At 37.3% G+C, this 286,594-nt stretch overlaps 14 protein-coding genes, 2 long non-coding RNA genes and 10 pseudogenes across 34 annotated transcripts; 11 read left to right on the top strand and 15 right to left on the bottom strand.

Annotated features, from left to right (window-relative positions):
• The first annotated feature begins 18,927 nt into the window (after positions 1–18,927).
• On the top strand, positions 18,928–30,222 carry LOC122149045 (annotated as a pseudogene).
• A 140-nt stretch (positions 30,223–30,362) lies between these two features.
• Positions 30,363–32,318, bottom strand: LOC122149046 (annotated as a pseudogene).
• Positions 32,319–50,315: 17,997 nt separating this feature from the next.
• LOC122149047 lies at positions 50,316–53,254 on the bottom strand (annotated as a pseudogene).
• Positions 53,255–54,034: 780 nt separating this feature from the next.
• On the bottom strand, positions 54,035–55,866 carry LOC109088086. Its single transcript, XR_006162756.1, has 4 exons — positions 55,812–55,866; positions 55,616–55,691; positions 55,161–55,312; positions 54,035–54,743 (listed from the first exon to the last, which is right to left on the bottom strand). It is a non-coding gene; the product is annotated as an uncharacterized LOC109088086 (long non-coding RNA).
• Positions 55,867–58,717: 2,851 nt separating this feature from the next.
• Positions 58,718–62,292, bottom strand: LOC109088084 (annotated as a pseudogene).
• Positions 62,293–64,285: 1,993 nt separating this feature from the next.
• Positions 64,286–80,532, top strand: LOC109112719. The gene is made up of 19 exons (XM_042778322.1): positions 64,286–64,617; positions 65,090–66,397; positions 66,536–66,698; positions 66,785–66,934; positions 67,264–67,424; positions 67,585–67,761; positions 67,943–68,084; positions 68,236–68,423; positions 69,057–69,197; positions 69,351–69,524; positions 70,216–70,413; positions 77,090–77,252; positions 77,468–77,617; positions 77,735–77,895; positions 77,984–78,160; positions 78,251–78,392; positions 78,489–78,676; positions 78,803–78,944; positions 79,356–80,532. The coding sequence occupies exons 2-19, from the start codon at positions 66,188–66,190 to the stop codon at positions 79,529–79,531; spliced, it is 3,003 nt and encodes a 1,000-aa protein (XP_042634256.1). The 5' UTR covers positions 64,286–64,617; positions 65,090–66,187; the 3' UTR covers positions 79,532–80,532.
• Positions 80,533–81,129: 597 nt separating this feature from the next.
• Positions 81,130–90,428, top strand: LOC122148973 (cytochrome P450 2J3-like). The gene is made up of 9 exons (XM_042777689.1): positions 81,130–81,459; positions 81,583–81,746; positions 81,902–82,051; positions 82,156–82,316; positions 82,401–82,577; positions 82,676–82,817; positions 82,914–83,101; positions 83,362–83,503; positions 90,126–90,428. Exons 1-9 carry the CDS (start codon positions 81,269–81,271, stop codon positions 90,302–90,304), a joined length of 1,494 nt encoding a protein of 497 aa, XP_042633623.1. The 5' UTR covers positions 81,130–81,268; the 3' UTR covers positions 90,305–90,428.
• On the top strand, positions 87,255–88,250 carry LOC122148974. Its single transcript, XR_006162757.1, has 3 exons — positions 87,255–87,384; positions 87,530–87,631; positions 88,113–88,250. It is a non-coding gene; the product is annotated as an uncharacterized LOC122148974 (long non-coding RNA).
• Positions 90,429–95,013: 4,585 nt separating the features above from the next.
• Positions 95,014–105,185, bottom strand: LOC109113010 (annotated as a pseudogene).
• Positions 105,186–109,184: 3,999 nt separating this feature from the next.
• On the top strand, positions 109,185–113,003 carry LOC122149048 (annotated as a pseudogene).
• An 860-nt stretch (positions 113,004–113,863) lies between these two features.
• LOC122149049 lies at positions 113,864–117,127 on the bottom strand (annotated as a pseudogene).
• A 4,761-nt stretch (positions 117,128–121,888) lies between these two features.
• Positions 121,889–146,111, bottom strand: LOC109051430 (capping protein inhibiting regulator of actin dynamics-like). 4 transcript variants are annotated; one of them, XM_042777690.1, is made up of 10 exons: positions 145,851–146,111; positions 132,475–132,559; positions 128,847–129,015; positions 128,592–128,721; positions 128,182–128,343; positions 127,685–127,891; positions 124,961–127,280; positions 124,431–124,621; positions 123,968–124,127; positions 121,889–123,671 (listed from the first exon to the last, which is right to left on the bottom strand). In XM_042777690.1, the coding sequence occupies exons 2-10, from the start codon at positions 132,539–132,541 to the stop codon at positions 123,511–123,513; spliced, it is 3,567 nt and encodes a 1,188-aa protein (XP_042633624.1). In that variant the 5' UTR covers positions 132,542–132,559; positions 145,851–146,111; the 3' UTR covers positions 121,889–123,510. The 4 variants fall into 4 exon arrangements, with proteins under 4 accessions (XP_042633624.1, XP_042633625.1, XP_042633627.1 ...); XM_042777691.1 differs by lacking the exon at positions 132,475–132,559 and having other exon boundaries at positions 145,851–146,109; XM_042777693.1 differs by lacking the exons at positions 132,475–132,559; positions 145,851–146,111 and adding an exon at positions 130,871–131,020.
• Positions 146,112–146,829: 718 nt separating this feature from the next.
• LOC109051428 (centrosomal protein of 135 kDa-like) lies at positions 146,830–160,320 on the top strand. Its single transcript, XM_042777694.1, is given in 26 exon segments — positions 146,830–147,149; positions 147,497–147,638; positions 148,060–148,250; positions 148,353–148,520; positions 148,617–148,761; positions 149,201–149,285; positions 149,588–149,716; positions 149,934–150,149; positions 150,495–150,560; positions 151,233–151,383; positions 151,484–151,716; positions 152,008–152,160; positions 152,279–152,419; positions 152,613–152,687; positions 153,351–153,502; positions 153,650–153,765; positions 156,852–157,006; positions 157,171–157,226; positions 157,347–157,515; positions 157,674–157,784; positions 158,153–158,338; positions 158,416–158,625; positions 158,717–158,861; positions 158,864–158,918; positions 159,952–160,056; positions 160,161–160,320. Coding segments are annotated over 25 exon segments (3,492 nt in total). The 5' UTR covers positions 146,830–147,149; positions 147,497–147,519.
• A 3,703-nt stretch (positions 160,321–164,023) lies between these two features.
• Positions 164,024–168,019, bottom strand: LOC109051417 (carbohydrate sulfotransferase 14-like). The gene is made up of 2 exons (XM_019068976.2): positions 167,603–168,019; positions 164,024–164,839 (listed from the first exon to the last, which is right to left on the bottom strand). The coding sequence occupies exons 1-2, from the start codon at positions 167,873–167,875 to the stop codon at positions 164,024–164,026; spliced, it is 1,089 nt and encodes a 362-aa protein (XP_018924521.2). The 5' UTR covers positions 167,876–168,019.
• Positions 168,020–168,483: 464 nt separating this feature from the next.
• On the bottom strand, positions 168,484–181,235 carry LOC109051421 (exocyst complex component 1-like). 7 transcript variants are annotated; one of them, XM_042777695.1, is made up of 21 exons: positions 181,068–181,235; positions 180,277–180,408; positions 180,051–180,181; positions 179,014–179,173; positions 178,763–178,780; positions 177,936–178,123; positions 177,016–177,243; positions 176,235–176,367; positions 176,032–176,141; positions 175,766–175,834; positions 173,798–173,947; positions 172,672–172,780; positions 171,832–171,876; positions 171,197–171,360; positions 170,664–170,765; positions 170,515–170,588; positions 170,196–170,424; positions 169,925–170,108; positions 169,494–169,693; positions 169,132–169,326; positions 168,484–169,026 (listed from the first exon to the last, which is right to left on the bottom strand). In XM_042777695.1, the coding sequence occupies exons 2-21, from the start codon at positions 180,398–180,400 to the stop codon at positions 168,874–168,876; spliced, it is 2,766 nt and encodes a 921-aa protein (XP_042633629.1). In that variant the 5' UTR covers positions 180,401–180,408; positions 181,068–181,235; the 3' UTR covers positions 168,484–168,873. The 7 variants fall into 7 exon arrangements, with proteins under 7 accessions (XP_042633629.1, XP_042633630.1, XP_042633631.1 ...); XM_042777696.1 differs by lacking the exon at positions 178,763–178,780; XM_042777697.1 differs by lacking the exon at positions 171,832–171,876.
• A 483-nt stretch (positions 181,236–181,718) lies between these two features.
• LOC122149050 lies at positions 181,719–184,713 on the top strand (annotated as a pseudogene).
• Positions 184,714–185,819: 1,106 nt separating this feature from the next.
• LOC109051427 (mitotic deacetylase-associated SANT domain protein-like) lies at positions 185,820–197,915 on the bottom strand. Of its 2 annotated transcripts, XM_042777703.1 has the most exons (14): positions 197,634–197,915; positions 197,451–197,530; positions 194,033–195,617; positions 192,946–193,182; positions 190,484–190,796; positions 189,610–189,676; positions 189,380–189,522; positions 189,173–189,276; positions 188,262–188,337; positions 188,015–188,103; positions 187,800–187,922; positions 187,452–187,565; positions 187,076–187,287; positions 185,820–186,807 (listed from the first exon to the last, which is right to left on the bottom strand). In XM_042777703.1, exons 3-14 carry the CDS (start codon positions 195,383–195,385, stop codon positions 186,573–186,575), a joined length of 3,066 nt encoding a protein of 1,021 aa, XP_042633637.1. In that variant the 5' UTR covers positions 195,386–195,617; positions 197,451–197,530; positions 197,634–197,915; the 3' UTR covers positions 185,820–186,572. The 2 variants fall into 2 exon arrangements, with proteins under 2 accessions (XP_042633637.1, XP_042633636.1); XM_042777702.1 differs by having other exon boundaries at positions 197,451–197,915.
• A 1,479-nt stretch (positions 197,916–199,394) lies between these two features.
• Positions 199,395–204,596, top strand: LOC122149051 (solute carrier family 35 member F6-like). Its single transcript, XM_042778324.1, has 7 exons — positions 199,395–199,500; positions 201,143–201,215; positions 201,475–201,646; positions 201,895–202,110; positions 202,286–202,396; positions 204,116–204,379; positions 204,463–204,596. The coding sequence occupies exons 1-7, from the start codon at positions 199,403–199,405 to the stop codon at positions 204,594–204,596; spliced, it is 1,068 nt and encodes a 355-aa protein (XP_042634258.1). The 5' UTR covers positions 199,395–199,402.
• Positions 204,597–205,961: 1,365 nt separating this feature from the next.
• LOC109106593 lies at positions 205,962–222,313 on the top strand (annotated as a pseudogene).
• Positions 222,314–224,833: 2,520 nt separating this feature from the next.
• Positions 224,834–227,694, bottom strand: LOC109106603 (protein Churchill-like). Its single transcript, XM_019119927.2, has 4 exons — positions 227,535–227,694; positions 227,031–227,166; positions 226,888–226,958; positions 224,834–225,918 (listed from the first exon to the last, which is right to left on the bottom strand). The coding sequence occupies exons 1-4, from the start codon at positions 227,571–227,573 to the stop codon at positions 225,826–225,828; spliced, it is 339 nt and encodes a 112-aa protein (XP_018975472.1). The 5' UTR covers positions 227,574–227,694; the 3' UTR covers positions 224,834–225,825.
• A 452-nt stretch (positions 227,695–228,146) lies between these two features.
• On the top strand, positions 228,147–241,563 carry LOC109055358. The gene is made up of 11 exons (XM_042777705.1): positions 228,147–228,530; positions 236,819–236,880; positions 236,963–237,169; positions 237,337–237,394; positions 237,674–237,735; positions 238,146–238,343; positions 238,488–239,096; positions 239,222–239,614; positions 239,905–240,053; positions 240,405–240,465; positions 240,688–241,563. Exons 1-8 carry the CDS (start codon positions 228,453–228,455, stop codon positions 239,475–239,477), a joined length of 1,530 nt encoding a protein of 509 aa, XP_042633639.1. The 5' UTR covers positions 228,147–228,452; the 3' UTR covers positions 239,478–239,614; positions 239,905–240,053; positions 240,405–240,465; positions 240,688–241,563.
• A 7,773-nt stretch (positions 241,564–249,336) lies between these two features.
• Positions 249,337–259,404, top strand: LOC109051410 (nuclear receptor-binding protein). Of its 4 annotated transcripts, none has more exons than XM_042777711.1 (18): positions 249,337–249,600; positions 249,693–249,957; positions 250,630–250,954; positions 251,076–251,198; positions 252,474–252,575; positions 252,667–252,756; positions 253,285–253,325; positions 253,573–253,835; positions 253,939–253,997; positions 254,086–254,184; positions 255,280–255,415; positions 255,528–255,615; positions 255,724–255,774; positions 255,860–255,995; positions 256,164–256,217; positions 256,305–256,368; positions 256,950–257,005; positions 258,275–259,404. In XM_042777711.1, the coding sequence occupies exons 3-18, from the start codon at positions 250,718–250,720 to the stop codon at positions 258,368–258,370; spliced, it is 1,695 nt and encodes a 564-aa protein (XP_042633645.1). In that variant the 5' UTR covers positions 249,337–249,600; positions 249,693–249,957; positions 250,630–250,717; the 3' UTR covers positions 258,371–259,404. The 4 variants fall into 4 exon arrangements, with proteins under 4 accessions (XP_042633645.1, XP_042633644.1, XP_042633647.1 ...); XM_042777713.1 differs by having other exon boundaries at positions 249,341–249,957; positions 253,573–253,667; positions 253,752–253,835; XM_042777710.1 differs by having other exon boundaries at positions 249,337–249,957.
• Positions 259,405–260,571: 1,167 nt separating this feature from the next.
• Positions 260,572–268,012, bottom strand: LOC109051408 (macoilin-like). Of its 4 annotated transcripts, none has more exons than XM_042777708.1 (11): positions 267,739–268,012; positions 266,322–266,463; positions 266,004–266,130; positions 265,692–265,815; positions 265,409–265,578; positions 264,765–265,194; positions 264,470–264,628; positions 263,483–263,653; positions 263,111–263,249; positions 261,549–261,723; positions 260,572–261,308 (listed from the first exon to the last, which is right to left on the bottom strand). In XM_042777708.1, the coding sequence occupies exons 1-11, from the start codon at positions 267,813–267,815 to the stop codon at positions 261,121–261,123; spliced, it is 1,902 nt and encodes a 633-aa protein (XP_042633642.1). In that variant the 5' UTR covers positions 267,816–268,012; the 3' UTR covers positions 260,572–261,120. The 4 variants fall into 4 exon arrangements, with proteins under 4 accessions (XP_042633642.1, XP_042633643.1, XP_042633640.1 ...); XM_042777709.1 differs by having other exon boundaries at positions 263,123–263,249; positions 267,739–268,011; XM_042777706.1 differs by lacking the exon at positions 267,739–268,012 and adding an exon at positions 266,747–267,688.
• A 2,452-nt stretch (positions 268,013–270,464) lies between these two features.
• On the bottom strand, positions 270,465–271,813 carry LOC122133969 (general transcription factor IIH subunit 5-like). 2 transcript variants are annotated; one of them, XM_019068960.2, is made up of 3 exons: positions 271,673–271,813; positions 271,400–271,485; positions 270,465–270,972 (listed from the first exon to the last, which is right to left on the bottom strand). In XM_019068960.2, exons 2-3 carry the CDS (start codon positions 271,432–271,434, stop codon positions 270,789–270,791), a joined length of 219 nt encoding a protein of 72 aa, XP_018924505.2. In that variant the 5' UTR covers positions 271,435–271,485; positions 271,673–271,813; the 3' UTR covers positions 270,465–270,788. The 2 variants fall into 2 exon arrangements, with proteins under 2 accessions (XP_018924505.2, XP_018924506.2); XM_019068961.2 differs by having other exon boundaries at positions 271,400–271,505; positions 271,673–271,729.
• LOC109066145 (protein SERAC1) lies at positions 271,669–278,790 on the bottom strand. 2 transcript variants are annotated; one of them, XM_042777715.1, is made up of 16 exons: positions 278,503–278,790; positions 277,912–277,948; positions 277,593–277,735; positions 277,025–277,132; positions 276,224–276,355; positions 275,905–276,026; positions 275,692–275,820; positions 275,186–275,299; positions 274,828–274,990; positions 274,585–274,735; positions 273,951–274,092; positions 273,682–273,782; positions 273,481–273,578; positions 272,933–273,115; positions 272,670–272,813; positions 271,669–272,572 (listed from the first exon to the last, which is right to left on the bottom strand). In XM_042777715.1, exons 1-16 carry the CDS (start codon positions 278,630–278,632, stop codon positions 272,436–272,438), a joined length of 2,034 nt encoding a protein of 677 aa, XP_042633649.1. In that variant the 5' UTR covers positions 278,633–278,790; the 3' UTR covers positions 271,669–272,435. The 2 variants fall into 2 exon arrangements, with proteins under 2 accessions (XP_042633649.1, XP_042633650.1); XM_042777716.1 differs by having other exon boundaries at positions 277,025–277,114; positions 278,503–278,770.
• Positions 278,791–280,524: 1,734 nt separating this feature from the next.
• Positions 280,525–283,570, bottom strand: LOC122148975 (annotated as a pseudogene).
• Positions 283,571–286,594: the final 3,024 nt, after the last annotated feature.

The following is a 286,594-nucleotide window of genomic DNA, read 5'->3' on the forward strand; positions in this document are numbered from 1 at the left end:
TTTAAGTAAAGAAAAAGCTGTATATTTGAAAGCTGGAAAGCTGAAATATCATTACAATAAGTTTTCTATTTTAATATATGTTAAAATATCATTTATTTCAGTCACGGCAAAGCTGAATTTTCAGCAGCCATGTCACATGATCCTTCAGAAATATGCTGATTTTGTGCTCAAGAAACATTTCTTATTATTATCAATGTTGAAAACAGTTGTGCTACTTAATATTTTTTGTGTAAATAATGAAAGAATGACATTTCTGCCATATGCACATAAACTGACAGTCATCACTGATAAGCTACTACTAAATATTGTAGAAACTTAATTTTCTGTAAAGTTGCTTTGCAGTGATTTGTATCGTAAAAAGCACTATACAAATAAACTTGAATTGAATTGAATTAAATAATGATAGACTTTTTTTCAGGATGTTTTTGATGAATAGAAAGTTAATAAATCTTTTGCAATATAATAAATGTATTTACTGTCACTCATGATCAATTTAATGCATCCTTGCTAAATAAACTGTTTTCATTTATTTTTTTTATTTTTTTATTTTTTTTTTATTAATTTTTATTTTTTTGTTTTTTTTTTATTATATAATTTCATGATCTATATTGCATGTGCTGGAGATGAACTGTTTTCATTTTGCCTAAGCTGAACTGTAAACCTGTAGAACCTGGACAGACACAGATTCTATTAAACTGTCACCAATGTGAGAAAGTTTCATGTGTACAAACACTAAAAAAAAGTTGGACGGTGTTTTAGTGAGTGACATTGCAGGCTAATATACTTGTTTACAAGAGAGCACAGCTTAGGGCAATGTGTTACACTACTTCAAACAAGAAGTTTACCTTTTTATATTAATATACAGTACTTGATAGTTTTTGAAAAAGCAATCCATCAGTTACAGTAATTACTAACACTGACTGCATTTCTTTGTAGTATTCTCAAAGAAAAAGATATTGAAGCAGTTCAATATCAGTCTGTCTAACGGTTACTTTATAGCCATTTCACAGTGTTGATATACTGTAAGTTCAAATTCCATAACTTATCATTTGCTTTTAAATAGAAGTCATTGGAATTTTTTCAAATGGATTGGCAGTATTTCAGCTGAGCCACTGCTATGGGGGAGGCAGTAGTGGTGCAGCTCGGTTATTATCCACTCAAAAGTGATAATATTGTTATATAAATGTAATATAAAAATATTACATCTTTTAGTATCTGCTCCGCTATGCTAGAGTGCATTAGTGTACAAATCAGCACGTCTCTGCACTTTAGCTGTCAGCAAATTTTCCTGCAGTATTGGGAGTGTTTGAATCTACTTTTTTCAAGTACTAATTAGTCCTTGGCTGCCAGTGACTCAGTAGTGCACAAACCTCATTTGCTTTAATACTGTTATATCAGTCTGCTACATCTAAGCCAGAAAATACCTGAATATTATTTGGTTGAGAATATGCTATGCACCAAAAATACTCACTTCTGATGTCCTACAGATTGCTGTATTATCAGTAAAGCTTAGTTTCTGATTCTTATTACTGAGTCATTAGGCCAATCATATGTCATAGTGCTTTTTTTGTTAATTTTGGTCTGCTTAGCACAACAATCTTAACTTACAATGCCACTAACAGCTTAGAAGGTCCATACTTACAAAATAGCCCTGCATTATTGCATGTACAGTGTTGTGCTTTTATGGTTCCCAGGAGAATCCGAGCTCTGTAACAGCACTGACTGCTGGATTATCTATGCTTTTATGCGTAAATTACATTTTAGCACAGGATTTCACCATTACAACAGTATAAGGTACCTTTATTACCTCTTCACCAGCAGGTTGCAATCCAACAACAGCAAGTTACTTGAGTCAAAATTGTCAAGCGACTGAATAACCAGAATAAATAATGCAAAACAGCACAGTGCAAAAGATGCTGTCTGTTCTACTAATTCTATTCCTTTTTCTGAGCTCTCACTCTCTTACTGTCTTAATAAAAAGTGACCCGAGTTTGAGTCCCTGCTGGAGTTCCTTTCTGAATCCTGTTTCCCTCTCTCCTCTCCTATTACCTTGTGTCTAGACTTCTAATTTATAATGCGAATGAAGGAGAGAGGCATCATCAGTTTTGCATTAAGCAGTACCAAGGCTTATGTGCTTAGAGCGATATCCCTGTGATACGATTCATGAACAGCACAGTATGATTCTTTTCTGCAGACTACAGAGGTTAACAGTATCATTACAGTGTTACTGTAGGGATCAAATATAAAGGCCTCTGTTCATCTCGATTTTATGTCATGCTGTTGAATCAAAGGCTTATGTTTGACCTTAAATCCATCCATCACATGTCCTATGACTGATCTTATTGCTCATTATAAGACATTTCCATAGTCAAATGAATGCTTTGAGGCATATCAAACTTACTTTTAAAATCAGCAATAATAATAATAATAATTAATTTTGGTGTGGTGAAGATTCCTTCAGACTGCAGAAATGCTTTAAACCCCACTTTGTAGCGTTCATCTTAATATGCACTGACACTCTAGAGATTGGCATTTGAGGCAGAAGAAAGGAGAGATGGAGGTAATGAGAGTGAAGATGTGACCCAGGGTTCTCGTCCTCTACTAATCTATTGTGTGCAAATAAAGAGTCCATTACAGATCAATAAATGGAGGGTTAATAGACAGATGGATAGATTAAAGAGCTGAAAGCTGAGGCAGACAGGATCTGTGGTTTGGACTGGGTTCTCATACGTTCACAGACACTGAAACTCAAAACCTCTTTAGCCTGCTGTGATTGCTTTCACAACATAAGAATACTCTTAATCTTTTACTTTGACTTTCATATATAGCTCTTCCAAACACCTCACTGAATATCAGCTTTAAATAATATTAACAACAATAAAAATAATAAAATTATTATAATTATTACCTTTATTATTATTAACTTTTCTAGGTAATATAAGAAAAACTTACCTATAACATATTAGAGAGAGTATAAGAGAGATATTCAAATTTAAATATGATGTTCAAAGCTAAAAACTATTCAACTTTTGTCAAATATGTACAAAAAAGAAAGGAAAAAAACATCCATTGAAAGCACAAAACTAAAGGTAAAAAAAAAAAAAAACACATTTATTCTCACACAGTCATGGAATTCTGAGCTCATTTTAATGCACACAGTCAACACCTGATAGTTGCATGTCATTACTAGTTGAACAAGGGGAATATTTTTAAAATCAGTTTTTATAAAATCCCCCACATAATTTGAATTCTGAGCTCATTTTCAACAATATCATCCACCCCGTCCCTTCAGACACATTGTTCACGATAAACTCGAGTGTTTATGGGAATCAGGGAGGGAGTCATTTCTATTATTTAAATTCAGAACTTTTGCTGCTTCACAGTGAGGATTTCTACAACAACTTGTGCTCTAGAAATGCTCGGGATGTGGATCAGAGAGCATTCAGAGGTGTAATTGGACCCAGAATGAATTGCTTATTAAAAAACTGCTTTCTGAATTCCATTCTCAATTTCACTGTTCTCATGTAGACTAGATTGAAAATTAAATTGAGTCTCTCTGTCTAATGCTGCAGAGATGAGGAGAGAGAGAAGAGGAGAGGAGAAGAGAGGACTTTGTACATCAGTGATCTCATAGCACAGCCTGCAGATCCATGTTTATTAGAGCAATTCTAATATACCTCTTTTGCTTTTTCTGGCCACGTACACACTGCAGCTAAATACATTGTCACTCTTCTTCTGAGTGCCTAATCGCATTCTATAAGAGACAACCACATTCTATATCCGAATTCACTCAGGAATAAATCATATGTTAACACAGCTGTTAGTTTATTGCCTTGACAGTAGTTCATTTAAAAGGCCAGAATGTAATTTTGGGATTTTGGGAGTGACTCTTAAAGTGCCCCTATTATGCCTTTTCAACTGTTACCTTTCATGCACTGTGTCATGTAGCTGTATGTGAATATAAACTATCTGCAAAGTTGTGAAGCCGACAGTGCACGATAGATAAAGTTATTATCTGTCAAAAAAAAGAGTCGGCTCCCAATTGCCGAAATGAGTCATCAGGAATTTGAATCTTCTGTTACGGCTCTACGTCATGAAATAACACATCTTCATAATGTCTGCGCACGTTTTAGGTTGCCAACTTGCCTGCCCACAAACACAGTAAAATTTCTATGTGGTTAACATCATTTCGAAAAAATGCTGTATCCTACGCTGTGAGAGTAAATTTGTTTGATCACATCTCATAATTACCACAAACTTGTCAACACTTGACACTTACCACTGAGAAATGTCCTGCTCCAGTCGTGCTTGTGAATCAGTCTCTTGTCCATCAACCACTTCAACTGTTTCATCTTCAGACTCCGGCTCAAATTGGTAAGCTATAATCCATACAATCTTTTCTATGTATTGACAAGTCATGTCAATTGGCGTTTCGTTTCCGACACGCGCTGTACGCAGTAGACCAATCCAGAGGACTGCACCATCTGACCAATCACAGCAGTGAGGGCTCACGGAAAGGAGGGGTTTAGAAAGACTGATTCTTTGAACTGCTTCGCACAAGTCGCTTATGAATCATTTAGAAATGAGGTAAAATGTAATCTATTTTTGAGAAAACTAACATGTTTTTTTGTCCTTGCATGCATGTAAACCTGTTTTAGGAGACGCATTAAACAATATTAGCAACCTTTAAAATGGCATAATAGGGGCACTTTAAAATCTGTACGAAAAGAACCATAATTTCAAGTGAATACCCACATCAATCTACAGTATGTAATGTCCTTTCTAACTGGAATTAAAGTCACTGTTAGTCTCACAGTTTTTGTACAATAAATTTAAGATGGGCAGCAGCAACATTTCTATTTACACCCACACAAATGTCTCCCAGAAACTCTGAGAAAACATTACATGAGATTCAAGCTTCACAGATACACAAACTGATCACTACAAACACAAACAGAGAGACAAAGTTAGACAGAAAGAAACTGCTCCTTCTCTGAATCAGTAATTCTCTTTATAACAAACATGATAGTAAAGACAAGGACAGGCAGCTGTATTCTTAAAGAAGTGCATTGGTACAAAAGTCATGGATTTGGTCATGGCAACTGATAAAATAATACTTTTGGATGATACACCTAAATGTACACAACTGAAATAATAATTCAATCATAAAACTATATATAGTAATTATTAATAAATAATATATAGGCTAGTTGTAATTTAAAACCAATATGCCAATAGAAATAGGAAAAAATAAGTATATCTATATATTAAGGCTGTCAACAATTATAAAAATGATACTTGCTCATATAAATTCACATACATACATGAATATTTAGCATATATAATGTTTACTTATGTGTATATTTCCTGTTTTCTCAACATTAAATGTCTTGGCCAATTCAGAGATGAAGCTACCTGCTCAGTTTTTTTTAACCCACAGCATTGATAGTTTGTAAAGATGCTAAATTACATACATGCTAAATTAGATAGTGTATATAATGATTTAAAAGCAACATTTCCTGTTTGTTCTCAAAAGGAGTATTGAATTAGGTATTGAGTCTTACTGTGGGGTACTAGAAAGCCTTTAATTGTCATTTGTTACCTAGAATGCTTCCTCATTTGTCTCAGCATGGACAGTATCACTATAATGCATGCAGTGTGAATGTGTGTTTCTGTATGTGTACGCCCAGATTTGGCGTTACAACTGCAAACAGAGTCTGAGCCTTCAAGCTATGGAGCTTGATATACAAGCTCTCCTTTACACACACACACTAACATGCCACCCCACCCAAAATCCTTCGGTCAAAACAGCCCCAAACCTCACATTCAGGAACACTCATGTGAGAAACAACAAGTAACGCTAAATTCCACCAGTGTGAGTTCTCCTCAAAACCTTGCTCTCTCTTTCATTGTGCCAGAGGACTGTCTGTTCCATCATTATACTTCACTATATCTCACACAGTCTCATACAAATGTCCCCTGAACTGTTAGTGATGGACACCTGTGGCACTGGCAAATCAGGATTCAACATATCACTCTCCTCACACAGCACACGTCTGTTATGAGTGTGCTTTGTGCAAAGAAGGGGAATAAGGACTCCTCTGTCCACACAGGAAACAAGCATATGAAACATCCCAGCAGAGACCACACTAGCCATTCAGAGAGTTGTACTGAATGATGCTGCAGTTTGCTAATGGGAGGCTAATTCGCCATTGGTTACCCTCATGGTTTTTACTGAAGCTCTGTGGTTAATACTGCTTGATGACAGTTTTACAATACTAATTTCAGCCAAAACGCATACCTTAACCATGAAATTTGAAAACACTGTGAGCTTTAAAAACTTTAAGATCTTGCTATTGTACATAAGGATGACAACAGTTGCATGACTCATCAAAAACACCAGCTCAAAATATTGTGGTAGTTGTCCTTATTTGAACTTAATAAAATTTTTTTTTTAAAAATCACGTTTGAGATCTTACTGTGTGTAATTCATGTTGTTGTATAGACCATATATTACTAAATAAATAACAAGAATAATAATAATTAAAGCTTTAAAAAAATTATGTTAAAAATACCAGTAGGAACCCACTAGCTCAAATTTGCAACCCAGGCTCACTGGAATAACGTTTCTGCAAAATAATATTGTGTTGGTTTTTGCTCATTTCGTGACACTTTTTTAAGTTAAATGTCTAGTGACTGACACAAATAGCGTGTGTTTAATTTTACCTGAAATTTGGCAGCATTTCATTACATTGGTTGTACATATTGATGCAGATCTGAAATGAAATGTCTGGTGAGTGCAGCTAAAAGGTTAATAATTTTTTTAAATAATGTACCACCTTCACTAAACCCTAAGCTAAACCTAACTGATAGCGGTAAACAGCAAATGTTTGGTGAGTGATGATTTGTTGTTTATAGTTTTTTTTATGAACATCTCCATTACATACATAAAAATAGCTGCCAAATATTGTGATCAAGATGGCCGGCAGATAGAATTAAAGGATTTGAAGGGAATTAGGCTAAACATGGCAGTCGCAAGTACTCCAAGTACATTTCTGTACACTTTATTATTAATAGTAATGCAGGCAGGAGAACTGCAGCAGCAAGAGATCTCATAACTCTCAACTTTCATCACCAACACATCTCTAAAGTTGAGTTACACAAATAACGCTTGTACTTCAGTTCCATTTAGCATGTTTTTTCTCACAGCTCCCAGCTCACAGCATGGTTGTATTTAGCTAAACAGTAGTATAGCACAGAAGGCGGCGGGGGGCCACGTTCTCTTGAAAGTGCATGTTCAAGGAACCACTTGTCTTCTCTACTGCACTTCTTTTTACTCAAGTCCGCCATCATGCAAACCTTTTTTTAAGTTCAGAGACACATCCATCATTCTTATTCCATGCAGAATCTCTTTTTCTCCTTAACACAGGTGCACAACAAGCTTAGAGAAACTTTTTTAAATTTGAAGGTGAACAAGAACAGTAGTGAAGTTTTGTAACTGTAACTCGGTAACTCCATTGATATTCACAGTACGAGATTGTGGTGCTCTGGATGATGCAAGAGAATATGACTCTCGCTGTTTTGATTATATTAAAAAGGATTTTGAGGACACATAGTCACACACACCATTTCATTCCCTTTCTTTATCCCTTTCTCTCCTCTTTATATCTCATTGGTAAACTCGCTCTCTCTCTCACACACACACACACACACACAGTACTACTATTTAGGGCAGCCAACATCTTTCTAGTAAGTAATCCTTTTTTTTTTTTTGAATTTATGGCATTTTTTTTGGGGAATTCAACCTTTTTAAAACTGGAAGATTCGCACACACACACCAGTACTCACACAGAACATGGCTGGTTGGCATTCAAGAGTGAAAAATCTATTAAACGAGATATGAAACTCAAATAGAAAGCATGGCACGTCAACCATCCACACTTTATATCAAGCACTTTTAATTCAATCTGTCTGCAAATGACATCTCTGCCTGAGATGATGTCAATTCATTTTTCAGTCAAATTCACAATATTTTAATTCATTTTCATTGGTGCACTCTAAGATATCCATACATACACATTACGTACACTTAATGTTTGGATTCAGTAAGTTTTTAATGGTTTTAAAAGAAGTCTCTTATGGTTTCTGAAAGCTGCATTTATTTGATCGAAATACAGTAAACACAGTAATGCTGTGAAATAGTATTGCAATTTAAAATAACTGTGTTCTATTTGAATACATTTCAAAATGTAATTTATTCCTTTTATGCCAAAGCTGAATTTTCAACAGCCATTACTCCAGTCTTTAGTGTCGCATGATCCTACAGAAATCCTTCTAATATCCTGATTTGGTGCTCATGAAAAATTTCTTATTATTATCAATGCTGAAAACAGTTATGCTGCTTAATATTTTTGTGGAAACAAGGATATATTTTTATCAGGATTCTTCTCACTCACCCCAAACGATAGCATACAGCAATATGATGCAATCTTGTATACATGAACATAACTACTATTAATCTTGCAGGAAATTTTGTCATCCGCACAGATGCTTTAAGGCCTTGCCTGCATATGCATGTGATGTCAGCACAATTCTGACTTGCAAAGGATTTACGTCTTCCAAGGACAATCACAATAAGGTATAAATTCTACTGACATTTACTCAAAGATTACACCTCAAAAATCTCAAACAGAATCGAACCAAACATTAAAACAACACAGCATTATTCCAGAACACTGATGCTTTTAAAACAAAATAACTGATTTCCACCTACGATAATTACATACAAAGCAATGTCTGTCAGCAAATTAACAACATTTGATGATGATAAATGCAGCCATCTACCGTACCGATAAGAGAAAAGAAATGATGGTCAGCATATTTCCCCTGACCAGACTCATCCATTCATCACGCAGGTTATTTACAACTGCGACTGGCCCATGCCCCACATACTGAGAGGATGCAAGAGCCGAAACAGATTGTAGCCTCTGTGCTTTGATTAACAGCGGTAGCCTTGGAGGGAGAGAGTTATGAGAATATATGGCAGTTGGCACACACTACATAACCTACTTCTACAACAGTCTGTGAATCTAAAAAAATTCTTAGGAGGTAGATTGGGTGGGTCTTACTTATTGTTGGGTGGTTATTTTGTGTGTGTTTTGTGTGTTATTATTGTGTGTGATGTTATGAAACCGGTGTTGGCTGGTATATGTATCTTTTCTGACTCCCAACTCGGTGTCACAAAGTTGTGTTGGCCCTCCTGATCCAGAATCAGTAAGACTTTACAACAGGGATCAATTCTGTTTACATTTCTTAAATATATTAGTTAACATTAACTAACAATAAAAAATCTTTCTAAAGCATTTATAAAAATTAGTTAATGTTAATTTTAACATGTACTAATACATTATATAAATCAAAAGCTGTATATGTTAATATTATTTAAAGGACTTACATTAACAAATATTAATTAACACTGAAACAACTGTAATGTTCATTAATGTATTAACTAATGGGAATTCACTGGAAAGTGTTACTTTAATTTAATAATTGTTATTGTTATTATAATTGTTGGGGTTGACGGTCAACAAATTTTTCTATATCAAATTTTTAATTTATTATTTCAAATTTTTAGTTTTTGGGATTATTGGTTTATGTATTATAAGGATATTTAGTTTATTGTTAGTATAGTTATTTTATGGTAAATGCATGCCTTCACATTACACACTCACCCCAATAAACATATATAAGGGCCAAATAATATTATAATATTTGGTATATATATATATATATATATATATATATATATATAGATATATATATCTATACTACATATATAATAGATATATATAATATATATTGTTTTTTTGTTTTCAAGGGCCTTGATGGCCAAATTTATTTTTAGAAGAATCAACTAGTCGCTGAATATCTGGATGAGACAATAAACAAGAAAAAGCAAAAATAAGGTTAAATAGATAAATAAATCTATCTACATAATACAATACTGCTATAAAACTGGCAAATTTAATAATGTTAAAATAATTTTTAATTACTGTTGAAAATTTCATTTCTCATTTAACATCGATGAAACATGAACTCTGCACTAAGCGTTGATGTTAGTAGATAAAAAATACATTTTCTATATTTATTTGAGGCTGGATGATTGAGGGTCGCTGTAGTGTACACAGGTATCCTGGAGGCAGGGTGCCACTAGTGGGACAGACAGGTGTGTTGCATCTCTGACGACACTTTCAGCGTGCCCGCTGGGACAACACTTACAATGGTCCAGCTCTTATGTTTCATCTTAATTTATAGAGCTCTTAAACGGGATTGAGTTGCTGTATAAGTTCACAACCTGCACAACAAGTTTGACCGTTAGTGATTGTAAATCAATGACGGCGATTCGATTCCGCTCCTCTCGAGGCACGTTACGGGGTTTTGTTCCGAAACGGCGCTCTCTTTTCTCTCAGACAAAATGATTAAGCTTCTAAAAAAATGCTCATTAAACATAGAACATGTAGACTAAGATATTTGTAAATATTAACAATAGACTGAAACCTTATTTCAAGCATCACAAATAGAGTAACCTACAGGCAAAGATAAAAGCTTACCGTGGCATATCGCGAAAGAGAACGCCACAGTGTTATTTGTAATGCTCATAAAAACCAGAGCCATTTCTGTAACCGGAAATATCCCGCGTTTGATAAGGGGCGATGTGTGGTTTTGGTATCCAGGTGAAGGCTCGGCTGTACCTGCTCACTGCAGATCGCTGACTGCGGCGTTGTTTCACTATGCACAAGCGATAGGGCTGCCGTCACTGGCGACAGCAGGATGGGCGGAGCTTCGCGCGGTCGCTCTCCGTAGCGCTCGCGCTGCACAGATGTGCACGAGGATTAGCGAGAGCGGCTCCCAGAATGAGCTCGGACGAAATACCATGGTCACTAAAATAATGTTGACAGCTCCCGCTGTGGATTTATAAATATCGAGCAGAGCGTCTGAACCTGAAATAGTACGCCTGGACATTAGAAGTCACTGAAATAAAAATCTGTGCACTCCTTTAAGTGGAGACTTGATGCTTGGTATATTGAGATGTAATTGAGCAGCTGTTTCAAAAGGTTGCGAATTTAGTATTAAAACACTCCAAACCAGCCTAAATTCCAGCTGGTGTCCAAGCCTGGGTTTATTTAGGCTTTGAGTTGAAAAGTACCCAGAACCACTCTAATGCCATCTCATGCTGATTTAAGTTGTTTTACTGTGATAATAAACTATTGGCTATTAAAAGTATATTAACTAGACTATTAAAGAGGAAATACATATTAAATAATATGTATTTCCTCTTTAATAGTCTTTTATCTGTAGTACAATTAACATCTGTTTTATATAATCTCAGTTTTCTCAAGTTAATCCATGTATTCCACTCTATGCATCCATGTAGACACTTCATCTTGAGAACAGTTTTGCTGTTAAAAACTGCCTCTTTCTTTTCATACACACTTTTTTTTTTTTTTTTAAAAGCTTGAAGGTCATAAGATTTTAAAATGGTTTCGAAATGAAAAAAAAAGTCTCTTATGCTTCGCCCAATGCTCCATATATTTTTTTAAAATCAAAAAAGTAACAGTAAAAAGCAGTAATATTAAGAAATAATATAACCGTTTCCTGTTTTAATGTATGTAATGATTTCCTTTCTTGAATAGAGAAGCTAAAAAAATGTAATCCTTGCTGAATTAAAAGTATTAATCACACCTCAAAAAAAAAAATTACTAATCCCGGTAGTGTAAATTTTTATTTTCAGACTGTGACAACTGCAAAATATAGACTACATGAATTAACAACTTTAATCAATTTTATTTTTTTTAATACAGAAGATAGATACCAGGATGATTTTATTTACTCATTTCAGATAGCAATTTACATTTTTTGAAGTGTTTTCTTCTGCTGCCCACCCCCCCCCCTATTGCTCAGAGTGACTAATCGTGACTAAATTGCAAGGCAGCAGGATCACTGCATTCACAATTGCATTTGCAGACACTAATGGCACAAATATAGGATGATTAAAAAAAACTGCACAGAAATAATTTGCATTTCTTTACATTTAAGATGGTTATTTGTAGAAACATCAGCAGTTGAGCTGTGGTGAGATGCACGTAAAATACACACTGTTGTATCAGATGTAGTCATCCGAATGTAATCTCCAGAATCCATTTTGAGGCGAACCACATCAGCATGTCTCATCAAAGTCAGATCCTTTCAGCATCTTAAAAGCTGTCACCTTAGCCTCATGTCCATTCAAAGGGATTATCTCTGTCCATAGGCCGGAAGTGGTTTGGACTGTTTCACTTTCTGAGATTTTCCTGTACTCCTTGAAGATCTGCTCCTCTAGGGCTGGGATGTGTTATACTCTTTCAGCATATCGTACGGCACCCACGGTTTCTGCCCATTTATGAGTCAATGCTCCATCATCTCCGGGGTCAAACATAAATTCAAAGCGGATACCCTTAATGTTAAACTTGGGACGCTCCCAACGGTTTAGACCATGGCTTTGGCCTCATTTTTACTTTTAACTGCAGGAGGAAAGAAAAAAAAAACAGACAGGAAAGTACTTTAAATTTAGTGTCTGAACACAGCACGCATATGTTAACCATTACAGGACGTTACAGATGAAAAATGTTATTTACTGGGAACATCCTTACCGGATTGACCGGAACATCTCCTGTTATCTCAGCACATGGGACAGGTTGGCATGTCAAAGTCGAAGGTTGCTGTACTCAGGTAGAGCGTCTCTCAAGTACATGAGATTGTGCGTCCAGGCCTCTTCTCCAAGCTTCAACACTTCAATTCTTGCGCATTACGTGGACTGTACAACTCATAGGCATTATCTCCACACCTTACAGGTAACGGAAAAACCTATTCACCATAATTCATATCAAAATGGCAACAAACACTCCAGAGTTCACAGGCAATACATTAGATACTACAAAATTAAAGTGAAACCAGTATAAATCTGAACAGTTAAGGGTTACAACTCCTTGTTCTTTTTTTGATTATCAATTAATCCTTCAATGTTGTGCTTTTTGATTAATCAGATTAAAAGCACTGACAGGTGGGGTTTCCAAGCCATGTGACATACAGGGCTATATGGGATATTTAAAGCACTGAACATGCTCTTTTCATTCAAAATAAGTTAGATTAAAGTATTCTCATGTTTAGAACAGCTTGGTGTCCTGCAGCTCACTTTGTGTCCTCCACTATATTTCATATGTGGTTTTGTCCACATAAATGCATTATTCACTACTGTAAAGTGCCGGGGAATGGCAGATGTTTTTTTCTCACCCAATCATTGTCAAATCATTTTCATTTTTGGTTAATATTTATTAGTGGTCACAGCACTACAGAAGAGATAATTAAACAAAACTAAAACAAAGTCAAATTAAATGTGACGTGATTTTTTTTTTTTTCTTTTTTTTTTACCCTGGCCATCGACCACATTCCTAAGTTTGAAAGTAGCACCCAATCCTTTTCCAGAACGCTGAATATGCAGATTCCAACGAAGCGATTTCAAGTTCCCATTCACCGTGAGGATCAGTCATGGTCACTGCTACAATCACTGCCTACACGGAAACAATAAAAATAATATTAAAGAGGAGTAAAACACGAGAGGGAACATTGATCCAATCACACATCACCATAAGATGGAGTCTTGCAGTGTGTTTACATTCAGCAGCATTTCTTTACACAGCCGTAAAACTCTGGGATGTTGGAACTTTCCGTCTCTGGTATCAATGTCTTTCCGTTCTACTGAAAATTTCCACAGTGTTTGTGCGCTGACGAGGGGGGAGGGATGAAAACGTCTGGACCTCAAAAACCTAGATCAAAACATTTATTTTTGTGAAAGCAAAACTGAAATACATGAAACATGCTGACTAATAAAAAAGTTTGACAATATAAATATTAAAACAGCTGACAGTCATACATAGTGATGCAAACTTTTTGTCAATTTAAGCCATTTTGACCCTGGAATGCTTATAATGAGTTCGTTGAGCATCTAACTGCCTCCTAAAAATAATTACAAATATATATATATATGCCTTCACTTTTTTCTGTTCTCTTAATTTTCCTGCTAGCTTTTTACTATTTTGAATGATGACTGAAATATTTTCCCCCGGGGACTTATCGTGTTTATTGCCATCTTATGATACCATCGCCTTGTTGTATTCCTCTAACTGTTGGGATAAAAAACGTCTGCCAAAATGAATAAACTTAATGTAATGTACAATAACATTTATCTAAGGAGCCTGTTATACCTCAAACACAATCATATGCATTTATATTCCACCAACATACATACATAAACCGTCGCAGAAGATGCTTCTTTCTGTGTTTTGTCTATGATAACTGGTTTGGATGGAGGGTGTGATTTGGAGGTCAATCCGACGCTACGTTGTTCGCTCAGCCTACAGACGTCGACAAGAAGTCCAGAAACAAAATACATATTGTTTATGTGTACAAACATCCTTTTTAGGTATCGGTAATAGTAAATAGTATTCACTACATAAGGCTGTAAACATTTATAGAACTACCGCAGGAGATATTCACTTGGGGTAGGTGATGGTTTTAATGAGAGTCTAATAGTGCTCTGGTTGTTCTTTACCATCTATTATGGTGTTGTTGGTAATAATCGGGGAATATAACACACAATAACTGGTTAGTCTGTTGTCATTACTGAGGAAAGATTATCTTAAAAATTTCGTGAGTAAGCCCCAGTCATTTGATCTCGTCCCGCATTGGTGCACGCCGCCATGTTTGACCTCTGACAGAGGAGGTGTGTGTACAAGAAACATTCTGATTTAGCTGGCCAACCTCTATAACGATGTCTGCTGACTGGCTGGATGATGTGAAAACTGAAATTGTATTTATTTGCTCTAAACATGAGGCAACACAAATACAACAAATTAGAAAAATTCAGCGTGGGACTATGGACCAATACTGGAATTAGAAAAAGTTTACATTAGTCCCCAAAACAAACAAATTTGGCTGTAAAAAATTAAATAAAAAAGATTAATGCAATTGTAACACAGAATACTAAGATTACAAAAGTGGAAACTGGATACAAATAAAATCTTTCATATAAATAGTAACAATTTTTATTATCAGGTATGTTCGTTTATTGTTTCATTTCAGATGAGATACAAACAGTAATGTTTCAATGGGTACCACCTAATCAAACACGGAGTTGTGTGCGCATGCGCATAGAGGCTGCTCACTTGTGGCGGAAGGTTTCCGTGTTTAATCCGCACTGACACACGATGTTTCTGTGTGTGGCGTCTGCATTGAAAGTCAACATCATCACACATCGGACAAGTCTCCCAGCAGACCACTCGAGAGCAACCGTGTGAAGTAAGATACTTGCCCCTGCATTATAAAGTAGAGAAGTTATAAACATACTTGTTTTGCTAAAGTTACCATTACAATATTTGTTATATGTAATGTTTGCTGAGCGATAATATGCACCAGAATCCAACCTTCTTAGTGTTTCCAGTTAGTAACGTTACTTTATAAGTAATATATTACTCTCTTTCTGTCTGTGTAATGCATACAGAAGAATGTTAGTCGTGATATTATTGATTTATTGATACAACCCATGACTTTATTGTTTTGACTCATGACTAAATTTCATCCCTTTTCCCCTGTGAAAGAAGTCAATCTCCAGAGTACAAAAACTTTCTCTTTGAAATAAGTGCTTATTCAATGGCTGAGATTTTTTTTCATTATTACTGTTGGTATTTTAAGGTAAGACAGGAAATGTTTCCTAATGTATGCCCCAGTATGCACAGTGGAAAAAAGAAAGTTTACAGCACAGAGTTATGGATATTCTAACTTTCTGTCTTTCTTTAAGGATCATACCTGTTTCTTGCAGTTTTTACAAGAGAAAAAGAGAGGAAGGCAGGTGAGGGAATTGAGTCATGCGAAAAGGATCCACACAACTGTTTACAGATGTCACTTATAATAACATGAAACTTTGCTACCAGTAATGTAGAGCTGGGCCGGTGAGAGAAGTGTTGTATGAAATAACCAATGAGTTTGTGAATCTGTAGCCAAGAATCAAGTCACATTTATTTTAATTGCACTGCACAATGCATATTGTTTCAAAGCGTTAATAAACAGGAAAATAGTATTAATGTTGCAGCCTAAAGTTTGTGAAATTAATACAATTTCAGCTGTAAAAAACAGCTCCCTAAAAAGACAGAGTCATTATTCAATGCCGTTTAGTTCATTAGATTAAGTTCAGTGAAAGTGAAAGTGTCGACATTGCAGGGAGTTAATTTGTTATGAAAGAAGCAAACTTAATTTTCAGCTCAACATCAGTTCAGTGATGTTGATACAGTTTGGATTTCCATGCTTCAATCATCCAATATTTGCAGGGATTCATCAGTGCTGGAAACCAATTAATAAAGCAGATGCTACAGAAGGCAGTAGTGTCGCCAATCCGGCTCCGAAGTTTTGTTCAAGTGTTGTTTTCATCAGTGGAGCCTGTCCTCCAACAAAAAAGCGACCATATCACGTCATTTGTGCAAGCGCAGCTTAATACGACCTATATTTCGTTTTTTAAAGAGTTAAGTGACCTTCGGCGTAAAATAATAGACAGGCAATTCTTCGCGTTAGCGTCTGTCGTCATGTATGGGAATGTATGCGCCGTCATTACCAATCAAAGCGCCGCGTTTATTTAAATTACAATGTGTGAACTTTTACACCCTGATCTCACAGTAATTACGTACATATTATTTTACTAAGGTGGCTTATTAGATTCGAGACTGACCACTAACTAACCCACCCTGGTAACCTACACCACTCCGACAGTAAATCATGCTAGAATTATGCAGTTTATGGAGCATATACATTGCATTACTTGCGATCCAGTTCTCTGGGATCGAACTACGCATTAGCATGATTGCATATCAAGATATAGCATAATAATCTACCAACTGAGCTACACGAAGCATAAAATCCACAGGGTGCAAATAAGGAGGTACGAAACATTAATATAAGCTTGACCTTTTTTTGCAGATAGAGGCATGGTGTATGGTACTAAAAGCTCTGATGGGTGCGTATTTCAGAAGTTTTGGACAAGCAGACCTACTGGCAAGCGTATTAGATTGGGAGGACAGGTTGATTGTGCTGGTTGTTTAGATCCTTCTGTATTCTGTCAGCTTGTTAGAGGAGCCCACTCTAAAACCAGTGAATGGTGCAAGAGATGATGGAGATTGGACCCCAGGTAACCTCTACCACTGCCTTATCGCTGATGGTATGGCGGTGTAATCTTTCTAATATAACTCACAACACATCTTTCCGATTATATCTTGACCTTTATAGGTTGAACTTCTCCACTGCTTGAAGGTCGCTGTGCTGTAATGCCTCTGCTGGAAATTTGCGGGTGCTAGGGCCAGGTGGCGGGAGTGGAGCTCTCCACGCCCAGAGCATCTGATCAAGGTCAAGAGTATTGCTTTTAAATAGCTTTTTACATTTTAAGGGTGGTGGTTTTCCCTTACCCATTTTTGATTAAAAGCTCTATTTTTCATTTTCCATCTTGCCCCAGGAGAAAGGAATAATGGTGTTTTGAAGGGCAGGCGAAATGGAGACTGATTTAACTGCTTGTATGACAGTATGACCCGAATGCGTTTACTCCCAGCCAATCACATGCGTTTGCTGTTGATATTCCAGTCTCAGGAAGTGTTTGGGGTGGACATTCTAGGAGAAAGATCGTGCTGCCTTAGAGAAGACCAATGATGAACTTGGTAAAGAGATGTTTTTTGAGTCTGGACCACTTTTTCCACAAAAAAAATGATAATAAAACTAGCTTGATGTACTATGGTAATACCTAGTGAGGAAGCAGGTTAATCTAACCAATAGTTAGTCTTTATGACATTTTCCACTTCATCTGATTTGCCAAATTGTAAAAATTCCCTGTCAAGTACTAGTGTAACCATCTGATGCTATATATTATAAATACAAGGATATAAAACCAGTAGCAGTATCACATGAACTACATGAAAAATTATTCTTAAAGACTAAAGACACTTTTTTTTTTTTTTTTAAATGACTTAACTGCCTTAAAGAGCTGTGTGTGGCAGGCGGTATTCCAGTGATGAGATCTGCAGCTGTTTGCTTCTAGAAATAATGATCCCGTGGTACTTTAAGAGTCCGCATGAGACATAACATGATTCAGAGGGAAGAGTGTAGTATCACAAGATAAGGGGAGCCCTATTAGAGTTAAATCGCGAGGTGTTTAGAAAGGAAAAAGAATAGAATGACTGTATGAGAGAGACAGCCAGCCCGATTAGGGTGCATCAAAGTTCACTGCATGCCAAACTCTAAGATTCAGAAGGTCTGCTGGTTTAGAGATGAGTGTTAGATTGATTTTTTTACATAAATGTTACTCAAGACGTTTTTTAAGTGTTTTATGTATGTTGCTATAATAAATTTATGTGAATTTAGATCGCTTTGAAATTGTTAAAGTAATAGTTACAATTACCCGTAATAAAGTAACAGGTTACAGTACCATAATAAATGTGATAGTTACAATTTTCTAACAAATGCATTATGAACCCAGTGTGTCCTGTAGAAATGGATTTATCTTGTCCTGAGTTATCCCAACAGTAACCAAGGGTGGAGTTAGCTTAGCAAAGGGTCCAGTTTAAGATATTTTGTTTTGTTTTTTGCATCCGTTTCACGAAAAAATCTTTTTTCTGCATGTATAGACTGGGGTTGGCGTTTGTTTCTTTGGGATCCCACCGGACTACTACGCAGACTGCTCCAGAAAGTGAAAAAGAATCCCACCAGTGTAGAATGCTTTGATCTGACAAAGGTCAGCAGTGTATGCTCTCCCAGAGAATGAACACTTCATTCAGAGGTATGACTTTTATATGCAATAGCATGTATAACGACGATCTCATGCGCTCTCTGCCCCTGCAGGTGAGTACAAACGCCACTAGTTCTTCCGAGTGCGAATGATCGTTGATGGAGGCGAGAGCAGAAGGATACGCTCTTCAGTCTTTATCGCCTGTGCACTCAGCACCATAGCAATCAGAACAATGTCATCAAATTCTGCGACGGCAGCGGGTTAAGATAACTTCACCGTGGATCAATAAAGCACCTTTTGAATAACGCTTGGGCAGAATATGTTAATATATGGTTAACATGTGCTTTGTGAGTGGCATTAAAGGCGCGGAACTGGAGTGTATGTATCCCACAAGCCTCGCGGAGGCCAGTCCATATAAAAAGCTGACATGCTATGAGACACGTCATCTTGCTGCCAGAGAACGCACGGCTTCCCCCTGCCGGGTCTGGTCACTAAATACGTTTGACCTACTGCCTTGTTGATTTACACACATAATGGTAGAGGCCGGCCTAAATTAATTCTAATGAGAAATTAAAAATGGGTTATGACTGACGGCGTAGTCTTTGTAAACGAAATATTCGATAGCATTGAGAAATGTTCAAAATATTTTTGCAAAATATTTTTAATAATAGCACGATGAACATTGCTATGTTTTAATGGCAGTATTTATTTGTATATTATTACAATATTTTTTTCTTGAATTTATTTTGACTTGAATTAGCTTTTATTTGTGTATTTTTAGTTATCATTTTAATATCTTCAAATACTTTCAATTAAGTTTTATCTTTTATTTTAATTTTAAAAATATTTATTTTGCTAAAATATTTTATTCATTTAAATTTGCCAATTAATTTTTTTTTTCACTAAAAAAAAATAATAAAATATTTTAATTTCAGTTTTTAATAAAATTTATATATATTTAAATTATAAAATAAAAAATATTTTATTTAACCTTTATTTCATCAATGAAAAAAAATTTATTTTTTTTTAGTTTTAGAAACAAAACAGAAATGTTTATTTGGTCTAAAATCCCTTTTTTTATCCCAGGTGTTGTCCTTTCAGCGGAGCCCCACGGGTCCCCGGGGGCAATCAGAGATGTGCGAGGCCGGAAAGGGGGTATGGATACGGGTACGTGGGTATGCTTTAACCCTGCATATCCCAGGTAAGCCTCAAATATGGGCCCTAAAAAATGTTAACCATTTGTTCTTTTTTGATAAATAAACCAACAATTTCCCCTTTCCCGGATCTTTTCCTTCTCAGGGTTTGTGCTCCCAGGGGAAGGGGAGATGGAGTACCCATCCAGTTTTGCTCCTCCACTCCGGGGGCCCATAGGGGCCCAGTAGGACCTCTGGATGGCAAAAATTTTTGGGGAACCCCGGTTCAGAGGTGAAATCTAGCAGGACAATAGCCATCTGTTTTTTTTGTGGTTTTTAGCTTGTATCTAAGTTGTTTATTGTTTTTTCTTCCACTTAAGGCTTTGCTTTCCCCTTTGGGAAGCGTTTGGTTAACGGTGAAGCGGAAGTGGATCAAGCCGACGTTCAGTGGTGGGTGGGCCATTGAGGACCAGCATGGGAAAAAAAAGAACTGGCTGCACCAGGCACACGGGAAAAAATATACCCCTAACGCACTAATCTTTTCAAAATTTTTTTTTTTAGAAATACATTTATTCCGGGATGGCAAAGCGACTTTTCAGCAGTCATTTCTCCAGTCTCGGATCTTTCAAAAATACCTGATGGGATGATTTGGGTGCTAAGAATCTTTTCTTTTTTTAAATAATTAGGGGGGGGATATATCGAACATATGATCATGGATCTAGTCAGTAAAGCCGGTTCCCTGATTGGGCCCTTTAAATCCCCATCACCTGCTTTAAATGGGGGGCATTTAATAAAAGCCGTTTCCGAAAAACCCAATATCGCGTTATATCGAGGCATTCGGGGAACCCGGGTTTTATGACTAGATACGATACATACGTTCATAACCCCCAGCCCTATTATCAATGCTGAAAAAGTTGTCCTGTTTTTTGGGAAACCTTAACATATTTCAGTAAAAGGAAGTTTTTATTTGGAATCTAAAATTTTTTAACATTAAAATGCCCCTTTGCTGCCTGATTCTTTAGCATCCTTTTTGAATAAAAGTATGAATTTCTTAAAAAATATACAAATTGCCTTTTCTTTTTTATTCATACACTGTTTTTTTTTTTCCCTTTTTCCTCGGGAGGTATGGAGGTGGTGAAAATTGGAGGTCCTGGAAAGGATGGGTGTTGGGGGGGCGCCTTCTGTACAGGTACCAAAATGGTACAGGTTTTTAATAAGTGCTGTATTTCCCTGCTACTCAATAACAGAAACATGTTAACTTGTAAAAACCTCTTGTTATTTGTGTAGGAAATGTAAGTTAAAGGAGCTGAGTGAACCTGTTGGTGCCGTTATCTACAGGTCCTTTCTCGTGGCCTAGCATATTGTGAAAAAAAAGTTCATTATTTTCCATAATGTAAATGATGTAAAATTAAACTTTCATATATATTTTAGATTCATTGCACACCAACTGAAATACACATTTCAGGTCTTTTATTGTTTTTTAATACTGATGATTTTGGCATACAAGCCTAAGTAGAAAACCCAAAATTCTATCTCAAAAAAAAATTAGCATATTTCATCCCGACCAATAAAAGAAAAGTGTTTTTAATACAAAAATGACTGCTTCCAATGCGGCGTGGCATGGAGGCAAATCAGCCTGTGGCACTGCTGAGGTGTTATGGAGGCCCAGGATGCTTCGATAGCGCCTTAAGCTCATCCAGAGTGTTGGGTCTTGCGCCTCTCAACTTTCTCTTCACAATATCCCACAGATTCTCTATGGGGTTCAGGTCAGGAGAGTTGGCAGGCCAATTGAGCACAGTAATACCATGGTCAGTAAACAATTTACCAGTGGTTTTGGCACTGTGAGCAGGTGCCAGGTCGTGCTGAAAAACGAAATCTTCATCTGCATAAAGCTTTTCAGCAGATGGAAGCATGAAGTGCTCCAAAATCTCCTGATAGCTAGCTGCATTGACCCTGCCCTTGATAAAACACAGTGGACCAACACCAGCAGCTGACATGGCACCCCAGACCATCACTGACTGGGTACTTGACACTGGACTTCAGGCATTTTGGCATTTCCTTCTCCCCAGTCTTCCTCCAGACTCTGGCACCTTGATTTCCTCAATGACATGCAAAATTTGCTTTCATCCGCAAAAAGTACTTTGGACCACTGAGCAACAGTCCAGTGCTGCTTCTCTGTAGCCCAGGTCAGGCGCTTCTGCCGCTGTTTCTGGTTCAAAAGCACACGCCTGTGCACGGTGGCTCTGATGTTTCTACTCCAGACTCAGTCCACTGCTTCCGCAGGTCCCCCAAGGTCTGGAATCGGTCCTTCTCCACAATCTTCCTCAGGGTCCGGGTCACCTCTTCTCAAGCAGCAGCAGCTTTTTGCCACACTTTTTCCTTCCCCCACAGACTTCCCACTGAGGTGCCTTGATACAGCCCTCTGGGAACAGCCTATTCGTCTCAGAAATTTCTTTCTGTGTCTTACCCTCTCGCTTGAGGGTGTCAATGATGGCCTTCTGACAGCAGTCAGGTCGGGCAGTCTTACCCATGATTGTGTTTTAGAGTAATGAACCAGGCTGGGAGTTTTTAAAAGCCTCAGGAATCTTTTGCAGGTGTTTAGAGTTAATTAGTTGATTCAGATGATTAGGTTAATAGCTCGCTTTAGAGAACCTTTTCATGATATGCTAATTTTTTGAGATAGGAATTTTGGGTTTTCATGAGCTGTATGCCAAAATCATCAGTATTAAAACAATAAAAGACCTGAAATATTTCCAGTTGGTGTGCAATGAATCTAAAAATATATGAAACAATCTATTTTGTAGATTAAACCCTACCAGATATGGTCTGAATCTGCTCAAGGCTTCATAAAAAGCATTGCCGATAAAGAAATTAGAAAATTGTGGTGAAGTGCACCATCTCTCTTGGCTGATTTTTGGAATTGCAGTGTCTAGACTCCAAATTTAAACTAAATGTTCAAATTATGCTTTTTGGATTTTTTTACTTTTTATGTTGCTTTCCACTCAGTCAGGTCTACATCTCTTTTTTAGGAGTTTGTATTGGAAGCCGCATGGCTGTGTCTCTACAGCTTCTCTCTCTTCCTGTGGGTCTTTCTGTTCTTCCAGCTCTGGAGAGAGTTCTCCCGCTGCCCGCAGTGGCCAGTAAGCCTACCCCCACCAACAAGGCTACAACACTCACCCTTAGCACATGCATAGTAATATATGACTTTTTCATAGCTGAATATTGCAGTGGTATGCAAACTAGCAGGCCAGAAAAAAGGTTGCAGGTCTGTTCTGAGTAGTGCAAATCTTTATACACTTCCATATATATCCAGACATTGGGAAGGGATAAAGCCTCACTCCAAAATGAAAAGTATTATGTCATTAATGACTCACCATCATGTCGTTCAAACCCGTGAGACCTTCTGTACCATCTCGAACAAAGTATAAGATATTTTAGATTAAGTCCAGCTTTCTCAGTTCCTCCATTGAGTAGTCATGTACGTGTATACTGTCCACGTCCAGAAAGTTAATAAAAAACAATCATCAGAAGTAGTCCATGTGACATCAGAGAGGTTCGTTAGAATTTTTTTGAAGCATCGAAAATACATTTTGGTCCAAAAATATCAAAAAACTACGACTTTATTCAGCATTGACTTCTCTCCCGGGTCTATGTTATGAGCGCCGCTCACAACACTGCAGTTTAGTGATATCTGGTTCGGCGAACTAATCACTCGATGTAACCCGGGATCTTCTTGAACCAGTTCACCAAATCGAACTGAATCGTTTGAAATGGTTTCGCGTTGAACACAGCATTAATCCACAAACAATGACTTAAGCTGTTAACTTTTTTAACATGGCTGACACTCCCTCTGAGTTCAAATAAACCAATATCCCGGAGTAATTCATTTACTCAAACAGTACACTGGACTGAACTGCTGTGAAGAGAGAACTGAAGATGAACACGAGCTGAGCCAAATAACGAGACGTAAACATTGACTCGTTCTTGAGTCAAGAACCGCTTGTATCGGTTTTTTGATCACCGGTAGTGATGGGAAGTTCTGTTTCTTTCCTTCCCGAACCGGTTCTTTTCGGACAGTTTGATTCAATAAACCGCTGTCGCTGAAAACAGCGGTTCACCAGTTCTTTTACTTTCGACGTAATGACCCTTTATTCTGGCGATGGTGCCCTTGGATTCAAGCTTTTCGGCTTTATCACTCAAGCTACATAACATTAGCACAGAATCAGTTCAGAATCAATCACCAAAAGAACCAGTGAACGGTTCAGACGCTACCTGTGTCAGTCTGAATCACGCGATGCCAGGTATCATCAGCTTCCTGGCTTCAAAGAACCGGACGCCATCCGACAGAAAGCGGTTCCTTGACTCCCGAGAACGAGCCAATGTTTCGCTCGCCGTTATCTGGCTCCGGCTCGGTGTTCATCTTCAGTTCTCTCTTCACAGCAGTTCAGTCAGTGTACTGTTTTGAGTAAAATGAATTACTCTGGATATTTGTTTATTTGAACTCAGAGGGAGTGTCAGCCACATCAAAAAAAACGTTAAACAGCTTAAGTCATTTGTGGATTAATGCTTATTGTTGACGCCAACCGCTTATCACTAAACTGCAGTGCTGTGAACGCCAGCCCATAACAGACCCGGGAGAAGTCAATGCTGAATAAAGTCGTAGTTTTTGATATTTTTGGACCAAAATGTATTTTCGATGCTTCAAAAACAGACTAACGGACCTCTGATGTCACATGGACTACTTTGAAGATGTTTTTATTACCTTTCTGACGTGGACAGTATACCGTATATACATTCTCAATGGAGGGACAGAAAGCTCTCGGACTAAATCTAAAAATATCTTATACTGTGTTCAAGATGAACGGAGGTCTCAATGGGTTTGGAACGACATGAGGGTGAGTTTATCAATGACATAATTTTCATTTTTGGGTGAACTATCCTTTTAAAATGTATCATCTTGCCATCTTTACTTTTTATTTTTTTTAATAATTAGATTAAAATATCTAATATATATTAATTATTTAATTTAAATATTTAATTAATTCATTGTCTTATCTAGTATACAGGCATTACAAAGGGATTTAAATGAAATGCAATACATTTTACACAAAACCCTGTTCCAGGTTGATCGATCTGTGACTGGTCTGGTTGCTCAGCAACAGTGTGTGGGTCCTCTTCACACTCCACTGGCTGATGTAGCTGTTGTTGCCCTGTCTCCGTTCAGCCTCCAGGGTGCAACCACGGCAATAGGCGAGCAGCCAATCAAAGGGCTGGTGTCACCAGCAGCTGGGGCTCGAATGGCTGTGGGAGAAGCTCTCACTAACCTGGTGTTAGCAAGAGTGTCTGCTCTCAAGGTGAAAAAGCCTTTGCATTTTTGAAAATGTTAAGTGACTGAGTGCATGTCATTTGGAAAAAAAAATGTGCGCACACAGTTTCCACAAAATATATAAAGCAGAACTGTTTTCAACATTGAAAATAAATGCAAAATTCAGCTTTCCCATGACAGGAATCGTAATTACTTTTTTAAAATATATTCAAAATTCTTACCAACTCCGAACTTCTGAACAGTAGTGTCTACATATTAAATGTTTATATAATAAACATAATATTTTGTAAGAATTAAAAACATTTATTTAAAATTATGCATTCAGTTATATCTCTGTGAGGGATTTAGGTGAGGGATTCAACAATAAAAGCATATTTCATGGTTGCTTATAGCAGGCAAAAGATAAAGGCAAAGATAAATGTACATAATTCAGAGCTAGTTTTACTTGAGTTAACTAATTGGAGTCACCACTCACTAGTCAACTACAGACATTTGTCCTAGTTTTATGTGATTTATATTCTACAGTAGATAATACATTACTGCATGCATTTTATTTTATACTACAAACTGCTCTCCTTGTGTTTTAGGCTCTCTGGTTATCTCTGTGTATGCTGTGTGTCCTGATATCACAGCCACTGTGACCCCTGACCTGGACAACCCTGATGGCAAAGGTTGATCCTGGATCTTAAACACTTTTAGCAATTTTAACCTCTCATATCAGTCTTACATTTCTGCTAATGTATACTAGTGTGTACACATCTCTCACATGCTCTCTCATCCTTTCTCAGGGTGTGCTTCTGTATGCGCCTGGGAGCTCAGGTAAATACAGGCTGGGCGGCTCTCTGCTCTAGCTCAGTGTTATGGGCAACTTGGAGACTGCAGTCCAGATCTGGATCAGCTGGACAAACTCTCTGCTTGCTTCAACACCACACAGATATTGATTCAGGGTCAGTCTTTGCTATTATGATTTTTTTGTTGTTGTTACTTCATCCTATATATTGATACATCAATAAAACCATTCTAAGCTGCACTGTTAAAAATAATAATAATAAAAAACATCCATAAACTGATCTAGAGATGGTTTTTGCTCTGGCCCTATTTGTTGATTGTCAAAGCGCAGCAGTTTATCTCTATACAATCTGTTGATTTTAATTTTATATTGCAGATCGACTGCTGACTACACAGGACATGATGTCAGTGATGAGAGGGCTCATTTCCCTGTCTGCTGGAGATGGCCTTTGCAGGGAATCGTGGGATGGATGATGGATTTAGAAGGCGCTGAAGGTTGGTGGTAATAAAATAATTTGTTTTGAAAAAAAAAAAACTTTTCAGTTAAAGCTGCTTGTCCCAGCCAAGCCAGTTTCCATCCACTTTTTATTACTTTCTGCATTGAAAACACCATGATGCATTTTGGAGTTTTTATTCACATAAAAAAATCACATGCACTGGACTTTTTTAGTATTATTAATATGCTATTATAGTATTTATTAATATTTTGAATTAGCATTTATTTTTTAAAATAAACAAATTTATTTTTTTATTTTATTTTATCTTTTGTTTTGTTTTTAATCCTAGGTAAGATGTTGCATTCTTTTATTAATAATATGATTATAAAATACTATTAAGTTATTATTATTATTATTATTATTATTATTATTATTATTATTGTTATTATTATTATTATTATTGTTTTTTTTATTATTATTATGCGTGTTATATAAATATTTTTTAATTTTTTAGTTTACATATAAGTACTTTAGTACAGCTTAGTTTTTTACATTTTTTGTTACATTTTTATTTTATTTTAAAACTTTGTCGGTCTATGAAAGTGATTTTTGATAGATTTTCCAATGAAATAACAAATTTGCAGCTTGATGGAAAAAATATACAGTAGCTATAGATGGAATGTCTCATGTCTTTCCTCATTCCTCTCTTTCAGTGATGGAGGCTCTTTTCAGAGGAGCTTGGTCTGGTTTTTTTGGAGGTGTACGGAGCTAATGCATCAAGTGTCTGTCAGAGATACACAGATGCTGGTCTCCTCTGTCACAGAATTGGCAGAACATCTGGTTTTGGTCCTGATGCCAGGGTGAGCTGAGTTCTTTTCACTTTAAAGCATATGCATGGATTAATGGAGCTCAGTGGAATATTATTGGACCTCAGTGATTTAAAGGATTAGTTCACTTCCAGAATAAAATTTTCCTGATAGTTTACTGAATGAATGAATGAATGAATGAATGAATGAATGATGCATTTATATAGGGCTTTATTGTGTATTGTTGTACACCCAAAGCGCTTTTACAGTCATGCGGGGGGTCTCTCCTCAACCACCACCACTAGTTTACTTTCACTCCCATGTCATCCAAGATGTTCATGTCTTTCTGTTTTCAGTCACAAAGAAAGTGTGGCAGAACTTTTTTTTAAGTGTGCAAAAAAAAGCGTTCATAACTGCTGATTTGTTCTCCATACTGTCTTGTAGGTCATAGTGAGTGTGTGTGGACAGGAAGTGCTGAATGAGCATCTACCCACACTTAGGGCGATATGGGAAAAGTACTAGTTTTCAACTGGAGCGACTGCAGGCTAATCCACTGTGTGTCCAAGAGGAAGAAGAAGGGCTTGCTTCTCGGACACAGCCATACATCAAGCTCACCTTTGACCCCTCCCAAACACCCATCATTAAAGAGCTCTGTAAGACCTTGAAGCTATTTCACAATCCCAAATCTTTCCCATATTCATACTTGACCTGTATGTTAAAATATTTGGCTTGTGTTTCAGCTTCTGGGAAAGCCTGCGTAGCTGTTATGAGAGAGGAAGGCAGTAATGGAGACAGAGAGATAGCTGCTTCTCTATTCATGGCTGGATTTGAGGTAAAGACACGCCTGCACAAAGAAAGACAAAAGTTTGTGTTTTTAAATATACGTGCGTTGTTGTAGTAAGTACATTTTTTTTTTATTACATGAATTTAGGGATGATATTTGTTCACTATTACAGAAATGCTGCTTGTTTGCTTTTAAAGTTTTTAATTTTAGCTGCTAGCAAGAATGAGTTTAATTCATTTTGACATTTGACCTTTTCTCTTATGTGATCTGTAGGTGTGGGATGTCACAATGCAGGACCTGTGCTCAGGCTCCACGACCCTTGACCCCTTCCGAGCTGTGGTGTTTGTGGGTGGTTTTCGCTATGCAGATGTGCTGGGGTCAGCTAAAGGTGAAAATCACATTATTGCATGTTGCAGCAAATCTGCTGAACTGTATGTTAGTTCTGCTATAATGATAACAAGCATTAACTCATCCCCACCATTAAATGTACGTATGACCTTAGATTTGTGACTCAGCTCATAGGATATTAAATACTGGCCTTGCCACTCTGTATACTGAAATTGACTGGCTCTTAGCACTTGTTCTCCAGCTGATAATCAAATGCTTTAACATTTTTCTTATTCATTAGGGTGGGCTGCCACAGTGACCTTTAACCCCAAGGCTCGTGAGGAGTTTGATCGCTTCCGCATCAACCGTGATGACACGCCTGAGTTTAGGAGTGTGGGTAACGGATGTCAGCTTAATGGGCTTTGCTGGGCTGGGTGGGTGAAAAAGGAAAGAGAGATGGAGGTGAGAGATAAGGAAAGAGAGATGGAGGTGAGAGATAAACCTTTTAGATTTACCTCTCACCGCTACTACTGGTGTTGTATTTAAATTTATTTTTATTGTAGGTTCTGATGTTACTCTGACCCATAACAAGTCTGGTCGGTTCGAATCGAGGTTTGTGAGCGTAGGTATCCTGCCCTCTCCAGCCGTCATGCTTAAGGGAATGGAGGGATCTGCTCTGGGCATTTGGGTCGCTCATGGAGAAGGTTAGAAATATGTTCATCGTAACACTGTACAAGTGCATTTACTTCTACTGCAAGTGAGTTCCGAAAGTCTGAGACCACTATAATTTTTTTTTTTTTTAATTAAGTTTATAAAGTTTTTAAAAATATAATTTTCTTTATAATTATTTTCATCATAAATAGAACTGTAATTTTAAATAAAAATTTTAATTTTTTAATAAAATTTTTTTATCAACATTAAATTGCTTATTTGTGTTAAAGGTTTATTTTTCATTAATTTTATTTTTTTAAATCCCAAAACTTCTGCACTGTATGTTTGTTAGGTGTACTGCGTTATTTGGATGACTCGGGGACCCCGACCGAAATCTATCCTATGAACCCCAATGGTTCTGCACAAGGTGTGGCAGGCATCTGCTCAGCAGATGGCCGTCACCTGGCCATGATGCCCCATCCAGAGCGGGCTGTGCTTGGCTGGCAGTGGGCTTGGCACTCAGCACCTCAGGGGATCACTGGAGGCCTCACCGTGGCTTAGCATGTTCCGTAATGCAGCGGTCTGGTGTCAGAGCTCATAGAGATATGCTAATGTACAGTTGTGATAGACAACTAAATAAATAGGACAACTTTATAAAGGGATAGTTCACCCAAAAATAAAAATTGTCAGCATTTACTCACCCTTATGTCGTTTCAAACTTGTATGCATCTTTCTTCTGCTGAACACAAAAGATACAGTATTTTGAAGAATGTTGATAGCCAAACAATTTCGGTTTCCTTTGACTTGCATTGTATTTTTTGTCCATACAATGAAAGTCAATGGGAACCAAAATTGTTTGGTTATCAGAATTCTTAATACGGTTTGAAATAACATGAGGGTGAGTAAATGACAGAATGTTCATTTTTGGGTGAACTATTCCTTTAAGACTCTTGTTCAAATTTTGGATGTTCTTAGACTTTTTGTGAAATCTTACATTACTACATACAGATCTAGTTTGTATTCAGGTAGAATTAACATGTAGGGTCCTGCTGGATCTTTATTGAGCATTACTGAGATATAATAAAAAATTAATGGCCGATTATCTCAATTTATTTTTTTTTAATTTTTTTTTTTTTTATTCCAAAATATATATATATATTGGAATTGGTTAAGTTTTGTGATGAGATAAGTTATTGATTTGTGCTATTTGAATTGCATTATTACCAAAAAAAAATGCAAAATATAAGTTCCTGAAATTATCATTCCAATCAAGGTTTTATTGATGGAACACTGCAAACACATTCCAAAGCATTAAATTCAAAGCATTTAATAAATTCCTCATAAAATGTTTCTGACATTTTGTTTTGTTTTGTGTGTGTGTAAGGCATAATGCACAGCATTAAAATCATTTTATCTCTTACTTAATGCATACCTGCCAGCCAATCAGAATCGAGTATTCAGACAGACAATAGTATAAAAAAACAATATATATATATAAATATTAGAAACTTGCATATTTACAAAACCACTTTAAATTTATTACATACAATCTGTCTTCAACAAAACACCTTCAAAAGTTGTTTTTTTGAAACATCAGAACTCCTCTCATCTAGTGCTGTGTGTATATTCTAGACACATCATTGAAAATCCATGTTCAATAAGACCAAAGTGCAGCAGGTCATAACACTGTTAACCTTTGCCAACAAGGTTGATTAGTGTGATTTCAACATGCTAGTGAGCACATTATTACTATCTTCTATAAGGAGTCGGTCAGCACTCCCCTGCGTGACTGAGTGTGTTCTTGTCCTCCCCGCGCCCCATCTGCTGGTTGATGTTAATAATGCAGACAAGAAGAAGGAAGACCACTACAAAATCATCCAGCATGCCCAGCACACTGCTCAACGGCCCAGAAAGTGTCTCCAGTGGGGAGGCCAAGGACATGGCAGCGCCAAATCCACAGACAGCCACCCTCAATAGAAACAGCCACACCAGGCCACCCATGTTCCCCAGCCATCGGCACCAGAAAGAGCAGGAAGAGAGGCGTATCACACAAGTAATCCTTTACCTAGAAAAGAAAAGATGACAATCATACTGTGGCATATAACCTAGCACATGGGATATCAGTGTGGGCGTGTATCTGAACAATAAAAACATGTCCATGGGTGTCTTCCAACTGTAGGAAACAATGCCTTTCCTGGTCTGAGGTTTCACAACATTTGTGGCATCAGGAACTAAAATTGGTGCGGTGATGTTATATAGTCCAGAGCAAATAAAATGATAAACTCTGCTGAGAAGTAATAATGGTAATTATACAGATTTACTGGGAGCGATACACTAGTTTATCAACAAAAAAGAATGGTTTTATGATGTAGTTTTTCAAGTCGTTACACACCTGTCTTTCTGAGCATGGCAGTGTACAGTGCAATGTCCAATTACAGTAGCTACAATAACATCTTCTATCAGTTTAACTTCACAAAATGCAAACTGGTATGATTTTAGTCAAAGCAAATGTTTGTACCTGTCTTGGGGCTCCAGAGTAGCGCTTGTTATAGTCTCTGACGTGTTTTAGCACTTCTGTCTCTTTACTGTCAGTTCTGGTCTCGGCTGAAGAGATGACACATCTTATTCACCTGAGAATAAAGATTAAAAAGACAACAAATAAAATGAGAGCTTTTGTCTTTCTGTATGTATACACAGATATATACAGTAAAACAGTAATTTTAAAATATTAATACTTTTTAAAATGTTTTCTATTTTAAAATCTTTTAAATTAGTTTATTCCCTGTGCTTATGTATTTTAGAATGCAAAGTATGTGTCAGTCTTTAGAGTCACATGATTCTTCAGAAATCATTTTAATATGCTGATTTGGTGCTCAAGAAACGTTTCTTATTATTATGAATCATGTTGAAAACAATTGTGCTGTTTAATATTTTTGTGAAAATTGTCATACAATACCATTTAAGTCTTTGGGATAAGTTAAAAAAAAAAAAAAGTTTTATTCAGAAGTAAAATGTAAAAAGACATCAAATAAAATGCATTTATTTTTTTCTTCAAGAAGGTGTGCATCAGCTAAGAAATCTCTTACCGCCTGTCTGCACAGCAGACAGCTGATGGCATCTAACCAGGAGCAATGTTTCCAATAAGATATCAGACATGGTGCTAGAGAGGGAAAGAGACAGAAGACAGATAAGCGTGGGTCTCTCCTTACCATGTGCACAGTACCATGTGCCAGAAATGCTGTTATTTTCAATAGTTTATTCTGAACAACAGCTTTTATCAGATAGATCTCCACTGAAATGCATTGGCTTTGGTGATTCTGAAATGACATTTGATTCCACCATTCACATCATGTTAAAAACAACACAAAATATTGTTTGTTGCTCTTTTTTTTAGATTCAGGTAAATCTGGTAAAGCATATTTAATGGATTTTTTCCTCAAAAAGCAATTATTTATCATACAGTAGCTGATCAAGTTCACTACTTTTTATATATTTGGTAGAGCTGATTAGAAGGAATCATACAAATAATAGTAAGTACTGAACAGATAATCAAATATGAAAGAGACATGCATGTGTATCAGCACATATGTTTATTTTTTTACTCATTTTTTATTGCTTGTATTATCTTTGCTGCTCTTTATTTCAGTCTCTTTAATGTGCTTATTTAAAGCGCCTGCGGTGGGAGAATTACAATGTGATGGTACAACAGTTTAGAATTTTGTATTTACCTTGTAGTTTACTATTAACATAAATCTACAAATATTCCCTCTCTGAGTGTGTATTCACGTGATCTGGGTCAGGTGAGAGGCATGGCTATCGTAACTATGGCAAGAGTATAATATTAAACTCCATGCACAACACTGCTTAGAGTCACATGACCGGGGTAAGTGTAAATGCCCACCACCATCTGCTCTCTAACAGTTCACCAGTTATGCTAGTCTAAAGCACCTTAAGCTAAAGTAAACCAGCATGATGATTACATATATATATATATATATATATATATATATATATATATATATATATATATATATATATATATATATATATATATATATATTGTTTTTTTTTGTTTTTTTTGTTTTTTGTTTTTGCTTTTTTTGCAGTGATGAAAAGGTTTTTGCAGTAGGTTGACACGCGACTTACAGAAAAAGATGCCCGCAAGTTGGTCTCTACAGGATAGCTGGCAATCTCTGTAAACACATAACGGGCAGTGATTGTCCCTGTTGCCTGCTGGTAACCATATCTTAGGCAAATCCTGCAAGCATGAAAATAACATTATTACTCTGAATTAATATGAACTTTCCCAAGTTCTTAGAGAAATACCATTAAAAAAAAGCAATAAATGATGATAAATGAAATTTTATACTATGTATTTTATACAAATATTGCTCTGTTGCATGTGTCATTTATTTCTATGATAATCTATGACTTTATAGTATTGCAGTATTTCACTGAAATACACATTTCTAATTAAAAATGCTACATTTAATTATAAATAATTAAATAAAATACACAATATAATCATTTTACTAGTAGACTAGTTTACTAGTAGGCCAGTGCATGTGTGTGTATGAATGTGTGTGCACCTCTCTGTTGTTCACGTGAGGATTGTGTGGCTGGCCTTGATTTCTTATCTTTGATAGTAGAGAGCACCTTCAAAAGAGAGAGAGAGATGCAGATTAAAGAGCAATCGTGTTAGTAGTTTTATGCTCAAGCCATTTTGTAGAAACTGAGAGACTAAAGTTAAAAAGGAGTTTAAAAAAGGTCATTATATATGCAAAGCATGAAGTTAAAACATCATCATTAAAATACTACTACAGCTTACAGATTTGCTTTTAAAAATCTGAGTTAACTGTATGGGAAAGTACCAAATCTCCTCTACATTAGAATAAAAGCATCTATCCTATCTCATCTCAGATAATAAATGTATTTACTATTTTTACAAAATTCTATTAGTTTTTATCAATGAGTCTGGACAGGCTAAGTCTTGAAAGAGCACATACAGAATCTAAATTCCAACTGTCTGACACACCTGTGTGTTTTTTACTCATACCGAATAACGCAGCATCAGACCTTGTGTAAAGTACATCAGCCTTTGAAAAATAAAATTGCCTTTGATATAAAGAAACTATTTGCATCTTATAGCTTGATATCATGCAGTTATGTTATCTTATACAGCAAGGTTGTCTGTAAAACAACACAACATTGTGCGGATGATCTCATGTGAAAGTATTTAAGAATTGTAGGACTGTGAGTTCAATTTAGAATTGAATAAAGTTAGACTGACATGACTGAACTCCACCTGATGTCATAATATTTAGTGTCTGTGTGGTGCCTTTTATTGTCCACCATACCATAACACAATTAATCTCCAGTCTCAGGACACTTCATCATAACATGTATATTTTTAAACAGATGCTGCATATCATTAAACAGCTTAAAACAGCATCTATATTATATTATATGTAAACTTCCCAGTTAAATAATTTGCCTTTGTTCATAATGGCATCATTTCAAAATTTAACTTACACAGCAGAATGCTTTTTCAAATTGGATTAAAAACGTGCATAGAATATATTTAATTCAAATCTAACACAAATAGTTTGTCTGTCTCACCTGTTGTAGAAGCTGCGACTCTTTAGGCATTTTTTGTTGTTGTTTCTTTTAATTCAGTTGCTTTCTCGTGGAAGGCAGAGACTGGAATGCTTTCTTACTGCTTCGTTGTACACAATAAATTTGACAGACAGGGTTAATCATTAACCAGGGCATCAGTTCCCTTTGCAGATTAAGTAGCTGGACTGATTTCCCTGTTGAATTTTCACAAATTCAGGAAACTTGCTTGTAATCCCTCACGGGCCATTAACAATATGTTAATGCATGTGAAAATGTGTTGATTCACAATATTTGCACTGAACAAAGCCATGGCCATTTGTCATAGTCTCCAGTGTTGTATCTTTTGTCATGTATTTCTACTATAACTGCGTTCAAAGGCACAGGTTGTAAGTCTCCTCAAGTAGGTTAGGTGTCTGGTTAACCTGTCAATGGTTTACTGTAAGTTTACACAATCTACAGCTGTCCCATAGTGATGACCAAAGAAAGGCATTTCACTGGGACGCCTGAAACAATCATATCCAGGGCAATCCAGCAGATTAAAATAATCTATACCCAATAGGCTTATTATATTACACGTCGATACTCAAATAGGGCATATTATGTGTGGGTTATTTATAAGTTTCTTATATCTATCAATATTCATTAGGCTATTGATAAGACAGATCTTGTAACTAGTTACCCAACTTCCAAACTGGCTACATATCAGTGCATTTGCCCTGGAGGTTTTTGCTAAAAAATGCTCAAGCTAATATTTACCTTTCTTATTTTTGCCTAAACTGCAAGGTTATAGAGTGGCTGAAAATAAAGTGCAGCTGTTGATCCACAAGGGCCTTGATTTTGGCACAGGGGTGGGTTAAAGACCCATAGCCCAAAATGAGAACCTGAAGGCTGTCATGGTTTGAAAGTCCAGTGTCACGTCAGTCAAGGATTACTAACCCTAACCCTAACCAGTCACACTCTCTCAAGTGTTGTGGTTAACAGGTTAAAAAATGCAATAGAAAATGTATTTTTGGCTTATTTCTGACTGGCATGCCCATTGAGCTTTTTGTATATGTTTTAACGTTACTTCAAATGGATGTGGCTTTCTATGGTGAAAATATAAATTAAGTAAATAAAGGGAAGAAGAGTTTATTTAAACTTTAATGGAATGCAGTTTATCTATTTGTATTTATTTTCTATTCTATAGTTGTTTGCAATAAAAGAGGCAATAAATGTGTCTCTCTTATTTTGTATATGGAAGTATTCCCCACATGTGCTCAGCCCATACTAAACTCATATGTGACTTTGCATCACAATCTTATATGTTTTTATTACAAAAATGTAATGAAAGCGCTTGCAAGATGTTAATGTGTAAATCAACAGAAAACACAAATCAATGTACTTAAATCAGTATAAAGTATGTACATCCTTATTTCATTTTTTTTTTTTTTTTTCTCAATTCAGTTTTTTTAACTAAGTGAAGTTAATTTGAGCGTTTCTAAGTTGCCTCTATCCTCGGTACCATTAGTTTAACTGCTCTATCATATTTTGTGTGAGAGTGACACTAAAGGCTACTTTAAAAAACGTCTTTAGAAAACTGTGAGGCAAGTTAAATCTAAAACAAATAAAATGTCAGATTTAAAAATAACCACTGAAAAAAATGCTTATTTTGATTTATCACGATTGTTTATTTATTTATGTATTTATTTATTTTGGAACATGATTGAATGGTTTCTAGCTGTGGTCATAGCTGTGGTTTCTTAGCCAGTGTGGAAACTTCCAACGATTAATTTATTATCGAATGATCCGAGTTCACTGCTCTGCCAGGCTCTCGGATCTCGGTTTTCTGATTAGCTACACGGTGTCCTAAACTCAATACACCATTGGTGTTTTTTATTTTCTTTGGCTGCTGCGTTCTTGATCCTCGTCAATCCCCCAATCCTTATCAACCTGGCACGCGCTGTATCCGCGTGCGCACATTCACGAAGCCTTTACGTATCAATTAGTGCGTAGACGCAATAGACGTGAACGTAGCGCTGCTGAGCGCGCTGGCAAATACACACGCAGGTTAAGGAGGGAAGCTACCAATTGTTGACAGGTGGACGGAAATATTTGTCCGATCGCACAGCAGGAGATTATGGATTTAAATGAAAACGGTGCTGTTAGTGAGGCCTGATTATTTGGGTAAAGATCCTGTCTTTTTAGTTTAGCTCTAAAGGTCACTGGAATCAGGAATCGTTTATTTATCTGCGATCAGATTTTTGGACGATAGCGCTACTCGTCGCAGGTAGTCGCTTCCGCTTTGGACAACTATGGCATGTAAAAAATACCGGAAATAAGACATGTAGATGTGTGCACTTGCTCTTGTAAACCAAACGGGCTCAGCGGTGCATCATTACACAGCATGAAAAAGCGCTCATTTCTCCAAGCGCAACACGCTACACCAATATACACAAAATCCGCAACGACAAACCAGACTCGGAATGCTGTTAGACATGTAAAACAGCACCAACAGTCGCCAATTCCATCCTCATCCGATTAAGTGTCTAATCTGGTTAGCTAGGTATTTGTGGAATGTCTTATGCAATCATATATCCCTGTCAGATGAACCAGTTGTGTTTTGATTTTGATTGCGGTATGTGACCGCATGCGGCGCGAGATCGCGCTCCTCTGCATTTGGCTCTGATCCATAGCTGTGTTACTGCGTTCACCAGGGCCTCTTCTGGATAGCTTTCAAAAGGACTTATAAGATGCAAAGCAAACTGTCTTTCCTGGATCATATTCTCTAAACCTGTGGTGTCTCTATAATCACAGTATTTTCATTCATTCTGCTGCGGTGAGTGACATAATCATCACTACAATGGTTACACCTGACTAGATGGCATATTTTAAATGCGTTATTTGATTTGGTATAATTTATAAGTTTATAAAAAAAAAAAATGTAATGCAGTGCAAAGGATCTTTAGTAAATATAAACCTTAACAACATGATGGAGCATTTTGTTTCATGTTAACTGTATTCTTCTTTAGTGAGAGTCCTTTTGCTATGTCAAAGCGGATTGGATGACAAAACTGAGATCTTACAAAACCTCCAGGATTTTTCCGTTAAATATACTATCATGCTGCACCAGTAGCGATTTTGAAAGCCTTTATTGTACTTATGCGGGGTTTCCCAAATGAGGATTGACAAGTTGATAGGGAAACTAATAATTAAATCAAATGTAAAATTAACATTTGTTCTGTGCTGAAGATCCGTTTTCCCAATTTGTTGTTCCCAGTCAAAAATGACCAGCCTTTTAAAAATTGCTTGGATTTTATGTTTTTGTCACCTTGGATCTTGGATTTTTTACATTAACATAAGCATTTTTGGGGAAAAGAAAATCCTCTCTGTGTCAGAATGATCCGCACAACAATTGATCAAAAACAAAGCTGAAGGCTTTTTTATTAATTACAATTAATAATAATATGAGCTATTATTAATGTGTCATTAAATTTACTGATATATTAAGCAATATCTCAATCACTGTACAATGCATCATTGTTTTATTATAAGTACTGTATCGCGGCTTGTTTCTTTTTTTGTATGTGTGGCCTCAAGCTGCGACCTTCTAAACCACTGGGCCCTGTAAAGACAGTGGAGGGATCTGACCTCAGGGGGCAGCCGTGTCTATAGGCCCTGCATCCAGATGTGAGAGTGTGTTTGTGTTCACTTGACGTTTATTCACTGGCGGATGCTTTTATTCAAAGTAGCGTATTGCGCTTTCTTAATGCATATGTATTTTTTTATTATACTCTTGACTTCGACGTTGCTAGAGTCATAAAATTACTGGTTGAGCTGCAGTGTTTTCTTTGGAGTCGTTCATTCATACTTGACTGTGTGTTTTGTTTCTCTCACTTCTGCTCTTATTTTTCGTAGTTTTTTCCAGGTCAGCATTACAGATTTATATCTCAACTTGTCAGTGTGTGAGATATTTTATGACATTGAGTTGTAAGGCAGTCATTAGTCATAATGCAACGGTTTTGATATATATATATTTTTTGCTGAATAAACATTCAAAATTAATAGAAAAATGTAGAATATGTTGTTATCAGAGGCCTGAGGTGTGACTGTCAATTCTGATCACATAAAAGCAGGATGGGATGGAACAAAAGCGTATTTGGTTATTTTACCAACTGATTCTATTTGAATGAAAGCAGCTGAAAGTATCTGGAATTAGATAAGACTGAACTGCACTGATCAATATATTTCAATTACAGAGATCCTTCATGGTTCAGTGAGGCTAGCTGGCCATTAAAGAGGATATTGGAATAATGTGGACTCAAGGTAGATTTGTTTTCTTTAAGGCCTTGGTGCTTAAATCTAACTTGGAGGACATGCTAAATATAATGTGTTATTCAAAGCTAAAATCTTTGATTCTCTACATTTTTACAGATGAACAACCTCAAAAAGATCCTGCAGATGATGGTTGATTATTATAATGAGGTAAATGACACGCTAAGGTTTGGTTTATTAAAATGCTTGCCTTCATTTGAACTGTTTCAGATGTCATCAGTCAGACTTTAACATCTCGAATTAACCTTTCATCTGACACAAAGCATTCTGAATTTACACATGCCTACAGTCAAATGAATTTGTAATTGTTGGATGGTTTAATGATATAACTGTGTTAATGCCTGCAAATGTTCTACAATATTTTTTGTTCTTTTTTTTTTTTTCAAAGATACAATGACTATACCTAATCTGATTCATTCTAATAATGAATGTGTATTTTTGATCATTTTGTGTTGAGGTTTTGGCCCAAAGATGACAGAATTCCCTCTGCCTGATCTGGTGCGTGTGGTAGAGCAGTTTGATCAGGTAGAGCTGGGACGCCTCCTACAGTCATCCTGGGGTGTGCAGTCAAATGTGACCGGAAGCAAGGTAGTTAAAGGATAGTTCACCCAAACCTTTAAGTATTGTTATTTATTATGATAATTTACTGCTATTTTCCCTGTGGTGAGTGTATATATCATCATTTTAACCCTGTGTTTTTTGTTCAGAGTATATCCAGATAATCATGACCTTGGAGGAATCTGTACAGCATGTGGTGATGACTGCTATTCAGGAGGTCAGATTCATTTTATTCAGATATTTTATGCGGTGATATGTATTTTTTCATTTATAAAGAACAAAAAGGAATTAACCTTTTTGTATTGGATACAGCTTATGAGCAAAGGAGACTGTGTCTCAGTTAGGAACAGAACATCTTGGAGATTTTGAAGAACAGGTAAGAAATACAGACATATAACTTCATCATAGTGTCAGTTGAGAACTGTCAAGAGTATTGATATTGTTGTTAAATGTAGTATCTTGTGTTGGTGTTCAATGGTGCTGTGTTGGTAGTTAAAAAAGCCTTGGAGGATCTGACTGAAGTCATGGCAGAGAAAGAAGAGCTGGCACAAGCGCTGTCAGAACTCGGCGTGCAGGTGAGATTCAGTTTCAGGAAAACAGCTATCAAGGGTTTGCATTAACCAAAGATACAATAGTATTAAAGTGTTAAAGATCAAGTCACATTTATTTATGTAGCAGTTTATATAATACAGATTTCAATGCAGCTTCACAATAATAAACAGGAAAATAACAGTGTTAAAATGTATAAGTTATGAAATGACTCATTTGTAAAGCAGCGCTTCAAAAAACAGCAGTGTCATTATTCAGCTCAATTTAGTTGACTCAGTTCAATTCAGTAACTGTGTCATTGTAGCAAAGTTGATCAATTTTAAGCTCAATTCCACTATAAAGCTGCTCTACAACTGTAGATACTTTTGTGTCAGCCGTAAGTAAGAAAAAAATGGTTCATGCATAGAAACCAAAATAAGCACATAAATAGATATTATCATCTCCTTTTGATTTAGATTTCTTAAATATTTCTGCACCTGTATATATATTCTTAAGCTGCCTACATGAAGGCATTTGTCAAAGAAATCAAGAGACAGCATTTGTTTTAGTGGCTATGTTTGCAGACAAGTGTCAACTCAGTGAACAGCATCTCTGTTTTCTGCTGCAACTTCATGGATGAACAGATTTTGCTTTTTAGTGCAAGGTTTTTTTTGTTTGTCTCTGCAGAGGCTGATGTGTTTTTAGCTTTACAAAGAGTATTTAATTAAATATTTTGGTATATATATTTCCCTTTTGGAAATTGTGGTAAATTTAGTACATTTAAAAGGTGTTAATTTTCCTGTGCACACAAATGGGTTAGAAATTCATGTATTGCTGATTCTTGACAGATTGAGTTGTAAAGTATGCGACCTATAGAGGTAGAATCTAAACAAATGCATGATAACAGCCTAACTAAAACTAAAACACTGCGTTGCCACTAACCAATTAACCACTGAAAAACTGGTCTTATCTAGGGGTTTGTCGCGTAAAGAGGAAGCTCATTGGTTCAGTGCTGAAATTACTGGGTTGTATATTGGCACACAGTCTAAAACAAGAAGAATAAAATTAATTTGCTGTTGGGGTGTGAGAGGTTTAACATGCTTAACATGAACAGTGGATTTGTTTGACTTAATTTGCCAGATAAATGTAAAACTGAATAAATTTGGATTTTATGCTGCAGTTGTAATGGATAAATAATTAAATATTTAGTTTGAAAGTGTTTTGAGGATTTTGTTAGCTGGTTTATTTCCTTTGTGTGGTAAGTAGTTAGGCGGCAAATTGTTTTAAAAAAGCAAATCTAGTTGTAATCTCGTATAAATCACAATTTTTTTTTTTATCTTTACATCATGCTCTATATATACACTACCATTCGAAAGTTTGAGGTCAGTCATGGTTTTCTTTTTTAAGAAAGTAATTATTTTATTCAGCAAGGATGCATTAAATTGATCATTATAATGTAAAAAATGGATCATTTCCACAAAAATGTTAATATTAAGTGTAAATGGATCACATTTTCCACAAAAAATATGAATGTAATATTAAGAAGTGTTTCTCAGCATTACAGCTTTGCCATCAAAGGAACCAATTACATTTAAAATAAATTAAAATAAAAGCATTCATTTGAAATTGTAAAGAGAATTACTGTATTTTTGATCAAATAAATGCATCTTTGGTGGGCATAAGATACTTCTTTCAAAAAATATTAAAGATCTTACTGACCCCAACTTGTTATTTAGAATAGTGGTGTACATCGTGCGGTACAACTCTACATACACTTCTATGTTCAAATTATGCCGCTATGTTGTATGTAGGTCCTTACATGCCTCGACACAATAAACATCATGCTTTCCAGAAAGCCTGATGTTTGACCTTTTGCCCTTTGAACAGGTGAAATGATACAGGAGGAAAGGAACAGCCTCCTGGCAGAAATGACATCTGGACTGATCGATCCAGTCAGCTTGATATGTTTGATAACCCAGCATCCCATCAGGGAGGAAAGCACAGCCCACTCCCCACCTACAGCTAGACCAGATTCAGGCGGAGACTTATGTACAGCTTCATCGGACTACAGATCCCACATTCTCAATATCCAAACTAACTGGTCAAATATTGTTCTGCAACTTGCTATCCCCCCCCCCCCCTCGCCCCCTGACTTAACCTGCTGATGTTCGAATATTGTTGTGTGATTGCATACGTAGACCAACATTGACATAATGAACCAAAGCGTGGGTAGAATGCCTCAATTTAAAATAGCATGCAGTGTAAATAATGAATGTGTGTGCCTGTGTGTAATAACAGAACTCGAGGCAGCCTAAAGATGATTACCGCATCCACTGTGAAGAGCTGGAGAAAAAAATAGTGGAGCCTTGCAGCATCGTAATGATAAATGGACCCAGCCGGGCTGAGGAGTTCAACGAGCGCCTTAAAGATGGAATTAGAACATATTAAGGTGTGTGCTGGGGTATACATATTTTAGTCGTTTTTGCCAGTATCCTCTTTGGGGGTGTTTGGGGAAGTTTTATGATTAATTTGTGTTTGTTTAGGAGCTGCTCTGAACGCGGCAGGTCAAGCTGGAGGCCTCTGTTGAGACGTACAGAAAAGAAGTTAGGAAGATCTAGGTGATCCCAGACCCCCGGGCAAGTGAAAGGTCTGGAGGAGACGACTCTGACTCTATATGGCATAAAGCCAGTCAGCAAGCTCGTCAGCGGAGCTACGCAAGGCTAATGCTGCAAGAGCTCAATTAGAGGACATACAAGAGACAGGTCTATAAACATGCTAGCCAGTTTGAATTTTTAAGAATATGAGAAAGTCCTGTGAAAGGATTTTTTGTTGTATATTGTTGTTTTGTCATAGTCATCCATTGCACTACCTTCAGATTTTTTTTTTTTTTTTTTAAGGAAATAATGTTATTCCAGCACAGTGATGCAGTGTAAAATTGATCAAAAGACTTGAGTAATTGCTGCTGAAAATTCAGGTTTTGCCATCACAGGAATCAAATGACCATGTTTAAAATATATCTATTATAAAGGAATACAATATTTTAAATTTGTAATAATATTTCACTAATATTCCTGTTTTTGCTATATTTTTAATCAAAATAAATGCAGCCTGTTGGGTGAAGTGTATAAGAGACTGTTCAAAACTTTCCAAAAAAATGAAAAAAGTTTGATCCAGTGGTTGTAAAAATGGTGACCACAATCATATCTTGAGTATTACACATACAACTTCAAGCTTGAAATCAAAAGATTAAACATTACCAATGTTGTTTGGATCTTCAGGGGTCAGGAGCTCCACAGTAAAACTGTCCTGATGAGTCCCGCAAGGGCTGATAACCTGGCGTTCGAGATGACGAAAATTCAGGAGAAATATGTGATGCTTTACTAAGGAGAAGGAAAGAGGTAGAAGGCACGTTCACCTGAACTTACTCATACACATGCCAGAACCTTGGGATAATTGGTGTTTTTATGTTATGATTCATCAGAGGATCGAGCATTGAGCGGGACACTCTCAGAGAGATTAATGAAGCGCGGCGCTGCACACAGGTCCCAACCGGACCAGCTGTTACAAGCAAGTATGTTTGCAGGATCCCCACACTCGAGATCTTGCCATATGCCACTAGGAAAAGATTGAACTTTGATACTGAAGGAATGTTGACTCACAGGACAGGAACAGTGCAGGTAGGCCTCTACTGAGTTGCACTAAAACTGTCCTCCACTCGCTGGGAGGTTTGCGTTGTAGTCAATTTAAATCAATCAAATTTGCTAGTCGAGGAAGTTACAGGGGGCTGTTACATTTATATTACGTCCCAACAGTGCAGCTTGAACACGCTCGGTGAATCTATTGGATCACTTCCGCCGCTCAGTAAACAAACTGAAAAATGTAGTTTTGATATGGTATCAACTCGAACTTGTGCATATTCACACTTCAAGGAAAGTAGCAAACAGGAAGGTCAAAGCATGATAACCTGGCAGCTGAAGATGTTGCCATTGAGTACCGGTATGATATATATCTAGCAGGTAATTTTTATGATTAATACTATTTTCCAAAAAAAAAAAAAGGTAATTTATTCCTGTACGGGTAAAGTTGCTTTTTTTTTACGTCCCTAACTACCAGTCGTCGGATTCCATGATCCTTAGCAGAAATTATATTATGCTGCTCTCGTGCTCAAGTAACATGTTCGTGTTATTATCAATGTTGAATTTTTTTTTTTTTTTTGTGAAAACTGTGATAACTTTTTTTTTTAAGATTCTTTGAATTGAAAATTGAAATAAATTGTGTGCAGAAATGTCTTCATAATTTGCTAGTATGATCAATAATGAGTGAAGAACGAGTTGTTAAAATGGTTATTACACCTGTTTTAATATCACACTGGAAACAGAAGGTCAATAACAAGACTAGTATAGTACTGTAGCATGCCACTCTGAACCTAATGCCTTTGTGATTCACATCTTTAGTGCATGCAAAATCTTAGTTACCACTGAAGGACACCTATATTTGTGTATGTTGATTGTATATGTCTGCTTCTCCAGGGAGAAGTTCATCCGTCTGCAGCATGAGAACAAGATGTTGCGGCTGCAGCAGGAGGAGTCAGAGAACGAGCGCATAACTGAGCTGCAGGAGCAGCTGGAGGAGGCCCGGCGCGCACGCAGCCAACTGGACACTGAGAACAGGTACAGATTGTCATAATACATCAAATATAAACTGACCGTACTATGCAGTAGCTGTTCTACATATAAACATTCCTGTGTGAGAATGTGTTGTGTTGTTTTATATGGTTTTAAGGTTAAACAGAGAAAGAATTAGTGAGCTCCAGCAGCAGGTAGAGGATCTGCAGAAGGCCTTGCAGACACAAGGAACCAAACCTGAAGATGTAAGTGTGTGTTTGAGCCACTTGGTGGTGCTGTTTTTGCACATTTTTGGCCAGTGCTGCATGAACATATACTTTGCTAAATGATCTGGTCTTTGATTTCTTTCTGTTAGAGATGATACTGATAGTGATACTTTTCATTAAAAAGTCACATTGCTTGTTTCCTTTCATACAGTCTCATCTGAAGAGGAAGTTGGATGCCCATATGTAGGTTTAGACATTTAATCTAATTTGTTTTCTTTGTTGTTTTAGCTATGTTTGAGCATCTTATGCACTTTCTAAAATGGATGGTCCTTATGTTTTTTTTTTTCCAAGGGTGCGACTGAATAAGGCACAAGATGAAATCATGAAGAAGAAAGAGCTGTTGGAGGACCTTCAGCCAGACGCTACTCAAACCAGTTAGCCTATTCATTTTGACCTAACCCCATTTTTCACCCCACATTGCTTTATGCTTTTCATGACCTCATAGACAAAGACTGAGTCACACTCACCCACTCAAACCATCAACTTTATGTCAAACTGTAAACTTTGATGTCCATGATCTAGATTAATGTTACGATCCTCTCTGAGTCAAACAACAAATCTTTAAAGTTCCTCTCAGTTTTAGAGATAAATGTCACTTTCAGGTGTGAAGATGGATGAGCTGGCGGCAGCGCTGAAGAAGAAAGATGAGGACATGAGGGCTTATGGAGGAACGATATAAGATGTACCTGGAGAAAGCCCGTGATGTACTTACATTAACTTCATCTCTTAAATACTTAGACTATTTTGCCACTGACTGTCTTATGCTCTGGTCTGTGTTACCATTTTGTAGCCAGGTTTAATCAGCCAATATATGCATTCTTGCATAATTTTAAGCTCTTTTACAAGCTCTGTTATATCAGAGGAGTTATTACCCATATGTTCCAATGATAATACATATTGTGCGTTTCTAAGGTGATTCGAGCTCTGGATCCTAAGCTAAACCCAGCCTCAGAAGAGATTCAGTCACTGAAAGCGCTGCTCTCTGAGAAAGAAGAAGAGGATCATTGCTCTGGAGGTAGAGCAGCCATCTCTTCTCTGTTTTACTGCATTATTTACATCTAGCAAATTTCAGACTTACTTTCTCATTTGCAATTTCACTCTTTTCATTGTTTCTTTCTCTTTTAACTCCTGTCCGTTCTCATGCTCCCTTCTTTACTCAGCGGGAGTGTGAGGCAGGCCAAACTGAGGGAATATGAGGAGAAGTTAATTGTGACAGCTTGGAATAATAAGGTATGAGTGACACACCCCCAAAGCATATTAGTGTATGGTGTCAAATCAAGATGCTGTTATTTATTTAGTTCAAATTAAAGATTCTGCAATCTATTTGCTTATTTATTTGTTTGTTTATTCCAATTAAAGGCGCCTTTGTGTCAATTAAAGATGCTGGGTTTTAGTTGTCAATTAAATATGCTATTTTATTTTATTTTTTATCTGTGTCAAATCTAAAGATGCTGTAATTTAGTTAATTATGTCAAAGTTGCTGCAAGCTTCTTTTTTTTCAATAGAGAATGCAGTTGGGATTTGGTTGGTTAAGGAATTCCTTAACCAACCAACCAACTACGATATATTAAGCTACAACTGATTTATAATGCTAAATAAGAACATAGGAACAAAAAAAATGAGACATTTTTAGTGCCATTCCTTAAAGAATGGCACTAAAATGTTCCTAATACAATTCATTGTTAAAACTGAATTAATTTGTCTCAGAAATAGATATCTCTGTCATAGCTGTATACTCTGTAAAGTTTAAAGAGAGAAAAAAAAAAAAAAAAAAAAAAACTTTTTATTGTTTTCTTAATTGTCACCTTGCTGCAAAATCAACAGTGATTTGCTTTGTGCTAACAATATATATATTTTTTTATTATTATTACATATTGTGCAAAATGTACAGTAGTTTGAATTTCAGAAGATGGCAATCCCAGTCTCACGGCTCTGACGGCGATCCAACTCTCTAGTTGCCGCCCGGCCAGTCCTTCCTGGCTCAGCAGCGGCAGGTGACCAGCGCCGGCGCAACATGTCAATCAACGTGCCCTGCCCCTTCTTCCAAGTAACCTTGTCCTGAGTACCTCCCCAACTTCCTTGCTCTTCTCCTCCTTCCCCTCACACATACACTCAAGTGTGACCTGAAGTACACTTCTAAACAAGGGACAAGCTGCCATGATTGAACCTAGCAGTGTCCCCATGTGCTCTTTTCACAGTGAACATGATAATAATGTACTAAGGGTGAAATCTGTGAAAGTTATTCATCAGCACACTATGGCTGTACCTAGCAGTCTTTCACTTTTCAGTACTAAACAAACACCTATAACAGTCGCAGCAGGGTCATTTCTGAACCAGAGCCATACTCCAAGGTGCACAGGTCCATTCTTGTCAGCTCCTCAGTTGGCCGGAACCTGCATTCAAATGCGTCCTGTCAGGAAGCAGCATGCATTGCACTTTGCTCGAAATGACTTCCAACTATACACTATGCAGTCCATGGAATATAATTGTAAATCACGCATGGTATGTCTCTATAAAACATTGAAAGTATATGCAGACTACACATTTTGCCCTAACCAATCATTTAAAACTTAGCCTAGAAATCAGCCAATGATATGTATTTGTGCTGGCCACCAGATTTCTTAGTTTGTTCCTATTACAATGACTTTCTCAAACAACAGCAACAACATATATAGAAAATACATTAGTATATACGGCTAAAAAAAGCATGCATATAATCACTCAAATTAGTGATTAAATCTGAATCAGGTACTTCATTCAGCCAGGTTATAGTATTTATTTTATATTCAGTTATTGTGATAGAACTCTTGCATGCTCTTTTAACAAGCAGAAGGGCCTTTTTTTAATGTGTCCTGTCTGTGAGAAAAGACCTCAAGTTTCAGGATTTGGTTTCCAGCACAGAGTTATAGCAGAATATAGGAAGTGGCTGCGACTTTATCTTTGAGATAATGTGTTGTATGCCACTCCATTAAAAAGAAATACATGTGCGTGGGCTTGTGGAAACATAAGCTGCATTGTGAAATGGCTTTTGCTGTATTGTGAAAATCTGCCCCTGCTTAGGTTGACGAAGCTTTGTCTGCTAATAAGCTAGCTATTTGCATTTGAAATAAAACACACTCTGTTTGTATTTGGGAGATGATATTAATTTTAAATAATAAGGTTAATCGATCACCGGTTCTGGTTGTGTCTTTTCGGTGTTTTTATTCTACTGGAAGCTTTTTGGCTGGCCTGTGATGATGCATCTTAATGTTTTTAGGCAGCTAATATTTATATATGATGTGTTCAAGGGAAGAACTCTTACATTTGTGTACTCAATTTTATGAGGACTGTCATTGTTTTGTGTGGGATGATGAATAATAAGATTGGATTCATATGGTGTTAGAGTAATACTTGGAGTTAAAAAGAGCACTTGCAGCCTTCATTTTACTTGTGATGAATAAACACAGGTTTGCAATACTGCCTTCTTGCATGTGTTAATGATCCCAGCGTTGAAGTGCTTTACTCAAGTCTCACAAACTAGATGGCTGACTAATTTAAATATTTCCTCATTTTTGCAGTCCGACAGTATGTCACTAGTGGTGCTGAACTTTTAGAGCTCTCAGAATTAATTTCAATAAAAATTATATTTAAAAAAATCTTTATATATTATATTATGTGCTGTGAGTGGCATTTGCCTTCCACATGAATACACAGCAATGTACTTGCTTTTAATGATCTGAAATAGAGTAGCCACAAATGGATGAGAACAATATTTCCCTCAGCCTTCGAGAAGACACACAAAATTCAACACAAACATGTTATTGTGAGGTGACTATATGGATTTCAGCATTGTTTATTATCATGGCAAGAACCTTGCTTCACGTTTGCTGACTAATATCTGTTGCTATACATTATCTGTCACCTTCATCCCCACATTACAATCTGAAATCGGAGTGCCAACAGGTGGATGATTAATAACGCTTGTTGTATTGCTTTTCTTTTCTTTTTTCTTTTTTCAGGAGTGTTATCTAACACTCTATTAGTTTTTTTTTTGTAGACTAGGCATTACTAAGCAGGAATTTATGTATGTTAGACGCATGGGAACTAAATGTGCATTCTCTCAGACCCCATTGTGATACAAGAACTACTGAAATTGTACGGTTACTGAGTCGATACAGATACATTGTCATATTCATTGTAATTTTATATATAGGTTTAAATATTGTTTATATATTGGTTAATAATAGAATTCACATAGGCGAGTATGGTTTTTGCTCAAGCGTGCCGTTTGAGGATCTGAAGGGGTGTGGGGGCTACGCGCCGGATACTTCCTATCACTACCTCACCGAGTGAGGTTGTCTCCACCATCTGCTGATCGCCTTGAAATCACAGAAAAGTTTTCCGACGGGGAGCAAAACGGACAAAGAAAGGTACGAGGTCATCATTCTCGCGAGTGACTCCCAAACGGACCCTCTTTCCCGTGTGAGAGAGACAGCAAGTGGGGAGAGACTTTGTTGTAAATAAGCTTTTTTCATTATTCTTATATTTTAAGAAAAGCTTATAGCTCCCAAATGCTGCATGTGTTGGATCAAAATACAGTAAAAAACAGTAATATTGTGAAATATGATTAGAATTTACTCATTAAGAATTAAGGATTCACTTACTTCAGCCTCAGTGTCACATGATCCTTCCGCAAGGAATAATGATTTGGTGCTCAAGGAAACATTCTTGTTATGATCAGTGTTGAAAACAATTGTGGCTTGCTTAATACTTTTGTGGAAAACTGCTATACATTTTTTTATAAAGGGGGGGGGGGAATTCTTGAATGCATAGAGCTTGCTATTTTTTAAATAGAACCTTTTATGTAAGGACAATGTAAAAAAGTCTTTACTGTCACTTTTGAACAATTGAAGGGCTCTTGCTGAATAAAAGTTTTTTTTTTTCAATCTTGCTGACCCCAAAGACTTTTGATTTGAACGGGTAGTGTAAATAATTTAATTTAATAAAATTCTCTTTTTGTACTTCTGTTGTTACATTACCTGCAGAAAAGGGCTCATGATGCTCCCGCCTCACAAACTGCCCTCTTTGTCAAAAGTTGCCAAGGACTTGAAAACTGTAGGGTGTCTCCCATTATTCTCATCCAAAGAGAACAGAGTGCCAGTATGGTAAAATTGCTGTACCCTGGTTGAAATTGTGACCACAATTACACATGATTCCTTTTGGGACACTTTTGTAAATCAGTCAATGAATCACTTTTGGAAGTGATTTAATTTTAAAATAGGAAATATTGCTGAATTGACTGTAGCTGAATATAAATAACCGAGTTTCACCCACCTTTGGGATGCAGCACTCTCCCAAGGGGTGTGTCATTGTCAGCCACCCGCAAGCAATTCATTGGTACAATTTTCTACGAATCTTCAGGATCTCATGGATGACCAGCTCAGTGTAGGGCATTCGGCTTGTCGGCTATTCTCGGCTCCTTTGAGGCGTCCAGTCCCACTCTGTCTATCTCCTCCTGAAACTTTTTCTACAATTAGTACACCATATATTAAAAAATCAGTTATGTATGAGTTACTACTTATGTGCTTAGTTTGTTTAAAGAATGTATTTTCCACCTTGTAATTCTGGGTAAGTGATGAGGTATATGAGACCCCAACATAATGCGGTGGATGTAGTTTCAGTCCCAGCCAGAAACAGGTCTAGAACACATGGAACGATGTTCGCCCATCTTCATCAAAACCATCTGTTGTTTCATGTGGCTTCCTGGTCAGGGATGGAAGAAGAAGTCAAATAATTTGCGTATTCCTACGAAATACATGCAAGTTAAAGAGGCTAGTTTGAGTTCTCCTGTCATTTTCATAGCTGTATTACCTCATCATCTCAATTAGGAAGCTGTCGATTATTGTCCCGAGGCTCTGAGGGATCCAGTTCGGCCTTGTGTTTGACAACAACCCACCCCCCCCCTTCTCTTTAACGAAGTCTTGCCAATAATTTGTAGTTATGAACGAATATGTCATTGTGTGGCCCAGGAAGATGCTTCATAATGACTGGAAAGGCTTCATAGAGCTGAAAGTAAAACATTTTCATTCACTCATGTGTCTGTACTAGTGCTGCATGACCAGAATTTTTTATGAATAGATATTTGAAGGAATAGCTCACCCGAAAATTAAAACTGGCTCAAGATTTACCCAATCTCAGGTCATCCAAGATGTAAATGAGTTTGTTTCTTCTTCAGAACAGAGTTTTGAAACTAGATATCAGTTGATCACCAATGAATCCTTCTAATGGAAACCCATTTCACTGCAGAGGAGCCATTGGGGAGCACATGATAATATAATGCTAAATTTCTCCAAAATCTGTTCTGATGAAGAAACAAACTCATCATGGCCTGAGGGTGAGCACATTTTCATTTATTAGGTTATTCATTTTAAATTTCACAAAGACAGTCTTGTTGTTTAAGGCCTTTGTGGTCACTTTATCCTAAAAAAGTAATCATTTCTCAGTGTTTATTCAAAATAATAAAGTAGAGTTCCCAGCCAACTGACTACTGTATTACATAAAGGACAATTAGCAGAAAGAAAAATAATTTATTTACCTGGCCCCAAACGGACCCCTCTAATTGAATGCTTTTAGATATGTATTTTAGCATTGTCCTGAATTGGTGGTTTGCATAATCAATCTCTGGCCGAACACCATTTTGACAGATGATATTGGAAACAGCATTGTTGAACAGGATTGTCGGGTCAAAAACACCTCCTGAGAAGGACAAAACTAAATGAGTCCTGTTAGTTTACCTTAAATTGATTCTGATACATGCAAAGTATTGTGTACCTTTCTGTTTGTCAATCTCATCAAGCAAGAAGCGGCTCTCTTCACAGATGGCCAGCTCCACTGTTTTCTTTCCCAACCCTAAGTTCCTCAGTGTTGACAAGGCAAAACGTCGTTGCTTCTTCCAACATTTCACCATTACTGAAGAAGAGTCCAGCTGTCCGGACACAAATAATCAGTATATAATTGTGTTCCATAGGATACTGAAAGTTTAGGACCTGAAAATTAGTGAAGGTATTTATGTAAACTTCAGAAGATGATGATCGTCAGTTCCTGCAAGTTGATATAAATATTATAATCAGTGGTGTTAATTTTTTCTATTCATTTTATGTACATTTTTTGCAACCCCTTTTACCAAGCTTGTGGACAGTTTGTGACCATTAAAAATAGAAATATTTGCAGAAATATTTTAGAAATAAATAACAGATCCAAATGACGTAACTATTTGGGTTTCACAATTTAAAGGAATGTTAATGTTTTGTAAATAAAGGGGCTATAGTTCTCCAGATTCACAATGAACAATACTGTTTTTTCCTGAACTCTTTGTGATAGGTCATTATATACCATCTGACCTACCATTGCCTGAGTAGACTCGCCATTGCACTGGACTGTAGGGCCGATTCCGCAAAGTTTTCAGCTTGAGTCACCAGGGCCTCCTTCACCAGTTTATAACCAGGTGATGAAGACCACTTTGTCTCTTCCTAATCGCAGACTGAATATATTGTTGTAGGCATGGCCTAGCTGTGAGGACAACAACATTGCAGAAGCTTGAAGCATGTGACTGGAACTAATGCAAATCATTGGGTTCATAAAATATTTTTTTGTCAGCAAACTGCAAGCATGATCTAAGTAAAACTGATAAACACTATATCACGTAATCTCTTATCTAATTTTTTATTTATTTTAATAAACAGTGTCCTGTCCTATCAACCCAGAAGTGTCAATATTGTCTGCTCACCTTTGTCAGATATACATGCGGCTCCTTTGAGTCAATGTTGAAGACATTTCCTAGAAGCGGAAGAGAGAAAGGGCTGCGTGGGTAATTCGGTGGGTTTCTGTTCTTCACATAGTCTGCAACCAGAGAAATGCCACTACGAAGAGCAGTAGTCCTCTAAAATCAAGAATCTCGAGAATTGAGGTTAGCACCATGACAGGCGAAGAAGGAAAATGTGAGGTTTGCAGAGTGTATGTTGAACATGCAGCCTTTGTCCATCTGTTCAGCTTGCCACTCCCCTCATACTTCTCTCAATAGATGTAATGTTTTTAACAGAAAATGGACTCGGTGTTACATAAGTTCTTGATGGATTAGATTACTCTTGTTGTGCGAGAGATTTCTGAGTGTCAAATGTATGTCGGCTAACATGTTCATTAATTTTAATGGGGAGACTTCCTCAGATTGAGTTATTATCTGCAGCATGATTGAGACAAGCAGTGAGGTGAGGTTAATTTTTTTAACCATGCTTGACTTTTGCCATAATGTTAATGATTGAATCCCTCCCCACTCTTGCACATTCATTCAGTTCTATATTTGCTCTTTGACTTGCAGTGTAAATAGGACACAAAAGATGTCAGTGCAAAAACACATGATCCTGATATGTCCAAAACACTTTCCATACAAAGCTGTCACTGGGGCAGTACCCAAAGCCATAAAAGATAAAAGGTACATTTTTGTACATTATACCTCTTAATGGCACACATTGGTACCTTAAATATACATATTAGCACTTTAAAAGTGTATATTAGGTACTACCTCATTTGTACCTTTTTTCTGAGTGTAGATTGAATTCATGTTTTATGGCTTTCAAATCAATAAATAAGGTGCACAAATGGTCACTCATGGAAAGGTTACATGTGATGGTTTGAAAATGAGATGTAAAATTGCAAAATCACAAAGATACATGACTCTGTACATGAATTCTTCAATACAGGCAGGTTAAAGGTAAGTAATAAAATGACAGAAAAACAACTGTGTGTGTAAAGATGTTTAATGTTTTTTAAAGAAGTATCTTATCCTCACATAAGACATTAATTTGACATTTATTTGGTCAAAAACACAGTAAACATATCAGTTACCGTAATATAATTATATTAACACAGCACACACACTAAGCAATCACAAAGTAGGGGGAAACACCTAGTCACCAACCATGTACATGCTGTATATATCGAAGGTGTGGCACCCTACAGAAGTAATAAGAGGCTGGCAAGCACCATCTTTTAAAAACTTATGCATAATCAATAGATGTTGTAGGAGGGAACAAAATAATGCATAAAGAGCTAAACAGAGGTTCTGAAAAAGGTTCCCACAGTTTAACAACTGTTTTGTTTTCAGACAGAACAAATTCTTTCCTTGTGTATTCAGGAAGTAAGTGTTTAAGGCCAGAGCACATTTCCTGTGTTTATAGTACAGATCATCATCTATGTAATGGTGGGACATAATGGCAAAAAAAAAATTATTATTTATATCAAAAAGTCCCAAATAAACATAATGGAACTGCGGGTGATATTTCTTGCATAAAATTTGCTATACCCCATACACTGCATCCTCAAACAGCAGGATTTAGCATCTCGGGTGAACGCAGAGCTTGCAGAGGGGCTTGTGTGAAGCCCACCTGGCTCTCCAGACTGGAACCTCCTCACCAGGAGGAGGGCTGAAACTGAAATTCTGCAGGAGAATGGTGAGAAAGATGAACAGCTCCACGTGAGCCAGGTGCTCTCCTGGACACTGCCTTTTGCCTGTCAATGGATCTCTGCTGAATTATTTGGCTGAATTTCATATGTTTTACAGTTGTGGTTTAAAATTGACAGAAAAATTATTTGGCTACCTGAAACATTGACTCTGCGCTCATTTGTAGATGCTTCTCGAAATCAACATCATAATACTCATATTGATGGCCGAACACCAGGCTACCAATAACACTGGCCACTGCGTTGTTGACCAGAGGGTTAAATGGGTAGGTAAAAAATGACAAGGTAAAAACAATTACAGAATGATATTTATTTACTGAATATTTTAGTATAAGCCACTTCAGAAAAGTTCTTTGAAATGCTAACGGCTTGTCAAAACTGTTCTACATATTAGTGTGTTTACACCTTTCAAATAAAGGTTCCAAAAGGGGGGCTTCACAGTGATGCCTTAGAAGAACCATTTTGGCTTCCCCAAAGAACCTTGCACTGAACAGTTCTCAAAAGAACTGTTTTTATTAGATTAAAGTATATTTCAGTAATCACCATTTTGAAGTATAAAAAGACCTTCTGTCCATTTGAATCCATGGGTTCCATGTATGTTAAAGGTTCCTCGTGGAAAATAAGATTCATAAAAAAACTGCAGATGGGTTCTTACCCTGCTCTTCTTTAAATGTTCCACACAGAAAGTAGCACTCTCGTTGAATATGTTTTCTAGAGTCTTCCTCCCCTCTCCAAAGTTTTTCAGGTGACTCATAGAAAACTGCTGTTGTTTTTTTTTCCATGAGTAGCCATTGTTAAAGGACAATCCTTTTTTCCGTCAGGGGTCAGCGTCAAAGTCAAAGATAGTGAAAGAAAATTGTGTTTAGACCAGCTGTACAATCAGAGAGGATGTTTTTCTGAACTCTAAATAATTAGCATCCATAATTTCCACCTATTGAGCAAGACCACTTTGCTTATCTGCAATAAAACTATATACAGTAATCACAAATTATTCTGCTATTTTAATTCCATATACAGTAGCTGTATTATAAACAACATTTTGTGTTTCCTTTCTTTGACACATTGGTCGTTTTATTGCTATTGTTAGATTATTAATTATAGTTACTAAACCTCTGCCTTAATAAAGTGTGTCAAATAAAGTTGAAACATGGCGGTAAGTGAAGGTTTCCTCTTGAGTGATCAAATACTGCATATTAATATAAAAAATAATATCATTGTAAATAGTAAATAGTAAATTAGCAATATCTTAATGTTACATTATTATTTCAGTGTTGTAATAAATTTCCTCATAAATAAAGTTCCTCACCTGGTCCACAGTTTTAGGGTTAACATCAGTAAAGAGAACATTGGGTAGCGGCCAGCGTCCTGGTGGAAAATTTGCTGGATTTTTATGTCTCTGGTCAAATCTATATGCAGCAGCAGTAAACAAAAAAAATAAAAAAAAAATAAAAAAAAAATAAAAAAAAATAAAAAAAAACCAGCAGCTTCTAAAATCCAGCCATTCATATAAGGAATGCAAAATCATGGCTGAGTCTATGGGCAGCCAATTCCTCTGAGGTAAACCAACTTATTTTAGACAGGCTGTTATGAACAGGGTGTGTGTGTGTGTGAGAGAGAGAGTGCACAAATACTATTTATCTGAAAAAAAGAGAGTTAATGTGGGTCTCAGCATCAAGGGACCATACGAGCAGTTTGGGATCATTATGTAACCCGGTTACGTAGTCAATGTTTATAGTTCATGCCATAGTTTCCAACAAAAACAGAGCCTCAACTCAACCTCTGTGGGAACCTTCTGCATTCCACATGAATCTCTACCAGGAACAAGTCATAAATAATGACTGAATTACACAGTTGAACTACACAAGACTTAAGAGATAAGCCATTTGCATGCATGCAGAGAAGACAGCAGATAAGAACTTCTGTGCAATCGTGACAATGCAAAAGTGTTTTAGTTGGACGACATGTTTCTTAATGCATAACACTACAGAACACTACAGCTAAATAGTAATAATTTATAATATTATTAATATTATAATTACTAATATTATTAATAATTATTATAATAATTATAGACCAATATCAAATATTCAAATATGTTGATCATAACATACTTCTACAGAGACTGGGAAAACTGGGTCAGGCTTTCTGGGATGGTACTCAAATGGTTCAGGTCATACTTAGAAGGGAGAGGTTATTATGTGAGTGCAGGAGATCATAAGTCTAAGTGGACGTCCATGACATGCGGAGTCCCACAAGGCTCAATTCTTGCACCGCTCTTGTTTAGCCTGTATATGCTCCCACTAAGTCAAATAATGAGAAAGAACCAATTGCCTATCACAGCTATGCTTATGATACCTAGATTTACCTAGCCTTATCGCCAAATGACTACAGCCCCATTGACTCCCTCTGCCAATGCACTGTTGAAATTAACAGTTGGATGTGCCAGAACTTTCTTCAGTTGAACAAGGAAAAAACTGAAGTCATTGCTTTTGGAAATAAAGTTGTAGTTCTCAAGTTAAATGCATACCTTGACTCTAGGTGTCTAACAACCAAAAATCAAGGTCAGGAATCTTGGTGTGATTTTGGAGACAGACCTTAGTTTCAGTAGTCATGTCAAAGCAGTAACGAAATCAGCATACTATCATCTCAAAAACATTACAAGAATTAGATGTTTTGTTTCCAGTCAAGACTTGGAGAAACTTGGAGAAATGGACTATTGCAATGGTCTCCTCACTGGCCTTCACAAGAAGACCATTGGACAGCTGCAGCTCATCCAGAACACTGCTGCCAGAATTCTGACTAGAACCAGAAAATCTGAGCATATCACACCAGTCCTCAGGTCCTTACACTGGCTTCCAGTTACATTTAGGATTGATTTTAAAGGACTTTTACTCGTTTATAAATCACTCAGTGACCTAGGACCGAAATACATTGCAGATATGTTCACTGAATATAAACTAAACAGACGAACTCAGATCATTAGGATCGAGTCGATTAGAAATACCAAGGGTTTACACAAAACAAGAGAGTCCATTTTTAGTTATTATGCCGCCCACAGTTGGAATCAGCTTCCAGAAGAGATCAGATGTGCTAAAACATTAGCCACTTTTAAATCTAGACTCAAAACTCATATGTTTAGCTGTGCATTTATTGAATGTGCACTGTGCAATGTCCAAAACGATTGTACTGTATTTTATTAATTGCACTGTATTTTATGCACCTTGAAATGATTAAATTCATTTTAAATCAATTTTTAAATAATTTTCAAAGTTTTTAAATTCCTTGTTTTATTTTGTGATTATTTTATTACAGTTTTTTATGATTATTTTACTTTCATGTAAAGCACTTTGAATTACCATTGTGTACGAAATGTGCTATATAAATAAACTTGCCTTGCCTTGCCTTGCCTTGCCTTGCCTTAAAACATGATATGAATGTGTGTAATTTACCATACGAATGTTCTTGCTTCCACAGGGCCTTTGTTCCTGAATGAATAAGTAGTCAAGAAGGTTGGGGAGGTAATAAGACACCCTTGTTTTGCTCTCTTCCTCTTATTCTCTGTAGAGATGTTGTGAAATGCCTAATGTGTGCTGCTCCTTTTTCACAGTCTGAGAGGTTTGTAAATGTAGATTTTTTTCACACTTTTTAACACTGGGTACAATTAATACACTCTTTTTTTTAAGATTGTAAATAAAGGAAAGAAAAAGTAGAAAAATACTATTTCAGTCTTTCTACTTAAACATGTTTAATTAAACGTGTTACTTGACATTTCTTTGTAATTATTTCTGAAATGTACTATCAATTCTTGAGTGGAAATTGTTTCTACACCATTTTTTTTTAATTCAGTAGAAAGTGTTGATTGAACAAACAAACTTGTTAAAAAGGGACAAATTAATGTGGACCTTCTGCACATCAGAGAGGGACATTTGTCCTAAAAGCACACACACCTAATCTAAAAAGGGAGTTTGTCCCTGCTATGTGTTGACTGTACACTCAGTGTTTCAAGCTTCAAGAGGAAGAGGCCTTTCATGGTTTTGGGGTCGCAGTAAGTTACATAATACCACATCTGTTGTTTAGCAATCAATCTGTGACATTCCTTTACTCAGTGTAGTTAAAGTAACTCAAAGAATCTTTTTATTTGAAACAATTCTAGTCATTTTTATTTTTTTGCATGAAACATAGATGTTTCATGTGACAAATTTTCAGCCCAGGTATAATTTATTACATGACAAATATGATTATTTACACATACGTAAATCATTTTGACAGTGCATTAATACATGAATCAATACATATGCATTTGTACATCAAAATGATACATTTACACTTATACAGTAAAATCAAGTGTACAACATTGGAACAATGTTGCATTTTGAAAAATGTGGAAATGAGATGCTAACATAAAAGATAATCATACAGAAACACATATCAGAAAACATACTTTGTCTAATTTTACTGACTTTGTTCTGTTCTAACGTGAGGACACACACATACGGTAGGGAGCAGGAGCATATGTGAACCATATCTCACCCACCAAACTGGGTTCCTCTCCTGGACATTTGGAGATGGTGAATTGCTGCAGCAGGGAGGTGAAAAACAGGAAGAGCACCTGACGAGCCAGCTGCTCTCCCAAACATGCTCGCTTACCTATCAGCATATGACATAAAGCAAAATTAAAAATCACATTGTGGCATTGCCAAGAGAAAATCTGGCAAGTAACTATCTACAACTATGATGACATTATATTATGTTAATTTTAGGGCTGTCAAATGATTAATCACGATTAATCACATCCAAAATAAAAGTTTTGTTTACATAATATATGTGTGTATACTGTGTATATTTATTATGTATATATAAATACACACACATGCATGTATATATTTAAGAAGAATATGTTATGTTTATATATTAAATATATTTATATATAATATAAAATATAAGAATATAAATATATAAATGTATATACCTGTAAATATTTTCTAAATATATAATTTATGTGTGTGTATTTATATATACATAATAAATATACCCTGTACACATACATATATTATGTAAACAAAACTTTTATTTTGGACGTGATTAATCGTGATTAATCATTTGACAGCCCTAGTTAGATTTTGTGGTTTTTGTTTTTTTACAGCTTTGGTGTTATTTTATTATAGTTAATTTTTTTTTTTTTGTTGTATAAAAGAATTAGATTTTTTTATTTTAAATTATTTCATTTTTTTATTTTTTATTAATTTATAAAACCAAATTGCCCTGGTAATGTGAGTGCTAGTTTTGTTCTTCTGTGTTTATTACTAGTCCACAAAAAAATCCCACACTGAGAAGTTATTTTTAAATGTTTATAAAACATTACCTGCTGAAAAGGCCAGGAACGCATCTCTCTTCCGAAACTGGCCATTTTCATTCAGGAAGTGTCCTGGGTTAAAGGTGTCTGGTGTCTCCCATTCGTTTGGATCATGCAGGACTGAAGACAGGATTGTTGAAACAGCAGTGCCCTAATAAAGAGAGAGTGAAAACTACTGATTTGTGTAGCAATCAACAATGGCTGATTGACATAAGAAATTTATGCAGATATCAGATCATTGTCTATATATTTTAAAATACATATATCTTTCAATCAAGATTAGACTAGTCTTGAATAGAATAGAATAGAATAGAATAGAATAGAATAGAATAGAATAGAATAGAATAGAACTCATACCTTAGGAATGAAGTACCCTCCTAGTGTTGTGTCTTTAACAGCTTTTTTAGGGAATCCCAGTGGAACAACATCTCCAAGTCTTTGCATCTCATGGATTACAGCATCAGTGTAGGGCATATTAACTCTGTCAGCCAAACAGGGTTGACGCGACTGTCCAATCACCCTGTCTATCTCTTCCTGGACCTTTCCTGAATGGGAAATACAAGTTAGTTGTAAAGCGGTAACAATGTGGTTACAATATGTCTATTCTTTAAAAATTACAACCAAACTCACTCTGTGTTTCTGGATATTTGATCATAAAAAGCAGACCCCAGCGTAATGTAGTAGCAGTGGTTTCTGTCCCAGCCTCAATCACATCCAGGCAAGTTATCACTAACCCTTCTATGTTAAAACCAGCCTTGGGGTCACTCTTTTTCTGTGGGGAAAAGAAAATGCTGAATTATTCAAAATTCAAATTCAAAAAGAAAATTCCACCTTTACTTACTGTACCTTTTCCATCTCAGTCAGATAGTTGTCTATTAAGTCACGAGGGTTTGAAGAGTCCCAGTCCTCTCTGTGTTTAATGATCTCTCCTCTCAGGAAATTTGTGATCTTCTTATAGTTGGAAAAAATTGTCTGGTGGGGGCCAGGTAAAAATATTCCAATAGCCAAGGACACACATTGTACAGCTGTAAAAAATGACATTATGGGTGATGAATACAGATTTTGAATTATAATTAACTCACAGGATGTTAAAATATGAAAGTAGTGTCTAAGGTTGCTATTATGAATCAGTACCTGTGCTCTAGGAGAGCCCATTAACTGAACACATTCAGTGTCAAGACGCAGGATTCTTTGGTAACATTCATCATGATACTCAAAGCGTTGACCAAATATCAAAGAAGCAACAGTATTTGAGACAGCACCGTTTAAGATGGTCAAAGGGTTGAAAGGTCCTGTTTGAGAGAAAAATGGATGTTTATTAAATTGCAAATTGGTGTCTTTCTTCTTTGCCCCTGTGAACTTAAATTCTCCTGTTAGTGAGACATTTACACCATACCCTTTTCTGTCTTAAAGGCATCACAAAGGTAGACACACTCTTGCTGGATCCTGTGCTCAATGCTTTTCTTCCCCTCTCTAAACATCCTCAAATGGAAGGCAGCAAACTTCCTATGTGACCGCCACAGGTATCCATTACTCAGTGAAATACCTATATAATGATGAAATCTGATTATCATTAATAAAACATCACCAACCCCTTTTGATAATAAAAACTGGTATTAAGCATTAAGGACATTGTGGTCAGTGTGTACTTACCAATTGCCTTAAAAACTTTGTGAAACAGAGGGACATTTGGACGCTCAACAAAAATGTCATTCTGAGTAACGAGGGCTTCCTTTACCATTTTATATCCAGATATGATGACTATTTTCTCACTGCCCACTCTTAAGCTGAACACCTTCCCATAGACTTCAGCCAACTGAAATTCAAAATATTTATTTTATTTATATCAGTCAAGTCCAGAAACAAGACAATAAATGAAATCATCTCTAAAATGGCTTTAAATTGACAAACATGCAAATTAAAACCATATGAATTTAGCTCCCACCTTAGCCATGGTCCTAAAATCCATCTTAGTGAAGACAGTTCCCAGGAATGGTACAGGCCAGGGTCCTGGCGGGAAATTGGAAGGATTCTTGTTTTTGATCATATCAACAAGGAGCAGAAAAGCTCCCACGAAAATGATCAAGCTTTTAAAATCAAAGCTGTCATATATCAAGTGCAGGATCATGGTGGTAGAGGAATAGCAGATGTCTTATTTGAGATCTGTGGTTTATAAATGATCATTGGTATAAATACTTTTGTACAGGACTGGGAGATGTAAATACTGGAGGGGAGGAGTAGAGAAACATTACATAAGGCACTCCAGATTCCATGAAGGTGGAGAACGAAACCCTATGGAAACACATTTATCAAAAGTAAAAGATTGATGATAAGCGCATAAGATATTACAAACACATGGACAACATCACAGTCTGGCCTGACATGTTGGCATCTGCACTAGAGGTTTAAAACCATGTTAATACTTTCTTTCTGCAGCTTTATTCGTACCTGTACATATAGTAACATATTTTTGGCTGATCTTTATCTTTTTCCATGCTTTCATATATAATACATTGGTACATTTTAATATGTACAATAATTGCAAGCTCATTACTGAGTTCAAGGGTGAATATGAAGAATTATTAACTTGAATCTGAGAATCACATGCATGACTAATGCAATGACATTGCATTTTTAAAACTACGTAACAGAGATATTTATTGCGACAAATGATTTGCCCAGTTGTGATTTATTTACATAAACATCAAAAGAATGCTTAGTAAATCACACACAGTATACAATTTTTATTAATACATTAGATATACATGTTTGATATATGACATACATTTGTAGATCAGAACAAATAGGTATTAGTATTAAAACATTGTGAAGATAAACCACCACTATAAAGCCTATTTAATGGTAAGATAAAGAACGAAAACTAACAAACTTGGTAGCAGATATTCTATCATAACAGATATCCATAAACATGCTACAAAAAAAAATGTGTGTATACTCTTACATGAGGACAAACACATACGGTAGGGAGCAGGAGTATATGTTAACCACATCTCTCCCTCTAAACTGGGTTCCTCTACTGGACATTTGGAGATGGTGAATTGCTGCAGCAGAGAGGTGAAGTATAAGAAGAGCTCCTGACGAGCCAGCTGCTCTCCCAAACACGCTCGCTAACCTATGAGCAGATGCCATCAGCTAAAGTTAAAATCATAATGTGGGATGGACAAAAATTATTCACTCATCCGAAGTCAATAAAAAATTATTAAATACAAGCATATAACTTTTTAGAAGTTATATATGATGATATGTTTGCACATTACCTGCTGAAAATGACATGAAGCCATCTCTCTTCCGAAACTGGCCATTTTCAGTCAGCAAGTGTCCTGGGTTAAAGGTGTGTGGGGTTTCCCATTCGTTAGCATCATGCAGGACTGAAGTTTATTGTAACAGAGGTGCCCTAATAAAGAGAAAATACAAACTTCACTGTTGTAGACAGGACTACACCCCTAAACAGAAAAGAATTTAATATAATTCATATCTTAGGAATGAAGTATCCTCTTAGTGTGGTGTCTTAGCTTTTTTTAGGGAATCCCAGTGGAAAAACATCTCCAAATCTTTGCACTTCATGCATAACAGCCTAAGTGTAGGGCATATAAACTCTGTCAGCCAAACAGTCCAATCACCCTGTCTATCTCTTCCTGGACCTTTCCTGAATAGGAATACAAATATTACTTGTATAATGTGTGTGTTTTTAGACTTGTTCATGGAAAGCTCCTGGACCTGATGCATTTCCAAGCTAACTTGCAGATGACATATAACCTGCATGCTTCAAAAGAAGAACAATGATTATTCCTGCATTAAAAATCAGTACTCACTTTGGATTTCTGGGAACTTGATCAATATAGGAATCCTTCCAGTTTTCTATTCATAAAACAAAGCATAAAATGATCCAGCTTTTAAAGTCAAAGCTTTCATATACAAATTGCAGGATCATGTTAAAGAAAACGGCACATTCTCTTTGTCAGAGAATGTCAGAGTACTGGATATCTGCAGTCTATAAATGCTTATGCTTGACTGGGAAACAGGGTCGTCGTTTTGAGCAAATTAACTCGCAGTGAAACCAGGCCCTGCCTTTCACACAGCGACTGCAGACCCCTCTCCATACTTAGGAGGCCCTGCTGAAAAAAAGTTAGGAAAGGAGAGGACATATTCCAGAAAGGAGGGAGAAACAGACCCTTATTACTACTACTCAGGGGCGGACTGGCCATCTGTGTGGTCTGGAGAATCACAGAACGGCCGGTGCTCCAGGACGGCCGGCGGGCCGGCCCACCACCTGCCACGCACGCAGTCATCACCTGTTTTTTCCCCCCACTAATCTGTTTCACACTCCAGTACTGTAGGTGGCAGCAATACACCTTTAAGTTGAATGCCAGCTGCACTGGCCGTGGCCGTCAAGTAAGGAGAAGAAGAAGTGGAAGAGTAGGAAGAAACCAACAGCAGAGACTAGATAGAAGAAGCATAGAAACAAACAAACAATATGCATAACGCGGCCGCGGGTAAAAAACGGAAAGAAAAGGGTGGAGCTGAGAAGGCGAGAGAAAAAAAAATTGCGGAATTTAGATACTGAAGCCGCTAAATGTCGCAAACTAACTGAAATAGCAGCACAGCCAGCAGCAGCACCTCGCAGTTAAATATTAGCAGCAGTTAAGAAGTGAGCCAGACAGCTATGCAGCAACATGCCACCAGTGATGATGATGAGGGACAGAAAGATGAGCTGGTTCCACAGGCAGATCCAGGACAAGTAAGTATGGAACATGAGAGGAGAAAGAGAGTTACTTGCTAGGGATGATGTTAGGAAGTGATATTCAGGTTGCTACATTTTTAATGATTACAGTAATTTAAAACAGCTAAACTTCAACATTTTAGCTGTAAAATGCCACATGCAGTAGCTAATATTAAGAAATATGTTGTGCTTGTACTTTTAAAAAAATGTTGGTAACGTTACAGTTAATGCTTACAAACTTTGAAGATTTTGAATACAGAAGTTACATTTGTAATGGTGTATTTTCATTTAGATGTGGTATTATTATTTGTGCAGTAAGATTAATTACTGCACAAATTAATTAAGATTATTAAGTAATAAATTCATTTTAAGACAGCATGGAATAGATTGTATAATATGCTGTTATAACAGCATATTATACAATCTATTCCATGCTATCTTGGAATAAAACCTGTTTTTTTTAAATACATTCCATCATTTGTTTATTCAGGTTGAGCTTAGACCAAGAGCAGAGAAAGACACCCCCTCCAGCTCAACATCTAGTCAACATGAGTGCTATTGCTATAATTTGGATGGTATATTATCATGAGCCACAATTAAAGTCTTGGGACACTCATGCCAGGTGTTATTGTTGTTATTTTCGCGTTTCCGCGCGCTGATTGCTTTGGGCCGGGGCCTAGTCAAAGTCCAGGGCCGTTTTTTAGTCCCAGTCCGTCCCTGCTACTACTATATCAGTATTTTGAACACATACATTTGTCAAGAGAATCTTTAATAACATGGGATAAATTAACATCTTACCTTGGATTTCATATACTTAATAATCATTTCCAATTTCAAAACAATGTTAAAGGGAGAATTTGATGAATTGTTACCATCAATCTAAAGGAAGGAGACCGCAGTGTCTCTTGTTCCCCACGTCACTAGCCATTTCATTTCGATTTTTTTATATTCGTTAAATAAATTCACTGATTCTACTTGTCTTTTTTGCAGGTTACACAGTTACACAAGAAGTGGTTGGCGACGTGATTGTTGTGTGTGCGCGTATGTTTTTTGTGTGTTTGTGAATGAGCCATTTAATCAAATAAACCGTTATTAAAAATTGCGCGCAGTTCATACATTTTTTATTTATTTGGTCAACCGCTAGAAATGAGTTACATCATGTTATTTCATTATTTCATGTCTCGTTCAGTACACCTCGCAGACTTGAAACATCTAATCTAGCTTCAGTGAAGGGGGCGGTAGTTCAGTAGATCCAGCCAATAAGATGCTCCTACACAGTTTGGACTAGAATGCTATTTGTTCGCGCTAGTGTCGGTCATTCAAAGCAGAAAATCGGTCATAAATTACATAAGGAAGATTCGGTGAATGGACTACTAGACGATTTGTTTACCTTAAAAAAAAAACCATTCAGAAACACCGATTCGTTCACGAACAGCTCTCTCTCCGCATATCAGCTGTTCGAAATGTTTATTGCAGGTTATTGCACGTTGTAGAAAACAAAAGTGAACCAGGAAGTAAACAAATTAAAGCCAAACTTTAAGCGTAGTCACGTTTCTCAGTGCAGAATAAAGGGGATACACGCGTGAAAATGGTCTTGGGGAATATTTTGTCGTCTTTAGCCTCAGTGCAGTGGACAGATGTAGGCACCGTATTACTGATGTTCTTCATCTTTCTGCTGATCTCATATCATCTGAGAAACAGAAAGCCTAGAAATTATCCCCCTGGACCAACACCTCTCCCCTTTATTGGGAATGTTTTCAACCTGGATGCTAAACAACCACATATTCATTTAACTAAGGTAACTCACAGCCTCTTATTGTTGTGGTTTCTGAGTCTGACAGCATAAAGTATTTCAAATGAGGCTTGATATCCTAATCTCTGTAACCCTGATTATTTTTCACTTTTTTCTTTTCTTATTTTTTATGTTGTCCTGCAGATGTCAGCCCAGTATGGCAACATTTTCAGCTTGCGTCTGGGAAGCTTAAACACTGTTGTTGTGAATACCTACAGCTTGGTTAAGAAAGCTCTCATTGATCATGCAAACATTTTCACAGGCCGCCCAACCAATGACGTGCTCAAAAGAATAATCAAGTGCCAAGGTATACATTAATGTTGGGAGAATAACTTTAAATGACATTCTACCATTCTCTAAATATCACATCTTTCATGTAATGTCTGGCAACAGGTGTAACTTTTAATAATGGCTACAGCTGGAAGCAACAGAGGCGCTTCACTCTTAGTACTCTTAAATACTTTGGCGTGGGAAAGAGGAGCCTGGAAGTCATCATCATGGAAGAGTACAAATTCCTTCACCAGACCATCATGGAAACCAATGGTAAATACAGTAGCAGCATTAATGTAATAATCAGAAGCAGAACCTGACTTATATTTAGGTTTAGCATGCTTTTTAGTTTGTTATTGTCAGATTCTGCATTATATACAGTGGTGTGATCTGATTTCTTATTTTTTTGCATGTTTGTCTCACTTTAATGTTTCAGTTTATCAAACAAATTTAAATATTAGTCAAAGATAACACAAGTGAACACAACATGCAGTTTTTAAATGAAGGTTTTTAACCACCGTTAACATCCAAAAAAAAAAAAAGAAAAGTAAAAATCTACTTTGAAACCGAAACCAGCTTCACCTGTCGTTGTATTTTATTAGGGCTGCCATTTGACCCTCATTACTTTATTAACAATGCTGTCTCCAACATCATCTGCAACATGGTATTTGGCAGGAGGTTTGAGTACACTGACCAAAGGTTTCTGAACATGCTCAGTCTGATGTCTAAAGCCCTTAAACTACAAACGTCTGTGTGGATACAGGTACTGATATGTTCATTCTTATGATGAGATGAAGAGATATAGTGGTCTGTCATAGGCACTCATAAATTGCCACTAAAGGTGCAACAAAATTCATTATGTGAAAACCAAACTGATCAAATTAGGTGCCCACCCAAGCTGACCTGCTACTTGTCCATTATAGCTTTACAGTGTTTTCCCTTATGTTATGGACCTCCTCCCGGGACCTCATAAAGACCTGTTTTCCTGCTTCCATCAAGTTTGTGCTTTTATTAAGGAAGAGGTGGACAAGCATTATGCAGACTGGGACCCCTCCTCACCCAGAGATTTTATAGACTGCTATCTTACTGAGATCCAGAAGGTACTATCTCTCTCTAACACAGCCTATGAAAATATGGCTTTTTATAAACACATTATGCTTTTTTTGCAAACAACATATTTGGTAAACATGTAGAAATATTCCACTCATTTAGTTTGAGTTTCCTTTATCCAACATGACTACCCTGCATATGCTAATTGTAATGTCTCTGTGTGCTTTATAGAGGAAAGATGATCTGGAAGCGGGATTTCATGAAGAGGGTCTGCAGTACGCTGTTCTTGATTTGTTTGTGGCAGGAACTGAGACCACATCTACCACTCTACTGTGGGCCTTTGTATACATGATGAAATACCCAGAAATCCAAGGTAAAATGCTCCAAATTACACATCAACTGTAAATTCAATTTGTCCATTTAAACGGTTCATAAGCCAGTTATACTGAATACTTTACTATGTTGTTATGTACTTACATTTGTTAAACACATTATGGAATTTTGACATTGAATATCATATTCAGAAAAGGTTCAGGAAGAAATAGACAAAGTAGTTGGACGGTCGCGTCGACCCAACATAGATGACAGACCCAGCATGCCATACACTGATGCTGTTATCCATGAGGTCCAGAGAATGGGAAATGTTGTGCCCCTTAGTGTACCAAGAATGACCAATGAAGACACAATATTGGAAAGTTATTATATTCCAAAGGTGAGATGAATGACAAAACTTAGTAAACTCACAATTCAGACTTTTTTTTTTCTCAGAATTGCGTGATATAAACTCAGAATTGCGAGTTATATAGTCAGAACTGCGAGATATAAAGTCACAGTTATAAAAGAGATAAAAACTCGCAATTCTGACTTTTTTCTCACAATTGCTAATTTGTATCTTGCAGTTCTGACTGGGGGGGGGGGCTGATATGTTCTCAGAATTGCAAATTTATATCTCACAATTCTGACTTTATTACTCGCAATTGCGAGTTTGTATCAAGAAATTCTGAGAAAAAAAAAATTGAATTGTGAGATTAAAAGTCGCAATTACCTTTTTTTTTTTTTTTATTTTTTTTTTCGGAAATGGGCTTCCAAACATCAGACACTTGTGTAATTTTAATGTATTTTATTTTATTTATACAACTTTTGGGTAATTGGTAGTAACACAGATCTTGTCTTGAAAATAGCCTCAGCTGCTGACATGCCATTGAAATTTGAGCTTACAAGCTACCTACCAACCAATCAAGTTTAAAAGTACATTATATGCAACATGGAATCTTTTATGTTAATCCTTAGATGATGTCCATATTTCATCATCTGATCATGTTTTTTTTTTTTTCATTTTACGTCAGGTACACAGATCATTCCTAACCTGACCTCAGTGCTCTTTGACCAGACCAAGTGGAAATCTCCATATTCATTTGACCCACAGAATTTTCTTAACGATCAAAGCAAGTTTGAAAAACCTGAAGCTTTTATTCCTTTCTCGGCAGGTGAGCAGGTTTATTTTTTCTTTCCTTTTTTTTTTTGTATAGGTAAATGTTTTATTACACACATACAGAAAATACTTCACAGTTGTGCATATATACACATTAAATCAGGAGATAATCTTGAGGCTTGTTTTGAGATTTCATTTCGTCCTCCCGGGAAACGATCTTGTCCAGGAGAATCGCTCGCCCGTATGGAGCTCTTTCTCTTCTTCACATCCTTTCTACATTCCTTCACTCTGTGTCCTCCAGGGGGAAAGCAAATAAGCTTGGACTTCAAATTTGGAATGACACTCTCCCCAAAGCCATTTAAAATAAGTTTCACTCCTCGTTGATTGTTTATACATTTTACACCAGTGCACAATATTTACAAGTGGAATTTTGCTGTTTTGTCAAAATTATCTATAACTATGTAAAACTGCAGCTTCTAGTAGATAAATAAAAGTGGGTAACCTTTAAAAAAAAAGTCTCTTATTTATCCCATGAAACCACACAATCATAACATCAAACAAACAACAAGCAAAAGTGAGAAAGCTAAACGAGGAAGTAAACCGGTAAGTAATAAAAAAAAAGTAAGAAATTGTTATTAAAATTGTAAGTAATATTATAAAATAATATAATAATACTTTTAAAAATCTGAATATCAATATTTTCCATGTAGAACATGTCCTTAAGTTGCACTTAACTATTTTGAAGTGAATTGGAATGTCTGCAAAGGTTTTGTGGATGAAAGTCACCGGAGGATGTGTAGGATACACTTGATGCATCTTTTAAAATACGCCCAATTGATGCCGCAAAATGAAGACTGCCTTTAAAGGATCCTCCAAACAAAAATAAATTCCATACAAAAGGAATTTATTTAGTTTAATGAGGAATCTCCTCCACTGACTATTCAATCAGAACGCAGTCACGTCTCTCTCTGACAACATTCTTTTGGCAGTAAGTTTTTGGGAGGTTTTTCCTGGAGTGGGAGGGTCTTGGGGGAGCTTTTGGGAATCTACGACCTAATCTGACAATACTGACCTGACCATGGATCTGCTGCGTCTTTACGAGTGGATCGATGTCAAGACTATTTTGTTATTTTTCTGTGTTTTTTTATTGGTGGCTGATTATATCAAACATAAAGCGCCGAAAAACTTTCCTCCTGGACCATGGTCTTTACCGATTATTGGAGACCTTCATCATATCGAGCACAACAAGATTCATCTTCAAGTGGCAAAGGTAAATACAACCTGTATTCTTGTTTGGATCTGTGACGGTATGCAATTCGAAACATCATCTTTGCGACCGATATAAACTTGGTTCAACGTTTGACATTTGTCAGAAATTCAGCCTCGGAAATCTTCAATATTGTTCTTTAACGATTTAGCACAATGACAAGAAACATACTGCGTTATAATTGTTTTCAAATGTAGAAGAGAACACACAATGTTTTTTTAATTTGTTTTAATCTATCGGTATTTTAACTGATTGACCATAATGTATAAGTGCAGGATAGGGGCCGTCTGCAAAGTGCAAAACGAAGAGCAAAAAGCCATAGTTCTTCCATCTAAATGCTTCACTTGTGAAATGTATATAAAAAAAATAAAATCTCAGATCTAAGGGGTGTGTCTTATTACTGGTTCATAAAAGAATATCTAGATGTTTGTTTTATTCATAGAACTACTGCTAGCTTTCAGTCACGTGACCGGCTCGAAGACTTGGAGGGCAAAACATCCATAGAACTGCAGCACAAGCCAATCAGTTTTCCATCTGTTTCACAGCCGCAAATATTTAGATCACCTCTCAAAAGAATTAAAAAAAGGTATGTGAACAAAATGCAAGTTTTGGCCACAGTCAATCACTGGCATAAAGTTGGCTGGACGCTGGACAATCGACATTCGCAAATCTAGGGACCGTCTCTAAAGTTACATGCGAAACTACTATACACTTCTCTAATGTCAATAGCATGCAAGGAGAATGACTAACAGTCATGAAAACAACTGTTAACTGTTCATCCAGGTGTCGACTATAATGCACACCTTTTATATTTTTTGATAACTATTAAAATAAACTGTAAATCATATGGAAAACAATTGCTACTTTTCATTACCGAATCTTAAACACAAATTTAAAGCTCAATAGCATTTGAACAGAATGACTCACATTCCTAAAGCATACTGTAAAGTGTTCATCTAGGTGTCAGCTATAATGCACACCTTTTATATTTTTCATAGTTAGTTAAATAAACTGTAAATCAAATGTAAAATAAAATTGCTACTTTTCATTACCGAATGGGCTCAAATGTAAAATATGCCATAATTTGAAGCTCAATAGCATGTAGAATGTAAAATATTGCTACTTTTCATTACCAAAACACTTAAAGTGCCTGAATATATTTAAAACAGTAATATTAAAAGATCAAATTCAGTATTCAACTATATTAATGATGCATAGCTTACATAGGCAAGCAGATGAGGTCGGAATATGAACGCAATCTGCTTAAAGGTTCAGTGATTTCCTTATAATGGTATCTCACTATGGGAAACGCCCCAGGTGGGATAGACTATGGAAGCACCAATTACACACCGTCTGTCCAAAGGACGGACCAATCACAGCTCATGACAAGGAGCCCACCCCCTCCCTATATATACTGTATGGCTGTGATCCTCAAAAACGGCATTCTTGTTCTCTTCCCCGTGAAGACTTTCCTTTTAGCACCTGTTCTGCGCTCTTTCAGTTCACAAACATATCGTCAAGGTAGACGTTGCCGAACGCAGAGAGTTGCGCGCACTGTTGTGTAATGCCGCCCAGGATCTTGGAAAGAAGGCTTCGGGTGGCTGCATCTTCTAAAGACCATCCGGTTCTATCTTCTGTCCCTCCTTCGACAAAGGGGGTCCATCCCTCTCCCCCACGGGATCTTTCTTTGTGGGGGGATATTATGGATTCAGAGTCTCCTGAGTTTACGGCGCTTTTTGACCAGCAGCTGCATGCGGAAGGTGATGAGGTGGAGGGAGACGAGGAGGAGGATGAGGAGATGTTAGCTCGCTTCCTCCGAGAGGAGCCGGATGATGAGGAAGATGATGCTATCCTGTATGCAGCACAAGCGTCCAGGCCCGTGAGTGCGTAAAGCGGCGATGTGGCGTCGACGGTGGTAGATTGTGACCTAGTGAAAGTTTGTAAGTCTGCGGCAGCTAAGCTTGGCATCGCTTGGCCTCTAACTCCTGGGGATCTGGGAGTTAAACGTGACATCTACGATGGGAAAAGGCTTCCTTCTCACCTTCCACCAGCGAAACAACTGCTTCCCAATTTGCCGCCGTGTGTAGCAGAGATGAAGCGGCCGTGGGACAAACCCTTTTCTCATCAAGGGATACTCGTCGCTCAATGTAAGTGAAATGGAAGGGCTTGGGCTCTCTAACCCTCCCACGGTCGAGCAGTCAGTGGCTGACCACCTGTATCCAAACAGGCGAACCACACTCCCTCATCTGCTAGTCCCTCCTTCCCTGGGAAAATGGAATGCTTCACCACTTCCATGTACCAAAAAATTTATAACATGCTTACTTTCATATAAAACATCTATTCTGCGCACATGAAATATCTCCGGTTTTCCTGTCAGAGCGAAGTATACGAATTTGTTACTCTTCCATTTGGGCTCAGCCTCGCTCCTTGCGTGTTCAGCAGGTACATAGAGCATTATCACCGCTGAGACACAAGGGGCTCAGAATATTTGCTTATCTGGATGATTATCTGTTATGCGCTCAGTCACGGAGTGGAACACAGAGATGCTCACGTCTCATCTAACGAGTCTGGGGTTCAGAATCAACTATGCCAAAAGCCAGCTGATTCCATCTCAGGAGATAGAGTATCTAAGCTTACGAATAGACTCTGTGGCATAACGTGTTATGCTCTCGGAAAGGAGGATAATGGCATTTTATTAGTGCCTGGCCCAGTTTCGCAAGGGAAATTTGGTATCCTTTAGGACCTGTCTCCGCCTTTTGGGCATGATGGCTACGTGGCTGTCTGTGGTCCCGCTAGGTTTGCTGAAAATGAGAGACTTCCAGTGATGGGTAGCAGCAAAATGTCTCTGTCCTCGTCGGCACCTCGCACAAAGAGTAAGAATACACGCGGAGTGCGTGATGGTTCTTTATCAGTGGAGAGATCCCTGTTTATTCCAGACAGGGTTTCCCTTGGGGGGCATGTCTCTGAGAAAAAGTAGTGACAACAGATGCATTTCTGTCGGGCTGGGGGGCTGTTTTTCAGGGCAGATCGGTAAATGATCGCTGGACACCCCAGCTTCGCAAACTTAACATAAATATGTTGGAGTTGATAGCAGTCTTTCTGGCCCTGAAACATTTCCACTGATTCTTGGAAGGGTTTCATGTTCTTGTCAGGACAGACAACACAATGATGGTGGCATATATCAATCGCCAAGGGGGAACGCATTCGTTACAATTGAGCAAACTGATTGTCTGGGGCGCAGCGCACTTCAGCTCACTGTGCGCGACGCACGTACCAAGAGTCCTGAATGTAGGGACGGATCTCATGTCAAGGGCCAACCCGTTATATGGAGAATGGGTGCTCCACCCACAGGTGGTGGATCAGGTTTAGGGAATGTATGGCAAGGCGGCCGTAGATCTCTTCGCCTCGCAGGCAAATGCAAAGTGTCTGCTGTATTTCTCTCTCAGGGACGAAAATGTGCCTTCGGGTGTGGATGTGCTGGCGCACCTGTGGCCGAACGTGTTGCTTTACGCATTTCCTCCGCTGAGTCTAATTTCTCCCACACTGGAAAGAGTAAGAGAAAACGGATTATCTCTCCTTCTGATAGCCCCTCATTGGTCGCGGAGGCTGTGGGTGGCAGAGATTGTCCAGCTCCTTCAGGGAGAGCCCTGGCCACTCCCGTTGCGCAGGGACCTGCTGTCGCAAGTGGGGGGCAGATTTTTCATCCACACCTGGAACGAGTCAAGCTTTGGGTCTGGCCCATGAATGGTTAAATTTATATGCTATCGGGCTTCCGCAGGAGGTTATAAACGCTATCCAGAGCGCTAGAGCTTCATCAACGCGCTCACTGTATGGTCTTAAATGGTGAGTGTTTGAGGACTCATAAAGGAGTTATTCCTTTTCAGTGCGCCGTTAGCTATGAACTTTGCTTTTTACAAAGCTTAATGAACAATGGGAGAGTGTTTTCTACTATTAAAGTTTACCTGGCTGCTATTTCAGCTTGTCATGTAGGCTTTGAGGGAGTCTCGTTTGGATGGCACCCTCTTATATGCCGTTTTATGAAACGGGTGAAGCGTTTCTAAGTATCTAAGCATCTGGTCCTGTCATGGGACTTGTCCATGGTTCTGAATGCCTTAACTCGGGCCCCATGTGACTCTTGGAGAGTGTTGATATTAAGCTCCTATCTCTGAAAACGGTCTTACTACTGGCTTTAGTCTCAGATAAGTGAGAGTGTGTGAGTTACATGCTTTTTTGGTTCGTCGGCATGTCTGGATATTAGTCCGGATGACAGCAAGGTTATGTTACTGCCTAACCAGGGTTTCGTTCCCAAAGTCAGTGATTCAGCTTATAACTGTTCTGCTTTGGAGTTGCGTGCCTTTTACCCCCCTCCTTTTTCTTCGGAGGAGGAGCAGAAATTACACATTTTGTGTCCTGTACAAGCATTATGCTATTATGTAAACAGGACACAATCGTTCAGGAAGAATGATCAGTTATTCGTTTCATGGGCCACTCAATGTAAGGGTAAACCGATCTCCTCACAGCGCCTTTCCCATTGGATGGTGGAGGCAATTGAATTGGCCTATACAACTATGGGTCTTCATTCCCCAGCTGGCTTAAGGCCTCATTCAACAAGGGGTGTGGCTACCTTGTGGGCATTGTTCAAGGGAATTTCGGTAGGAGATATTTGTGCAGCGGCAAGCTGGGCTTCCACTCATACATTTATCAGATTTTACCGTCTGGATGTCACTGCGCCTTCTATGGCTCATGCAGTTCTCAATGTTGGCTCTTTGGAGAATTGAAAGGTTATCTTTCGTTCTTGCCAGGTCTGTTCGGCGACTTCGGAAAACATGCATTTCGGGAGTTGGCTATATCATTCCCATAGTGCGATACCGAGCGATTGTTTGAAAGACAAACAAAGCGAGGTATCTCACCAAGCTTCCCTACTCGCATAACACGGGGGAAGAGCGAGCTTAGAATGTCGTTTTCGGGGATCACAGCCATATATACAGGGAGTGGTTGGGCTCCTTGTCATGAGCTGTGATTGGTCCATCCTTCGGACATATGTTGTGTAATTGGTGCTTCCATAGTCTATCACACCTGGGGCGTTTCCCATAGTGAGATACCTCACTCTGTTCTCAGAGAACCGGGGTTACACAAGTAACCTAATATTTTCTATGGGAAACAATATAGAGTGAAGCTTTGCACATTGTGTTTATATTCTGGGTTCATATGCTTGCCTGTACAAAATATACATAATCAAAAAGGTGTTTACTGAATTTCACTTTTTAATACCTACGTTTTACTACATTACCTCTTAATGCAAACTGCATAAAAATAACTGGCGGTCAGTGGAGCAATCCTTCGTTTTGCCCTTCAGGTGGGTGTTTCTATGAGTGTGTGACATCACGTGAAAACTATCAATAGCACAACAAAAGTTATTGAAATGGAACAATTGAGAAAAAGCTTGCAAAGCATTAAAGTGATTGTGCAGTTTACCGCCCCCTAGAGGAAGATATTGCACTTGTTTTGACCAAGTTTAACATTCTGAAGTTTAAATAAAATGATTTAGAATGCACACAGTTTGGTATGTAAACTTCAAGGGGTGTGTCTTGTTACTTGTTCAAAGAACAATATTTATAGCTATCTTTTACTATCATATGTTATTAATATATTTATTAATAGTAGCCTAATAATATAATCACCACTAACACATATTTTGTTTACAATATTTCTTATTCAAATTCAATTGGGCGTTATAAGTGATTGTCTTTATTTCTTTCAAAGACATTGGTGCACAAATTGCTCTTGTTTTGTTAATTGTAAAAAAAAAACATATGGAGGGAAAATAGGAGTCCTATGATGCGATTTCAAGTTTTCCTTTCTCTTTGGAGTGTTACAAACTCTTGGTGCATAAAGAAGATCTGTAAAGTTGCAAAGACTAAAGTTTCAAACCCAAACAGATATTCTCAAAAGTTAAGACTCATCCACGCCCTCCTAAAACGGCTTGTTTAAACACGCCCCCACATGTCTACGTCACAATGTGGGAAGATTTGCATAATACCGCCCAAATGTTCACGCAAAGAAAGAAGGCGTAACCTTTGATTGTCGCTGTTGCCGCCGGCCCCATGTTGTTTAGATGCTGTTTCATTGTCAAATCAACTACTCTGTTTAGCCTTCCAAAAGAAGACAAAACTAGAAATCAGTGGTTAAGATGTATATACAACACTGTTCCAGAACAGTTCAACCCAAATATTCAGATGTGTGCAGCACATTTTATGGAGGACTGTTTCCTGATCCTGGGAGAGAAGACTACAGTGCCGGCTGTTCTGACTCACAGTCTGGAAGTACATTTACATATGTAAAGGATTTGCCACTGATAATTCAAACACAAATTTTGAGCAGTGCAGAGTAGTGTTTTGTTTTTATACAGTCTATGGTAGCAACATTTCACACAAATAAACTGCGATGTGTGTTCAGTTGTACGCTCTAATGCTTTTCAGATAATCAATTTTTTATACAATTGTACTCATCCACTAAGAATTAATAGAATTTTTTCGCGGCTGAATATCTGTCTAATATTTAACGTCAACATCGAACTAACTTTATCTTTGCAAGGCCGGGGATCGAAGTGAACTGATATTCTGCAGTATTTAAACTACTTCTATAGTATATGAGTTCATTTTCAAATCATATTTTAAAGTTTGCAGAAAAATATGGAGACATTTTAAGCATTCGATTTCTCGGACCAAGAATTGTTATGTTGAATGGGTACAAAAGAGTGAAGGAGGTCTATTTACAACAAGGGGACAACCTCGCTGATCGACCCGTGTTGCCTATGATTTATGACATTGCCGAAGACAAAGGTCAGTCTTGTAAATAAAATTTAAAATAGTGAATGGTGGTTTCAATATAAACTGACAGCTGTGAATTCAAACTTACATTGAGGCATATGCCACTAGAGAAAAATAACCATTTAAGTGTTCTCTCCAAATAGGTTTTTCATAAAATTGCTCTGAGATCAGTACTTGTGGCAGTGAGTGAGAAATGGGAAGGTAATATTTAAATGTGTTGTGATCAGGTTTAATTGGTGCCAGTGGATATAAATGGAAGCATCAGAGGAGATTTGCACTCTCAACTCTTAGAAACTTTGGATTGGGAAAGAAAAGCCTGGAGCCGTCTATCCATCTTGAATGTTGCTTTCTGAATGAGACCATTTCAAATGAGAATGGTATGTATTTAAGTCTGTGAAATGGAAAGAACTGAAACTAACCTTGTTGTTCTACAAACATTTAGGATTGGAAGCACAATGTGATTTACTTTACAGTTATCCTAATAATATTTCCAGGTCGACCCTTTAACCCTCAAATCCTGCTGAACAACGCTGTCTCAAATGTGATCTGTGTGCTTGTGTTTGGTAATCGATTTGAGTACAGTGACAATGACTTCCAGAATCTGTTGAAGAACATTAATGAGGCTGTGTATCTGGATGGAAGCATCTGGGCTCAAGTAAACATTTTCATGTTTTAATACGTTAATTTTGCTCTCTTTAGCATCTTTGTTGCTCAGCTAAAGCCTTTTGTTCTTCTTTCTTTAGCTGTATAACATGTTCCCATGGCTCATGCGGCAACTGCCTGGACCACACAAAAAATCATTTGCTCTGTGGCAGAACGTGATTGACTTTGCTCGAGAGAAGGTGAATGCACACAGAGTGGATTATGATCCATCAAATCCTCGAGACTACATTGACTGCTTCCTTGCTGAGATGGAAAAAGTAAGACCCTTTCTTACGCAGGTGTCAGTAAGTGGAATGCTCTGGTTATAATGTGACTGAATTAAAATACCTCTCAATCTTGTTGTTTAGCTTGAAGACGACACAGCCGCTGGGTTTGATGTGGAGAACTTGTGCATCTGTGCTCTGGATCTGTTTGTAGCTGGAACTGAGACCACCTCCACTACTCTGTACTGGGGTCTTCTCTACATGATAAAATATCCTGAGATACAGGGTGAGAGCTTAGAAACTGCATTCATGTGCATATAAAATGTTGTATATACTTACACTCTTAGTTTTGTCTTGGATTGTCTCTACATTGTATTTTCAGTCAAAGTTCAGGAGGAGATTGATCGTGTTGTGGGAGGGTCACGGCAGCCATCTTTATCAGACAGAGACAACATGCCCTACACCAATGCTGTCATTCATGAGATACAGAGGATTGGAAATATTGCCCCATTAAATTTGCCCCGGGCTACTGTGGAAGACACTCAAATAGGAAAATACTCTATTCCAAAGGTATAGTAGGTGTAGAGAACTGTATATGTATGGACACTGGGACAGTTTAGACTGTCTGTGATTGACTGATAGATTAAAACAATCACCACAGGTCCTCCATAAACATTTTGATTCGTTCTGATTTAGGGTACAGCTGTGATTGGCAGTTTGACATCAGTGCTGTTTGATGAGTCTGAGTGGGAGACGCCTCACTCTTTTAACCCGGGTCACTTCCTGGATGCTGAGGGCAAATTCAGAAAGAGAGATGCCTTTTTACCTTTTTCTCTAGGTATAGAACTCAGCTTTCTAGTAATCAGCTGATATATTTTGACAGTTTCCAGTTTTGTTGCAAATAGTTGAATTTCCCATAGCCCTATAAAAAGTTACTCTTTTTGAGTGAAATGAATTATATGGAAGTCATTCTCAATGTAAAACATTATTCAGATTTTATATATGTTATATATGTTATTGTGACCTAACAAATATGACCTTGTTTTATGACAGTTGTGATTATTTCTTGCAATGTTCTTTTTCTATCACCATGGCTCTTTCAAGGGCTCAGTAGAAGCATGCTTTCATGGGAGATTTGCATATTGATATAAAAAAAAAAAATTCTTCCACACCGCAATATTTGATATTGGAATACACTTAGTTCCATATTTAATCCTATTCTGTATTTTCTCTTTGTTTCTAATTTAAGGAAAGAGAGTGTGTCCTGGGGAGCAACTGGCACGGATGGAGTTGTTCCTTTTTTTCTCCTCTCTGCTGCAGCGCTTCAATTTCTCTTCACCAGCAGGTGTAGAGCCCAGCATGGATTATAGACTGGGGACCACTCGATGTCCCCTACCATATAAGTTATGTGCAGTGCTACGCTAAGACAAGCAATTCACACAAATATGTGATCATCGATTGTTTGTGTTTATGAGACATGTACAGAGAGAATATGTATCCATTTATTTTTAAAAGGTTGTGGAAATTGGTGAATTGGCTCAGTGGGTAAAGATCAGGGCTGGGAATCCAGAGGTTTTTGATTCAAATCCCTAGATATGGGGATTTGTGAGCAACCAGCATTGTGCCCTTATCATCAGGTTATTCCAGGGGGATTGTTTGTTCACTAAAATGTAAATTAGATAAAGTATTTGATAAATTTGTGATGCAATGTATAATATTTTTATATTTTACAATGGACCTTAGTCAGGTTAGCGCCATATTTAATTATTGACAGGAATGAAAACAAAGCTGTGAGAAATAGAAGTACATGCATTCAGTGTATTGTACAACATACCGATTGTTCAGCTGATGAAAAAATAAATAGTAGACAAAAACTCCATAAAAGTTTTAAAGGTTGTGAGTTGTGAAAATTACAATATCTACAACCTGTATACAATGTGTAGCAAAGTAAAGACTGGAAGTCTATTCCTCACAGCCAAGTTTTCATCCATGTTAAATTCAATATGGCATCTAACCTGATTAACGTCTGAGTATAATTTGATATGATACCTGATCTGATCTCAGTAGTGGGCTTCCAATACGTATTTGACTTAGTTAAAATTACGTTATTTCATGCTTAAAACAAGAACAAATATGTCAACAGAACTGCCTTTGATTTACGATAATTTTTCAAAGCCCACTGGCAAATATCTGTTCTTGTTTCAGTCATAAACTCACATCATTTTAATCAATTCCACATAAAACAACAATTCTTATTTTGTCATTTTGCTTTTCAAGTTAACATATCTTGATTACTTGTACGTTATACATTACTTTTTTTCCTTTTGTTTTTTGTAAAATGAATTAGATCATAATGGAGATATGTTAGACATTGTACTTTCAGACTTTTGTTTTGCTAATAAACTCATTTTTACATTTAAGGACTATATTGATGTAATGTGTCCCTTTCCATGTATTCCTTTATTTATTTACTTGGCCTTAAAAAGGTCTTTAAAAGTCTTAAATTTACCATCATCAAACCTGCAGAAACCCTGAAATAATAATAATAGGAAATAAAATGGTATAATTAATAGCTAATATCTTGTTTAAACAACACAAACGAGATTTTGTCATTTCTTTATAAATTATATAAGTGATCATTAAGAAAACAAATTATTTGTTCAGAGTAAGCTGAGTCTCTCCCAAAAGCACCATATCTATCTATCTATCTATCTATCTATCTATCTATATATATATATTATCACTAATATACATTTTGGAAAGATGACAATATTGAAAAAAACATAAATATGTCATTAATATCTATAAAATTATTAAATTGGCCAATTTTGCTTAAAGGAATGGTAGCAGAAATTATTAAACAACTGATTAAAATACAACAGACATGAAATATTCTAGTACTTCATGTCCTCCATAACTTTGCTGCTCTGACCCTTCTTGGCACTGAGTGTAAAAGTTCATGACAAATTATCTTATCTGTCCTGTTCATACGACGTTATATTGCGTAATGACGTTTCAGAACGTGAAATTGTGCCAAGATGGTCCAAGGACACCAAAATCAGACAACGCAACGAGTAGATCATGTTAACTGTGTTAATTATAAATTAGTACTTACTAAATTCACATATTGAACCTTAACAATCCAAAAAAAAAATAGCCACCATGGACCTGCTGCATCTTTACGAATGGATCGATATAAAGACTACTTTGTTATTTGTTTGTGTGTTTTTATTCCTGAGTGATTATATCAGAAATAAAGCGCCGAAGAACTTTCCTCCTGGACCCTGGTCTTTACCGATTATTGGAGACCTTCATCATATCGATCACAAGAAGGTTCATCTTCAGTTGGCAAAGGTAAATACAATTTGTTTTCTTGTTTGAATGTGTAAACGGTCATTTGAAACAAAGTGTACTGAAATTCAACAGTATTTAAACTAGTTTTGTAGTGCATGTGTTTATTTTCAAACCATATATTTATTTGCAGAAAAATACGGAGACGTTTTAAGCATCCGATTTTTCGGACTAAGAATTGTTGTGTTGAGCGGGTACAAACGAGTGAAGGAAGTGTATGTACAACAAGGCGAAAACCTTGTAGATCGACCCATGTTACCTATGATTTACGACATCTTTGGAGACAAAGGTCAGTTTTGGAAAATCAAATTACTGAATTGGTAGTTTCAATTTAATAAGAGAGAATATGAAAAACTTAAATGTTCTCTCCAAATACTGAAATCAGTATACTGAACAAAGAGAAGTAGGAAATGGGAAAGTCTTATTTAAATGTGTTGTAAACAGGTTTAGGTAGCTCCAGTGGATATAAATGGAAGCATCAGAGGAGATTTGCACTCTCAACTCTTAGAAACTTTGGATTGGGAAAGAAAAGCCTGGAGCCGTCTATCCATCTTGAATGTCGCTTTCTGAAAGAGACCATTTCAAATAAGAATGGTATGTACAGAGATACATGGAATTTAAAGAACTGACTAACCTTGTTATTCTATTAACACAAGCATGGTGTGATTACGTCATAGTTATCATGGTAACATTTCCAGGTCGACCCTTTAACCCTCAAATCCTGCTGAACAACGCTGTCTCAAATGTGATCTGTGTGCTTGTGTTTGGTAATCGATTTGAGTACAGTGACAATGACTTCCAGGATCTGTTGAAGAGCATTAATGAGGCTGTGTATCTGGAAGGAAGCGTCAGTGTTCAAGTAAACATTTTCAGCATTTTAAATTAAATTTTCATCTCTTTGGCATCTTCACAGCTCGTCTGCTTCTTGTTCTTCTTTCTTTAGCTGTATAACATGTTCCCATGGCTCATGCGGCTAGTGCCTGGACCACACAAAAAAATGTTTGCTCAGTGGCAGAAGGTGATTGACTTTGTTCGAGAGAAGGTGAATGCACACAGAGTGGATTATGATCCATCGAATCCTCGAGACTACATTGACTGCTTCCTTGCTGAGATGGACAAAGTAAGATTCTTTCTTAGGCAGGTGTCAGTAAGTGGAATGCTCTGGTTATAATAATGTATGGCTATTGAATTGAAATATCTCTCAATCATGTTGTTTAGCTTAAAGACGACACAGCCGCTGGGTTTGATGTGGAGAACTTGTGCATCTGTGCTCTGGATCTGTTTGTAGCTGGAAGTGAGACCACCTCCACTACTCTGTACTGGGGTCTTCTCTACATGATAAAATATCCTGAGATACAGGGTGAGAGCTTAGAAACTGCATTCATGTGCACGTAAAATGTTGTATATACTCACACTCTTAGTTTTGTCTTGTACTGTCTCTACATTGTATTTTCAGCCAAAGTTCAGGAGGAGATTGATTGTGTTGTGGGAGGGTCACGGCAGCCATCTTTATCAGACAGAGACAACATGCCCTACACCAATGCTGTCATTCATGAGATACAGAGGAGTGGAAATATTGTCCCATTAAATTTGCCCCGGGCTACTGTGGAAGACACTCTGATAGGAAAATATTCTATTCCAAAGGTACAATAGAACTAGTAGGTGTAGACCACTGAATGTCTTTTACTCAAATACAACACAACTCCATGTAAGGTTCTAGTAGAACGGTTCCCAACCACATTCCTGGAGCTATGCAAGAACTGGATAAGCTGGTTTATGTGTGTTTAATTAGTGTGGAAGCTATATAGCAGGATTGGACACTGCTGATTTAAACTGTCTGACTGATTAATATACTAAAGCTGGTACATAGCTACTCATCCTTTATGAAAATTTTTATTCTTTAGGGTACAGCTGTGATTGGCAGTTTGACATCAGTGCTGTTTGATGAGTCTGAGTGGGAGACGCCTCATTCTTTTAACCCGGGTCACTTTCTGGATGCTGAGGGCAAATTCAGAAAGAGAGTTGCCTTTTTACCTTTTTCTCTAGGTACAGAAAAACTCTGCTTTCACACCACAATATTGGAATACAGTTATTTCCCATTTACTTTGTAGAACTGCAAGGCATATACAAGGTACTTTTCTCTACTTTCTATTTTCAGGGAAAGAGAGTGTGTCCTGGGGAGCAACTGGCACGGATGGAGTTGTTCCTTTTTTTCTCCTCTCTGCTGCAGTGCTTCACTTTCTCTTCACCAGCGGGTGTAGAACCTAGCATGGATTACAAACTGGGAACCACTCGATGTCCCCAACCGTATAAATTATGTGCACTGTCACGTTCAGACAAGTTATTCACACAAATATGTGTTTGCGTATTGCTTGTGCCTCCGATGCTTGTGCCTCTGTACAGTATATATGTACCATATATGATTTGATAAAGTAATAGAATTTATTCTAATTTACTTTGGATATGGAATAATTTGGTGTATTTTGAATTATTGTGTCTCTGTTGAGAAAATGTAGTCTTTATATTCCTTTAATTTCAACATACAGAATTGTCAAAATTAGAGCAGTGCTCCCCAACATTGTTCCTGAAGTAGCTTCAACAGTGCACATTTTAGATGCACTTTAAAAACTTTTATCTGGCACACTCATTTTATGTCTACTAACTAGCTGATGAGTTGTTTGATTATAGAGTCATTATTCACTTTGTGTGGTGTATAGATAACTACTCCAAAATCAGGGTTGTGATTCTCTTCTATAGGCTATGCCCATAAAATAAGGATATTACTTAGTAATGCTGGCTTTCACACCATAAAGTACTGATTATAAAATAAACCAGAATCTGAGTCTGTGCTAAAATTGTGCAAGACGGCAAGGCCATTTCAGTTAACTCGCTTTACAGGCAGTAAACCTGACCAACAATCCAGGAAATGTCAGTCATGGACCTGTGGCACCTTTATGAGTGGATCGATATCATTTTGATATTTTCATGTGTGTTTCTATTGCTGAGTGATTATTTCAGAAATAATGCGCTGAAAAAAATTCCTCCTGGACCATGGTCTTTACCTATTATTGAACACCGTCATATCGATCACAAGAAGATTCATCTTCAGTTTTTAAAGGTAAACATTCCGGCTGCCACCTGTCCCTTAAAATATGGAATCGTCCCGTATTTTAAGGTAAAATGATGCGTCCCGTATCGAAACAATTTTACAAAGGTAAGCTGAATCAACAAAGTATTTTGCGGTGTTTATAATGCTAATTTCATAAGAAATTAGAGAAGCTCATCTTGTCTTGTTTAGCCCTATTCGGATTGTTTCTCAGGGGGACGTGATTTTTACCATTTCACGTACAGGGTGCGGGTGATTTTAATGCCGTCCGAATCCAGGATGTCGGTGTTTTTCTCAGACCACCCCCCTAAAAATCCAGGCCAAATTCGCCTACCTACTGTTTTTTGACAAACACCAAGGTCATGTCGTGATTTAATTGCCGTCCGAATCCAAATCTCTGAGTTTACTAGAAGAAATCGATTCAAAATTCAGTGTTTAAACTCTTTTTGAGCACCCGAACACCATAGGCTACTTCGGTGTAATGTGCATAAATATTTATTTCTGAAATGCTGGAAAGGATTTAAAAGAACATACTTCATAACTGCTCCACCACAGCATGGGAGCAGAAAGAGAAGAAAAGTACATAAACATTCGAAATGGGTCTTTATTATGGCCGCAGCAGGTATACAATTTTTAAATGTGTATTATTATAAACAGATTTTTTTTTTTAAATATTTGCATAAAAAAAAAAAAAAAAAAAAAAAAAAAAAAAAAAACATATTATGGTATTTTTATGCTTTAGTAGAGTCAAGAACATACAGCACCTTTAATGTTAAAACTGCCTCTCTTTACTGGAGGTAGAAAAGCTTTCATTCTCCATTCCTCTCTAATGGTACTCTAAAAGGATGGATAAATTATTTAAAGTGTATATACATTGTAGGCCTATAGATTACTTTGTTTATTTGAATAAATCTAGATGTACACATATACATTGTTTTATGAAAAGCTGTATGGACCCTGCAGCCTTGCACTCGCAAATCTAGGGACCGTCTCTAAAGTTACATGCGAAACTACTATACACTTCTCTAACGTCAATAGCATGCAAGGAGAATGACTAACAGTCATGAAAACAACTGTTAAACTGTTCATCCAGGTGTCAACTATAATGCACACCTTTTATATTTTTTGATAATTATTAAAATAAACTGTAAATCGAATGTAAAATATTGCTAATTTTCATTACCGAATGGGCTCAAAATTAAAAATATGCCCATAATTTGAAGCTCAAATAGCATTTGAACAGAATGACTCACATTCATAAAACATACTGTAAATTGTTAATTTGGGTGTCAGATGTAATGCACACCATTTATATTTTTCATAATTATTCAAATAAATTATAAATCATATGTAAAATATTTTTATTTTTCATTACCGAATGGGCTCAAATGTAAAATATGCCATAATTTGAAGCTCAATAGCATTTGAACAGAATGACTCACTTTCATAAAACATACTGTAAATTGTTCATCTAGGTGTCAGCTATAATGCACACCTTTCATATTGTTTCATAAGTATTCAAATAAACTGTAAATCATATGTAAAAATATTGCTACTTTTCATTACTGAATGCACTTAAATACAAATTTAAAGCTCAATAGCATTTGAACAGAATGACTTACATTCATAAAACATACTGTAAAGTGTTCATCTATGGTGTCATCTATAATGCAACAACATTCATATTTTTCATAATTATTCAAATAAAATGTAAATCATACGTAAAATATTGCTACTTTTCATTACCGAATGGGTTTGAAATGAAAATATGCCATATTAGGCAATATTACATATGATTTACAGTTTATTTGAATAATTATAATAAAATATGAAAGGTGTGCATTATATCTTACACCTAGATGAACACTTTACAGTATGTTTTATGAAAGTGAGTCATTCTGTTCAAATGCTATTGAGCTTTAAATTTGTATTTCAAGTGCATTCAGTAATGAAAAAGTAGCAATATTTTACATTTGATTTACAGTTTATTTGATTAATTATGAAAAATATGAATGGTGTGCATTATAGTTGACACTAGATGAACACTTTACAGTTATGTTTTATGAATGTGAGTCATTCTGTTCAAATGCTATTGAGCTTTTTTTTATTGATTATTTTAATTTTGTGTAAATTATTTATTGAGATTTAGATTTTTTCTTTATATGATTTACAGTTTATTTTAATAATTATGAAAAATATAAAAGGTGTGCATTATAGCTGACACCTAGATAAACACTTACAGTATGTTTTATGAATGTGAGTCATTCTGTGTCAAATGCTATTGAGCTTCAAATTATGGCATATTTTAATTTTGAGCCCATTCGGTAATGAAAATTTTAAATATTTTACATTTGATTTACAGAATTTATTTGATTGATTATGAAAAATTTAAAAGTTGTGCATTATAGTTGACACCTAGGATGAACACTTTACAGTATGTTTTATGAATGTGAGTAATTCTGTTCAAATGCTATTGAGCTTCAAATTATGGCATATTTTAATTTTGAGCCCATTCGGTAATGAAAATTAGCAATATTTTACTTTTGATTTACAGTTTATTTTAATAATTATCAAAAAATATAAAAGGTATGCATTATAGTTGACACCTGGATGAACAGTTAACAGTTGTTTTCATGACTGTTAGTCATTCTCCTTGCATGCTATTGACGTTAGAGAAGTGTATAGTAGTTTCGCATGTAACTTTAGAGACGGTCCCTAGATTTGCGAATATCGAACGTCCAACGTCAAGCCAACTTTATGCCAGCCCCACACGCACGTCTTGGATTTCTTGGGTTGGTTACCGTATTTAAATTACGAACAGGTAGGTCCCTACTTATACCTGTTCGCACTCTAATTCAAAGACGTGTCCAGTCCATGGAGCAGTTGCACTTTTTACGAGTGGATCGATATCAAGGAGTATTTTGATATTTCGTGTGAGGTTTTTATTGCTGAGTGATGTATTTCAGAAACAAAGCGCCGAAGAACTTTCCTCCTGGACCATGGTCGTTTGCCGATATAGGAGACATTCATCACATCGACATAGTAGGATTCATCTTCAGTTCTCAGAGGTAAATACAATACAGCTATAATAACTGAATAAATACGGAAAATGCAAAGTAGTGGGTTAGGTGACTGCAAACAGCGTTAAACTAGTCGAAAATTACTGACGAAAATTACGCTTTGTATAACTACGACACGGCGAAAAGAAACTTCTTTTCATGAGCGTATTGCCAAAACGATATACGTGTAACTCGGGTTGTTACCTTTTTTTATACAGTCTGTGGTTGTGACGCAGAGCCGTAAGAATATTCTTATGTTCTCCCGCGGCTTATGTTATTGCCAATAATGAACTTTAGTCGGTAGCTCTGGGGAACAGGCTGCCGTCGTAACAGCTACGTAATGGGAATAATATCCTAAACATGTCAATTAATCAGTTTGAATTTTGAATAAAGCATTATTTGTTAATTAAGTTAATAATAGATAATTCGTTAGTATGCTGATTATATATAATTTCTGGGTAGCTCCCGCTCTGACAATCGTATTTTACAGTTTGCAGAAAAATATGGCAAGATTTTCAGCCTTAGAATTCTTGGACCAAGAATTGTTGTGTTGGATGGATATAAACTCGTGAAGGAGGTGTATTTACAACAAGGGGACAACCTCGCTGATCGACCCTTGTTACCTTTATTTTATGATATCATTGGAGACAAAGGTACAGTCTTATCTGAATGTTCAACGGGTAATTTAACATTTTCAACCGTTAATGATCAGTAATCAATTACTGTAAAGGGTCTGTTTGGTGATCAGGGTTTAATTGCTGCCAGTGGGTAGAAGTGGAAACTAAAAGCAACAGAGACCGATTTGCAACATCTCAACTCTTCGAAAAACCCGCGGATTGGGAACGAAAACGCCTGGGAGCCATCCATCGCAGATCTTGAATGTTGCTTTTCTGAATTGAGGCCATTTCAAATGAGCAAGGGTTTGACCTGTTGAGGTTTGCTTTTGCTAAGATAAAAGCCTGAACAATTGGCAGTATTTTTGAACATCAGAACGTGGTGATTTAACCCTAGGGTTTTCAGGCTTGTAGATGGGCTCGGACCCGGTTACTGTACACACTCGGTGACATTATCCCTGAATGAGATACAACGCTGTGATCAAATGGGATGTCTGTGTGCTTGTGGTCGTGTGGTAACGATTTTTGAGTACTCAGTTGCAAATGGACTTCCCCCAGGTACTCTGTGTGCAGGAATATCAGTGGAGGCTGTGGTATCCGGAAGGAAGGCGTCTGTGCTCAAGTTCAACAGTTTTTAAATTTTAAACCATTTTTACATGTTAACTTTGTTCTCTTTCACTGCTCGCTGCTGTTTTCTTGTTCTTCTTTCTTTAGCTGTATAACATGTTCCCATGGCTCTTGCGTTGTGCTAGAGTGCCGGGACCACACAAGAAAGTTCTTATTACCTTTGGCACGAAGGTGATTGACTTCGTTCGATCCGAGAAGGTGACCTCCTTATCTGGCACAACAGAGTGGACCTTTAGCGATCCATCGAATCCTCGCGAGACTACATGGTACTGTTCTTCCTTGCTGAGATGGACAAAAGTAAGACTCTTTCTTAGGCATTCGTGTCAGTAAGTGGAGATGCTCTGGTTATAATAATGTATGGCTATTGAATTGAAAATACCTCTAAAATCATGCTGTTTAGCTTGAAGACGGACACAAGCCTTGGGTTTGATGTGGAGAAACTTGTGCATCTGCTAACTATGGATCTGTTGTAGCGGGAACTGAGACCACCTCCACTACTCTGTACTGGGGTCTTCTCTCTTACATGATAAAATATCCTGAGATGCCAGGGTGAGAATGCTTTAGAAACTGCGATTCATGTGCATATCAAATGTTGTATATACTCACACTCCTTTAGATTTGTCTTGGACTGCGTCTCTACATTGTATTTTCAGCCCAAAGTTCAAGGAGGAGATTGATCGATGTTGTGGGAGGGTCACAACAGCCATCGTTTATCAGACAGAGACAACATGCCCTACACCAATGCTGTCATTCATGAGATACAGAGGATTGGAAATATTGTCCCAGTCAAATTTGGAACCCACCCTCACGGGCTACTGTGGAAGACACTCAGATAGGGACGAAAATACTCTATTTCCAAAGGTTGGCCTATTAGTGATGTTTAATGCACATAAGATGTCAATTTAGAGCATGTTGCATTTTGTAATTGACCATTAGTGTTAGAACATAAGTTTAATGCATAGTAAGAGTAATAAATGAGTCTTTTGCAGGGCACAATAGTGACCGGCTATTTGACATCAGTGGCTCGTTTGACATGACAGTCCCGAAGTGGGAGACCCCTACTCTTTTAACCCGGGTCACTTCCTGGATGTTGAGGGCAAATTCAGGAGAAGAGATGCATTTTTATACGCTTTTTCTCTAGGTACAGAATAACTTGTTTCCTTGAAAATAAATACAACGATATATGTTAACAAGTTCTTTACAAGCCCTATAAAAAGAAAACCCAATAATGATTCACCCATATTTTTTTTCTGATTTTTCAGGAAAGAGAGTGTGGTCCTGGGGAAGTAAACTGGCACGGATGGAGCTGTTCCTCTTTTTCTCCTCTCTGCTGCAGCGCTTCACTTTCTCTTCACCAGCCGGTGTGGAGCCCAGCTTGAATTTTAAACTGGGGGCCACTCACTGTCCCCAACCATATGCATTATGTGCAGTGCCACGCTAAAACACATATAATTTTGTACATTTCAGTAATTAAAAAAAAAAAAAAATGTTTATAAAAAAAGATGAGTGATGCATTTTTTAGTTAGTTGGTTGGAATGTAGACTGGCCGATTGGTTGGGTTCTATTGGTAATTGGTGGTTTTACAAAGTATAAGTACAAAAAATATTTATAAATAAATACACTGGAAAATTATCATCGAACATTGTTACATGGGCAAACAAAATAAATCTATTAAAGTCTTAAAATGACTGAAAATCAGGTTCTATAAAATTCATCGGAAAAACGTGGTATGGCCCATATCAGAAAGGGTTATCCTTAACAGAGGTCTTAAATTTGGGTTTGGAAAAACTACTCATGATATGGCCTACTATCAAAAGGCTATGATTTGATCCGGTGCCCCCGTGTTGTCAACAAGCTTGGCGCCCCTAAATTTTGTAGTATCACACCAAACTATATTTTGGGTGCAGGCAGTCTTTAAAAAAAAAAACATCACCAGCTGCTGAAATTCAAATTTGCGCGCTTCGCTGACTGGCGCAGAGACAGACGCATGTTTGCAGTGCTGCGGATTAAATAACAATCGCACACGAGTTGAGTTTATGAATGCAATGGCCGAAAATGTCCCAAAACAAATAGAGCGACATACTCGACAGATTTCATCCATGTTACTGGTCATGATACGGTTTACACTGTATCAAGGATACGCAGAGATCACGTGGGAAGCAACGCCATCGTTTTCGAAAGACTCCGTTTTTGGTCCGTTTACACTGAAACGCAACCCTAGGTTTTCAAACTAAAATGAGGTCAGCAGCGTTTTCAAAAGTGTCTCCGTTTTTCGAACGTGGAAAACGCCGTAATAGTAGTAATGTAAACGATAGGTGTAACCGTGTAGCAAAAGTTATAGCGTTTTTAAAACAAAGAAACCGCGCACTAGTGTCAAACGGGGACCCCCTGCATTTTAGTCCGTTCTAAAATAGTCAGTCCGCTGCATTTTGTGTTACGATTATATTCTGTTTTTTTCACGCTAATTTGTTCATTATTGTTCATGCCAGAACACCAGGTAGCCTGCTATGTAGTAAACCATGTAACGGTCAACCAAACATACCCATAATTCTTTGCGTTCTGATGCGTTGGCCGACCAGTTGGTCACCATCGTCTTACGATCTCTATAGAATGAATCAGAAATCAGAGTTCCCATTGTCAGTTCCCAAAATCGATTAATATGGATATGCTAAATGAGTCAACAATGTTTTTATCGTATGAACTTAACAATGAAACACGACATAAATGTAACCCGATTTGAGCAGTGTTATGGACCGCAAGCTTGGTATGTTAGATGGGCCATCTGTCATTAAGCGCGCTATAGGGGATAGGTATTTATCGTGTAGGTATTTTGCGTGTTAGGTGTTTGACAACGCACTTTAGGTTAAAGGGAGGTGAGGTCCATTTCTTTGGACCTGGCGTGCAGGATTTATCTGAGGTGATGCTTATGAGAAATACGTCAGATCCTTCTATATAGTTATTAATGTTCTCGGGGTCTAGTCGATTTGGTCTTGTCCGGTTATTAACCATAAAGGGCCGATGTATCAAACGATACGATTAGATATTGGCATCGGATACTCGGAAACCACGATCAGCAATGACAGCGAATGGCTGGCGGCAGGACAGCAACGTAAATGACATCATTTAAATACATTGTAAGACACCTGACACAAACACTTTGACAAATTTCTGGGACCTTTTTAAGGAAACAGCACAAGTGAACCCAAACTTCATAAATGTTAATGCTAGATAAAATTGAATATGTGGCCAAAGTTGAGCACGGTCATTCAGTAGGGTGATAGCCCATACTAAGAAGTCTCACGTTTGCTCTGCATTCTCACCCATACGAAGCGATAAGTGCAACACACACAGAGCAGTGAACAACACACACACAACGATGAGCCACACAGACCCGGAGCAGTGGGCAGGCCCAGATTTTTATGCTGCGGTCGCCCGCAGGAGCAGACAGTTGGGGGTTCGATGGCCTGCTCACGTGGCACTAAAAAGTCATTGGTATTGAAGGTTGAGCAGAGGAGGAATCACTGTTGCCCCCAAAACACACTACCCCCACCCCACATTCCTGCCGGCCCGAGACTCGAAACTCACAAACCCTTCGAGTTGGGAGTCCGACTCTCAACCCATTAGGCCACGACTTTCCCTATGTGCAGTTTTTTTCCCAATATTTGTATTCAGACATCGTAGAATTGTACTGTAGTCTTCTAAAAGTTGTGGCAAGGCATTAATTTTTGTTTTGGACAGCAGTTTGGCTGCTAATGAGTGTGGTAGTCCTTCACCTTGTTTTTTGTTGTACGAGCCGCGAACAGATGCGATAATTTGTCAATGAAATTGCTATATAAGCTTCGCTTGGCCACAAAAAAAATTTTTTTTTTCGCAAAAAAAGGAAAAAAATTGCACCACGACCATTCTTGTGATCCCCTGCACACCAAAATGACCAGTCTAATAATTAATTGAACTCATCATCTCACTAGTGAACAAAGTGGGCTAAACATGAGTACTAATTCAGGTATAAAACCACTATCATACTTAATTAGATTGTAAGAAAGCGGCTTCCAGTCAGATTGTGTCGGTTAGCAAATGGTTACCTTCAAAGAAACAACAGTGCATCCCTCATCGATTTGCATCAAAAATGGCCCTAACATGCAAGGAAATTTCTACAAAGAAATAGTGCACCGAAAGAAACCAATTTACCGGAGCATCAAGCAACTTTCAAGGACGGAGGTTTGACTGCAAGTGAAGAAGCCTTGCGGCACGTCCCAGAGTGTCCAGCCACGCACCAAGTCCTTCTCCTCCTGAAAGGAGTCAAGCTACAGAGAAATCATTGTCTCCAGCACGTGCAGCTTTTGCTCAGGGGGTGGGGGGGAAAAAAAAAAAATGGCAAAGCAGGTGGGTTAACCCAAATGATGAGCGGCAATCTGGATGCACAGTGGGGCCAAAGAACTTTTGGATCAACGGCATGGTGTCAAGGAAGTTGCAGAAAAAGAAGCCACTTCTCTCTCCAACGCTAAACATGACCACGGACAGACTGAAATTCTGCAGGCAAGTACAAGGATAGGGACAGGCAGACAGAATGGTGCAACGTTATATTTTCTCTGATGAAGTCCCTTCTGACTGATTTGGGAAGAATCTGGGAAATCAATTGTTTGGAGAAGACAAGTTGAATGCTTACCATGCTGTCTTGGGACCGTTGCATCAGTGAAGCATCCTTGAGACCATTCATGTGTGGGGTTGTTTTTTGTTCAACCAAAGGGAGTGGGCTCTCTAATAATTCTGCCCAAAAAACACTGCCATGAATAAAGAATAGGTATCAAAAACTGGTCCTTCAAAAAGAGCGCACTCTTCCAACGATCAACGAAGCAATTGGTTGTGATGATCTGTGCATTTTCCAGCTATGAGGAGCACACATGTCACAACAGCACGAGTGATAACGAAGGTGGCACGAAGAACAATACTATTGAAATTTTGGCTCAAGTTGTCCAGGCAAATCCCCAGATTTCAATCCGGATAGCGAACCTTGTGGTCAGTCCTAAAAAAAAGAAAGAGGCAGATGTGGATCGACGCAGAAGCCCACAAATTAGTGACAGCAAAGATTACAAGAACTAAGGCAAGAACTGGATCACCCAATCCAGTCAGGCTACGAGTTTTGTCCGCAAGAAAGATAAATAAGCCATTGCAGACACCCAACGCCAATATGCAGAAGTAGGTAGGAAGGAACATAAGTAGTGAACACTGTAAAATATTGACCTTTTTTGCCAATAAGAAGCCTAGTACTGGTAAAAGAGACTGTTAAAAAGCATTTGGTATATTGAGGATTATTTTGTTTAACCAAAAAGTTATTGGATAAGGTTATGATTTAGGGGACAGTGTTTCATCGCACACTCTTGGCTTTTATTGCTTTCATTTTGCAGAAAACAAAACCACCACCCAAGACAAACGTAACTGAGGAAAGTTTATTGACGTAATGTACACAAGAAAATTGGTATTATTGCAAAATAAGCTTCTTGGTCCACAGTTTCACATAAGGCTTGTTCAAAGGCAAATGACAGGTGCGTACACAACGTATACGTAACTGCAAGGAAGACAAGGTAGTGGTTTAAGGGAATTAAAATGCTGGTTTATTACAGGCTGCACTCTTTGCAGCTTCTTGTCAGCCTGTTAGGAGCTCAGGTGTTCAAACATGGATGCTCGAAGTTTGAGCCCAAACCAAATGGTCGTTTAGACCAGAATCGAGCTGCAAATGGCACAGCGTTCTGGAGAGAAAGAAACCGGGAGCAACCCAGACCTAACAAAGAAAAGAATGCGAGGATTATTGTAGTATTACACTACAAACAACTGCAGTGTCACACTAGCGCATGCAAAGTGGGGCCGGCAAGATTTAAAAGATAAGACAATATACGAATTTAACATCAACCATATAATGTTACAAAAATTTCTATTTCGAGTGATTTGAATTCTTATTTCTTTTTAAAATCAAACAGCAATATAATTAAAGGAATGCATCTGATTTTAAAAAGCAGTTATTTTTTTAAAGGAATGCATCTGATTTTAAAAAGCAGTTATTTTTTATTTTAATAATATTTCACAATATTTCTGTTTGATCTGTACCATTCAGGCATGTTAAAGAGATGACCAGATGTCATGAGACCCCAGTAGTCAGGGGTAATGGGAGGACAAGTTAATAACCGGATTATGCAGTGCTGTTTCCTGGAACATCCACAGACCCCAAGCCATTACCTTCTGCCTCGCCAATGCAAACAAAGATGGTGGGTATGCCATCACCTGAGGAAAAAAAAAAAAAAAAACATTGAAATAGATTTAATTAGGTACTGAACTATGCAATAATCTTTATTTAAAGCCTTCTGGATTAAAATATTGATGTTTCAAAACATTAACCACTGTAATTAAACACTAGTAGTTTTTGATATACATTTTATATAAGATAAGAGACTGCAGAAAGGGACATCCTGTTCTTAGTGTTACGTAGTTGTGTTTTGGTCATACCTCATATTCAGCTTTGATGGAGTGTCTCATCAGGGCCTTTATGGGCAGAGCAGAGGTGGACTCTAAGATGGCAGGGAATACCATAAGAGCCACAAGCCTGGTACTTTGATCTCTTCTCACAGCGGAGCCACATCTGAAGTAGAGTTCATCAGAACGACGACCCTTCCCTTTTCGCCTGCTGTGACTTAAGAGCAGCTAGATCACACACAAACAAATTCCCTTAATCAGTTACTAATGTTCTCTGAAGTTAGGCTCTTCCACAAACATAGCATTACTGTGATATTAGGAATAGTGGAAAATGTCACTGACAAACAGAAAAAAACAACAATCATTTCTTTGATCTATTAGGAATACCATTCCTAAAGTGAAAAGTTTCAGGCAGGAAAGTGGTGAGGCTTTATTCAGACTGGGAAAAATTCATTTAGATGCTGCGCAAGACTTTATTGGAGTAAAGAGGGATGGTGGGGTCATCGGTAGGTGATTGGTTTTGATGGCATGTAGAATTTTTGCTGATCTGGGTGAATTAACTAAACAGCACAAGGTCAAAGAGCTCTATGTTAATGTTCAGCTTCTTAATGTAGATTATGATAAATTAAATTGACTGCAGTCAGTTTTTATTACTTGAGGATCTTTAAATTCACTCTACGATGAAGTGGACTAGCGGTAGATTTTTTCTTTTTTGTTGTGAATGATGTTTTTTTGATTGAATGGAAAGACAAATAGTGGGGAGAGATGGTTGTTTTTATTGTTTTATTTGTTTGTTTTATTTTTTGTTATTTTTTTGCAAATACATATTGTACATATTTTCTTGTATATAAATACACACACATATACACATTACATATATTACATGTAACATTACACAATTTAATTACAAAATAAATAGCTAATCAGAGAAAAAAAAAAATTGTAATTAAATTACATTTATTTATGTAAATGTTAATGATTACAAAGGGAGTTACATCTGAATATTTTCTGTAAAATTCTAGGATGTTGAATAATACAATTTTTTGCTTTGCCTGTTTTTGATTAAATTACATTTATTTATGTAAATGTTAATGATTCACCCAAAAAAATAAATTTTTGCCATTATTTACGATTTCCTCATGTCGTCGTCAAACCTTTAAGATCTTTTGTTCAACCCTCATGTTGTAATTAAGATATTTTTGATGAAATCCAAGAGCTTTCTGACCTCGCATAGACAGCCACTTAGAATTACCAAGATCAAGGCCCAGAAAGGTAAGTTTATGCATGGTCAGAAAGCTGTCAGATTTAATCAAAAATATCTTCATTTGTGTTTATAAAGATGTGAATAAAGGTCTTAGCAGGTTTTAATTCAGTGAACATACGGTACCGTGTGTAATGCTCACGGAAAAAGCATGCACGTTAGAGAGTAAATGCACTGATTACAGAACCGGCTTTACTGACGAGATGCGCATTAAATATCATGCCAATATTTATCATACATCCCTACTTTTTAGTAAAACAATGCTATTCTAAAGTATTTGATTAGTTCTTTTGTTTGAATTTGCATCACACCACTTCTGCCAATTACATCAATCCACATTACAGCTGAAAGCTTAATGCTACAACCTGTCTGAGATTTGCCACAATGGCAAGTGATTAAAATGCATCCAGTAAATAAAAATGCGTGATAGTGATAAAAATGCAATCCAGTGCTTGAAATTTAACAATTCCATGCAAAACATGTTTGCCAACTATTAAAATGCTATTGGCATAAATAATCAAACCTGAGGTAGCATCACACACACAAACAGACACACACATACAGATTTAATTGATTCCTTTTCCAAATTGCATTGACTGCTCTAAAATCGAAGACAACAATATTTCAGGAGTAGGACACATACATATTCGATAACTGTTTATTTCCTATTATTTCCAGAATGATCTCAAAGTAAAAAGAGGTGTTAAAGTCTGATTTTGTGGTGGCTGTGCTTTAAAATTAAATTATTACAATCTTAATTCAAGTGATGGAAAATTTTGAAAGTCTGACATTAATCAGTGTTGAGTACTATTGTAAGGTTAATCCTGCCCTGCTTGATCTAAATGTTTGAAAATGATTAACGTTTGAAAACATTCATTAGAAATTTAGAAAAGCAACTGAAATGTAATCAAATGTAATAAGTTACATTACTTTATTAATTGAAACGGTTACACTACTTATTACATTTTAAATAGGTACTGCAATTGGAAACCTATTACATTTCCAAGGACCTTCAACCAAAAACAGTGCATTTAAAAATTAGATTAAGGTGGAATTTCATGCAACTTTTGCAATTTTAAATGAATAGAGAAAAAACAGGTGAGTTACATCCTACTATTACAAGAAGTGTAAAAATATTAGCCTTTTGTAAAGAAATTGTACCTTGACTCGCTCTGCAACCCACTCAAAGTTCCTCTTCACCCATCTGCATGCCTCAGGAGTCGACTTCTTTCCAGGTCACGGTACACCTTCACAGAGACACACCAATTAAAAACTGAACAGTAGCATTAAAGATCAATACTTCAGGTTGAGATTAATTCTCTGCTAATCCGGCGAGTTTCTGGAAAGATCGCCGATCATAGACAGAAGGACATCTGCTTTCTCAGAATTAATACCAAACTCTTATTGGGGCTGCTAGCTTTACTCCAGTGAAGAATAGGTGTAAATCCCTAGTCTGACGGGTTATGTTAGTATTGGCTACTTACCTGTTTGTTCTTTTCTGCTGGCTGCGATCACCAGAGCACAGAAGGTCTCCCCGGTCGTATTGTCAAAACATCAGCCAGCACAATCTCTTTTGTTGTCCACCGTTCACACCAAAATTCAAGTCTAAAAGGTTTATGAGCATCAACATTTAACCGATAGAGGAGGTCAATAGTGAGAAAGATCACGCCACCACGTTACACTCTAACAGAAACTTCCTTCAAAGTGCTAGTTTAAACTCACAGGTTTCTACTTTCATATCCACCAGCGAATGCAGTCCCGTGTGGCCCCAAGCCTTCTCCAGGACTTCAAAAATGGCCACTGTGCTTTTGCTCATAATGTCCACCTCCACAGCGGCCGCAATAGTCAAACCGTGCCAACTCAAAAACACAGCTGCCAAAAAGCTGCTCCTCTGACCACTGAGGATCATTAACTCCTGCATCATCCTGAAACAAGACCAATAGCAAGAATAACGGAGGACATTCAATATAGGAAATCATGCATGAAACTGCTCTTGAAATAAAAATGCCAAAATTCTCCCTACAACTATTTCTTATTACTAAATAACAGAACTCACCTTAAAGAACATCTCCATTTTTAAAGAAGGAGTGAAGCGGTAGCTTCTTTGACCCAGGGTTGCGTTTGAGGAAGGAGGCATGTGGCTTCCGTCTGCAGACCCCACTCAATGGGTTCAATCTCACATCGGGATGCACAAAAGCAGGTCTCAGTAATGTGCCTGACAAATGCCGTGGAACCTGAAAGAAAGTGGGTAGGGCATGAGTCCATTACTGTGGTAGAAGGACAAAAATTATGGTCTAGTGTACATTAATGGCATTTACAAGCAGAAGATACAGTTATATACTGACACTGACTGTGCAGAGTAAGGTATTACAGACAAAAGACACATGCTTTCACCACAAGTGAAACTGGGACAGCTACAGTCTTAAATAGCCTGGAACACCGCAGCATGTGATTGTAATTTTCAGTTTAATTAAAGGAAAGGCATGGCTGTCAAGCACTAGGCAAGCGTCTCCCCAGAGTATACACACCAACTTTAATTCACTGAAAAATAGACCTGAGAGTATATTGTGCGAACTATTTAAACGTAAAATGCCCTCTGTAACATTTAGAATTTGGGCCTCTCTCATGAATGTATTCAACTAGATTATACAACAAAAATTATACAATACCAGAGTTTGAGACTCTAAGTGCATTGCTGAAATTGTATTCAATAAAAAAAGCAGGGTGCTGTGGGGGTCTGTACACCCTACTTGCTTGCATGTTACGGTACACCGCACATCCTTTTTGAATGAAGTATATTGTTTGTGGACAAATGAACAAAATAAATTTTATCAACATGTCAAAAGATTATAAATAAATAAAAAAATCAACACAGAAAGGAATCTAACCAGCATCCTTGTAAAAGTTTGAAACACAACAGCTTGGTGGTCTGTTGGCAACGTGGCTGCCTTGCCCTCCATTGATCCTTCCGAGACCCATTGCCCACGCTGTGATCTGATCTTTTTTGGAACTGGACCAGGATAACATAACCCGGCATCTCCCACGCTCAAAGAGGTCTGCTTTGGTGCTTACCCTCGATTCAGTTTTTTGACCTAGTTATTTCAGTTCTACACATAAAAAACAAAGGCAACAGTGACGTGGCCAATTGATTGAAGTGCATGGGACTTTGCAGGATGCCAAATCCACTGCAAATGATACGTAGTGAACAAAGCATATACCGGGTCTGACATATGACAATCAGAAATAATAGCCATACTGAGCCGTTTTTTCAATCCATATTATGTATTGTGATATATTAACTAATACCAATATTAAAAAATAAATAAAATTAAATGTACTTCCAAATACAACAATCAGATATTGCATAAGCAAAATGAGGGAATCCAATCTCTTTAAGAATCCTCATGATGGCTTGGCAATTTTTTTTAATAAATTCATTTATTTTTAAATGTCACATATTTGATCTTTTTATGAAAAAGATATGTTGGTTGAGGAAAAAAAATACCTAAAGTCTAAGAAAATTGGGAATATTATTGATTTAAAAAAGGTTACTTGGTTATAAAGGTTGTGTTTTTTTTTTTTTTTGTTTTAAGAAAATAAAGTGTGTATTTTAGTAACTCGTATTCGTGATTTTGTGAAGCCATGACATATTTTATTAGAATTTCTTAAGAACAACTATACATGTGCACCAAAGACTTCGTTCTAAAAAACTTTTACGAACCCTCCAGCAGAGGCAGAGATCTTCTCCACACCTTCTGATATATAGTTTGCCCGCTGGGGACCCCTATTCTGTTTAAGTGACACTGGCCCAATCAATTATCCCTACTAGTATATTCCACTGCTTCTGTTTGACCCCTCCCGCACTGAAGTAGTACAATCTCGCCTGACCAGGTGCCCTTTTATCATCCGCTCCCCTCTCAACTGAACTTACCCAAAGCACACGTATTAAAATCCCCCTAGCGTGACACCGAGCCCCAACACATTCATCCCATCGTGACAACTGCCAACCCACATTAACTCCCGCGAGTTTGCTTCGCCCTTACGCTGTTGAAAGCCCTTTGAATTGTTCTGCAAACAACAAAGACCACGGGAAACACGATTAGCACACTGATCTCCATTCTGCTGTTTGCTACGGGGTTTAAAGCCACCACGTCTTCAACATATTGGACTTCAGAGAAAGGGCTAACTTCCATTAAAGCTGTCCCGATCACCGGGCGTGTGCCAGATACCCTCCAACTCACTGAATTAATATTCCTCAACGAGAGCACACGCCGTTGCGAGCACTCGTGAACGATGTCATTAAAACCCAATCAGAGGTCGATGCCATCGATCTTACTCCACCTACCCTACGGATGGACGCCAAAATCCTTGGATCTGAGCTACTTATAAATACCCCGGACAAAAACTACACACGAGAAATTGCCACACTTCTGCAAGCAAACATTGCTCAATATCTTTGCCACCACAGTCCCACCGCGCCTCTTCTACCCCCAGTTACTACAACCAGATCATTGATTTCCCCCCCGCACCTTGTCCGTCCCCCACAAGTTATCCACGAGACGAACTTTTGCAACCCCCCCCGTTTTAACTCGATATAAGTGATTGGACAAAAACTTTGCATCTCTTTTCTCCTCCCCAAACTTTTTCTATTTTTTATTATCTTCTTCTAGCACCCTCCGATGCCAGTTCAAAGCTGGCGTTTTCTGCCCTTCATGGATCACAACTCTTGGCCGGTTGCACGATGATTCCCTCACGTCGTTGTTCCCACTCGCATCCGCTGTGCGCAAAACACCCGTCGCTTCTGGAGTGACTCCACATGCACAAGGTGGAAATACATCAGCTTACACATACAAAACCATACACCACCGCTCTCGCCTCGGAACAAGAGAGGACACTGGGAGTTCCTGTAGGAGTCAGGCCCCTTTGGGGATGGCCCCCACTCCCCGCGCGGGATGCTGGCCGTGGCCTCGGCGGCCCCTCGGCCTCCCTGGGGATACATGGCACCAACACCCAAATGGACCCGGTTCAGCGCAGATTTTGACACTTGGACTTAGTTGCTTGCCACGCATTGCGGTAAGTGTGCTGGTTCATACAAGAGGTGACTTTTTATTGTGGAGCTTAGAGACTATTACTATAGAACAAACATTTTTAAGATCACCCACAGTGCGGACCAAACAATACACTTTGTTGGTTTCCCCTAACCTGGCCAGGCTGTTCTGTGGTTGGATATTAAAGGGAGGTGGAAGTGGAAGACCATGTTTCAAACAGCTAATACCAGAAAACCTTCTTAGACTGATGAGTTTTCAGCAGGACTCTGTTTGGACCTAATTTGCACCCCCTATGGGTACCTGGAAAAAATTAAATAGTGCTTAAATCAGCTTCTTTTTGTTCAGCCTGTTTTAGACATACCAGGACCTCACTCCACCCCCTTCTCTTCTTTGACCCCTCTGTCCCTCACAGTCCCATCTAGGTAGTCCAATATTCAATAGCCTATTTTACTTAACGTGATTATACCTTCTATAAATGTCTTAAAACAGACTGTGAGCAGTATCAAATTTTAGCAATAGATTTTTCCTTAGTAATAATATTTATGGTGTTCTATTTGTGAATTGTAAAGCGACATAGGAGGCATTATATCTCAAATGCTTATATTACTCCGCCTCTGGGTAATAAATAAATGCATCCTTTACAAGCTGGTTCTCCCAGGGTCTCCCAAGCTAGTCAGCTGCTGATATCTTAGGGGTTTTTGGCACAGTTTTTAGCTCTGGTCACAAGCGGTGGAAAGACGCCTGCTTAATTCCAGCCAAAAACCCGCAAGAATAATCTTAGGCTAAGCATATTTGCCTTATTGTATTATTATTATTATCTCTTATTATTGTTATTTTTACTTATCTATTATTCCACAGATGGATTCCCTGTGGTTAAAAATAATCTTCACTGAATGATCAATATACTGAAATTAACTCTCCACGAAACCTCATTGTTTCGCACACGTAAGCCTGCCGTTGGCATGGTGTCAAACAGTTACTATGTATTGTTCGTAAGTATGTATCATTGATAAATTCACCGGGGGGTAGAACTATTTGAAAGGCTAATCTGCTTTCTAATGTTATAATGCTTGTTATGAATGCTGAGTGTAGCTCATGGTACATGATTATAATGGTGCATACCCTGCAGCTATGCAGTTGAGATCACAGATCAATAAGACTTCCATCGACGGCATGCCGTCTCATCTGTTCTCTGATTTTCAGGACGTGATTGCATTAGCTGCCATTGAAAAGAGCGAGGTGATCTCCCCATGATCGCGATATGGACGGATCCTCCTCTTCTTTGCATTGGAAGTCTATATTCTCAGACCAATCTTGTGCTGCTTTCTCCAATCATCAGTGCTCTGTTATCTGAAACTGGTTTACAAAGGAAACACGAGTTCCACCTTAAACACACATATCGTGTTATATGGGTCAAAGACATCTTTGTCACTGACAATTCTTTAATATGCTACTTTTGTCAACGAATCTAATGCTGATCTGACGCCCTGGTAATTTTAATAATGAATTTATTTTCAGTAATCCGTATTTTCGTTTATTGGTAGTGTACTGAACTTTTAGGTTGCCTCCTGGATTCCCCTTTATTTTAAGGCGGGGGGCGTCCGCTTTTCAGATGACGATAAAATGGTAAGGATGTTTTCCACTGTCTAGGTTATCTTTTCAATTGTTTAATCTTTATGTTCCTGTCTTCTTCTTCTATTAGTCAAACTGAACAAGTACCAAGATCAACATCAACCACCATTACTCTCTCGTCTCTGCTCATTACAAACTTATGGTCTCGGGTTCAGTAATTCTCATCTGAGTATTCTCTATCGCAGTGAGAAAAGAATGTAAACACAGTTCTCTAGCGGGGGTGCGACTAGGTGCTTTGCCGTGCCCGAATTAGTTTAGCTGTGCCCCTTGAGGTGAAGCTAGCCAAGTCCCAAGTTACAGAATGCTCTCGTGGCCAAGGTTGGACACCGAAAGTCTGTTCACGGGGGGAACCAAGATGGTGGACCCCCCGTTTGGCCTAGTATTGCGAGGATTGGCAAAGGTGGATCGTCCATTCTCGTTGTGCAGACGACCAGGGAGCAATTCAGCTGCGCCATTGGTACTTGGTGTCGACGACTTCCGAGACCGAGCAATACGATAGCTAGTGCACAACATAGTGACGAAGCCACAAGCAAAACATGTAAAATTAGTCATAAGTCCTGTGGTCTCAGCTGGTGAACCCATGAGCAAAAAAAAAAAAAAGGTGTTTGGTTCTGATAGCGTTGTCCAGCAGAAGAATAGAAAGAAACAATACTAAGTGCAATAAGAAAATGCAAAAGGAGCCTTTCTGTTTAAGGGAGGGACTAAAATATTCCAATAATCTTGTGTTGCTGACGTCAAATGGCTTTGTGGTTCCGATCAAAAACTGTTATTGTTACAAATTCATCTGCCAGAAAAATGCTACATGGACTGGTTGACACCATCATCCTTCAAACACATTGGCACTCATTTTCAAAATCCCTGAACAAAGCATTGGCAAGTTAAATTAAATATGGATACTACAATAAATATGGATTCAAAGAAGGAATCAGTGTAGTGATGCAGTAAGGGTATGGGCTTATACATAAAAAAAAAAACATATACGTTTAAAAAACACTGTCCTTTTGATTTCCACTTTATTTCTATAGCGCTGTTTACTTTCATAATGATAAACAAATTTGCGTCATGGCTTAGGGCCACCACATAGCGCCATGTCAAATCCGGATGCAAAACCCAGATGAGAACCACTACTGGTACATCGTAATGTTATTACCGCTGGGTCTCCTTCTGTACTATCTACTGTCGTTCGGTATTATATACACCAGTGATGGAGTTCAGTGGAGAACACTGCTGTTCATATTACTAATCTGAGGGCTTGCCAAGTTGACCTCACTATCCTGGCATTCATTTCAGGCATCCCATAATTCAAAACATTTGACCACTTCCTCTGGTTCTTGTTTTTAAAATTCCTTCGGTGTCAGTCTTTGTTCCCCGACAAGACCCTTGCAGAAATGGCAGGAGAATCTCAAAAAGCGGCCTCATCCATGGTGACTGGTCATATCTAACCGCCCACAATGTCATTGTCCTCCCTGTGGAAGTCCACCCATTGGAGTGCTCCTCAAATGTTGGTGGAGCAGTGAACATCCTGGAGTTCCTCAGTAAACTATTTGTGTACTGAAAACTCGGTGTAGGTCATGCGACTTCTAGGAGGTCTGGACAAAGGGCATCCAGCTACGGTGTTCGTTCTAAAATCTCATGACGCGGCGTGGATCCCCGATATCTGCTGCTTTTCCTCTCTGCAGAGAGCGGTAGAGTGTACTTCAGGTTTTTGTACTTGGTGCGACACTGTTTCCAGTCACCCTTTACCCACCTTGCTGAAGAAGCCCTTCGTTGAATCTGCACGAATAGTCTCTTGGTTTCTGGTTGAGCCCTGTAGGCTGGAGTCGCTGAATGCCTTCTTGGCCCAGATCTGAAGCAGTGCAGCCACTCTGAGCCTCACTCCAGTTTCTGCCCGAGTCATGCACTGTGATTAGGTTCATTCTCGTTTGCGGCTTGCTGCTGTTGTGTCGCTGAAGAAGAAATTAGTTTTTTTAGAATTTTTGTTAAAAAATGTGAAGATGTTGAAACAACATCTATGTTTGTATCCAGAAATCACCTTGTCTCTGCGTTGCAATCAGTGGATTAGTGGTGGCATTCATTATTGTTTGCGTCTCTTCTGCCAGGCTTTCATCTTAAAGAAATGGTGAACAGATGCAGAAGATGGTGAACTTGGAACCATCACTGTTTTTGTTGTAATTGATACACAAATCTTAACCGTCGTCAATCTTGATAACCCTTGTTCTTCGACAGGTTCAACGCCTCATGGCCACCTTTAGGGGGGGGGTCCCTGTCTGGTATGTTCCTAGAGTACCTCGTCCTCAATAGATTCAAATCCACCCATCGATGTCTTGTGCCCTTTCATTATAGCATCAAAGCTCAGCAAAGAACCTTAGCTGCCAGGCCTTGACTCTTGCTGACTATTTGTAGTCATACTCTTCATGTGGTCTTATATTTGGTGCGGCACTGTAGTCTCCAGTCTCGCACAACACCGTGTTGGCGCGCCACCCCGACGAGCGCACATCTCCTGGAAGATGGACCTTGTTTCTGTGGGAGCGATTGGAGCTTGCTTGTGAACCTCCTTGTCGGCCCAAACAGTAAAGGGAGAGCCTGTAAACTTCCTTGTCAGACCAGTGCCTCCCTCCTTCCAGCCCTAGAAGTAAATTGGATCTCACTTAAAAAACAAGTTTGGCAAGATTAGGCAGAGGAAAATTTAGTATAAACAATGGGGCTAGATTTGCAACCACCTACCAGTGGGTTTTTTAAAATCCGACCAGGTTTTTTCGTTTTGGTTTTCAGTTTTTTCGACTACAAGGGCCCTCCTAGACTCCCCAACAAAAGTTTGGCCACATGACATAAGTATAGATATATAATACGTACCGTTGCTCTTATATAGGCCCTATATATACTATATAGAACCTTATGGTAAGATATACTATAAGATATATATATATATATTATATATATCTAGATATTATATATATATAGTAGAGGATAAGTGTATGTGTGTGTGTGTGTGTGTTTGTGATGTATATGTGTATATATAATATATATTATATATATATATAATTTTATTTATTTATTTATTATTATTATTATTTTACTCACTATTTCTACCTGCTAGATTATTTCAGGACTCGGCATAACTAGAAAAATGTAATTCAGTAAAAAATGCTCATGAGTAAGTTATATGAAGTAAGACAAGTTTTTCAAGACCGTAGAAGTCCATTTTTTTTTTTTTTTTTTTTTTTTTTTTCTCAAAGAAGGCGTTGGGGGGGGGGGGTATTTGTGTTGGCAGTTTAAATTCTTTTTTTGCTTGCTTGAATTTTAAATCGTTTTTAATTCAGTTTGAGGCCCATTGTGGGCTCTGGCCCCTGGTTGGAAAACCACTGTTATAAGAAATAAAAAAAAGTTTTATAGTCAAATTGTCTTTTAAAAATAGATTTGTTAATTATTTAAATTATGCAAGTTACACAGAAAATTTAAAAACAAAAAAAAGAGCACAAATATCCAAATTTGTAACTTGAATGCTTCATCCACAAGAATGAGGCATTCATGGCCTGTAGCTTCGTTATCATGTGATCAGGTCGTTACCTTCCTGAAGACCTGGCAGTGAAGCAGCCTCCTCTCTTCTGAGCAGCCCGTCGGCTCTTCATCTCTGCCACGTAAGGCCTTTGGGTCGGCAGCCTGCTATCTGCAGAAGAGTGTTTGTAGTTGGTCGCTGCGTTAGGCCTCCAGTCTGGAGGAGCCAATGCTCCTACTCTGGGCCTTACACGTGCTCAATCCAGTCTCTACACACACCCAAGCTCTCTCAGACGGATTGAGATAGCACTCATACTTGCCCTGCTTTCTTCCTCTTTCCCATGGCTTGTCCTCTCCCTCCACACGGAAAGCAGTGCTTTCCACTTCCCTCCCCTCGTCCAGTATTCACCAGCTGGTGTCCCTCTTAGCCTCTTGTCCTCTCAGCATCATGCCTTTGTTTGGTCTGACTTTCAGGCTCCATGTTTCGAAGCTTGCCTAGAAAATGGCTTCTGTTTGTTCGCCTCTGCCTTTATCCGTCTCTGCTTCCCCCCTCCCTGTTGACTTTAAGCTCAGTGTCCAAGGCAAACCAGACGATGAGGCCAGTTAGGAACAGCCCACGTGACAGAGAACAGCCTCATCAGACTAGGCTTAAGCTGTGTGCAGTCGGGGGAGGGACCGCTGGGGAGAAGAAATGTGAGAAGTGGCTTGGCGAATGAGCTGCACTTGCTGCGTCGATCTTTACTCAATAAGACACGTGGAATAGGCCCACTCACCGAGCTGCATTTGACTGTGGCGACAACACATCTATTTGAATGGTCTTTTGGTGTTTATTTTGTCACATCTTTGGGATGAACTGCCTATGCTTTCCCTCATGCTTTCTGTCTCATACTCTCTCTCTCTTACACTCTCTCTCTCTCTCTCTCTCTCATCCTCTCTTTCATCTCACTCTCTCTCTCTCTCTCACACTCTCTCTCACACTCTCTCTCTCTCACACTCTCTCTCACTCTAATTCCCCCTCCCCCTCTTTCTCATTGTCATTCTCTGCCTAACCACTTCACATAAACCAGTTTGATCTGCTTTACGTCACACTCTGTGCAGTTCCTTCACTCATTGAAACAGAATTTGGTTTTTGATTTGATCTTGTTGGTGTAAAATATCGGGGGAAAATGGGCAGGGACGCATTCTCTCTTCAGTACTTTTAGTCTTGCAAAGACATGTTTTCTAATGGATTACCACAGGCAATATCAACTTCTTAAACACCTCAGCGTGTTTTTCAGTCTCAATATCTGCACTTTTTTTATTATTATTATGAAGTACATTCCCTTTATTCAAAGAAAAGTTTAGCACATCAAGAAAAGAAAATTAATAAAAAAATCTGTACACTAACATGAGGATGAAAACTTAAGCCTCTATATGATCAGCTGAATAAAAGCTTTTTTTGTTTTATTGGGGTCGTTGGGTGGCACCAACAGGATCACTACAAGATTCTATTTTTTGGTATACACCTGATGAAATTAATCAGGCCCGATTCTAAATGGTCATGCACTACAATTAATCAGTACGTGAGAATTGTCATGTACACACGGGGAAAGGGGACGGGGTAGCCTCAGTAATCGCTACTCCTCAAAATGTCCTTTAATCTCGATAAATTATATTTTTTGACATATCATATTTTGAATGTGATTATTCACTGTATGGCAAAAGCTGATTTTCAGCCAGCCATTACAACCATTACAAAAAAATTTTTTTTTTGTTTTTTCTTTTTTTTTGTATAGTTTTTGTTATTTTCAAAAACCACAAAAAAAAAAAAAAACAGAGAAAACAGGAAACAAAAAACAAAGTGTATCCTGAGTTCGGGGGAGGGGTGGTACGGAAAAGCGATCGGGACATGACCATTCGAATTAGCGTGGTGGGCAAATATCAAAAAAAAACAACAAAAAAAAAAAAAAAAAAACCCAAAAAAAAAAAATTACAAAAACAACATTCTAAGATTTCTTTCGTTGAAGTAGAAAAAGATCAGCTTTTTATCTGAAATTCTGTAATAGTTTTGTATCATTTGGTCTTTACACTGTACTTTTTTTTTTTGCATTTTAATGTGTCCCTGCTGCTCATAACTAATTGACAACCAACATTTTTTGATTGAGTATGTTCTGTGGTATGTTATTATACAATTGCTAAATCTGCATAATCTTATTGTAAGATCTTTAATGTGAAAAAAAAAAAAATTAAAGTACTTCTTTTTTCTCGATTTGTAAGGGGGTGGTCAGGAGAGTGTCTTGGGATTGTCATGATAACGTGACAAACCCACCAACATTACAGAGCTCACCCTCTAAGGTAAGGTACTGTAAATACACAGCATTTTCGCTTGCATACAGCATCTGCCTTCCTTAACTTAAAAACATGATTTTGTTCCTGTCCCAATGGGCCAACACATTTTCAACGTTACAGCACTGGAATGCAAGCAGTTAGACATGCCTGACATAATTGCTTCTCACAGGGCATGGGTTTAGTGAATACAGCCTTTAAAGCCGAGGAATTTTGCTGAAACTGCGCAATGGTAACCTAGGCAGCGGGGCACACGCGGTACTTCACCCACGGGCATCCTCAGAGCTGCAGACCTGCCAGCCTTTGTGGTATACACGCTGCATTGGCAAGATTTGCAGTAGCACACAATTGGGAACTGGGTCATGCCTTCCGGCACTGCGAAAGACGGTGTGCTTTGGGATTCTTAAGGATTACATGAGACTTCCCCATAGCTTTCAGGTAGAAGGGATTGAGGGTTTTTTTTCATAGTTGATAAAAGTATTTGTGTGTGTTTGTAGGTTATGCGCTCCATGGCCGTTGGCCTCTCCCACCACCTCAGACAGTGACATTATTTCCCAGCCTCCTAGCTTTGGACATCCACCCATGGACGAGCTAGACCACTCCCGGATTGGGTGGCTCGGTAAGGTTGAGCATGTCTACATCTGATCACATTTTTGGTTAAATCCTGTCCAGAATTACGGATTGCAAAGTGAAGTCCACTCTTGCAGTCGTCATTTTTATGTATTTATTTTTATTGTTTGTTTTTCTCAGTCTAAAGAACCGGATGACGATGAGACGCCTACTTCGTACTCACTGCAGTGTGATGTAAAGATTGAGTATATGCTCTGTGTATAGGACGTGCTGGCGCGCGTGGCTAACAAGTGTCTTGCGAAGTGGGTGGCGCGGAACTCGACTTGAGGGCTTCTGTGTTTGAACAGTGCTAGTGCCCTGATCTCCAGTACTGGCAGCCGACGTGCTCTCGGGTGTGTTGTGGGTCTCACTCCGGAGTGAGGTGTGGAAAGGTTTGGTCACTAGTTAATAACATGCATTATATTCTGGTGGGGACTCACGGTCCTTATATTTTATGTCAACAAAAGAGATGCCTTTAAGTGCTGTTTGAGGGCTATAAATATTATTAATTTTTATAGTTTATAACTGGTAAAATCAAAATAAGTTATTATTATTGTTATTCAAACTTCTAATGGGTGACAAATATTTCTTACCTTGTTTAATTTTAGTAATAATAATAATAAAAACCATTTATTATTTTGGGAATAGCTCTCACAAAACCCACATACTACAGGGGTGGTAGCGGACATTGGCGGGTTAGGGCAGGGGTCTGGTAACTCAACATGACACCAATCATACTACAACAGATTCCAAAGGCCAAGTATATAGTGTCAAGACCATCATTTTAGATTTAAAATGTTATGAAATGTGACTGTTGTAGCTTCATTTTTTAGTATGCGAAATTTAGTAGCTTCTTTGTTTTTCGCCATGACGTTTGGGGGCTGTGTAGAAGATATGTATATATTCATGACGGTGCATGTCACGGTATGCAAAATAAGTCTGAAGGGGGTGCATGTGGCCTGTCTTTGCTGTACCGTTAGGTCTAGAAATGGTTGCTACAACCTTGTGGTTTTTGATTCTGTAGGTGCTGGAGAAACAACACCGAAGGCTGGGGTGGTCCTCATTCTGAGATCCCTGCAGCTTCCATCGATTGGAGCAAGGTATGTTCACAATCATCTGACAGAAACGCTTTGATAAGTCTTTTTGGCTATTTTATACATTTCTTTAAAGGAGTTTCCCATCCCAAACCTGCACAGGTACTGCGGCTGCATATGTTTAGTGTTTATTTTTAGTGTTTATTGTGTATGTAGGGTTTTAATTTTTCCGTTGTCAGGTATTATCGTGAAGTACAGCCTGGAGAGATCATCCAGGATCTCTAAAAAGGAAGTGAAGAGCCTGAGTGTTGTCCCACGGCCAGGAGGGGAGAACCCTCCTGGCCTTCTGCATTTTGAGTATGTTTACTTTGCCAGGCAGACTCCATATTTTGAAGGTAAGTTCATAATGTTTAAGATCATTCTTATTGTTTTGAGTAAAAGGAAAGCTTGAGATGTAACTGTAATATTGGGTTAAACAAATGATTGGGTTAGTAGATTTTCAGCCACTTCGTATTGTTACAGATGTTGGTAGTATATGGAAATAAACAATGTGTTCACTTTCTCCATGCACTCAGATCTCCCCATTTGTTTTTCAGTTAAAATCCATCATGTGATGCTTTTTGTTAAAGTTTCAGATCATGCTTCTACATTTTTTTTGTATCCCAGCTCACAGTTAGTTTGATCAAACACAGTGCATTATGGGTGTTGAAGTTTCTCCTACCTTTTAAGCGAAAGGGAACACCACAGGCCTTTTGCCTCGGTTTCTCTAGTCACCTATTAAAAAAATAAGTAGCATTTGTTTTGGTGTTACAGGTCAGATGGTATATACAGTGAGGCAGCGCTGTGGACGGCAGTTGGCCATTGAGGCTCCCACTGATGCTGATGTAGTGAGCACTGTTCCAGAATCAGCCACACCTGCAGCATTAGGATACGCACAACAAGTGAGTAACAAGGATGCTGTACACATCTGTCATAATGCTTTGTTTCTGATCCATTACAAAGCGTTACATTCTATCTCTTTCTTAGTCAGGCCTTCCATATGTAGAGGTGCTTTGTAAGAACCGCTACGTGGGCAGAACGTTTCATTCAACCAAACACTCGCCTACGTCAGCTTGGAGTTGCCAAGAAGTTTGGGGCATTTGACGGATAACTTTGCTGGCAAACGAGTGGTGCTTGTCGATGATTCGATTGTGAGGGGCAACACCATCTCCCCTATTATTAAACTGCTGAAGGAAGCAGGTGCAACAGAGGTAGAAATATATTTGAATCAATACTGTATGTTTGCTGCTTTGATCTATTTTCACAGACACACAGTGTCTTTTGTCATGTCACATGACACATCACAGGTCCACATTTCGAGTTTGCATCCCCTCCAATCCCGGTTCCCATGCTACATGGGCATTAACATTCCTACCAAAGAGGAGCTAAATTGCTAACAAACCAGAGTTTGAGGATATAGCTGGTTATATTGGTAAGTCAGGAGCAGAGATTTGTTTTAATTGCTAAGGTTTTGTAATGAATACTTCCCATCTGAAAACAGAAAAATGTCATTTATAATTATGTGGTTTCATTGTTTGTTTGTTTTTTCTTCGCTTTGAGCAGGTGCTACAAGTGTCCGTTATCTGTCAGTTGAAGGCTTGGTATCTGCTGTCCAGAGTGGGATAGAGTCACATGGGAAAGAAGAGAGGATCAGCACTAAGACTACTAGATTTGGTCATTGCACAGCCTGCCTCACAGGAAAATACCCAGTGGAGCTGGAGTGGTGAATTTCATCCCTCCGAACTGCTGTTCACATAAATGTCCATTCATTTCTGTATAGAATAGTTTTTTGTTTGTCTTTTGAAATCTTTTGTTAATATGACTAAAACCAGAATTAAACCTGGTGCTGCTTTAACATTTTTAAATGTCATTACAGCCAGGCCAAATACTATGTGAATTAAAATAAAACATTCTATTTTTCCTATTCTCAGACATTCCTTTAAGAGTTGCATTAAAAGCATTCCTGTTGCTGTCAGATTTACTTTGGTCAAGATTCTTGTCTAGTAAAATCACTACATCTTGTAAATATCCAAACTTTTAAACAATCTGTTTCGGTATCCACATAAGCTTCTGGATTTTTTTCTTACTTTTGAATCAATGTGAGCTTTAGAAGTCATGCTTCTTAAGGAAACCAACTGTTTTGCTTTTCTGTTAGTCCTCAAGAATGCACAAAATGAAACTCTGTATGTGAAAAGCACATATTTGTTTATTAAAAAGTTTGTTGAAACAAAACATTTGAATTATTTACAGACAAACATTCCATTCATCAACGCACATGTAATTGGACACTTATTAAAAAATACTGGTTCCATTAAAATGATAATATTAAAACAAAGGGGTATTTCAAAGTGATGGTAATATATTTACACAGCAACATTGTAACAAACTGCTGCATTTACAGGTACATTATATTTCAAAAAAGAAAACACAATACTGTATTTTAAGCACTAGGTCTACACATTGATGTCATCCCATGCTTTTTCGCTAGGGGAAACTTTATATATTCACAATATATGTTGTGTTTATCCCATAAGGGGAACTGCAGGCTGTGGGACGCATACAGGAAAACACATCACTGCAGAAGACCATACTGCAGTCGCCTCCTGGAGAGACTGAAGAAAACAGATCCTCAATCACCATGTTAAAGACTAAAAGAATATCTGATCACTCACAAAAAAACAAAAATCTTCATTTTTCAGGAATGCACAATATATTACCACCATGTTGGTTCTTGGCCAATATTGGAGATTTTCACTAATTCACTAATTTATAGCACTTTTAAAGTTATTAATTTTGGTTAAAGTTAGTTTTTATATCTTATTTATGCAAAAAAACTATATTAGACAGAATTTTAATATTGGTACATCCCTAGAAAAAGTCATATGGACTAGTTAAAATGCAGGCTGTGAGAAATTAACATAGTATTTGGTGCAGAATTTACCTAAGAGAGAGTGGCGAGGTACCCTGATTAAACGGTCTCATGGGTGATACAGCTGTTGAAATAAAATACTGATGAGTTAACATTTTGTACTATCTGTTGTAAGCAAGATACAGAGGCCATGGTGATGCAGAGCAAGTATTTTTTAGAGACATTAAAATGTGACTACAAAACCCTCCAGGGTATGGACTCTGCTTGGGGCATCTCTCTGCAAAGGAAGTAGAGAAACCAATGGTTTACTCTTGTTATTGTTAAACTATTAAAAAATCCTTTTTGTTAACTGAAATACTGTTGAAGTAAAATATTAGATCAAAAACCTGAATGGATATTAGACAAGTAAATAAAATAAGTTGAAGTACAAAAATTACTAAATGGCAATTCAAAACGATAAACAATACTAAAAAAACTATATTACATAAGTCATATCGATTATGCTTTTACCCAAGACAAATTTAATTTAGCCTCCCTGATTCTTCTGAGGTTTCCAGTGCCCCTGAGGAACCGTGGACTGGGGCACTGCAGCAGGATGGCTCTATCCAAGGTGTGTTTGTCTTCAGAAGGTTCTGACATGCCAGGGGTCATATAGCTGTCTCTCAGCTGGAGATGTTTAAGTGGAGAGCGACTCTCTCTGAAGCGTTTGAATCGGAGTGACTCTTCCACTTCAGGTTGACGGCGGCGTTTCTTGAGCTTGGCTCTCAGTGGTGTCAGAGCGAGAGCAGACATGCTGGAGGAGGAAAAGCTGGGGCTTCGGGACGTCTCCTTCATGTGTCTCTCACACAGGTGACAGTGGGAGGAAGGACACGGCGATGATGTTCCACGACAGATGAAGTGGTGATACAGTTTTCTGAACTCAGCATCAATCTGCAGTTCACTGAACGAGTGGGTGGACTGGGGGCCAGAAAGTGAGCGTTGACGGTTGGATGGAGTGAAATTGGATTTCTCCACTTTGGATAAGCTTCGGTCAGGGTGGTCGTAAACAGACCACCGGGGTGATGACAACGGCACCTGTTTGGCACCATAAGGAGATCTGAGAACCTCAGAATGGGACAGATGGTGGACAGGAGACCTTCGCTTTGGACTTGCTGTTGAGTTTAATTGTCTTTCCATGTTCAGCACACTGGGTCTGAAGCTACTTTTCCCACTAGGAGATAAAACACCAATGAGACCACGGTGAGGGGAGGGGACTGGAGAGTGTAGGTGGTCACTGAAACAGTCTTTGTCCAATAAGGAAGGTCGGGAGGTCACTGATATTCCTCTCTGGTCAATAAGAGACAGATCTGCTCTGCTTTGTCGTGGAGACGCAAGAACAGAAGAGGCTGGAATAGCTTGAAATGTTGGTCCAACATCATAGGTTTGGTCCAGATCTGGAGATTGGTCACTATATGAGGGGGGAACCAGAATATGCAGGTGTGGAGAAGTCAATCACACGCGCAGGTTTACTGGTTAAATGCAAATCAGTCCATGAACACTCATCCGTCACACCGCTCACATCCACGCTGTTCCTCCTGGGTGAGTAAAAACAGGCACTGGGCCTCGTAGGATGAATTTTTTGAGTGGCGAAGACCTTGATTTGTTCTTAAGCAAATGTTTAAGTTTTGTCACTGCTCTTGAAACAGTTTTGCTAATGTTTCTCTGAACTGGACTTTGACTGGTGTAAAATGAGATCTCTGTTGTTTTGTTCAGAGTGCAGTTGTGTCTGTTCTTAAAGGATGCATTGCGATGCGACGGGCCGCCTTGCCAGTGTTTGCGGGCGGTACTTCTGCACCACGGCCCCTCGCCGTATCAGTCACGTGCTGTCGCCGGTATGCCTCGCCCGATCTGGTTGAGCATGCTGGGATAGACATCCAGGAGGGTACTGCCATGGCTGCTCAGTGTTTTCTCCAGTTCTGCATCCTCTTCCTCAGGCTGAGATGGCTCACCCCACAGAGAATCAGTTGTGTTATTCAGATTCAAAGAGAGCTGGAATGATTCACCTCTGTGCCCTAGAAGATTATAATTGAGACAAGATTGTGATGGCAGCTCTAAACATAATTTTTTATTTCTTCAATAAATGAATGTAAGAGCATACAGTGTATAGTTCATAAATAAAAAAAACTGTTTATTTTGTGCTAAAGTGCAAGGTTACTTGTTTGTTATATATTTATATGTACATATAAGTGTTATATACTCATTGCTTACACAGATTTTCACTGTTTCCTTTTGACTTGACCCATTAAGATCATCCTCAGAGATCCCTGACACATCCATCTGAAACTGGTGGAAATAACAAAATAAGTAAAATAAATTTTATATATATATATATATATATATATATATATATATATATATATATATATACTATATATATACTTTTTAAAAAGCTATCATTTTCTTTTTACTACCTGATCATTTTCCTGGTCCTCAAACTCTATAAAAATGCATAGGATAAAAAAGATTAAACATGAGAAATAAGGATAAATGGCATTATACTTAAAACAACTGATAAAAAAATACCCCAAAATCACAATATTTTGTTTCTTACCCCTCACTGAAATGTCTGCTCTAACTCGAGTCTGCATATAAGAAAAGAAATGTAATAACCATTATGCAAACTTACACAAACTTGGGCAAAAAAAAAACAACAACAAAAAAAAACACTCATATTTCAGATCAAAGCTAATGTAAACTTGCATATTACGAGTTTACTATCATAACTATATCCTACTGAAGAGCACCAATATCTTATTTGCAGAGGGAATTTATTATGTCCATGATTATTAAATAAACAAAAGCTAAATATTTCAGAAAACATTCAATTTAGATATGTTTTCTGGGTTATATTTACAACAATGACTCTCACCTTTAATGCTTCCAGCTCACGTTCTCCCTCTGCGCTGTCAATGGGCACAGGACCTGCAGTCATATAACGTTAATACACAAACTCAGAAACAAATCTTAATGATTAGGGGAAAACAACATAACATCTATTTATTGATTTATTTTTTTATAACCCGCCCAGCGAGTAGAAATGCTTAGATATCGATTTTTAATTTCGATATTTCGGCCTAACGTTACCTCTACCAGTCCTGCAGGTCATTGTTTTTCAGACAGACGTCTATCCCAGGATCATTCAGAGTAGAATACTATAAATAACGTAATAATAAACATGAAACACGTTACTACATGGATTCGCTACAGTTTTTTAGAAACATAACATTTGGTAAGATATGCGCCAATACATGTACTTTATCTGTAACACTAACGTTACGTACCTTTTGAAAAATAGCTTCCATCGTGTTTCTAAACACATCGTCGTTTCTCTTGAATTGATCTGCATATAAAGTTTTGCAGACATGTTGCATTAACAAAATATATTGCAAAAAATGTATTTGACCAATATAAACTGAGATTTTACAGCCAGCCAGCGGCTCGTCTGAACTTTCAAATTTCTCCCCGAGTAAAAAACTCGAGCTGTGATTGGACGTTCTTTCAAGCAACACGAAAACGTCATCTTAAAGCGCGAATTTGTCAAATGAGTCACCTCCACGAATCGGTTTCTTTCGAGCAGTTTGCAGGCACAAAAGAGATTCTTTGTCATTGCGTAATTGCGTCTCCACATGGTTCGCTGCAATTTTATAGCCACAAATGGCTTTTTTTTTCGATTATGTTTTATTAAAAAGGTTGTTTTTTTCATTATTGCATGTGCCCTATATACTTATTGCAGTGATTCATCACATTAAATAGCTTAGAACATAAATATACGTTAGTTAACTTTCACGTCATACAATACAAAAAATAAAAATAAATAAATAGTAATAATTACATTTGTTGTTGTCTAAAAAATCGGTCTGAGTCGTTATCTCGAGAACCGCTCGGACCGAACAAATGACGAAATTCAAACGACCGATCTGCCTTCCAACTCTGCTATGATCAAAAACATCCAACAGAGGGAGCCTTTGGCTTATGTTTAACACCCATCCGGAACAACAGGTGCTTCCAAAAGTAGTGAAGGTCCCACACAGGTGTATTGTGCCTAATATTAAATATCTAAAGTAAGAACACATTGAACTTTTAGTTGAAATCTGCAGTTATTAGGCTATATAGTTGATTTTTACCTGAATGTGTGTCATTGTGTTCTTAATGTGTTCACTTTTTTTTTTTAACTGATTGATATAGCAAAAATATTTGATTTGTATGTTTTTTTTGAAATAATATAATAAAATACTTTGTTTTTTTTAAATTATTTTGATTTTTATCTGAATGTGTGTCATTAGATGTTTAAATATATTGTCCTGAAGTCATTCAAAGCAAGAGACTCTACACTTCCTACTAATTTTTGATAGTTGTAATCTTGTTGTGTGCTACAGTGGTTACTGTTTTCTAATTCTGATCTCTGTGTTTTCCATAAAATAAAGGTTTTTGTTGAAATGCCTTGGTTATTTTGTCAAACATACAATCAAACATACAGCTAATATTCCTTCAAATTTTGAGTGATGGAGATATACAATATATAGAATATCAAGTATGGATTGTTCTCTAATTCAGATCTCTGTTGTATAGTACTGTTCTATACTAAAATATTATAATTGACTTTTAATTATTTTCCAGGCCACTCCCACTCTTGTGAGATGCTTTGGAAGGCATGTCTTTCAGAAGGAGTTGCTTTGTTCAAATTCACCCCTGAGGTTATTGGCTTTTGGAGGAGAACCATGTCCATCTTTAAGTCTTCTCAAGAGCTGGAAGCAGGAAGGCAATGTAATCTTTACGGCACCACTGTAGTTTCTTGCTGGGCAAGCTGGTACAAAGTCCCAGACGAACACATGTGCTTGGAGAACACGTGAGTGACACCCAGAAACTAATAAAATGGAAACCAACAAAATTACAAAAAAAAAATAAACTAATGTTCGTTTAAAACTGAAAATAGAAAAGTTAATTCAAAATATTCCTAAAAGCTCTAATAGTAGCTATGTTAATCATTCTAAAACAGTCTATAGAGAATGTTTTCTCAAGGTCCACTGCTTTATTTTAAATTGACCTAAAAAAAAAATATTCTTAAATATTATTCAGCCATTTCTTGTAATGCATTTTTGTTTATGTATCATAGGTATGATTGTAAAGAACAGATGAATTTGTGCCCCATGGAGAGCCGATGTTAGATACCGTAATAGAGTTTAGAGATGATACGGGATGTCTCGTCAGTGAAGGAGAAGGAGAGCTGCTCATTGGTATGGTACAATTGTATCGAGTTTTAAAAAAATAAAAAATAAATAAATACATTTTTCATAACTGTTTTCTATTTTAATATATTTTCAAATATAATCTATTCCTGTGTTGATAAAGCTGAATTTTCAGCAGCCATTACTGCAGTCTTCAGTGTCACACAGTCCTTCAGAAATCATTCCAATATTATGATTTGCTGCTCAAGATACATTTCTTATTATCATCAATGTTGAAACAGTTGATAAATGACCCATGTGTTATGTAACAACTTTGGCATGTATTTATATTAAAATCTAAGAGTATTTAAAGGTACATACTGTATATGATCTTACACAATTATTTATTTCTTTGCTCAGATCATTGAGAATTTGCCTCAGGCGGAGGCTTTTGCAGTGAGCCTGATTGATTGAGGGTGACAGGCTGCTCATTTATAGTGCTCACATCAGGTCAACCAGGACCCCTTTCATCCTCTGAATTTTCTCATCAAAAACCTTTCCAACATTCTACACAGTCCTCTGAAGACCTCACCACTGTCGACGTCTCAAGAAACTCCCCCTTCCCCTCACTCAGGTTTATTAAAGATGAGATTCGCAAGAGGTTATCACAGCTTTTGGCCAGTCACAGCATTCCTCGCGCAGCCAGACCTTCAGACTGACTGCTGAAGGTCTGGAATTCATGGCAGCTTTCATTGGCCAAGTCCCGCCCATGAGGCAGTTTGACCGACATGTCAAACAACCAATCACAGTTTGTTTCTTTTTAGCGTCACATTTAGGGGCGAGGAAATGTCACCACAATAACAGACCGGCGTATTTTAAAGATTCTGTGCCGCGAACTTTAAATATTTCATATACTTTTGAAAATCCAGTGTTTAGTTGATCTTGATAAGCGCTCGTCATCACAGTTGTAAACATGACGGCTTTCTTCTTTCGTGAGGGGGTTTGGCGTCACGGTATCTTTGTTTCCAGGCAGAACGTTAAAGAACGCAACACACACGTCTACCGGAAATCCTGTATAATTCAACCAATCCGATGACGACTTCGAAACTCCTTAAGTGTTTCCACTTTTGTGTGCCAAATGGATCAGACAACGTTCTGTGTGCATGACGTCTGAGGCTGAGACTACAACATTCTAGACATGATATTCGTCATCCGTGCTCTTCCACTCACCTCTTATGGCAAGTGAGAACCATCCACTAAAGGCCTGTTCACACTAAGAATAATAACTATAAACATAACTGTAAGGAAAACTATATTAGTGATTCCAATAATATCATTTCTCCATGCCGTTATTGTTATAGATATGGTGTGGACTCTGCTATTCTAATAAATTTAAAATTATTTTTAAAACCATATCTTTATCGCCATTGTTATTGTCCTTGTCCTTTGAAGTACCCCAAATAATTTAATTAATGTTAACAAATCCAAATCTAATTAATTTAATTTAAATGAACCTTTTATGCTAGTAACTATTTATGATTTTATACTTTTTATTATACATTGTTCTATCCAAAAATGTTAATTTATGTTTTTATATACATTTAATTAATGAATATAAAATGATTAAAATGACTTTTTACTTTTTTTATAAATTATAAGAGGTTAAATTGGATAAATTAAAGAATGTTGTGTGTTATTATTATTATTATTAGACATTTTCATTTTGTTTCATTAAGCTTCGGTATTTCTATCACAAATGAACATGCGAACATGTTTTTTCATTGTAGTCATAGATTTCACAATCATTTTTATATTCCTGTTGCATGTATTTTTAGATAAAATAGCCATCGAGGAGTTGATGAGGATGTGTGACACTCAAAAACAAAATATAAATATAAATACACAAACTCTATGGAAAGACATTGAATCTGTGAGACTGAAGTTACAGACCCTGTGAAAGGTATAAATAACTTTTATTCTTTTTGCACAAAATTATTTAGTACTAATTGTTGGACACGTGGAGGTATTTATTAAATAAGATATTTCCTATTGCCTGCTGAGTGAAACTGCCATTGTGTGCTTGTCTGTGTATATTATGAATGCCTTGGCCTGCCAAATGACGTGGTGGTTGAGGAAGATGCACACTTCATGTTAAGTGGAGGAGACTCCCTTCAGGCCCTGCGTCTCTTTGATGAGATCACTGTTGCCATGAGGACAACCTTTTTGGGCCTGCTGGAGGTCATATTAGATGGCTCTTTCTCAGATGTTGTTAGCCACGTCATGACAGAAACACATAGTGCAATCCAGCCATCAAAGAAGAGAATGCGGGATGATTCAGGCTCTATAGTTTCACCTAAAAGACAACAACATGAAATGACCACAGTGAATCATATAGAAAGCACAGTGGGTTTTGTAGTTCTCTCAGTGAGCAGGACCATGGGATTATAGTTGTGAGACGAGCTGGAGAGGTTTTCATTTGGGATCGTTTTCAGAAAATGCAAGAGAAAAATTTCTCAGATGCACTAGGAACAAACAAGAGCAAACTTATGGTGTTTTGGTTATGGTTAAACAAATACTTCTGAGGATAATGTGAATTTAATATCTAATCCTTCTCATGAACTTTATAATATATCTGCTATTATAAATCCTGCTATTAAATAAGATCACAGTGTGCCATGTTCCTCAAGAAGTTACCGAGACGTTTCCTGTCTCTGAGAGCCCAGGTATGGGTGAAGGTTCAAGGGAAGATCTTCCGATGTCCTGCCACTGGGCCTGCGGATCCTCTGGAGTTCAGACATGGGCAGGTGTGGGGATGCCTCTCCAGTGCTGCTGGTGGGTCCTGATAGGACCACCGTGTTAATTGGCTCTCACTCATAACTGGATAAGTATATTTTTATGGGTGACTCCCAAAAGCACCTATTAAAAAATGACATGGATATATTTAGTATGTATTGTACGTATATATATCCTGCAAAATACATAAATGTTTTTAGCATTAATGTTATGTTTGTTTTTGTGCAAAAACAGGAGTTTCAGTCCACCGATTTCAAACAGCTTCCTTTAATTTTCTCTACATATTTCATAACATTTGCATCACTTTTTCTGTAATGGGTTTTTCTAAAGTGGAACAAAAAAAAAAGTGTAATTATCAACAAACTTTTTGTTATATATCACATACAACACTGTTTACGCTACACTATTGCACACGACCAATGTAAAAACAAAGTGACGCGACTGCAGTTCAGGAGATCTCCAAAGGAATGCAGTCTGCTTCATTTCACCTCTATTACATACATACATTACATACATACAACGTTACATTAGATAGTGGAGTCAGTGGCTCTGCTGAGAGATCAAGGCTTCGATTTTAATAACCTCCATCATTTAGCAGACACTTTTTTTCAGAGCAACTGCATCTACAAGGACAATCCCCCCCGGAGCGATCTGGGGTTAGCTGCCTTATTCAAGGACATAGAGGTGATGTCCGTTAATAGTCCATTCATTCACTCACTAGAAATGCTCCTTTTTTTGTAAAGGATATTTCCATTGGCTAGACCTTTTGTTCTTACTCTCTCTCCCCGGGACGTTGCATTTGAAACACTGATCTCCCATCACTTAGCCGTGTTGCAGGTTTTGCTAATTAGCGGTAAAAGAGATGCTAGCACACGCTACGCCAGGATAGCATTGTTTATGTTACAGCAAGCAGGCAGTTCCCAGGCAACCAATTCTACAGAAACAGGCGTGTATTGACACTGCAAGAAGTAGATTTTTCATCAATTGACAGCACGGTTCAAGTGCATATATACTATGTTGTCATGGAAACTTCAAATTCATTGTTAGTTAATTACATGAGTAAACAGTGCTGACGTGTCATTTATGATTTGTAGCAATAGTTAAAATAACAGAACTCACAGTTGTCACGGACACAGTGAAGATCTTTTTACTTTGCCAAGATATCAAATATAATAAGAAATAAAAAAAGTGACAATGTCTGTCCATCGGCAAGGTCTGTGAGTGGCAACTCATTTGAGTGCATACATGGAAAAAGAAAACAAGAAAAATTACAAATCCGTTTCTCTGATTTACATGCTTGTGGGAGTGAAATTTGTGAAGGTTTCATCAGCTGTGTCATTATTAGCCCTTGACTTGCTTCCCAGAATTGTCACCAAAGCAATAACATACTTTCTTGTTTTACTTGACATGATGCATTTGTACTTAATGTGAACCACTCATATTGTTTTAGTGATATCTAGAATCAACAGTTTGGCATGCATTGTGTATATACACTGTTAACCACTGGCAACTTCAAATATATGAAGGGCTGCAACTTCTCTGAAGATTCTAGGGCTTGTTTGATAGGCTGTGACACAAAATGAGTAAATAAGCTTTTGATGCATGTTATTGCAATAATCCTGTGTATTGAAAACTAGAGGGGCAGGTTGATGTCATTGTCTTATGTGATCATTTGATAAAATCCTTAGTGAATCTTAATATTGGTACAATATTTAGTCACTAAATTACCAAATATTCAGAAATGCCTGATTGCTCTAAAGTAAATTATAAACTTTTTGTTCAGAGCAAGAGGTGAGCTGGGGTGCAGTGATGGCTAAGTGATGTGGATGAAGGAGATGCCTTGTTTGCTTTTTCACTGGTCAGCAGTAATGGATCACTTGATGATCTGTGGGCAGTCGCTCCAGGCTTTGGCCTTACGCTTTGCTAGGGCAAGCCAGGCAGGCTCGGTAGAAACCTGGGTAGTGTCACCAGGAGGGAAGCGCTTTGTCACATCTTTTGTTGCTGGCGGAGATGGTGTAGAGTCTGTAATTTCAACTGTCCAAAGAAAGAAAGAAAATCAATATAAAGACTCAGAGATTGTCGTTTTATGTTTTTTTTTTTTGTGGTTAGATGTCTCAGTTTTAAAAGCATCACATCTAGATGGGAACCATGTCTAAATCCCACTCTAATGTCAGTTGCAGTTCAGCTAGGCCAGGGGAATCTATATGAAAGAAATACATAACAAAGCCTACATAACAATTGAGCATAAGACTCAAAGTTACCAAAAACAACCCCAGTATAAAGCTAATGAAGAGAAATTTAATCAAATACGTTTATTTATTTATTTTTACCTGTGACTGAGCTGGGCAAGGTATTTGCTTTCTTCAAGTTGTCACGTCGTTCAAAACGGGACAGGAGTGTGTCTGGTCTCTTATTCGCATCTGCTGCTTGAGGCTTGAGAGGGCTGGGACTTCCATTGCCCTTATCCTCTGTGGGACTGATCATTCCAGCCTTTCAGAGACAAACAGCACCATATTGTAGTTATATGTAGCAGGATTTTGGACCAACAAGATCTCCTAAAGGACAAGGTTACCCAGCACAGCACCACAAAAACAAGTGATCAAAAAATGTTACTTGTTGTGGCTGGTGAAATCTATGTGAAAGAAAAAGCTGTTATTGCTTGTTGCATTATATTGCATTGCAGCTTGTTAAAACTCACTGTTATTGTAATTTTACATATAGTGCCAACAGCAGCTAGTTAATGATAATATATTTGTGTGGCTAATGGCTATATTTATATAGGCCTACACATACGCTATCTCTGTCCCTAGCCTGTTTCTCAGCCAGCTTAGCTTCTCTCTGGCTCTTCCTATCATCTCGGTTTTGCTGCTGTTCTCTGAAGCCTTTCTGTTTTTGCAGTGCCAGAGTGATCCAAAGTGGTCCTGTCTCTTTCTCCTGTGTCCGTGAGCTGTCCAGAGAGTGCCTGGCCTGCAGAGAGGGTTTTTCTGTAAAGGAGAAGAAATGCAGAAGGTGCCAAGTTGACAAGAAAGATTAAAAACCATTTTAGAGTCTTCTGTTCTTCTGTTGTACTCTCTACAAGAATAGTATAAATCTCAGTTTTCTGTACAAAATATCAATGCTCATACAGTAGGTTAGGAATATTGTTAAAGTTTCAGGAAAGTTTAGGCTTCAGGCATTGTTTCTGCGTGTATGATTTGTGTGAATCAACACAAATCTTCAACACACAAGCTTTAAGGAAAATAAATAAACTGATGCTTTGCATGCATTGCAATAATTGTGAAGTTCATGCAATTATAGCTTTACAGTGCTTGAGTATTTCCGACCTTTTTTAATTAGTTCTGTCCTACGGTCTGTTTTTTCTCTCCATGGCATGCTGATGGATGGGAAAAATGACTTCTTTTCTTTAAGCTCCTCCTCCCCTTGTCCATTTTTCTGGGATGGTACAGATGCTGCAACTTCTTCCTTTTGATCACTGCTCTGCGCAGCATCTATCTGTTCTGCTTGCCCTGTCCATTGTGAAATCATGTCCCCTGAAGTCCTTCTGCCAGGTTTCGGGAGAGGAGAGGGTGGAGGTGTGGCATCTTCAGATGGTTTGGGGGATGTAGCTGGTTTTTGGTAAAATGGAGGCTTGGGGACAAAATTGACGGCTTCAGTGCGTGCCAAAGGGAGAGTATTTCTGCTAAACTTACTTCGAGATTCTTTACTGGGTGCTGTAGTGGATCGAAATCCGGTAATCTCTTGTTGCGGAGAAACAGGGCTAGACTTTTCCGAGAGTGTAGAAGTGTCAGAATCTTGGTCAGTGGAGGTGAGGGGCACTGGGACACCTTCAAAATTGTCTCCTGCACTGTACCTTTTCTTCCTCTTCTCTGCAGATTGTTCATTGTGGAAGCGAAGAGAGTAGTTGGTTCTTCTCAACTTGATTCCAAAAGGTGAGGGCTGCTCATCACCACTCTGGTCCTTCTGATCCCTTTCATCCTTTGGAGCCAAGTCTTCTGATTCTGCCTGACTTAGGGATCCAGACTCGGATCTCTGTGATTTGGGAGATCCATGTGGTGGACTGGGAACAAGGAAGGAGGGGAGGTCTTTGGCAAACATGCATTCTTCAGCACTATCTGTGATGCGGACAACTTTGCTTCCCCTGCTCTGGATCTTGGTACCTAAAGAGGGCAATTCAGATTTTTGTACAGAGGGAGTTTCCGTAGATGGTGATTCTATTGTCACACCTTCTTTGTCTTCCTGACCCAAACTCTCTGAGTTCCTTTTGGAATCAGTAAACTTCTTTCTGGCTGGTATGATGGAAAACTTAGCACTGGCTGACATGGTTTTCCTGAGGTTGCTGTGAGAGAATGGCACTGTATTTAGATCCTCACTTATCGGCCTGCGACTCTGATCTGGGTATTCGGGATATTTTCCATCCTCAGCACCTTTAAAAATTTTGGATCGGATACTTGCCCATTCTGCCAGGACAGCAGCATTTGATTGGTCTACAGATAAGGAAGACTCATATAAGGATTTGGTTTTTCCAGATTTACGATCTGGTGAAGTCTTGCTTTTGGTTGGAGGAGTGCTCATGGCCTTTTTGCCTTCCGAAAGGCCAAGAAGGGTCTTGCAGGCTGTGTCTTTGATCTGATCGAGATTGACTGCAGTTCCACAAAGTTGGGCTCCTGTCACAAGAATTGCAGTATGTGGGACATAAAGAGATGAAGACAGAGTTGGTGAATCTGTGCATCCTGGTGAAGAAGCTTTAGCTCCCTCCCTGGTTTCAGCTGTTGATTCACCCTGTTGGCCAGTTGATAGAGTAACAGGAGTGAGGTTGACCTTCTGGAAAAGTATCTGCTTCTCACCTGAAGAAACCTTGAAAGTGAAGGGCCTCTGTCTCTCCTCCATCTCTCTCCATCTCAGTTCCTCTGCTTTTCTTTTCCATTCTGGGTCAGTAGCTCCAGCTTTCTCCTCTTGCTGTTGCCACTTTCTTTCCTCCTCTTCCTCTAGTCTTTTTCTCTCAGTCTCCTCTCGTCGGCTTCTTTTCTCCTCTTCCTCTCTCTGCCGTTTCTCCTCTAACTCTTGAATCCTATGTTGTTCTGCCTCCTCCTCCTCTTTTCTCCTTCTCTCCTCCTGCTCCCTTTTTCTTTCCTCTTCCAGATGAAGACGCTCTGCCTCAAGTTCCTGCTGCCTTCTCTCCTCCTCTGCTCTTCTTCTTTCCTCCTCCTCTTTCCACATTCTTTCCTCCTCTTGCCTCTTTTGCTCTTCCTCGCGTTTTAATCTTTGCTCTTCCTCTTCTCTCTTTCTTTCTTCCTCTTCCCTTTCTTTCCTTGCCTCTTCCTCTCGTTGCGTCCTCTCCTCTTCCTCCTTTTGCAGCCTATCCTCTTCCTGTCTGCGCTGCTTTTCTTCTTCTAGCCTCTGCTCCTCAATTCTCCTTTGTTGTTCCTCCATCTTTCTCTCTTCCTCTTGTTCCCTTCTCTGAAACTCAAGGCGTTCTTGCTCCTCCTCATGAAATCGTCGCCTTATCGATTTCTCAGTGGGTTCATAATCCTCTTTGCTCCTATGGATAATGTTATAGTCCTCTCTTGACAAATCAAAGACTTCTTCGTCCTTTTGTGTTTCAGATTGCTCTTGCATTTCAGAGAAATCCTCTTCCTGAAACTCCTGAAATATATTAAAGTTACAGAAGTTATTGCTTTTAGTTATATTCTTCAAAGGAATAGTTTACAAAAAAAATAAAAATTTGTTTACAATTTACTCATCCACATTTCTTCTGTGGAACACAATATAAGATATTTTGAAAAATGTCTCACTGTTTGTTTATTTGTCCATGTTTGTCCAGTGTTGTTTTAGACCCCACTGACTTACATTGTATGGACAAACACAGTTCAAACATTCTTCCAAATATTGTCTTCTGTGTTTCACAAGTCATACAGGTTCGGAACAACATGAAGATGAATAAATTGATGACTGAATTTTCTTTTTTCTGTGAACTCTTTAACACATCTTCATACATAAAAACTATCCCAAAAGGTTGTTCACATTTTAAAGAACACCTTTCCCTTTACCTGTGTGAATCTTCTATGTTTGCGTGACACCCTCTGGTTCTTCGGTTTGACAGACAGTTTATGTTTGGCAGCAGTGTTGTCCAAGCATGAGACAGACTGAGGGACAGCATCTAGATTGATGGACTCAATTGTGCCAGGCGGAGGTGGGCGCTTAGTGCGTGGGGATTTGACTGGAGTTCTGTGCTGGACCGTGTCATGGCTGCCAGCCTAATTGTGACGCAAAAACACAAACAAGTATGTGACTATAAGAGAAGAAGGATTCGGAAGCATATTATATGTATGGGGAATAAGTGTATTGATAGTATGACAGTTTTACCAGTTTCATGCAGCTTAACTAGAGCACGCTATTAGCAACAAGGTTATCTGTCTTTCAACATTACTCTCCGAAACAATTTTTTTTTGTTGATGTCCTTTTAAAGGGTCTAATCTAGTATATCAACTTTGATTGACATAGCATTTATTTAGCATTTAAGTTAAGAATTTGAAGATAAACTTACTTTTTCGTTGGCTTCGGTCTCTGGTGGCTCATTCTCCACCTGAGCAAGAAACCTCAGTGGACTTCGTGGTATCTCTTCTTCATCTGAGCTACCTTCATCTCCCTCACTCTTTCTATGTGAAGGAGGTCTCTGACCAAATTTGATATTATGTCCAATTTGCCTCTGTCAACAAAAGCATACAGAGTAAAAATGTGTGTTTGATTGTTTATTCTGCCTTGTTAGTCAAATTATAGAAAAGGAAGGAATTAGCCAACATTAAGTCCTAAAGATACCAACATAAAACAGTCTATACTGTTTTATGTACTTGGTGCAATGCTTATATGAAAACTGTGTTAGTAAAGTTTGGTGCAAGACTTAATTGTGTACATATGCAACAATTTTAATTATACTGTTTGTGTGAAAATTCTGACCTGAATGTTCCTAACTTTGTCTGAAACGTTCTCCTGGGACATTGTCTGTCCTGGATATGTCTTCTCTGAGTCCTCTGGGATAAATACACTCTCGTGAGAAAAAGCTCGGGACCCTAGGGTGTTTAACTCCCTGTGAACACAGATATGAATGTTTTCAGTATACAATTCGAAAATGTAACTTATCTAAATAAATAAAAGCAATTAATTTTGCATACATGTGAAAAGGCAGACCCAGCAAAAATGGTTATAAAGTACCTTAGATACTGATCATTCTCCTCGATAACTGAGACCACCCCATTGCAAACACTGTCAGTGGAATGGCTAGGTTTAAGTTCAGATCCCTCAAACCCACGCTCTGCTTCCCTCCTTTTCTTCTTCCCAAATATACGCCGGAATGGCTGGAATTTGCCCTTCCGTTGCCGCTCTGGTAAAAAGTGGGGTCATTGGGGGCAAAGAAAGGTGATAAATAGTCAACAAGTAGCAATATACATACAGTATGTTTTACAGTATGTACAAAAATGTGAGCATTTTTAATTAATGTCCATGAAATGGAGGACCAGAACAGATCGGAAAAGGCTATGGAATCAGGTTAAACTGGGGGTAAGCTTTTGTTCTGAAACAGGCTTTCATAATTATGGTGAACAGATGACTTGTTTAAACATCCAGTGATGTCGAGGTCCTCTAAAGCCCTATGATCTTGAAAAGGCATCACAGAAAAAAGAAAAAAATTAACAATTAGAAGCCATCTGCTAAAGAAGCAATTTTATATAAAGCTCAGTATCATTCAAAGTTGTAACACTGTTTTGAGAAGAGAGGAGTTTTACATGCTCTACCGAAAACATTATGCATTTTGGTATTTACACTTATGAAAAGTCTAAATGTCCTCCAATATGCATTTAAGAAAGATAGCAATCCAGCCACTCAAATGCATACAATATGTGAAATCAGGTATCACAGGGGGATGTTGTAGGTTCCTCTCAATCTACTTAAACATCCCAGCTGGCTCACTGGAGAATTTGTTAGGCAGTATTCTTTTTAAAGCTGCATTTGAATGAATATGTATTGTGAAAGTCATTACACATATAATTTGAACTATACTGGGTAAAAGGTTTTTCTTAATGCTAAATAAGCTACTTTCTTTCCCATCCTTTACTTATGATGACAGCATAACCATTGAGGATATAATCTGAACTTCATGACCAACAATCAAACACCAAAGTTTAAACAACTAATTCCAAATCTGTAAAAGACAACCCAAAACAATCGCAAAGAAAACATTTATAGAATAATTCTCAACCTACCAATTAAAGTGGAAGTCTGCAGGTGCAAAGTGTCTCTGGCATTACTGAATCATACGGTTCCCATTTAATGACATTAAACCAATGATAAGGCAAGGGACCTTTGGTTTGTAACGAGTGCTCTGGAGAGGTTCCACTTCCTGAGACTAGAAAGTCATTAGGAATCATAAACACTACGGAGATAAGAGTAGCTCAAAAAGCACTGTTTACAGATAAAATTACAAATAAAACATGCCAAATTAATATATATACTACTACTATATACACTACCTATCAATAGTTCATAGCCTGTAAGATTTTTTTATGTTTTTGGAAGAAGCCTCACCAAGGCTGCATTTATTTGATCCAAGATACATAAAAACAGCAATATTGCAATTTAAAATAACTTTTTTCTCTTTAATATATTTTAAAATGTAAATCATTCTGTGATGGCAAAGCTGAATTTTCACATGATTCTTCAGAAAGCATTCTAATATCCTAATTTGGTTCTCAAGGAACAATTCTTCTTGGTAATGGTGAAAACAGTTGTGCTGCTTAAGATTTTTTCAGGATTCTTTTATGAATAGAAAGTTCACAAAGATCAGCATTATTATGAAATAAAAATCTTCTGTTTTTACTGTCACTTTTGATGAACACTTTTGATAACTTATTAGAAGTTGTGAATTTCTCTTTTTAAAAATCAGCCATCGTAATTTTTCAATTCCCTTCTGCTCTGTATGTGTGAATTTTGTTTATTAAAGCCTGCAAGTCCCTTCTTGGTCCTTCTGAATGGTATTATAAGCACTCCACCAACCAAGAGCAAAACATCTCCAGACTGAAATGGCTGGGGTGGCAGGGCCACTCTACACCACAGAGTAGATAAATTCAGCTAAAGATTAGCGTGGATCTGTTACAGGCTAAAAGTGGAAAGCAGTGTGGAGTTACACAGTAAGTGTGTTGCTGCTCAAAACACAATAACAAAGAAAGTAAGGCATTTGGTACCTGCTGTCAGTGACCACTTCGGTTGTTGTTCTGGTGCGAATTCCCAAAGTTATTACCGTTCCAGAGTTTACTGCTTTACGAGCGTATATGACTGGATTATTTTATGATTTCTCATATTTTGCCTTGTCATTTCCCTCTTAAAGCCTCGTCCAAGTCCAAGTCTCTTCCCAGCTGCTACTCCATTTCTCTGGCTGGCCCACAATGCAGTGCTGCAGGCGTCCTCAATCACTGAGGCATATGATGTGAGTGGACACCACTCAGCCAGAGAAACAGTCCTCGATGTGTCTCCCTTGTACTCTTCCATACTACAACCACTCACAAACACAGCCTTTCTGTTCCTATGAGTGTCAGTACTGCTAAATAAATTCACTTAGACCTGACTGTTCCTCTCACTTCTTCACAAAAGCTAAAACACACGGCCATTTCACTTCACAACATAAGAATACTCAACCTTGCTCTGCACACTCTTGTCATACAATGTTTCTCACTAGTGCAACAAAGCCAATAACTTGTTTTTGTCGCACCAAATGTAATGCCCACCTGAACCTACTTGTTCCCCTCATACTCCAAATTTCAGCATTAGTACATGATTAATTGATATATTTATCATAAGCAACAACATAATTGGCACTGTTCCTTTTGTCAGCAGTGTACTTGATTGCCTAACATTGGTATATATCCATAACAACAGAAAGAAACAAGCTTAAACTAAAGCATGCCACCTTCAGCCGTACTGAGAAAGAATGAAATGTCACACGTGAGACATACTAATATTAATAAGTTAAATGTGGTCATAAAGTTTGAGGGCACAGGGTTCACTCCAAAAAGTGTGTAAACCCTGGACAGCAACAATAACATGTGATTAAGTCATATTTAAAGGAATAATTCACAGAAATGAAAATCATTTACTCACACTCATGTCATTTCAAATCTGTATGACTCTTATTGTTCCCAGGAACAGCAAGGAGAAATTTGTGAGAATGTGATGGTCACTCTGCTACATGCAATTACAATGAATAAGAACTGGGGACAAAAAGTGTGCGAAAGCACCATAAAAGTGGTTCATGTGACTTGTGCAATAGATTTCAAGACTTCTAAAGCTAATAGATCAAAGTTTAAGATGAAAAATGTTGCCATCCAACTCTCATTGCAAGAATGAGTGAATTAGCAATGTCTGAAAAGATCTAGTCCTAATCTAGCTCAAGTCTTGAAATATATTGCACAAGTCACATGAACCACTATTGTAGTGGTTTTTACATCCTTTTTGAAGCTTGAAATCCCCTTTCCTCCCATCCTCATTCATTGTAATGGCATGAAAAAAAAAGAAAGACAATCTATCAAATTTAATCTTTTGTGCTCCATGGAAGTCATAGGTTTTTAAAGAAATGCGGGTGAGTATTGACGGAATTGTAATTTTTGACTGAACTACTCCTTTAAAGACACACAGGAACACACATACACAGCACACAGTTCTTGAAATTTTTGTGACCCTTTTTGAGACATCACACAGTTCTTAAAGAGACAGTGCTGATGTCTTGAGGCATTAAGTCACTGTCACTTTAAGAGCAGGCTGTTCACAAAGATCCTCACTCTGTTTTGTTTACCTGGGCCTTCAGATTCTGTTACCTCTACCCGCGCGTCAAGCTTAGCATCCTTACTGTCCGTCATCATGGTTACGACGGGCTTTGTCTGCAGCAAGAGTAGAGGGGGTATAAGGGTGAACACACAGGTATTTTTCTCATTGAGGTGTTTGTGTGTGCAAGTATAAAAAGAAAATGGAAGGAGAAGATGACAATAATAGGAAATAGAAAGGCTTACAGAGATGATTAGACGCTTGCTTTTTTTTATTGCTTTTTTTTCTGGGCTCTCAAACTCTCTTTCATGAAATTATTATTTTTTTTTCCCAAATGCTTGATCTCCATTTTTATTTTCATCGTAGTCTGTTTGTGCTTGTACACAGTCTTCTTTTAGTCCTGGGTTTATTTCTTGCCATCACTTTGTTGCGAATTACAGGACCATCTCTTTCTCTTTTCTCATTGGGAATTTGCTTAGACTTGAAGAGTGAAATTCCTCATCTTGCAGGCCTATCATAACCTTATATTAAGGGAACTGTAAACTTTACTACACACAACACTGGATATATGCACAGTTATAATGCTTTTTGGTTATAATGTAATAATGTACTGCTGCCATGATGCACACAAACATCTTTTGTTTGTTAGCTGTGTAACTGACTGGTTCATAAAGCTGTGTTATATAATGTGTAATGCCTACAATATATACAAATACTGCAACTTAAATATTCAATCTCCACTTTATTAATTTGTTTAGTAGCCCTATAAATGGGCTAATATACAACCATCTGGTCATTATTACAAAATAAATCCCTTCAGGTTAACATAAGATTCTGACAACCCTATATATAATTTAATGGTATAATTTCAGTTCTGTTGTTTTTATATGAAAACAAATATGATGAAAAAGACACTCAAAATACTTAATTCCATTCAAAAGACGTATTTATCATCCATTTTTACTTTAATACATACATGTATTTTAGTATTTTTCAGAAACATGACAACAACTACATATCTCACACAGAAATTGCACTGTCATAGTGTTTGGGAATATTCATGCATAATTTAAACAATCACATGATATCAGATAAAAAAATAAAACATTTTAGAAGAGAACGCAACCTCACGGTTGTTTGAACCAATGAGCATTAAACTGTGATGTCAGCAAGTCATTTCCCATCATGCTTTTGGTCAGCGCAGCTGGGGGAGAGCAACTGCGCTCCACTGCACGACGGATCTGGCGAGAGATTTTTGGCATTCGTCAGCATAACATCAGAGCAAGGCGGACTGCACTGGGACACATTTCTAACTTGCATGCATCTTGCTGTGATCGGTTCTGTGCAACTTTTGCTCATCTCAAATGAGCCTAGGGTTTAAATAAGGCAGAGGATTAATGAGATAATTAACAATTACAGGTGAGAGAGATAACTAATCCGACACATGAGGGAAAACTAGGCCAAACAGGGAAGACTAAAACAAAGACAAGACTGTGACAGAACGCCCCCTCCCGGAAGGCCCGACCTCGCGCTGTGGAGACCAGGTGTAGATGCAGGAGGGAGGAGCCATGGATGATGCCTGGGCGGAGGATCCTGGGGGTGCAAGCTCCTGCAATGAGGCCGGCAGCAATAGTGACCCAGGTGGAGCCGATCAGACGCTGAGCCTGGACCGTGGTGGAGCCGGAGCAACTGAGGACAAAGGCGAAGACAGAGGGAAGGAGGAGTCTGACAGAGCCAGAGGGGTGGAATGACAAGGCAAAGCCAGAGGAATGCAATCCCGAGGCAGCGGATGGTCAATGACTGACCAAGGTTGAGCAGGATGGAGAAGGGAGCCTAGTGGAGCCGTTGGGATGAGGGGCCATGGTGGAGACGAGGAAGCTAGGAACCAAGGCGGAGACAGAGGAACCTCACACCAAGGCGGAGCTGATGGAAGGAAGCCCCGATGTGAACCCACATAGGCAGATGCAGACTGAGGGTGTGCATCTGGGAGATGGGTAGGTGCTAGACGAAGGCTGTACAGAAGTGGTGATGAGGTCCACAAGTGCCAACAGCAGGATAGTCCCAGATAGATGAAGATGATCTTGAGGCTGGATGGTAATGGCATAAGCTGCAGCTGGCATAGAGTTAACAGAAAGACAGACAGGTGATGGGACAGGAACTGAAAACCAGATACAAGAAGGCAGAGGTGGGATAGGGAGGCTGGGTGGGAGTTTAAGAGACTTCAAGAGAATTCAGTGCTGGAACTAGCGAGGGATCAAAAGGCTAAGGGTTGGACAGAACAAGCAAGAAATCAAAACAAGCAATACTTGACACAGACAAAGAATAAGAAAGAGAATTCACAGAAACCAGCTGCAGCTCACCCTCAGCAGTGGAGATGTGGGTGTGGCTTTCCTCTTTTACCTCGTCTTCCATGAATACTCCAATGTTGTGGCCGGTTCGCACACCTAGTTCACTCCAGGTGTGTGTGTGTTCACTACTGTGTGTGTGCACTTGGAAGGGTTAAATGCAGAGCACAAATTCCGAATATGGCTCACTATATTCGGCCACACGTCACTTCACTTTCACTTTCACTTTCAGACTTATTGGCGGGCGTGGGCTCCGGGGCGGTGATTGGCTCTGTTTCCTCAGGCTCTTCGATCACACCTCCGTGTCTGAGGTGGGCTCGTGCTCACACTCGGTGATGTGCTGGTATGATGGCTGGCTCAGGAGTGGGGCTGGTGAGTTCCTCATCTAGGTAGCAGGGAGTCAGCAGCGAGTTGTTATTTACCAGCACCCACTCCACATAGGCGGCTAGGCTCTCTCGAGGACCGTCCCCAGACAACTTTGCCTTAACGGTGGTGTTTAGTCCCACATGGTAGAACGTGGTGAGGCAGTTATCCAGGTAGTGTGTTTGGTTGGCAAGGTCCAAAAAGTCTCTTGTGTGGTCCTCAAGAGAGCGCTCACCCTGCTCCAGGAGGAGGATGAGGAGAGCAGGATCATCCATCATGCCAAAAACAACAAAAATCACTCAAAAAAAAAAAAAAAATATATATATATAATTGCCACTGTTTATCTGTTGATCCTGTCTTCTGTCATGTGTAGGCCATGTAACAATCCAATAAAGACAAAGAAGAAGAAGAGTTCAATAATATTTAATATGCCAATGATCAGGGTACAAGCCACATTATCCACAATAAACAGATGAGACCGGACAAACACTGGAAGCAAACACAGGGTTTAAATAAGATGGATGACTACACTCTTAAAAATAAAGGTGCTTCACGATGCCATAGAAGAACCTTTTTGTCTAAATGGTTCCATAAAGAACCTTTAAGAGCTGAAGAACCTTTCTGTTTCACAAAAGGTTCTTTGTGGCAAAAGAAGGTTCTTCAGATTGTAAAAAGGTAAGAAAGAGATGGTTCTTTAAAGAACCTTTGACTGAATGGTTCTTTGTGGAACCAAAAATGGTTCTTCTATGGCATCGCTTGAAAAACCTTTTGAAGCACCTTTATTTTTAAGAGTGTAACAAGATTAACAATGAGAGGTGAGAGTGATAACTAATCAGACACATGGTCAAGCAGGGAAGTCTAAAGCCGGGCGCACACTGTGAGATTTATAACGGTCCTTTATAATTGTTGCTTGTCAGACTGTGCGAGCATGATCCTTATGTCACACTGTAGGATCTCAGCTGTCATTAATGTCAGACTGTACAACAATTTAGATTTTCCGTTGACATTATTGTTTTAGTTGATAAGGATAACACACACAGAGCAGAACGAGTGTTTTCATTTCATTCCTATGAAAGTTCAGGGCGGGAAGCTTCAGAGCTTCAGAGTTCGCTCTGCTCTGCTACAGTGGACACGCACCATAACAATGAAAACTCTGGCTTTAAATTTGATTATGGCTTATCTTGAAAAACGAAGACAATTAGACATTCGTCATAGGAGAAGTCACACTGCAGGGACTTTGCTCCAAATCTTCTGACACTGCCAGATCTTCGTCGGAGGTAAGATTTGATCGCAATGGTCATTAATCTGCCTTCTAAAAGACTACAGATTTTAGCCTAGGATTATAGGAATCTTTTAGGATTTTCAAAATTTGTCTCAGTTGACCAAATCGTGGCCAAATTGCACAATGTGAGACGGGCTTAAGACAATGACAAGACAGTGACAGTGTGAACAATACTTCCAATTTATATACAATTCTAACATATAGACAAGAATCCCATTAGTGCTTTGAAAAAATTACTCTAGATACAGAAAAACAATGTATGGCCTATTTAAACTAGGTTGTGGCAGCATTGTTATTGTTTACTAAAAATAAAACTAAAACTGTATATAAAATATAAATATTTGATGAAAATGTAAAAAAAAAAATGAAATGAAATTTACTGAAATAACTCTTGAGTTGAAGTATTAAAATGACAACTGAAATAAAAAAAATACAACTGAAATAAAATAGATAGATTCTGGATGCATTTTTGCGCTGAAATTGCATGTAAAAGTGGCACACTTGTTTAGTTTTTTTTTTTTTTTTGGTGAAGCATGTGTATGCACATACATGCTATCTGAATAACAAGCTTCTTATTGTACGTGTCTGTGTGGGTGGGTGTGTATGTTAGTTTGTAACTGCAAAGTATTGTGTCTGTGAAGAGCATCACAGCTGTCTGTAGTGTGCACTCTACCTCCATATAGGTACAGTACAGTGCATTATCACATCAGATATGTGCTTGCCCAGCAGTCTTAATGAATGGCTATTTAAGAAGCACTTTTTCTATCATCCTATGTTCATGGAACCCCATATTTATTACTGCAAAACAGCATATTAGAAAAAGCAAAAATCTGAATTGTTTTGTTAACAGATTACCACAGAATCAATTCAAATTCTCATGCATAATATAATTTTAATAAGCACTTTTTTCCCCCAAATGAGGTTTTATTGTTCTATTACTGCTGGGTTTCTTGTGTTCATTCAGAATGTCAGGACAGAAAATGCCAATATTTAAAATATCGTTGGTTATCAGAACACATTGCCTCAATACCTGCATTCCTTTTGGCAGACAAAAACCTTTTTGCAGCACAGTGTTGCACTAACTGTTAAACACAGCAAACTGTAAATGATTACAGTCATTCACAGTTACATCATCCTTATGTGTGACTGTGTTGTCTTTTTATGAGAAGACAGTGTCCTCTAATGGCATCCTGAAAGTCTCTCTGTCTGAACAGGCTCAGCTGTGACATAAAAAAAGCTTGTCTGTTTTTGACTCTGGTCCAGATGTGTTTGTGCACATGCATCTGCGACACAAGTGTGCACGTGGTCATAACTGTGTGCATATTTGTCATGTTCTGGTTCACGTGTACATATTAGCGAATGATCTTGCTTGTGTTGTGTGCATAATAGAAGCTCCAGAGAAAATAGTGATGGCAAAAGCACAAGTCGCAGCCACATTCATTGCAGCAGTACATTGAAAATATGAACAGAAGACAAACAGAAAAGGCAACAGCAGAGCTAAAGTAAGTTAGCTGCTAAGTAGCTGCTACAGTGCTAATTTAACCCACTGCTGATATTTAATGGTACAGACTGACCTCACTACAAAGCTTTATCACTAAGAGTAGCTCTAACCATCATTACAAAACATTTCTCGCCCAGACCTGCCTCTATTTGACCAGTGAGCTATAAAATGGGCTGTAAGTGGATTCCTGGAATGGTGCCCCTGTAACTCCTGAACCTGAAAGCTATGTGACTCATTATTATAAGTCATAATAGATACCATAATGACCCTCATAAATAGACTGAAAAACCAAGATGGCACACCTAATGAGTATTGAAATACTGCAAATAATTAATCAAAGATGAGGGAGTGCTAGTGATCTGTTGCAGTGGCTAATAGCTAAAGTTAGTGACTAAGGCCACATACAATACTGTTTAAATGTTTGTGGTCAATAAGATCAGCACAAAAATCATTATATTAGAATGATTTCTGAAGGATCATGTGACACTGAAGACTGGAGAAATTACTGCTGTAAATTCAGCTTTGCCATCACAGGAATAAATTACATTTTAAAATATATTCAAATAGAAAATATTTAGTTATTTTAAATTGTAAAAATATTTCACAATATTTTTTTTTTTTCTGTATAGTGGATCAAATAAATGCAGCCTTGGTGAGAGAGTTAATGTTTTTAATGCATTTTTGTTCATCAAAAACATTAAGTATTCAAACAGCAGTGTAAATGAACTGTTTTTGATATAGCTTTGCAAAGGAAACCTTGACTGAATGGCAGACTTTCCAGATCCTAAAGAGACTATTTGAAGCAGAATAGTCAATGTTTGTAATGTGGCCTAGAGGCAACATAAATGCATTTACACAAGAAACACAATTTTACAAAATTATTCATGGCCATTTTTAGCATATTGTTGCCTTCTGTGTTGATTCTCATGCACAGCTAATGGAAAACAACATGTGTGGTTATTGCTATGACAACAGCATAATTTAGGTTGGTTCTGATGTAGCATTTTATCTACACAGTACTAAAGGCTCAGCAGAGCTGCATCAGATACTAAGGGATGATACTAAAGGATGATGTTCAGAGTGGGCATATTTAAACAAAAATGGGCAACGTTGCCATGATTCTAGCCTAAATACGCAACAGGACTCCGAGCTGTCAGTAATGTCTGCACATTAAGCAAATCACATGTAATGCATTATGTATCAGGGGTGAAATGTTCTTGTTTTGCACAAAGGGCCATGTATTACTATGATAGCAAGCTAGCTTCACACGTACAATGGGCCGGCTTGAAGAAACAGTTAGAAATCACTGAAGCAAAATGGGATGGCTGACCGCACAGTGTATAGCAAAGCTTCTCTAGCTGCCTGTGCTTACTGAGCACAAAAGCACACTTTTACCTAGATCAGCCACGCAGCTAGAAAGAGCTGCACACCACTGAAGGAAAACCTTAGGGAACATGGATTCAACCTTCTGCTCCTTGATTTACAAAGCTCTGCTCCTTGGTGCTTTAGGGAAAAATATAACAAAGCCATTGAATCACAACTTATAGAGCTCTATTAAAAGTGTACTAATAACATGCCATATCTTAAAAGTCTTTATTGAGGTATGAAGGCTAATAAATCTAATTGTGTTGGTTCTGGATGAATGATGGTTATGGAGATCAGATGAACACAGATCTTTCATCAGTAGCCCATAAGACCTCATTGGATGTCAGGGTTGCCTTTCAAAGCATGACTTCAGCATTATGAACCAATTCTGATCCAAACATTACTCTTATGAAATGAACCCTGTGTAACTTGCAGTAATATAAACAGGAACTGGGGCTAATTGTCACACTTTTTACTTAAGTGTAGCTTGATTTTTCAAATGTCTATTTCTGTTTGTACACCTTGAAAAATATTGCCCAGGAAATAAATATTGCCACACTTTGTGGGTTAAGCTGTCACACTGGAAACTTTTAACAAAATATACATGTAAAATATATTACATTATAACATATAAAACAACTTGCCCTAACATGCATAATTTCATGAAAACTTTATAAAAAATGTCTAGGACATAGTTCAACTTTGTTAAAATTAAAAGTTGGCTTTTTTTTAATTCTAGTTTATTCTGTGCACTTTTAGTTTACACAAAATGCTATATATTAACATTTTTGTTTTTTAAGGTTTAAGAGTTTGAATGCAACACACAAACAACTGCTAACAAACAAGCTTTAGTTCAGTGAGATATATGGATGTTGTGTAAATTTCCCCATGTGACAATGAGTCCCAGTCTCTGTTATAATATAACATATATATTAAGTATATAATATATATGACAAATAATAATTTTAAACCACAACTGATCCGCCAAATAGACATTTTATGCAACTACTTTGACGCAGTACTCAGTCTGCAGTCACAGACACGAGCAAGCTCTTTAGTTAGCCCTTGTCTCTTTTTCTGTCATTTATCTAGGATTGGGGAAGAAACTGTGCAGAAGGTTGGTTGTGGGAATCTGCAAGGTGCTAGTCTATTTTTTTTTCTTTCTTTTTTTTAAATGATGATTTTGTAATGCATAAAGGTAGAATTTCGTAATGTTTTTGAAATAAGTCTCTTAAGCTCATCAAGGTGGCATTTGTTTGATAAAAATACAATGATATTGGGAAACATAATTACTATTTAAAATGGTTGCCTATTTTAATATGAATGCAATTTATTCCTGTGATAGCAAAGCCGAAATTTCAGCAGCCATTACTCCAGTCTTCAGTGTCACATGATCCTTCAGAAATTATTTTAATATGATGATTTGCTGCTCAAGAAATATTTATTATTATTAATAATGTTAAAAACAGTTGTGTTGCTTACATGTTATACAATTTTTGATGATTCTTTGGTGAAGAGAAAGTTCAAAAGAACAGCATTTATTTGAAACCTTTTAACATTATAAATGTTTTTATAGTCACTTAGATCAATATAATGCCTCCTTGCAGAAAAAAGTATTTCCTTCAAAAAATAACCAAACTTTTAAATAGCATATATAAAGATAAAAGAAACAAAGATATATATAGGAGGTCTGAAACAACTATAAAAGAAGAAAAAATTCAGGGAAAGTATTGTAGAGTAATCATGCAGTGATGCAGTTACATGTGAACCTACACACACAAACATGGTGCATTTCATGACCTTAGCCACTAACTCTTATAATAAAACTGTACAAAAGAAATAAATTATATACAAAAAGCTTAATTTAATACACATATATGATATTTTACATTAATATAAACAAACAAAATGCTATTGGCCCTTGGTTCTATCACACTGGTATCATTGAATGTGCATACATATATTTTCATTACAAAGCATAAAATAAGAAAGACACAATGAGCCTTTGAGGATGTGGGGCTGGCAAGAGATAATCGCAGTTTCATGAACGGAGGCCTATTTTATTTAATGTTATCATGCCACATGCATTACGCAAAAAAAGGCTGTATTGCATATATGGTCGAAGGAGTGCGCAAGAATAAAGGCTTACCTGGTTGTCGATTTGTCTGGGTAATAGGCTAGTACGTATGCGTGTATGAATGTGTGGCTGTTCCACTCGCCTGCTGTTACTGTGGAGCTACGCTATTACCTAGAGTCAGGTGTCACATTGCACAGGTGCACAGAGAGCTCAAGAATGCTTATAGCCGTGTGTGTTGTAGTGCTAATATGAGGACGAGCATATCTGTGATGAATGATGAATTCACAAATGATGAATTCACAAACATCTCCATTATTGAATACAGTGTGAAAAATTATGTTATGTATATTCATACCGCCGTACGTTTTTGTATGTTCCTCGTGGGATTTTTGTTTGCATGAGCTTAGTGGCCTATGCCCGAGATGTGTTTACACATGAAAACAATCCTAGAATGTGTTTGAGAGAGGAGAAAGTGGGTGATGATGGTGAGGTAGTGTGCTGGTTCATACTGCTGTCTCTGTTGCTACTCACAGAATGCCACTTTGTTCATTGGCCAGCTTACCAGGGGAAGAGAGGACAGACATGCATTGATCATTTTAAACTGCCCAACACACACAAAGACTGTGACTGTAAGCTTGTTTGTCAGCGTATGTGAGGATGCGTGTGTGTATTGTGTTAAAACTATTTCAAAGAACAAGGGCCTCCATTAACTGAATAAAGACGTGTGGCGATCAATAACGGCAGAAACTGCTACCTGTCTCCAGTGTCACAAATCAACTGTATTATTAAGGAGCAATTTGAAGTAGACATACTTATTTTCTAACCATATAAAACATGGCACATCATGCTTTTCAGTTGAATCTATTACTTAACATTCTCAATCAGAACATGAATGGCTGTTACATATAAAGTTGAATTAACATAAAATACAAAACTATCTGTAAGTAATGCACATTATTAAATTATAGTAATATATATATATATAAAAAGTAATTCATATATTTTAGTTAAGTTGGCATGATGAATGGTCCCAGTTTATAGTATGTGTATTTCTTTACTCTGTACTTGTGTCAAAAACAAATTCAGTGCTCAGTGAGTTTGTAGCAAGAGTACTTTAAACAATGAAAGATGGGGGCAGGGTGAAATGTGTTTTTATTTGGAAACAGTCATTATTATTGCATCAGTGGTGTGGGAATTATGCGCTGCAGCTTCAACAATGCTATTTTCAATTGTTTGTTTTCTGATCTAAAAATAAGTTCATTATCTTTCTGGTGTTTCTAGTACTTGTTAACGTGAGATTCAAAATCGCCTGCACTGGAAGGCTGAGTCTTTCTTGGATGTGTTAAACTTCAGAGACTGTAGTGACTCACTCTGGCAGTGAATATCGGCGTTTAATAAAAACTCTCACAGAACAGACACAGAAGGGAATCAAGAGGAATCAGATTCAATCTGAAAACATTACCTTTCTAGATCTGTAGAAGAACAGGCCAAGATGAGCAGCCCACTCCAATAAAAGACTTGGCCTCCAGTGATCTCTAACTATAGAATTTGAATCCAGAGAACGAATTTATAGTCTCAGTTTTGATTGATAGGTTGGAAATTTGATTTTCAGTCAGTCATTAATCATTTCTTAACATGATAGTGCAGTGTGGGCACCTAAAAATAACATGAGGAACAGTCATGTTTTCTATCTATCTATCTATCTATCTATCTATCTATCTATCTATCTATCTATCTATCTATCTATCTATCCTAACTTATTAATGAACCTATTATCACCTATTAGCATAACTAAGGTATAATATAAGTATTTAAATATAGTATTAAATAATAATTTTAGCAGCATGCTAAAAATAGCAAAAACAATTGCAATTTTTTTTGTGTTTCCACCAGCCTTTTTAAGCAACATGTCCATGTTTAACCAGCTACACGATAAAGACTATCACTCGTTTTGCTGATAAAGAGCCTATGTGTACAAGACCAGCACCAAACTAGCACTAACTAGTCTGGACCGGCAAATTCAGTTTTGTGACTGCAATGTCATTGTATAAAGGAGGTCAACGTTTTGTGTACTCAAGGACCGACCTGTGTTCTGGTCAGATATATTCTGCACAACATGAGTTTGTGGTTTGGGTGAAATTAGAGATGCTTTAATTTTGAAATTACTGCTGTGGAGCAGCAGCTATTGTATGATAGTGCACTGTTAGCAGATACAAAACTAAAGCTAAAACGTCTTACTTACAGCATACAGTGTTGCTGATTAAAATGAGAGGAGGAACTGGGTTGAAACAGGTAATGTAATTATAGTGCATTCCCTGAGACACACACATTTCCTAACTGTGTCCTGTCACAGTCTTTCTATCAAACACACATATGCACACAGTCGCTCTTGCTTTACTCAAAACAAACAGTTGTAAATACAGAAAGCATCTGCATGTCAGAACATTGCACTCATCCATTAGAATCTGATAAATCTGGCCTTTGTTTTGTCAGTCTGTCTTTCTTGTGTCTCTTTATTAGTATTGTCTATCTGTGTCGTACTACACTAGAAGGCAATGTTATACCACATAATGTTTTGGGGCCAATCTGTCACGTCAAATCTGTGAGCATACTAAAGTGGGTTTAATTAGGTCATATTGTGGTGGAAAATAATATCCTATGAAGTCCAGCATGCTTAAGGCACACCCACTGTTGTCTAAAGATGAGTAACCTTATTCAGATTATGCTGTGGGATCGTCTGTCGCACCAACAACAGCACAGACACTCCCCTTCACTGGTCAACTTGTATTGACGCAGTACTTTTTATGGATTAATATTAATTGGCCTTTTCATAAATTATTTACAGTGGGAGGAAGCCTTGGGAGCAGTCTCTCTGGTTTCCTCTACTTGAACGCACAAATCTCCAGGATGTATAAGGGGAACATGCCCCCGAACCGAAGTCGACAGTGGGAACTTCTTACCTGTGTTAAAAAAATTGACATTTTTAGACTTCAAATTTCAGGCTTAGAATTTTACAATCCTAAGAGGAGTAAGATATTTTGTGTGTCTAGCTGTATATATGGTGTATTTAAAGAACATTTCTCCTTATTTTTTCACACTGTTTTTATGTGCTAATCCAGTGTGTTATTTGTGTAATATTTTGTTAGTTATAACTGTTATAACTGAGGAAAAAAAATATGGTTTTGTCCCCAGGTAATTTTTGGGTTTTCTAGCATTAATAGGAATACTACTATTTTTTACATTTTACCTTCATCTAGCACTCACTGAAAGTTAATTTGAAAAATGCCGGTAATTTAATAACATGGTTAAATGTAATCTTTGGCTAATCTGAATGAAATGAATATCAATTTTAATGCTGTACATTACAGTGTTGTCATGTCTAACTTCATTTGTATCATACAAAATAGTTTTAAATACTTCTTTGCTTATCCTATTGGCCAGAATTTTAATAACAGTACATTCCTAATCCTAGAAGCATGCGATCCAAGAATGAAATTACTGTGATTCAATTTCATTTCCTTGCAAGAAAATTACAGCTAAGACTGCTAAATGTCCTCATCTGTCTGTACACCTAATGAAAATCCATCCATCCATTCATGAGTTATATGAAATGTACAGTGAGGAAAAAATCCCAACCTTATATAGTGAGTGTAAGGTTTATGTGTATGTTATTGATGCTCACATCACTGAGCCTTCAACATTATAAGAGCAATGTTAGATATGCAATAAACAACTCATCCATGCAGAACACCACATTGGGGTCTTTATACAGAGTAGACCTGATAGCAAATACAAACAAAGAAACAAAACTGAAATTCAATTTAGTTAGGCATAACATCATCGTAACGTCATGATAAAAGAACAATTAGGCCAGACACTATCTATTAAAAATATCTTGGTATTATGAGTATCGACGTCTCTCTTGCTTTAATTACTGACAGCAAAGCCTATCAGTGATTTATATTTTGCTTATCTAAATAGCGAGTAGCCGTCCATGTCCTTTGCAGGAACGGGCAAAGCTATAGATGGCATCTTTTACCACAAAAGCATGCACTGTGGCAGGTAAGCATCGTGAGAGAAAACGACACTAAAGCTCAGGGTACCATCAATTGCCTGCGCCAGTTCCCGTAAGCATATTATGAATGACTGACGACTCATGATTTAAATGTCAGTGTTTTGCGGACATTTCATCCATAGCATCACTTTATCAAAACGACTGTCATTCATAAACAAGCTAATAAAAAGCAGCATATGGAAGGTGCAGACTGATGTGATGATGCAAACGTATCGACGGCGTTTTCTACAGATTTTTATCATGCATTTCAACGCGAAATGCAGCCCGAGACATCTTCATGCCTCCCCGGCTGCGCACACATCTGTGAAGAATGGTGGATTTTGGAAGATGTGCTATATGACAAGGTCAGTATCACCGACAAAGCTAAGCACTTAAAACAAATGTTAGATCATCTCCTACCTCTTCAGCGTGTGTGACGGCACGGGGATCAGTTCCTATGCCTCCTTTATTGTGTCTCGCGGCACTCGGTTGTCTTCCGTTCAAGTCGCAGCACGCGAGCTGACCTCTTTGGTAGCCTATGTGTGTGTGTGTGTGTGTGCGCGCGCGCGTGTGGAAGTGTGTGTTGCTGATGCTGCGAGCGCTCGTCCTCCTCGCGATGGTTCCGTACGCATTCAGTGCGGGTTCTCACCCAGATGCACGTGAACAGGAGGGTGTTACAGAGGCCGTTCACACAATAAAAACAGCCCATTCTGCCCCAACATTTCAGTTTCTAAATATACAGCATTTCAACGTAATGACTGCTGCATAAGCCTCTAAATTCAGGTTACATTCTGAAAGAATTACAGAGATTGAAAGAATTGGCCTCTGTAGTTTTTGATAATTAAAAAAGGCTGTACACATTAATATAAAATAATATATATTCACACGAGATAAATCTGAACATATCTACCCCACTGATCTATAATGACTCTATATAATGATTCGATCACTGATCTGTCCTCTAGACCCGTTCACAAGAACGATAACTATAAAGAATGACATAGCTTCCAGACATAGGCTTTAAAAAATGACAACAACTGCACCAAATTCCATATTTTTGCACCGTTTCCTTTTTCTCCCTTGAGTATGAGCTCCATATTCTCACTATCTCACACTATATGGGCCATAAGCCTGATGTATCAAATAAGATACAAAGCAAAAAAAGACTTTTCCCCCTAAAAGTTAAATAAACTGTTTCAATATTACAATGACAATATGTGTTCTTTTATTTCATATTTCTGGACTTGCAAAGACAATTATTATTTACTTTACAATAAATTATGATTCTAACACCTGCTCTGAAACAGCAAATCGTTGTGACCACTATTGTCGCTCTTTCGCACCGTGTCCACTAGATGGCGCAGTTTCGATAACTCCAGTTTAATGGGAACGAACGAGCAGGACTTTCCCTCTCCTCGGCGCCATTTTCAAACAGTGTTTCCGCCACCGGAAGACCGTTCACCGCGGGGAGGGTAGGAAATCTGCAGCAGCCGCTGGTCCTTAGCTAACCTCAAAACAGTTTCACATTATGAGAGCATCGAGAAGAAGCACCCAAACGACGAACAGCAAGCAGACTTCTAGGGTTAACTGTTGCGTCGAGTATTGTATTCCCCCCGAGGAGAGAAGCTTTGTTCCCGTGTCCCAGAGATGCTGCTAATGTTAGTGTTGTGAAAACTGCGCTCCGAAGACAGACTGACAGACACAACAACAAGCGTCAGAGTAAGTATGTTTTGTGAAAACTGTGAAACTTATTTTGCGTAACATTTGCGTTAATATTAAATGGGGTATTGTAGCTTTATGGTCTCGTTTTAAAAGTGAACTGTCCCAATAGTGCTCTCCAGGGACTCGTTAGCTAACTATAGCTGTAAGTTCCGTTGGACTCTATTAGTAACTTACCGACGGAACCTGCGACCGTTTGCAGCTCACTTCTTAACGTCTGTTTAATGGAGATTTAATGTATAAAATAAAGATATAAACCTAACCAGTGCTCTGAGTGTTTGTATATCTCATACGGTAAAATCAGTGTTGAGTTGTGTGTTGTCATGTGGATCATTGTGTGTATGCAGAGCGGAGCTCGTCTTTGTGCTGAATGAGCATGACGACCAGCGCCGAGCAGAAGTTCATCAGTCTGCGGAAGCGTTTGGATCAGCTGGGCTACAGACAGCCCCTGGCCATCGAGAGCCTGCCACTGGTCGAGAAACTCTTCAGGTGAATATGCAGTATTATTCACATTGAACTATACACCAATAAAGATTTTTGTCATCTGGGTCATTAGTTCAGATATTCTTGCCCTGCCATTATTTTCACTGGCCCTTGCACAAGAAGTGATTACCTTTCTATCTGTTTATGTATAAATGAACCTTTTTCAACAAACTTTTGCTGGAAAAGGATGGAATATGGTTACATATTTGCTATTTCACTGTTCTCTTTAAGACATTTGCAAACATGTGTTCATTTTTTCTAGTTTCTGGAAATAGTCTTCATGAAAATGAAACATGACATACTTTATATATATATATATATATATATATATATATATATATATATATATATATATATATATATATATATAATATGTGAAACTTGATTTGACAGGAGCATTATCAATCTGTTTTCACTGATGTGTTAGTGACCTGGTCCACACCACAGAGAGTCTCAGGAATGCCAAGCTTGCTGCAGGAAAGACGGAAAAAGAAAGTCGAAATGTTGATGCTGTTCTGGAGCCATATAAAGCTGAAAATGCCCGGCTAGTCAGAGAAAACAATGATCTGCACCTTGGGCTGTTGAAACTGAGAGAGGAGAAGGATCGGATCAGCAGGGGTATGGATTGAGCTTAATTCCTCAAATCCTGTTGCAAACAGATTTTTATTTATTTTTAATCAAAGGGAAAGATTATAATAACCAGCATTTTTCCATTAACAGAGCTGAAAGCTTACATCAGGAAACTGGACCATGAAACCTCAGATCTGAAATTCCTCAATAATCAGTATGTGCACAAAGTTCGATCCCTTGAGAAGGACAGCAAAGCCAAGACAGAGCGTATCCTCCAGCTCCAGGAGAAGAACATGCAAGCTGTTGTTCAGACACCAGGTTGATACATTTTATTTAACATTTCAGCTAGGGTTTTCATCTTTGTTAGAACATCTGCTATTAGAACATTTCATGGTCAATGATTGATTTAATAAGGAGGGAAGAAGCGATCCATCCCATTTAGACGCCAGCGGATGCAGATAGATGAACTCCTCCCATCCTTCAGTGGCCCCAGCCCTCCATCTGTGGCACAACCAGATGATCCTTACATCGCTGACCTTCTTCAGGTGGCTGATGACAGGTGTGGGGAAGAAAACAAAACAGAATCATGATTAATCAGATGTTTTGGATTTTCTTGCTTTTGTAGGCATCAAACTGTCTTTTATAAGGAAAAAATAAATAAAGGGAAAAAAGCATAATTTATGTAATGTATTTATCAGTGACATTTAAACATTTAATCAATTGCTTGAGTTAACATTTATTTTGAAAGCCACAATTAAAACATTATTAACATGAAATAAATGTTTTAAGGCTTTTAATAATTATATTATCTAATATATTATTATTACAATATTTAAAAATAAAGGTTATAAATATAAATAAGTTTTATGACTTCAATTATATATAGTGAGTGACTTTTAAACATTTAATTTGTTGCATGAGTTATCACATTCAGCCCCAGTTATTACATATTGTGAACATGGCAAAAACGTTTTTTGTTGTTGTTGTTGTTTTTAAAGGATCCAGGAGCTCCAAAAGGAAGTGGCACAGCTGAAGCTTGACCTGGAGAAAGCACAGGCAGGAATCAAACATCTCAACACACAGGCAAGCGTGCACACACATAAACGTCTCTAATTTAATTACTATATGTAGTCTAATTACTTATTCTGAGGTGATATTTTAATATTTCAGAGAACAAATTTTACATAACCTGCTACTTGATTGTTTGGGGAGAATGAGAAAGTGATTATAGTTGTTAAAACTGAGGGTCCTCCTTAAACTTCAGAACTATTAAAGTTATTACTAAAATAATATTATCTCTTTTATTTATTATATATTTTTAACTGTGTTGATGCATTTGTTCATAACATGCACCCTTAAAAATGTTCATCATGCTCTGTGTACAGGTGGAAGAGCGAGATAAAGAGATTGAGCGTCTGAATCGAGCTCTGGATGGGGGTCGACCAAATGATGTCATCTCTCTGGAGGCTCAAAACATCAGCAATGAAAAACTTATTGCTCATCTGAACCTGCAGGTAAATGGTATATTCCTCTAATAATTACATCTATGTAATCTTATCTGGCAGATTATCTGATTGAGACCACTGAACTAAGCATATACCTTCAGGATGAAGAGCTCAGACTGATGTCCATCACCTCTGTCTGTTTGCTCTGTATGTTTATAGCTCTTTATCTCCAGGTAGATGCTAACCCTGTAATAACTCTATAATAACAAATAATTTCCTCTCTCAGATAGAGTATCTGCAGGAGACCAACAGATCCCTGGAACAGAGAATTGACGGACTGCAGCAGAGGAAGAAGACTGTGTCCAGTGAGGTAGCTGATCTGAGCACTCGAAATCAAGAGCTGTGTCAGGAGCTCACTGAGATAGACCAGCTCGCCCAGCAGCTAGAGAAAGACAAAGAGATGCTTCTGGAGACTGCTGACATGGAGCTGCAAGAGGCCAAGGTGATCTCAGTGGGGTGTTTGCTTGTGAACAATTTGTTAGAGTAATAAAGTAAACCTCAGTGCTTCTCTGATGGTCTAAATTGGTATCAGATGTGATAGATTAACAAACTGTAGTTTTGTGAAATATGTTTATATATCATTTTTATATGTAGAGATAGAAATGCTTATAGCACTTCAAATTTTGATATTATTATAATACTTTAATATTTATTACTATTTAATACTTGGTAAACTAATGATTAAAATTTTCATATTTGGTCTCAATGTGTTAATGCTTGGTTTTTAATATATAAAATATTTAGCTTTATGTAGTGATACTTAAACTGGCCCTGTTTCTACCTTTAGAAAGAGATTCAGCGTCAACAGCGGGAGTTAGAGAACCTGGAGGAGGTCATCGCTACATTAAGACGGGTGTGTGCATGGGTCCATACAACAGCGTGTGAAACGAGCTGTTAAATTAACCATCTGGTTCAGAACAGCACATTTATTCTGTCTGGCCTGACATGACGTGGATGGTGTAGTATAGTTTCTGGATATAAAGCTTGTATGTTTTTGTAAACCATCTTTTGGTAAATACTTTGCAATGTCTATTAAAAGATTTCTGACTATAAGGAGGTACTTCTTTTTATAGCTGTTTCAGATATCTCACTCTTTATTACTGGCCTTGAGTGTGCTTGAATAGTTGTTAATTAGAAATGGGTATTTCGAGTAATTTTGCAGTTTAATCGTTTTAACACACAAACAGAAACGTGTCCGTGTTTATCTGAAAATTAAGTTCTAAATCAAAGGTATACATTGTAAATAACATTTATACTTTTTTTCAGAAACCAGGCTTTTCTTTTGAAATTAAATGCAATAATAATACAATAATAAATTGAAGACAATACAACAATAAACTATATTTTTTAATTAAAATAATTTGCACCACCTGGAGCTTACATAGAAACTAATTTGCAGCACACGCACCATTGCCTCTCATCAGGTCATGTACACAGCACCACCCAATAACCATTCAGTTATAACTGTGTGATTTGGGTGAGAGATTCAGTGAAAAAATTATATTTTTGCAATGTTTTGTTGCAGGATATGGCAGAGGGAGATCACGTGAAAGACCGTCTGAGGGATCAGCTGCTTGATCTTCAAGAACAGAATGACAAGATGGAGGGCCTGATACACTTTCTGGAAGAAGACAAAAAGAGACTTCAGGATAAAGTAGAAGCAGTGACGCAGGCTGGTGAGATGAAGCAGTCCTCTTTGTTTTTGTTTTTTTTGCGGGTGGGGTGATGTGTGTGTGTGTTTGCATATTTGATTTTTTGGTGCTGTGCTTGTTTTAGATAAGGAAATGATTCTAGAATTGGAGCGGATGCGGGCAAGGCATGGGATGTGTGGCAAGGAGCAGTCTCCATCCCGTCTAGATGCCTTTGTGAAAAGTTTAGAGGAGGAAAGAAATTACTACAAACAGGAGCTGGAGCGATACCGTCTGCTTAGGGGCAAGACAGATAAAAGCCCCACCCCTAGTCCAGGCAGGGGGAGGAGCCCCAGAGGAAGAGGCAGCTGGCACGGAAAGGTTGGAGCTGACATTTACTTCTATAATTACAAGAAGATACGTGGTTTAAGCAGGGAGTGAAATTCAGATTACACACAGTTTTAATCAATCTTGCAAGTTCTGCATTTATTATAATACTTTTATTCATATATTATTTCCTTATTACCTTTATACATTATAACAGATTTTTAAATGATTGACTCTTTAATTACCTGCTTAAACAATTATTTTAGAAAGTATTTACCAAAATAACAAAAAATATGATTACCTCACACTTTGCTGGGAAACACGTTGCTGTTTTTGTGTTTCTAGAGAGATGGAGACACAGAGCTTTCACGTGCACTGAAGGAGAGGGATGAGCTCCAGTCAGTGCTGCTAGGCTTTGAGAAACACATGGAGGACATTCAGACCAGAGTTAAACTACTGACTGCAGAGAGAGACCAGCTCAGCTCTCAGTACCAGCAGGTGAGAAGAAATCTGGAACAGCAAATTATGAGAATTTTTTATTTTGGGGTGGAGTATCTCCAAAAGGTACATCTAGCTGTTTTCCATGGTAATAGTTGTGCATGTGTTATAAATATAGGCTCAAGAGGAGCTAAGACGTGTCCAAAGGGAGCTTAAGTCCTCTGAATTCCAGCACAGGATCAGAGATGACGGGGAACAAACTGAAGCTGAACTCCAGAGAGTTACTGCTGAGAGAGACGCGCTTCGAGACAGACTCAAGGTGTGTGTATGTGTTTGCAAAATGAGTTTTTTTTTTTTTTTTTTTTTTTTAGCAGACCATAAATAGTTGCTAAGTATGTGCAAGCAGTTTTCTGTGGTTAGACTGTAGTTCACTTGTAGGGTGAGTGGTATAGCTGTGTGTTAAAAGGAGAGTTGCCAAGATAAAGCTTCTTTCTAACTTTCTAACTTTGCAGGTTGCCCAGAGCACAACTCTGACACGAGAACAGGAGGAGAACAGGATTCTTGACCTGGAGAACACCATTGAGATGGTACTACACTAATAGAGCTTGCACCGTTTATAGTTTCACAAACAATACCAGTGTGCTTTGTCATGTCTGGATAGTTATGGGCTAATTTCAAATGCCTTGATGGGCACTGCAGGAAAGGGATGCTACTTGTAGGGTTGTTAAAAATGAATATGAGGAACTGAATACTTTCCAAAAGACGCTTTGTGTAATGTACATTTAACTAAACTGTCATTTGTAATTTGCCGTTAATGATCACGTGATCCTGGGTGGGAAGTTCTTCTGGTTTATTTTGAGACCTGAGGAATTTAAAACCCCGAATTGCTCTCATGAACCCAAGTGTATTATACTAAGAATACTATTAGCAGAACACTAAAAGTAAACTTGTATTAAACCCATTTGGATATTTGACTTATATTCGCAACAGCCTAAAAGCTGTAGACATTGGTTTTTACTGTATGTTATGAGGTTAACCTTCTGGGGCCAGTATCGTTTAGATTAATGTAGGATTTAACAAAAATGCACAGAGTAATCCAATGCACCCTTCAAAGTGCTCTTTGCCTCGTTGTGGGAAGAGCAAAATAATGCTCACTTATGAATTTGCCCTATATGTGAGGTTATTTTTAGGTGAAAAACACCTGTAAATTTATCATAATGTGATGCATTACTGTGTTTGTGTGTGTGTAGCTGGAGAGAGAGAGGGCTGATCTGCGTGTTCATGTGGCTGTGCTGTGGGTGTGTGGTGTTGCTGTTGAGAAGGAGCTAAAGGCTCAGTCAGCGGCGCTGCTGCAGAATGTAGAAGAGGCCACACAGCAGAGAGCCGAGAGCTGTGCGCTCAGGTCTGTGTGTGTTTGTTTGTGTAGCACTGCTGTAGACAGACATTTCTGCATGTCATGGTTGTGCTTAAAATGAGTGCCTATAGTTGTACCTAAAATTATTAAGCAGCTTGATATTTCACGTGTGTGTGTGTGTGTGTCTGTCTTTAGGCTTCTGCAGGAGCAGATGGAGCAGTCCCTCTCAGATGTTCAGCACAGATTATCTGTCAAGACCAATGAACTACAGGCAGCTCACCAACAGATCGACAAACTAGAAGAGAAAATCGGTGTGTGTCAGAACAGTGTCTTTGTATTGCGCTCTTCTAATTTTCTCAAGTGCACCTTTTTCGAACTATTAGCTGTTCTGTCTCTTCCTTCCTGGTTTCTCTTATACATCTGTTAGAGATGCATCGATTGGATTGGACCGGTGACCGGCCAGTCAGTCTGCCGGTTCCGAGCCAGTCCTTTTTGACGTCACAGCTATGCTCACATCCGCATTAAAACATGTCGCCGGCATGCAAGTTCTTGTGAAGAAGACACTAAGTTCGCAGTTTGTAATACATGCAACTTTAGGGCCAAAGTAAACCGTGGGGAACGGGGCTCTATTAATGCTTGTCTGGGACAAGTAGATTTTTTTAAAGGGCAAGTGAGAGAGAATTTTATCCACCCCAAAATGAAAATTTTGTCATTGATCACTTAGGGCTGGTCCGAATACTATTTTTTGAGCTTTGAAGCTTCGGTAGTAATCAACACCGAATATTTGAAGATTCGGAGGGAGGGGCTGAACATATTCTTCTCTCTAACACTGTGTCTACACCGGACGCGAGCGGTGTGGCGGGACAAAATACAATAGACCCTGTTATGCTGTCTACACTGGATGCGGCGCAAGCGGCTGACTTATTCCTCGACAGTAAACTGCTGCTGCGTTCTATTTATGATGTACTGACACAAATTTCAAATGATTTTCAACAGTCACTTTGTCGTGTCCAGTGTAGACAGACTTCAGCTGTTACTTGTAGACAGACTTTAGCTCTGTGTGTTTGTCTGTTTGTATTTTTATTATGTTTGAGAACCATTCATCCAGTTTGGTGCAATATGGACATGCGACACGTTCATTATGAATAAACTTTTAATAAACTACAGAACAGCGCAAGCTGAAATATGCTCCGAGAACAGACACTGCACTAGTGATACAAAACACACAGGTCTGTTAAGTGCAATACTTTTAATATAGACAAATTATTATTAGGCTGGGCTACTGTTCTTTTTTTTTAAGTGCACGTTTTTATCATGTAAAATTACTTATTAACATGGTGGATAAGCAGCTCGTTTTTTTTTTTTACTCCAACAATATACTATAGGCTTAGTACTTACAGAACTCAGGTGATTTCTCAAACTTGATGTTCTGTTGCGGTAGGCCAGTTTCAAATCACATATTTGCCACACTGCCCTTTTGTCTTGTCCTCACTCAATTTCAAGTGCTCGCACACAGCTGAGGTCTTGGCATTTTTGTCTTTTCTTCCAGATGAACTGAATCATGATGTTCACTCAAGGGCGAATGAGAACCGTTTCGTTGGGGATGCCTGGTGTTCGAAAAAATAAATAAAATTAGAATATTCGAATCTCAAAATTGAAAATCGAATGCCAACTCACCGAACTAATATTCAAATAATCTAATATTCTGGTCCAGCCCTGTAATACCCCATGTCGTTCCAAACCCATAAAAGCTTCGTTCGTCTTCAGAACACAATTTAAGATATTTTGGATGAAAACCGGGAGGCTTGTGGCTGTCCCATAAACTGCCAAGTAAAATACACTATCAAGGTCCAGAAAAGTATGAAAAGCATCGTCAGAATTGTCCATCTGCCATCAGTGATTCAACCGTAATGTTATGAAGCGACAAGAATACTTTTTGTACACGAAGAAAATAACGACTTTATTCAACAATTCCTCTCCTCTATGTCTCTCCAAATTAGCGTAGCTCCATTTAAGAGAATCTGAGCAGTATGCAGGCAGTGTACGTGCTTCTGTGTCAGCCGCGCCACAAGGATACATTTTCTACATATATTAATGCTTTGGTTTAAAAGAAAACAGCACATCAGCGCAGCGTGACGACACAGAAGAGCGTACGCCGTCTGCGTACTGTTCAGATTCTCGAAAATGGTGATGTGGGGAGAGAGGAAAGGAATTGTTGAATAAAGTTATTTTTGTTTTCTTCATGTACAAAAAGTATTCTCATCGCTTCATAACATTACGGTTGAATCACTGATGGCAAATGGACTATTCTGAATATGCTTTTCATACTTTTATGGACCTTGACACTGTTATTTATTTGGCAGTCTATGGGACAGTCACAAGCCTCCTGGTTTTCATCCAAAATATCTTAAATTGTGTTCCGAAGATGAACAAAGCTTTTACGGGTTTGCAACGACATGGGGGTAAGTGATTAATGACAACATTTTCATTTTGGGGTGGAGTATCCCTTTAAAACGTCAGTAACAAAAATAACTAGTGAAGCACTGAAATGTCACCACCAAAACCTTTCTCACTAGAATGATTCTGATTTTATTGCATTAAGTGTAAATGGAGACTGATAATGTATTTATGTCTTGCCATGGGGCTCACGCAGCGCACACACAGTAACTCAAAGAAAACTATAGATGCAAAAAAATATATATATTTATAATATATGATTTACATTACACGACCAAGATGTTTCCCCAAATATCATCACGATTGCAATTTTTGATTGATTTTATACAGTATTAATTGTAAAAGGTAATATTTAAAATTTAGTTATTATCATTTTAGACCGTATTGACTGTTTTTGCTCAGTTTCGCAAACAAAAATAGTTATAATCAAAGCCACAGCAGAACTGTTGTCTCCCAGCAACACAAGCAGTGTTACTGAATGAATCCACTAATCGAGTCAATGATTCAGTGAACCATTCATAAAGACAGTCACTTGCCTCTTTTTGAATGAATCAGCTGTTTGTAGGAATCAGATGAATTAATGATTAGATTGATTAATTGTTTAAATAGTAATTTGTCGCCACCTACTGTTGGTTTGGTTTCATATTTAAAAGTAATGCATTTTTCATTTGTATGTTACATTTTTTTTATATTAATCTTATAAAATTTATGCTTTTGCAATTTGATGTGAAAATTTAATAAGGTTAGGAAAAATGTTATAAATTTCAAACAGTAATTTTCGAACAGTAGTTTACTAAAATGTTTTTTTTGGGGGGGGGGTGTTCATTAGCATATTAGTTTTGTGTTCATTAGACATTTAGGTATCATGATAACTTTTAACTGTACAGTTGTAAATTTCCTTATGTAGATATAAGATTTTGATTGTGTTTTTTTTATGTAGCTGATCTGAGCAGACATAGTTCATCGAGGAAAGACGAGGTTGCAGCTCTGCAAAGCACAGTGGCCTCTCTAGACCGAGAGAAAGATTCCCTGCAGGATGCCGTGGACCAGAAGACTGAGAGTATGGTGCTGCTACAAGAGGAGATCCACAGGAAGGTACTGCTGATACTTGACACACAGAATGAGGGGACGTCTTATTACAGCCCTGTTTTTAAAAACACAATCTTTGGTAATATTTGTAGAGAAGATAACCTGCTGCAAGCAGTAAAATCATGCAAATTACTATGGTACTGCATTATAAAGTTGGTTTTGCTCTACAGGAAAAGACTCTTTTGGAAGTTCGGCTTACAGTCACAGACTTGGAGAACTCTTTGGAGTAAGTGTCTGGTTTTTTTTTTCTGTTATAATTATAAATGTTATCAGGATGATGGGATCTTTCTTGTCTTTTTGGGGAAGAATAGAAGGCCTTGAATGTCTTTTACGTCATGTTTTTCAGTCAGCTGAAGGGGACATTGAGCAGTCGAGAGAGGGAAATCTCTAGTCTGCGCAGACAGCTGGACCAATCTCAAGAGGAGCTCTCAGCTGTCAGTCGAGACAGAGAGGTCGCACTGAGAGAGAACCGGAGGTTACAGGACGATCTGGCCACCATGACCAGAGAAAACCAGGTGCATACATCCACGCCAACAGTCCTCTTTCCTTTCCCTGTTTTCATTTCTCCAAACCTTCCAGATGGTAAAAGTAAACCCACTACTATTAACATGACCATCTATGACCAGTGAACCTCACATAAACACATGCTCACGTTCTTGTGCTCTTTCTCCAGGCAGTGCATGCAGAGATGCAGGAAGCTCTGAATGAGAGGGATGAATTAAAGCTCAGAGTTCACTCCTACATCTCAGAGGTGGCACGGATAGAAAGCATGATGGCTGCCAAGGTGAGAAATGGAGAGGAAAGAAACACAAAAAAGGTCTAAGGAAATCGTGTCAATATTCCTTTTTTATATAATGCGATTGTTATAAATAGAATTTAAAAATATATGATAAGCAGAATGTTTAAAAGCCTTGAAAGATGCGTTACAGGCCTTTTTCAGAGACAAACTAAAAATATATTTCTTAAAACATCCCTACCCTTGGTAGAAATACATGGTAGAACTATACTACATTAAAAAAAAAAAAGCAAAATGCAGAATGGTGTATTCGGTGCAGATTCATTTTATGAATGTTCCAATTTGAAATCAGACATGTACATTTTATTAGTTGCAATTTATGATTTTGCACTGAAGCTGTTTTATGTTGTGTATAGGAACAGGAGAATAGGGACATGCTGGAGCGTTTCCGGACCATCCACAACGAGTCGGAAGATAGAGAGCTGAAGCTGCAGCATGCTGAGGGGCTAAACAACTCTATCAGACTGGAACTGCTCTCATCTGACACAGAGCGCAGACACCTCCGAGAGAGAGTCTCACTGCAGGACAGAGAGATACAGGAGGTATGAGTGACTTCTGAGCATGAGGAGTACAATAAAAGGCTGTTTTTCATTGCCTCATGGCCTGTGATTTCCTTCAGCACTTGAACGCTCTGCAAGCATATGAAGCTCAGGTGTCGTCGCTGGCACGGGCAATGTCTCGTTTGGAAGAGGAGGTCCAGGCGGCTCGAGCTGAGAAAGCCTCAGTGTTGGCAGATCTGGTCTCTGTCAGAGAACTGTGCGTTAAGCTCGACTCCAGCAAAGAGCTCACCACTCGCCAGCTGACGGCTAAGAGCATGGAGCTGGAGAGAGTAAGACACACACAAAAGAGCTCACCACTGAAAATTTGAAAATGAGCATATATGCAGCTAACCAACACTAACCTTTGAGTGTCAACCTCAGGTGACGAGTGAACTGGAGGATGTGCACTCCGAGGCAGAGCTTCTGAAAAAGCAGCTGGCCAGCGAGCGGCTGACGGTACGCAATCTCGAGACGCTGCTCTCCACCAATCGACAGAAGGAGTTTCAGACGCACCTGAGCGCCAGCGAGAAGAGTCTGAGCTCAAAGTGCTGAAAGACCGCCTCGCTCTAGCTGACAGTAAAACGTAAGTGGAAAAACAGTGGGCACAAGGGCCATTTATAATGCTTGTGATTATTACACTACTTTTCAAAAAATTTTAAGTTAGTTGGTAAATGCTTAAGTGTTTTTAAATATCTTATGCTTACCATAGCTTAATTTATTTGACCAAAAATACAGTAAAGCTTTTTGTCAGCAGCCAATTTTCACATGATTCAAAGCTCAAAGTAATTTGTAATTTTAAATGTAATAATTTACTTTAAGTCACTTAAACTGTCCTGTTTTAAAAACTTTTTTTTTCCCTGATAATGCAAACAGACATATGCAATTTACAATGTATTAATATTTTACTTTTTGGCATACATAGTATAGCATGCAATCTAAAATTTAATGCATTTATATTTGAAATTTTACAATAAAATACTTTTTTTGGTAAACAAACACATTTTATGGATTAATTTTTCAGTAGTTTCAGCCCTGCGGACCCAGGCCGTAATGTAGAAAGTGTTTGATGAGGTCAGATATGCACTGCAGTGCACTGATAGAAAGGAAGGAGGGGTCATTGGGTAACAGATGGAGGCAAACAAGCCTCACCCAGTCATTTAGAGGGGAGCAAACTACACGTGTTTTTAACTGACACAGAGCTCTAAAACATCAGATCTCTCTCTCTCTGTCTTTCTATATATAATATATAGAGAGAGAGGGAGAGAGAGAATCTTTTATGTGTATGTTACATTTATTATTGTTTCCTGTAGTGTGTTAGATGGCGAACTGTGAAGCATTTGTCACTGGCAAACACAGGCGACTGTGTCCTCTTTAAGGGTGCATAAAGAGTCCATTCAATGTTGCTCTCCTCCAACAACAAGCAGTTTCTCAATAGTGTTGCTTAGTGTAAGTGTGCAGTTGCCATGGCGATCACTGATGGCAGCGTGTGGAACAAACAGACATCAATCAAATGAGGATGTCTTAATGCACTCCAGCACAGTTTAAAAGCAATACAAGCTGGTTAAAACAATATTTTTGCCCTTTGTTCCAAGATCTCAGACTGTGTTTAATTGTAGGGCTGGTCATACTAGAGAGGTTTCTCAGCTGCGCGGAAAAGTGTCTCAGCTGCAGACAGAAATGGACGTCCTCAAGAGGCAGCTAACCACTGAACGCTTTGAAAGGTTAGACTCTGACTTTATTACAATACCTGTGAGCCGCCTAACCATCATTGAATGTATTGTAAATGACCCATTTGACCCACTGTGGCTGTTTTTTTCTGTGGTAGGGAGAGAGCTGTGCAGGAAATGCGCAGACAGGGCTTATCCTTCTCTTCGCTGCGGAGCTCTTCCCCTCTCAGCACCTCTCTCAGTCCCCGGCCTGCTTCTCCTGAGCGCTCCATCCTCCGCACTCCAGAGCACTCCGTAGACAAGACGCCAGAAAAGTGAGTATTGCCTAAAACCTGCATGTGAGATATCATTTATCTGCAGCAGATATCAGTTCTTGTGGGATATTCATAACCATGCATTTATGATTTTTCAGAAGTGTGAGCTTTAAGGAGTAGTGGCGAAAGGAAGTAGTTCTTCACAACCTGTCCCATTTTCAGTGACAGAAGACATGGGTGTTATGGGAAAGATTTTTGTGTTTAGTCAGTTCTAACGAAACATTGTGTTGGGCCAGAAATGTCTCTGAAATCAGTCCAAAAGATATTTTCTTGGGCTTCTAAAAGGGAAGTATTTGTATATCTACAAGGTCAATTGGTAAAATTATGCCACCAAAGCAATATGTAGAGCAGTGTCTTTTGTTAATTTATACACTTTGTAATAAGGTAAAATGATTTTGCAGTAGTTGTATTGTCATTATTGTTCTTAATAGTTTTAGATTTGTGAATGGAAAATGAGGCAGCTCGCAGTACTTCCATGTATTTAATATTTTATCATCTTTACATGGCCGACCTTTAATAACAAGTTCAGCTTAAGAGGAAAACTGTTCTAAAACATGCCTGAAATGAGATGTGAAATGAACTGGCAACGCAAGGAACCAAAGAGCCATGTGACTCAGGGCTGTGTTAATGTCACACTACCACACCATCCTGTGTTTTATATGTGTACGTATGTAAAATAAAACTTATTTTGGCGGATTAACTTATGAATAAACATTAAGTTTTTAATATAATCTGTCTCATGTTTGGTATTAATCATTGGCTGTGTGTACTATGTGTTATTAATAATAATGTAATCTTTTTTGTGTGTGTTTGCATATCAGAGAGTGACACTCCATTTGGTCTGGTGAGAAATAAATCGCTAATCTTTTTTTTTTTTTTTTATAAAAAAGGAGAAAAAAAATCCACAAGTATGTCTTTGATATTCTGGAGTACAATGATTATTCACTATGCCTTCCTGAATTGTATTTTCTTATAGCTTTTATTTGATGTTAACAGCCTGAAAGATACATGTGCTGAACATTTCTTCATTTTTCATGTTTTGTTGCCATTTAATTTGTGATACTTGCTAAGCCATGCTATTGCTCATCAACACTAAGTATTACATGCAAGTGTAAGTATGTAACTCATTCTACACCATTTGCTACATGAATGAGTGGGTTTCCTGAAGTGTGCTATTATGTCAAATTACTTTTTTTTTTCTTTCTTTTTTTATGGCTAGCAATAAAACAAACTCAGCCATAAGAGGAATAACTCAACCAGTGTAAACATATAAAGCGTTGGCTTGACAATGCCAGAAACCCTGCCAGCAAACACAGAATATTCCCCGAACATTAGCATACGGTTCCAAGAGAAGCAAATAATAACACTCTGATAAGGTTCTCTGTTAGTTATTTTTGTAACCAACATGAACATTCCCAGAATGTTCTGAAAGCCAAAAACTTAGCTGGGCTGAGAATCATAACATCCCAGCATCACGATAGTGTTTACATGGACAAGCACCTTTGAACAACACTTTGAAAGTGATTCCAACAATACTGTTGATCTCCTGTGCTATTCTTCTAAATAAGGAATTTGAATATTTTAAGACTATAGTTAACGTTGTAGTTCTTGGTGTGAACAGCCTTTAAATTTAATTCCTATTATTCCTTTGTGTTATCCAGACTGAACTTTTGGGTGTCAGCTGAGCTTTCACATCCTCACACTTCCCAAAGAAATCCAGCTTGTGTGTTTCAAAGATTTTTTATTTCCTCATTGTACAGTACTTCAGCTTTTGGATGTGAAAAACTGCATTCCTCATAATCTCTTAAGGGATTCAACACAGAGTCTCATCTTTTCAGAGGAAGGGGCAGATGGAAAGAGTTCAAGTTTGTGGTCAGAAACATTTGTGTTTTTGTCATATGAAACGACACACTCAACACAATTCATTAGATACAGATAGGAATGACTTCAAAAGCTAGTTGAAGACTCATTTTCTCGCTATGAGCTTCACGTTTCTAATTGCAAAAGGATTAATGAGCAAAATCATAAGGGACAGCAGAGGTAATGATTATCTACATAACCAAAAAAGAAAAACACTGGAAACTTTAACATTACAATGACATGAAAATGGTGAAAGCTTGTGCTTACGAATATAAAACTCTCATGATAGTCTTGCGCACAGCACAATGTTCTTCATTTTATCCCCATTAATATGGACATCCTACTGCATCTCATGAATAAAAACAGCTGATTGCGTATTTCCAGTTTTAAATAGTGGTTTGAACTTAAATAGCTCTCAGATACACTGTACTGAGGCTTATATTCAAATATATTTTCAATTCTGTACAGGTTTAAAATATATGTTTAAAAAAGTATTAAAATATTAACATATTGGAAGATTATAGACAGTCTCATAAACCTAGGTATAAACCTATAGACCAGGGATCTCCAACCCTGCTCCTGGAGAGCTACCATCCTGCAGATGTCAGTTCCAGCACACCTGTCTGTAATTATCAAGTAGCCCTGAACACTTTGATTAGCTGCTTCAGGTGTGTTTGATTGGGGTTGGAGCTGAAATCTGCAGGACAGTAGCTCTCCAGGAGCAGGGTTGGAGACCACTGCCATAGACTTTATAAAAACATGGACGTAGTGTCCGTGACGTCACCCATAGGTTTCCGAAGAGCGTTTTTGAAGCCTAAAGTAGGCGGAGCCGGCCATTGCCATCTTGGCAGCGCGTCACCGCGCATCACTCCCGAATAATGGTCAAAGGGGCGGGAGCTGGTTGCTGAAACCACACCCACCTAGCTTGACGGCGGTGACAGCAGCAGCCTTCCACCTGTCACTCAAGTGGCCACGCGCTTAATTGTGCAGAATTTTAAGGACTAATATAATTTAAACGGATGAGTTATAAAAAAAATCCACCCCCTCACAGTTGTCATGAAGGGCAAAATTAGCTATATAGACCAAAATCATTTTTTGAACCAGGCTGTAAAACATGTTTTTTTTCTGCTGTAAAGTTGGGCATTGTAACATGGGAACTCTATGGGACTGACTCCCTTTTGTAGCCAGCCTCTAGCGGTCAGTTGACGAATTACAGTTTAAGTCACTTCCTTGTTGGCTTCACGAGAGAGAGAGTGGGAGGTTGCCGCTTGTATTGAAATTTGTATTTTAAAAAGTATTGTATTAGTGTCCGTGACGTCACCCATAGACTCCTCAATAGCGGTTTTGAAGCTCAAAGTGTGCAGAGGGGGCCGTCGCCATCTTGGCAGCGCGTCACCGCGCGACTCTCCCGGAAAATCGAAAATGGGCAAAAAGGCGGGAGCTGGTTGCTGAAGCCACGCCCACCTAGCGCAACGGCATTGTCAGCAGCGGCAATCCACTTGTCACTCAAGTGGCCACGCCCTTAATTATGCAGAACTTTAAGGCTTAATATAATTTAAACGGATGAGTTATAAAAAAAAAATCCACCCCCCTCACAGTTGTCATGAAGGGCAAAATTAGCTATACAGACCAAAATCATTTTTTGAACCAGGCTGTAAACATGTTTTTTTTCGGCTGTAAATTTGGGCATTTTAACATGGGGAGTCTATGGGATTGACAACCTTTTGCAGCCAGCCTCATGCGGCCAGTCGATGAATTACAGTTTAAGTCACTTCCTTATTGGCTTCACGAGAGAGAGCGGGAGGTTGCCGCTCGGTATAGATGAATTGCATTTTTTGTTGCTTACTTTATTCAGTGGTTGTGTTGGGTAAAGCATAGCCGAACAGAGAGAAGTCCAAAATATACTTGGGCAGGAGCTCTTTGAGAAACTTCTGTGGCACAGTGCATAAGTAATAATGCAGCGTTTCTTTGGTAACGGGTTTGTACCACGTCTGGCGTTCTGGGAAACGCACGTGTTGCGGCGCTCCGACACGTTCCAGAACGTAATTGGCGTCACTCTCCAGCCTTTCGTACGAGCCAATGAAGTCATATTCTATGGCGCAGGGTTGGCACAGGTTGTAAATGGGCATCCAGTGTTCGTTCATCCGCTCCGGGTCTTCATCGATCAAATAACGCACAAACTCTGTGAAGGTCACGTCATTTCCTGCTATTTTTTTATCCTTTGCGTAGCCTTTTCTATAGCGGCGTATGATCTCCGCACCGTATTTCCGCTGATACGCCTCAATTTCGCCAAACTTGTTGCGATAGGCTGAAAGCAAGCGTGCCATCGGCTCTCGCACGAACATGAATTTAAAATAATGCCGTAGTCGATGGCGAATCTCTTCGGGCGGAAAGTCAGAAAGAAAGACCAAATCAGCACGATGGTCCATCTTCACTTTGACGTCTACGTTGGCCAGAGCGCCGCTCAGTACCTTCAGCACTCGCTTCCAGTTGGAACAGGCCACTTTGGGGATGTAGCAGTACAGGAAGTGATGCTCGTCGTTCACTAGTATGTGCTGGAGGAGAGTCTTCCTCTGCAGCGGACTGAGAGACCACACGCTGTGAGGCATGTTCTTCTGACCACACATCGATCTTATGGTGCGATTGCGGATCTCTTGTACAATCTGGGGGGAAAGGGGCATATAGGACTTTAGAACAATATAAAAACAGAAAAACTCATGCATAAATTTAGTTTCATGTTTTGTAGACCTACTGTGAGATACAAGGTTGTTAATCACAGGTAGATGCTGTTGCCGAATACATCAGCCTGCATTATTCCTTATTTTTTAAATAACTAACATTTGAATTCCAGGTGGGGGAAAAAAATCCCCCAATTAAAAAAAAAATGGCCAAATGCTTTAGTGCCATTCACTCAAAATATATTGTTTATATACATCGTTTTTAACTATTTTAAAATTGCTTCATGGGATTATAGTTTTTTTCACTTATTAAAGCAGTTAAGTACACAGTTTTATACTTTTGTCTTTTTCAGTCAAATTTCCAAATCCTTTTTTTTTTTTGCTTTAAAGTTTGAAATGTTGTGATTCACCCTGTACTTGATTTGGTTGATAGCTTATAATGCTTTAACAAAGACTTGAAAATTGCTATGGAGAATTGGGGGGGTGGGGTGGGGTGGGGTGGGGGTGGGGGTATTGGGCACAACTTACCAATCAGAATCAAGTATTTCAGAGAACCATGTAAAAATGTAAATAAAAAATGATGTGCTCTCTAATTACTTCAGTGGTTTTGTGAAATTGTGTACCAAATGATTCTTGAACAAAGTGACTTTACTCGAAGGTCTCAACTCACTTGGTCTGATCTAAATATAATTTTCTCCTAATAAAAAAAATTACATTTAAAAATAGCAAACTATGTTTAGCAATAAACATCTCTCCATCAAGCCAAAAGCAGATGAAACATGAAAATTACTAAACAGGAAAAAAAAAAACATTTACTCTGGACATACCACTGGACGACCAAACATCATGTGAACTGCACTTAAAACGAACTCATCAATCATTTTCAGGATACATACACAAGAAGAAAACAATAAAATGTTGCAAAATATAAAAACACATACAATGAAGACTTCTCTATCAACATAAGAGTGTTCACTTCACACATTCAGTTGCCATTTTGCAAAAAAAAAAAAAAAAATTAAAGTGATTGTATGCTTCTGTCAGGAGCACAGCAGGGAACTTACCTTGAAAGAACTGGCCCCAAGTTTCATATTTTATATCTTGGTTTGAAGGTATGAAATATGGAGCTGTTCCATCAAAGATCTTAACTAACTCCAGTGGAGTAATAATAGGACAGTATAATTGGATTAATCATATATAAATAGGAATAATCGGATTTTAAGCCTTAAAATTACCTTTTACACTAGCGTCCAAAAGTACAGTACTGAAAGAAACTGCAGTAATAGCAGAAGAAAAGATGTTGAGAAGTTTTGGCAAACCCAATGGCCAGTGGTGGCTCCAGGATTTTTTTGTGAAAGTAATGAACATCTATAAGCTTCAGCTATCTAAATGGTACTCAAATTCAGCCCCCTTGTGTTATACAGCAGCTTCAAAAAAGGTTAATTTAATTTTTTGTAGTATTAAAATTCTCATGTGCCACTGTTATTAGTAATATAACTTCAAATGCCAATTGCCAAATGAGACACTTACAAATTAATACGATTAATGAACACACATAGAAAAGAGAGAAAGTAGGGATTTTAAAAAAAATGTTATTGTTTTATTTTAACTTATTTAGTTTACACATATCTATTTATTCATTTTTTCTGACCATCAAGTGTCAGTTACTCTCAATGGCAACTGGCAGGAAAACGTTATATTCTATCCATTTTTTTTTTTTGATTGGGGGGGGTCACAATAACCTCCCCGTGCTGAGTTGCATCATATCATGTGTCGGCGATTGCCAGAGATATTGTCAAAAGCATTAAAAATAGGCTATATTAAGAGATTTAGCATTTCCAACTAATGTAGGCCTGTTATATTCTTCTTATTATTAGGCCTATTATTCACATTAGGTTACCTTTTTTATTAAATTACATGAAATTATTGCCTCTGAAGTAGGAGCTAATTTGGTTCCCGAAAAAGGCAGTCCGGTACTAAAATCGTACCCACTTCCGGCGGTTCAAAAACGCCCAAAAGTGAGTAGTTCCACAATTAGTTCTGGTACTATCAAAAGGTTCCTGCCATGCGAAAGGCCCTAATATCAGTTGTAATATTAGGCACTTTTTTTTTTTTTAAGGTTTTTAATGCTTATTTTTTAGTGTTAATGTAAAGTGACATCAAAAAACAGTAACATCATTAGGAAATCCTTGGGGGGTCTGTGCCGGGGCTAAAGGAGTTTCTGATGGGGCCCCGTCAAGCCCCGCCCTAGCACCGCCTCTGCAAATGGCTAGTGTCTGGAATGTTTTATTCCCCATAAATTGTTCTCTCTTTTCTGTCCAAGTACTCAGAGTAGTGCACTAGCTGGGCAAAGGACCAACATCTGAGACACTTTTGGAGTTTTAAATTAAAATCTGAGAACTTTTAATTTTCTCATAAGATAATTTTTGTGACATATTGCTTTGATTTTAAAAGTGTATCTATCGTTTCATATTCAGCCTAACATACTTTTTGAAAACATTTTACGTGTGGCTAAATTGTTCAGGTAATAACTGGGGACACTGTATTGAACTGAATTGTTGACTAGGTAGACAGCTTACTATGTTTTGAGCCGCAGCCCGAGTTATCGTGAAAATTCACTGCAGTACAGACTCGCGAAACTCGAGGAAAGTCTGATGACTGCATGCAAACATATCAGAATATTTAGGAATTTCACGCCACTGTTTATTCAAAATCTAGCGAACGTGTGCCTCTGTTCGACTATCTTACCTGAGACTCCACGTCCACAACCGCGTCGCTGCTCCTCGCTCGGTATTCCACTTTCTTCCCGTTGGCGCGAGGCGGCGGAGTCTGCACGCTGTTCAGCATTCCCTTCTCTATCATGAGCAACAGGCCTCCGGATGCCACGATCACGGCGAACGTCAGCACCGAAGGAACGACGGCGGAGTGTCTGCGAACGGTGGTCGCGCTCACGGACGGTCTGAAGTGGACCAGGGGTCCGCTCGCTCGTTTAATCCCGTACTCCTTCTTGCGAGGCGGCATAGTGAATCACATGCGTACAAGAGTCCGTCCGGTTATTGAGGCTCAGTGACTCAAAATACCGACAGATCAACACACATCCATCGCTTCAGTGAAGCAGCTAACCAACATCTGATTTCAGTGCTTTCTGTGAAAGGGGGGGACTTTTTAAGAGAGCATTATGGGAAATGTAGTATTGCGCAATGGGGGTGGGGAGACAAATTTCGGGGGACACTTGTAAGTCATAGGTTCGCTGTCTGTGATTGACGCGGCACACTAGTCAAGTCGCTTTAAAATTACACAAATTATATAATTAAGGTGGCATTTTTTTTGGTCCAGGCTGCCCACCACTTCGAGATAGATAGATAGATAGATACCAGTCAAAAGTTTTTGAACAGTAAGATTTTTAATGTTTTTAAAGAATTTTCTTCTGCTCACCAAGCCTGCATTTATTTGATCTAAAATACAGCAAAATCAGTAATATTGTGAAATATATTTCCTATTTAAAATAACTGTTTTCTAACTGGTTATCCAGTCGGTAGCTGTAGCCTGTCGCTGGGGAATTCCACACCACAATGATAATCTGTTTTATAATCAAAAATCACTATCAAATACAAGAGGAGAAGATTAACTAAAAATGAAAGTATGCTTTATTTTCTTACATATGACTCCAGGCCTTTTTTTTAACATGTTGATACTCATCAGCATTCATGTGCATGAAAAATCAGCCACACAGATACTTAGTGTTGAGGTTTTGTACAAGTAATGAGAAAGTTCAGTCATTTGCGATTCACTACACTAATGTGTTATAAAGCAATTTTGGTTTTCAGAAAACAAAAAAACAATGAAATGAGTAACAACAGAAACACAATTTGCATGTTACAAACAGGGTTCCAGTGTTTGTTATGACACAACTGCACTGTAATATATACTGTATATACAATGTAAGCACTCGTTCTCTTTCCCTTTCACACACAGCACTTATCTTTTCCTTCACTTTCACAACTGTTACAATTCCTGTTTTAGTGGGACTGAGCGATACTGGAGAAGTACTCCAACATGTCTTGAATGGTAAACTCCATGGTGATTCCTGACCCCGGGTAGCAGCGGTTTATCAAGCCCTCAAAGTGCTTGTATTGCCGAATGAACTCGTCTTGCATGGAGTGCCACACGACCTAGTGGACAAATCAAAATTCACATTCACACTCAAGAATCTCAAAAACATTATAGATGCCATTTAATTTAGCCATTTAGTGTTATTTTCCTCTAGTTTAATTCACCTGTAACAGATTCTCCTCTTCACACAGGTGCTTATCCACCTTCTTGTAAAGGTTGTCCAGGCCCTTTTTCACCTCCTTCCCAGGGTATTCTTTAATAACCTTACGCAGTTCCTGTTTATTGAAAGCCAGTTGGTAACTCACTTCCTCTTCACGGACACCCTGAGCTACACGCGCTTCCACTCCCTCAAAGAAATGCTGCAAATTGGAAAGAAAATTCAGAAGGGTCCATAAACGTAAAGGCTAAAGAATCCAATTACATTTATAGTCCAAGCACATTTTAGGTTAATTTCTAAAATTGTCATTTACATGGATGTTCTACTGTAATACTGTTCAAACCTGGTCTCCATGAAGATTTGGCTTACATTAAGTTTCTCAAGCGGTTGGCCCAGTGAGTTGATGACGTAGGACTGCAGGTGTTCTGTGTATTTCTGCTTGGCCTCCTTTCTCTCTGCCTCCAGACAGGAGATCTTGAGGCTGGACAGTGTTGAGAAGATATGGTGGAAGTTCTCCATCATCACCACATCACGTGGAGTCTTCTGGCTCTCATTGGCCACTTTCTCCACTACAGATATGCAAACAGAAAGAGACCAATCAGATAAACAAAAGGGTTAAAAACAAAAGAAAAAGCAGAACCGCAAACACTGAAAATGTACATGGGAATGATGAGTTACATTCTCTATTAATGGATGGTTCTCAACAGTGTTGTTATGGGTTTTTAGCAATTGAAATAAAGCTGAAATAAAATCTAAAAAATTATATGAGTATGAGATGTCCCGTTGGTTATGATCCTCACCGTTACTGAAGACAGCTCTGATGAGTTTAATATAGGCCTTATCCAGATCACCCCGTCTTTCTGCATTTCGGAAAATAGCTTCAGCTAGCTTAGCAAACTCCTCAAAGCCAGTGACAAACGGCAGGATGCCCACTTTACTCTTCTTAGAAATCTTCACCTCCTCCATCTGACGAATCTGTCCAGACTAAAAGAGCAACGGAAACATCAGAAGATTGGTTTGTTGGTCTCGCCATCAATACATCAAACAAGGCTTGACATGAGCTCCACTTACAATGCACTTATCAAAGTTTCTCTTGACAGTGACTAGCACATTGCCCAGCGTTGTGCTGAGATAGGATGCGGGATCAACATTCTCGGCCGTCCAGACGTGGTGACTCATCTTTACCAGCATGTAGAGAGAGTTGAAGCTGTCTATCTTATCACCTAAAGCTATCAGACTGTTCAGCTCTGTCTCAATGCTCTGAAAGATCTTATTCATCATCATCCGAACCATGTCCTTTCTGCAAGAGAAATGGATGTATGATCATTTTTTACATTCTGCATAAAAACAGTTTTGAATGAACTAAGAGGTTAAGAGAACGGTCACTCACTCAGATATTGAATGTCTGTGTTCACTGAGGGGTCTGGAGGGAACCGTTCCATCGCTGTCATCCACATTCTCTACCTAATTAGGGATTTATAACATCATTAAATCACACCTAAATACAATACACACATAGATCTGAGTCTTGATACTCACCTGAGCTAGTGTGGGATTTTGCTGCAGTTTGAAGAACTTGCTGATAAAGTCCTGTTCAGCCAGACACAGTGGCTCTAGCTCACTCAAAACCTGCTCAAAAATCTAGAAAACAACACAAAGAAGGACCCTCATATGTGTACACTATCGTTCAAAGGTGTAGGGTCAGCAAGATTTAATGCTCACCAAGGCTGCATTTAAAATATAGTAAAAACAGTAATATTGTGAAATATTATTACAATTTAAAATGACTATTTTCTATTTGAATATATTTAAAATGTTATTTACTTCTGTGATGCCAAAGGTGAAGTTTCAGTCATATGATCCTTCAGAAATCATTCTAATAATAAGTCTTAACTATTACTTTTGATTAAATTAATGCATGAATAAAAGTATTAAATTTCGTACATCAGTGTATATGATTATACTTTGCACAACAAATTTCAGAATTTAGTCACACTTCAAGTGACAATTTAGAACCAATCAGCATCTTTAAATTGGGCCGAAACAATCCCCAAGTTTTAGCGGAGACGCACCTTATCAAACCTGGTCCTGTCTGCTACGTCCAGGTCAGAGGCAGACATGTTGCCCATATCAAGCAGAGACGATGACTGAGAGCGCCTACTGTTGGAGCTGCTCACAGCGAGTTTATTCAGACTTGACGTGGAGCCTGTAAGCTTCCCAGAGCTCCCATGCAGGCCTGGAGAGACCATCAGAGGAGAAACCATCAGAACATGAACTGGATTTAAAACATACAAGTCAGATGTACTTCATTTACATTACAATCACCTTTCTATATGGGTTATTAAGCTTACCTTTTAAAGTACGTTGATCTGAAAGGGGTCATAACATACATGCAACCCTTTACGACAAGATTAAATAATCACCCCCCCCCCACCTCTTTAACTACTGATGCATTAACATTAAACATTTTAATATCTGATGAATCAGTAGACATGTTTGAGGTTAGTTTTGATTGAGAAAAAGTGATTAAGGTAAGATGAAATCCATAAAACAGTGCATGTAACTCAAGACTGAAAACACATGTTTTGCATACCCATGAAACATTGAAACTGAAGATAAGATAATGGATTACTGTGCTTGTGAGGAAGAGATGCCTAAATGGAAGCAAGGCATTATGGGATAGGCGAGGCATGTTGCTGATACTTACTCTCCACCTCCTGTTTGAGAGCACTCTCTTTCCGCGGAAGCGTGGCTGGAGGCAGGTTAGAAAGGCAGGCATCAGAGACAGAGACACGTTAGGCTTACAACATGCAGCATGGTGCCAGAGTTAGGGGTTAAAGGTCAAAGTTTTCAAATATGACATGCACTGCAGTGGCTGAATTTAGGCTTCGGGCTCTTTGAAGCTTTTGAAACAAGAGGAACGTCTTACTAACACCTGGAAGTTTACCAGCATAAGCATGGATAAATGTTTCCGATAGGGATGGGCACAAGTGACGGAGTACTTAGAAAATGACAGCAGTCATCAATCATGAAAGACGCAAAAATAGGGGCTCATGTCATTAATATGAGCTAATATATTAATTTGATTTAATATGACATTGCGGTCATCAGAAACAAAAACAGTTCAATGGGGCACAATGGAGTGAGAGATGTTTGTGAAAGTACTGTTTTTTTGTTGTTTTTTTAACTTTACACACTCTGTGGACCTTGCAGCACATGTCAGGACATTACAATGAAAACATGACATTGTACACCATCATATCATAAACAAGCAATGACTGATCAATGATCTCAATGATTTTACTAAAGAATTCTGCTGCATACTTTCAATTCAGCTCTGTTGAAACTATGGGTTTGTCATGTAGTGTAAAATTAGTGCAAAAAACACACATATATTACAAACGGCACACACACACAGACAACACACAACATAGCATACACAAGACATACAGTGACTGAAGAAACAGCATGGACAAAAATCCCTTTCAAAGAGTTGGTTTCCTGATAAACAAACAAAAAAAAAATACAAATAAAATTGAGGTCTTACCAAATTTTCCTTTCCCATCCTTACTAGTGCCTGCCATTTTGATCTTTGCCACTTCAAAGAAGTCCTTAATTTCCCGCTCATACAGTCGGGTCATGTAATCCACATAGGTCTGTAAAAAAAATTAATAAATCAGGGAGGACTAGGAATTTGATCAAATTTAGATTTTTTATTTGTCAGCAATTTTCTCATTTAGAGGAAGGTAGAAAGATCACAGGAAATGAGACAGAGGGAACATTAATGGGAACCGGACACAAATCCAATTTGTCAAAAGAGTACACACAGCAACATCCAGGCCAAGTCTGCCATCACATCTGGATTTTAAAGACCGTTTAATAATAGAGAGAAAAGATAAATGCATCTAGAACATTTGGGAATCACATTAGCTCTGAGTGACGATCAGAAAAGGACTAATCGCTCCGAATAAACCCTTAAATATGGTCTTGCCCCTGAATTTATTGGGTCTAATGTTTGTAGAGTGACATTAGCAGTACTATTAAGTCTGAGCAAAGCTAAAATTAAATATAACTGCTATTTTCCTTCGCTAAGACATTGCCATTTCTAAAGGAAAACCATTGGCTCTCAGGATATCAGGATCATTTATTGCAGCATTATTATGATGGCATTTTAAAGGTTGCAGTAACTGACTGTTGGTGATTGTAACTGTTAAAACTGGTGAAACATATAATGCTTTAAAACATACAGCAATAATGGGACTGACTGTTCCATTAAAGGTACACTGTAACTTTTTGTTCAAAATTAAAAAAAACAAGATATAATGATATAAAACATCATGTCTTATCCTGAATCATTACTGTACGCCTATAATAAGTGTTTATATTCACATTTACGCTGGTTTTCTGAATTGTATGTAACAGCCACGTTTTTCCCGAGCAAATTAAATAAAGTCCCACCCTTTATTTTTCTAATTAAACATCCTGTTTTTGTCCTTGACTTTTGTCACACAGTTCATCGATTAGGGTTTCCATTCACTTTTATGACTTTATCAAGATGGAATAATTTGTACAAACGTGACTGAGTGCTTTCAAAATGCTTTTGTTATCTGAGATGTGTCCTGATAACATTTACTGTGATAATCAGTGCAGTGATGGAAGTCATAAACACTTACCCTGGAAAGACCATCATATTTCTCTCTCTGGGTGTTTTTCAGCCACTCCATGAGTTTGGCGTATCTGAGCAGGTCTCTGTGCAGAGGGCTGTGTTTGGGTAGTGTCAGCTCAGCTGTGTGCTGGGACAGTGTGGAGCTCTGATCGTGTCCCTACAAACACAAACACACAGACACACTCAGTGAATGAAAACTCAGTATGAGAACAGTTCACCGTCCAAGCACGTTAATATTAAGGAACACACACACTTTCCCTCCCACACAGGGCTGGGTAAAAATACAGATTTTCCAAATAATCTGGGTCTTTATTTGGTGTTTGTTTGCTTTATGACTTTTTTTTAAATTTTTTTAGTGACTGTGTTAAAACATTTTACATATTATATTTTACATTTGTGTTGTAAACATCTCTTCGCAATTTGTATTGAATGTGACGCAACTGGTATCACAAAATAATGGCAAAAAATATATTTTGTGGTTGAACTCAAAATGCATCTCATTCATGGAAAAAACTTTTTTAAACCATTTTTTTTTAGTATATCAAAAACATACAAAGTGAACAGTGCAGTCTGATTCATGAACAAATGACACTTATGAACTGGTTATTTTTAGTAAACCAAAAAAGTGGTCGGCCGACATTGTTTTTTTGACAGCTGATGCAAATATCTATGTGTGTATATGTACGTATATATATATATATATATATATATATACACACACACACACACACACACACACAGATACATACACATGCAATATATATAATACATTATATATATATATATATATATATATATATATATATATATATATATATATATCAAATGCAATATATATAATTAATATATAATACATTAAGTTAAAATTATTTCACATTTCTTAAATATTAATACAATTTTTGTATATATTATAATATTAATTAATATTTAAGAAAATTGAAATAATGTGTCAAATAAACATACTTATACTTTAGATGACAACTTGATTCTGTAATCCTATTAGGGTATTTTTCACAAATAAAGTAAATATTAAAGTAAAGTAAACACTGTAACCAACAGAGCACTCTGTAATCTGGGAAGCTTATGTGCATTGAGAATCATATTTTTCTAATAAAGCCAAGGTAACACTCAATACGGCACACAGTGAAAATGACATGAATTTGATAGTGGGCAAATGAATAAAGCGCAGCATTGTTTGAAATCAAAAAAAAAAAAATTTTTTAGTTTGTCGATTGTCATACAGCGTGACCTGTATAGTCTGATTCATGAAGAAATGACTCTTATGAACCAGTTCTTTAGTAAATCAACAGTTTACAGCATGACCGGTGAGGTCTGATTTACAAACAAATGACTATGAACTGGTTCTTTTCAGTTAACTTAAAACATACAGTACAACCAGTGTAGCCTGATTCTCAGTACGGAGGCATATCAAGAATTTGGAAATCTGCATAAACACCCAGCCCTTCTCCCACACAAAAGGTGCCGTTATATTACAGTGACACCAAGCTCAAACAGTAATTAGTAAAGCAAAAATCACCAAGCCTCATGAATCTATGAACACTGCCACCAAACCAACAGTAGTGCTATTCTCACAGTCAAAGTCCTTCTTAATGCATCTATGAAACATCCACATCATAAGAGCAAACACTGCAGGAACTGCATGCTGATCAGGCCATGTCTTCTCACGAGCACCTCACAATTCCACTGGAGAGTGAGCAAAACAAGGCAATGAAGACCCCTTTAAATCTTCAGGGGACAAAATCAACAGCTACTAACACGAGAATGATGTTGGCTGGGAGGTTTATGGGGCGATCATCTTAGAAACCCTAAGATGAGAACGTCTGGTTTACATCAACATGAACATGCTTAAATGAAGAGAGAGAAGCATTGATGAGACAGTTAGGACTAAGGAAGTGGTGTTGCGTGACTGTTAGAGTGGGCGGGTCAAACAGGGTGCTGGACTGGGCGTACTCACAGGGAGTGACAGACAGGACGACCTATAGAACTGAGGGATGGTCATTTTGAAGTGACTGAAGTGGTTGAACTGACAGGAACAGAGAGCACAGTGGTGAAGTAAAGTGATAAAGAGAGACACCACTAGTGGACAAGCAGGAACACAGGAGAAAGAATCAATCAGAGAGAAGAAGATAAAGACTCATAGGAAAAGGAAAGAAGGCCTAATAATCCCCATATATTTATGCTGTACGTGTTCTTTACCTGTAATGTGTGTAATAATGTTACCTGGTGAACAAACACGTTGTTGAGGTGGTTGGTGAGACGTCGGGCAAAAGTGTCTCTGAGCTCAGAAAACATATGCTGCTGCTGCTTGACTGCCATCAGCTTATCATGGCCTGTTACAGAACACCACACAAACATGATTAATGCTGCTCATGCACACCTGTAAGTGCTGCTTTCACTCAGTGGGTGAATTTTGAGAGCACTACCTGGTTTGAGTGCCACGTTCATGCACTGTGACAGAGCCTCAGACGCATTGATGCAGGCCTCGATGCCCTTAGGAGAAGATAAATCTCCTTCCTGCAAAGCTTTGATGTGCCCTTTTGATAGATCCATGTAGTTTTTTATGGAGAAAAAAAACACACAAATATTAACCAAGAGAGAATTATGGACATATCAAAATTCTAATCATGCCAGTAATCTTTTATTTGTGTTTTGTTTTAGTATCAAACAAAAGAGAAGCAAAATTGAAACATCTAGAACTTTGCTCACCCTGGCCTGAAAAGTTATTCAACAAAAATAAGAAGTTTTGATTTAAAAAAAAATAAAAAAAATAAAAAAAATATATATATATATAAAATATGCCACCATTTATATTTAGAGTTTAATGCAGGGTTTCCTAAACTGGGGTCTGTGAAGGAACTGCATGTCTTGATGAAAAGCTAATAAATAATTCAATAAAAATGTAAAGTTATAATAAATAATTTTAGAATAAAAACAAATCCAAATAAAACACATACTATAAAAGATTAAATATTAATCATTATCAGGGAACTTTGAACATGCGACTGTGTTGTGTAACTTAAAATCTCAGTGACATTTCCAGTAAACATTTGAGGTCAAAGTTTTTTTTCTGACACAAAAAAGTTTGGGAATCTCTTATTTCAGACAGTTTTCATTAAAAGAGTGTAAGTGTTATAAGGAATATGTGTGTCTGCTTATCACATGATTAAATAGTCTAGACTTTAGTGATTGAACTGCCCAACATACCACGAGGAACTGGATCTCATCCAGTAGTTTGCCATTGTTGGTGTTGCTGATCTGGATGAGACGGTTGCTCTGGGAAATCTGGTCCATCTGCTCCTTCACACTCTGTAGCATCTCCTCATAACTCAGCAACTTCCCCTCGATGTTGTCTACCTCTGCCAGAGCCTGATCCAGCAGCTGCATCAGGATGTTCACCTGCTTCTCTGAGGCCATGATGGACTGGATGTTAGCCTGAGCAGAGAAGAAAAGAGATTACGATTCATGATAACAAAAATAAACCTTGTTTTATCTCTGATATGACTGTCAAATTATAATCAGACTACTTGATATTATCCACTATTCTCTAATCAATTCACATTTACCTTGACTGTAATTATTGCACTACGTTCAATATAGATAAAGTTCATTATAAACTCCTGATGACAGGTGCAATCAATACTTTCCTCTAGGGCTGCACAATTAATCTAATTTCTAATCGCGATTACAATTATGGATGCCACAAATACGTAATCGTTCAAAGTCCACTTTTGTTATTCTGCACGCTTAAGGTATTTTTTTCTTTCTACATGTTATCTTAAGCGGTTTTCCATTGTTTTAGTTTTAGTATAACATTATAATACCATTCATATTTTTACTTTTTTTATAATTTAAAGAAGAAACCAATCAAGAAACCAAAGTATATTTGACGTTTGAGGCTTAATACTTTAGAAAAGCACTAAAAGATTTTCATATAAAAATACGGCATGCAGTTGCATCAAACAATGGTATAAACATCATTCAATGTAAATTGTGATAACCGTAATTAATAATCGCAATTACAATTTCAAGGGAATAATCAACAATTATGATTTTTGTCATAATCGTGCAGCCCTACTTTCCACTACTTCTAACCCTAAAACACCGAAACAATTAAACATACTCACCCCATCTAGGACCTGTAGCTCACGGGACAGTTTCTCAGCAAAGGCCTCTGCATTGGAAATGGCGTACTCGCAGACCTCCATCATGCTCTCAATGTCCTGCTCATCATGGCTGTTCAGCTCCTGGTAATCGTCCAGAGCATCCTCATCTCCCCCTGCGACACTCTGACTCTCTCCGCTCGGGACTGACTCTGAGAAGAAGGAACGATACATGAAAATACTGCTCCTATTAACCTGAAACGTACAGTACTTTATATTCTACCATCCAAAAGTCTGTTGTCAGCTAGATGTTTTTTGAAAGACACTACATGTTATATGACAGTAAGGACTTTCATAATTCCAATAAATGCTGTTCTTTTGAGATTTTAAATTGTAACTTTGCTATGAATAAATTACATGTTTAAAAATATTATAATAGAAAACTTGTAAGATTATAATAGAATGATATTACATTATAATACAAAGATGGTAACAATTTTTCACTATTTTACTTTTTTTACTGTACTTTTAATTAAATAAATGCAGCCTTGGTGAGTGTAAGATTCTTCCCCCCCCAAGAGACTTCTTTCAAAAAAAAACATACCCAAACTTTTGAATGGTCGTGTATGTGTGCATATTGAACTAAAACTACTCCATGAACGCAATGTAAGTAACACATGTACACAAACACAATCTACAGAGTGAGCAGTGGGTAACTGTACATGTGATTAAAATGAATTAATGGGAAGAAAGAAAGACAGTTAATGAAGGGAAAACAATAGCAGGAGAACTGGAAACTGGAATAGAGAAATGGAGAAGGATGAAAGATGGAAGAAAAACAGCGTACAAACCTTCCGCTTTAGGAAGCTCTGGCCAGTGAGAGATTTAGAGAGAACAGCACAGATCAGGTTAAAGCATTAAGGGACACTCAAAAAGACACATTGCAGAATCCCAAATAGCTCAGAAAAAGACAGAGAGAGAGAGAGCAGTTCCTACCACTGCAAATGTAAAAGTTCTGCATAGTTCTATCACAGGGCTGTGAGGTAATTACATATTAGAAACACACTGGTAGTTTTTAACAACATCTCTCCGTGAGCCTCACCTTCCAGCAGCTGTGGACTGACGTTTACAAACTCCACTTTCTTCCGAAGGTAGCGCTGGTTCAGCTTCCAGATACAAGAGATGAAGGAATTCTTCTCTGCAGTGCTGCTCGCCACCCATCGATAAACCTTCTCAAAATGGAGGTCAAACTCTGGGTTCTCCTGAAGGATGGAGAAGTACAGGATTTGCTCAGTAAATTCAGGGCAATACCAAGTCAATAATTATCATGTTTCCCCCAAAATATCTGTGAATAATTTAAATACAAAACAATAAAAAGTTAATTCAATCACTTTAAGTGCTATATGTGAATTTAGGTATTTAGGTATATTATATATATATATATATATCTATATATATATATATATATATATATATATATATATATATATTTGCTAAAGATTACATTTAACTGTTATTAAATTAGCGTTGTTAAAGATTAATTTTAAGTGAGTGTTCAGCAAAGGTAATTGCAAAAATTTAATTTTAATTATTTTTAAAATAAATATCCAACTGGTGTTGTTATTGTAAACTAAACTAAAATAAAAATGTCTTTGTTAATTAAAATAAAGTATACATTTTAGATGAAAAAGTTAAACTTAAAAAAAGTGAAAGGTTTTCTAGAAAAAAAAAAAAAAAAAAATGAAAATTAGAAATGTTGCCTTGGCAACTAACTGAAATAAAATAAGTTAATTTTTAAGATTAATAATTAAGTTGATAAAGTAAAGTTAAATAGAAATATAATAAAATAAAAATGACAAAAGTACATAAACTTGCAAAAACTGAACTAAAATTCAAATAAAAAAAAATGTAAAATAAAAACTGAAAGTTAATTCAAAATATAGGACAAAAGAACATATTAACGAATATTAATTATTATATACTTTCATAGTATATAAATAACTATAAAATAACACTGTATACAATATCATCCAATAAGCAATCTGGTACAGGTATATTATGTATCCATAATATTTAGTAATAGATATTTTATTTATTTCCTGTCTGAATTGATATAACGTTTCACATATGACCTCTGACCTTATTGGCATCTTTGGCATCAACCTCGGTCAGGTCCTGTAGTTCCCATGCCATCTGTCTCTTATAGAAATCTCCTTTATCTGTTTTTTTCACTTTCACCACCTTCACCTGCACTGGGCGCTCTGTAGTCACTAAAGATGACAAACAGAAGTGACAGAGAAAATAAACAATAAAAACAATGAAAGAACGTTTGCAGTCATTCTCTGGCATGGTGTCTGTGCTCCACCTGTGGCACACAAGAAACAGTTCTTCTTCTTTTTCCCTGCTTTGCAGACATTGACGATGCTCAGCAGGCGCTCATCGTTGGGAGTGAAAATATCCCTCTGAAGGGCGTGCTTGATGGCAGTCATGTTTGTTTCTGAAATTAAAAGCACAACAGGCTCAAGGCTCACAATATATTCATCAAACAAAAGTAAGCTGAAAGGCCTTCTGCTGGTTGATGCTGTGCTAGTCATTCAAAAATCAGAAGCGTATTCTTTTGTATGCAACATAAAATGTCTATTTATTTCAGAAGATACTTCATCTGTCATCTGTCAGTGTACAACAATAATCAAGTGTATACAATAAGACCTTACAAACCTGGCTAAAGCATTACATGCAGGCTAACAAAGGTGTTTACTAAAATAAGAAGATCAAATTCATTCAGTTTTATTGTCAACCTAAAGGAACATTTGTCCTTCATTCATAAAAGTGTATTAGAAACTACCATGGTGATTCCATGTAAATACCACAGTATATGAATATGATTATTATTAATTAAGATGATGATATCAGAATATTACGTGAATGCCGTCAGCTGCACAGTAACTTACAGGCAAAATTATTTTCTTAAATGGAGAGTTGTGATTTTCGTGACGATACTTTAAACATCAGATTATATAACTATGTTTTGTATATAGATGAAGATGCTTTTATTGTTATAGTAACAAATGTTTTATGAAACGGTCAGCTGACACGGTAACAGCGCAGTGGCCTTTTCGAGAAGCTAATAAACTGCGACCACTTGTCGAATCTTACCTTACGTTTATCCAATTTATCAACGAAAATGCCTTCTTTAACGCTTTAACTTGTTTTTGTTAAAAAATATATATAATAAAAGCTTTTTTTCTGAATATCACATCAGCTGTCAGGGACCCAGCCCTGATAGCAGTGTGAAGACGAAAACTGTAATGAGAGAAGTAAACAGAAACTTCCTGCTTCCGGTTAGTGTTTTCTACAGTAAAAGTCCCTTCATTCTACGTTGTGCATTATCATTGTAGAACAAACGCAAGCTATGATTTATATGACATTGATTTTAATTCAATAGATCTTGTGTGCATGTAACGATGATGTGAAATGATGATTAATAATATATCAGAGTTTATATCATCCATACAGATTAACAGCTCTATCCTTATCTCTGAAGATTAACCCTCTCATGGCCCATGTGGGTAAAAAATGCAAACTGTGAAAAGGGATATGATTTTTCTTTGGATGTTAATAGTAAAAGGAAATCAAAGAATAAAAAAAAATCTACTTTTCAGTACAGTACATTTAAAATTTGTTTTATGATCATTTGTTCACTAAGTGAAAGTATAATTGGCTTTGATAATTACTGACTGACAACTACAGGAAATATATAGATTGTCTTATCAGTCCCCTGATAATACTTATAAAAACAAGATCACCTTTTGCTGATTTTCACTCTGCTAAACAGCCTCTCAAGATGAAGTCAGAACTTCTGCTGGTGTTGGCCTTGTTCCTCTGTGTGAGCAGTAAACCCATGTTCAAAAGGAAGATGAATAATAAGTTGCTGCTGATCTCCTTTGATGGTTTCAGGTGGGATTATGACCAAGATGTGAACACACCAAATCTAGACAAACTAGTTAAAGAAGGAGTGAAGGCAAAATATATCAATCCCCCAGCGATCACCATGACATCTCCATCACACTTTACAACTATCACAGGTAAGGCTAACTTTCTGCCATTTTATATCTTATTGACTTAAATGTAAAATACACACTTACAGAAGGGAGAGTACAAAAAGAACAGAACAGAACAGAACAGAACAGAAGCCTCATTCATCCAAACTTTAAAGTAGTAGCTATAATTTTGTAATGCATACACATTTTGTAATGCTTTTATTTATTTATTTTTTGCACTAAAAATCTTTTTATCTGCACTGTTTGTTCACTGGTTTGCACTCTATCTGCCATGTGCCTTGCGCTGCTTTATTTAACTTTATTTTTATTTTATTATATGTCTTTTTTACATTCCCTTATTGTATTGTTGTTTATTGTATCTTATATTTTATATTTGATCTAGATTTTTAGGCTCTACTGTTAGTGTTATCTGTATGCACCGGGGGTCTGAGAGTAACGCAACTTCGATTCTCTGTATGTATGTATTGTACATGTGGAAGAATTGACAATAAAGCAGACTTGACTTGACTTTAATAATATGAGATTTAAATTAGTGGTTGATTTAAACCTCACATATGATTTGGTCGGTCAGTGAATTGGGTATCATTGCAAATAGCAATATTGTTATGAATTCAAATAATATTAATAATTTAATGAATAACAAATATATTAAAAATATGCATTGAACACATAAATATTTAATACATTTCATATATATATATATATATATATATATATATATATATATATATATATATATATATATATATATATATATTCTATTACATATTGTGTGTTGTGTGTGTGTGTTATTTTATTATATAGATATATATATATTATATATATATATATATATATATATATATATATAATTAAAAAAAATATATTATTAAATATAATTTTGCAGAAATAAGTGCATAAATTGCTTCACCATAGTTTACTCTGTGTTAATGTACATATTCTTGTCCAGTCTGCATTATCATGATGTTCAAAGTCTTAAGCTGTCTTCTGAGAGCTGCTGAGCACACACTTACTGGGCCAATTACCCCAGCATCATTAAATGACAATGTACAAACTTAGCACGAGCTCCAACTTCAAGGTTACTTACATAATCAGTGTTCCATGTTCATTAAACCTTGCTCAATGGCCATTTTACAGTTCTTGACATTATGTGTCATGCTTAAGAGTATTTAGAAATGTGAGTCTACATGCACACTGCAATCACAAGTAATCTTTTGAATGCGCTATTTAGCCACAAAAAAAACAACAACTATTGGTTAATCTAACTGAATATAATTTTCAACAGTTAAATATATTCTTATTATATGTCGATGTGATTCTATCTTAAACGTTTCTTCAGGGAGATGGATAGAGGATCATGGTGTTGTCCATAACCTGATGTTTAATGACACAACTGGCTTGAGAGTCCCCCACAAGGCAACACTGAAAAGATCAGAATGGTGGGATAATGGTGCTTTGCCCCTGTGGATAACAGCCCAGAATCAGGTGAACTTACTCCTCTGACAAGCTTATTGTGAGCAGATTTTAACAGGAAATGACTTTGAAATTAAGATTAAAATAAATTATCTTATAATTTACAGTATGGTTTTTTTATTTTGTTGTTATTAGAATATTTTTTTGTTTTTTTTTTTTCATTGAAATGATTTGTTTATTCTCTTTCTTTCTTATCATTTATGCATATGAGGGTTTTATGTTATATCTTATGTTGTTAAATTAATATTTCTTGCATTATTTTACTGTTATGTTTGTTACCATGATGGTGTTTTGTATGTGTGTGCACCTTATGTACATTATATAGTATTTAGCTCAGCTTGTGGAAAAGCTGCTTGTGATTAAAGTGAAGTGACGTGATGTGTAGCCACTTGTGTGTTTTGCTGGTTTTCAGTGTATTACGAAGGTATACAGATTTTAAGTTAAACCCATAAAACCATTTTTTTCCACTGTAAATGTTCTGGCAACCACAGCTGTCAGTTTTTACCATAAATTTTACATATTTTATTTACAGTGTATGTAAATATGTCCTGTAAAGTCATCCCTCATTGTAAATTTATTATCAAATAATGCAATAATGTCTCCTATATCTTTCAAAGGGCCTGAAAACAGGGTCTTTTTTTTCTATCCTGGTGGAGGAGTAAATTACGGTGGCCAAGCTGTGGATCGTTCCCTGGTGGCAGATCACGGGCATCCTGATGACAATGAGACAGAGTGGCGGCAGAACATCATCGACACTGTGATGGGATGGTTCACCAAAGATGACTTGGACTTCGTTACACTTTACTATGGAGAACCAGACAACGTGGGTCATGCTTTCGGCCCCGAAACCCCAGAGAGAAAGAAAGATCATTGAACAGATTGACCGCACTATTGGCTACCTCAGGGAGGCAATTCACAAAAGTGGTCTGACTGATCATCTTAACGTCATCCTGACCTCAGACCATGGCATGACCACTGTTAAAAAAGTTAATGAGATAAAACTTAGCAATTACATGAGTTTATTAAATCTAACCCGCTTTGACCTGCTCGACTACGGTGGGTTTGGGATGATCACTCCTAGGGAGGGCAGACAACAGGAAGTTTATGATGCCCTGAAGAACGCACATCCCAATCTGACAGTCTATAAGAAAGAAGAGATTCCAGAACACTTTCACATTCGCAGACATGAGAGAATTCAAACCGATTGTCCTTCTGGCTGGGACCTGGGGTTCAATATCAACTCTGTAAGTGTCTTTGGAAATAAATAGCACTCGTTTTAGCCAGCTGTTTGAAAGCTCAATTAGTCCAACATGCTAATTATGTCATACTAGCTTCACATCATTTAGCCAGTTTTTATCTACAGTCTGTATCAGTAAAATATCAATGAATACAAATATATGTAAATATACACTACCATTCAAAAGTCTGAGGTGTGTGGAATTTTAAAAACAATAATATTGTGAAAAAAAATTATTAAATTAAAATAACTGTTTTATATTTTAATATATTTTAAAATGTTATCTGCTCATGTGATGCAAAGTTGAATTTTCAGCAGCCATTACTGCAGTCTTCAGTGTCACATGATCTTTTAGAAGTTGAATTTTCAGCATGATTTGGTGCTCAAGAAACATTTGTTATTATATCATCAATGCTGAAGTAAAATGTTTGAAAGTTGTTTAGAGGCAGGGTGAATTTATGTAAACAGTGTGTCGTTACTCTAACTTTTTGTTTGCTATTTGTGCAGAGGATCATTGTTGTATATCAACAAAGGAGATCATGGATACAGTAATGAGGAAAGGATGAAAATGATCTTTCGAGCCTTTGGGCCAGACTTTAGGGACAATTTCTTGGCTGAGCCGTTTGATAGTGTCAGCATCTATCCGTTGATGTGTAAGCTGTTGGGTGTAGTTCCCAGGAAGCAAACAATGGAAGTCTCAGTGACACCAAAGAGACATGCTAGTGGATAACTCTGATGTGGTAAGCATTTGATTCGTCTCTCAGAAGGGGCTCCATTGAAAAATGGCCTCTTCATACAGTCTAACAGATTATAAAAAAATTTTCTACCTGTGTGAATTTTAAGAAAATTCATAACCAATTAATGACATTACTGGTTATTTTTTGCAGGTGGGAGCAGTGGAAGAATCAAGGTGTCTTTTTATGCTTCATTTAGTACTAATGATTATTACCTTTAACCATAATTTAAAGAGATTTGCCAAAACTACTAGTTCATTGCAATCAGCAAACCCAGAATACATTTAAACTACTATAATCACAAATGACTATTAAACAAAGACTATTGCTTTGTATCTTCTTCTAGTGCTGGTGATAATTGAACTTTTTTTCATATTTATTATATCAAATAAAATAATACAAGTTTATACTGGAAGTTTGTTTTTATTGTGCACACATTTTTGAAATATAGCAAATATCAAGCATGGTCACAATAGTCAACAAAGTGTGAAAAATGTGATGAAATATGTGTTGAAAATGTTTTTGTTGTGATTTTCTAAACTTCAGACTTTTTATAAAAATCCCTTAATCTTACATATTCCACTCCTCTTTAAGTGCATTCAAAACATAAATACACATTCTTTTATGTTTAGAGTACAGAAGAAAAAAACCTCAACAGGATCAATATTGTACACAATATAATACACAAAGGTCAACATATATATTTCTATGCATTATATACATTTCATGCACAAGAAATATTTGAATTGAATTATCCATAGATAGATGAGGGGAATTTTAGTTTGTGTTCTTAAGTATATATTATGTATATTACATAAACACATGTAAAAAAAAAAAAAAAAAAAAAATCTAAATCAAATTTTTTTGGTACTTTGATCAAAATCAAAGTGAAAGGGTGTACGCTTCTAGAAAAGCTCAACAATCAGCTCAGCAAACCTTTTTTACATTTGTTATCATATTTATCATGTGTCATATATTCATATATAAAAATATATACCAAAGGAAAGTTCTATAAAATTTTGGTAAAAACTAAAAGGCATTTTAGACAATTTTATAATTTCAAACATTCCAACCTCCCTTAACTGGGATGCACAAGTTGCACATTTTTGGTACAAACTGGTACTAAACAAGAGTACTAAAAGAGTCATGTACTTGCTCAATGCCAGTCCTCATCCTGCTCATCATCCAGCTCTACTGAGCTTTCCTCAGCTCCGCTACTCTCTTCTTGCCCTCCTCTTTGTGCCTCCTTCCTCCTTGCTGCCTCGAGCATCTCCTGCCGTGCCTTAGCGACCCGCTCTTCCTCTTCTCTTTGGCTCTGTGCTGCTGCCTTCCTCTCCTGTTCGGCGTGACTCTTCATGTGTGCACTGCGACTCTTCACTTTATAGAACACCCTATGTACACAGACCTCATTATAATTTATACAAGTCACCTTAAATGAAGAAACTGCTTTACATATGCTAAAATATAAACATTTATAAAGGCACTGACTAGCAAAAAAAAAACTAGCTGAGTGAATGGTATGAATAAACCCACATATAGGTGCTTAGAACTTCTTAGAAACCTCTGGAACAAACTGTTCTCAACTGTGTTTGGAGGTAAATGCAACTAAGACAAGCTGGGTTGCTTCAAATTGAACAACTAAGACACGTTCTGACTCACCTGCTGCACTTCTTGCAAGGGAAAACACCCTCTGGCTCTCCCTGACTTTTGTTGCCAGTTGAGGGTCTGTTTTTCTTTGCGGTATTGTCAGGGTGAGGCTTCGGAGGTGCAGGGGAAGGAGTTTTGAAGGGGGGCTGAGCCGCTGGCATCAGGCCAGAAGACACTTCCACAGAGCTGTTCTTCTGCTCCTCATGAGCCACTGCTGCCCTCTCCTGGACGAATGAGTAAACACAACCATGCAATCAGATTTAGCTATTCATTCGAATTTTTAACTAGACATTTAATATTCCAGCCCAGAGAAACATGATGGTGTCTTTATGATGTATTCACTATATTTATATACAAACAAGACAATGCTTTCAATCCAAATACTCACATTCTCATTGTCCTGAAGTGCCTTGGTCACATCTTGTAGTCTGCCATCCACATTGTATTGTGTTCTCTCCTGTTGTCTACTATTATTTTCTTCCTCCGCTTGTTTCACATGAATTTGTTGGAGATAAAAGAACAGACTGATGATATAAAAATGCAAGTCTGACAGAGGCAAGTATGGCCAGCACTCATGTATCACATCGTACAATTTTTTTTTTAGCACAGATTTTAAGATGATTTTCAGATGTAAATTAATAATGATTTTCAGCGTGGTTTCACACTTTGGAAAACACCTTGCTAGTAGTCAAGACACTGACAATGTCTAAAAGCAGTAAGCAGTAATAGCCTTTACCACAGGGACGTTATCCTCTGGCTCTGAAGGTCCATATGTATATGTGCCATTACGGCCAACCCTTGCTTGTTTCTTATAGGTGTAGTAGAACTCCACACACTGTGCCACTGTTTTACTCCTCACCTGCCAAATTAGAAACACTGTGTCACCTTAAAAAGGGGAAATTCGATTTGAATGAATCAACATATAACCAGTACACAAAAAAGACTGTATACCAGTTTTTGCACCAAGAAGAAATCTTTCCTGTAAGCAGAAATTCCCTTGTTGAAGAATTGTTTTTCATCCACAGTCCAGTAGTCTGATCCTGACAATATTTAAAGGACATCAAGTTCTTTCTATCCACCATACAACATTACAGATAATCTGTGGCATTGAAATACTATCATTTACAGTAACATCATGTTGAATCGTTTTTAATATGAATAGAGTGAGATCTGCAATTAGATGTTAATGATTTTCTACCTGCATAGTGGTAGTTTGCCAGATGGTGGTTCTTGGAGAAGATGGGATTCTTCATTAACATCATTTCCAGAGCTTCCTGCAGAGCCAAAAGGTATTTGTTGTTTATCCTGAATGCATATAGTTACATATATGCATCATATACAGTGATGGCCCCAACAAGTATTTGGACACTTTTAGACTACCGTTCAAATATTTGAAGTTAGTAAAAAAAAAAAAACCTTATTTCAGCAAAGATGCATTAAATCGAAACATTAAATTAAAATTAAAACTAAACTTTTTCAATGTTATAAAAGATTACTATTTCAAATAAATGGTGTTCTTTAGCACTCTCTATTCACAAAATAATAAAAAAAAAAAAAATTATATATATATATATTATATATATATATATATATATATATATATATATATATATATATATATATATATATATATATAATGCGGGTCAACTGTTTTCTAATAATAAGCACTGATAATAAGGAGAAATGTTTCCTGAGCATCAAATCAGGATATCACAAAGATTTCAGAAGGATCATGTGACACTGAAGACTTCTAAAGATGCTGAAGACTTTTAAAATATATTAAAATACAAAACAATTACTTTAGAAAATTATATTTGAAAATTGTTTTTATTTTTTTGTATTTTTGATTAAATAAATGCAGCCTTAAGAGCCTAAGATACTTCTTTCAGAAACACTACTCATGTCAAGTCTTTAAAAGTGTATGAATTTAATTGTATTAGACGAAATATCAACGCAACATATAGCAACGTATACAAAGAAATCCTTTTTTCCAGTTACAGTTAGTGTCAATGTGATTTTTAAAGTCAGACATTTTTCAGTGTGAATCAAGTGTCCGAACACTTTTTGGTTCCACTGTACATTCAACTGTGCTTTGAGGACTGAGCTCACCATGACATCCCCTCTGCACTCGTGCAGGCAGTGCATCGCTAGCTCTGGGTTGGTTCCTCCTCCATACATGGCACTGGAGCACACCAGGATCATCAGGTCATCAACTGAAAAATAATAAGGATAAGAATGGAAGTATGTGACACATACGTCTGAGTTATATGCAGTTGTGAAAATCAGCTATATCAATGCAGTTTAAAGATAAGTTACATCTCTTATCCTTGGAGGGCATAGAATCAGCCTCTGAATTAGGAAGCCAGACCAAAGTGGCTTTTTGCTGGTCCTTCAGAGCCAGCGTTTGATCCAATAGTTCTGGAATTTCTGCCTGATACTGAGAGCCGATGTTTATGCGCCTAAAATGTGTAAGAGAGGGAGAATATACTTGAATAGAGGATAGGGATTGTGATGAATAGCTAATATTTATTTTAATAAATGCTCACGGTTCTAGGCTGACAGGCGTTGCTTCTCCAATCACTGAGAGTGCAGGAGGGGTGATTTCAGAACTGCCTAAAGTGCAGAAAATAAAGTCAGCATGTGAGAGAGAGAGATTGAAATTATTAATCATGTCAGTAATGAACTACAATTTATCTACACCTGCAATTCATTAGGTAAGGATAAACACAAATAAACAAACAGTGAAAAAAACTTAACGCTTTACATTAAGGCTGTATAAGTTACCATTAGTTAACGTGAACTAACAGCTAATAATACAGTAACAAGGTTCAATTTGTTAGCAATATTAGCTCATGATACATTATGATATATGATGTACTAACTAATAAACAATAGACATTTCAAGTTTTATTTAAATACAAATGAATTAATGCATTATGAACATGAACTAACAATAAACAATAAATGTACATAAATGACTAATAAATGCTCTACGAATGTCCAGTTTATTGATAGTTCATGATATCTAATTAATGTTAACTTCTGTTTTATTAATAAGTATGAATAAACAAATAGTGAAGATAAAAATATACACTTTACATAAGTTAACATTAGTTAGCACAATATGAACTAATAATGCATTATATTAAAGACATTTATCATTATTTCAAATATATTAATGCATTCTTATTATTAAAAGTTCTATGTTAACATTAGTTACTAACATTATGAAATACTGATGAACAATACTGTGTTTATATTGTAAATGAACCTAGATGAATAAATGCTGTAAGAAACTATTGTTCATTGATAGTTTACTAGAACTAATGCATTAGCAAATGTTTATGTTTAAAACTTTACTGTAAATTGTTATTAATAAAAAAAAAAGTCCTTTAAAATGAAAAGTCATGTGGAACGCACTTGAATGTAGCAAGCTTCGAGTGGCGCTGCGGGGTGTGAATGGAGGCTGCAGGACCTGGCTGCCTGCTGCCATAGAAGAGAGGACAGCAGAGAAGTACAGCCCAGAGCCTTCACGCAGAGGTGAAAGAATGGGTGGAGGGGTGTACGGAGGGATGATACTGGCATGGTCCAGCAGGCGTACAGGGGAGCGCAGATTGCTCTGGTAGGGAGTGATGCTGGAGTAAACAGAGGGGGCGATGAAAGGGCACGGTTGAGGTATGACCAGAGGCTCGGGACGTGGACGGCGCCTGGATTTGTCCTCTTGTCCTTTACCCTGATTCAAACATAAATGGCAGAAAAATATATTATAAAAACTGTTTAAAAAGCCACTTCTAATGTGGAAGAAAAAAGCAAAATAAAATAATGTGGAAATTATTTAAAGATGCTGTATGTAGGATTGACACCGAGTGGTTGATCTAGGTATTGCAGTCCAAATTCAAAATATTGGAGAGGGTTTTTTTCACCCGGCCCCTCCTCCTCAGACTTGACTCACACACAGGTTGCCAGATTGACGACACAAACAGGAATGAGCACACCTGATGATGAATGAAATGAAAAACGCTGTGTTTTCCTCCAACTGGCAACCCGGGGTGCTGAGATACAATTGGGTAAACTGGCAGTTGTGGGGGGGGGGTTTCACAAACCAAAACAAAGACTGACATTCCGGCCCGGAATGCACATTTTCAAAGGAGAATAACTGACTGTAGCATTGTTTTTCAGATAAACAAGTATGTTATCTTAGCATGTTTCTTAAATATCTGCAAACATATTATGGTATTTTTATGCTTTAGTAGAGTCAAAATCTTACATACAGCACCTTTAAGAGCATTAATCAGTGTTATCAGGTTTCGTGGTCTGAAAAAATAAGCCCAAAACAAGCGACCCAGTCTTGGTTTTGTTTAAGTGTGTTAATGTGTGTTATAAGTTTTCGTGGTCTGGTTTTGTAATCCCAAAACCACTTGCCTGGAAGTTTCTAGTATACCTAGTAAGACCTTGATTAGCTGGTTCAGGCATGTTTAGTTAGGGCTGGAGCTAATCTCTGAAGGACACCGGCCCTGCAGGACCGAGTTTAGAGACCCATGTCATTAAGTATGCATATGGCTCCCCTATACCCAAATTTTAATTGGACTGTGTTCCAGTTTTCTATTATACTATAACAAAAACATGTTTTTTTTTTTCCATTAATTGAATCGTTTCTAGTCCTCCTTCTCCCACGGCATACTATTTAAGGACAAAATAACCACATTAGCGCAGAGTATAAGAGAAAAAAAATGTGTGTGTGGATGGAAAAAAGTATTTTTTGTCATTTATTTTATTTTGATTGGGTTTTTTAAAAAAATTGAAGGTGAATACATAAGCTTTCCATTGATGTTGTTATTAGGATAGGACAATATTTGGCAGAGATACAACTATTTGAAAATCTGGAATCTGAGGGTGCAAAAAAATCAAAATACTGAGAAAATCGCCTTTGAAGTTGTCCAAATGAATTCTTAACAAAGCATATTACTAATCTAAAGTTAAGTTTTGATATATTTACGGATATGGAACATGATCTTTACTTAATATCCTAATGATTTTTGGCATAAAAGAAAAATCGATAATTTTGACCCATACAATGTTTTTTTTGGCTATTGCTAAAAATATACCCCAGCGACTTAGGTCTGGTTTTGTGGTCCAGGGCCACAAATCAGGATTTTATTGTCCTCAAAACTCATAAGATACATTAATGCAAACCACTTTATTTTCCCTTGATATCTAAATAAGATTTACATACTGTATCTAATATGTATGCATTGAGGTAACACTTTGCTATAAGCTTTAATTAGTTAACATGAACTATGAGCAATATATTTTTTACAGCATTTATTAACCTTCGTGAATGTTAATTCAGAAAAATACAATTGTTCATTCATTAACTAATATTAACGGATACAACTTTTGATTTAAAAAAGTATAAATGTACAAATCAGCATTAACTAAGATTAATAAATGCTTCTGTTCATTGTTAGTTCATGCTAGTTCACTAAACCTTATTGTGAAGTGTTACCGAAATGTCTTACTGTTGCATTAAAAGCAGCTTGTGATGGCATAAAGATGCTGAATTAAATGACTTCAAACGTCAAAATAGACTTTGGTTTGTGGGTTCAGTAATGTAGTAACACATGCAGTGCTGGCAAAAATGACAGCAATATTTTGATGAAAAATAGCAATTGCCAGTGGATCACACATGAAATAATAAAGCGGTTTAGTCCTATGATTGCAAACCACTAACAAGATCAAATACATAACTATATTTAAAAAAAATATATGCCCAAAAAATACATAACCCCGCAACTGCTCAAATCTATAAGCGACAAGGCTAGAGTCGCTTATAATAAGTGGACTTGGCAACATTGGCATTAACCTGTATTAACTGTATTAACCTGGATGAAGCTCTCGGCTGCTGAGTTCTTTATTGGGTGCCGGCGTGCTACAATAACAGAGGGTTTACAATCAGGCTGGCTCTGCTGATGTGAAATCTCTGAGGGATGTCGAATATTATCCAGCTGTGTCCAGCTGCCCGGTGCTTCCATTTGAGTTTGACCTCTCCGAACTGGGACAGAGACTGGGATGACTAGTGGTGCCATCCCAGCTGGTCTACCAGGGGTAACATCCTCACACTATTAATAGAAGACAAAAAAAGACAGAATAAAATATGAATGGAGAAGAAAAAACAAAGGATAGAGAAGCACAAATAAAAGTGTGTGTAAGCAGCCGGCAGCGTTTAACTGAGTCACAGAGCTAGATGAGTTACTCTGTTCTAGAAACACCATTACAGGTCAAGAATTTAAAATGAATTTTTTTAAACAACAAACTCAAACAAATAGAGCTGTCTCTGCCCTGTTACTGTGCATTGAAATATCTGAAGTCTGCAATATTTTAAAGAACAAATTCATACCAAAATTCATGTTTTGTGAGGTTTGGATCGGACAGATGCTTGCAAATAAGGCTTGGTGAATCTGCCCCTACCAAATTCAACAATGGATTTTGAGAGAGTGTGGAATGTAAAGGTGTGCAGACATGCAGTTGCTCACCAGACTGCTTTACAATGCTCAATAACTGCATAAACTCCACTGCACTTCATACTGTTTATGATTGGGGAACACTACTCTGAGCTGAGTTTGTACTGTATTGTTTACTTTTATAGTTTGATTAGTTATAAAGCTGGTGACACGTTTCACCCAGCTTCAAATTCTTACTAGAGTCAGCAATGGAAATTTTTAGGTTTTGAATGAGCCAATTCATAAACTGGTTTAAACAACAAAAACAACTTAGTACACCATCAAAGCAGCAAAACATTCCAGCATATATACATACACATACATGCATGCTAACCATTCAAACGTTTGTGGTTAGTAAGATAATTGTTTTGAAATAAATACTTCTATTCATAATGACATTAAATTTATCAAAAGTGACAATAAAGACATTTATTATGTTACAAAAGATTTCCAAATGAAATAGGCTCACCTTTGCTGGCAAAAAATCCATCTCTGAAGCCTTTTGAGCAAGAGTCTCAAGGTTGATCTCCTTTGAGGCCCTCCGTCGTCTGGGAGTGCTTTGGATGACCCCTACTGCGGGTCCTTGGACTCCACCAACTCCTCCATTCTGGGCAGAAACCTTGTCACTGGATGTCTGGTTGCCTTGAGGAGAGACTCCATCTTTGGAGAGCCGTCGAGAGCGGCGAGGGAAGACCTGGCGTTTTTTTGGGGTCTCCTGGAGTTCTGGAGTGTCCTCTGCAGATCCAGATTCCTGATAATTTGCTCCCTGAGGAACAGGATGTTGTGGTTGAGGGACCATAAGCTGAGTCTGGCTCAGTTCTGTTTTTACCCGAGCGCTGGCAAGATCTTGTGACTCAACATCTTGTTTGACTCGCTGCTTTTCTGTAGTCTCTCGTTGTTGAAAACCTTGTGCATGCTGTTGCAGCTGCTGCTGCATCTGTTGCAGATGTTTCTGCTGTTGGTACTGCTGTTGCATTTGCTGCAGCCGTTGCTGTTGTTGCATTTGATGCTGCTGTTGTTGTTGTTGTTGCTGCTGCTGCTGCAACTGATGCATTTGCTGCATTTGTTGCATCTGGTGCTGACAATGAAGCTGCTGCTGTTGCAACTGCAAGAGTTGCTGTTGCGACTTCGGCTTCTCATTATAATTCATATTTAAAGGCACACTGTTGCCTTGGAAGACTTGTTGGAAACCAGGCGCCTGTGGTTGCTTGGTAGGTCCAAATGCCAACTGGAAGGGTTGCAGAGTGGAGTCGGACACATCGTGATGCATTCCCTGTGGCTGATACTGGAGGTCTGCAGGTCTGTGACTTTGTTGGAGCTCCTGAAATTGAGCATGATGCATGGCAGCCATCGTGTGATGGTCCCAATCTGCCCCGGGAACATGAACAGTGTCTGTGTAGGACTGTGATGAACTTGGTGAAGGCTTCTCCAACTTTACAGCCTCCATTTCATGACTTTTGTGAAAGCCTCTTGGATCATCTATACCACCTACAGAAGGGCCAAAGTTCTGTGACCACTTGTTCATGTTCGGGACGCCCTGAATCCAAGTCGCAGTCTGCATTGGGTTTTGAGGGATCCACTTTACTGGTCCCGATTGCTGAAAATGGCCCCGGACCTGATAGGCTTTATCAGATTTGTAAAGGCTCAGGACTTCAGGGCTAGAATCCACCAAAACCTCTGGGCTGCTGTGAGTTTGCTCCAAGGACGGAGTGCCCACATTGTAGAAGAGATCCCCTGAATGCTGCATTGTTTCCCCAATGGCTTCAACATTCTGCTTGCTAATACTGTTTATGGTTCCACTCTGGTGTGGAGAAAGACTCATGGCAATTGTGTGAAACTATAAGACAAGAAAAAACCTGGGGCATTCAGCACTTCAGTTTTAAGTAAGCCTATAACAAGGCCAGATGTAAAAAAGAAAAATGTTTTACAGAGCAGAGCACATGCGCTATTTTGTGAGGTCTAGAAGCGCCACTGCCCCTCTTGCTTTTAAACTGCAGTATAAAGGTGGTGTAAATATTTAAAAACTCAGTCATTCCTCAGTCACAGGAAATGCTCTAAAAAGGAGAGAAAGACAAAAAGTAAGGTTTTTAAGTGAGTCACAATAGGAGTATAAAGATGTCAGCATTATACACAAAATAAACAAAAAGACAAAAGTAAAGAAAAAGCAAAAGTAAAATCGGTCAATGACATGTCACTCATTTTATGTTGTCTCTATACTATTAACTTGTTCAAAAATACATAAAAAATGCTACTGATACATACAAAACTTTGCATACATATTTTCTACGATGTACAGAGCCCCTAAAGGGACAAAGTATGAGATTTAAGGAAAAATTATATTTCATGTTTTTGTGCAACATTGCAAAACATTTGTGACTGTGCCTGTGAAAACCAAGCTTAATGGGATTGTGTTCTTCAAAATGAAAATTTTGTCATTAATCACTTACCCCCATGTTGTTCCAAATCCGTAAAATCTCTGTTCGTCTTGGAACACAATTTAAGATATTTTAGATGAAATCCTGGAAGCTTGTGACTGTCCCATAGACTGCCAAGTAAATAGCAGTGTCAAGGTCCATAAAAAAGTGAAAAAAAAAGTGACGTGACATTCAGCCAAGTATGGTGACCCATCTGCCATCAGTGCTCTGCGTAACCCCATCCGAAGTGCATACACACAGAGCAGTGAACAGACACACACACTGTGAACACACACCCGGACAAAAAACAAAAGATAAAAAAATTTGTGTCATCCGCGCAACAGGAACACTTTTAAGCGAAGACAAAAAACAAAAAACAAAAAAATGCTCTTTTTTGTGTCATCCGCGCCACAAGATGGAGCATTTTTGCTTTTTGTTGTGTTCCCGTCGCTTCATATAACCCAAATTTTTTTACGTCTGATGGCAGATGGAGTATTCTGACGACGACTTTCATACCTTTTATGGACCTTGACACTGCTATTTACTTGGCAGTCTATGGGACAGTCACAAGCTTCCAGGATTTCATCTAAAATATCTTAAATTGTGTTCCGAAGATGAACGGAGCTTTTACAGGTTTGGAACGACATGGGGGTAAGTGATTAATGACAAAATTTTCATTTTGGGGTGGAGTATCCCTTTAAGTCTTTAAGTATTTGTATTTGTGTCATTTACTGTTTTACATAAAATCATCCTTCATAATGTAAAGAACATTCTGTGAAAATGTAACAATATTGGCTGAGTAATGCCATGTCAAAGATTGAAATCATAGTGAAATTAATGGTTGAAATCAAATTTTGATGCTTTTTATCTCATAATTAGATTTGGAGACTTTAGCCTCAGAACAGTTCAAATTAATTATAAATAGGGTGAGTTCAGTAAACTTCAGATCACCAATAACAAAACAGGCCATGGCATGTCAAAACTGACTCACATAATGAAAGGACACTAAATGCAAAAAATATAATTTTGCTTCCCATTAATGAATGGCTGTTTGATAAGACCTTTGCGTAAAGAAGGAACATGGCCTAAAACCAGGAAACTTGACAAACACAAACGCAGAAGGCAAGAGCAGACAGAACGGGAGGGGCATGAAAGTGCAATGCAAGACAACAAGAATTACAGGAAGTGAAGAGGGAAAGGGAGAGAGAGATGAGGAGAGAATACAGGAGAGAGAGAACAAGCAGAACTACTTTTCAACCCATTGATGACCCCTCCCAAGCTAGCAACTACGATGAAAACATTTGTTATAGCAAACTATATGTATAATCAATGGTGCACAGCAAAACAAACCACCCTACATACTTCCCTGTAAGAAGACAAAGTATCAGTTTGGTGCACTTTGCTCCTTTACGTTTCTTGGTTTATTGAAGGAAATGTCGTGTATGAAACAGATTAAGATTGTAGCGTACTTACACTGTTGCAATATGGTATTGACGTCCTCCTTCCTTCCTTTTCAAGTTCGGGTGACAGCACCTTACAAAACAGTTCCAACCCTGGGCAAAGTCAACAGCTTGCATGACCATTTACACACTACGAACAATGCAGTCTGTCGTAATCGCCTAGACACAAGTGCGCATATTTGAAACGCTAAAATACCATGTCATAATGCATCGAGAGGCCTTTCCGACATGTAGGCTGACAGATTCAACAACTTTTGGTATCCGAAAACTCTTCAGTTGTAGTCACCAAACGTGTTTTCCTGTTTACATTCTGCTGTTAAAGCGCAATTTTACCGATACTGTTTGCAGGACGTGTAGAGTTCGAGGATCCTCTTGAAAAATAATCAATCCATCAAAGTTATTTATCAACAAAACAGTTCGCACTGACGCAGCCAATCCGCGTGTTTTGGACTGAAGGCGAGGCGAAGGCGATACAAGGCGCAAAAGCGCACGCTGTGATTGGACGGAAGGAACTTCTCGCGCACTGCTGGAATGTGTCATATTTAATAAGTGAGACCAACTAAAACAGGAGACCTTTATATTTCCATATCACTTTCACTTATTATGATTTCAAGATATATTACAGGATGTGTTGACTGTGTCATTACATTCTTGTTAAAAATGCATGTTGACCTGGTTCTCTATCATTTTGAACCTATTGTAATCTGTCAGGCTCCTTACCAAAAAACTGTAACAAAACGCAAGCAATGAGAAAGATACTTCAGGTAGACAGTGTCTGTGCCTATTTGCAATACAGTGTGGCAAGACATTTCAACATTAAATGCTTAAATCTAAATAGTTTGTATTTTTCTTAACTAGTCAAGTATAATTAAATACTAGTCACTACTTGAATATGTACAACCAAAAAAGAACTGTATCTAACGAATAAGTAATAAAATAGTTATTAAGTTGGCTACTGAAATGCTGTTTAAGCTTTAGTACAATTAAAAAACCTGTGGTGGATTTAAGCTGGTCAAGCTGGGAGACCTGCTAAAAGACAAACAAAGTTTAAACTTACTATTTTCATCTTAGACCAGATAAGATTAGACAACCAATCTAAACTAGCTGGTTGTTAACTTAAAAAAAAACAAAAACTGAATCAACTGGTTTTAGATGGTTTTAAGCTGTTTTATTAGCTGGATTTTTTTTCATTCATGTTAGCAATATGTTAAATCAAATTAAAAACATGCTAGCAATATGCTAATCATGCTAGAAAAAGTTAATTATGCTAGAAACATGCTGTTAGCATCATACGTTACCTAACCCTAATCATGCTAAAAACTTGCTAGCAACATGCTAACATTGGTAATCATGTTTAAACATTCAAGCAACATGCTTATCATACTAAAACATGTTAAAACATGCTAATAACATGCTAATCATTCTAAAACATAGCAAAATGTTAATCAATGCTAAAACATGCTAACAATATGCTAATCATGTTAGCAACATGTTAGCAACAGGTTAATCATGTTAAAACATGACAAAAACATGCTAACAACATGCTAAATACATGTTAGCAACATGCTAAAAACATGTTAACAACATGCTAGAAACATGCTAACAACATGATAATTATATTAATAACATGAAAATCGTGTTAGAATCAAACTGGCAATATTTTTACAACATGTTAATTACATAGTAACATGTTGTTTGATTCTAGCTAGATGTTATATTTTTTTAACAAGTAACATGTTAAATAATGCTAGAAACATGCTATCTAATGTTAACTTTACAACGGCTTCAAACTTTCAGACAAGGTTTTTTCAAGCCAACTTCAAAGTTTGTTTGCAAACTTTACTAATCTAGTTATTATGTAAAATAATTGTTAATAGCATACAAATATATAGTATGATTTAAATATTAAATCATTTAAAGATTTTAAAGATTTTTTTTAAAAGAAAACAAGGTCCATACTTGCTTATGTCAATCACGGTGAAAAAGAAACGTGACGCCACCTACTGGCGTGCTAAAGGATCAGCGAGTGAATCTGAACGAATCTGTTTGGTCAATGATTCAAAGTAAGTTAATCGAGTCACTGAAGTGATTCAAACGCGCACAAACATAACACAACACAAACATTAGGAATCTTTTATAAGAATTCACCTTATAATACTGTATCCTGATTTAAATAATTGTTTTTAGCTATCTAATACTGTAAATATCTGTTTAATATTATTATTATTTTATTGTACCAACAAGTCAGGAAACAAACATATAGTAGTCGAACACATTGTAGTTATTCATAATTTATTTTTTAAATTACTGTGTTTGTCCTGATCGCATATTGATTGGTTGGCTGCTCATATATATGACTTATATATCATATTAAGACAGAAGATCTGTGAAATTCTACATTGAAAATTTGCGGAAGTAAGGCGTCAGCTGGTGCGTCACATGATCGCCATCATGTGATTTGCATACAGGGGAACGACCTGTTTAGACAGTTGTGCTCATCATTAGCAAGAAAGAAGGATTTCAAGATAGCCTGAGTGTCTGATGTTCGTGGTCACTCAGTCCCACACTCACCATGGCTTGGAAAAAATATCAGCTCTTTCTCGCCGGTCTGATGCTCACCCACAGGCTCTATTAACCACCCCAAACACACTATCCGCAAAGTAAGTAGCACACGCGCTAGATATGGTTTGTTTACGTGTGATTTTTGCTAACTTATATTGGTAAACCGAATTTTGCCTCTATTAATAGGACAGATAAGGATGCTTTCACGTTTTCTTTTACAAAACTGTACGCCCGTGTCTTTATTATTTTGTGAAAGTGTGTAATGTTATTGTGTAATAACTCAAAGAGTGAACCTGGACATGTTTTTTTTTGTAATCAATGTAAGCTAAGCATTAGATCAAAGATTGTTTTTCAGTAACAACGTATGCACTTTAAATATACAGACGAGGTTGAAAATCGAACATTTTAGGACAAGATGATTAGACGACTCACGTGAAATTGTGAAGAGCCGGCGTGTCGTGACATGTTGATGCTGCAAAATCAGCAATTCTGCCACCAAAACCCTTGTGACTATTAGTCAATAGTGCAATCCCAGCATTAAACTTAGTGGTCCATTGAGCCAAGGAGATGTCTGCTATAAATGCTGTTAAGTAACTTGTAAATTGATACAGCTTTGTATCTAAAACAGAAGCTTGATGTTTCTAGGCAGACGCTACTTGATACCACACTTCACTCAGTATCTACTGAAGCATCTCTATTTTAACACTTAACTCTTTGTACACTCAGTCCTTACAGTACCATAATGACTTTTATTTATAACCACATCTTTCTAAAATCAATCAAGTCAAATGATTAAATCTAAAGGAGTTGTTAAAATCTGTTTGTTAAAGTTTATTTGTTAAACTCTTTTCTTCATCATGAGGCTTTATGTCAGTCATGCATTGTCATTTCATAGTTGTAAAAATGACATTAGTGTACCATGTGCATAGTTACTTATTAAACTTATAGTGACTTAAGTTGAGTAGTTTAAAGTGGGGTGTGACCAAAAAACTCACTGAAAAAACTTAATCTATCGTTGAGCCAATGTTTGCTATGAGTGAATTATACACTGTTATACTGCATATTAATGCACATTAAGTTGGATGAATTTTAATATCACATTTACACATTTAATGACCTTTAATGAATCTGTTTGTCTTCTAGATGGGCTGATATGTTCTCTGCACCTGGATGTAATGGTGTCCCAAATCATGCCTTCTCCCACCCTTTTGTACAGGTAATGATATTTATCTAGCCTTGAGATAACAACATACTATTCACATCAAACTTCGCTCTCAGCCCTTTTTTTCCCAGTACCTCTCAGGAAACGGAGAACTGAAAGAGTTATATATGTATAGGCAAAGTGAGAACTGGCTTTGACTGGATGTCCTTCTCTTCATATCACTTTTTTCCTGTCTCTGTTGCTTTTCCTGCATGCATCTTAATAATAAATGACTCCTCTCTTCACCGCACATCTCCTCGTCTCACCCTTCCAGGCTGTGGGAATGTTTTTGGGGGAGCTGTCCTGTCTGGTGGTGTTCCACATTCTCCTTTGTCATGATCGGCGCAAACCTGAGCCCACGATGGATCCGGGCCAAAGTTTCAACCCCCTACTTTTCCTCCCTCCTGCCCTTTGTGACATGTTGGGAACTTCCATCATGTATGTTGGTGAGTATCTAACATGTGGTGTATATTGTGTCAGTAGTCTTTAGTCCTTAAAGGGTAGGTTCACCAATTTACAACCAGCTTTGTATCATTACAGTGTCAGCAGTATAAGTAAATGAACACTGTGTATTATCTTCTTTAAAACTATATATGATCAGGTTTAGATTTATAATAGCTGAAACATCTATTCTTGTATTGACTTAAACAGGTTCTGTGCTTGTGTTTTTGTTCCTCTTTCTTTATATCTCTAGCACTGAACATGACCAGCGCCTCTAGTTTCCAGATGCTGCGAGGAGCTGTGATCATCTTCACTGGACTGTTGTCTGTAGCATTCTTAGGACGGCGACTGCAGCCCAGCCAGTGGATTGGGATCCTAGTCACCATCATCGGTCTGGTGGTGGTTGGCCTGGCTGACCTTCTGAGTGGCCATGGGAACGACTCCCATAAGCTCAGTGAGGTTATCACAGGTCAGTAGTTACCTGCTGCTGAATGTTTTAAATCATACTCAATGATTATTTGTCTTTTACAGATCAGAAAATCTTCTCGTAGGCTGGAGATGAGGTTTTTTCTTTATTTGATTGTATCTTGCATCTCTATCTGATTGGACTGTTGCACTGATTATCTTTTGATCTTGTCTTATAGGGGACCTTTTGATCATCATGGCGCAGATTATTGTTGCAGTCCAGATGGTCCTGGAGGAGAAGTTTGTTTACAAGCACAATGTGCATCCACTGAAGGCTGTTGGGACTGAAGGTAAAATTGTTAATATATTGCCATTATTATTATTATTATATTAAGTCTGTAAACAAGATGTTAACAGAGGCCAGAGATGCTGAAGATGGATGCAAAGAGGAGAAAATACTGTAGCAGGCAGAGCAGCTCACTGTTCACGATGTGCGGAATAGAGTCCAAAGTCAGAAAGAGTTTTATTGCAAAGTATGCTTGCACATATGAGCAATTTGCTTTTGTGACAGAAGCTTCCAGTACACAGAGGCAACAACAACACACAGATAATAAAAATGTAATATATAATTAAATAAATAAATAAATAAATATATATATATATATATATATATATATATATATATATATATATATATATATATATATATATATATATATATATATATATATATAAATGAGGCAGTCGTGGCCTAATGCTTAGGAAGAAAATACTAAATATTGAATTGGGGGTTTATATGAACGTGTTTCGGAGGGGAACTGACTGTCTTTAGAAATGTTTACATGGCGTGTTCTTTTCATCTTGCCTCTGACTGTTGTCTATTTCCTGACTGTTCACTTGTCTTTATTAATGTTTGAACTTTATATTTGTTAGGCTAGTCGTTTTTTGCTGTGTATCAAAATTAGTTAATTGGTATCTATAATTGGTATCAATAACTATGATAACTGCAACTATATATATATATATATAAATAAATAGTATTTTATTTTATTTTTTTTATGTGGCAGGGCCAGTGAAAATGTTGGCAGGGCAAGTAAAAATTTGAACCACTGGTTCAAGTGGGCCAGTAGAAAAAATCCTTAGCATTGGGCCCTGAAGTATATTAATGCTACTTATTAATAATGTTATCATAATGATTATAGACTTTTTTGTTATGTTACATGCTACTGTTTAAAAGTTTTGGGCCAGTAAGATTTTTTTGAAGAAGTTTCCAATGCTCACCAAGGCTGTATTTATTTGATAGTCCTGTTGGAAAATAAAATCTGCATCTCCATAAAGATTAGAAATTAAAATAAATTTTCTGTTTTTAATATATTTTAAAATGTAATTTATTCGTCTGACAGTAAAGCTGAATTTCAGCAGCTATTAGAACAGTCTTATGTATCGTGATCCTTCAGAAATCATTGTAATATTCTGATTTAGTACTCAAACACATTTCTTATTATACACATTATTGAAAACAGTTTTTATTTTTTATTTTCAAAACTTGTTTGAATTGAAAGTTCAAAAGAAATTTACTTATTTATTTAGACTTTATTGTTTATGATCAATTGCTAGAAAAGGTTAACCGTTAAAAAGATTAAACCAGCAATTAATCAAAGGTAGTATAGATTAATGAAACAAACAATGCTGATTGGCCAACAACCAAATGTTGTCATTACCATAGGTGTTTGTAGACCCTTTTTAAGATATCTCAGTTTTTTCATTTTAGCCCCCCTAAAAGTCTGTGATTAACTTATCTGTCAATGCCGTTACAGATGATTATATTTTCTATTTATATTTTCTGACTTGAAGCAGTGGCTTTGAGGTTATTTTGCTCTCAATCCTTCCCCATTCATTTTTACTTTCAAAGCAGAAAAATGCAGCCAAATATGCCTTTGTTAATGATGAACATCTACTGACAAACAGGCAATTTTGTTTATTAAAAAAAAAACCTTATCAGTTTAGAAACACTTTTTTGACTGATTTGTTTCCCGGTGTCTTAGTTGTCTTTTCGGTCTCTCTCTTAGGTTTTTTTGGATTTTTCATCCTCTCTTTGCTCCTCATCCCAATGTTCTTCATCCATGTGGGAAGTTTTGCAGACAACCCACGGCAGGTCCTTGAAGACGCATTGGACGCCTTCTGTCAGATTGGTCATAAGCCTCTCATTTTACTGGCATTGCTGGGCAACACGGTGAGCATTGCCTTCTTTAACTTCGCTGGCATCAGCGTCACCAAGGAAATAAGTGCCACTACTCGCATGGTGCTGGACAGTCTGCGTACTGTGGTCAACGGTGAGCATTGCCTTCTTTAACTTCGCTGGCATCAGCGTCACCAAGACAGATTTTAGGCTTCATCATCCTACTCCTTGGTACAGCACTGTACAATGGACTCCACAAGCCCTTGATGGCCAAACTGCCCTGCTTCCCTGGAGAGCAGAGAGCAGAGGAGGAAGAAGCCCCAGAGAGAGAGAGGCTGCTTGGTGGAGGAAGAGCTGCAAACGAGAGCTAATATTGGACTTTGAACAAAATGCTGTCCACAAAGCATTTTTGTTTTTAGTTTTAACTGCTATTTCCATTTTAAGAGAGAATAACATTTTAGTATTGTTTTAGAGTTTGATTCAACACTTAGGAACCATCACTACTTATTGCCTAAAGCCATTTCTGTGGGCATGTCTCAACTGTAAAAAAAAAAAAAAAAAAAAAGGATAGTTTAGTGCTTGGATTTTAAAATGGTTTTGAATGCAAATTTTCACTTTAGGAAAGGGAACCATTTTCACATGATTCCAATGGCAAAAAAATTATTGGAATAATATTTTAAAGTTTTTAATCCTGTGTTTTATAGTTTTCAACCTTTTTTTGTTGTTGTTTACATGACGATGTGCTGTTGTTTAAAGGACATTATTTCTCTAACCATTTTATCTGAGGAATATTTTTATTGATCTGTGAAACGGGTATTGTGTACTGACAAGAAACTCTTCTGTCAGTCCATGTATATTTGGTTTATAAAAATATGGAAATATCCCTCAGTAAGTTTAATGCCAGTAAATATTATAATGTTTGATTTTGTTCTTTCTTTCTTTCTTTTTTTTACGGAGTAAGATACAAGGAACCCTAGTCTCAAAACAGTGTAGTTTCTACTAAAAGTATAAAACTGACATCTGTCTGGATAAATGTATAAATTCCTCTCACATTCTTATAAGAAACATTTGTACATTGTGGATGCATTTGTGTTAAATGAAAAACATGGAAAGAACTGTTTCAGTGACTATTAGATTAAATCAGATTAATTACAAGTAATGCCTATATCACATATCCAGTTGTGTAACAACACTATTGCTGGTTTCTGAGTGCATTCAGAACTAATAGTTTTTCCTAAATAAATGTCTGAACTGTGTAATTCCACAATGAAGATATGTGACCACCAAAATAATTATAATGTTGTGCTTTTTTATGTAAATCTTAATTTACATGCGTATACTCAAATGTTCAGTGTGAGCATAATATCCCAAAGCGAAATAAAAAAAGGCCATCAGTACGAATAATTATTAAAATGGTGACACTTTACAATAAGGATCCATTAGTTAAATACATCTGTTCATTGTTTGAGCTCAGGTCCATTAATTAAGGAATACAAAGAGATCCAGCTTTTGTTTTTAATGTAGCCTATTAGTAAATGTTGAGTCTGTATTATGTTAACAGATGGAATCTTATTGATAACTATACTGTTTTAAATATTATTTATTAATTAAAATATTTATTAATGGGATTATTATTCCAAACGATGTTTGAAATCAAACCCATTCGACCAGCGGTGACGTCACGGATCGGTCCGCTGGCTCAGTCATCATCATCGCTGCTGCTGAGAGACAGTGAGGCAAATAACAGGATCTTCAGTCGTTATTCTGTGTTTCAAAACTTTATGGGATTATTATTTCCAACATTTTATATCACCATGGTCTGTAGAACAAAAAAGGATGTTTTGAAGTCTTCGAAAACACCTTGGACCATCGCTGCATACAGAGGTAATGTACACACCGGGTCCCTCAATGAACGCGTGCTGTCCTCTTAGCGAGCTAGTCCGCGTTATTAGCGGGATTACAGCTGTCACAACATTGTGTTGCCAACGTGTAACCTGCAACCGTATGTTCAATAATAGCTGTATGTTGCGGTGCAGATGTTCAGTTTGGCTAATTAGCCAGAGCGGTGTCGCTTCATTGCGTTTTTTTGTCCAGTGCGTTGACTCTGGTTGATGCCTTAGCTTTAGCTAGCCTGTGTCCCGTGTCTCCTCCTGTTGTTGTCACTGGATGCGGAAAGGACAGTGAGCGGCGGGTTTCTGCATAGCTTGTGGATGTTAGCATAAGCTAAAATGATTAAAATTCAGTAGCACAGCCAGCTATTAAAGACATGGAACAGGCCAGCCTTAAGATGATCCTCATTAAAAACAGCAACGTACTGCATGCAGCCAGTATGGCAGTTGCTTTGGACTGTCCTCCATCTGTTCTGAGTGGTGGGGGAAAAATTACAGTATTGCTAATACAGTACAGATTTAATGATTAAATGGTGTTTAATAGCGTTTGGTCCTTTTTAAGACCGGCAATAATTTGATTTATTTTAAACTATAATATTTTTATGCTCAAATTTATTCAAATGTAAAATATTCACGTCAGTTTTGTTATATACCAAATAACATGCATGCTTGCATATTTATGCATAAATAAATATATCTATCTATCTATCTATCTATCTATATATATATATATATATATATATATATATATATATATATATATATATATATATATATATATATGTGTATATATATATATATATATATATATATATATATATATGTATATATATATATAACAAAACATTTCATAATACGATACTGAAATTGTTTTACATGTGTTTATATCTTCTTTAAGAAAATAAATTCTTAAGAAATCCTAGATTTATTACTAAAACAGTTCATTTAGCCTCTTAGCAATAGCAGTGATTGCATTTTTATTTTATTGTTGACATCAAACAGCCAAGGTTCTCTGTCTAAGCATGCGTATTAGCCAATATTTTGTAGTCTTTGTGATGTAGATTTACAGATTATGTTTCCCTGAGTCACTGTCTTGCAGATATAGTGAATTTTATTCTTGTTTCAGGCCTACAGTAAGCCTGTGCCTTAAGGATTTGATCGTATTTAGCTCCATCAATTTGACAGTCAAAAAAAAAAAAAAAAAAAAAAAAGATTCTGGACATGTTCTTATACAGATCTTACCTAAAAGACAACCTAAGGACAGGTCAGATTCATGTAGTTTGGGTGCCTTTACAGAAGGCTGTCTTACATTTATATTTATATTTACATTTAGCAGATGCTTTTATCCATAGCGAATTAGAAATGGAAGCAATCAAAATCAACAAAAGAGCAGTGATATACAAGTGCTATAACAAGTCTCAGTTAGCTTAACGTAGTACACGTAGCAAGGGTTTTTAAAATTATATAATAGATAAAAAAAAAGATAGAATAGAGCAAGCTAGTGTTAGAGGCCTTTTTTCTGTTGTTAATAGTATAATAAATAAAAAGAAAACAGATAGAATACAAAAAGATTAGAAAGCTAGTGTTAGTTTTTTTTTTAAGAAAACAAGCAGCAAATGAAAAGAGTAATAGTCTAAAAGGGACAAGTGTTTTCTCTCTTTTTTTAATAAGAAGAATTAGAATAGAGAGTGCTAGAGTTAGAGGGTCAAATAAAGATTGAAGAGATGTGTTTTTAGCTGATTCTTGAAGATGGCTAAGGACTCGGCTGCTTGGATTGAGTTGGGCAGGTCATTCCACCAGTTGGGTTGATTTGGTTTGGTAGTTCGCGAAAGTGATTTTGTGCTTCTTTGGGATGGCACAATAAAGTGATGTTCACTTGTAGAACGCAAGCGTTTTAGAGGGTGGATAAGTCCTGAAGTAATGAATTTAGGCAAAGGGGTGCCGAGGCAGTGGTGGTTTTGTAGGCAAACATCAATGCCTTGAATTTTAAGCGAGCAGCTATTGGTAGCCAGTGCAAATTGATAAACAGAGGTGTGACGTGCATTCTTTTAGGCTCATTAAAAATTAATCTTGCTGCCACGTTTTGGATTAATTATAAAGATTTGATAGAACTGGCTGGAAGCCCTGCCAAGAGAGCATTGCAATAGTCCAGCCTGGACAGAGCAAGAGCTTGGACAAGGAGTTGTGAAGCATGTTCTGAAAGAAAGGGATCTCCTTGATGTTGAATAAAGCAAATCTGCAGGACCAGACAGTTTTATCAGTGTGGTCTGAGAAAGTCAGCTGATCATCAATCATAACTCCAAGGTTTCTGGCTGTTTTTGAAGGAGTTATGGTTGATGTGCCTAACTGAATGGTGAAATTTTGATGAAACAATGGGTTTGCTGGAACCACAAGCAGTTCTGTCTTGGCAAGTTTGAGTTGAAGGTGACGGTCCTTCATCCAGTATGGATTGTCTGATAGACAAGCTGAGATGCGAGCAGCTATCTTTGGATCATCAGGATGGAATGAGAGGTAGAGTTGAGTGTCATCAGCACAGCAGTGGTATGAAAACCCATGTTTCTGAATGACAGAACCTAATGATGCCATGTAGAGACAGAGAAGAGAAGTGGTCCAAGAACTGAGCCCTGAGGCACCCCAGTAGTTAAATGTTGCGACTTGGACACCTCACCTCTCCAAGATACTTTGAAGGACCTATCTGATAGGTAAGACTCAAACCACTGGAGAGTGGTTCCTGAGATGCCCTTTGTCAGTAGGGTTGACAGGAGGATCTGGTGGTTAACTGTGTCAAAAGCAGCAGTGTAGACAGATCCAGCAAAATAAGTATTGAAGATTTGGAATCCACTCTTGCCAGTCTTAGGGCTTCAACAACTGAGAGCAAGGCTTGAATGTCTCGGTTGAATGTCCACTTCTGAAACCAGACTGGTTGCTGTCGAGGACGTTGTTCTGTGTGAGAAAGGCAGAGACTTGGTTGAACACAGCTTGTTCAAGTGTTTTTGCAATGAAAGGAAGAAAGGAAACTGGTCTGTAGTTCTCTAAAAGAGATGGGTTAAGGGTGGGTTTCTTAAAGAGTTAGTTCACCTAAAAATGAAAATTTGCTCATAAATTACTCACCCTCAAGTCATCCTAGTTGTATATGACTTTCTTTTTACAGACAAATCCAGTCGGAGTTATATAAAAAAAATAATTATTTGATCTTTCAAGCTGTTTAATGGCACTAAGCGGGTGTTGCAGTGCATCAGTTCAAAAGAAGTTAAATAAAAAGAGCCCATCCATAAAAAAAGTGTCTCACACAACTCCGGGGGATGAACAAAGGCCTCCTGTAGCGAATTGATGCATTTTGTAAGAAAAATATCCATATTCAAAACGTAGGGCTGGGTGATATGGCCTAAAAAAAAATCCCCGATTTTTTTTTTTTTACAAAAAATCCGATTTACGATTTCAATCGACCCCCCCCCCCCACTTCAAAACATGTCTTTTTATCAATCTGTCATCCCTGATATGCAATGCAATACAAAAGGGGCTATCATTCTTTATCATTTGCCAGTCAAATTTATAACTGAGACGACGATGATTTAAAGCTGTCGATGGTCGGTTAACCGATTTAATGTTGGGCTGCGTGCGGCTCATGCGCACTCAACACATGCGAGCGTCTGTGAGTGACGGTGATGGTAAATAAACGCATCATCATTCATTCACAATGTACAAATTAAGGTTTTAATGTGATTTACACTTTAAAAGTACATTAAAATAGAAACAACACAAAAGTTCTTCAATGTGGAAAGCAATCGTTTCATATCATGCGCTTTGCAGGGCTGCGGGACACAGGAAAGAAAGGCTATCCTGCAACTTGTTAATTCGTTCCTACGACTTATTAATTTGTGGCAACTGTCCATGTTTCAATAATTTTGTTCCCTAAATAACCGATGATTTAACTGAAATAAGGGAACAAATTAATAAATCGAACGAATTCTTAATTCATGAAATCTTTAATTTCCCTTCCCATGTTTACCACAGTAAGAGATGCGAAAACAGTGATTAAAAGTGAAAGACAATAAAATAAGCCTGCGAAATTAGAGGGTTAGACTGTGAAGATTTAGGAAAAGACACAATGACTAAATGTTATTGAATTTGTGGAAATTCGTGACCAACCGGCCAAAATGCGATTCAGATTATTTTATTTAATGCCATGTCAGCAATCAAAGCTATTTTCATTGCAAAAATTCAATTACAAAAACACATATCATATAAATACAATAAAAACAAAACAAATATAAACAGCAAGTCATATTATACTTTTTTTTTTTTATTAACATATGAAAAAAAAAATCCAAAACCTTTTCAGGCATAATCTCATTAAACATGTCCTTAAGTGAAGTAACTTCATAAAAGAGCATTCTGCTTGTGTTAAGTCCAGGACAATCTAATAAAATATGTTTGACAGATAAGGGAATCTTACAAAACATACATAAAGTTGGGTCTTCACCTTTAAGCAAAAAAGCATGGGTCAATTTTTAATTTCCTTATTAAGAGCTTTGGAATCTACAAACAAAACAAATCCATAAGTCCATAGTATTTAGTGTACTTCAAGGTACATAGCCAAGTAAGAGCAGAGTAAAGGGGCTGGCTGAAAAGGTTTGTTCCCGTTTTTTTGTTGTTGTAAACTGTTTCTGTTTTTTCCCGTCACGTCGTAGCTCATCAGATACAGTCGGGGTAAACAGCCAGAACCAGTATGTTTGGATAAACTTGTTCAGGTGGACGTTTTAACTTAAGACTCATCTCCGTTAGCCAAGAATGACTGGAGGTAGTGTAGCATACTAGCTGGAAATAGATGGAGACTGAACTTGGCCACACAGTGCCAGTCGGAGAAACTGTTGAATAGAGACCAAAACAACTGTCCACATTTCCAACATCTTACGATCATATTACATTGATATAAATACATTCTGTTCATTGTCGGTTTTCCTAACTGTCATAAACTAATGGGTAACTAGCATGGATTAGCTGTGGTCGTTAACCAAGGACTGAAACCGTAACCAGAAATATAATTTCGTAACATTCAGTATCATGAAACACATTCTCACTTGTGAAATGTAATCCCTTGTTGTCTTGTTTTTAGATTTCTTTCGTTTGAACATCCATACGCAGCACAAAAGTCTGGCATCGTCCATGAATTCGAAGTACAGGCAGAGATAGCAGCGTTACCTAGCTACGTCCTATGACAAGACCCCTGTTCCAAGATGGCGGTGATTTTGACGCATGCTTAGAACCCCAAGGCGACATCTCAGGGCTCCAAACAAAAAAATCGAGTAATGAGCCATTGGCTCCTATAAGAAAAAAACTTAGGAGCCAAATAATTTTTTAGGTGCCACAGAATAAACGTGTTTTATTTATTTTATGATTATTATTATTTATTTATTTACATTTCAATCATACTGTCATGTGTTTATGTCTCATCTTTTATTGACTTTTTCAGCATTTTAATCCATCTTGTAGATGACCTGGGAACTAAGGTTCACTTAAAGTGGGAACTAAATGTCTCTACAGTCACAAAGAATTGTTCATTACACAGAATCTGTAGCCTACCAGTATCACGGAGCATAAGCATCACTTGGCCACTGAGTGTAGCTTGGGCTCCTCCTACATGAGACATTTCAGTAAGTTGTACTGTAGGATCTCTTATAAAATAGCCTACCTTTTGATGTTAATTCATTTTCACTATGTACTATATTAGTAAAGAGAAAGATTAAATGGGTTCACTTGCCCTTGAACTGAGGCGCTAAAGCGACCGCGCCTGCCCCATTAAGGAGCGCCAAAACTGTATTGTTTGAATTTCGTTATGAATTCGGAATAATTTTAAAGCTGGTAGTTTTTATTAAAAAGTTACAAAGCACAGAGCTTTTTGCGATTATTGGACGCCAGTTGCACTTCAAATTATTAAGTTCACGCATTTAAAGAACACAGACCAAGATCTTGTTTAGAAGAAGCCATATTAGTAATTATTATAAACGAGAATTGTTAACTATATTGCTAATATTCACACAGCTGGCAGCTTTACCTGTTCTAGTTTGTTCAAGTTGTGCACGAAATATACGCTGTATTTTCTGCACTTTCCCTTCTTCCGTCTCTGTCATTTCTGTCTCGCTGCACAGCGGAGCTGCGTTTATCAGACTGTGTGCGTCAGCACTGATGTGCGGCAGAGATGAGGACTGTCTGAAACTCTCTTTTTCCACTAAAACTTTGACGCGCATCGTCTCAGTATAATACGTGAACATAAAAGATTTGATCGCAAAACAATTAGGAAAAAATGCATTACATTCAAATGTTTAAGGTTATAACATGTAAATATATACCCAGATAGCAATAACACTCGGGCTGATTCTGGCTGAAATGCGTCTCTGTCGGTTCAGTCTCGGCATCGGTGAGAAGATAATGGGCCAGAGCTGCACCGACTCTACAAAACACTTCTGGCTGACAGACGGCTTTTTCTCTATGGGCCGATCTCGGCTGAAAGCTGGTGTACACGCGGCAGATCCACACTCGGTGTAGTTGTGTATTAACCTTCGGCCCGAGTTCGTTTTATCACAGACGGGGCGCTGCTAGAATGAAGCAAATCATCCGCCTGAGAAAACTTTTTTAGCGGTTAAATCCGGAGGAGCTTTCGGCGGGTAGTCGCCAGTGGCGACCTCAGCAAAAACGTCACTCGCAAATTAATATTTATGGTCGCAAATGCGACTGTTTTAGTCGCAGTTTGGAGCCCTGCATCTAGTGTATATATCTATGCCGCGCCACAAGGATGCGCTGTTGCGCTGCATGTATTTAGCTTTGATTTGAAAGAAAACAGCGCATCCTTGTGGCGCGGATGATACAGAAGAGCATACGCACCACATGGTGATATGGAGAGACAGAGGAGACTGTTGACAAAGGAATTGTTAAAGGCGTTATTTTTGTTTTCTTCGCTTACAAAAAGTGTTCCCATCGCTTCATATAACCCAGATTGCACGTCTGATGGCAGATGGAGTATTCTGATGATGACTTTCATACCTTTTATGGACCTTGACACTGTTATTTTACTGAGCTTTTACGGGTTTGGAACGACATGGGGGTAAGTGATTAATGACAAAATTTTCATTTTGGGGTGGAGTATCCCTTTAATATAACTCTGACTGGATTTGTTTGAAAGAAGAAAGTCATATACACCTAGGATGACTTGAGGATGAGTAATTTAGTTGCAAATTTTAATTTTTGGGTGAACTAAACCTTTAAGTAATGGAGTTATACGAGCCTGTCTAAGTGAGCACGTTTACATGCACACCAGTAAGCTGATAACTCACAAATATCGACTTTTTAAAATAACCAGTTTTCCCCGTTTACATGCACATCAGTAACCTGACAACACAAGTAAGCTGCGTTTAAATGACTTCATTAATAAATCAGGTTATTTCCCTGTAGTGACTTCAAAATATAATAATTTGCATATCTGACTCAGAATATTCCATACATTTGTCAGTTGTGATGTTAAATTAAGCTTGCAACATGTCAACTTGCAACATTACAGCTCATATATAATCCTCTCATGCAGTTATAAACACTGCATTGTTGCTTAACCGCTTCTTCTTCAGCAGCACAAGATGAGAACACATTTTTATCATTTTCGGAATCATGAAAAAGTCTGCTTTTGAGATATATTTCCTTCGCCCTTACTGCAAGACGTTTGCTCGGTCTAGATGTGCTTAAATCTGCACTGACGATGCATTCCTGTCACGTATCACACATGCACATGATAGGATGAAGCGAACAAGTAGTACGATGATTAGAAAGGATGAGTTTGGAGACTTCTGCCTCAGAGAGTGAAGAGAAGGATGTAAATGAGTTTATGTTTGCTGGTAAGATGTGCTTGACAATTGGCTTCTTACAAATGGATGGAGCCAATAAAATGCATGTTTCATTATTTTTGTCTTGTCTACAGCTACTGTAGGTAAAGAAATCTCCCTTATGTATGTAAACTTCTCTAGAGCCTTTAATTTCTACTATAAAAGCAGTTTCAACTAAATGAATCCTTTTTAAAATCTATCTGTTTTTCTAATCTTTTCAGTGAGGACCCGAGCTCACTGATGTGAGGTGTAGACCTTCTCTGAGTGTGCTCAGTCCACTCTTGAGACTCAGGATGAGTGGGTCAGGGGAGCAGGCTGATATCTTGGCTGTCGGGAGCATGGTCCGGGAGCGATGGAGAGTGGTGAGTTGTTTTGAAGGAGCTGTATTTACGAGGACAAGGCTTCAGGACTATTCAAATACTCACTGATAGTTTTGTAGAGAGGTTCTGATAGCTGTCAGATTCTTTATGTAAACTTTCACTTAGGCAAGGAGTTTTTTTTTTCCTTTTGAGCTCAGTAAAACGATACACTGCAGGTGTGTTGAGCAGGTGTGTTATACTGCATGCTGACAAATATTAATGAGACAGCATTTTATTTCATGACAAAAGCGTTGTTTTGCTAGAACATTTTTTAAGGCAGTATTTCATGTTTTGTAACATCTGTTCTCTGACACAAGTTTGAAAGCTGTCTACTCAATTATAGGAGGAAAAAATATATACAGTACATTACCTGTCAAAGGTTTGGGGTCAATGTGTTTTTTCTTTTTGTGAAAAATTTATATTTTTATTCAGCAAAGATGATTCAAATTGATCAAAAGTGAAATAAATGCTGTTCTTTTGAACTTTCTATTCATTAAAGAATCCTGATAAATAAAATGTAGCACATTTTCCACAAAAACATTAAGCTGCACAACTGTTTTCATTATTGATAATAATAAGAAAGGTTTTTGGTTATTTTGAATTTTCTTTTCATAATGATTTCTTGAAGATCATGTGACACTGAAGACTGAAATAATGACTGCTGAAAATTAAACTTTGACCTCACAGGAATAAATTACTTTTTAAATTATATTAAAATAGAATTAGGTAGAATTCTAAATAATATAATTATGTGAAAAACAGTTAAGTGATAATATTTTACAATATTACTGTGTTTTTAATAAGTAAATGGAGCCTTGATGAGCATACGAGTATTCCAAAAACATTAAGAATTCCTATCCACAAAAAAAAATTTGCACAGTTATTTGTTTCAGAATTTCTTTCGTCATTCATTCAAAATGTATCTTTCCCATCTAGTTGAAGAAAATTGGCGGGGGTGGTTTTGGTGAGATCTATGAAGTCCTGGACCAGGTGAACCAAGTCAGTGTGGCTCTGAAAGTGGAGTCTGCCCAGCAACCCAAACAGGTTCTGAAGATGGAAGTAGCAGTTTTGAAAAGACTTCAGGGTAAAAATTAACACAGACATTTAAGATATTGATTTTTTTATTTTATTTAATGTATATAAAACAAGCATGAAAACACTATTTGAGGAGTCATTTTGCACTGTGTGTGCTACTCTATTATGGGCAATCATACACAACTAAACACAAGGGAAATATTACTTAAAAATACATATGTATTTGTATGACATATACCATTTTTACCTTGACCCATTTCGTAGGAAAAGACCATGTTTGTCGTTTTGTTGGCTGTGGGCGCAATGACCGCTTCAACTATGTGGTTATGGAGCTTCAGGTGGGGCATCAAATGATTTATTCTTGTTTCTGAATTAATGGAGGTTATCACACAACTCAAAGTAACACAACAACCCTGATCTCAGTCACCTGAAGTGATGCTTGTCCATTGAACTGCAGGGAAAGAACTTGGCAGACCTTCGACGCAACATGAGCCGTGGCACCTTCAGCTTCTCCACGAACACTCAGGCTGGGCAGACAAATCTTAGAGGCCATTGAGAGCATCCACTCTGTGGGCTTCCTGCACAGAGACATCAAACCTGTAAGAGTGCTCTACAGATTCTGCTCTCTCACAGACAGCCCTGGGCCTAAAAGCACTTTTAATAGTGACTAAAATTCATGTTTAACAGTGCCTCATGATTTCTTTTTAGACTATATAAACTAGTCATCAAACTTTTTTTTTTTTTCCAAATAGTCTAACTTCGCAATGGGTCGACTTGCCAGTACGTGCCGAACCTGTTATATGCTTGATTTTGGGTTGGCACGCCAATTTACAAACTCATGTCAAGAAGTCCGTCCAGTAAGTAATCACAGATGTCTTTTAAAGCTTATGTTTATGAAATTCCATATAAGTGTTCCTTAAAAGGACAGTTCACCCCAAAATGAAAATTCAGTCATCATTTACTCACAGTCCTGTCATTCCAAACTCGCATAACTTTATTTCTTCTGTGGAGCACAATAGTAGAAATTTCAAGCAATTACTGAAGAATTGCTTTTTGCAAATACAGTGCTTAGGGACTGAAGATTTCAAGATTTAAAAAGACACAAAGTTATACAGAACCAAATTTAAATTGTAATTCAAAGCTCATGAGAAAAGTAGTGATGTACAATTTGTGAACAAATGTTTTTTTTTTTTTTTTTTTTTTTTTTTTTTAAGATTGCTACGTCTCAAACTCTAATGAATCCACCAAAAAGGGTAGTGGTGGATGTCAAGATTGAACACTGACTTAAATTTCAATGTCAGAATTTTGACAGAATTTTCATTTTTGGCTGAATTATCCCTGTAATGTGTTTTCTATATGTTTACTTATTTCTGCACATTCTCTTTTTTCTGTCTAAAGCCACGTCCAGTGGCAGGATTCAGAGGAACTGTCCGTTATGCTTCCGTTAATGCTCACAAGAATAGGGTAACTCCTCTCTCTTACGTTCTCAAGCCAATGGCGGGTGCCATTCATGTGTCAGCATGTCATGTTACTTACTCATATTTCACTAAAATGTAAATTCTTCTTATTTTTTTTTTTTTTATAGGAAATGGGTCGACATGATGACCTGTGGTCTTTATTTTATATGCTTGTGGAGTTCATTGTGGGTCAGTTACCCTGGAGAAAAATCAAAGACAAAGTAAGTTCTGCTCCGATCATAATTTTCCGTAGATAAGAGATATGCTGGTGTTCTCAGTCCTGCCATCAATACAGGAACAGGTCGGAAATATGAAGCAGTCATTACAACCATCGCCTCATGCTCAAACACCCTCCCAGATGAGTTTTAGCGTTTTTCTCGACCATATCTCCAACCTGGACTACTACACTAAACCAGATTATCAGGTATTGAATTAAGCCTTCCTTGACCATAGACTTTGTAAAACAATCACTAACATGCTCTCTTATTGTGTTGCAGCTACTGATGTCAGTCTTTCACAACAGCATGAAGATCTATAATGTGGTGGAAAAACGACCTGTATGACTGGGAAAGAACAGATTCAGAGGACACACTTAATGTTGGAACCCTGGCAACCACAGCTCAGCAGTTGACCCGCCTCACACCTGCATATTTAGGGTAGATATCCAGCATCTACAATGGCTCAATGATATATTGAGTCTCTGTATAAACTGTTTGAGGTCTACATAAATGAATATTTTTCCTTCCAGCATGGCCAATGCCTCTGTGATTCCGGGCGATCTGCAGCGTGAGAACACAGAGGACGTCCTTCAAGGTGAGCGCCTCAGCGAGGCTGATAATTGCGCACCCATCCCAACGCAGCCTGCACAGGGAGTGGATGTATGGGAGGATATGGAGCACAGCCATGACCGAAACCTCAACAATGTTCAACCACTAATCAGAAAGGTACTATTTAGACAGAACAACTGCTAATCACTCATTTAAATACCTGCAAATGCAAATGTTGCCTTTTGGCAAAATTAGCCATTCTTAAATTTAAGGGGGGAGGTGGGGGGTTATGATGATGCCTATTAAAGTAGTGTTTATAAGCACAGCACCACTTTATAGCCGAATTGAATGTATTTAATAATTGACAAATTTTGCAGCATCCACATTGTTATTGAACTGAATCAACATTGATCTGAGAGTCAAACAAAAAACAAAACAAAAAAACAATTATCTTCTGTAGAGCTGCTTATAGCAGAATTGAACGTGTTTCATAATTAAATAACTTTACAGTTGTTGAACTGAACTGAACCAACACTGAATTAAAGGTGTAATAAACTGCCTTTTTTATTATTTGTGTTCTCTGAGGTCCACTTATAATGTTTATAAAGATTTTTACATAATAAAAAACAAAAAAACAATATGAATAGGCGGGGGGTATTGTAGACTCGGAAGTAAACGCCCACTGCTATGATTGGCTAACAGTTTTGCATATTTAAAATGTACGTGTGAAAGCCGACATCCTTCACAGATGGACCTTGCTGTGATTTAGGTTAAAAACGCATAAATACTCAGTACATATCAAACGACCTGTAATAACAGACAAAGCAATGGTGATCATGTAATAAAAACAGTTACTCACACTTGTGTGTTGCAACATTACTGTTGGATCCAATCCAATATAGTCGGCATTGAATCGTCTTTTAAATTATGTTTTATTAACAAGGTTCGGGAGGAGCGCGTCAGATACTTAGCCTAATCAACATTGGGTGGAACACATCAAGTTAATCAACAACCATAGTATAAATAACAGCTGACTTACCTCTATCCATTGACGGTTTATAAGCATCCCTTCTCCACCCCGTCTCCTCACTTCAAGTTCATTTTTACAATTATACGTGGAGGGGGGTACTCACTCTACGGGCCATTCCCGAGCTCGGAGCCCTTCCCTGGACAGCACGCCAAATACGCATTATCATACTTCAGCTAATTATATGTAAGTGTGAACTCGTGAATTTCAGTCTTTCAGAAAATCCGGCATCGAATTGTTTGGTCTACTAAAACAGCAGACAGTCAAGAAAACTGCAGATGGGCTAAATAAAAATGCAAATTCACTCTCTGACAGTAGGTGGCTAATATACAAAATCAGAAATACAGCAGTTAACTCTGTACATGTCAAGTCACCTTCATATATATAGTTTTTACAGAATACAGATTGTTTTAGAGATGAAACAGTTTCACAGACTTGACTTATACAGGGGTAACTGCTGTATTTCTGCTTTTGTACATTAGCCACCTACTGTCAGAGAGTGAATTAGCATTTTTATTTAGCCCATTTGCAATTTTGTTGACCATCTGCCTTTTTTCTAGGCCAAATTATGTAATAATATACAACTGTAATGTGAGTTTTATCATTTCATAAAACTTTGTTTTCTGTAAAAACTTGTATTATTTGAACTGAAAAGTTGTTGAAATCTTAATTTTTATGGTCATTTTACAGTTTAGGAGAGTGATGTTTTTTCAAAACACAACAACACATAGTTCTATTCTAATATAAAAAAATTCTTAAGTGATTTCAACTGCTCCAAATAATTTTGAAGAATTTAAAGAGTAGGCCTGTTGTTACTTATACCCCACCCATCACCTTTTTCACTGGTTCAGAGTTTGCAAGTGTGTTTTTAAGTCGGAGATGGTCATGCGCTTGCGTTTCTGATTCAGGTGGCTAGTGAGGAAGAAAGAAGCAAAGAGGGCAACCAGAGCCCCAACAGTGGTTCCATCCAGGGCTCTCCCAGACGTGTGCGCTCAGAGACCTTGCTTATCGACCGTGTGGCTCCTCTACTGAGAAGGATGCGCCATAGTCAGAGCATGGGGCTAGACAAAAGACTGACCCCTGAACCCAAACCCACAATTGAACGCTTCCTTGAGGCCTAGTCAGTAAACAAAATCCTAATAGTCTATCTTAAAAATGTGAACTGGTCTCTAGAGATGTCATAACCACTTCTCCTTCTTCATCTTACTAGTTTAGGGAAGCAACGTCCAGGTCTGCCCCAAGACAGGTCTGTCTGTCGGGTCGAGCAGGGCTCGTTGGAGGATGAGGAGGGGTGCGGCCAGCAGCGGTTACGTTGCCGTCAACCTCAGCCCCGTCCCACAAGAGGGGGACTCACAGGAGTGGGTTTCTAGTGGAGCTTGAGGTGGTTGCGGTTCAGCAGGATCTAAACCGGATGAGGAGGAGAACGCTCAGGGATTTCACCACGCTCCTCCAGCCCCCCCTCGCCCTCCCTCGCACCTGGTCCGACCCCTTGCCTCAGCGCGCTAGCATTCTGAGTGGTTCAGCAGAATTCCACACAGCCATCTGCCACACTGGTCCTCCATTCGCCAGACTACCAGGTTTGCATGGCATAATAGGACTGTCTGGATTAAGAAGACTGCCCACAGTACAGCCTGCGTCAGTGGTGCTCAGCAGGAATCATCATGAGCAGGTCAGTAGCAGCTCATGCTACATTCTAAAGTAGATGTAATAGCATTTCTAAAAAAAATAAGGTCACATTCTGAGATATACAGCATGAATTGTGAGAAAAAAATTATACAATTATTAAATTCCTTGTCATTAATTTTAACGTAAAACTGTAATTATGTCATAAAATATGTTTGATTGTATAATGAAAACTGTAGCCGTAAGCAGTGATTGTTTATGAGTGCATTGCAGTGGTTTCACTGCAACATCACTATGTCTCAGATTTTGGGATTACTGTATATTAAAATCATCAATAGACAGAAAGCGAAGCTGACACAAAGCACCAAGCTCAAAAATTATTTTTGGCAAAGCAGATGATGGTACCATGTAAAAAAACAGATGTATAAGAGATTTTCTCTGCAGAGCTCTATTAATAGTGTCCTGTATCTTAATATTATTCCCTTCACAGTCATCCAATGCAGTGCTACAGCCCGTTCAGCCTCAGGAGAAGACAGGAGACGACTCTCAGCCTGACAATCCATCAGGCCCTGCGGAAAATGAGCACAACCATGTGCCAGATGTTTCACCCTCTAAAAGCCTTAACAAGCCAGATGAAAACATTATCTCTGTCAAGGCCTCTGACAAGGATGTGGAGAGCGACTAGGGCTGTCCTGACGGTGGGCCCTCTTCAACTCCCAACCAGGGTGACATGACTGGACACAGTGTTGATGCAGCTCTAGCATCACCACGTGAACTCTCACCCCGAGCCAGCCGCATCCCCATCCGTGACCCAGATTCTCCAACACGTAGAGGGTTTCCGGCTCCACTTTCTCCATCTTTGTCGCTATCATGTGAGCACTTCCCCTCAGCACTGCTGCGCGACAGGTTCACCTTCCCCACCGGTTCTCGAGGGTCAGACTGGCAGGTGGAAGAGCCACTCTCTCTGTCTTCCTTCTCAGGACCCGTGTCGATCAAGAGTAAAATACCAAGACCCATAAGCCCCACACTAGTGCCGGATCAGCTGTCTGCACGATTTATTCCACGGCCGCCACCAGGCAAACCACCCATTCGCACAGGTGGCGAGAACAGGTGAGAGGAGCAAAAATTTTAAAATTAATATTTTCATCAGGTACCAAGTTATAAGGTTCCCTGTGTCAGGGTGTTGAGTTGTATCTCCACGAGCTACATGCAAAAACAAAATGTACAACGAGACCAGCGTAGACCACAAACATCCTTATAAGCTGGCTCTTTTTAGAGAATTACCAATGTGTAATCAATTCATGAACAAATTACTCTTACGAACCTGTTCTTTTTAGTAAATCCAAGACATATGAGATGAACACGGTTGTCCAATTTACAAACAATGACTATTATGAGCTGGCTCTTTATAGTGATTCAGATACAATGAGTGTGACTAGTGTAATATGATTCATGAACAATGACTCTTATGAAACACGTTCTTTGTAGTGAATCAAAAAACATACAGCACTACCAGTGTAATCTGATTCACAAACAAATTACTCTAATTTCTTTTTAGTAAATCAAAGATATATATAGCACGAGCAGTCTAGTCTGATTCACTAAACAATTGACTCATCACCTTTTTTTTTTTTGGTGAATCCGAAACATGCAGCACAACCAGTGTAGTCCAATTCCTAAATATACATCTAAATGATCAATGTTGAACGTTATGTCTCTTTGCAGACGCAGACGCTACCGCATTCGTGCTAGCAGCACAGGTGACACGGACCTCTTAGATAACCTCTCTCAGCTCATGCAAGAGCGAGGTGCACTGGCTGTCAGCACCTCACGTTACCAACGCACCACCACCTCCTCTCTGCAGCGCTCATTGAGCTCTTCGCCTTCGCGTTTTGAGGGGGGTCACAGCCAGTCACCAAGTAGCTGCTCTGCCTCCTCACCTCCTCGAATCAGTGACTTGAACATAAATCACGGCTCAGGGTTCTGCCCCAGAGTCAGAGCAGGAAGTTCTGAAAGCAAAACCACCACCAAAATGAGCAAATAAAGAGAAAAGCATGTAACTGTTGGTGTGAGCTGTCAGTAATTTGACAACCGGTTTCAAAAGTAGCCTTTTACCGTTTGATGAACTGTAGCGTTTTTACAAGTGGTGTTTTGATAAGTAGAGCGATAAAGGACCAGGTATTTGCCGGTTGGTTGTGATTAGAAAAACATGAAATATTAACAGGCTAAATGTTCCTGTGATCCTGTGTAACTTTCTTCTAAACAAATTGCCCATTGCATATCATTGTAATATATTTTTTTAACACTCCATATAATTTGTGCCATATATATATATATATATATACATATACAGTACAGGTCAAAAGATTGGAAACATTACTATTTTTAATGTTTTTGAAAAAAGTCTCTTCTGCTCATCAAGCCTGCATTTATTTGATCAAAAATACAGAAAAAACAGTAATATTGTGAAATATTATTACAACTTAAAATAATAGTTTTCTCTTTTAATATACTTTCAAAAAATAATTTATTCCTGTGATGCAAAGCTGAATTTTCAGCATCATTACTCCAGCCTTCAGTGTCACAGGTAACATCCAGTCTATAACATGATCATTTAGAAATCATTCTAATATTCTGTTATGTCTGTTATGTTAAATCATTTCTGATATTTATTATGAGTGTTGGAAACAGTTCTGCTGTCTAATATATTTGATGAATAAAAGGTTAAAAAGAACTGCATTTATTCAAAATAAAAATAAAAATTCTAATAATATATATTCTAATAATATATTTTCTTTACTATCACTTTTTATCAATTTATCATCCTTGCTGAATAAAAGTATTGATTTTATTTAAAAAGAAGAAAGAAAAAAAAATGACTGACCCCAAATTACTGACCAGTAGTGTATATTGTTATTACAAAATATTTATATTTTAAAAACATAGCTTCTTTTTTTTTTCTTTTTTTTTTTACCTTTTTATTCATCAAAGTATCCTAAAAAAGTATCACATGTTCTGAAAAAATATTAAGCAGCAGAACTGTTTCCAACTTTGATAATGGATCATTATATTAGAATGATTTCTAAAGGATCATGTGATAATGATCCTAAAAATTCAGCTTTGCATCACAGAAATAAATGATCATTTAAAGTATAATAAATTTAAAAACAATTATTTTAAATTGTAATAATATATCCACAATATTAAATTTTTTTTCTGTATTTTTGATCAAATAAATGCAGGCTTGATGAGCAGAAGAGACTTCTTTCAAAAAACATTAAAAATCATAATGTTTCCAAACTTTTGACTGTACTATATATAGTATATATATATATATAGGTATATATATATATATATATATATATATATATATATAATTTTTTTTTTTTTTGCTATGTAAATTATCTGTTTATTTTCTGATGTTTTTTTTGCACTTACATACTTTAACACATGTCTGATTTTGAACATTTACTATCAGTTACTATCAGTGAGAATGTGAAAACAATGGGGCTGCACTTAGGAACTCACTGTATTCTGTCAAACAGATGCATGTTTTGTAGGCATTCCAGATACTCTAGCCTTACATTTTGTCATTTTTCTGTTTTTAAATCATTGGTCAAAGCATTTAAGCTTAAATGCTCATTTCAACAGATAGCTATCGATACCATGTAATATCCTTCATGTATAGGTACATCTGGTGCAAGCAAGCATGTGTATATATGTATTTCAGGGAATGTACGTACTGTAAACTATATCATCTATAGAATGTATTTATTTATTTATTGGATGTGGTTACGTACCTGAGGTTGTAGCATTACTACTTGCTACTGAGTGAATTTGCCATCACATTAAGGGTCAGCAACCTTGCAATTGCCAAGTATAATCTCTTCCATGCCTGCAATATCATACTAAAAATCCCTGTAAATAGTCATAACGTCAGTAAGGAACTTACCAATACATTGCGGTGAAACACTATGGACCCTTAAAGGAACTCTTGATTCAAACACTATACAGTAGTCCCATTACCATATTACTTGAATACATCAGCAAGATGTCTGTTTGATAAGTTGGCTGCTTATGCCAAGATGCTTCTGCGGTTTTTGGGATTGAATTCTCTGTCATGGCATTTATTGAAAGTTGTCTGAGGAGTGCGTGACCCTTGTGATGTACAAAGAAATGGATTGTAGATACCAAATCATTACCACGACTTCATTGTGTGCTGTGCGCATAGAATAGTTGTTTTGTTCTATAAAGTCTATTTTGTCCTCTGGAAGTACTTTTACTTTAAAAGCATCAGCATAGGCCCACAACTGTGCCCTGTCGGGTGGTTTATCTTAAGAATTGTACATAATCTGAACTGTATATAGATATAAATATATTAAGAGAAGGAAATTCCACCTCATGCTTCATGTACTGTATTTTGCTAACAAACATTTCAATCATGCAAAACAAAAAAAAAGTTACAATGTTGGAATGTACTGTATATGTATTCATATTAATGGAATAAACATGTACTCTTAAGTACCTGATGCTTGATGTTGGGATAATATTATGCTGTCATTAGTTTAATAAACATAAAATTCATTGTTTCATAGTTTATTTAGACAAAGCATACAAAATATTTTGTTGCATTGACACTAGAAATACAGTATGACATCATATCTACTTTAAATGTATCAGTAATAACAAGCAGGAATCAGTTTTTTTCTTGTGTGCACCATTTTTTCCATATTTTACCATATTTGATATGTCCAATCCAATCTTGACATCTGTATATCTAAGCACTGCATAGTAACAAAAATCCTGTCTGTGGTTAACATACTGATAACCCACTCAAACCTAACCTTTCTTGGTCACTCAAACAGATATTCCCCCTGCAGACTAATAATTGGCAACAGAGCAACATTGCGCATAATATGATGGGATAAAAGAAAGCATTTTAACATGGGAAATAAAACTTTTATGGGAGTTTGTTTCCGTCAGTAAATAAAAACAGACAAGGTAATTGCAACTTTTTATCTCACAATTTGGGAAAACGTCTGAACTGTGAGATATAAAGTTGCAGTTACTTTGTTTATTTTTTATTCCATGGCAGAAACAAAAAACAGAATTGATAACTCAGAGATGTAAACTCAGAATTCAAAGAAAAAAATCCGAATTGTGAGGTGTAAACTCATAGATGCAAGAACGTTTATATCTCATTATTCTGACATTTGCTTTTTCTCAGAATTCTCTATTCTGTGGCATAAAAGCGTTTCCATACATTTTGAACAGAGTGAGAGAATCAAACAATGGGTGATTCCTAATTAGGTTTAAAATTTGTGAATGATTCTCAAATTCATGTATCTTTATGAGTCAGAGCTGTGCTATAAACCTTAGTGCCTGTCCTGAATATGTAGAAACAAAGCACAATGAATTCTGCGGTATATTCTTCTGGATTCAGAGTTACAGTGTGTCGTTCTCCAGTGCTAAGCGTATGTTAAAACGTGACATGTGTCATGGCTCCCACCATCATGCATGACCATGCTCTTTACAAAGAAGACAATTCCCTGTCTCTGTCGGTGCAGATCCTCTAGAACAGAGGTGCTGTTTGTCTGGGATCATCTGGCAGCACGCTGATCGAATCCTCTGCTTTTCCACACAACATGCACAACATTGTGTATTCCTTAAAAAAAAAAGAATAACAAATAATAAAACAAAAATTCCCTGTAAAAGGCTAAACAAACTAAAACATTCTAATCTGCCCCATATTTAAGTATTCATGTACTATTTACATACATTTGCAAGTACTGACTTTGTTAAAAATCTGTTTCCTATTCTAATATTTTCCATAAAATTGTTAAATGAATCTTAAATTGATGAACCAATATTGTTTTACAAGACTGATAACATAAAACTCTTTTGTTTTATTGTCTAAAAACTGCTAATCAGTACAGATTAGTAATTGTTACTTTCCCTTTTTGAGACAATTCAAGTGTTTGTATAGTGCTTTTCACATTTTTTTCAAAGCAGCTTTACAGAAATTGCTTGTTTTAATCTCACAATTAAGTAATCTGTTATCAGCCAGAGATGCGTATATCATAAGTTATGTCCATAAGGCAGCAAAATAACTAAACACAATAACTAAATAATTATTAGACTACAACAGTAATAATAACAATAATAATTATAAACATTTCTTTTTATTATCATTATTACTCATTAATCCAATAAGTTACATAATATAATTGTAATATTCTAACTGTAAATAATAATAATAAGGTTCACTTCACCATAAGTTCCCATTAGTTCATGCATATTTGTTAACATTACTTAATAAAAACACAACTGTTAGTTTATGTTAGTTAAGGTTTATTAAATAATATGAATAGTATGGTACAACTTTGATTTTAACGATCTCTCAGTGTTGAAATTAATTATATAAATCTTAATTTTAAATGATTAATAAGTTCTTTATAAGTATTTTCATTGTTTATGTTTACTAATGTTAACAAATGGAACCTTATTGTAAAGTGTTACCAGTAATAATAATAATTATCATAATAATAATGAAAAGTTTAATGGCAAATGTATTTTTATTTTTTCCAACAACCAATAAAAAGGAGAGTGAATAGTGGTTAATGGCACAGCTCACCTGATAGTCATCCACCACAGTGAAGGTGTACTCGTGTCTTGCTATGACATGATCACAGTTCTTGCACATATCTGAGGAAAATCGAACGTTACTGATGACAAATTTGACAGAATATTTACATACACTGATGTGACGTGACTCACGCAGGTAAGTGACAACCTCCTCCTCATCTTCATTCACCATCGTCCTGTCGCTGATCAGCACAAAGTCCCGCCGGTGACAGCTAGCGCAGCCGAGAAAATTCATAAGATATGAACCATTCTCCAGACAGGTATGACCCTGTGCACACAAGAGAAGAAATTAACACCTTAAATTGAGTTACAAGCAAATATATAAGGAGTCGAACATTGCCAGTAAATACTCATTCATTTATGACGACTTGAAGTACCAGTGCACACAACATCAAAAACCCAAACAAACTCATCGTCGTGCTATCATATTGAATTTTTAAAAAGAGGTAAATGCCTAATGCAAGTACAGGTAGGTTACAAGAAGAACACACAGGAGTGCAGTGATATTCATCTGTGGCTGGAAAACAACAACCAGCGCTGTTGCCTCTGTTCACTTTAATGGCATTAAAGGAGCACATAGCAAGAAATATCAGAAGGATGCGCATAAAGTGTGAACAAAATTGATCATGAACTCACCCTGTCGGGATACTGCTTCTGCACACAATCAGTACACATTTCGCATCAGACAAATAACAATAATATATACAGTTCAGACCATAGACTGTAAAAAAATAGGTTCAGACGCTTCCGTGTTCGTCTTCTTCTGTGGATTCTCTGTAAGATCTGTTAGTATAGTGCCTCCATCGGTGCACTAAGACAAGTGAGTAAATAAAGAAATAAGTATGGGGCGAAATCATTTAAACAGTAAAGTCTACGTGAGCTCAAATCATTTTATTGCATTTTGACTGTAAGGGATTCAGAGAAATGTTTAATTATTTTTATTTCTGAATATAATAAAAATAAATAGCATTTTGCACATACATTTTTTTTTAGCAGATTTGCACCACAATTGTTCATTTACATAAAATGGACATGTATATTATTATTATTATTATTATTATGATTATTATTTTATTAATTGTAAAATAAATTGTAGCCACACCAATAGGGGAAGCATCCTCCAGTTCTCGCGATTTCTGTATCAGCGTTTACTGTAGTGTTGCCATGTCTGCTGAAAATAAACGACAAGTCCTTTAGTGTGTGAAGTCACGAATTACACTTTTTTTAACATACATTTTCCGCTTTAGTCTTATTTAAATTTAATCTGGTCGCTTATTTGGAATTATTTTGATCAGATAATTTGCGTATGTTGGACACTTGTTTTATTCACTGGCTTGTTTTTGCGATACCTGGCAACTGTGTCCAGTCAACTGATTCAGCAAACACGTGGACGGGCGTCGCAACACACTGAAAACACGTCTGGAGTAGAGTAAAAAGTATAAATATATAATCGATATCTCTATTTTGTTACTCAAAATTGTGTGTCCGTGGTGACTGTGAACGAGAAATTCCGGCCGGGATTCTTTCATTTAAAGTTACGTTGATAACACAACGATGAGCAAAAAGACCAAGAAATTCAACGTCAACGTTTGCAAAAGATGTTTGCTCTGCGGTCAGCAGTACGGACAAAAGGTTTGTTGGTTTCATTACTTCTATTTGAAACGGTTTTATCTGATGATTTGTTGTTCCCTTTCGATTCGGTCACTCTACATCGCTATGGGAATTACCCTTTTCTCCAAATACTATTGAAACCTTATTGAATCAGTGAAACTGGCTAATGGCTTCTTCTTCAGTTGTGTGATGTTGCCATTGAAAGATGGTTTAAATTTGACTTGATTACTGTAACACCGGAGAAATTTGACTTGATTAATTTAATTTTGTATTGTTTTCTTGTACTTTTACTTGATTACATTTCTGAAGAAAAATAAAAACAATTTTATTTAATCTTGAAAAGTATATTATATTTTTATTTTATCTTTTGCACATTAAATATGGTAAACAGAAGCTCAAACGTGTGTGCCTGACGTGAGAACTAATGATCATTGTTTTCATGCATCAAACACACACATTTCTACTTCAATTATGACTTTCATCAGGTAAATGTCTGGCTTCAAAAGTTCACCATCAAATTTGAGAAAGCATTTTGAGGTAGCAAAGTTTCGTCCCCCCATAAAAAAAAGTTCATTCATTATTTGTTCTGTTTTGATAGAGCTATTAGCTATGTAATATATTAGCTGAATGCACAAAATTAAAAGCAAATAAAATCAGTGACGAGAATTTAAATACAATTAATATTTTTTGTGGGATTTTTTTTTTTTTTTTTTAAATGTTACAAATCTCCAAAAAAGTGTTTAAATAAACATTGTATGCTAAATTAATTGTAATTCATGTTTAGTGATGTTCTTAGCAGGTGGTGGATAAGTTGTATTTACAATATGTCATTATACGAAACATTAAGTAGGAATTAGGACTGTCAGTGAATATTTTTTTAATCTTAATAATTACATGCTTTTCTCATTAATTAATCTAATTACTCACAAATAATTATTTATCAATATTTGCTAAGAAAAACCCTCTAAATGCCCCAAATAAACATTTAAAAGATTAATTGTCCTTTTAGACAGTGACGTTGAATAGACCAGGGGTTCCCAAACTTTTAAAACCCGTTAACCCCCATGTTTTAAATGCGCTGCTGCTCCCGCGACACCCCCCCCCCCCCCCAACAACCCTTTTTTTGGAGCCTCCAAACACCTTAACTTTAGCAAAACAGCGGGAACGTTGTGTTGCTGCGCGTGACTGAACGTACGTAATTTGATTGTGATTGACGCTGACGTAATCTCGTAATGTCTGGGACAAAATTACAAATTTTAGTATGTATATATGTATATATATATATATATATATATATATATACATGATAGTCCTATTTTTTTTATTTGTATCAGACTTTTTCACTTAAAACACCATTTAACAAGTATTGAATTTACCCTTTCACACGTAAATTTAAAATATTCTTGGCTGACCCCACCAGCGTGAGTTTTTCAAGGCGATCGTTATTTAGAAATGATGTCACTTTATGGTTTCCATGGTGACGCGTCATTACTTGTCACGTGACACACCGCAGAAACAATCAGAGCTGAATAGTTGATGAAGTGCTTTTATGTCATGTTTCTTTTTTTATTTAAAAAAATATTCACAAATGTGTTCCTTTATGGCATGAAATAGCTGATATTCACGATTTTCAAATATATGCAAGTGACTATCTTGTTTTGTTGTTTAAACACCTTTATAACGATCGTTTAGTTGCTTCTAATGTATGCGCGACTACTCATCTAATTTTATGCCGCAGACGCAGTTCAAGAATCGGATCTGTTGGATTTACAACCGTGAATTCAACCAACTTCTCCCGAAATACATAAAAGTAAGTGGATGGTGAACTGGGAGAATAATAGAGTAAACTTTAAAGTTACTTGTCAACAATGTGTAATCTGATCGTTGCATAAAAACGTTTCTAATTATAATGGAAAGGCTCATTATTATTGCCTCGTCCTTTGACATCTGCGTGTGTATTTTACAAACTCTAAATGGTTATTGTTTTTTTTTAGTACTTATATGTCTGAAACCTAAAATAAACATTATGTGGTTGAAAACACTGAAAAGTTCTGATGACAGCTCTGAGCGCGCCTGTCTCTGGCTCAGCGCGGCAGCCAGTACGCTCGAGAAAGACATTTGAATTTCACGGAATAAAACTGACCGGTGTGATCATACACTCCCGGGACCAGCCTAGACTGATCACAGCGTGTGTGAACGTGCGAAAGGCTTAAATTAATTGCAACAAAACCTATAGGGCCTATATATGCTTTTTTTCCACTTTTTTTAGTGAAATCATCTCTGCCTCATTTGCGCCGGGGTCCCACGACCCCCCGGGGGTCGCGACCCCCTGTTTTGTTAACATTGGAATAGACAACACAAATTTTTTGGCCTTTAAAAACGTTAACGTTGTACATATTTAAATCCGATATGACTCTCCTCATTAGCTTTTATTTGTGCAGATTCTTGTTTTCTGTGTTGGAATATATTTCTAGTCCTAAAAGCATCACATCTTGCTTCTTCAAAGGGAAAATTAAAGCTTGACCGTTTTTACTTCAACCTCTGTTATCCCAGATGTTTATGACTTTCTTGAGAGAGGTTGAACACAAGCAAAGATTTTTAGTCCATATAATGCAAGGGGACAGGACCACTTCAGAAAACCCACAAAGTGAACATGACGGTCAAGATTAAAATATTGGTATCCTTTCACTTAAGAAGACAGTGATTCATTAGCAGGGGTTGCATGAGTTACCCTCTCCTAATTCCATTCATTTTCCTTATCATGCCCCACACTTTATAAATATCTGTTTCTCCAGGTCCCACTGTGACTCACAAAATGATCTCCAATAATTGCCTTTTTTGCTAATGCTGTTTTAATAGTTCTTCTTAACTTTGCCTGCATCTTTTTATAGTTGATTAAGTCTTCAAAATTGTGTGGTGTTCTTTTAAGTATTTAAAAAAATATTTGAAACCTCCTTTTTTTTTTTTATTATGTTTACCACAGTGTTTTGATTCCGTCCACCATGGGACTATCTTCATCCTAAAACACATTCCCAAACATGTTTCTGATGAGGATATGACAATGCAAAATGTAAAATCTCTAAAAAGTCTATGTTGAATGATAAAGACCCTTGTTAATAATTTATTTTGGGAAAAAATGGGCAAAACTAAAATATAAGTACCTAAACCGATTCATCAATTAATCGTAAAAATAATCGACCGATTAATCGACTTATCTCCCTGAATTTCAACCAATCTGCTCTAATAAATACCCATCTTTCTGACCCACTTGACTCATTTATTTCATTTCTTATACCTATTTCTATAAAAATTGGATAATGATCACTTCCCAGTGTACTATCTTTATTAACTTCCCACCAACATACTCCTGCTATAGCTTCCGATACAACTGTAATATCAACTGCCGTTTCCTTGCCATTTACCACATTTATTCTAGTAACATCTCCATTGTTTACACATGCTAAATTTTTAAGTTCCATTAATTCCTCTATTACTTCCCCATTTGAATCATTAAATCTATCCCACAATGTATTATGCCCATTAAAATTTCCACAACAAATAACCTTACCCTCTAAATTTATTGCAAGTTCCTCTGTTTTCCAATGTATTTTTTTTTTACAAGGATTATAATAATTTACTATTTTAATACTTCCTTCATTTGTCCAAACTTCAATTACTATAAATTCCAAATCCTTTCCCTTTACCACTATTAATTATATAATTATATTATATAATTATTGAATTGTAATATAATTCAATTCATATTTTGTTTGATAAAAATGCCACCCCCCCCCCCCCCCCCCCATTACCCTTGTCTCTGTCTCTCCTAACACTATCATAACCTGCTATTGTAAAATCAAAAGATGGTTTCAACCAAGTTTCTTGGATGCAAATTATGTCCGGTTTTATTTCTAACTCATTGATAAAACTTTTGAATTCCTGTCCATTTGCCAATAGACTCCTTGCATTCCATTGAACTATAAACATTAACTCGATCCAATTTGGCTTGAAGGCCTTCCTTCCGACTCAAGTCTTCTGTTAATTTGTTCCCAAGAGAGGTTTCTCAGCACCTTTTGTAATAAATTTAATTTTCTCTGTTTTCTGTTTTACCTGATCAGTACAATTGATAACATATGCTATGAACAAAATACAATTTTCTATGTTCATTGATACCTCTTTTTGGTTTCTCGCATTATCCAGGGTTCTGACATCTTTGGCTGGCCCCTCCTTTGTTTTTCCTTCTTGAATTCTTTTCACTGCCTCTGCATAACTTATATTACTCTTTGTTTTAATTTGTTGGACCTCCACTGCTCTTTCCCTTACCTCACATCCTCCATATGTCACACTATGATCTCCACCAAGTTACAACAGGCTACCTTCGCATTTTCCCCACATTCCTCATACCTATGCTCCCCCCACAGCACATCTTTGTTTTCCTCTACACACTGCCACAATATGTCCATATCTCTGACACTTGTAACACCTAAGAGGTGGTGGAACATATTCTCTGACATAGTAGCTCATGTATTCCTATTTTAACCCTTTCTGGAAGTTTTTCATTTTGAAAGTCAATTAACACAGACAAACTGGCAACTCGTTTTCCATTTACTGTTTTATTTAATCTCACATTCGTTACTATTCCTCCTAGTATATTCTTTTTGATGTTGTCCAAATCCTCTTCGACTGGAATACCCCATATTACTCCCAGTTTCCCCATTTTTCCATGTATTACTTTTTTATCCACTACAGTCTTCTTGCATACATTTCCAATATGCAACGCTTTATTCATTTGTTCCTCTGTCTTACATTTGATCAGTATATTCCCGTCCTAAAGGATTTTTGCCATTTCTATCTCTCCCAGCTTCTTCTTTAAATCTTTGGTAAGTGCAATGGGACCTAAAGCTATGTGTTCATCTTCTTTCCTCATTACAAGTATTATCTTGAATTCTTCCCTTTCCAATCTCCTCCAAATTGTCTGCTCATTTTCCTCGAAACTACTTTCTTCCAGACCCCTTTTTTTGCTTATGGTATTTATGCTTCTATTCCCTCCTTCCTGACTTCTTTCTATATCCCGCTCTTTTTCACCCCCTACCGCCATCCATTCTTCACTATTTACGTCGTCATCTTCATACTAAGATCCTTCTCTCCTGATCCATTCACTAACCAGTTCCTTCGGAAACAATGATGACTCTCTGATGGGTCGTGCCCACGCAAAAGCGGCCAGAGACCCCGCCCTGACAGAGACAGCAGGCCACCGGCACAAGAATCAAAGCCGCGTTTCTGATGCTGTCTCTCGGAGGAGGAAATCTGCACCCAGAGCTGAAGATGAGTCACTGAAAAAGTCTGCTCGCTCCGCTGTGTGTTCACCACGACCCTGCCTGTTGCGGGCGGCGAGAGCAATTGTTATGTTTGTGTTTGACTGTTCCACTATGTAGTGCAATAAAGTTGAAAAACATACAAAACTCACCTCAATATCAGAGCAGTTCTCCTCTTCTCACTCCCCTCTCCCACATCACTCACTCTCACAGAGATTGGTTTATCTCTGTGGATTTAAAGGATGCTTATTTTCACATTCAGGTAGCCCCTCGCCACAGTCGTTTCCTGATATTTGCATTCGAGGGGATAGCGTACCAGTTCACGGCCTTACCCTTAACGCTGCTCAGCGACAAGCTCAGACTCATCACTCATCTTCAGAGCTTTAAGGGCTGACTGAATATGCAAAAGAGCATGCTGGTACCGAGCCAGGATGTCTCCCTTTTGGGAGTGGAGCTGAATTCAATCAATATGCGAGCATGTCTGTCAGAGGAGCGCTCACAAAAACTGATCAGCTCTCTCGCAGTCTTAAAGTGAGGGCACTCTCCCTCGCTGAAATGGTTTCAGAGGTCGCTCGGCCAGATGGCTGCTGCCTCGACAGTGTGCAAACAAGGCTTCTACATATGCGAGAACTTCAGCTCTGTCTAAAGTGCTGGGTGCCACAGAGCGCATGGCGCACGGGCACCTTGTGTATCAAAGTGACGCGATAGTGGCCTTACCCGAGAGAGCTGATCAGTTTTTGTGAGCGCTCCTCTGACAGACACGCTCGCATATTGATTGAATTCAGCTCCACTCCCAAAAGGGAGACGTCCTGGCTCGGTACCAGCATGCTATTTTGCATATTCAGTCAGCCCTTAAAGCTCTGAAGATGAGTGAGGAGTCTGAGCTTTTCGCTGAGCAGCGCACTCAGGGTAAGGCCTATGACTCTGTATATCCGGGGTGTTCTTATTGGCCAGGTGATCAGGAGAAAGACAGTTACAACAGATGCATGGAGCACGGGCTGGGAAGCCGTATGCAACGGCAGACCAGACTTCAGGACATAGTCAGAAACAGAGAAGTTGTGCCACATAAACTGTCTGGACCTCCATGCAGTACACCTTGCGCTCGAGTGTTTTCTCCCGGACATTCTCCATCGTCACATTCTCATCAGGACGAACAGCATGACAGTGGTAGCGTCTATAAATCACCAAGGGGGCGTGAGCTCGCGGCTGCTGCTGTGGCTGGCGAAAGACCTTCTTCTGTGGGCAGATCGACACCTCCTCTCCATCCGGGCAGTACATGTTTCCAGACACCTGAATCACAGCGTGGATTTACTGTCAAGGGGCGGGGTAATCCACGGAGAGTGGAAATTACACCCTTTTAAAGTCAATATGATTTGGAGTGTATTCGGCAGGGCAGAGGTGGATCTCTTGGCATCAGCGGAAAACACTAACCGCCCACTGTTTTATTCATTGACACACTGTCCACTGGGAGTGGATGCACTAGCTCACAGCTGGCCGAAAGTAAGCAAGTATGCTTTCCTCCAGGGAAACTTCTGCCTCTCGTGCTTTGCAAAATCAGAGAGGAAAGTAAATCTGTTCTGTTAGTGGCACCGAAATGGCCCAATCAGCCGTGGTACCCAGAACTGGTGGAGATGCTTGTAGCCCCCCGTAGTTTTTTCCACTGAAGAGAGACCTCCTCTCTCAAGCAAAGTTAACCATATAGCATCCAAAACCGGAGTCATGGAGCCTTCTTCATGTCTGGCCGCTCGACAGAGCTTGCTTGTAACAGATGCACTTGCTCAATGCGTGTAGAACACGATGTCTGAGGCTAGGTCTCCTTCCACTAGACGCTGTTTGTCTTTCTCCTGATCAACGAAAATTTTGCTCCAAAATCTTATTTTTATATAACAAAAATATATCTTTACCAGATAGTCAAATCTTTAATTTTATGAATTTGAATATTAGATATTCAGTGTCTATCCAAAACGATTGTGTAAATACACATTAAAAAAAAATAAGTGTTTTATTGATTTCTCTTCTGAATTACAAAAGACACATGTAGTCTCCATGTCTCTATAGAATCTTGTGGGGGTCTGAGTGACGTCATCACCTATAATTCAATGTCTAATATTTTAAAAACTGAAGCAGCACAAACAAAACTTTTACCGGCATAAACCAGCACAAACGAAGTACAAACAAACGAGTCTATTTGGGGTGAATTTGGAGTATGTGGGGGGGCTGAGTGACCTCAGAATGACCTATAAGTATTTTAATATCTAAAAAACCAAAGCAGCACAAACGAAAATTTTTACAGTACAAACCAGCAAAAACAGAGCACAAACGATTGAGACTATTTTGCTGACGGTTTGCGTTGGGTGGGGGGCCAACTTCACGGAGGTATTTGGAAGGGCACATCCCTATGCCCTAATCCCTTCAAAGGGTTGAAAGGTGTAGGGGACCAAACAACTCTTGAAGTTTCTTGAAGTGCCCTTCTGCGTCATAATCACGTGCCCACACGGAGGTGCCGTAATCATGGAAAGAATCTGCACAAAGGATCATGGGAGCCCGAAGTGTCCATCAGTTGTACCTTTCGAAATCCTTCTTTCCAAAGGGCCCTTTGATGTGGCCAGTTTTGAGCATTTCGGTTTGGAATGACCCTTCAGTATGGCGGCCATGATTGTTTTCACTCCGAAGTGCCCTTCGGAGGGCGATATGTACCGTTTGGAATGCACCGCATGTCTCTGCTTTCAATTCCGCCCCCAATTGCAAGCTGCATGAAGTCGAACACTCCTATTTGGTATTTGCTAGTCTGTTGTACGTGATATTACTGGGCGGGACATTGCAGATAACATTTGATTGGACAACACCAGTGAATGCAGGATGAGTCATCAATATTTTTTGTATATTCCCAATTCAGAATGAAGACATTGCATTAAAACAATGATGTGCTTATTTATTTTGCATTTATGCCTCTTATTGATAAGATGTATATATGCATATACTTTGTTTTTACAGGTTGTAGATTTCCATATGCATTCTTATTTCCACCATGAAGCAATTGAGAAGATCAAGGGCAGGTATGGAATTACACAGCACTGATTTTCGATGTTTTTCTCTGCTATATAAAGTAAGATGAAATAAGCACTGTTGTTGTTGCAGTGAACAGCTGCATAAGTGTTGGGCATGTGATGCACCTATGATGGGACTAGAGCAGTACAAGGAGCATATTGCCACCCGTAAGCACAAAAAAAGTCTGTTTAAACTCCAAGGTGAAAGAAATAGAAGAAGACCTCTTCAAGTGGACTACAATGTTAACCTGACTGATAATGAATTAAAAGCCCTTGATGATCTAAGACAGCAAGAAAAGTAAGTTTATCTTATACATTAAATACATCTATCTCTATTGTTAATAATATAAGTTTGAGTGGATAAATTGCTGTTTAAAAGGAGTTTGCTCATTATTTTATTTATAATAATTTGTTTGTGAACTAGAACCAAAGATTAAAAAAAATAAAATAATTGTATCCATTTAGGGAAAAAAGAACAGATCTGGAAAAATGTTCTATCTGCCTTCATCGTTTTCCTGAACAGGTTGGTAATTTTGTGTTTTGGTATGGTGGAGTAAATCAAAGCATAAATGGTAAAGTTCATAATGTACAGGACAGTTCTACCTTCCCCATGAGAATAACATTTTCAGCTTTATAATTTTTCAGGGAATTAAAATCATATTATCAGTGAGAAATACTTTTCTGTATGGTGTAATGGTGGACCTTTAACTCACTGATGTTTGCATTCCCATATTAAATGTTTTACAGTCTTTTTAGGCTGTAATGTTTTGGGAAAATTATGGCTATGTCTTTGTTGTAACAGGAGTGGGACAAACATATGCATTGTTACATCCACCATCAGGCAATTGAGGAAATGAAAGGCAGGTATGGTACTAAAAAGTGTTGTTTGTCATGCCCTGCTTTAAAAGAAATTTCACACAGAAATAAAAATAATTTTATCATTTACTCATCATTTAAAAAGGACAATAAAGACTTATAAAAAGGTTTATATTTAAAAATAAATGGTGTTCTTTTGAACTTTCTGTTCATCAAAGAATCATGAAGAATCTTTTTTTCAACATTGATAATAATAAGAAATGTTTCTTTTTCAGCTTATTAGAAGGATTTTTGATCAAATAAATGCAGCCTTGGTGAAGCTCCAAAATTAGCCACGATAGCAGCTTAGACATTCTGCTTAATAACTCCTATTGAGTTCCATGGAAAAAAGACACAATTACAGGGTGAACTTCATCTTTATTAATGCAATGCCAAAAAATATGCTTTTCTTCTTGCAGTGAACACGAGCATAAGTGTTGGGCCTGCGAAATATCTGTGATGGGAATTTCAGCATTTAAGCAGCATATTATCGCCAAAAGTCACAAACAGAAGCTACTGGAATTCATTAAGAATAGAGAACTTGGGGAAAATACAGTGGACTACAGTGTTGAATTTAATGATCTTAAAGACCTTTGTGCCCAAAGAGATCAACAAAAGTAAGCTTGTCAGCTAGTTCATGTGGTTATATGTTTAATTATACATCTTTTGAGTGTCTGAATGATTCAGATGCGTTTGCATTTGTCAGTTATGTGGTCTGTCGCATTAGACATTTGCTGTTAGACTTGTTTCTTTCTTGTCAGAATTATGAAAAGAAAAGAGAAAATTGAGAAGTGGAAAGAAGCAAAAAGGCACAAGACATGGAGGTTCATTCACCCAGAAATCACAGCTGAGAACGAGCATTGTACAATACCTTTCATGGAGAATGAGGAGTTCACAACTGACCAGTTGCCACCATCATGCCAATTCTTCTCCCTTTGGGAAAATCCAAATGACCATCCAGCATTTATCCAGCATAACCTAAACCTGCATACACAGAGAGAAGAGAGCATACTTAATACAGACAGATCAAATTGTCCACTTGTGGAAAGTCCTTGTCTTGAGAGACCATCAGAAAGTATTCCTCAAGAAATGTCTGCTCATGGCACTCGTCCCAACCCTGATGGAAAAGGTACAGATGTTTGTGTGAACGACGTGACTCCAGAAACTGATGATGGTACTGCTGCTGAGCCTACATGTGCCCCTAGACCCATCCAAATGAGGATGGGGGCCAACATACCCAACTTGATAGCAACAGGTGGAGTTTGTTTAACACGGAAGGCAGCAACTGCTGTTCCTAATCCTCCTCATTCCAAAAAGTCTATGTTGGACGTAAACAGAGCAACATCACAGAGTGAGCAGAGCATGACCAGGTGAATAAATTAGGAATTTCAGATGCTTTTATTCGCTTAAATTCTTTGAGACTCATTCTTTCATAGTCTCCTGAGAGTGTACAGTTGTCTCTAACATTTAAACCTTAACATCCTTTTCTCCCTAGAGAAGGCATGACTGGACAAGAGCCATATGTAGATTCTCTTCCGCCTGTGTCTTTAATGGCTGAGATGTTCGAAAGCCAGGCTTCAGAAAATGAGTTGGAGATCGTTGAAAACTTTTGGCCTCATACTGCGCATGTTCAGAAAAACAAATCAAATGAGTGTGAGACAGAACAGGGAGAAACATCACTGGAGCATCACAGCAGCTTTAAAGCCATCTCCTGCAACGTCCAGAAAACCAAGGCAAAAAAACAAGTATAAGAGTTTTAGAGTGAAGTTGTATATAATAGAAGTATCTGGAATTCACAGAAATGTGTCTTAGTGTTTTATTCATTTATTTTTACAGGATGTTTCACATAATCAAAATCCTAAGACAAACAACAAAATATCCAAAAAACGTGCGTATTCAATTTTATTATAACTTTCATTAACATTTCTTAATTCAATTTTAATACATTTTTTCATTATCATTTTATCAGTGCAAGAAAATGCTAACTTGGATTTTCCATTTTAAATGTTATTAGGTGAATAAGTACATTGTAAAAAATATCTTTGTTTCACATAACACAAATTAGTCATGAATTATTTAATAGATGTTAAACCTCAATCAGCTGTAATTGATCATTCAACAGTGTCTCTACCAGTAACTACATGTCATGATGTCCATCTGTGTGTATATGATTCTCAGGGAAAGTGAATAAGTTGATATCGCTGTCTTTGAAAGAAGAGGAGTTGAGCAGCTCTTTGGAGAATGTAGGTGAGCAGCTGTTCCAGGCGTATTCCACCCTGCAGAGCGCATACACAGAAGTTCAGCATCTACTCTCTGTTAAACAAGAGGTACGTGGCTGTTCCATTAATCTGCATTGCAAACTCTTTTCATACTTCAATATTTTAGTAGCCTACAATTTCTTTTTAAGCCTACACCATATTATGGTTTTCCACAATGTAAATTATTTTTAATGTCCTTGATGCCGTTTCTAACTAGCAGCTATGCTTTTAGTAAGAAAATTACATTTCCCCCCACATTTCTTTTCTGTAGCCATTTTGTACTACAATTAAACTCTTATAATGTATAATGCTATATAATATATATACTAATGCAATTGAATATTAATTATACTGTAAATTGCACAACGATTCAATAATCATATAATTATTTTTAAACAGTATAAATTCCTCTGTTGTCAGGTTACCTCAGAGATGGCCTCGCTCAGGACAAAGCGCATAAAGATTCTGCAGGATATGAAGAGTAAGAGCTTTTTTGACACACAAACTGTTGTGGCCTAGATATAGAGAGAGAGAGTCGGATTTGTAACCCGAAGGTTGCGGGTTTGAGTCTCAGGCCCGGCAGGGATTGTAGGTGGGGGAGTGAATATCCAGCGCTCTCTCCACCCTCAATACCTGAGATTAATATGTAATATTGTACATGTAATCATGCTTGTTAATAAGTATGCTTGAAATGTTTTGACAGATCCCGATGACCAGCAGGAGGTGTTAAATGCCTCCTGACAGCCGTGCAAACCTCTGAGGAAGGATTCCTCTTCAGCAAACCACTGAGCCTTACAGAGCAGCTGAACCACAGGACCCACTCCCAGAAGTATTTGATGCTGGACCTACCTCTTATTACACAAAACCGACCTCTGTGAGCATAGGCTGCATTGTAAAGCCCATAACTGCACCATTATAACAGACTTTTGTTGTAGTTTTATAGTAGGTTTATGGCAGTTCATTAAGATTAATTCGAAGAAAAAAAAAATTCTGCTCCGATTCTGGCATGATAATGTTACTTCTATCTTGACACGTTTAAAAAAATGTTTGCTCACCTACAGCATTGAAAAGGGTATTTTTTAGTTATTATGTCAAGCTACAAAGGCATGATAGATGTTACAGAGTCCAGCAAAGCTTTCATCTAGCTGAAGAATCATGTCTGTTAAAAGACTTTCAAAAAAAAAGCTTCAGTTGAATATGTTCATTCTTTGCCTAGTACAGTAAGTGTAATAATATGGAATTATCAGTTCAGTTAATATTGCTTACAGGACATCATACTAACATTCATTCATTCATTCATTCATTCATTCATTCATACTTGCTCTAGAGGTTTATAGCTGTTTTATTCACAGAAATCTAAATAATATTTTAAAATGTTCAAAATAATTGGTGGTTTAACTTGTTTTTATTACTTGTTTTTGCTACTCCAGAACAAGAAGCTTGGTTTATACTCAAGGTTAATCATATGTTTATTGCTTGCAGTCATGACACACATTTATTGTACTATTTTGTGCTGTTTGTTTATGCTCTGCAAATCATGGCTATGGTAACAACTGGAATAGAACAGTTTGAAGTTGAACACGTTATTTAGTTGAATTATTTACAGTTGCACAGTAGCACACACATTTTTCAAGGATGGGTTCAAATGATTGTCATTTTTGGCATGACATTTAATATGACAACATTCTGTCACCTTAAAGGGATAGTTGACCAAATAAGCATTTTACAAGAAGTAAATGAGCATCATGGTCCATTCAGTCAATCATAATCAATCCGGTTTGTTCTAGACCAGCCATTGCCGAAGAAAGAAGCCACAGTGGTGTATTGATTCAGATCCAGATTTTTATTCCACTTAATGCAGGTTGAAAACGGGAAAAGACCGCTGACTATCCACCAGGTTGTGTCTTTAGGCATACATGGTCAGTTGAAGCCACTGTGTGTATATAGTGTAGAAAGCAGGAACTTGTTAGTGTAAATATCAGTCATCGGTACAAATATGACCAAATATGTACAAATAATAATGCAAATATGATTAAAATTTATGCTGCTTGAAAATCTTTATTCTGTTAATATCCAATAAACAAATTAAGGAAAAAAAGATGCTGCTCAAAAATATTGAGCTTGATCATGCCATCTCCATCCTTTTAAAAGGCTCTGAATGTCCCTGTAAAAGAATCTCTTTTACTACAAGTATCTCATCGCTACAAACTCACATCTTAAAATCTGTGGCTCAGTGGTAGAGCATTGCGTTAGCAGCGCAAAAGGTTGTAGGTTCAGTTCCCAGGGAACACACATACTGGTAAGAAATGTATAGCCTGAATGCACTGTATGTCGCTTTGGATAAAAGCGTCTGCTAAATACGTAAATGTGAACAGAAAAGACCATCACATTTACTGAACATTCCCTCAAGTCCCACTAAGCAGATAATGTAGCTGTCAAAATCCAGCTCCATGGGTTTGTTGGTATATCGCATGCAAATAATAACATACAGCTGGTTGTTGAGTTGACAACCTGAGGGACAGAGAAATATCTCAGGGCTCAGCCCAGTAAGCTGTCGAAATCCAGCTCCATGAGTTTGTGTACTGATTTGTCTGTGTCAAAACGTGTGAACACCAGCTGAAAATATTGTACAGAGAAACCGTATGACTTTGGCTTTATCATTTGTTGTAATAGTGTATTACAAAAGAACATGACTGGACATGCTTTATAAAGGCGAAAACAGTGGCATACCTTCCACTTTTTTTTAATCTTGTTCCATAAGTGTTTAAACTCTTGCAGGTTTAGGTGGCCTGTTCCATCAGTCTAATGTGTCGTGGTTAAGTTACATTGCTGAGCCTTTGTACAGCTGTTTAATTGTGCATGTGACAAATTTTGAACTTGAAATAACAAAACTATTTGTGACAAATTATCCAGGCAACAAGGGGCACCATTCACATGCTTGAAAAAAGTAATTTCAATCTACAGAGAGGAAGATGGGAGAGGGATGTGTAGCGGTGCGTTCCAAATGGGCCCTTTAGAGTGAAAACAATCATGGCCGTCATATTGAAGGGTCATTCCAAACTGAAGTGCTCAAAACTGGCCACTTCAAAGGGCCCTTCGGAATGAAGGATTTCGAAGGGTACAGCTGATGGACACTTCGGGTCCCCATGATCCTTTGCACAGGGAAGTTGTTTGGCATCACAGTTTTCAACTTCACCTATAAATGTATGTACTGTATAGTATTTTTCTGTACTACTGTAATATTTATACGAGTTAGATTTGGTACATTATTATGGTCAAAACGACATTGTACTTCAACAAAAATACTTTTTCTGCTACCTTTTATCAGTCCATTCAAATGTTTCAAATATATAGACACCCAATATACATTACAAATACATATTACATTACATATACAAATATACACTGGGGGTCAACCAGCATTATAGGATTAAATGAGTGCACTCAATGTCCACTATATTTTTGGACCATTATAAATGCCTGTTACTTCAAATAGTGCATTATTATGGGAGTGATTTTGGGCATATCATAGTTTGTTTATTCATTTGCTGGTTTAGGCTGAGTAAATGATTTTCTTCCATGTTCTTACCTAAATTTTTAGTAGGCAACCATTTACAAACCCATTTTTTTTGGTTGCCAGATTTCAGTCTTTTTTCATACTACCACTGAGCATCTAGTGGCTCTTGTTTCTTTGCTTTAGAAATGTTAAGGTGCAGTCACATTAACCATTGTTCAGTGAATTTTCGAGGTCAGTATCCAATAATTTCAAAAGTATCTATGCGATTATGAATTTCATTTGAAGGCAAAAGTTTTCCCCATGCAGATTTCCCAACAGGTTAAAGTTGGTCATGTGAATTCGCTGTGATGTGAATTCGCACTGACCAACAGAAAGCTGCTGTTGTCTCTATGCTATTGTCAATAGCACAGAGATGTATGAAGCACTAATCACATGGAATGGATAGATAACCAAAACCCTACAGACAAAGACATACAAAAGAGAATCACTAGCAGGCAATAAGATTTTACTCACGTTTGGCAACCACTCTATTAGGGATATGCCGGTATCAAATTTTCCTGTTGCGATTAATTGATAATGTTTTGTCACGGTATGCGATATTATTACGGTATTGAAATTAAGTTTTAAAAAAAGTGGTCATAATACAGTATAACAGGTTAAATAACTTTTTTTTTATAACAAAAATAACTAAACATTTGAATACAATAAAGCAATACAAAAAATATATTTAAAATAAAAGTTTTACACCGATTAAAGTGCAAAAGAAGTATAAAGACCCATAGGTACCACTTTACAATAAGACCTCATTAGTTAACCTTAGTTAATGCATTAACATTCACAATGAGCAATAGCTACATTTGGTAGAGAAGTTATTAATCTTTGTTAAAAAATTCAAGTCTTAGCTTATGTTAGCTCATTTAATAGCAAAGTTGCAACTTTCGAATTTAACAATGTGTTATTAAATACTGGAATACCTAAGATGAATGTTCAGAAGAATTTCTCATTGGCAGTTTGTTAACTAATGAAGCCCTAATGTAAAGTGTTAATGGACAATAGAGAATCAAAACACTTTCAAACAATATCTAGGCCATGTTGTAGTCCATATTAAAATGGAAAAATTTTATGGAGATATATAAATATTATTTTATATTATTTAAATGTTTAGAAAGTAGCAGCTGCTTTTAATAATGGGGTTTCCAGGGTAAGGGCTGCATTTTCTGCAGTTTAGCGCCACCTGCTGTCAGAGAGTGAATGTGCTGTCATTTAGCGCGTCTCTCGCGTGTTCCTCCATGTGCTTCTCATCCGTGCTTGTTTACATCAGAGCGCACATGCATCTTTCAAGCAGCATACAGCGGTGTTGTGCATTTTGACCACTTGATGGGAAAAGTATACTTAAAATGCATTCCAAATTCTGAATAACTTGTAATATATAATTATTCTCGGTATTTAGAAGTGCCCACGATAACAATACCGTGCATATTCATTACCGCGATGTATCGCATTACCGAATATCGGCACATGTCTACACTCTATTAAGGACAGTTCTGAGTTCATTGGCGTTAATCTGCATGTCCTGCAAGCAGAAAGTGTCACAATGATGTGAAGTGAAAATGGTATTCAAACATGTATTTCCATTTCAACTCACGTCTCCAGCTAACTGCTGAAAGATGGCTCTGAACTGCTTTTCCTCTTCAGTCTCCTCCTCCTCAAATGGCTGAACATGAGTAATGAGAATTATATATATAAAGAGCAAATCCACTTTAATCTTTGCTTATAAATGGTTTTTAGATTAGAGTTTTAAAAATTGTCCTTTTCTGTGGCCGTTGCAAATAAAAATTACATCTCACCAAGGGAGTTTTGTGGTTATTATTATGATTTGGAGTGTCATTATGAATTATAGTTTTGACATACTGTACCAGCTCATGCTGTGCACATGCTGGTTGTTATTACTGAAGCACGACTGAAAATAAAAACAGAGCTGCATATATACAGAAGGGCAGCCAATTAACAACATCACAATGATCTCCTTTTCCATCTTTTCATCTTTTTTATCATCTGACATGGGCTGACATAGAATATCAAACAAGAAAGGAAAGAAACTGATTGAACATCATCACATTTCCATATTTACGCTGAGTTTCTTCTTGACATCATCCATATGTTGGTATAAGAAAGTGAACCATATTAGATATAAAAATATCTTCTTTTTTTATTCTCTTTTGCGATTATGAAGAGGAAGAGAAGAAACAATCTGGGTGTTAATTCTTTTGTTCGGTTGTACTAAAACTTATAAATGAATGATCTACTGTATTCAATAGACCAAACTACTTGACAGTGATTCATAGACAAGCACAGGATGAAGTATGAGGTGCCGTAGAACATGACAGACAGAGACAGGTGTGGACTCATCACAAGCTCCGCCTCAATCTCTGCATATATAACCATGCCAGAAAACATGCAGCTGTCAGCCAAATGCAGGAGCATTAGCAGGTCAAGAGGTTCTTTCAGAAACATAGCTGACTGTAAAAAGAGCTTAAATATGAAAATGTGGCAGCTTAGGAGTAGTTATATAGATTGATATTGGGGTTTTGAGTGAGTTTGTAGTGGTTTTATTATTATTTTAGTATTTAATTCAACGTGTAATTTTAGGTCATTATTGTGTTACATGAGAAAAGCATGAAATATATACTACAAAAATTAGATTTAGAAAGATTTTTTTTATTATTATTTTAAATGAAATTGAAATGAATATTTTTTTTATGAAATATTGTTTTATTTTTTATGAATATTTTTCTTTTCAGATTTTTAATTTTTTTATTATAAGTTTTTTTTTTTTTTTTTTTAATGAAATGATTAACAGTAGGTTGCAGTAAATAACTTTATGAATAAGTCATTCATTCATTCTTTCTTTCGATTCGGCTGATTTATTCAGGAATGAAGTAAATGGCTCTCTTTATGAACAGGCCATTCAATCATTGGTTCACCCCCATCCATTAAAAACACAGATTCATTCATAAATAGTGTGTTGCTTGGTGACACAACATTTCTGCTGTGGCTTTAAGATTCACTCTGAGGTGCTCCTGTTCTCAGAGAAGACTGTGAGCAGAAACTTACTCTCCTGGATCAAAGGTGGATGGAATATTGACATACTCGCCCGGTTTCAGGCAAAAACGCTCCGTCACCTCACACATGTTGACGTAGGACTTGCAGCAAGCTGTAGAAGCATTATAAATGAAGAAGTTCTTTGGCAGCTGTTGTTGATTGCCCTTCATCTAAAATCAGGATAGCAGATAGAACATTTCAAAACAAAGACATACATGTGCTATTTTGTGTTTTATTATAGACTATAATTAGAGTGAAATGGTTTTATTGAATATGGATGAGAATTTCATAATGTTTATTTATTTATTTTACTAGCTGTTCATTATTATTCGTTGTTGGTTGAATGTTTATAGTTTTGGTTTGAACAGATTTAAGGACTTAAATTTAATGAAATACTGGTAAACAACAAAGATATGTCTGTTTATATGCAGTCACACTGACATATGATATCATCACTGCTGTCTCTTCATGATGTAGTCATACCTCGTTAGGAAACTAGGAAACAGTGGTTGAGAAATCAGCACCATGGTAATTAATTGAAAAACTGTAAGTTATTAAACTGCTAACAAATACAGGTCATTTAGCTTTGCACATTTAGTCCAAAAATAAAGGTCAGCCAATGCTACGTGAACAGTTCTTTTAATAATTCTTTTTTTTAGTGTGAAGAACATAATCTGAAGAACCTTTTTTCCACTATAAAGAACAGTTTGTGCATGCAAAAGGTTCCACGGAACCACAGAGTGTTGATTACATATGTAGGCTACAGTTCTATGTACTGAGGGTGTGTTTAATTGAGCGCACCTCATAGATGGGGAAGCCAATGTTGTGAAGGGCAGCACCTGAGCAGCGCTCTTTTCTTCTGCATTAATGCCACCACCACCGTACAGGTCTTTTCTTTGGCGTCCGCCTCCAGAAGAACCAGGCAGAACTGAGGGTTCGTCCAGTATGTATATGTGACAAAATGGACACAAAGAGCTTTGATTTGTGGTGTGGGGATTATTGTGAAATTATATTTAAACTTTTTTTTTTTTTCTTAAACTCTTCAAAGCACATCCTTGAGTGAAGAAAAAATTGCAAAATGAGGGACTGGCTTCCATTTATGAGTATTAAATGAAGTGCAATAGACTGTTTGAGACTTTCTGGAAGCCTGATGGTCTTGTAAAAGCAGTGAACTAACCAGAACTCCCCTTGCTCTGTAGGCCGGAGTCTCTCCTTGTCCTTCTCAGATGTGGCTAGTGCAGCCCAGTCAACTCCCCAGGGGTCTCACACATGAACCAGACAGATCATAAGGTCTTTACCATCTTTACCTTTACCCTGTGAACAAGGTTTTTGCAATTGCATTGAAAGGTGTGGCTGATATATGCTAGGACCAAAAAAAAAAATTACTTGAAATAAAGTAAAATGAAAAAAATAAAATAATAATAATTTAATATTAGGTGACATTTCTTCTCTTGAAAGTCCTTGAGACGCCTAGCATCTTTAACAGCCTCGTTGTGACTCAAACTGGCTGAATAAATGTTTCCTGGGGCAGTAAACCACTGCCCACAGTCTGTGGAGCGGTTTCAGTCAGAACTTCTGTTCTTCTGCCCGATTGCTATTTGATGACAGATGTCAAAGAAGTGATGAATGAATACAGGGCTTAGTATATCAATATCTGAGGTAGCTCAGTTTTCTCTTAGTCCTTATTTCACTCCTCAGTTCCTTTATATTCTGGTGGTCATGTAAACAAATAAACACTAAGGCAAATGCTCTACACAGGTTCAAACATACATGCACGCATGATCACATGTGCTTGCAACTTTTCCCCGCTCCTCTTAGAAGCTAACTCTATTTATAGGCCTCCTACAGGGACGTGAGGGGTTCTCTCTTTCTGCCTGTCTAGTAGGGGCATGATTCCCAGCTGGTGACCTCAGACATTTCAAGTGCAGTTAATGGAAATTACAGAGGTCCAGTCAAAGATTAGAAAAGTAAAACCCTGGAGCACTATACCACAAAGCATCCGAATATATATTTCTACAAATCTTCAGATGTACATGCAGGTGTTAAAAAGTAAATTCTACTTCATGGATATTTTTTTAAGTTAATGTATACTTAAAACTTCTATTCACTTCTAATACATCTACTATACCTAATACACATGCTGTATATTTTTGTGTGTGAAATTTTTTTTTTTTTTTAATGGAAAAAAAGTAACTGGCAGTATAGACTTTACCCTTATGAGCCCAATCTTAAGTTTCTTTTTTTCTAAAGAAATTTGCCATTTGCTACTACTTTACAAACCTTCTTGTCATTTTGCAAACGATCAATCAAACAATAAAAAAAAACATAAAAAATAATCACAACCCTACAGAAGTTGTTAATAAATTATAAATAAATACATACATAACCCACAGCTCTACAGAAGACAAGTGGTTTGGCCAAATGCAAATAAATAAATAAATAAATAAATAAATAAATAAATAAATGTGACAAAATCTTCTTTTGTACACTCTTATCATATGTCTATATAAGGCAAGCGTAAATGGGGCAAACATGTCATATATAATATATATCATATAATATATAAATGCATCATATATAATCATCTCTCTATACGTGTAGACTAGTGAATTCATATACAAAGGATGAACGAATAAATGTGTTAATTTCTCCCTCTCGGTCATCGAGGGGTTAAATCACGAGCTGTGAAGGTGTCTGAATGACGTCATCCAGCAGATGGCGCTGCTGTTACTTTGGTCCCGAGCTACACTCGCTACAAAAACGACAGAACAGTTTCATACAGGACTAAGCAACAGCGCACCTCAACCCTCGGAGCTGTCGTCATTTACCTGTAACTTTTTCAGGGATACCGGTGTTTATTTAACTTGAGTCTATTCGTGTCGTAGTATTTACGTTAAGTGTTACGGGAGAATCAAATCGTTTTTTAGTGAAGAACGCGAAGATCCGGGAGTGTAGCATCCGCGGCTATCTGACTAAACGCGTCAAATCTGACAGCTTGTAATATTTGTCTTTCTGTTTTAGCTGACTTTTAATGGCCGGTAAGTTTTGATAGTTTGCTTATTTTATTTAACATTTACCATATCGCCCAGGGAACTCTATTTCTCGGATATAATAATCGCGAAAGCTCCGGAGGCCGCGGAGCTGCAGTGCTAGGGGGAACTGAACAGTCATTTCAGGTCCTGGGATTTCTGTGGACTACAAACTCTCCCCTCGACAGTTACACCCCATACACGGACTCATATTGTTTGAGGATTTATCTTTTTTCCTCATCGTCTGAGGATTTTCCTCCTCCGTGTCCCCAACAACTGCCGCCGACTAGCTGCTTCCGGCGAGCTCATCTCAGGACAGACAGAAGTATGTTGTGTTGTAACGTTATTTGTTTCTTATCAGTGAGGTGGGATAGTCGGCTCTGGTCTGTTTTGAATGCTTGAGCATAAACTGAGGCCTTGGTTGAACTCAGGACAGGACTGTGAGAAGAGAGAAACAATGTAACGTAAACATAACTAAAGCAGCGTGTCTGCTCATGCCTCAGCAATTGTTACGGTCTTGTACAGTTTTGGAGGTTTGCTGTTTCAGAGTGAATGTGTTTTGCTGGTTTCCTTTTGTTTAAGATTTGGGCACGTTCAAAATCCATAATTTACATGGAATATCATATAACAGTTAATCTGAAAAGTGTAATGTAAGTTACATGGCTCACTTGTATTTTGTTTACAATCATCTTCATCAATTTTCAAGGCTCATATACAGTCATAGAAGACAATCAGGAGAATCAACAACACAATAAAAAGTAACAGAAATTCCCAAATTAAATAAATATTATAATAGGTGTCTTTGTAATTGCAGTCTCTACAAAATATATATATTTTTTCAAATCCGTAGGTCGTGGAAAATAATTAGTCAAAAGTTGCAGAAACCCTGAATTTTGATTGTAAAAAAAAACAATTCTTGACTGAATTAATATTTGAAGCTGTATCAATGTAACTCATGTGTTAAAGGCAATATTTTACTGTTTCTACTCTTTTGCAGCTCTCTGCCTCCTGCCCTTGAGGTGTGAGTCAGCCAGATTTCATTTCCCGTGGCTGTTCAGGACGGCCCTGTCAGTTATCAGTCAGTGATGTCAGAAGAAGGAAAGCAGAGCGCCGCACCTGCTCCTGCATCCACTATGGACATGAAGTCTGAGTCCACAGCCTCGCCACCTACCGGCCAGGGGCTTTCATCGGTGTCTCCTCCGGTGTCCACAGTAACACAGCCTGCACCACCTGCAACTGAGGATGAGGAGGAGGAGAGCGAAGATGAATCTGAGATTCTGGAGGAAAGCCCCTGTGGACGTTGGCAGAAACGGAGAGAGGAGGTACATTCCAAGTCTTATCAGTAGCTTTGTGTAAAGAATGCACCAAAATTTAAGCCATTATTCACCGATAATGTTCCCCTCTGCTAAATGAAGGCTGTGTTCATTTTTTGATGAATGACAGGTTAACCAGCGCAACGTCCCAGGTATCGACAATGCTTATCTTGCCATGGACACGGAGGAAGGTGTGGAGGTGGTGTGGAATGAGGTCATGTTTTCTGAACGAAAGAACTTCAAACTACAAGAGGTAGAACTATTAACTGTGTGCCTGCTTTGTTGTTTCTATGAGAAAGATTTGCAGTGATATGGGTAGTTGTGAAGTCTACTGACTTCTATCTGAAATAATGGCTGAAACGTCAATGATATTCAACAAGGAAGAAATGTGGAGCATGACTTAAATTTTGTGCGTCAGAATGGAAGTATGCTAAAACATACCTTCATATCTGTTTTAACATTATCCAATAGCTTGCATAGCCTAAATAATGTCATTGAGATGGAAAGTTGTTTCAGATGAAGATTACATAAATTGTAATGTTTCACAATATGACACGCTCTACTGTGTTTTTGATCAAATATCCAGCTTTGGTGAGAGTTCTTTCAAAAAACTTTTATAAGGAACACGCAGGGTCCGTTTTGATTTCATGTTGACTTTAAGGGATCTGATATGTATGAATTGAGAGTTTGCTGTTAGATACACGAAACAGTTTATTTCAAATATCCTGCTAAACCTTTATTTATTTAAATGTGATGGAAGCATAATAGGTGAAAGTTCACCGCTGATTATTATCTCCATAGCCACAGATTCGACTGTACTGCTTCCTGTGTTCTTGCTTAGTAGCATGTTGAGCTGTGAATTAGCAACACCAATGAGTATTTAACTATGAGTGTTAGGACAGTTTGATTGCTTCACAGAATGAATGTGCTTGCCTTCACTTCTTGGGTGTAAGCTCCTTACATAAAGTAGTCTGACCTCTTTGCTGCCAAACCTTTATGGAAACAGCATTATCTCTCTGAGCTTTCAGCTACTTATGAAAAGTATTGTTAGAAAAGCATTGTCTTATGGTTTTATCTCTTAAGTGTTGAAATATTAAAAATGTCACTCTGCTCTTTTTAATATTGCATACTTCACTCTGTTATTGCCTTTAAGCGCTTTTAATCAAACCTGATTCATTAATGCCTGGCATAGAGTCGTGGACAGCCATCTGTTTGGCCCGTCCACATACTGCGCTCCGCTCTGTTTGGCAGACACTCATCCTGGAATTCAATAAGTCGTTTTAGAAGTTGTGTTTTGACAGGCTTTGCTGTCTACGCTGCTGATTGCATTTCCCATAAGCACATGTGACTAGTTTTTTCCTTGATCATTTAAATAAATTTGTTCTTGCATAATAAAATAATAAAGTAAGAGTTCAGTATTTTATTATAATATCCTATTCCTCTAAAAATCTAAATGTCATGTTACATATTTCTGTCAAACATCTGCCTCGAGGTTAAATTAATCTACTTTTCTTTTTATATTTCTTAGGAAAAAGTGAAAGCGGTGTTTGATAACCTCATCCAGCTGGAACATTTGAATATTGTAAAGTTTCACAAGTACTGGGCAGATGTGAAGGAGAACAGAGCCAGGGTATGAAACGCAACAACAAAAATATTTAAAATGTTAAATTGTTGGAGTTTGTTTTTAATCTTTATTTTATTTTTTTGGTCACTGCCTTCAGGTTATTTTCATCACAGAGTACATGTCTTCTGGAAGCCTGAAGCAGTTTCTAAAGAAGACAAAGAAGAATCACAAGACCATGAATGAAAAGGTAAGATTGCTGCTCTTTGTCTGTTCAGACAAACAGACAAAAGAACTGTTTAAACATAATGAATTGCAGACTAATACATATCTCTTTAAAAGTAGAGTAATTTTGTCTTAAATTACTTGCCTAAATGTTAGTCTTGGTTGACTTTGCTTATTAATATGGCCCAGATCAGGGTGGTATTTTTTTTAGAGAGCGAGTACTAGTTGCTAGTTGCTTTTTGGAGCAATATTAATAATGTCAAATATAGGACATCATTAAAACAAATGCATTATTTACTTTATTTTAACATGCAGTGGGTCATATCGGTTAGCTTCAGTTGTTTTATACTTTTAAGTGTTTTAATTTTTTGTTGCATCCATTGCTCTGTTTTTCTGATTGGTGCATCCCTGGATATTAGTAATACTATTACTCATGTTTAAGTTTCACTGAGTGTAGTATTAGCTGGGATCAATGAAATAACCTGCTGTAGTATAATATCAGACGCAGACTTGTCTCCTCAGATGCCGTTAACTCTTTCTGGGACTCTTCTAGGCATGGAAACGCTGGTGCACTCAGATATTATCTGCCTTAAGGTGTGTCTATTTCTCTCTTTGTTTTTGTTTTTTTTGTTGTTGTTGTTGTTGTTGTTGTGTGTGTTCAAATACATGTTTACCAGTAATGTGGAGATATAATTGGAAATGTTGAAAAAAATTCCTCATTGGCACCTGGAATGTTTTCTGTGACTGTTATAGCTGTCCATTTCTTTTTGTTTTGATGTTCCAGTATTAGTCTTGTGGAGAGCTCCTATTACACTCACATTTCTCACCATTCTTCCTTCAGCTATCTGCATTCATGTGAACCTGCCATTATCCACGGGAACCTGACCTGTGACACCATTTTCATACAGCACAATGGACTCATCAAAATCGGCTCAGGTGGGCTAAAGCACATTGAGTGTGACTGTTTAAATGTTACACATTGTATTATTGTTGCTGATGTTTCTGTGTTTGGTTTTGTAGTGGCCCCAGACCCCATTAATAACCATGTGAAAACATATCGGGAGGAACAGAAGAGTTTGCACTTCTTTGCTCCAGAGTATGGAGGTAAAACTAGGTTTTAAAACACATTCTACAGTCTTGTTTCAGTGTGTGTGTGTTACGTAAAATTTACCTTGTACAATATGTCCTCTTCCCTCATCTACTTCAGCTGTTGTCAGTGTCACTACAGCTGTGGACATCTATTCCTTTGGAATGTGCGCCTTAGAGGTGAGTGTTGTTTGTTTTGAGCTGAGGATCATTCTTCAGGGTATCAGACTGACCAGACCGTGATTCAGTTTTTCTCCCACTGTTTTAGATGGCTGTTCTGGAAATCCAAAGTAACGGAGAGTCCTCATATGTATCACAAGAAGCCATTAATAGTGCCATCCAGTCTCTGGAGGACCCACTGCAGAGAGTGAGTATAGATTTTCAGGACTTACATTTGTTGCATTCAAAGATGCACTACCGTTTAAATGGGTCCAGTAAGATTTTTGAAATAGGTCTCTTATGCTCAGCAAGGCTGCATTTATTTGATCAAAGATAAATTAAAAATAGTAATATTGTGAAATATTATAAAATGTAAAATAACTAATTTTCAGCAGCCATTACTACAGTCTTCAGTGTCACATGATCCTTTAGAAATCATTCTAATATGCTGATTTGCTACTCAAGAAACAATTATTATTGTTTTTGAAAACAGTTATGCAGCTTAATGTTTTTATGAAAACTCTAGAATTTTATAGAAATATTTTTTGCAAACTTTTCAGGATTTTTGATTAATAGAAAGTTCAAAAGAACTCTATTTATTTGAAAAGTTAATCTTTTGTAACATCATAAATGTATTTTATTTTATTTTATCCATTTAATGCATTCTTCCTGAATAAAAGCTTTCATTTCTAAAAAAATTAAAAAAAAAAAAATCTTACGGACTCAAACCTTTGAATGGTACTGTAAGTTGTACAGTTATTTTATGTTTTTATTTACAATTGAATAATTGAAAAATTTGGTAAGATGAGATGCATGTGGAATCTGAATATGCATATCTGCAACAGGCTTTTCTGATAAAATAAAATATAATGCAAATAAAATAAATAATTTGTAAATTCAGTTGGTTTCCCCCACACTAGTATATGATGTGTTGCATGTTCCCAAATAAATGTAAATAATAATCATAAATATCAATCAGAGATTCGGAGTGTTGCAGTATAGCTGAAATATGAAGAATTATGCATATAGTAGCACTAAAACACAACACCTGGCCACCTGAAAAGGTTGGAATTTCCCCCAAAAAATACCATCCAAAAAAACTGTAAACACTTTTTTTAATAGTTAGATACATTGGATATTTCTTTTTTTTCTCCTCCCTTTAAGAATTTATGGTTAAATATGGTAACTGTTATTTGTTCACCACACCCCCCACTGGTGACTGCCTATAAGAGCCAATCAACTTCTCAGCATAATAATGTTATTGTGATGTGAAGTGTCATGTTTCTCTGTGTGTGTGTTTTAGGAGTTTATTCAGAAGTGTCTGGAGGTGGACCCCAGTAAGAGGCCCACAGCCAGAGAGAGCTGCTTTTTCCATCAAGCTCTGTTTGAAGTGCCTCTTTTGAAACTATTGGCTGCACACTGTATCGTCAGTCACCAGCGTGAGTCATGAGCTAATCTCATTATCATTCAGACATTTCATTTCATGTCAGCTTCATGAATGGAATACAATGAAACTAAACACATTGAAACCATTTTCCCTTTGGCTTCTAGACATGATCCCTGAAAATGCTTTAGAGGAAATTACCAAGAATATGGACCCCAACCAGGTCATATTGGAAAGGAAAGAGGTCCAACTAAAGTGAGTCTCTTCAAGTGATTCATTTGTGCCTTCTTCTTGGTTTTAGGACTCAAATAAGCTGTCATTCCACCTAAATGGCTTCTTTAATCCTGTCTCTTTTCCCATCAGACTCTCACAGTTTCCTGCTTTGGAGCTTGACAAGTTTCTTGAAGATGTGAGGTGAGCTAAAAAATAATAATCATCTAATAAGCAGTCACAATGTTCAAACAAGCTTGAATGTGATCTCAACATTCTCCTGATGTAGGAATGGGATCTATCCACTGACTGCCTTCGGCATGCCCTGCCCACAGCAGCCTCAGCAAGAGTCTGTCAAGTCCCCTATCGTGCCACCCTCTGTCAAAACACCTACGCCTGAGCCTGCAGAGCTGGAGACCAGGAAGGTGAGAAATGGACTGATTTAGGAGACCCCTGTAGATCAGACTGTCTCTGTGTGGCGTATTGCTGCTTCCCTCTCAGACAAATCTAGATGGGTGGTTACAGTCAAAGTCAACAGGATTTGCAGTCATTTAGCAACACATGTTTGTGTTAAAGATAATTGTTCTCCTTTAGTTGTACAAATGCAGTGCAACATCGAGCCTGTGGAGGAAGGAGCAAAACATCATGTAAGGATTCATCCTGTTTATTGCTGTAATGACGGTGAAGTTAGATGATAATTCTGTGTTTATAACTCCTCTCTGCTCTTTTTATAGCTGACCTTACTGCTAAAACTGGAAGATAAACTGAACCGACACTTGAGTTGTGATTTGGCACCAAGTGAGTACTTCATCAGGCCCCAAACACACTCTACACAAGCATGTAAATGCTTCTAGCTACACAGCTTGATTTCACATGCCGTTGTGTTCTGTAATGTGTCAGAATGAAGCACAAGTATGTGTTGCATTCTCCGCTCCGAGACGCAGCTATAATGGGCATCAGCAAAGACGGTTTTGTCTTTCAAGTCAAGTTGTTCAGAATCAAGGAGCTTGCAGAGTTAGTTCAACTGTCAACATGTTTATAACTGGCTACCTGAATGCACATCCAGTTTAATCCAACACAGATGTTTGTACCACCACATGAAGGCAAGAATCTGTTAAGAAAAAATAAGCAATTTACAATGTCCATGTGCATTCAACCGAATTTGTGTACCTGCGTAATGTTTCTGGTCTAGTGTTTTCGTTTCTGTTCTTATTTGTGAATTTTAAAATAATTGTGTTACAAAAACATGCAGATTCTCTAAAGTGCATCAAATTGAGAAATATAGAAAAGTGAACCCTGTTAACATATGGCACTTTTTGACCTATTGCAACAACGGAGTATTGCTGAAACGTAAGAATGGTGTTCTCTGTGTGTTTTAGATGAGAATGTACAAGAGTTGGCCGTGGAACTGGTCCAGCTTGGCTTCATTAATGAGGTAAGATGTTTCACTCAAGTTTTAATATACACTATCATTCTTTTTTGAAAGAAATTACTTTCCTTTCTTTCTATTCATAAAAAAAAGTATCACTGTTTCATATTACCACAATAACGTTAAGGTGCACAACTGTTTTCAACAGTAATAATAAGAAGAAATGTTTTTTGAGTACCAAATCAGCATATTAGAATGATTTCTGAAGCTTCATGTGACCATTACGTTTTAAAATTATATTCAAATAAAAAAGCTAAATTGAAACTTTCATACTGTACTGTACTTTTGATCAATAATAGAATTGAGCTAAACTCATCTGTCACAGGACAGATTTAAAGATAAGGGAGTACGAGAATAGATATGTCAATCAAGCGACCCCCCCCCCCCCTTCCCCAGTTTTATTGTTGTCGTGGTTACTGTGTTTAGTTAGGATTGGTGAGATCACGCAATGTTCTGGACTTTTTTTTAAAAAACATTTGTCACCAGGTTCAAATGTGCAAAGCACTAGTGCCAGCATTCATAATAAAATGTTTCCAATCAATAATTCGGTTGCTTGAGGAAATGTTTGGATCAGCTTTGGCTGATTCTTGGAAGAGTAAGAAAGGAGCAAAGACAAACAGTGTGAGCTAATCGAAAGAACAGAGTAGAGTCCATGGATCAGATGTACCCAGAAAAACCGACATGAAATTTTCTCCATTAATGCACAAACCAGGGCCAGACCTCTCACAGAGAATACCACAATAGAGCTTGGCACTATAGCACTATACGGCAGCTTTTCCATCTGTACTACCATGGTTTTTTGTTAGGTAGTACCATTAAAACTATTTGCTGCTGTTCACAGCCAGTTTTCTTCATTTAAAGTCCCCAAGTCGTAATGAGAATCAGTGCTCTTTCTTGACTATAATCAAGGAATTCTCTCAGTTCATCTCATTGGTAATGTCATCTAATTTGTCACTTTTGTAAGGAATGCCGCTGTACCATCTGTGTAACTCCAGCATTTTTCCCTTTTCTTCTCTTTCTGCCTTTAATAACTGACCTTGCACAATAGTTAATTCAGCTTTTTACATTCACTTTCTTTGCTGCTGTTCCTTTTGTTTACATTATTTGTTTGATTTATATATAATTCCAATTCCATTTGATCTGATTTCAGTTGAGCTTTGCTGCAACCCTTTTTTAGTTTCCTGTTAAGGATGAAGTTTTTTTATTTTATTTTTCCTTCAGTTCCTGGTGCCACTTTGTTTGAAATGTTTTTTTTTCTCTCTTCTGGCTCTGTCAGGGGATCAGCCACGTCTCACTACTGTGCTGGAAGAAGCGTTCTCTAAATTCTACAGCCGTAACGGCTCTCTGAATCCTGTAACTGTTTCCTCATAGCAGAGGAGCCAATCTGCCAGCTCCTCTCCACCATCTTTTAGCTTCATGCACGGGACGGGACTCATCACTCGGAGGATTGTGTGCGAGCTTTGTGGAGAGGGATCAGAACGCCTCGAACTGAACCTCAAAAAGAAAAGCACCCTGCGCTCTGTTCTTCACACCGCTTTTTTTTTTAGGTGGTGGAAAGTGTTGGCTGATGGTTCCTGTGTACATTTATTCCATCAGTGTAGCAGTCTGCTTCTCTGTTTTAAAAGAAGAAAAAAATGACTCGTTGTTATTTAAATCAGTATTACGAGCTGTATTTTGGAGTGTGTTTGCTTACAGTATGTGTGGGATCAGTTACTTCTGGTTTGCACTTTAGCAAATCTTTATTGTTGTCTTTTTAGGCATATCACATGCATATTTCATGATTTTTTTTTTTATTCACCCTTTCAATCATTCATTTATTCTTTTTTTTATTGTAAGAGGAATGCGTTACTGTGTTCTTTTGAAATTACCAAATAACATTGTCTTTGTACTTTTTAAGGCACACATGAATTGTGCTTAACTTTGGTCTGCAATGCAAGATCTACGACGACTGTGAAAGGAAAGGGGTTCTCGAAGCATTGAAAAAAGCAAACATTATTTATCTATATGCATATGCTCTATCTCGAAGCGTGTTTCACTTTCATCATTGTGGCGGCTGTTTTTTTTTTCTTTTCTTTATTACCTTTGAATGTATGCTGTAAGTTTTAATTTTTATGGCTTCTAAGAGAAGGGCACTTGATTTGACTGTTTTCCCTGTATGTGATACAGATATGAGTTTCAGTGTAAAGAAATGATCGCCAGTGCACCTGACGTGTTAAAATGTGCCTTCAACAGACAAAGTCCGTGTTCAGAAGACCCATAGACTGACAAACACATTGTATTATTCCTTTATTGTGCAGATCCTGTAGTGTTGTTTTCTTTCTCAACTGGTCTGCATGCTAGTAAACTGTAACAATTTTTTGGCATATTTGCAGTATATTAAAACTCCTAGGGTTTCTGGTGGTGCATTTGTTGGGCAGCATCATTTGGAGCGAGTATGCACTGATTTGTTTTATGTTGATGGCAATAAATTTCATTTTGGTACATCAACATCATATTTCAAGTGGCTAGTTTGAAATTATACATGAAATGTGGTTTAACAACTGAAATATTCTGCAATTTGACTGGAGTGGAAATGATTTTGGAAATATTGAAATGCACACAACAAACAATGCTTTTTTTTGTCTTAATGCAGACCAGTAGTGACAAATTGGAACAATTTTAAATGGATGATTCATTCTGTGATTATTTTGAAAGAAACAACAGGCTTTGTGTCGATCCCCCTCTCAGTTTGGTCTGTTTAACGGGCTGAAAATATGGCTCAGAATCATTTTGAAGTGTCTATTTTATCTCATGCAAAACATTCAGAAACTGCTTTTACTCTGTTGACCCTCTATCTTTTCAAATTTGCACCATTTACTGATATAAAGATGAGATACGGAGTACTTCCATTCTTTGTCTGTTTCTTTTCATCTCCTAAGTACAATATTAAAAGGAACAGTTCACCTAAAAAGCAAAATTCTGACGTTATTTATTCACCATTGTGTCATTCTAAACCCATATGACTTATTTTTCTCTGTGGAATACATATATTTTATATAATTTATTAGGAATTGTTTACAGTTTATACAGTTAGTGGGGTCCAAAAATGACACTGAACACCACTGGCTTTCACTTCATAGGTTTGGTTAAAAAAAAAATAAAAAAAAAATGGGTGTGAGTAAATGATGGCAGAACTTAAATTTTTGGGTGAATGCTGCCTTTAAGTGTCTTGTGTCAGAAATGTGGGAAAGAATACAAGATTATCATTGAAAATGACTTTATTATTACTTCCAGAATTATTGGAAGAAAACAGCCCTTGCACAAATGCACAATTAGACATCAAACTCTTTTTTTTTCTTTTTCTTTTTTTTTTCAAAGCAATCATTTTACATAAATTGGCATGCAGACCAACAAGAAGAATTACAAAATTAAACCATTATTTCATCTTGGTTTAGGAAAAAAAAAAAAAAAAAAAAAAAGAATGTCAAGCCAGAAAAATAAACTTCTCATAAAAATTATCCCATTGATACATAAAAAAGTCAACAATTTCAGAAACATGAAAACCTACAAACATTTTTTTGGGGTGTTGATCAATTCTGTTATAACGTGTGTAATGTAAAAAGAATACAAAACGGTACAAAGCACTCAAATATTCACATACTGACTTACGTTTGATATTGGCTTGTTATATAAATTGAATTCACATAAATAATGAGGCACAGAATGACCAAGTGAGGCATTGGCCTGTTATTGTCATGGCTGAAGAAAAGCCTCTTCGTTTTAAACCCAACACAGGATATCTTGTCCTCACAATGAACTGTTTTCCTCATCAAGTTCACACTTTTCATTATACTGCTATCTTGCCATTGATGCAGTTTGCAGTGGTTTGCTCAGCATTCGATGGTCATCCGCTGGTCAACAATATATTTACAGTCAACTTTGATTTCATCTGGAATGAATCTCAAAGCAAGGTCACCTATAAGCGGCCTCAGTGTCTCTGCTGAAATCAGTAAACACAGCTGAAGACTCACCAGAGGCTGTTGGCATTGTCAAAAGGCAAAGTTTTCAGGCAAACCTTGAAGCAGAGATGCCCTCGTGTTCAGAATGTCGAGTCAAAACAATCCTCTTTGTCCTCGCTGGTCTTATTTCTTGAGACACTGGTACATGAGCGCTCTGGGACTTAGCATGTAGCGCTCAGAGTTGAAGAACTTGAGGTACTGAGGCATAGAGGACCTAGGGGCCATGTACGACATACCTGGAGCCACGGCCATCGCTTCAGCAAGCTTCTGCTTCATTTCTTTGACCTCGTGGTCTTGTTTCAGAATTTTAACTGTAAAGAAAGACATTTGAGATATTAATATTGTGGCCAATACTGAAGAAGATGATTTTGTATTCATTTTTAGTATAAAAACAGATATTAACTTTAACATCTGCTAAACATTTAACAGTGTTGTTAAATTATTAGTGTTATTGAATTCTAACATTAAGTGAGGTTCAGATGAAAGCAAATGTAATCTTAATGTAAAAAAATATTGTATTGATAACTGGCATAATATGAAATAAGATTAACCTTGTGCAATCTCCAGCTGTCTGCGTGCATCTCCGAGCGCTGAGAAGAGGTCTAGCTTGAGACGGGTTTCTGCACTCAGGTTGTACTCTAGATGCTGAGCCTTGTCCTGCAAGGAGGAGAGAGCTGAGAGCAAAGCGTCTGCTTCCTGCTCCGTGCATCTGTTCCTCTGGAGGGTCTGGGAGGAGCAGGAGAATATTGCACGCATGAGACAGGAACAGAGCAGAACAGTACAAAATAATGTTGATCGGAAAGATCTGAGGGATTATAAATGATTCAGGTGAACATTTGAATCCCATTTGTCTAGTTCCAAATAACTGGGCTTTCAACCTTATAATGTTTAAAGGGATAGTTCAGCCATAAATGAAAATTCTGTCATTATTTACTCACATTGTTGAGGCTGAAATGTGTCATTTTTTGTAATATTAAAATAGTTACTTTACTTTCAGACTATGTTCTTAATTTGATGAAGTACATTTTTTATGCACACAGACATTCTGCTAACACAATTTTTGTCGAATCTGACAGTGCTCCTGCTCCAGCGGTATTATGGGATAGCAAAGTGTCCAGTGGTTGTAAGAATTTCTGTGAATGCAGTATGTTATTCCGTTTTTTTCACAAACTATTTCATATATTCTGGACATTTGGGCATCCAACTCATTTGGTATTTGATATTATAGTACCCAGGGATTTATTACTTATTATTTTTGCAATTCCTTTTAGTTGCTACTAGAGGCAAAGAAACTACACACTTCATCTTTAAAGCATCTGTATGTAGTTCTGTGTATTTTTCCCACTTTGGAGCCCACTACCATTAAGTGGGTGGAGTTTACTGTCATAATTATAGCCTTACATTTGTTGCTGTCATAAATTAAACCGTCCTTTTCAGCGAAATTTGGTATCCACTCTCCAAACTCCCAAACAAACATTTCAAGGTAAAAAAAAAAACTTACATACAGTTTATTTAAATGTTTGTTTTCAGCTTAAGCCGGAGTCATTAAAGCATAATATACTGTTGTAAATTGTACATTTTTGATGGCCAGCTATAAAAAAAGAGAGAGTCTACTATTTTTTCTAAATAATTACCTAATTTTGTATACACAAATTTAGTTAAATAAATATCTGAGTCCAAGTAGAGTTTAATTCTCTTGGGTCTTACTTGCATAAGTCAATTCCAAAAAAAAAAATCTTTCATCGAAAGAGAAAAATGTTCAAAAGCTTGACTGATTTTAAATTCATCATGATACAAAAATTCTCAGCTTGCATAATATTTTCTGAAAGATCTGGTTTCTGTTTTGGCATGGTTTATGTAGCAGATGGTAATAACAGCATTTAAACTGGGCAAGGAACAAGAAATAATGAAAAAAACAAAAACAAAACATAAAAAACACAGAATCAGCATTCGGCACAGAAACTTAAAAAAAAAAGCCACGGGCTGAACACCACAGACAGCAAGCTACCGGATCCACATGTGTCATAACATGAAGAATATAAAACTATGAACCACAAACATCCAGCACATCACAGCTATTCAATGCAGTATGTAACTGAACAGATCTACGAACCGCGTTCTTTACCTCCACTTCATTCTCTAGAGCTATCATTCGATTTTCTTTCTCCTGATATTCCAGCTGTAGTTGTTTGTACTCTGAGTCTAGATCTTTAGCTTTTTTCCTCAACATTTGAGTTTCACTGTGTTCTTGCCTATAGTGGATGGAAAAAATAAAACATTTTACAGGTTTATTTTGTCATTGCTATTCTGCATTGAGAATTCTATTGCCAATTATAACCATAATTAAAAAGCAGGACATTTAGACCTAGTCTCAAAGACAGATTTAGCATCATCAGTGATGGAAAATGAAAATTCCAAACGTTGACAAGATCAGTGTAGGTATGCATTTGAATGTGTTCACACTATTGCTTTATTTTACAATTACCTGAGTGCTGCGCTTCGAAGTAAAATCGTTGCTTCATCAAATTTTTGGGTTCTGACTTCTGTGAGTTGTTTTTCTACTGCAACTCGAGCCTCTGTATCCATTCTGATTTTCTTTTCCAGCAAGGAACAGTTTTGTTTGTCCTTCTGTCTGGATTTGGTAAGACACTGAATCCTGCACAGCAGAGCAGTTTAAATGAACAGTGTTAGATTACAGTTCAAATAGTTTTAATGTATACACTCCCATTCAAGAGATGCTTTTAATGTTGTTGAAAGAAGTCTCTTATGCTCAGCAAGGCTGCATTTATTTTTCTGTTTTCTATTTTAATATATTTGAAAGTTTATTCCTATGATAGCAAAGCTGAATGTTCAGCAGCCATTACTCCAGTCTTCAGTGTCGAATGATCCTTCAGAAATCATTCTAAGATGCTGATTTGCTGCTTGAGAAACATTTCTTACTTTCATCAATGTTAAAAACAGTTGTGCTGCTTAATATTTTTGTCAAAACTGTGATTTGTTTTATAGAATTAAGTTCAAAAGAACAGCATTTGTTTGAAATCGATTTTTTCGTAGCATTATAAATGTCTTTGCTGTCTGTTTTGATCAATTATTATATTGATCTATTTATTATATATATATATATATTTTTTTTTTCCTTTGTTTACCTTGATTCTTTCTTCATTTCTATCATAAACACTAATGTTTTTTTTTTTTTTTTTTTATTTATTTATTAAATTGTTAATTTTCAATACTTTTATGATGGGTTTGCATAGTTTAAGAGACATAAGTTCAAACAATACAGTTTATACATAAAAGCCATAGTAAAAACTATTAAAGTGTTAGTGTTATCATATAACATCCAAAAAACTGCCAATCAACGTATATTTTTGATGTGTAAATCAAAAACGTCAGTCAAACATCAAGCAGCATGACCTAACATCAACCCAGAGCACTAATGCCAAGACCAACAGGAAGAGATCAGAGGACTCACTTGTTTTGCAGCAGTTCATTTGCATGTCTGAGCAGAGAGACTTCAGGGCGCAGACTGTGTTCACTGTTGGTCAGATTACAAATGTGACTGCGCAGCTCCTGCTCGCTCTGTCTGCTCGCCTGCAGCTCTCCCTTCACCTTCCTCATTTCTTGCTCCAGCCTGTGTAGCAGACGGAGATCACAGTGCAAATGTACTTGAAATTAACCATCCTCCAAAGTCCATTAAACTTTTGCAAACATAAGAATTTTGAGCTGAATCATTCAGTACTTATAAAAATGAAATCACATTAACATACTTCAGCATCTGCTCAGCATGTGGGTTCAGAGGAATCGGGGAGATGTTTGACGAGCACCTTTCAACAGAGTCCCCTATTGTGTTGATGGCTTTGGGGGTTTTCTGCCTCTTCTCCCCTTTGCTGTTAGGGATATTCACTGAACCTCGATGCACTTTAGGCAAGGAGCTCTTGGAGGGTCTTTGAGCTTTGCTGCTCTGATCCTCCTGAGGTAGGTTTTCAGTCATTTCTAGCATGGATGTAGAGTCCAAATGAAGTTCCCCTCCACGGTGCTTGAGTCCTGGGGTTTGTGGATTTGCATCTCTTTCGGGTCTCGCAGGAAGTCTGTGGATTTGAAGGCAGTCTTCCATGTTTTGTTTGTCCTCTGTGGTGATGGAATTGGATGGACACTGGTATTGCATCGGCCTGGATTTGGCCACCTTATATTTGGGATCTGTACAAAGACATTTGTCACAATTTTACATTTGTGAGCTTCATCACTTTTTTTTAAATGTACTTCATAATTTGAATTAGATTAGATTACTAAATTGAATTCCAAAGTATGTGTCATGACTTTTTATGAGCAATATTAAACTGTTGAACTTTACATAAAGACATCTTAAAAACAGCTACATATTATATGGTACTGTAAAAGAAATTAAACATACCTTCCACCCATAATTTTGGGTAGAGATGCATGGAAGGAGGTAGGGATTGCTGCAGGAGATCCATGTGGAGGTCGTTCTCGCTCTGAGCTGATTTGGGAGGGCGCATCTTAAACATACTGGAGAAGTAGCATGTTGCATCAAATCCCATGTACACTAATGGATAACCAATGCTGGAAGAAATACATGTGTTAAATTACAGTACGAAACACTGCTGGTAAAATTGTTGTTTATTTAAAACCCCATATTACATTCAGCTCTAAATAAATTACCAGTCAGAACCTACCAGTGTGCAGCAAATAGATGGGACAGATTTGCATGAGGGCTTTTCAGGTCCCGCAACCGTAGAGAGGCCTCCATATACACTAAGAGTATCCATAATGTCACAGATGACATACAGATTCCCTTTTCTGCAAATAAATAAATACATAATGTGTGTATAAAATGGAAAGCAACACATTGTATTTAGCTGACATACTATGCACACTATGTATATGTAAATAAATATATAATGTTTATATCCATAATACTTCCAAAAAAAAAAAAAATACAGACTCTATAAGTGTTAATGAAATTACAATTTGATTATAGGGCTCACCTGTATGCCACATATAGTTGAGTAAGACATATGTGCTGGCTGCAAAAAACAGCCAGTGTAAGGGTACAAAAATGAAACAGAATAAGTCCAGGGTAAATGCCGCACACACAAAAACCACACAGATGGCCTGTTAAAGAAAAGCGGAGGTTAGTTTGTTTAAGATCTATTTTTTAAATGGTCATTTGAAATTTAAATAAACACAGGAACACAAACATAATATAAATAAAAAAGAAAACAGAACAAGAAAATTCATTTGTAATTATAGATCAGGTTTTGTTATTATTTTAAAAAGTAAACAATACAATTGCATTTGCCTACCAGTCCATGACAGTGGAATGTGGTGTAGACGGTCCCTAGAAAGAGCCAACATGGCCACAGGTATTCTAGTCTGAACTCCAGAATAAAGTCAGCTAACAGCACCAGCATCCAGACGATCATGATCTTCAGAACAGAGTACGCGCTGAAAACAGGACAGTTCAAATCACTTACCATTAGAATGTTCATCAGTGTTACAGATACAGGGTGTTATTTGAATTAATGTGAATTCTTTTTAATTGAGTAGGGAAAATAATATGAAAATTTGATACTGCATTTTTCAAAAGTCAAATCAGACTGTCAAAACGGAAGTCCTTGTACAACTACAAAACGCGCGTTCTCTGTTTCTACTTTTTTATGACTTCATGTTGACAGAAAGACAAAAAATAATTTTCTGAATTTCACAAGAAAAATTAACCAGCATATACTCAAAATGTAAAGGCACAGAAAATAAGCTCTTGAAGACGTAACAATCCATGTTTTGGTCGCACAGTCTGTTGTGTTCCATTCCTTTGTTCGGGCTTTCTGCCTTCCACATCCCTTTGTGTTTGGTAACCACGGCAACATTTCATCTTCTGCATCAGCACCTAAACGTCGAATCTACAGTGTTGCCATGGCTATTTAAAGAACAAGAAACCGTTTCGGGAGAAATCTGCGCACGTTCGTTTCACTATCAAGCGTGTAAACACAGCAGGCTATTGTCCAGATCACTACACTAAATAAGAGACGCGGTTAGTTCATAGTACACTGTTGTGTGTTTACCTCCCTAGAAACAGTAGTCTGGAATCAGCGAACCTGATCAAATTGCAAATGCACCAACAACTTACGAACACAGCTCTGAATCCTATCAAATATTATATTAATATGAATAATGATAATTCATATTGTACAGCAAAATAAACCCTGAGAAAACGTACTGTTACATAAACGACATTCCCTCGCGCATATTGTCTAGTCAGAGGCCCTTGTTAATTTGTCTGTGTTTTCAGACAGTCTGTTTTTCAGACATCGTATTGTCATGAAGAAATAACATGACTATGTAAGCTGACGCTACATTAATAAAAGCTAGGTTTACTAATACCAGAGCATGAAATCAGTAAAATACTGTAGCATTTCTTAATATGCAGCGCTAAATTCAATCGGAGGATATTGTCGTTATCAAAATATTTTGTTAGCAACATGGCCCGCTGCACTGTTTTAACAAGAAAAATATTATAGATTCGGCCTTGTATGCATCCATTAAATCACAGCGAGCATTAGCTCTGAACTGAGCCCTGATTTGTCATCATATAAGGAGATGCTGTTTGTTTATTGTTTGCGTCAATCCGTTCAGCGCGCTATGAATAGCCGAGCGCGAGCCGTTCAGGTGAAAACGAATAAGAGCAATAACAAACCAACAAAGCAGCGCGCGGCGTCATACCTTTCGGAAATTTTCTCTGTGAGCTTAATCTTTTTCATTTTCCGTAGCCTGCCTATATCCATGTAGCGTTTCTTCATATTATGGCTTCTGGTCCCCCTGGCTATTTAGTCCATTAAACAGGTAATTGTAGTAAGACTGGAGGTCTCATTTACAGTAACCTGAGCAGAAGCGCTTTGTGCGTTAGTGGAGGTGGATGATGTGCGCACGCTCGAGAACTTCACACACAGCCAAGCGCCACGATGAGGTGCGTGTAAGTACATCTTCGCTGTCTGGACAACAAGGGACTCTGAAATGTTGCAAAGACATCGTGGCCACTAGCCATAGATAGATAGATGCGGTATAATCGCGAGTTCACAAACCAAAATCAATATATATATATATCGCAAAAAGTCTGTTAGTGAGGCTGTCCAATTCATAGTGAACTATTTTAGATAATAAAAAGCTGCATCTCTATTTGCTTTGCTTTGGCTCACAATGGAGAGGACAGACAGAAAGACAGTTTAGACCTACAGTCATGGCCAAAAATATCGGCACCCTTGGTAAATATGATCAAAGAAGGCTGTGAAAATTAATCTGCATTGTTAATCCTTTTGGTCTTTTATTTTTAAAAATTCACAAAAATCTAACCTTTCATTGGATAATAAGAATTTAAAATGGGGGAAATATCATTATGAAATAAATGTTTTTCTCAAATACACGTTGGACACAATTATTGGCACCCCTAGAAATTCTTATAAGTAAAATATCTCTGAAGTATATTCCCATTCATATTCACAATTTTGAACATGAAATTATCCAGCCATGGCTTCCTTATTAACAAAAATATAAATAGTAGGGAAAACAAAGCCCAAATTCCCTTAATCATCCATCACAATGAGAAAAACCAAAGAATATATTTCTGATGTGCAGCAAAAGATAACTGAGCTTCACAAAATTGGTGAAGTGACTTTAAGAAAGGAGCTAGAGCAGTGAAAATTCCACTAATTCCAATAATTAAGAATTTCCAATCAACAGAAAATGTTACGAAACTGCCTGGAAGAGGACGTGTGTCTATATCGTTCTAATGCATAGTGAGGAGGTCAGTTTGAGTGGCTAAAGACTCTCCAAGGACCACAGCTGGAGAATTGCAGAAAATAGTTGAGTCTCAGGGTCAGAAAACCTTAAAAACAGGCACCTACATCACCACATGCTGTTTAGGTGGGTCTCAAGAAAAATTCTCCTAGCTCATCCAAAAACAAACTCCAGCATATTCAGTTATCAGACACGACTGGAACTTCAAATGGGACTGGCTTCTATGGTCAGATGAAACTAAAAAATTAGCTTTTTAGCAGCAAACCCTCAAGATGGGTTTGGTGAAAACAGGGATAAAAAGTACCCCATGTGTACAATGAAATATACTGCTGTGTTTTTGATGTTGTGGACCTATATTTCTGCTGGAGGTCCTGGACATCTTGTTTAGATACATGGCATCTTTGATTCTATCAAATACCAACAGATAAAAAATTGATAAGTTACTGACTCTGTTAGAAATCTTATAATGGGCCATTTTTTGGATCTTCCAACCGTACAATAATCCAAACTCAAACCTCAAAAACATCAAAGAAATGGGCCACTGAGCACAAAACCAAGCTTCTGCTATGGTCATTCCAGTCCTCTGACTTGAACCCTATAGAAAATGAGAGTGGTGAAGAGAAGCATCAACATGGAGCTGGGAATCTAAAGGATCTGAAGTGATTCTGGATGAAGGTATGGTCTCTGATCTCTTGTCATGTGATCTCTAACCTCATCAGGCATTATAGGAGAAGATTTAGAGCTGTTAAACTGGCAAATGGAGGTTTCAAAAAATATTGAATAAAAGGGTGCCGTTAATTGTGTGGCCAATGTGTATTAGAGAAAAACATTTATTTCATAAAGATATTTCCCCTCATTTTAAATTCTTATTATCCAATGAAAGGTTAGATTTTTGTGAATTTTTAAAATAAAAGATCAAGGATTAACAATGCAGATTAATTTTCACAGCCTCCTTTGATCATATTTACCAAGGGTGCCAATATTTTTGGCCATGACTGTATATCATAGCCGTAGTGTTAAGAAACTAAATACACTGGATGTAACACTACAAAAGCTACATGTCTGACGCAAAATAACACTTCCTCTTACTTCCACACGACTGTCTTCTTAGGAAACAAAAATAGAGGAAACATCACCTCTTTTTTTTAGAAAGTGGTGTTGCATAGCCAGTCAGTTTTACTAGGTGAACTCCTAGGTACTTCCAAGAGTTCACCGCACCACTTTCCCTTCCTTAATCAAGGCATGCTGGATATTTTGGAAATCTAATGCTGTTCACTACTTTGATTTTGTGGCTTCTTCTCCTCACTCCACAAGGTAAAGTCTTTCACCAATATTCTGATTACAGACACATCTCATTGTCTAAACGCCCCATCATACCCGTGTGCAGGTGGCTTGAGCTGGTTTTCACTAGAAAGAGAATAAACAGAAAAGAGAGCTTGGAATTTTACAAACAGGCACCTATCAATACAGCAGTCTTCTAATGTTAAGACCAATCACAATGTATCCAGGAAACAAATTAAGGACATTTTGAGAACGTTTTTTAAAGGTTTTTTATTTGATGCTTGTATATTATGCACGAATATAAATATATATGTCATAATGTAATTGCTTTAAGTTGGTTTAAGTTGGTGTAGAATTGTGAAGAGTTGAAAATTGTTTTTTTTTGCAGCTTACTGCCATTTTTCCATGCAAAACACATTTAATTGACCATACTGTCAGAACACAGCAAAGATTCAAGTAGCTGTCTTTGAAAGATAAGCAACATAAAGCACTTGAAAATTATAATTCTCTCAGATGAAAAATATATGCATCACACACACACACACACACACACACACACAAAAAAAAGGCAACAGGAATAATGATGGTACCCAGTTTTCTATACATTTCAGTTACATCTGTTTGTGCAATTGTACTGAAGGAATCTCCAGATCCATCTGCTCCCACAGATTGTAGGGTCTGCTGTCAGATTCAGACATTTATTTCTGGGTGATGGGGAATGAATTCTGGTCCATCAGTTCACCTACTCGCTCCTGGAGAATCTGCACGACTTCAGCTAGGATGAAAACGTGGGTGTCGTCCAAATCCTGGATGATGATTTCTTTCTTCCCTAATGCCGAGGTTTCATCCAGATATAGAAGAAATTGCTTCATAGCTGGGTCACTGTTTTTGATATTTTAAAAGGAGAATCATAAATGATTGTGCACTGCAGCATGACTTTATTTTAAAGGAGCACTCAGAATTTCTTTAATTTTTTTGTTAAACTTGGACTTGATAGGTTCAAGCTTTCAGTCACAGATGACACTTAAAAAATACTATAGTCAGTCAACCACGATTATTTTTTTTTAATTCTTTCCACAAGCATGTAATACTTGTTCCAAGATCAAGACAATGGCTCTGTTGGTCACCATGTGGCGACCCGCTCCATGTAAAATAAAACGCCTATTGACTACCGACCTCTTCATCTTCTGTAAGTGTATATAGTTTGCATGTAGATTTTTCAAAATTCATGTTTATTTCTAAGTTTTAAAATTTGAATCAGAGAAAAAAATACTGAATACACCTTTAAATCGTTGTATGTTAAACTTACCATTCAACGAGAACTCCTTTTAAGACATTAACCATTTTGGACAGGATGGGTTAACAGTTCAGTTTCTTCAGTTACAGCCTAAGTATCTACAAAAGGCAAAATTGTTCTGAACATTAGAAATGATAACAAAAAGTTAGCAGGTTGGGTTACCGTGAATGTTTGTAATCGTTACAAACTTTTCACGTACTGTAACGTAACTCCAAACATATATACGCAAATCCTATAAAGATAGAAACCAGCAGTTTCAAGAAAATGAAAATAAATCACTCTTACATTTTTGCTTGTTTTAATCCAAGTGTCAACCGTCTACTAACAATGGTCTTCCTCTACTACTGACTAACGTTTGATCTGTGCGCTCTACTGCACTCTTCTGGCCTGAAGCGCACTCTTACTCTGAAAAGAAAAAGGTAAGTATATGATTTAAATATAATATCAAGTTAGATAACACATCGTGATTAAGTGTGATAAAGGTCTGGCAATAATTGTGTCTTGCACATACTCAGCATCAATATAAAAGTAGTATGGTCCTATGCAAGTCCTACAATTAATCCATTAGTACAAAAATAGTGGCATATTACAGCCAACATGAGAACCAATCTATGTGTCTGAGGTAGGGATACAAAGAAGGCTGGCGAGTTAAGAAAATAAGCAAGTTTTCAGTTTCATCAAAGGAAAATAAATAATGAAAATAAAACGGACTTTCTATAAATGATTGGCATTTTAAATATAATAGACTTGATGCTCATTTCTATTTGTAATAGCTTCCAGTTAAAATAAATGTCAAAAAGTGCTCATTCCAAATTACTGAAATGAAATACAGTACAAAGCAACGGTGAAGTGGGCATTAAAAGTTAAACCCAGAGGTTTTAACAAAAAGCATATTCATATTGGCAAGAATTAAAAAAACATGAAAAGAAATATCCAGTTGCAATTTTAGAACTTCTTTTCATTTATAATTAACACTATCCTATAGAATGTAATGGTTGAATCCTCAAGAGGCAATGAAATGAAATGGCAAGAGTGTGGACTTTAGAGTTCACTTAATTCTTTGTCCTCCAAGAGCATCTTGAATAAACTGTAAAGTACGTTTATAGAGAAATGAGTCCTTTTTTTCTGGCTTGCAGATGTTGAGGTGATCGACGTCCACCTGGATGAGGTCCCCAATACCCAAATCTGAAAGAGAAAAAGGAGAATTCATGTTTTTTTTGATACCGGGTACCTAAGAATGATACATCAGGATGCTGCTTGTTGTTCAATTTTTCTGACCTACCTGCTGACTGAGACGGAACTACCAACATTTTGAGCATCGGCCCAATGGAGGTTGGCAGAGTTTCTGCAAAGCTAAGGACCTTAAACTCTTGTTCCTTTGTAATGTTCAGGAAATTTTCATTCAAGTCCCGTAACGCTGGAGAGTCTGAGTCGAAACAGATGAACAGAAAAATGATGTGTTAATGAGATTAAGGATCAAGCTGAATCTTATCAGGAGAAATTAATATATTAATATTTAGGGGGGAAAAAGAAATCATATTATACCTCTACATAGTTCTTTTACTTCGATGGAGGGAAAAAGGAGATAACGGACATTTACAGAATACCCTGCCATAAACGTCCCATGATGAGGAACGCTGTAGAACAGAATTCCCTTCGTGTTCTTGATCAGCGGACTGAGATCAGGATCTTTAGAGGCATTTAAGAGCATCTTTTCCACAAGTAAACCTGTGACACAAGTTAGGATGATTAAGAGTTACTACCAAATTACAAATGGCTTTTTTAGCTACAAACAGGGCTGCACAAATAATTAAAATACTGAAATCACAATATGGCCTTGTGAGATAATTAAACCTCTAAAATTAATATTAAACTCCCTGCTGAAAATGTCATTTTAGTTTTTTTTTATATATAAGCGGTCACATTATAAATTGTTATGTGTTCATCAGTTCAAATAGCAATTGCAATATGAATTGTAAAAAACTACTCCATCACAAATAATTCAGACAGGTACACAAATATGATGGAAGACGATTTAGAAAATGACTCTCATAGTTGGGTGCTGGTTATTCTAAGACCCACCATGGACTAACCTCCCATACTGTGGGCTACCCAGACCACAGGCCTTTCCCCTACACCTGCATCCTTCAATTTCCTCAGCAGTTCCTGACTCCTGTAGGCCAAGGACTTCCTGTATAGCACAAAAAGCAAAGAAAAACATGGATATCGGGTATGCTAAATTGTGTTAATCAGATCATTTAGGAATGCACATCACTGAAAAATTGACTGTTTACCTTTGGTTTTCAGCAGGACACTTTGCTTTCCAATCACTTAAATGGGTGTCATACTCAACAGACAGGATTCTGAGGTTTGGACAGTCTGCAGCCAACCACGACTGTGGAAAATACAAAAAAAAAAAAAAAGAAAAGGAAAGTTGTATTGCTGACTTGAGACTTCGCCAAGACTTTCAAAATAGATCTGAGGCCCTGTAATGCCATTGTATTGCAAATAATATTTGGGTAACTGTGAACTACTCATAAGCTTCTTTAAAAAAAAATCTGACCTTGGGCCAACATTCAGTGTAGTCCTCTCGAACCCCTTCCACCTTGTCATCATCCGTCTCGTCAAGATCCTTTTGACGCCATGTTTTAAAAGCTGCTCCCAAGAGGCCGTGTACGAAGAGAACATCAGCTTTGATTGGCTGCCTGAATATGAAGAATGGAAAACATGATTAATCCTCACTAAACAAAAGACATTTTCAGACATATTCGGAAAAGATGCATTAAACTGATCAAAAATGACAATAAAGAGATTTATGATGTTACAACAGATTTCTATTTCAAATAAATGCTGTTTTTTAAAGTTTCTATTCATCAAAGAATCTAAAGTAGAAATGTATCAGGGTTTCCCCAAAAATATTAAGTAGCACAATTGTTTTGAACATCGATAATTAGATGTTTCTTAAGCAGCAAATCAGTGTATCAGAATGATTTCTGAAGGATCATGTGACACTGAAGACTGGAGTAATGATGCTGAAAATTCAGCTTTGCCATCACAGGAATAAATTAAATTTAAAATATATATTTAAAAAAACATTTATTTTTAATATTTCAGAATAGTACAGTTTTTACTGTATTTTTGTTCAAATAAATGCAGACTTGGTGAGCATAAGACGAAGTTCAAATAAGCATGCATACTTTGTGCGGCATTGTGGGTGTAATATGTAAACACCATCCTGGTACTTCTGTCGTACAGCTTCTCTGTCCAAATTGGCTAAAGCACGGGCAGCAAGAGATGCCTGCATGATGTATGGTGACTGGATCATCTCAGCCAGGACAGACACCCAACCTAAAGGTCAACCACAAAAGAGAATAAAGAACTACTCTTTTTCAACACAAAATCTAATTCATGAATCAGTTATTCTAGAGTACAAAGCTAACCTGACTGCACTATGGCTGTGTGCAAGCGCTCATTCAGGGTGAGATTTCCAATAATTCGCACAATGTTGCACTGAATTTTTGGAGAGTCTCTGCGAAGCTGGTAGACTCTCTGCAAGAGCTGCAGTCCTCCATTAGCAACAATGTGATCACAATGACTGTGGACCTGTGAACAAAGAACACTCGTTTATTACTAAAAATGAATACATTCTTGGTTAAAACTGATCAACTGAAGGTACACATCAAGAATATTAACAAAAGCATCACTCAACACACCCAAGCATCCTGTCTTCTTTGATCATTGCTTACTTCCTTGCTACACAAAATACCATGTCACTTTGCAGAGTTTGTAAATCTTCACCTTTGAGTGCTGCACCAGGGCCTGCAGGCAGAACGTCTCCACCTTCTCAGAGGGGGTGGAAGTCAGACTTTGGGCATACGGCAACCCATTTCCTCCGAAACACCAAAGCCCTCCCTATAATCACAGATAAAAATGCACAGCTAACACAGTGATTTTACACTATTTGTTATTCGATGACGTTATTCACAGTGCTTCATAGGAGTGGGTGGGTGCTAAAGTGTTCTTTTGGCATGATTTGCTTGTTTTGATTTTCTAATTGGTGGAGATTTCTCTGCATAATCATGGGTAATGCAATTTTTCACCAGTAATTCTGTGCTGAATGTTTATTTAAAATAAATAAGTTGAAAAATAAGCTGGGTCGATGACTTCAACAGAAGCATATTCCACTGATTTAACAACCTTGTAGATTTTTAAGGAATTGTAAAACAAACTATGGGAAAAAGAAAATGTTTTTTATTTCTGGAACTCAACTTTTGCACTCTATAGCTTGAGTGTGTGTGTCTCACCCGTTGAGAGGCTAGTGATTGGCTGCTCTCTCTTAGTGCCAGAGAGGTGAAGTACTGCACACACTGATCCACCTCCGACTGGGGCAGAGATGCCAGTAACTGCCTAAGCCCATCTTCTATTGATATATCCTGTACACGCACAAAACATTAGCAAAAGTAACTGACATTAAACAACAATTCAATTTGGCTATAGTCTGAACGATATCTACCCACATCTTCAGAGTGCGGCAGTGGAGGAGGAGGGAGAAAGAAGCGCAGGTCCACGTTAGGTATGCGGGCAAGAGCCACATCTGTGCGCTGATCTATCACCTGTGCTGCAGTCTGGTACTGATAATCTGTGATGGACAGGGCAAAAGACCATTCAGAGCTCATAAAGTAATAGTGCTGTGCTTTTTCTCTAGTGGGCAAAGGGGTCTGCGGAATAGAAATAGGTTTTGCTGAGCAAGAACAACAAGAGTTTTCAGTAAAGTCAGTAAATTTTATAATAAAGAGAAAAGTTTGAATAAGATTGAAGTGTGCTGCCATCTCTCACCCTGCCAGTGGTGATTCTGGGCCAGCTCCTGCACCGCCTGCTGTCTCACGGCCCGGTCGGCAGAGCAGGTTTTCTTCAGCAGCACCCATAGTGCACATTCATGAGGGTCTGCGTCTAGATGACTGAGATGCTCTGATATAAACAATCATTAACACCTGCTTATTATTTCACATCATTGCAAACACAGAGACATAATAGAAATTATCAATCAATGTTTATTTATAGAGCACATTTAAACACAACCGAGGTTTAGCAACAATGTAGCAAAAATGAGGTTCTGCTGTACAATGAATAAAAGTATACCACTGAATTAAAAGGGAACAAGATAGAGAAATGACTGAGAAAAACAAAATAAACAAGCAATAGACAATCAGATTGTTTTTTTTGGCCAAAGTCAAGTGGAAACAGACCACAAGCTTTTTAACAGTAGTGTATATTATAAACTACTCTTCCGCTTCAAAATTTGTGCCAAGTATACTGCGATTAAAAACAAAATAGATTCCACATTATGTATAAGTACAGAACAGACACCTAGTAATAGTAAGATACCTGCCCTATTTTAAAACAGAACAACATTCCATGTCAGTTCCTGTTTGTGCAGCTACAGATGACATCTAGTCTAAAAATACTGTCAAGTTATGCAATAAACCATACTGTCCCCAAGTGGTTTTTCTAAGCATGTTCTTTATTATAACTATGCTGTTTGTTTCACATAGTGCCTACTGTCAACAAATATTTTTTTTCAATTTTTTTTAAAACAAGCTCCAAGACTTTTCAATGCCATCAAATAGAACTACTCACCATCCAATGGGTGAAGAAGAACTCTTGATGAAATTTCAAGAAACTTTCTAGCTGCTTTATGAAGTTCCTTCCTGGTCTTGACAGTGAAGCCTGGAAAAGGAATAATGTCTGTTGTGGACAATCAATAAGTTCCAAGATTAACTGTAAAACATAATAAATTAATGGGCTGTTTTAATATCTAATTGTGTTAAATATCAAACAATACACCTAAAGTATTATATATCTACTCTAAGACAATAATACAACGCCCATGCAAAAACTTGACAATTTATGCACTGATGTCTGGCCAAATAACTCTATGTACTATTCTTTTAGTTCTGTTTCAAAGCGTCTCGTTTATATCTCTAGCAAGTATGTTCCTGAGCCTTCTGGGAACCACCACTGAGTTCTCAAGTTACTAACACTTTTAGGATGAATCGTTTATGGTATAGTATTCCTCATTTGCAAGTTGCTTTTGAGAAATAAATGTAAATGCAAATGCAAATGAATCTTTTGGCTCACTGATATTTACACACTCTTTCAAGCACGCACAAACACACACACAAGTGTTAAACCTTCAAGAATGTACCAGAAGCAAGGCTCTCCTGTTCTCTATTAGTGGTGTGAGTCAAGTAGATGTAGGACTTGTGCTTCTCCTGGAGGATTGCACTGGTGTCGATAGTGATGGCCTGGTTCAGAGTAACCATCTCGTATGTGATGAAAACACAGCCTCTGTGTAAGCAAACTTGATAGAGTCAGAATATGTTCAAACTTGGCTTAAAAGATATATCACTTTTAACAACTGCTTCCACTGACATTCCCTTTGTTTGTGCTGTATGATATTGTATTATATAATTTTCTTGATGGTTTGTTGAATGAATGCAAAACAGCACAAATAATAAACTTACCCCAATACTATTGCTCCTGTCACTTTTGCTATTTTTCCTAAAGACAAAAAAAAAAAAGATGAAGATTAGCATTCAGAATTATTCAGTTAAGCATTCAGTCAGAATAAATGTTAGTTTATCTAAACAAATGAAGTGTGAACTGTATAAGAACACATATAAATGTAGTAGCACAAAAAATACATATATTTTTAATTTATGATAAATATACACTACCATTCAAGAGTTTGGGGTCAACTGAAATCTTTTGTAACAATATACAGTACATGTTTTTACTGTCACTTTTAATGCATCCTTGCTAAATAAAATTATCTCTTTTGAACGGTAAGTTTTGCAATAAATACAAAATCTATTATTTATTAAATTATTTTGGTTTTTATTTTACGTTTATCTTTATAAAGTTGCAATAAGTGGTTAAAATGTATTTAGACATCCCAAAGTTACAAACAATTAAAAAAACATTAGGCCCTGTTTGGTAAGTGTTCTTGGCCAAATGCATCAAAGTTGTTTCTAATCCAAATGACTGCATTTTGGGGCATCATAAACATCATATATGCTGTGTAGGCAGACATGTAAGAAGGTTCAGAGTCTCACTAAGGTCTCTCCATGGCAGTGCTCTCTTCACAGCAGGTCCGGTGCTGCTCAACCTCCGGACGCGGATCAGTCGCAGGGCGGACGCAGACATTGGCGGCTTCACGCGCAGAAATCCGACGATAGCACACATTAATGTTGGCCAGAGGGCCGGTGACACATATATGCCCACGGTTTATGACTGCTGGCGATTTAAGGTTATCTTCTAACGTCGATTATAACCTAAATACTTAAAATTTAAGAAGAGAGGAGGTGGAGTCATGACATGCCAGCAGAGTCACTGTAAGCTGATCTCCCACTAACTAACGCACTTCTTTACCTTTAGAGAATTCTGATATTGATACTGCTCTAAAACATCTTAATTTGATATTAATTCGTCGTCATTTGATTTTGGTGTAAGCCCAGTCGGCTTGCACGTAAAAAGTCAGTTGGCTAGTATTCTGTCGAAATTCAATCTCTCTGTCCAAGATTAACATTTAACGACTGCAACTGTACGGTAAATGTGCAGTTTACCTATAAAACAGAAGTTCCTTCCAATAAACGCGGTATAAAAGATCGCTTTTGATAGCAACTATAAACAGGAACTGTTTCAGTTTGAACGCACATTAACGAAGAGCGTCATTACCGTAAGTTACACAAGTGTCACGTGTCAAAAATGTCCAACCGTAATACTGTAATGCGCACACACATTGTTTAGCAGGAAATTAAATCAATCTTCTCCAAACTGCTATACAATTAGATGCGCTAATATGGCATTCCAAAACATTAGAGGAGCGTAAAACGAGAAAACACATTAGTCTTTAATTTAATGATATGTTTTAAACTCCTGCGATTAACATAGACATGCAACTTCCATCAAAAAAAAAAAAAATAATTTAAAAATATAAAAATATATATTTATATTATATATATATATATATATATTCACATGATAAACAGCAATACCTATAGGAACACCTATCTATCAAATTGCAGTTGGCACAGTATGTCAAAAAAAAAAAAAAAAAAAAAAAAAAAAAAAAAAATATATATATATTATATATATATATATATATATATATATAATAATAATAATAATATATAATAATAATAATAATAATAATAATAATAATAATTTAGCGTACATTTCAACCCTTTGAGATAATTCCTTCCTTTTGTCAGGTAAATTCACTGGTTGTGAAGGTCACTTCCAGGATGTGTGTGCTCTAAACCCTGTTTAAAACACCTTTGTCCTTGGTCTGTTCATTCCTCATAACAGTTTTCAATGATAGATAATGGATGTGTAACTCTAAAACGGACATACTAAAAAGACTTCACCCAAAAATGAAAATACTGTCATTATTTAGGTTTCACACCTGTGTGATATTTTCCAAAATATCTTCTTTTGTGAAAGTGATGGTGACATAAGTTGGTTAAGTAATACAGAATTTAATTTTTGGGTGAACTATATTCTTTTTTATGGTTAGTGTATATAGCTTTCTATGAGGATGCAGGAATTTTGTTCAGGTAATACATGCAGATGCAAAAAGCTATTGCAAAAATGCATTGTTTCAATTTATTTTTATGAGATCAGTTGCATTGAGAAATATTTACAATGATTCCAAAAGACTAGATTTCACAGAAAACCAATAAATACACTATTTACTGAGTTTGGTGCTAAATTATTTTAAATTAGTGTTTGCAATAACTGTTTGTCTAGGAATTTGCTTTTTACGACCTTCAATATCTCTTACTTTCTCTCTCTCACTCTACACAAACATATTATCTCCTTGCAAAAATATGGGTCTTTTGTCCTTATACTAAACCAATAAAGCAGACCCGTAGAAACCAAAAAGTCATCTCACTCTCTCTTTTCACACATTCTCTGATATAAGTATTTCAGATTGACCTCTCACACACTATACACTCTTAAAAATAAAGATTTCCAAAAATAAGTTTTTGCAGTGATGCCATAGAAGAATTCTTTTTGGTTCCCCAAAGAACCTTTCATGGAATAGTTTTTAAAAGAGCCATTTTTTTTTGTAGTGAGAAGACCATTTTAATAATCTAAAAAAAAAAAAAAAACTTTTTCCACTATAACTTTATGTTCAATGGAAAGTTCCATGGATATGGTTCCTCATGGAACCAGATGCTAATAAAGAACCTTTATTTTTAAGAGAGTACAAACAAACAGAAATATTCACATATACACAGTGAAAAACTGGCCATGTCAGTTTAAGGTGTAGGACATCCATATTTCAGTGGTCCAATTGTTCTAGTCCAAGTCTTATAATACATTTATTTTCCCCCCATCACTGTAGCATCTCCCCTTCCTTCACGTGGTCGTCTCTTGGTAGGCTCGTATGATGCTCTCATAGCAGGTGGTGGAGTCTGGCCAGCATTTAAGGCCCTTAGATTGCTGTTGCCCCAGAAGGAATCCGGTCTGGTTCTGGCCCGGGGTGGAGTGACCATGGAACTGACAGTGCTGGTGGATCCGGCTGCCCCCGGGGTTGGTAGTGAGAATGGGGGTCCGTGGCAGGCTGCCCTTGGGCACCCTCTTCTGCCTCACGAGCAATCTGGCTACACTGGAGAAGAGGATGAAAAGTAGAGGCCCGGAAGCTCGACTTGCGTCCTGGTGAGTCACCATAGTCTATCAGTGAGGGTGAGGTTTGCCGATGGAAGGAGAAGGCGGCGCTGGCCAGATTGTTATTGCTGCGTTGGTCATAGCCACTGCTGTGTCGACTGTAACCTGGCCGAGAGCGTGGCGGGAGGATGAACGAGTGGTGGAGCATCCAGGGATTGGTGAATGGGGTACACGTGTGATGGTGGCTGATGCCCGTCGACGAGACATCCAGATCAACATCACATAGACCAGAGCTCCCAGCAGAAGACCAACAACCATAGAAAGACAGAAGGCCAGAATACATCCCCTGAGATAAATGAAAGAAATATAAATTGGTAGAACATGTTTTTTTAAGCAACTCTTTGGCCACCGGGTACCTTATAATAGCTAAGTGGGACTAGATAACACTTTCAGTTATAAACAAAAACATGAAGGCTCTGTCTTCTATGGTGGTTTAGTTTAAATTTGCTGAACATAAAGAGTCTTGTAATCGTTACTGTAAATATTACTTTTGTCAAAAACAGAGGATAACAAAGCGTGAAATGCTGCTATGGTAATCCGGTGTCAGTTATCGCAATTTCCAGAGTGAGTCCTGTTCCGTACACGCAGGAAACTGTAATTTAGGGGATGCACTCTGGTATTTAAACGAGGTTGTCCCGAAAGTTTACAATATGTAGGCTACTGTAAGCCTGTAAGGCGGGAGCGACCAGCCAGTGTTATGCCCAATTCTGACCCCCTGCTAGATTATTACCCCCTAGTATTGGTTGGTTTAGGAGTAGGTTTGGGGGAGTGGTTAGGATTAGGCAATCAGGTAGCGATTTGAACGAGGGGGGTAATAATTTGGCAGGGGGTCAAAATTGGGCACAACACCGGGCCAGGAGAGAGGGAGAAACAAACATCATCAGGTGTAATGTAGTCCATCAAATTGAGTTTTTTTACTGAAGAAATTAAGCAGGGACCTCTGCAACAAATTAAATCTAAAGCTTGCAAGGTTTTTAGTCAGATTCTCTACTGTTTTGAATTTGCGGCAAACGTCTCCAAGATGCTGGGGTCACACGTCACAGTTAGCGGCTGTTTGCGGATTGGTTGGCAGTCCAAATGTCGGCAGAATTTTTTTAATGAAAATCATTTAAAATTTAAACTACATTTTAATTTAACCAAATATTGTAAGTAAACAACAATAGACTGTCCTGAGTTTGCCATTTTTAAAGGAACGTTGGCGAATGTTCATTTTAGGAAGTAACCATAGCAACAGTAGCTGTAGGAACCTCATCAAGATTAGTTTAGGATGTTTATTACATGGACAAAACCTAAATACTGTCGTTGTTGTGCACTTTATTCTGCAGTTTCAGGTAGTTCACAGAAACATCACGTAAACCTTTAGTGATATATCTAAATTTTTTTAAGATGCTTGAAGCTGTTTGGCAAACTGCGCTAGGGGCGCCAAATACAGTTTTTGCATTGAGGGAGACGAACTTATCAGAAAAAAATTACTGACAAGTTCCCTGTAATTCCTGAACAAGTTTTCTATATATTTCAGAAGGTTAATGAAGTGTTGACGGCCTTCTACTCCCAGGACAGGATAATTTGAAAGAAACTATAAGGGGATCGAAGGTCAGTGAGGAGCGCCTATCCTGACAAATCACAGGGGGCTGGGCCAAATTCCACAATAGAAAGGCACGCCCAATGTTTTTCTTATCATTTACGGTTAAAATTAATGAAAATAGTGTGCATTTTAGGAAGCTTCCTGTTATGGCATTCCATTGTCTACAGAAATACCAGTTTCATTAGCACACAGGGCTTCTGTCTGGCACAGGCCATTTAAGGTCCTTTGAAACGAACAATACTTTGAGTGAGAATTTTGTCTTTAAATTTGAATTCTTCAATTAAAATAGTTAACAAATTAAAAAAAAAACCCAGTGTTGTTTTAGTAATATATTTTTGACAAATTTTAGCCATTTTTAACCACAACACACAACTATTCTACATATTATTATTATTATTAGTATTATAAAATATGACATCAAAAGTCTTTAGAAACTTGTGTGTAAAAGAATGTTGATGTTTATATGCAATTTTCTCCCCTGAGTGGAAGGAATCACAGCCCAGAGTGAAAGATCATCTGGAAATGACATTTGGAAAAACCAAATGGAAAAAACTGCACACTGGCTGTGTGTGTGTGTTTTTTATTTTTTTTATTAACCACTTTTGCCAATATCTTTTGCCGCTAGTTACTACTGTTTGCATTTCTGTGAAGTTTAAGTTATATTTTATGTTTAGAGACTGGATTTTCTACACTTTCCATATTTTTTTTTAGAAGTAGAAAAGCTGACATTTGTAATATTGTAAGCTCATTTGTGTGTATGCAAGAGATAACCCTTTATAAAGTGTGCAAAAATGGTAAAATATCTTACTCAATCCGAAGGACTCCAGTATTTCCACAATAGGATGAGTGCTGTTATCCGCCATAGCTTCCTATAGAGATACAGGGGAGACGAGACGAGGAGAGGACACAGTCTCTCCCCTCCAAATCTTTCGTCCCTCTCACTCTTCCTTTTAACTTTTTCTTGTGTCTTTCTCTGTGTCTATCCAACTCCCCAATTCCAGGGACCCTCCTCTCTCACTTTCTCTCTCTGTCTGTCTCTTTTCAGTTCCAGACTGCTCAGTACTGTGGCACACAGGATCCTCTCCAAGGCTTGGGTTGCTACTCTGTTGTTTGTGAAAAGTAAAGTCTTCACTTCACCATTCCTGCCATTCCTGTGTAAAATTAGCAGCAGGCTGGCCTTATCTACACAGACCAGGGTTCCTGTGGGATGGAGAGGAAAGGGGAGGATGTGTACAGAGAAGGAGGAGAGTCAAAGGTGGTGTGTGAAATCATTTTTCTCCTGTCATTTTGTTGTCCCTTTCCCCTGGCCAAAATTCATCATATTTTACTTTATTTCCCTTTCTCTTCCAGACACTTGGCATAAACAGTGAGGACTGTCCTGTGACATATTTTATTAATTTCTGTGATAGCAAAGTGGAATTTTTAGTTTCACATGACATTTTCAGTGTCAAATGATCCTTCAAAAATCATTCTAATATGCTGATTTAAAAAAAAAAAATATTATCAATAATGAAAACATTTATTTTACTTAATATTTTACTGGAAAGCATAATAAAAAAAATTCTGGATTCTTGCAAACAAGAACAGCATTTTATTTGAAAATGAGAAATCTTTTTTTTAACAATATGAATGTCTTTACTTTTCAATTTTGATGAATTTTATCTGTACTTGCTAAAATAGAAGTGTTATTTCTCTTAAAAAAATGTACTGGCCCCAGCCATTAATTATTACTGTAGTGTATTGATTATAATATAATATGCAATGTGATATTAAAATAGGATTATTCTTTATTTTAATATGGCTGTCCAAAACATTAGAGTAGAGGGACATGAACACATTCTTTGTGGGATCTTTTCCACATTAACCACTGGTGCAATCAAACATAGCCATGTACAACTGACAAAATCACATAAAAGCATCCCAGAATTCTTCCATGATTCAAGTCCAAAACAGATGAAACACCCAGCATTTTCTATGTATTTCATAAACAAAAGATTTCATAACACACATTTCCCAGATTTTTTGTTGCGATTTACTGATCAACTTGTTGTCTGCGTGTAGTCGTGCTGGTGTTCATCACAATGCTTTCAGATTTTCCATGAAGAGTAGAGTGCCAGCTCTGTGCAGGGTTATCCTGACCAGACTAGCTTTTGCAAAAAAACAGAACCTGATAAAATCCTACAAAGAAAGCAGGATTTTGCCCCGAACCAGACCACTTTCACCTCTGTGCGAACTGTGTTCTTTCCCTTCATAGTGTTCATTAAGGGTATCTGGGGGTTAATGATTAAGAACAGTAGATAGCATGGGGTTTTTTTAGGACAGAGCCGCTGGTCTGGGAAGAGTGGGAGACCCGGCCCCCTTCTGACATTTCCTCTGATCATTGTTGACTTTGTGTTGTGGAGTTGCAGATCATCAGCTGTTGCCCAATAACACAGATCTGAAGTATACATTACACTTCTTTGTCTAGCCTATTTGGTATTTTCATGAAAAAAGCCCCCAAGAACATGCTAGTTCATGTTGGGAACTCTGTTTGATTTGTTTATTTATTTATTTATGGATGACTTTATTTAGTTATCATTTATTTATTTATTGCAATTGAAGACTAATTATATAACTTGTAAAATCTCTCTTAAAAAATACATTTATAACTAAAATTTAGTATTTATAAAATAAAATACATTAAAATAACAATATATATTTTGTTATTTTCCCCCCGATGTGGTTCAGTGTATATTTTTGCACATTTTGTAACTATATTTCATTATTTTACTTTATTTTATTTTTTTCTATTTGTATGTGTATTCTGTGAATTTATGGCTGCTGTTGTAACTCCTCTGTCCTGTCCTATCATCATATCCTATTCTATCCTGTCTTCTCTTGATGAACAGCAGATGGCTTGTTATCTCTCTTTAGAGAACATGTCGCAGCATTAAAATGCATTTCAGGCTGAATTCTGATGTTTTTATCTGATTTAAATTTCAAATAATTCCCTGGACCCATCACAATTATTGATCTTATTGTAATTGGTTTGTTTGTTTTATTGTCAGCGTGTGAAACCCTCTCTTTTCTTTCTTCTCCTTTCCCAGGAAAACATTTAGCCAAATATATTGATGTGCGATGATGAAACAGTTTGTCACCTAATGGGCTCTTCAGACGGTGGAGGATACAGAGGCTTCATGCTGCTTCTTGGAGAAGGAGAGTGAACGAGAATATGACATAATATCCTCTGCGCACAAGGACTGTGTTTTTGCCAATAACCTTCCCGCTGTGCTCTCTCCCTCTCATCATCTGCAGTGACTGTGTCGAGGTCCATTGCTAAGCAATGCTGTTTAAAAAACCAGCAGCAGTCAGCAGAATGGTCTCTGAATCCCGAGCTTATGCTCAGTCAGGCATTTCACTTTGCTTTTTTTTATATGGACATGCAGTGGGTGATTGAACTGGTAATGGAAAGTGAAAAAGCATAACAGTGCATCTCTGGTAGTGTTTTCACCCTCTCGTATTTCACTAATAATGGAATCCCATGCTTGAGATATGCCAATTCCCCAATATCTTTTGCATTTTCTCATGAACGGACGCTCAGACGTGTAACACATTTTATTCAATCCCTTAGGTTTAATGCTGTCTGGCTTTGCTTAAAGTAACACACTCAACCATAGTAGGACTCGATTCGGGGGCCTCGGCTATTGGCCTGCACTTGAGATCTCGGCACTCTGATGGACACAGGGTGGCAGTGGAAAACTTATGCTGATGCCTACCCGTAGTGAGTGATCGGTAGGTAGAAAGAGAGAGAGTGCAAAGGGCAAGAGGCTGCTTCCTGCAGAAAGCCACAGCAACTTAAAGGGGAGGAAAGAAAGAACCAATATGTGTGCATGGCATGGACGCATTTT

The sequence above is a fragment of the Cyprinus carpio genome, chromosome A20, assembly GCF_018340385.1.
Source record: "Cyprinus carpio isolate SPL01 chromosome A20, ASM1834038v1, whole genome shotgun sequence".
Taxonomy (NCBI): Eukaryota; Metazoa; Chordata; class Actinopteri; order Cypriniformes; family Cyprinidae; genus Cyprinus; species Cyprinus carpio.

Excerpts from the sequence above, each read along its gene's own strand:
- LOC109112719 (XM_042778322.1), top strand. The coding sequence starts at position 66,188 with ATGGTCTTGGGGAATATTTTGTCGTCTTTAGCCTCAGTGCAGTGGACA. Across the intron at positions 66,398-66,535 it reads CACATATTCATTTAACTAAG|ATGTCAGCCCAGTATGGCAA; the intron begins GTAACTCACAGC and ends GTTGTCCTGCAG. Across the intron at positions 78,945-79,355 it reads CTTTTTACCTTTTTCTCTAG|GAAAGAGAGTGTGTCCTGGG; the intron begins GTATAGAACTCA and ends TTCTAATTTAAG.
- LOC122148973 (XM_042777689.1), top strand. The coding sequence starts at position 81,269 with ATGGACCTGCTGCATCTTTACGAATGGATCGATATAAAGACTACTTTG. Across the intron at positions 81,747-81,901 it reads CGACATCTTTGGAGACAAAG|GTTTAGGTAGCTCCAGTGGA; the intron begins GTCAGTTTTGGA and ends TGTTGTAAACAG. Across the intron at positions 82,317-82,400 it reads AAGGAAGCGTCAGTGTTCAA|CTGTATAACATGTTCCCATG; the intron begins GTAAACATTTTC and ends TTCTTTCTTTAG.
- LOC109051430 (XM_042777690.1), bottom strand. The coding sequence starts at position 132,541 with ATGATGACGGACAGTAAGGATGCTAAGCTTGACGCGCGGGTAGAGGTA. Across the intron at positions 129,016-132,474 it reads AACAGAATCTGAAGGCCCAG|AGCGGCAACGGAAGGGCAAA; the intron begins GTAAACAAAACA and ends ACTTTTTACCAG. Across the intron at positions 127,892-128,181 it reads AGACCGAAGCCAACGAAAAA|GCTGGCAGCCATGACACGGT; the intron begins GTAAGTTTATCT and ends CGTCACAATTAG.
- LOC109051417 (XM_019068976.2), bottom strand. The coding sequence starts at position 167,875 with ATGCCGCCTCGCAAGAAGGAGTACGGGATTAAACGAGCGAGCGGACCC. Across the intron at positions 164,840-167,602 it reads TTGTGGACGTGGAGTCTCAG|ATTGTACAAGAGATCCGCAA; the intron begins GTAAGATAGTCG and ends CTTTCCCCCCAG.
- LOC109051421 (XM_042777695.1), bottom strand. The coding sequence starts at position 180,400 with ATGACTGCCATCAAGCACGCCCTTCAGAGGGATATTTTCACTCCCAAC. Across the intron at positions 177,244-177,935 it reads AGCTACAGGTCCTAGATGGG|GCTAACATCCAGTCCATCAT; the intron begins GTGAGTATGTTT and ends TTCTCTGCTCAG. Across the intron at positions 170,589-170,663 it reads AAAATCCCACACTAGCTCAG|GTAGAGAATGTGGATGACAG; the intron begins GTGAGTATCAAG and ends ATCCCTAATTAG.
- LOC109051427 (XM_042777703.1), bottom strand. The coding sequence starts at position 195,385 with ATGAGTCTTTCTCCACACCAGAGTGGAACCATAAACAGTATTAGCAAG. Across the intron at positions 189,523-189,609 it reads ACGCCTGTCAGCCTAGAACC|GCGCATAAACATCGGCTCTC; the intron begins GTGAGCATTTAT and ends TACACATTTTAG. Across the intron at positions 186,808-187,075 it reads CCTTGCAAGAAGTGCAGCAG|GGTGTTCTATAAAGTGAAGA; the intron begins GTGAGTCAGAAC and ends CTGTGTACATAG.
- LOC122149051 (XM_042778324.1), top strand. The coding sequence starts at position 199,403 with ATGTCAATCACGGTGAAAAAGAAACGTGACGCCACCTACTGGCGTGCT. Across the intron at positions 201,647-201,894 it reads AACTTCCATCATGTATGTTG|CACTGAACATGACCAGCGCC; the intron begins GTGAGTATCTAA and ends TTATATCTCTAG. Across the intron at positions 202,111-202,285 it reads GCTCAGTGAGGTTATCACAG|GGGACCTTTTGATCATCATG; the intron begins GTCAGTAGTTAC and ends CTTGTCTTATAG.
- LOC109106603 (XM_019119927.2), bottom strand. The coding sequence starts at position 227,573 with ATGTGTACTGATTGTGTGCAGAAGCAGTATCCCGACAGG. Across the intron at positions 227,167-227,534 it reads AGAAGCAGTATCCCGACAGG|GGTCATACCTGTCTGGAGAA; the intron begins GTGAGTTCATGA and ends TTGTGTGCACAG. Across the intron at positions 226,959-227,030 it reads GGAGGTTGTCACTTACCTGC|ATATGTGCAAGAACTGTGAT; the intron begins GTGAGTCACGTC and ends GATTTTCCTCAG.
- LOC109055358 (XM_042777705.1), top strand. The coding sequence starts at position 228,453 with ATGAGCAAAAAGACCAAGAAATTCAACGTCAACGTTTGCAAAAGATGT. Across the intron at positions 237,395-237,673 it reads TTCATCGTTTTCCTGAACAG|GAGTGGGACAAACATATGCA; the intron begins GTTGGTAATTTT and ends TTGTTGTAACAG. Across the intron at positions 238,344-238,487 it reads GCCCAAAGAGATCAACAAAA|AATTATGAAAAGAAAAGAGA; the intron begins GTAAGCTTGTCA and ends CTTTCTTGTCAG.
- LOC109051410 (XM_042777710.1), top strand. The coding sequence starts at position 250,718 with ATGTCAGAAGAAGGAAAGCAGAGCGCCGCACCTGCTCCTGCATCCACT. Across the intron at positions 252,576-252,666 it reads TGAAGGAGAACAGAGCCAGG|GTTATTTTCATCACAGAGTA; the intron begins GTATGAAACGCA and ends CACTGCCTTCAG. Across the intron at positions 255,616-255,723 it reads AGGAAAGAGGTCCAACTAAA|ACTCTCACAGTTTCCTGCTT; the intron begins GTGAGTCTCTTC and ends TTTTCCCATCAG.
- LOC109051408 (XM_042777706.1), bottom strand. The coding sequence starts at position 266,856 with ATGTGGAAGGCAGAAAGCCCGAACAAAGGAATGGAACACAACAGACTG. Across the intron at positions 261,724-263,110 it reads AAGTGGAGGTAAAGAACGCG|ACCCTCCAGAGGAACAGATG; the intron begins GTTCGTAGATCT and ends TGCTCCTCCCAG. Across the intron at positions 261,309-261,548 it reads ACAGCTGGAGATTGCACAAG|TTAAAATTCTGAAACAAGAC; the intron begins GTTAATCTTATT and ends CTTTCTTTACAG.
- LOC122133969 (XM_019068960.2), bottom strand. The coding sequence starts at position 271,434 with ATGGTTAATGTCTTAAAAGGAGTTCTCGTTGAATG. Across the intron at positions 270,973-271,399 it reads AAAGGAGTTCTCGTTGAATG|TGACCCAGCTATGAAGCAAT; the intron begins GTAAGTTTAACA and ends TATCAAAAACAG.
- LOC109066145 (XM_042777715.1), bottom strand. The coding sequence starts at position 278,632 with ATGTGTGCTATCGTCGGATTTCTGCGCGTGAAGCCGCCAATGTCTGCG. Across the intron at positions 275,821-275,904 it reads CACTGCCGCACTCTGAAGAT|GATATATCAATAGAAGATGG; the intron begins GTGGGTAGATAT and ends GTGCGTGTACAG. Across the intron at positions 273,783-273,950 it reads ACACTGAATGTTGGCCCAAG|TCGTGGTTGGCTGCAGACTG; the intron begins GTCAGATTTTTT and ends TATTTTCCACAG.